Source organism: Globicephala melas, chromosome 16 (genome assembly GCF_963455315.2).
Source record: "Globicephala melas chromosome 16, mGloMel1.2, whole genome shotgun sequence".
NCBI lineage: Eukaryota > Metazoa > Chordata > Mammalia > Artiodactyla > Delphinidae > Globicephala > Globicephala melas.
In genome coordinates, this window is record NC_083329.1 from 4,248,428 (window position 1) to 4,535,827 (window position 287,400).

Genomic DNA, 287,400 nt, shown 5'->3' on the forward strand with positions numbered 1-287,400 from the left:
AAATTCATAGACGTACGCACTCAAAAAACCAATTTTATTGTATGCTAATTTGGAAAAAAAGTTTTTTTAATTGAAGCATAACAAGGATTTCTTTCTACAAAATGAATGATCGACTCAGCTGTTGAAACCGTCTCTAGCTCAACTGCCTCCTGGCTCAAGCCATTCTTCCTTTTCACTCCCAGTTTCCACGTCCTTGGATATTTATTAGAATTACAATATTACTTTGTTAGTCCCCATAACTACCCATGGCCAACACCATTACCATTTAATAGCCTAGGCAGAACAGTAATCTCACTTAATATCTTCTGTCAACATCTGCACACTGACCAGCCTTCTAAATTAACTTTTTTTTATAGTTTACCCAAATGAATATGTTTGCATTTACTTATCCCACTACAGACAGGCTATCAACTTGGGGCTGCTGAGGGTATAAATGGACCTCACACATCTGGCTGTTCAAATTCCCAACTTGCATTGTTCTGGATACTCGGTTTCAAAATCTAACATGTTATATAATTGAGGCCTTGCTGCATGTAGTGACTTTTAAGCCCAGACATAATTCTCAGAACTTTATAAAACACGTGTAATAAGTATCCTTTCTTATGAAACCATTACTATCAAATAGTATATTTTATTTTTTGCGGTACGCGGGCCTCTCACTGTTGTGGGCTCTCCCGTTGCGGAGCACAGGCTCCGGACGCACAGGCTCAGCGGCCATGGCTCACGGGCCCAGCCGCTCCGCGGCATGTGGGATCTTCCCAGACCGGGGCACGAACTCGTGTCCCCTGCATCGGCAGGCAGACTCTCAACCACTGCGCCACCAGGGAAGCCCTCAAATAGTATATTTTAAAGACCTTTCTTACATCCATAATTCAAAAAGTCAGTGGACTAACAGATCCTCGGATAATGATACTCAGAGTACCTGTTTATCCATACACTAGATACTAACTAGCTTTTAACAAAGAGCGAGAACCCTAGTAGGTGCCTGAAATGGAGTGACAGTTGTGAAACTCCTGCTAAAACTTCCATTAACAGCCACATCTTCTTTTATTCCTTCTTTAAAACTTCAGTACAGATGTAACCCAAGAGGCCGTTTTTTCTAATTTCACTGTCTGTTGGCAGCCTTCTCCATGAACACTCCGCACAAGTGTGCACTGTATATTCAAGGGCAATTAAGTTGCTAATAGTCAGCTATTTCCAAAGTCGCCTGCTGCAGACGATGATCTATTATAGAGCATCCGATGCCAGAAAGGTAACTGGAAAAAGAAAGCTATATTCTTCCTTAACTCTTGTTAATAAAAGATCCCAGCACACCTGAAATGAAAAGCCCAAGTTCTGTATCAAGGGCTTCATGTTGAACTTTACTGTACAGAAAGGCATTGCCATGTGAACTCGCTTATTTTGCACACGGGAAAAGAGGAGAGGCCAACGTTGTTTTTTTTTTTTTTTTTTTCCACTTAGTTGTACCAAATATTCTGCCTCTTGCCTTGCAAATTCCTTCTAAAACACTTAAGCAAGATAAGATGCTCTCCCTATCCCAGATAGAAATGTTTTAGCTCATTAAGCCCTTTCTTCAAGAATACTAATTTTGGGCTGGACTGGTGCTTTATTACAGATAAGAGAATAATTCAAAATTAAAAGACGTGAAATGGAGCTCTTCTAAGCAATCACTTAGACCATTTGAGGGAAAAAATAGTCTTATCAAACACAAATAATAGAATGGACACAAACATTTGCTCAAAGTTCTGATAGCCTGATTTTACCTCATTTCTGAACAGCGTTGAATATATAATGTAAATAGCTGTGCAGATTCCTAAAGCTGCCTGTTTTTCAGCAGATAAATTTTTCCTGAGTTTACAGTCTCTGTTCTGTGCTGAAAGCTGCCTGCCTGTTTGGCTCTCCTCCTGACTCTGGGGCTCCCCCTGCTGGCCCGCAAGTACATTGCCTGGCCATCTGACCTGAGACCCGGTGGTGAGTCCTGGGCAGGTAGGTCCCTGTGGGACTTAACTCAGATGCTTGAAGTCAATACTGTTCAAGTGGAACTTTCCATTCCTTTTGGTTTTGAAATCTGGTCCTTAAGATTAATCTGCTGTGAACATTTACCCTTAGAAGCTTATACGGCACTCCAATGAGGACAGCTAGATAGACCAACAGAAGCAGCACATGTCACCCATGGCTTGTGAGGATGTGAAAGGAGGCAACTTGCCTCCAGTGCCCCCTCTGCATCCCCACTGCCTCTCCCCAACAAGCTCCTTCCCTAAAGCCCCTGACATTGCATTCCATTTATACTGCAGGCACAACATAGATGAAAGGGGTCCACTTTCAGAGAGTCTGGCATTTTAAACCAGCAACTGAAATGTGGGACAAAAGCTTTTTTCCTACAAAGACATTTCTGGAAACTTCTCACTTATGGAGCAGCCCTGCCCCCGACCCTACCCCCAGAAGCTGAACTGCACTGACAGGAGGGAACCCTCTGTCTCCCCCAAGGCCAGCCCCGATTATGGGGCAGATCACAAGGGGGCAGCCCTTGGCCTGCAGCAGAAATGCAGGCTATGGAGCAGATTTCTTTTGTCCTCCAATATTATGCAAATAAGCAAATCAAATTAAGTACCTGAGTTTTTTTTTTTTAATTAAGGGTGTTGATTAGACACGGATCTGTTGTCGGCAGAAGAAGAAATTTTATTCCAAAACCCCAGATACCCCGGCTCTTCTGCAAGTCTTCAATCAGAGCAGATCTCCCAGAATTGCAGGGAGCTCATCTTTTGATTTTCAGGTGGGTGGGCTCCTGGGACAAGAGGGAGAACTGAGCCTGGGGATGGCAGAGGGAGAAAGAGAAGCAGCATAACTTATTTAAAAGTCAAACTCGGTTGCTCAGTTACTCTCAAATTTTAGTGTGTAGCCCGGAAACAAACAGCAAGCCATAGTCCCGATTTCTCCAGAAGACACTTGCTGAGTCTCTTGAGCCAGAACTTGAACTTGGAAGCCCCTATCACCCCAACTTAGAGCAGAGACCAGATTTCATAGGACTGAAGAATGCTATAGCTAGAGGGTCTTGGAGACCACTGTGTGTGGCCCCTTCATCAGGACCCCACAGGAAGGGGTTCATTCCTGCAGGAGAAGGCAGATAGAGGCAGCCTGCCCTCAAGGAGACTTGCAGAGATATCACTGTATTCCCCCATGAGGTAGCCAAGGTCATTCTTCTCAAAAACAAAAGCTGGCTTTCATCCTGCATGTGCCATGCGCCTCCCCTCATCATGGCGTTTGATTTTCACAAAACTCTATGAGGTGCACACGGTGCTCTTAAATTCACTCCCACTCTAGAGATGAAGAGACTGAGGTCTATGGGTAAGTATCTTGAACAGGATCAGGAAGTAAGAAGCTTGGATTCAAACCCAGTGCTAGAGCGTGGCCTGGCACACGTGCAGTATTTGTTGAGTGAGTGAGTGAATGAGTGCAACATGGGAAAGACTGAGGTTAAGAACACAGACTTTGAGATAACGATTAGGCAGTGAAAATTGGCAGTCCCAAGGTGTGACACCATAACCTAAGAGAAAGAGAATGAAAACCTGGGTTCTAGGCATGGGTTTTGTCACACCAGACACATGATCTTAGACAAGTCACTGTTGCCCAGTTCTCTTTTCTTGCAGTAATTGGAGCTGTGCTTTGGGCAATCTTAGCTGGAACCTGGCATCCTAGATTTTGGCCAAGCAGCCCCATGAATCTACTCTCAGATGGCCAGATGGAGCTAAGCAAATGGTACTAAAAATGGCATCTCCAGAAAGTACCAAATCAGAGCCAAGAAGACAATCCAGGGTCAAATCGTCGTTTGGAAGAAGGCTTGGCTTATCAGATGCAGAGCTCAGCTAAGCTCCCGACAAGCTCCAGAGTGGGTTCCTCATCTTGTCTTCAGCACCCCCGCCCACAGCAGTGGGATCTTGGATGTAAAAGTGTCATTCAGGAGGGACACCCACTGACACCATTTCATTCTTCACCTGGTTGAAAAATACAAATTCAGGCGGCTTCCCTGGTGGTGCGGTGGTTGGGAGCCCGCCTGTCAGTGCAGGGGACACGGGTTTGAGCCCTGGTCCGGGAAGATCCCACATGTCATGGAGCAACTAAGCCCATGCGCTGCAACTACTGAGCCTGCACTCTAGAGCCCGTGAGCCACAACTACTGAGCCGGCATGCCACACTACTGAAGCCCATGTGCCTAGAGCCCATGCTCCGCAACAAGAGAAGCCACCATGATGAGAAGCCCGCACACCGCAACGAAGAGTAGACCCTGCTCGTCACAACTAGAGAAAGCCCGCGCAGCTATGAAGACCCAATGCAGACAAAAATAGATAAATTAAAAAAAAAATACAAATTCAGGGACTTCCCTGGTGGTCCAGTGGTTAAGGCTCAGCACTCCAAATGCAGGGGTCCCTGGTCAGGGAACTAGATCCCGCATGCTGCAACTAAAGATCCCGCATGCCGCAAAGAAGATCCCGCACGCGGCAATGAAGATTCCCCCATGCCGTGACTAAGAGCTGGCGCGGCCAAATAAATAAATAAATAATTTTTTTAAAAAAAGAAAAATACAAATTCAAAATGTAAAGAAGTATTCATGGATAATACAAAAAGATGTTCACCCTAATAAATAACTAAAGATAAAATAATGAGATACCATTTTTAACCCCCAACCTGACAAAGATCAAAAAGACCAATAAAGCTCAAGTTGATTCGGGTGTAGGGCAAATGAGACGCTTTTATATTGCTGGTGGAAATACAAAATAGCACAGTCTCTTGAGATGGTAATTTGGCAACATAGGACAGAAGCCATTCCAATATCAACATCTTTGACCAAACAATTGAAAACACACAGTAAAGAAACAATGGAACCAGGATGTCCATTGCAGTATTGTTTATAATAGTAAAAGGTGGAAACAAACTCAACATTCAACAATACGAGTATAGATAAATTAATACAATAAAATATTATGTTATTCTTAAGGATGGAGATGTAGTTTAACTTATGTGCATGGAAAGACGTCCTGGATATTTATTACAGAAACAAAACACACCACCGAACAACGTGAATGGAGAGTTACTTAGACATCCGGTCTATAAATTATACCACAAACTGCTAATAGTAGTCCTCTCCAGGTGATATGATGATGGGTGACTTTCACTTCTTTACATTTTCAGACAGTTTCTGATAATTTTAATAGTCATGTATCATTTTCATAACCACCAAATAATCAAACCAGTGATGCTATTTTAAATTTTTTAAAAATAGAGTGAGCGTAGCTGCTCTGTGCCTAGAAAATGAATATGTACAGCTTCTAAATTACCAGAAGAATTCTTTTTTTTAAATTAACAAAAAAAAATTTTGATTGTTATGGCAAAAAACAAAAACAGGAAGAGAAAAAAATAAGACAAAATATATATTAAAATGAAACAACAAAGCACAATACAAAGAGACATAGGTGTAAACTATTCATAACTTGGAAATGTAAAATAAGACAATAGGAACAGCACATCTGATGCCCCCAACCGTGACCCTGGCCTTTCATATATTGGAGGATCTCATCAAGTGACCGGGTTAAGGCTATGTGTCCTGGTGCAGGAAAGACAGAGCAATGGATCACAGTACAGACACTAGAGACACAGATCCAGGAACTTATGGAAATTCAGAAAAGGGAAAGGAATAATTAATTTAGACCCTTAGCACCAAAATAAATTCCATAGGAGTCAAAGATTTAAATATAAAAAATAAACCCTTCAGTTATTAAAAGAAAACACGGATATTTATACAATCTTGGAGTGGAAAATGTCTTTTTAAATTATAATGCCAAAATATAAACCATTAAAAAAAGATGGACAGGGGCTTCCCTGGTGGCACAGTGGTTGAGAGTCCGCCTGCCGATGCAGGGGACGCGGGTTCGTGCCCCGGTCCAGGAAGATCCCACATGCCGCAGAGTGGCTGGGCCCGTGAGCCATGGCCGCTGAGCCTGCGTGTCCGGAGCCTGTGCTCTGCAATGGGAGAGGCCACAACAGTGAGAGGCCCGCGTACAGCAAAAAAAAAAAAAAAGATGGACACATTTTACCATAAAAAATTAAGAAATTAAAAAAATTTTGATATAAGAAAATACACTTTAAACAAAGATAAACAACAAAAATATAAAAATATATTATGATATATAAATATATTATGAGTATATAAAAATATATACTCATAATTTGCCTGACGGACAATGGTTTTATGCTGAAAATACGAAAAGCTCCTACAAATCAATAGGAATGGGTATGAGTAGAAAATTAACCAAATGGCCGATAAACATGAAAAGATAACGTTGAAGAAATGCAAATTTGAATGATGAGATGACATTTTTAGCCGCTCAGACTGGTAGCAGGAAACAGCCTAAAGTCTATTTGATAATCGTTTTCAGAAAAACACACCTGGACCCCAGATGCAGCTTTGCCTCTTGTTAGATGTGCTGCAAATTACAAAGAATCTTATTGTTTTCATTTAGGCCCGTAACTTAACTGCAGTAAGCAAACCTCAGTTTGCTCTATAAAATGGGGATCAGAGCAGAATTTTCACCAGGGCATCACGTGACAGTATTAGTTTCCTACTGCTGCTGTAACAAGGTACCACAAACTTAGTGGCTTACAGCAACACCGACTTGTTATCTTAAAGTTCTGGAGGTCCGAAGTCCCAGAGAGTCTCACTGGGTTCAAATCAAGGCGTCAGCAGGGTTGCGTTCCTTCCAGAGCCTCTAGGGGAGGATCTGTTTCCTTGTCTTTTCCAGCCTCCAGAGGGTCCTGCATTCCTCGACACTCCCTCCATCTTCAAAGCCAGCAGTGGAGCATCTTCCAATCTCTCTCCAACTCTGACTTTCTGCTTCCCTCTTCCACCTTTTAAGGGCCTTTGTGATTACACTGGGCTCAGGATAATTTTTCTGTCTCAGAATCATGAACATAAGCACATCTGCAAAGTCCCGTTTGTTATTTTTTTAAGATTTTTTTTTTGATGTGGACCATTTTTAAAGTCTTTATTGAATTTGTTACAATATTGCTTGTGATTCACGGTTTTTGGTATTTTGGCTGCGAGGTATGTGGGATCTTAGCTCCCCGACCAGGGATCGAACCCGCAGCCCCTGCACTGGCAGGTGAAGTCTTAACCACTGGACCGCCAGGGAAGTCCCTGCAAACTTTTATGATGAAAGGTAACATATTCACAGGTTTCGAGGGTTAGGATATGGACATTCTGGGAGAGCATTATTCTGCCACCCACAGGGAACCAAACAGTCAATGCATGAAAAGCATCAAACTCAGGGCTTGGAAAGGAACACTGAGCTCATTCAAAAGCTGTACTATTACGCGTTATTAATAATCAAAGAATGTGTGATACCTGGAACTGATAAGGATGGGGACAGAGCACCCTTACACCCAACTGGAGGAGGAGGATCAACTAGAGGATCAATTAATGTGGACGCAGCTCTGAGCAGGCTCTGAGTCCATGCACTGAGCCTACGGGAATTGCTGGACACATCAGCCCACCTTTACATATATGGCTATTCGTCGCAACCTTGTTTATAATAGCAAAAATTATGTATAAATACATCCCAGGATATCCATGTCCTGGAATACAGTACACCCATCTGAAATTATTATGATTTATTATTAGATGTCCAATTATTGACAGACATTGTTCACATATACTAATGAAAAGATAGGTTTCAGAAGAATAGCCATCTCCTTGGATTCTATTTGTATAAAACACATATATGTGTTACCATGTGCGTCTGTAGAAAAAGTGCAGAAGACTGCACACAGAGCATTACCAATGGGTGGTAGGATTCCCCATGGGTTTGACTGCGGTCTACCTCTGAGTGTTCTGAATGGTTTTGCGCAGTACGCAGGTATCCCCGGTTTGGCAGAAGATGGTTTTCCCTCCTTGGGCACCATCGGTAGTATCACAGAGGGAGACACGCCAGGGGTCTAAGAGCCCAGAGCCCAGAGCCCCACTGGTTTTGTGCTCCTTCAACTTTCCTGCAGCTCATTCTCTACAAACATAGAATATTTTCCCTCCCAACACTCATGGGCTTGTCATTGGGCAAAATGAGAGAATCAGAAGATAATATGAAAATTAAAAGATCAAGACACATCCCAGAGATTCTTCCTCTAGGAATCTGACCACAGTTGACCTCTGGCTTCATGAGAGTAGGGGTCTCAGTACCCCCTCACCTGGCACAGTGTCAAGCCAGGTGGGTGGTCAGACCCCCCGGCTTCTTTCCACCTACTCAGGGTCCTCCCACACTCACATGTACACCCCTGGCACCCTCCTGGGCTAGATCCCACTTCTTCTGCCAGCACTCAGTTTAAATGTTGCTTCTCTGATCCAACAGGCTAATCACAAGCTGTCACATGTCTGTCTGTTTTCAAGCCAGTGACCAGTGTAGGGGATGAGAGATTAATACCATGGAGGAAACTCTAAGAAATGGCGTAAAACAGAAGCATTTCCCCACTCAGTGGGCAAGGGAGCTGGGGTATCTATACACCTGCTCCTAAAGTCCTTGGGTGAGATCGAATGAGGTATCGATTCCTCAGCACTTCAGGTGTGCACACCTGCTGCAGCCCCCAGGGCTTCCCACAGGTGGGGGAGGAGGCATGGAGGGAAGAGCCAGCAGACAGACAGGCTGACACTGGTAGCTGGAAGGTGCAAGGGGTACAGGTGAGGCACTGCTACAATAACAGTGACACACTCATCATGACATGGGTATCTGTGCAGGTATTGCTAAATGTCAGTCGGCCTCCCTAGGCTGTAAACTCCAGGACAGAGGGGCTTTGCCTAACCTTCTTACAGCTGCATCTCCAAGGGCCTCACATTGTGTCTGATACACAAGGAGACATTCGACTCTTTTGTCAATGAATGAGTACGTAACGTAAATCACTGAATGAATGAGTATCCACATAAGCTCTTGTCTAAACAGTGCATCATACCAAGCAGACAGAATGCCGGAATTCACTACCACATATAAACTAGACAGCCAACAGGGACCCCCGTATAGCACAGGAAACTATACTCAATATCTTGTAATAATTATAATGGAAAAAATCTAAAGAAGAATATATGTATCTGTATATATATCTATAGATGTATCTGAATCACTTTGCTGTACACCTGAGACTAACACAACATTGTAAATCAACTATATTTCAATAAAAAAAATTTTTAGATGCCAGAATTCAAAAGAGACTTGAATTATTATTCAACTTAAATTATCACCTGGGACCCACCAAGACTTCTCAGTTCTTGCCTTCTCATTACTGCTGTGGTTTTGTTCAACTAACACAGAAAGTTCCATTTCTAGAGTTTAAAATACATGAAACTGATCAAGGAGGAGATGTGCCAATGAAGATTCTAAGATAGTCTCACACAGCCAGTGCTGGCAAACTACAGTCTGCAGGCCTGATCCGGGCCACGAGCTAAGGATAGATGTTACATTTTAAAATGATGGAAAAAGAAGAAGAAGAAGCTATTTCATCACACGTAAAAATTGTATGCAATTCAAACTTCAGTGCCTGTGAATGCAGTTTGACTGGAACACAGCCATGCGGTTTGTGTGTGAACTGTGTACGACTGCTTTGGAGCTATCTCAGCAGAGCTGAGCAGTTGGGACGGAAGTTATAGTCCTGGAAAAACTGAAACTATTTGCTCTCTGGACCTTTACAGAAGTTTTCCAGGCAGTCAGGGCACCCGATAGGACAGACGATGCACCTCTGAGGTTCCAGGGACACACCAGCTGGAGAAACACCCCCCTAATGTGAGCACAGGCGCCCACAGACCCTTCTTGGGCACAATCCAACCCACTCACCGACTAGCCCAGCCAAGACCTTCAGCAAGACCCCCACCAGATTCCAGCACGAGACCCCTCTCTCGTGAGGCCACAAGAGCATCAAAGCTGTACGGTCCTTCCCTCCGACTCCTCCCCGCATCATTGCTGAGTCTCTGAATACTTCTCTGACCAGGAAGACATACCTTGCTTTCTGACCAATGCAGTTCATCAAATTCTCTTTTAGTTTAGTGCATTTCCTCCTACCAAAAAACATAACGTAGAAATACCACCAAACAGGCAGGACTGCACACAGAGTTCTTATGAGATACATTTCCCATGAATATTGCTTAATCTAATAATTTTCCCTGTCTCAATACCATCAATTTCCCTCCTGATTAGTGCTACCCATCAGGAAGTATCTTCAGGTAATTAACATTTTTACATTTTTAATTATGAAATCTTTCCTGAGCTGGCGGGGTGTCAGAGATTAGACACGTCAGGCATCGGTAGTGCTGGGATCTGAGGGTTCCTTCAATCCTGGAAAACCAACATGGGCCTGAATTTGGGCCGCGGGCTGTGCCAAAACGTCCCTCTAAAACGGGACTGGACGTCAGCCCTGAAAGTGGAGAGAGCTCAGTAGAGGACCTAGTGCTTCGTGGCCAGCCTTGCTCTAAAACGTTCATGCAAAAGCAAACGTGGCCTCTGTCAGCGTGCACCGGCGTTGGGACTTTGAGGCGACTGAGCGAACCAGCGCCTTCCAGCTCCCCTCCAGCAGGGCCGGACATGGGCAGGCTCCCTTCTGGCTGCCTGGTCAAGGTTACCATCCAGACCCCGAATCTGCCGTTGAAGTCACACTTGAAATGTGTTCCTCCCTTAGTTCTGCTTTTTCTTCCCATCACAGCCCTCTTTGTTCTGCATTTTATTTAAAACTTCTATTTAATAATAACCCTTGCATGTTATCAAAAAGTTCTGGTTGGTCTCTAGTTCATATGCTTCTACAGAAGACGCGGGCACACATTGAAACGTCAAAGATGGCCAGGAAATTAGGAGCCCAGTGGAAAGAAAAGCAGGACGGCAGTCTGCACACACAGCCCTGTCTCCCGGACCCCCGTGTTTCCAGGACATCGCGCCTGGACTTCACTGTATCTCAGGCCACGTTGGCTTAGGCCAGTGTGGTTTTCTAAGCGATTTCCTCTACATCCATAGGCTGGACATGACCACTCTGCAGAGAAGGGAAGAGGGGGCTGCTCTGAGGCCACACAGGTTTGTCCAAGACCAGATCCTATGGAGGCAGGGCCAGGGTCACCCCCCACACACTGTTGCCTTCTCTCCCTCCCAAGAGACATACTCCATCCCCCCCACAGGAAGCCTTCAGTCTGCGTTTCCTCCGTCAGCCTTTTCTGCCACCAGACAAATTACTTTGTCCAAGACACATACATGCCTTCCAATTTTCTCCTCCTTTGCTTCCACTGTTCCGTTGATCCCTCCAGGAGCGGGGGAGATGTGCATTCTCTCTGCCCTCACTTTCCAGGGATGAGAAGACTGCTAAGGGCAGCCATAGGGACCAGTCCATAAAAATGCCTGTTTAAGGGCTTCCCTGGTGGCGCGGTGGTTGAGAGTCCGCCTGCCGATGCAGGGGACGCGGGTTCGTGCCCCGGTCTGGGAAGATCCCACATGCCGCGGAGCAGCTGGGCCCGTGAGCCATGGCCACTGAGCCTGCATGTCCGGAGCCTGTGCTCCGCGGTGGGAGGGGCCACAGCAGTGTGAGGCCCGCGTACTGCACAAAAAAAAAAAAAAAAAAAGGCCTGTGTAAGAGCAGTGGACGATGAAACGAGACGTACAGGCCTGTCAAAGGGAAAAAAGCTTTTTCTTAAGTTCTCTTGAAACGGGATGTTTCCCCCTAGTTTCGAAGATATTCAGATTGATCTGCTAGTGATATAAGCCTGTTATATAAAGCTAACGTGTAGGTAAGCTGACTTGATAATCTAAAGAGAAAAAAATTTAACTTGACTTTGTCCTGCCCTAAATAATCTCATCTGCTGAAGAGTGGAACTTGCCATCCCGGGCTTCATCCAGCTACCAGACAAGAATTCCGTTGTGTAGACACTTATTGAATCCACAGCACAGAGAGTTTCAGGATCTCCGTGAAATAAAAGCACAGCACTGGGTGTCCAATAGGTTCTACAGAAATACACTGACTGGATGAAAGTAATATAAGACGATCCATCATAAATACTTTATAAAAGTGTTCTCCTGGGACTTCCTTAGTGGCACAGTGGTTAAGAATCTGCCTGCCAATGCAGGGGACACAGCTTTGAGCCCTGGTCTGGGAAGATCCCACATGCCGCAGAGCAACTGAGCCCGTGAGCCACAACTACTGAGCCTGCGTGCCACAACTACTGAAGCCCGCGTGCCTAGAGCCCGTGCTCCGCAACGAGAAGCCACCACAGTGAGAAGCCCCACAATGATGAGTAGCCCCCGCTCACCTGAACTAGAGAAAGCCCGTGTGCAGCAACAAAGACCCAACGCAGCCAAAAATTAATTAATTAACTCATTTAAAAAAAAATGTTCTCCTAAGGTCCTCATTTTTATGTCAATGGTTGAGTTTCCTGGTTTGGGTATCAAGAAATACAACTGGTTCCCAAAATGTAGGACTCTCCAGAAACCGATTCACCAGTAAGAGCTGAATGTCTCTGGGAAGATAGTGGTTTTGACCCACAACTCCCCAGAGTTAGAATTACTGAGCCACATTTCAGGCAGTGACTTGGGGTTGCCTGGGACCGAGAAAGTGGGGAGATGCTGCTCGCAGAAGAAGGGGCAACGCGCCTTTCACGGTACGGCTTTTCAAGTAAGCAGCAAAGCTCCACACCCGGGAGAGCCACTGGTATTTTCATTCACAATTTTTCAAAAAGTCTGAAAATCACGTACAACTGATGAAAGTCATGTGACTACCTTCTTCCCAAAGTGTGCACCAATTTATCTTTGAGCCCCTCAGGTTGAAAGAGGGAAGAAAATAATCGTGCACTAAGTCGCTCTGAACATAGGCTGTGCCTTCAGTTTTAACTTGGACTAAACTGCTAGACAAATGGACGGACGTGTCACAGCCAAAGGACCAAACCCTGCAAATCGCAGTCCCTCTGTTTCATCCCCAGGGTCTAACCAGCTGGCCTCCTCACCTCTTCTCCTCACCAGGTCACCACCCTTTCTAAGGAGAAGCGGCGCTAGAAAATCACGGTACTTTCACAAAGATGCTGGAATCCCTAACGTGTGCAGGCAAATGACTTTGCCGGAACTAGCGGGCCTCGGCGGCGGCTCCTTCACGCAGTGCCCACCCTCGGGTTCAGGAAAAAAAAAACAGAAACAAGTCCGAACGCCATCAGCTTGATTCTGTCCCTGTCAACCTTTTCTACTCAAGGCCCAAATTTCAAGGAGAGAAAACTATATGCAGTTAAAGTAAACAAAGCTATTTGAACAATACCTGCCTTCCTAAGAAGTAACATTTAATCTGGTGTTTTAAAAGATGATACTTGCAAATGTGGCTAAGCCGTGGATTCAATTCTGTTCAACTACTGGTGTGAAATTTTAATCAAAAAACTAGAGAGCTCATTCAAAAAAGAAATTAGTGAAAAAACTTTGGTCGTCTCTCATCAGTGAAAACTGATTTAGTTATGCAAATTACTGCTATGAATATTAAACCACTGATGAAAGGTTTTTAATGAAGGGATCTTTTGTTTTGGAAATGCAAGGGTATATGCTTTAATTTCTTGCTAATTTACTGTTCTTTGATAATGTTCACATTTTCCCCAAAGTGGCTTTGCTGATGGGTTTAATACTGTGAATAGAACTACAGACCAACAATACTGGTTTTGACAAGGCTTCCCTTGTGTAACTATACATCGTGATTTGCGGCCCCTAATGCACAATTCTATTAGGGTGAATTTTGTCTACAGGGCTTTCCCTGAAATGAATTCTCATTTTAATGTTAGCCTCCTGCAGTTTTTAATTTTTAATCTGTAATATGAAATTGCAAATTTTACAAACATCATTTGAAAAAGCCACTAGGACAGAACCAAGTGCCAAAGTTTACATATTGCCTAATTAGACCGTTATGAGCGGCAGCTTATCAATGTCACGCCAAAGATCATGAAAAAATCCAATTACTAATTTGAAAAACACATATATTTATAGGTTCATTTTGTTTAATTTGCATCCAGTTAGCTCAATAATTGTTTTAAAATTGTATTAAGGCTAATAATTTTGGTTTAGCTGGTAACGTACCTGAACGGCAAAGGTGGTGCCCTGTTGCCCACCGTTGGTGGCAGTGGCTAGCGTGGCACAGCCCTGGGGGACGAGGAGGCCTCCCAGCTCGGAAAGCTGTGGTCCTCAGGTACTCAACAGAGAAATCTTTTCAGAATGGAAAGACTCGAAGCACCCTGCCAAGGTTCCAGAGAGTCCAGCCCCAGAATTCTCCAGATAATTAAGTGGAAAGGAGAGGAAGCAACAAAGGAGGGGCACTGGAGGGTCCTCCAGAGAAAGGTGGGCAGAAACCTCTAGTTCAGGGAGCTGGTCTGAGTCATTTGAGAAAACCAAGAGCAGCTTCTTCAGACTTCTTTATTAAGGAAAATGTCAACAGGCACAAAAGTAAATGCGGCAGTGATGTGAACCCCGGGTCCCACCATCCAGCTTTAATATTCAGCAGCTAATGGCCAGTCCTGTTGCCTGGGGGACCCCCACCTGCCCCCCCTCCTCCCCTTATTACTGGGGAGCAGATCCTGGACAGCCTGGCCATCCAACTGGAGATATTTGGGATCCATCTTGAAAGAGTCGGTCTTTATGTACCTATAACATTAACAAGAATTCCTTAATAGCATTACATAGCCAGAGTTCCACCTTCCGATTGTCCCGTAAATCTCCCGGATGACAACTTTTTTTTAGTTTGAGTCAAAATGCAAGTAAGTTTCACATGCTGTTAACTGGCCAGTGCATTTCTTAAGCCTCTTTTAATTTCTAAATTCTCTCCCCTCCCCTCCTCCTGTCTCCATCTTTATCTCTCATCAATTTCTTTATCTATTACAGAAGCCAGTGGCTTAACGCATAGCGTTCCCCGCAGTCTGTATTGGGCTGATTGCTTTCCTGTGGGTCCCCTGTACACAGTCCTCCATCCCCTGTATTTCTTGGGAGTTGGTAGTTGAATCTTAGCATCTATGGAGTTTGATTATTTTTGCATGACTACTGAATAGGTGAAGCATGTATTTCTCCCAAGAGTTACATAACAGTAGGACTTTTTTTGTCTGTTTCTTATTACCAAAGGAATATTCAACCTAAGCACTAAAAATAATTCAAAAGAAGAAAAAATGCAGTAGGATATGTCTTTCCAGATAGTTTGCTGTCTATATATGTTATATTTTTCTTGTATTGTTTTCCATAAAATGGGATCATCCTACACATTCTTGTTTTAGAAAGTGTGTTTTCTTCACTTAACAAAATACCATGTACTTGCTTGTCAAATCACTGAACTCTCCTTAAGCTGTTATGGGTGGTCTTTCTAATTCTTCATTTTATTAGATCAGTTTCTCAAAATAATCTGGAGTTTGGGGTAGAATTTCTGTGTCAGACTCAAAATGTTGTACACATTTTAAAGAAAAATCCCCTAATTTATTTATTCCACATGTCAGCTTTTAAAGTAATACACGTGATCATTCCTTTTGAGTGTGAATAATGTTATCTTACAAATGATAAGATTCGTGTTTTCCCCTCACAGAAAACCCAGATCCTGCCTTAACTGTTGGCAGCCAGAAGTTCCCTGAATGATGGAGCTGTGGCCCATGACCACGCCCCCCATATGGGATTCCCTACAGCCCAAGCTGCACAGGGAGACCCCCATTAGCTTTAATTCCTGCTTTTCCCTTGGACTTTCTTGCTCTACCTTCTCTCTCCCTGAGGCCGGCCCTCCGCATCCAGGCTCAGAGCCTGGGAATTTGTGGGTCCCAAAGAACAGTACAGGGGGGATTCCAGGCAGAGACCCAGAGGGAGCTTTGCTTTAAGGGAGGCAGAAAGTGAAACCATCATGGACTGTAAGGTCCACCTAAGTTGACTAATTTCATTCTCACAGCTTCCCTGAGAAGCAAGCTTTATTTACTCTTTCACAGGTGAGGAAAACGAGGTTCAGAGAGGTTCAGCAATTCACAAGAGGCCACACAGCTCACGGCAGAGCCAGAACTGCAACCTGGTCAGCCTCATTCCAAAGCCCATTCCTTTCCAATGAGCAGGTGTACATACCCACATCCCTTACATCATAGTCTAACCTATATAGGACAGACCAAGAATCACTGAGATATACTTTGAGATTTTTAATGAATTATGATTAAACACCTGTCAGCTCATTTAATCACCACAATTCTGTCATTATTCTAAGGGATTTTCTTTCTTTCTATCTTTCCTTCCTTCCTTCCTTCTTCCTTCCTTTCTTTCCTTCCTTCCTTCTCCCTCCCTCCCTCTCTCCCTCTCTCTCTCTCTCTTTCTTTCTTTCTTCCTTCCTTCCTTCCTTCCTCATCTCTACCTCTGGTAGGAGTGAGTGGCGGGGTGGGATGGGACGTCTCTGTCCTCCAGCAGGGGGGTGGGGCTGGGCGAGCCGGCCAGAGACAAGGGAGGAGCGGAAATTCCATCTCATCTCCTTCCTGTTTTTACACGTGTATCTTTCTTTCTTCCTCTGTTTCCTTTCTCCTCACGGTTTGCAAGGGAGCCCGCAAGCCAGCCCGGCGCAGGTGAGGGTGGCGGCCGAGCACCCTAAGAGACAAAACTGGGAAGATCGCTGGTAACCAGAGCTGGCTCAGCCCGAGATGCCGTGCCAAGAAGAGAGGCTTTATCTCCCGGTCACCGGGGCGCAGTGCGGCATTTAGACTTTCTGAGGAGGAAACTGACGGGCAAAAGTTGCGCTTTAAAAGGTTTAGCCTGGCAGCTCTGTTCATGCCTCATGCAATGGAAGAAAGACAAGGGGTTGGAAGGAGAGAAAACAGAGGGGTTGGAAGGAGGCCTGTGGCACCGTCCAGACCCGCAGCTGTGAGGGCGGGTGACAGCTGGCAGGGTGACAGCGGGATGAGAGGGAGAGATTGGAAATGCAGAGAGGCCCCTCCCAAGGGCCCCTCTGTGGGCCTGGAGAGACGGCACCCGGGTGAGTGCTGGCCCCTCAAATGAACACAGGGAGTCCGAGGAAGCAGCTGGCCTGAGGCTGAACTCGTGAGCCAGGTTGTGGACAGAAAGCCATAGGAGGCCAGTGAGTGCAGACCTGCCAAGGATCTTGGGAGCTACCTAGACCGGCGGTTTGTGCACGCGCTCCCAGGACCCCTGGGGGTCTCCACGGTGGAGCAGGGCTCCAGGGCTGGGGTCTGCTTCCTGTCCCCTCGCTCACCTCACCCCCCTCAAAACACACCCCTGCTTTGATTGGTTTGAATAAAGGGCTTTATAGATAAAGCAAAAACATTTTTAACCACATCAAGGTTTGAAGATGGGAAACAGGTCCAGAGAGAACAAAAACTGCCGTCCCCTCGAAGATAGCTGGTGTGGAAGAGTTCTAGAACACCCAGCAGGAGAGGCCAAGGTCGTCCAGAGATTCGGACACCCATGTCCTTGCTCATTTCTTTAACCATCATGGTTTGTGGACCTACCAGGCACCCATCTGTGCTCAGGGCTAACAGGAAAGCGGTACGCTGTGCAAACCCTGAAAGGGCAAATCATCAGTACAAAGCAAGGACTGCAGAAGGTAAGGAAGATCACGAAGGAGCAAAGAAACCTGTGAATTAGGAGTAGGTTCTGCAAGAGGATAAAGGAGAAAGCGCGGGGGTGGAATGGGGGAGTGAGAATGGTTTTAACTAACTTGTTCTAGCCTCATTTCCCTTTTCTATGTTTCTTCTGTTTTCTATTTTTCTATCTGTGAATTTGCAGGACCTGAAGGGGGAATAGTGTCCATAAGCCTGATGGCTCCAATCGAAGAAGCCCACTCAGTGGTCCTCCTACTTTACCTGAAGATGCAACAGTTGCACACACGGCAGGAGGGTGCTCACCCGGCAGGCCCACCCCAGTGGTCCCCACTGTAAGGTCAGCTGTGTTTCTCCTGGACCCAGGAGACAGAGACCTTCCTTCAGGGAGCCAGCAAGGGGTTCACACTGACTTACTGTTTGGCGTTGAAACTAATAACTTCTGTTTTTAATAATGACGTTTGCCGAGCTCTGAAAAACCCCAGCTGTGATTTAGCTGCTGTAAAAAGGCAGAAGGTAAAGAGCCCCCAAACTCTCAGTTGCCTGAGAGCAAATTATAAAATCACTGTCTTAGGACTTCCCTGGTGGTACAGTGGTTAAGAACCCACCTGCCAATGCAGGGGACACGGGTTCGGGCCCTGGTCCAGGAAGATCCCACATGCCGCGGAGCAACTAAGCCCGTGCGCCACAACTACTGAGCCTGTGCTCTAGAGCCTGCGAGCCACAACTACTGAGCCCACGTGCCACAACTACTGAAGCCCGAGCACCTAGAGCCCGTGCTCCGCAACAAAAAAGCCACCGCAATGAGAAGCCCGCGCATCGCAACAAGGAGTAGCCCCCGCTCGCCACAACTAGAGAAAGCCTGCGCACAGCTATGAAGACCCAACGCAGCCAACAATAAAATTAATTATTTTAATATTTCACTGTCTGTGTTTACAGAGGAGATGGCCTCGGTAGAAGTGGCCTAATGATGAAGAGATAACTGCTGAAGTCATTCAACCTCAGCTGCACCTCACCTGAGGTTTCCTGTGGCAAAACAAAGGGGTTTCTACTCTGGAAGGGGAGACACTGCTCCCTCCGTCACACAGCCCTCACCCAGACAGGCAACCATTCAGGTAACGGCCTTGTCCTTCATCATCTCCCGCTTTGGTATTAACACCCATCACCCACGCAATGAGGAGCAAGTCGGGGCCCATCACAGAGCGCGAGAAATGTAAACTTTTATGAACAAGGAGGAGGCCACACGGCTTCTGAAATGGAAGGTCATTTCCATAACAAATGATGATTCTGCCTGCCTCTGGCCCCCGGGGTGATCTGCAGGATGAACTTCTGACCTGTGAAATCCAGAGTCAGGCCAAAGTGGGGCCTTGAGTGGGCCAGAGTCTGGGACGGGGACAAGGAAGTGGGCCTGGCAGAAAGACAGCTGACAGCAGCACCCCAGGGCTATTTGCCTTCATCTGGTTTTGAAGAAAAGGGAAAGGCCATGATGGGATAGCAAGACAAGAGACGTGTGGGGAATAAAGGAAACGACACAAAGTCTGGCTCTGGAGGAAGTTCAAAGTCAAGCTTTTGCACATTTTAAGGCTCAAAACCAAAACCAAAATTCTAGGTGTTAAAATAAGATCCTTGGGCTTCCCTGGTGGCGCAGTGGTTGAGAGTCCGCCTGCCGATGCAGGGGACACGGGTTCGTGCCCCGATCCGGGAAGATCCCACATGCCGCGGAGCGGCTGGGCCGGTGAGCCACGGCCGCTGAGCCTGCGCGTCCGGAGCCTGTGCTCCGCAACGGGAGAGGCCACAGCAGTGAGAGGCCCGTGTACCGCAAAAAATAATAAAAAATAAAAAAAAATAAGATTCTTAAAAAAATTGATAAGTTGGACTTCATTAAAATTAAAAACTTCTGATCTGGAAAAGACACTGTCAAGGGAACCAGAAGACAAAACACAGACAGGGAGAAAATACTTGCAAAAACATATCTGATAAAGGACTGGTATCCAAGCATTAAAAAAACCTCTTAAATCTCAACAATAAGAAAATGAACAACTTTATTTAAAAATAGGCAAAAAACATGAACAGAAAGAAGATATTCAAATGGTAAAGAAGTATATGAAAAGATGTTCAACATCATATGTCACTTGGGAACTGCAAATTAAAACAGCAAGATGTGGGCTTCCCTGGTGGTGCAGTGGTTAAGAATCCACCTGCCAATGCAGGGGACACGGGTTCGAGCCCTGGTCCGGGTAGATCCCACATGCCAGGGAGCAACTAAGCCTGTGCACCACAACTACTGAGCCGGCACTCTAGAGCCCGTGAGCCACAACTACTGAGCACACGTGCCACAACTACTGAGGCCAGTCCACCTAGAGCCCGTGCTCCGCAACAAGAGAAGCCACCGCAATGAGAAGCCTGCGCACCGCAATGAAGAGTAGCCCCTGCTCGCAGCAACTAGAGAAAGCCCGCGCACAGCAACGAAGACCCAACGCAGCCAAAAAATAAATAAATAAAGTAAAAATCTTAAAAAAAAACAACGAGATGCCATATATACCTAATGGATGGCTAAAATCCCAAACACTGACAACTGCAAGTACTGACAAGAATATGAAACTACAGGAGCAAACTCTCATTCATTGCCGGTGGGAATGCAAAGCAGTTGAGCTACTTTTAGATGACAGTTTAGCAGCTTCTTAAAAACTAAACATACTCTTATCATCTGATCCAGCAACCACGCTCCTTGGTATTTCCTCAAATGAGTTGAAAACTTACATCCACACAAAAACCTGCACATGAAAGTTTATAGCAGCTGTGTTTATAATTGCCAGTACGTGGAAGCAATCAAGATGTCCTTCCATAGGTGAATGGATGAACAAACTGTGACATCCATGCAATGGAATATTGGTGACAAAAAGACACAAGCCGTCAAGCCATGAAAAGACATGGAGGAAACTTCAAATGCATGTTGCTAAGAGAAAAGAATCTGTATGAATCCAACTACATGACATTCTGGAAAAGGAAAAACTAGGAAGACAGTAAAAAGACAATGGTTTCCAGTGATTCAGGAGTTTGAGGGAAGGATGAATGGACGGAGCACGTGGGAATTTTAGGGCAGTGAAACTATCCTATATGGTACTGACGGCTACAGCTTTGTCAAAACACATAAAATGTACAACACGAAGAGTGAACCTTAAGGTAAACTATAAACTTCAGTTAATAATAATGTATCAAGATTCGCTATCAGTTGTATCAAAGGTATTGCATCAATGCAAGACATTAATAATAGGGTATACTGGGCTGGGGGAGGGGTGTTGAGGGGGAATATGGGAAACTATACTTTCCACTCAATTTTTTCTGTAGACCCCAAAATATTCATAAAATATAATCTATTAATTTTTTGGGGGGGGGGGGTACGCGGGCCTCTCACTGCTGTGGCCTCTCCCATTGCGGAGCACAGGCTCCGGACGCACAGGCTCAGTGGCCATGGCTCACGGGCCCAGCCGCTGCGCGGTATGTGGGATCTTCCCGTACCGGGGCACGAACCCGCGTCCCCTGCATCGGCAGGCGGACTCTCAACCACTGCGCCACCAGGGAAGCCCTATTAATATTTTAAAGAGGCTAGATGTGAGAACAAAATTGGAATTCCAAGTATGGAGATGTGAGCTTGAATTTTTTTTTCACTGTAAGCTTGTCATAATGGAAGGGGCAAGTGGTACTAAGGAAAGTCGAAATCCACCAGGAGGCACCGGTGTTAAACGTTCAGAGAGGTCTACAGGGACACAAAATTAGAAAAGTTTACTGGGTTTGTTAACAAGGAAGGAGAGCCATCTCTGAGAATGGGTTTCTGTTAGTGAAAGGCTGACATGGGGGCTGAAGGGTTAAAAAAGGAATGACTGGGCAGTGAGTGAAGTGTGTGCACAGACCTTCAAAAAGCTTTCCAACTAACTCAACACTATTGAGAGGACTAATGATAAATGAAGGGAGATTCCAAGATTCTGGACTGAAGACTGAAAACTGCTAAGATGTCAGTCCTCTCAAAATTACTATAAACTCAATATATGCAGAATAACCAAGACAGCCTTGAAGAAGAATAAACCTGGAGGACATACAGTACCAGAAATAAAGAGATCCAAAACAAAAACAAAACAAACAAATATATATATATATATATATTTAGGGCAAAGTGATGCAACAATGCAGAGGAGAAAGGACAGTGCTAGGTCAATTGGATGTCCATCGGGGGAAAATGGGAAAATATATTTATTTATATATATTATTTATATATATTACTTATATAATATATTTATATATAATACATATTATATTTTATAATATTTTTATATATATTATGTATATATATTATGTATGTACACACACATACTCCTATCTCAAACTATTCACAAAAACCAATGCTAGATGGATTGCAGACAAAGGTAAAATAAAACTTTTAGGGGAAAACTTAGGAGAACATTTTTGCGAACTTACAGGAGGCAAGGATTTCTTAAACAAGACCCCCAAAATACTACAAAGAAAAATCATTAAACAGGACTGTGTTACAATTAGAATTAAAATGAGAAACGCCATTAAGAGAATGAAAAGCCAACCCACAGAGTAGAAGATTACACCTGTGTATATACTTATATGTGTATACATGTATGTCTGCCTTTATCTGTATCACAAGTACTGACATTCTGAATATATTTTTAAACACAAATTCATCAGCAAAAGACAATCCAATGGAAAATTGGGCTAAACACCTGAACAGAGACTTCACAAAAGAGAACAGCCAAAGGCCTTCAAAAATATGACAGTGTGCTGAATGTCATCATTCCACAGGGAAATATGTTGAAAACACAGTGAGGGCATGGTGACACCCGTCAGAAGGGCTCAAATAGGGTGTGGGGTCATCCAGGTGCTGCTGGTGTCTGTGAAAACTGGACAAACGCTTTGGAAAATGTTGTGTCAGCCAGCGTCTGCTAAAGGAAGCATAGACTTTTATGCCTGCTAGGAATTGCCCTCTTAAATACATAGCCAACAGAAACAAGGACATGTGCCCCAAAATGTACGCACGAGAATGTTCGCAGCCTGCGACAAGCTCGCAGTAGCCACCATCAGAAATGACCCACTGTCATCAACAAGGGGATTAACAAAGACAATGTGATCTCATCACACAAAGGAACAGCACTCTGCAACGAGAATTAAAGATCTACAGCTGCAGATGGAGAGAGAGGGGGTTCATTTTATACGAAGGCAAAAGTTAAAAGATAAAAGCCTCTCACACAAGTGTGAAGAAAAGGAAAGACTGCAAGAACATTCTGGAAAAGCTGGAGGCAGGTGGACAGGTGGTAACTGACTGAGCAGGCCCTGAAAGTTGAACTTGGGCTGAGAAGGCCAAAAGCTACCCTGGTTTACCCAGAGAACCCAAGAGGTTGGGGCACTGGTGGCACAAGGGCCCCTGGGAGCAGAGGGAGGGGTTTCAAGGGTGGGAGTGGTACTGAACGTAGGTCACAAGGCAGCGAGAGTCCCCGTCCCACTCTGCTTACCAGGACACTGTACTTCCCCCTCCAGGGGAGGTCAGAGGTCCATAACAGAGGTCCCTGGGCCAGCGGTCACTGGACACAGGTGAGGACAGGAGTTCCTGTAGGAACAGAGGGGTTAAGTGCACACAGCCCACGGATGCTGAGATGCCAGCCTTTCTCCCACTGGGCAGCAAGGCTTGTCCCCTCCAGGCAGGGGACACAGGGAATATCCTCTGGGGGATCCGAATGTAACCGAAAGTGGCGTTCAGCTGCTCGCCACTCAAAAACCAATAAAGAGGCCAGGTTGGTGGAAAGGAAAGGTTGCTTTATTTTGGAGGCCAGCAACCATGGGGGAGGGCTGAGTCGACCCCACTGACAATCCGGGCAAGAGCTTTTGTAGCCTGAGGAAGGGGGCTCCATGCAGAAACAGCACAGGCAGCCCAGACAGTCATGTTGAAATTGGTCATCAGTTTCATCCTGATCAGCATCATCTTGATTGTTTTAAGTATCAATATAATTAATCTTCAGTTCCAGGGTCGGTTTGTTCCCATTTCCTTGAGGCCATTTCTCAGAACTGTGGCAGCTCATGTCGTGGCTACAGCCTGGTCATCATGTAGTTCACTTCTCCACCTGGTGGAGGCTTCAGTATCTATAAGACAGCTCCCAGGATGTGGCTCAGAATATGATCTACAGCCCTTGAGGAGGAAGTAAAGGTCCTGGACTTTGCTTAATGACTCAACTATTATTGTTCTGTCCTGTCTGACTGATTTTCCTTGCTTCTGCATTTTCTCACTTCTCTGATTAAACTTCTTCTTCGGCTAAAGTTTTTCCACAGACAAAAGGCAGGCGGAGGACATGGGGGGCAAGGACCACAGGGTCCTGCTCTGTTTCACGACCACCCGTGAGGAAAGACCTACAGACCTTGACATGGGGTGGGAGCTACAACCCACTGCCCAGCTCCCAGCCCACAGCCCCAGGAACTCAGAGATGCCATGGGCATTATGTCATGTGTGTATAAAGGTGAGCAGACAGGAACCAGTAGAGGAAAGCAGACCACCCAGTAAAGAATGACCAAAACAAATGCACAGAAAGAAGCCTGTTGAGGGAGACTGAGACTGTGTGTGAAGAAGGGAAAAGCTTTCCTTAATATGCCCGGAGAGAGGAGACCAGAGCTCACAACCGTATAACGTAGACAGAGATCATGAAAAGGAATGTTTGGAGAACAGAAGAGAGTTATTGGCAACTCAGAATATTATAAGATAGCTGGAAAAAAGTCAACGAAAAGATTGGGGCGCAAAATCAAAGAAATCTCACAGAGCAAAAAAAAATTGGTTAACAGGAGAGAAAGAAAAAGAAAATTAAAGAATCATCTCAGGAGGTCAAATATCCAAATAATGGGAGTTTCCAGACAGAAAGAACTGTGAAGGCTAAGGGGAAGAAATTAGCTAACAAATCATTCTAGAAAATGTCCCAGATCACAAAATTCTGGATGAAAGGGGCTTACGAGAAGCCCAATACAACTGATGAAGCTGGACCCGCAGGAACATACACTATGGTGAAAATTCAGAGCTCTGAGGACAAACAAAGGATCCTTCGAACTTCCAGAGAGGAAGCAGCAAAAGGAAAAAGAGGCCCGTCTAGGGATCCAGAACCTTAGCAACAAACCAGGCAACAAACCAGGAGCCAAAGACGGTGGACAGAAGCCACCAAAGTTCTCAAGGGAAATTATTTCCATATTTTTCAGACCCAGGTTTCCCATGAGCCTTTCTTAGGAGATGACTAGCAGGTGTGCTTGAGAGTTAGAAAGAGAAAAAAAGCGTTTCTGGAACACAGGTGTCAGGAGCAAACAGTGCAGACTGGATGGCCCAGGACAGGAGCTCTGGGAGAGGTTTTCCTCAAGAAGGAAACCTGAGAGTAGGGAAGGCACCCAGAGGTCTTGAGGGTTAACACAAATGACCTCGTGATGAATGCACCACACTGAGCGATTGGGAGAGAAAATGAAAGAAAACTGACTCCTGGAAAAACAACACAAAAAAAGGTGCAATAAACAGTGACCATAATTTACTACGTGGCTGAACTTCGAACAGCATTTATGTAGCTATGATGGCGGACACGGCTCTAATCAGGATTGCAGGGTAAGTATAGGAAGTGGACGGGTGGACATAAGGGTATGAGTGTGTAGGGTAGGCGTAGAGGTAGGGACAGCGGTGCATTCTCATCTTCACAGAGAAAAGACCATGCTTAAAACTGAGACGCCCGGGGGGAGTCGTGCCAGCACAGACTACATCGGTACGATGCAAAAGGGATGACCTCGGGGGGAGGTGTCACGGGAGGGAGGTGACATAGACAGGGGAGCTCTGAGCTGGGGATGTGTGCTTTTCAACAAACCTTGTAAAACTGTTTTGTTTTTTTAAATCGGGTGCGTGTACAACTTTGATTTCTTTTTTAAAAAATTAAATTGTTGTTTCATGAGCTGTGTAACCACTGCAACGTAGTATACTTATGATTATGACCCTCTACAAAAGAACCTTCCTCATGGAGTTTTTGTAAAGATAAAATGAGATGATCCCAGTGAAGACCTTAGCAGATGCCTGACACAGATTTTGCACTCAATAAATGCCAATCTTTTCTTTCTTTCTTTCTTTTTCCTTAACTTCCAGGAGGACAGGGTGCTAGCCAGGCCAGCTCCAGGGCTAGTCCAAGGACTGCTGGGGAAAGGGTGAAGGAGCCTCAGCACATGGAAAACACCCCCTGGCCCCCTTAAGCTGAGCCAAGGCCACCAATCATAGGTTCTCCAGTGTTTCAGCAACCAAAGACCCAGAGACTTCTCCCTATGCGGCCACAGCTATACGGGCAGTGAGTGCTAGCAGGAATACGAATTGCCTCCAAAGTAAAAGAATGAAAAGCTGGCGAGTGTGAGGTAGTTACTGGCTTTCCCTAATTAAAAAAAAAATGTGTAGATTAATTAAAACATACACAACATAATTAGCATCAAACAACACAAGTCTGTGAGCACAGTTTTCCGACAGTCATATCTGGACCGATCTACCGCCCATTTAGAAGGGAAACTGCAGTCAAGCCTTGCTGAATTCCAAGTCAACCTAGACAGTGTTGGACCACGGCAGATAACACATAGGAGCAATGCAGGTAAATCACTCCTAGAAAGCTAAAGGCGGCAGAGTGGTGAAGCTGTGCCTGTAGGGTCTCCCCACCGTAAACAGGAAGACATCATCGGGTCATGGTGATCCAAACTTCAGCTAGGAAACAAACTCCTCCAACAAACAATGGGTTACCCTGCTTTATGTAAATCAAATCATCTGGGTTTGTGAACCTTGTGGTATTTTATGAAATAAATGTATGTGATGGCTCCATAACCTCTGGAGCCAATGATATGTTCTTGCATCTATAAGATACACATGTTGCCCAAGTTATAAACAAGGTCATGAATAGGTATTGAGAAAATACCTGCAAACCAGGGTTAAAAAGCTATTAGGAAAATTTTCCATCAAGTTTCAAGTTTCATCAACTGAAGCGAATCTTCGGATTCCTTAGATGACTGCAATCATTATTTCACAAGTGGATCTCAGTCCCACGTGTGATTGCCAAGTGTCGAGTTAGTCACCACAGGCTCGTCCTTGCAACAAGGAGTCACAGACCCACAAGAAAGGCCTCTGCTCTCCTGTCGGTGGGCTCCTGGGGACCACAGACGTAGCCCCCCCCCCGATGAATCCCATGTCCCCTCCCCAAGCCGGTTCACAGTGTTTCCCAAAGTCATCTGACCATGGGACCCTTTTTCAAATGCAGTCTTTTGGGACTCTGTGCCACAGAACACACTTTGAGAAACAGCATCTGGATTCACTCATGCTGTAAACCTTGAGTGCATTAGACATTGCCAAAACCAAAATGAGCACGACACATTCCTGACCTCAAGAAAGTGAATTAATAAAATCAGGTGCCTCCCCATGAAAAGATTTCAACATTGCTAATTATTAGAGGAATGCAAATCAAAACTACAACAAGGTACCACCTCACACGGGTCAGAATGGCCATCCTTAAAAAGTCGACAAATAACAAATGCTGGAGAGGATGTAGAGAAAAGGGAACCCACCTACACTGTTGGTGGGAATGTAAATTGGTGCAGCCACTATGGAGAACAGTATGGAGGTTCCTCAGAAAACTAAAAATAGAACTACCATATGAGCCAGCAATCACTCCTGGGCATATGTCCAGACAATACTATAATTCAAAAAGATATATGCACCCCTACGTTCATAGCAGCACTATTCACAATAACCAAGACATGGAAACAACCTAAATGTCTATTGACAGATGAATGGATAAAGAAGATGTGATACACACACACACACACACACACACACACACACACACACACACAGGAATATTATTCAGCCATAAAAAAGAATGAAATAACGCCATCTGCAGCAACACGGATGCAACTACCGATTATCACACGAAGTGAAGTAAGTCAGAAAGAGAAACAGAATCACGAACATAGAGAACTGACTGGTGATTGCCAAGGATTGGGTGGGGATTGGGGGAGGGATGGAGTAGGAAGTTGGGATTAGCAGATGTAAGCTTTTATAGAGAGAATGGATAAACAGCAAGGTCCTACTGTATAGCACAGAGAACTATATTCAATATCTTATGATAAACCATAAAGGAAAAGAATATTTTTTAAAAAGAATGTATATATATATGTATAACTGAATCACTTTGCTGTAAGCAGAAATTAACACAACATTGTAAATCAACTATACTTCCGTTAAAAAATATTGACAAAAAACAAAAAAAGAAAACTGTTGCTATTAAGGTGACTGTTATTAAAAAGTAATGATAATAATCAGGTTCCTCCCAAAAGAAAACAATAAAGAAGAAAAAGAAATCAGGACTTACTGCGGGCCTAATATACACTAGGCCTGGGAGAGCGGGTGTGGGAGTCTGCTGGGGCTGCCATCGTGAAGTACCGCAGACTGCGCAAACAACAGAAATGGATTTTCTTACAGTTCTGGAGGCTGGAAGGCCAAGAGCAAGGTGTTGTCAGGGCCGGCTTCCTCTGAAGTCTCTCTCCTTGGCTGGTAGACAGCATCTTCTCCCTGTGTCCTCACTTGGTCCTCCCTCTGTGTGTGTCTGTGTCCTAATCTCCTCTTCCTATAAGGACACCAGTCATATTGGATTAGGACCCACCCTAGTAACCTCACTTTAACATAAATTATCTCTTTAAAGACCTTATCTTCAGATACAATCACATTCTGAGGTACTGGGAGTTAGAACTCCATCAACGTATGAATCTGGGGCGACACAATTCAGCCCATAACAGCCATTTCACTCATCTTATCTCATGTCATTCTCAAAATAACCCCCCGAAGTCAGTATTATTATTGCTCTCCTGTGAAAGTTGGCACCACAGTGATGAGGGGTGAGGAAAGATGGTAAACCCAGGTCCACATCTCTCCAAAGCAGCTGCTGCTCCTTGAAGATGCATTTTCCTGCCAAAAGAAGACTTAACGGGTATTATGCAGAATGTGAGAAAAAAACTGAATGTGTATCACTTTTGTAACATTTTAGATGTGAACCCGGTCATTATTTCTCATTGGAATAAATATTCAATTACAAGCAGACATTGCTAATGAAAAATAATATTTCCAAAATGTTAAGAATGAGGTGTTTTTGTTTTTTTTTTTTTTGCTGTATGCAGACCTCGCACCGCTGTGGCCTCTCCCGTTGCGGAGCACAGGCTCCGGACGCGCAGGCTCAGCGGCCACGGCCCACAGGCCCAGCTGCTCCGTGGCATGCGGGATCCTCCCGGACCGGGGCACGAACCTGCGTCCCCTGCATCGGCAGGCGGACTCCCAACCACTGCGCTAGCAGGAAGCCCAGTGAGGTTATTTTTAAAACAAGTACCAAGTGAGCTGTTCTGAGTTTCTAGGTGCCCACGTCCTGTCAGTGAAAGAGCAGGTTTCCCTGAGTCTGCTCGGAGGCGGGTGGACCCCAGGACAGAGAGCACAGCCCTGGTGCCGGGGGCTCTGCTTCTCCTTGGTCCTAATCTCACTCGCCGGCAGCATGGTTATCTCAGCACTTCCTTTGGGTCTTTCCACACCATTCACCACTTAGTCCACACTCTTTGAATAGGCCTTAGTGGAGTATCATCCTCACCACAAAAAACAGATGAGGCAGCAGCCACCTCCTTCACTTAGTAGTGCGTGAAGAGAGAGTCCTTTACACACAGAGAGGCTGCAGAGAGGGTGTCTGGAGCAGTGGAATCACACAAAGACTTGAGTGTCGCCTGCTCTGACACAGACCACTTGTGTGCCACAGACCAAGTCACTTCACCCTCTGAGCCTCAGGTCCCCATCTGTCAAATAGGGGTGGTTCTTTTCTTAAGTTCTTTTCCACTGTGGTTTATCACAGGATATTGAATATAGGCTGCTGTGCTCTACAGAAGGACCTTGTTGTTTATCCATTCTCTATACAACAGTTATCACTTGCTAATCCCACGCTCCGAATCCACCTCACCCCCGACAACCACAAGTCCGTTCTCTATGTCTGTGAGTCTATTTCTGTTTCGTAGATAAGTTCATTTGTGTCATTTTATATTCCACACATAAGCGATATCATATGGTATTTGTCTTTCTCTGCCTGACTTATTTCACTCAGTATGATAATCTCTGGGTCCATCCATGTTGCTGCAAATGGCATTATTTCATTCTTTTTTTCTGGCTGATTAATATTCCATTGTATACATGTACCACATCTTCTTTATCCCAAATGAGGACGATTCTTCTCCCACGAGATTGTCACGAAACCTAACGAGATAGCACAGGAAACGGGGGACTGTCCTGGTCAGCTCACAACAGATGGGAGACACTGCTATGACCTCCGACACGATCAGCATCAGTGTTTGTATTAAGTGACAATGCAAAATAGAGCTTCAGTCTGTGACAAGTGCCAAGAGGCACGTGTGGCCTCGGTGGGGTGGTGAGAGAAGAGTGAGGGCCGGTTCCCCACAGGGCGGGCTTGCTGTACACAACCGGGCCCCTCCATGGCAGCTGCAGAAGCCTTTGTAACCACGCAGGACCCTGTGAGGCCTTTCCAGAACAAACCCCCACTCCTGTCCTCCGCCTGCCTTTTTTGTAAAAAAACCTTTAGTTAAAGAATAAATGTAATCAGAGAAGTGAGAAAATGCAGAAAGAAAGGAAAACAGTCAAGCAAGAAAAAAATAATAGTACTTTAGCCATTAAACCAAGTCAAGGACCTGCAGTTCTTCCTCAAGGACTATAGATACGATTCTGAGCCATGTCCTTTGAGCTGTTTTGCAGATACTGAAGCCCCCTCCAGGCGGAAGAAGTTAACCGGATGCTGCCCACATGCACGCAGACCTCAGACTGGCTGGAACCAGAAGGTGGATAGTGGTGACTCTCAATGACCTCACCACCAGCCAATCAGAAGAATGTGCCCAAGCTGATCACGCCCTGCTCCTTGAACACTATAAGACTCCTCACTGCCCCTGCTCCAGCGTGGGACACACAGTCTTAAAGGCGTTAGCCCGCTGTGGCCCCCTTTGCCCGGCAAAGCAATAAAGCTACTTCCTTCTACTTCACCCAGAACTCTGTGTCTTGAAATTTAATCCGGCACTGGTGTACAGGGGCCAGATTTCAGCAACATCTTCACCTGCCAGGTTGTACGCTCAGCCCTAAGGCGGCCATGTGCCTATGGCACCTAAGTCCCAACCCACCGTTCCCATCCACGCAGGGACTCACAGCTCAGGCCCCCGAGGCTCCCCGCTGAGGTGAACCCCAGAGCCCTTCTCCACTGCTTTGTAATCAAGTAAAGCTGCTAACAGTGGAGATATCTTTTTAAAAAATGGCCAGGGATTCCTAGAGCCATAGGAAGAAACTACATAACCTAGGTGTTAAGTGTAAGGACGCCAGAGTCACACAAAGCCATAGGATTCATGTTCCACCTCAGAAACTTCCAAGCTGTGTGATCGTAGAAGCATTATCAACCTCTCTGTTTCCTCATTCAGAAAATGGGAACCAGGGCCAGATGAGAGAGGCACCTATGTGGCTGCAGGGGGCCGGGGGGGGGGCATTGAATTTAAGGAGGGGCTCTCAGGGTCATGCAAGTGGAGGGTCAGCCTCTGAGAGCAAGTGCTATAGGGAAGAACGACACTGACTCCATGTTGGATCTGTTCCTTTTACTTTAAACTTTTGTGCTCTGTTGCCTGTGCTTAGCCATGCTGGCTCTGCACCTTTTGTGCAGGAATGTTGTCTATAGCCTGAAATATACAGGATAATCTATTCTCAGGGCTCTGACCTTTAAGAGTCCATTCATACAGAGATAAAAAGTTGCAGAACAGAGGATAGCATTTGTCTTGTTGTAGGTTTACAGGAACATCATGACCTGACCTCCCTGAACAGCTGTAAGAACAAAGGATTCCGACACCAAGAAATCTGCAACAACCAACCACACCCCCTCCCTCCCTCACCTTGCCTTTAAAAGTGCTTTGCTGAAACCCTTCAAGGATCTTGGGGCTTTGGGGGCACGAGCCACCTGTGTCCTTGCATGGCCCTGCAATAAACCTTTCTCTGCTCCAAACCCCAATGTTTCCGTTTGTTTGGCCTCACTGGGCATCGGGCACAGGAACTTGCGTTGGGTAACACAAACCCTTCCTTAAATTTTGCACCCCAGGACCTCATACGGTCCTGCCGTTGGAGGGAAGAACCAGAGTATCTAGGGCAGAGGAGAAACCTGCAGTGCTTAGCAGAGCACCTGACATAGGGCGGACCCTCGATAAAAATTATAATCATGTTCACTAACTCAACAGTCCACGCAGTAAGCTCAGGAAGATAGATTCTAACCTCCCGCACACCTCTCTCACTTCAATCTCTCTCCAAAGTTTACCTGAAGAACATTCCCAACAGCACAGAAGTGGAACTTAACCAGAATGGGGTTCATTCCTATCCATACCCCAATGTGACATCTTTGGGGTGGTTACTGCTAAGTCTGACTACTGAGATCTTCCTCTAGATGGCGCACTATTCTAATCCTATAAATAATACTCAGGATCCGCTATAGCAAGTGTCACACCCATCACACCCTATCAGTAGGTCTCTCGGGTATTTTTCCCCTGCAAGCTGGGTGCCTATTGACAACATGGAATGTCATATTCATCCTTTTAACACACCGCCTGACATTCAGTGGACACAATAAATGCCTAAAACACATAATGGCTAATTGGGGCAATATGTCTAAAGTTTCCAAGTTAGTAAATTTATACAAAAAGGTTAAAGTTTTCAGACAGTAAGTTATTATTACAGCAGTAGTAAATGATTCAAAGAATTAGCTCCATGTTGCAATAATGATCCAAAGCCTTCATGAGACAGTTAAAGCCATTTCTCCCATCGTATTTTGGAACAGACTGGCACTTAACTTAATTCAGAGCTTTTCAGTTGATAAAGGTTTATATCCCCATCAGTCCTATTCCGGCAGCACTTAGTTTGGGTTTGTTTTGAGAAGGATCCGTGATTCCAGGAAACCGAGCAGACTGAACCCTCTGGGTCTCCGGGGCCCACCCTGCCGGGCGATACAGCGCAACCCACGCGTTGGCATAGGCTGCGGGGTCTACATCTCCCTGGGTCAGCACAACTCTGAGAAGTGCAATTACCTCAGCACAAACGCTGGACGGAAGCATGGAACTGTCTTCCCTCCAAAGTCTCGTAACAGCGGCCTTACCGGTGGTTAGCGCCAGTCACAGCGTCGCGGTTCTGCACCTGCGCTGACCTCGCCGCGCTCCCGCACCGGAGCCTGCGTTTCCACCGAAGGGCGCAGTGGGCCCGCTGCGTCGCCAGATGGCGCTGCGGCCCCAGCCTTCGCGCTCCGGGGGCCAAGTGGGCTCGGGCCGGCGGGTCCCCTCCGCTTCCGGGTGGGACAAACAGAAGCGCCTCGGAGCAGTGGCGCTCCGGTCACTCGGCTCCAGCAGATGGCGGAAGGCGACTGGGCCTGATGCGGGTGGACTGCTTTTTTTTTTTTTGCTTTCAAGAAAAGCCCAAAAGCTGGATTTTTGTTTGAAATGCTAGCAATTACTGTACTTTAAACATTTTAACAGAAACTTCTTTAAGGGATGGGCGCGGGGCGGGGCTACGCGGGAGGCCCGCTGGGGACGCAGCAGGACTGAGGCTGCGAGGCCCCAGGAGGCAAGTCCAGGGCCTGGCCTCACATACAGAGAGGCAGTAAGAGTAACGTAAGGAACCCCCTGTACCTATCACCCAGCTTCAACAATTGTTGTATGTGGGCATCTGGTGTCATCCATATACCCCCAGGACATTTCCACCTCCCACCTCCACTGATTTATTTTGAAGTAAATCCCAGATATCCTATTTCTTCCTCCATAAATAGGTAGTGTGTATCTCTAACAGTCAGGACTCTTCTAACATAACAATACCTTTGTCACAATAATAATACTATTATCACACCAAAAATATTTCCTTAATATCATCAAATACTCATTCAGTGCCCCAGTTTCTCCACTGCCTCATGGATGTGTCCTTAACAGTGGATTTTTCCAAATCAATTCCAAAAAGGCCCATGAGTTGCTTTCCTTTGATTTTAAAATGCTTTTTGAATTCCGGTAAAAATTTTCACATACCAAAAACCATACAGATCTCAAGTGTATAGTTCTCAGAGTTTGGTCAAATATAGATACTTGCGTGATCAACATATCAATCCAAATGTAAAAGCTTTCCATCACCCCTGAAAGTCCCCTCCTGCCCCCTTGCAATCCATCCTGCTACACGCAGCCCACCAGAAACCACTGACTGTACTTCTGTTATCATAGAGGAGTTTTGCTGTTCTAGAAAATCACATAAGTGGGCAGGCAGCATGTACCCATCTGTGTCTAACTTCTTTCACCCAACGTAATATGTTCTTCGAGGTTCAGTCACAATGTCCTATGCACCAAGACTTAATTCTTTTTATTCCTTTTCCATGTTTCACCGTGTAAATATAACACAGCTTATACTGTAACATAGCCTCTTAGGACATACCCTGTTGATGTATTTGGATTGTTCCCAGGTTTTGGATATAGCTGCTCACACAAGTCCTTTTGTGGCAATATGCTTTCATTTCTCCTTGGCAAATGCCTTGGAGTGGAATTGCTGGATCCTGGGAGAGATGTATATTTGACTTTATAAGTATCTGTCTGAGACTTTCCAACCTGGTCACACCACTTACATGCCCACAGCAATGTCTGAGAACCCCATGCGCTCGGCAGCCTCCCCTGCATTTGTTGTTTTCTGTCTTTTTAATTTTAACCCTTCTGGTGGGTGTGTAACGGTATCTCCGTGGAGTTTTAAATTGCACTTCCTGGTGTTTTGGGAATGAGTTCTAGTTCTCTAGGTTCCTACTTAGCTGAAAATGTCTTTATTTCACCCTTTTTTAAAACAGGGTATTTTCCTTGGATATAGAAATCTAGGTGGACAGATTTTTTTTTCCATTGACTGCCAGGCCTTGCAGAGTCTTGCCCTGGACTTGGGAAGTCCAGCCCCTGGCTGAGGACCCTCAGCCGAGGTGTTTGCGTGCCTGCCCTTCTGCACACAGTCCCTCCTCTTGCAGCATCACGCCTGCCAAACCCGTCTTTCTCAGCAGCCCATTCTCCAGTCTCTGCTCCCACGGCAAGGGGAGATGCCTCCTCTCCACTTGGTCTCACCTCCCTGCACCCGCACAGAAATTGGGGCCAGGAGGCACATGGCTCAAATTGCGTGGTTTCTTCTCTCAAGGATGCCAGCCTCAGCTGGCTGTGGCCCAGTTCCCACAGAGAGTGCCTTACCTATTTTGTTGCATTTTACGATTGTTTGAAGTGGGAGGGTGAGTCTAAAACCAGTTTACTCCATCATGGTTGAAGTCCAAGACCTTCTCATCTGTTCCTTTAAATAGGTTTTTTTACCCTCTTGTTGTTGTTGTTGTTTTGTTTTGTTTTTGCTGTTCCTTGCAGTATACTGAAGAAAGCAGTTCCTTGTCCTGCAGACTTGCCCACATCTGGATTCTACCTCTGCTTCTTACTTGCCCCTCTCCCTCGTGGTTCCCGGACACTGGTATTTCCATCTGGAGGCCAAATCCCATTCCAGCTGATTTCTTCGCAGACCACTCGGAGGTCCAGGTGTATACTGCTCTCTGCTTGCACTCAATGCTCAGTCTCTTTCTGTGATGTGAGTAGCCTTTGATGATCATTGCCTGGATTTATCTTTTCATGAAGGATTTGAGGAATGGTGACACTCTTTTACAATTTCCCTTCTCCTGTCACTTACTGAATGCATCTATAAAGAGAAACTCTCCCTAATCAGCTGCGTGGTTGCACTGAGGCACAGCTCCTGGAAGAAAGGCAGATGAAAGTTTGACCTTCTCCCTTGCTTTGCCAGAGTGGACTGGTTTCCTTATATCTTTTGAAGGTGTCCAGTGAGTTTCTTTTCTTTCTTTTTATTCTGAAGGAATCATTGTGAACTTGAGGAATTTAAATACATTTTGTGCATTTCAAGTCCCTGTAGTTATTCAATATTTTTTTAGCTAGTGATCAGAGTTTCCCCCTTTGGGACACGGGAGGCCTCTTCACAGCGGCTCCGGGGTCCTTTAGGCCTGACCCCAGTAGTCTCTGAGAGGTATCCTTGCTTTTTACTTGTTGATTTTATTTATTTATTTGGGGATGTGTTGGGTCTTCATTGCTGCGCACGGGCTTTCTCTAGTTGCAGCGAGCGGGGGCTGCCCTTTGCCCTGGTGCGCAGGCTTCTCACTGCGGTGGCTTCTCTTGTTGTGGAGCACGGGCTCTAGGCGCGCGGGCTTCAGTAGTTGTGGCTCGCGGGCTCTAGAGCGCAGGCTCAGTAGTTGTGGTGCACGGGCTTAGTTGCTGTGGGCACGTGGGATCTTCCCGGACCAGGGCTCGAACCCATGTCCCCTGCATTGGCGGGCGGATTGTTAACCACTGCGCCACCAGGGAAGCCCCATCTCCTTCCTTGCTTTTTAGTGTGACAAGTCATTCCAGGCTTATCCTGCTCAGTTCTTGCACCTGATACAGGATTTACCATTTCTATCGGGAAACTCGGTTTTCTTTTAGTAGGAAACAGTATTGAGAGACCACAATCTAGGAAGTAAGGACACTCATGACTATTGGGTAAGTTCTAGGTCCTTCTGGGAATATATCAGGAAATATGTCTTCTCTTTCACATTTTAAAAGAAATATACACCATGAATTCATACTGCCATTCCCAATTCAAAATCTACTTACTGTAACAAGGAATCCAGCTCTGCTTTTTGATATTTGGCTGCTGACAGCTTTGAAGCCTCATCCCTTGCCTCCCTCCCCTCCCCCGCCTCCCCGGCCTGACCCCACATCTAAGTGAGCTGATAAGAAGGGCCAGATGCTCCCTGCTTCTAACCAGCAAGCCCCCGCCACCAGCTTACCCTCACGCCGGCCCCGCCTCCTGACCACAGCAAAACCCCAGCCAGGTTCTTTTACTCACACTCTCAAGCCATTTCAGACCCGGTGAGAGGCCTGCCCTGCTCCCCCGGAGACCTCAGTTATCTGAGTCATGAGACTTTCATACCCTCTGGAGGACGGAGGCGGCACCATCAGGCCCTACACACAAATCAAACCTGAGGGGAGGGTCCCTTCTTTGCAGGGTATCCACAGAACACTTCACTGTTTGATTTCATATTTATAGCCTTTTTTCTTAGGCTGAAAAACTCTCTAGTGATACTCACGTAATTACCTATTTGCTTTCTCCCATTATAATAAGTTCAGAATAATGATATCAATATTACCACCAATGCAATTATTGAAAACTGCTTGATATTATTTTTCAGTTCATTTATATCCTTGGGGAATGGCTCTCAAGGGATGCACCATTCAATTATTGTGTTTTAAATGACTTCAAAGTATTGCTCTTTGTGCGGCTCTGTTGCTGCCTGAATGTTAGTTTCACTTTAATTTCTACTTTAGGGTTTTCTATATCTTTGATTCAATTGGTTTTATATTTATATAAATATTAATATGATTCAAGAGTCAAATCTATCAAAGAAGGGAAGTTCAGGGAAATCTAGCTTTTCTCCCTGTGCTCCCTCCTCCATTTTTACATTATATGTATTTCACATTATATGTATATTATGTATATCATAATATATATATTACATACATATATATACATATGTAAACTGTATGTATATTGTTTCATTTTAATAAGAGCAAATATGCATATATATTCATAAGCCCATTTTTTAGCTAAATGCAGCATATGCTATATGCAAGTTTTCCCACTTTATCTTTTGCACTTGATAATATTTGGAGGCAATTACTCCATAGCAGTTTACAGAAATATTAAAATCTTTTTGTTTGAATAGGCCATTTAAAGCTATTGAATCAATTGATGTATTTGATACCAATCTTGTTATATTTTCAAATATATGTTGATATAGCTATGTAGTCTTTCACTATGTTATCTGTATTCTCTGTCTCTCTTTTCTGTATGCTTAGATATCTCAGAGTATTTGTAGTTATGGTCTAATGGCTGCACTTACACTGACAGCTTTACATAATATCTTTGTCCCTTCTTTTTGAGCCCACTGGTGTCTTAATATGAGCCTTCTTGATAATTAACTAAAACCTTCTCTGACACAATATTTAATCTGAAGTAATATTCTTTTACTCCCAGTTCATACCTAGAAGGCAATCAGAGAGCTTATTTTCTTTTCCATATACCCTCACCTCTACCCCACCCCATTCGCTATTAGTTGTGTTACGTCTACATTGTCGGAGCTTATACCCTCTACAAAAGATATTCTTTTGCTTAAAACCATCACGTAGCCTTAGTTCTGGACTTACGTTTATATTTAATATTCAACACTGAAACTTACTAAAGGTATCTTCAGTTTGGGGTTATCTGAAGCTTGATCACCCCAAGTAAGGATGTTTAAGACAAGTTTTCTGTAGCCTCTATACTTGAAGGCCTCTTTGTAAACCTATATCTTCCTGTCATGCTTTCCTTGTCCTCTAGGGAAATTATTCTCCTCACTGTTCTCTCTTTTGTTATGATAAATGTCTAGGACATTCCATTGCAATTCATTTCTTTATTACTTAGGTGACAGGGTTTTCCTACAGTATTAATATAGGAGGTTAGGACTCATAACTTTTTAGCTTCAAATTTCTAGGGGTCCTTATTCTATTCTTAGCAATAAGTGTTCCAAGTTGGCCTGTACTTTCTTCAGGTTGCTTGATGCACTGGTTTGTATATGGTTCCTCTCTCACCTTTGTACCTAGGGTCCCTGTCTTCCTCAATTTGGAGTCTATCACCCAGCGGGAACCATTGAGTCTGGAAACTCGGTTGCTTGTCAGTGTACTGTATTTGTAAAGTAAATATTTCAGCCTTGCCAATCACGAACTCTTCAATACATTGCACAGCGAAACTTCCTTTATGAGTGGACATATGTAAAGGACACTTTTTTAAAACTGGCAAAAGAGAAAGAGAGTCGATCTCAAGGAAAATTACCTTTCCCTACCCAGAAATTTCCAATGTTTCAAAGGCAAAATTTTATTTAAGGCTGTAATGAGGGCTTTCCCAACGATAGATATACACCTAGAATTCTATAATCTTCTAATAACTACATATAAATAATCATTGATCATCTCTAAAGATTTTATTACAGTAAAAAAATAACACAATTACTATAGGATAGAAACTTGTCTGAACTAATTATTAGAGTATTGAAATTCTGTTCTCAAGCAACTCAAATATCTAAACCTAAACTCATACATCTTTCCTTTCATTTTGCAAGAACCACATACTGAAAAGTGGTTCCAGGAGTTTCAATAATGACACACCCCTCACCTCCAGGAAAGAGGGTCTGTGAGATTTTCTCCAGGGGCACCGTCTGGCCCTGGGAGTCCAAGAATTATGAAGACCACAGAATTGAAAGGTTCAAATTGTTAGTTACTCAAACCTTTGACAATGGAAGGAATAATCTTTTATAAGAGATTATCAATTACCTATCTAGTTCAACTACTCACATATCATACACCTAGAGGTCATAACCTTCTCCAATAAAATTGTTTCCTTCTATGTCAGCTCCCCTTTGAAGTAGTGATTTCACTCAGCATCTTTTGGGGATCTAGATATGCTGGCAGAGGCCTGCACTGTCATCTGCCTGTGGATATGCCAGTGCTCCAACTTGAAGTGAAGCCATTCCCGGACAGAGATCATGGAATCCAATGTCCTTTCAAGGAATCCAGGGATCAAGGACCCCACGTCCTTTCTAATCTTATTTTAGTTTTATTTTCCCATAGTGTAAAAGTGAGGAAATGAAACTAATCCCCCAGAAGGTTAATAGTATCCAGGCATCTACACTACCCAACCCACATCAGCTTTGTCACAGAGGATTAGGAGTTGGGAATTCTACACATTCACATTGTTTTTCTAGGTGCTTTCCCACATTGCTGTAGGCAATCTATCTCTGCGTTGTATCTCAGGAATAGAAAGGCTCCAACTTTTTGGTCTCAGGGTCCCTTTGCGCTCTTAAAAATCACTGAGGACCACTAAGAGTTTTTGTTTATGTAGGTTATTAACTGAATATTTTTTAAAATTTCATTTATCAATTAATTTTAAAGCAATGATGAACCCATTTCATGTTTCACATAGAAACATCTTTTAATGAAAAATACCTCTATTATCCAAAACAAATTAGTGAAAAGAGCAGCATTATTTTATATTTTATATAAAATATATATTTTACTAAACCAAGTATCACAGCAAATCTCTGTGATACCTGATTTAATAAAAGACAGCTGGATTCTCACATCTGCTCTGCACAGGGGAAATGCCACCCTCCACACACGAGAAATGAGTGAAAAGGGCAAGGACCGTCTGTTATTACAAAGGTGGTTTTGACCTCATGGATCTTCTGCAAGGATCAAAGAGACCCTCGGGTCCCCAGAACAGCAGCTCCCGATCAAGGAAACCCAAGCTCCAAAGGTGTGGAGTGAGCTGGAGGGCGGCGGACATCCCCAGTTCACTTCGTACCACGAGGGCCTGCAGAAGCTCTCCCCTCCCCCTGTCCCATCACTCACGTGGAGGAATCCTGTGGCTAATTATTTTACAATTCATCCATTTTGTAGTGCAGCAGGTTTATTAATTAAAGAATTTTTTCTAAGAGGAAACCATTGTAAACCTATATGTATGGCAATAGCAGAGATTAAATAAATTATGGTTTCTAAAGCCGAATACTTTGCCGTCATCAAAAAGAAAGGAGGAAGACGTACTCAATATTAATATACTCGGAGTTTGTGAAGCAGAGAATACAAAGTACAGAACAATGTGTATATTATGATAGTCTTCGTGCGTTTTTATAAGAGAATAATGCATGTGTAACTAGGAAAAGACACAAGAAACTGCTTACAACAACTGGTTATTTTTAGGGAGATACAGGAATTTTAAAAAATTGTAAACCTTCCAGCAATGAGTAACATATTATGTACCACTGTTAACTGTACAATTGTGTTTGGTCCTTAGAGAAAAGAAGGCAAGAAGGGTTTCGCGGCGGAGGGACCCTGTTGCATTTCATACCCGTAGGTGCCGCGTAAGGTGAGGACCCTCAGGTGGCCGTCTTCCGCGGATGCACCGGAGCCAGCCCGGCCGAGCCCGTCCGCCCCGCCCCTCCCCGCGGAGCCCGTCCCCGCTTGCTCCGCCCTCTTCTTTCCCATTGGTCTGCCTCCTCTCCCCTGCGCCCAATCGCAGCGCTTAGCGCCAAATTTGAATCGGTGTTATCGTTTGAATCTGGAGGGCGCGGCGGCGGCTTTCCGCGCCAGAGCCGCTAACGCCGGGCACCTCCGGGACGTCTCTGGGCAGGGTCAGCGGGCCACCGGCGAGGGCGAAGGCGGGAGGAGAGGGGACTGGGGCCACGGTGAAGGTGGGGGCGGGCCAGAGGACTGAGGCCCGGTCCCTGCAGCGGAGGTGGGCGCGTCGCCGGCCCCTCCCGGTGCGGACTCGGGTTGCTCGCCGACGAGCGGCGGAACCACTGGTGTCGCCCCGGGAGACTCGTCCTGGTGAGCAGCGGCCGGGGAGCTTCGGGGGCGGGGGCAGCCGAAGGGGCGGAGGCCGCGTGGACCACTCGGGGCTATGCGGACACCAGCGCCGGAGCGTGGCCTTGGCCTGGCTCGTCCTGGGCTCTGGCGTGGGGTCTCGGTGGGAACTCCCGGGAGCCAGGAGCCTGGCGGGCGGCGTCCTGGACGCAGGTCTCTGGAGGGCGCTGGGTGGTGGGGGCAGCCCCGGGCCTGGCTGGGGCTTCCACCGGGGTCAGGTAAGGCGTGGGTCGGGGCGGCAGGGGCAGCGGTGAATAGTACACGCGACCCCAGTTGGTCACTTACAAGTAACTTCTTACTCTTTGCTTTAGAATAACCCTCACCCCCTGTGTGCTTTATTTTTGTTATTTTGTCAGTGGCGTGTAGTCAAAGGATTGCTTGTAAGTCGGCTTCAGCAAACCTTTTGATGCCTGACCTTCCGGTACGGATTATAGTCAAAATTCCTGTCTAGAAAATGGGTTCTACAAGACGCCTTGTTACCATTAAAAGGAGCGGGGTCGACGGCCCCCACTTTCCACTGAGCCTTCATACCTGCTTGTTTGGAAGGTGAGCCCTGCCCACCCGCGGACAATTTAGACAATTTAGCTTAAAAAAAAAAACCCTCAATATTACTAACCAGAGATTAACAGACGAGATACACAGCTCCAGGAGTAGGCAGCCCTCGAGTGTGCTCAGGACTTCCGATGTATTGTCAATGCTACTGGTTGTTTATTATGAAATAGAATTCGAAGACAATGTGTACATAGTTGTGTTTTTTCAGTCAAAGAAAAATTTTTAAATTGATTTGATAAAAATATAACTGGAGAAAAATGTGAAGGATTCTCAAATCCTGCTTCACTTCAGACTGTCTCTAGAAAGCCATTGTGTTCATCTGAAATCTCTCCAAACTGGGCATTCCTTGGCTGCTGGGGGATATTATTGAACAAGTGAAGGAAGGAATCTGTGCATGGCTTGTCGGTCTTTTTGGAAAAATGGAAATGGGAAGGAAAGTCCTTCTGGTTGCATTTTGAGAACTTCTCTTTTGTTGCCTTGGTGTTGGTGGTGGCAGTAACTCTGGTCCCTATGTAACAGGCACCATTAATCACACCGCCTCTCCTTTTCTAACATGTGATGGATAAGTTACCCCCCCGTGGAACCCTGTGTGGTGGAACCCTGACCCCCTTCTGCCCCACACCCCATCCTCCCACCAGCCCCACTCCTGCTACGTTCCACCACACTTCAAGCTCTTTCTCCCCTTGGTGCTTTTAGCCAGTTCAAACTTTCACCTCTGGAATTTCTCTACCCTCCTACGTGACTGATTGCTTTACAGCTTTCAGAGACAGGGTCCATGTTACCTGAGAAGGAGCCTTTACTGAGCCCTGCTCTTGTCTTTCCTAACCCCACACATGGTGATGAGGCTGTGGCTTGCCTGTCTCACTACGAAGCTCCCCAAGGACAGGGACCGTCTAGTTAATAATTCTGTACTCGGTGTCTGGTGTGGGGCCTGGCATATGAGAGGTGATCACTATTCAGCACTCTGGCAGTTGTCCAGTCATCACATCAGCTGGGAAATTGAGTTTGGAATCAGTGTGCGGCAGTGGTTATCAACTGAGAGCCGTATTGCCCCCCAGGAGCTATTTGGCAAAGTCTGGAGACATTTTTTTCACGTCACAATGTGGGAGGCACACAGCACTGGCGTCAGGGAGCAGAGGTCAGGGTTGCTGCCAAACACCCTACAATGCACAGGACAGCTCCCGCTATTAGAGAACTAGCTGGCCCCAGACGTCAGCAGCACCAGGGTTAAGAACCATTGATCTATAGTGTCTCCTGATGGCTGTCTCCTGCCAAACAGATTCTCAGTTCTAATGAGATCGTCTTTTTCTATCTCTTGCTGGGATGTTCTGATACCTAAAAATCAAATTCTCTTCTTTGGCATAAAGTAGCTGTTCACTTTCCATAGCTTCCACTCTCTTCAAAAGGGAAAAACAAAAAACATTTTGGTACCAAATAGCAGTAATTCTGTTATCATATTGTAGTGATTAAGTGTATTTTTATGCGAGATTTTATAATCCAGAAACCCACTCGTAAGTGTTTGGTCATGGTACAGGTAGGAAGGGATATTCTTAGACTCCAGAGGTTCGTATTGAGTACAGAGAGGAGGCATACGGTCTGCTCAAACGTGTAAAACCACAGAATGGTAACAGGAACACCAGAGACCCAAAGAGCCTTGCTAAGGGCGTCTTTGATTAGTTTCTGTGTAGGTTTGGGAATTCTTCCTTCAGCTGCTTCCTGCTGATGTTAGTTTTCTGTAAAAAGACAGGTTGCATCTAGATAATTTGTAGTTGCTTGTAGATTAGTGTCTGTAATGATAGGAGGCTTGTGACTGTCAGTTAATAGTGTAGTTTATTTATTTATTTTTGGCTGCATTGGGTCTTCGTTGCTGCGCACGGGCTTCCTCTAGTTGCAGCGAGTGGGGGCTACTCTTTGTTGCGGTGCGCAGGCTTCTCATTGCGGTGGCTTCTCTTGTTGCGCAGCACGGGCTGTAGGCATGCAGGCTTCAGTAATTGTGGCTCGCGGGCTCTAGAGCGCAGGCTCAGTAGTTGTGGAGCGTGGCCTTAGTTGCTCCCTGGCATGTGGGATCTTCCCGGACCAGGGCTCAAACCCATGTCCCCTGCATTGGCAGGCGGATTCTTAACTACTGCACCACGAGGGAAGTCCCAATAATATAGTTTTAAAACAATAAAAAGCTCACAAGTTATGAGCATTTACTGTGTGCCAAGCAAATGACAGACATGAGTAACATTTAATTTTCTGAAGAACACCATGATATGTTTGCCAACGGAGTCCTCTTTTTATATGAAGAAACTGAGACACGGAGAGGTCCTAGCATGAAATAACAGCACTTTAGGTGTTGATTAAACCTTGAAACATACATAGCATTACCAATAAACATACATAAACCTTTTTTATAGGAAAAAAGAAAAAAGCACAGAGTACAAACCATAAGTATTCTCCAAACTGATGTAAAGTACTCCTTTAGTTGGATCTTATAAGCATAGATATTTTAGTGAAAGGCAATTCAATTTTGTATTCTAATATTTTCTATTATAATTATTTTTAAGTACTCTTAAGTTTTAATGATTTAAAATAGTTGCTTATACAATACTTATAAAAATTGGGGGCAAAATCATTTACATTGCCCAGTTTGTCTTTCCTTTATGTCATTACATTTTCAGATCAATGTCAGGGGCTTCCCAGGTGGTGCAGTGGTTGAGAGTCCGTCTGCCAATGCAGGGGACACAGATTCGTGCCCTGCTGCGGGAAGATCCCACATGCCATGGAGCGGCTGGGCCCGTGGGCCATGGCTGCTGAGCCTGCGCGTCCGGAGACTGTGCTCCGCAACGGGAGAGGCCACAACAGTGATAGGCCTGCGTACCGCAAAAAAAAACCCAAAAAAACATAGTGTCAGATGCTGTTTTATTTTGAATCACTGATGTAAGTTTTTTAAATTGCAGCAACCTAAAAAATCTTTATTCTTTTGAATTAAGGAGTATCGAGTGTGACATTCGTATTCAGCTTCCCGTAGTGTCCAAACAACACTGCAAAATTGAAATCAATGGACAGGAGGTGAGCGGGTTTTTGGAAGTCTGTTTTCTAAAACTTTTCACTTTTTATCCATTTATTAGTTTACATGTTTTCCTCTCTTTCCTACTTGTAGGCAATATTGTTTAATTTCAGTTCCACAAATCCAACGCAAGTAAATGGATCTACTTTTGATAAACCTGTACAGCTAAAACATGGAGACGTGATAACTGTTGTTGATCGGTCTTTCAGGTAGGTAAGAAATGGGCTAAAAAGAAATAGACCTTCTGATCCACCAAAATCTAGCCTCACAGCCCATCAGTGATCCTTCTGTAATGCGGATGAATGTCAACATGTTTGAGGTTGCCATTCCCAACACAGTCTTTATCTAAATCCATACGGATCTAGAAGGAATGGCAGGTGAGGTTTATTGTATGCTCCAGCTCAAAGATTAGAGAGCACGTAACTATGCCAAGGTGGCCAGGCCCCAAAGGAGGTTCATTTGGTTGTAAGTGTTGTGAAACTGCATTCATTTTATTTTTTTTATTTTAAAGTAAAATACCCTCATAGAGAAAGTTACAAAACGAGATGTATGGCCCAGCTTACCATGAAGTGAGCAGCCTTGTGATAATCGCCCGTCACGGACCGAACTGTGCTCTCCCTAAATTCCCAAGTTGAAGTCCTGACCCCCACCCCCAGCTCCCCGGAACGTGGCTGTCTTTGGAAATAGGACCTTGAAAGAGATGATTAAGTTAAAATGAGGCCATTAGGCTGGGTCCTAATTCAATCCGAGTGGTGTCCTTATAAGAAGAGGAGATTAGGACACAGAAGCCAGGGAAGGAGGTGTTCAGAGTGATGACTGTGCCAAGAGGCACCAGAGGGTGGCCAGAGCCCAGGAGAGAGGCCCCAGGGAAGCCAACCCTGCCGACACCTTGATCTTGGACTTCCAGCCTCTGGAACTGTGAGAAAATAAATTTCTCTTGTTTAAGCCACCCAGGGTGTGACATTTTGTTATAGAACTAATACATCACCCAAGTCATAAACAGAGCATTTCCGGAAGTTTCTTTCATGCATCTTCTAATTACTTCTTCCCCGCACCAAGTAAACCACTAATGTGGCTTTTCTGATAGCATGAAAGTCTTTAGAGTTCTACTACCTAAGCATGCATCTCTAACTGCTATGGTTTTGTCTGCCTTTGTTAAACTCCATAAAGTAGTAACTGAGTTCTGCTTTTACGGTTGTGGGATTCATAGCCTGGATTGGGATGGATGGATTCATCCCAGTTTGTTCCTCTCGCTGCTTAAGGATTTCACTGAAATAAGATCCACAGTTACATACGCAATTAATTCATTCTGGATGGACATTTGAGTAATTGCCAGTTTCTGAAATGAGTCAGAGCTTGCTTTTTATGATCAGATATGGTTACATTTTTACTAATCTGTCCTGGGTGTTTGGAAAAATGTGTGTTCCACAGCTGCTGCGTGGAGTGCTCTGTCTGCGTAGGTCCCTCAGATTCTAATTCCTGACTCTAGAATCCTAGTAAATTTTTCCCCTGATTCTTAGTTACCTGGACAGGTAAGCTGAAATCACGCATTGAAGTTTTTTTTTCTCTTTGTTTTTTACCTTTGTCAGTTTTTTGCGTCCGATATTTTGAGGCCATACTATGGGTTTAAATTAAGAGTCATCTCCTCTTGGTGTGGATGAAGCTGTATCATGTATCATTCTGAAATGTCCTGTACGTTTAGTAATGCTTTTTTTTTTTTTTTTTTTTTTTTGCTGTACGCGGGCCTCTCACTGTTGTGGCCTCTCCCGCTGTGGAGCACAGGCTCCGGACGCGCAGGCTCAGCGGCCCAGCCGCTCCGCGGCATGTGGGATCTTCCCGGACTGGGGCATGAACCCGTGTCCCCTGCATCGGCAGGCGGACTCTCAACCACGGCGCCACCAGGGAAGCCCTTAGTAATGCTTTTGATGAGAGATTTCATACTATAGTTGTTGTTGTTGTTTTTTTTTAATCACATTGCTTTCAACTTTCATAATCCTTAAGGTTTAGATGACCTTTTGGAACGAGCTGTTAGGTGCACTTTTGTCTATAACTGGTTGATCTTGAGGGATTGACCCTTTTATCATTAGAAAATGTGCAATGTCTCTGAATAATTTTTATCTTACAGTCTATTTTGTCTGGTATTGGTACAGCCTCTCCACCTCTCTTCTGGTTACTGTTTGCATGGTATATCTTTTCCCATCATTATCCTTTCATTCTATTTGTGTCTTTGACTCTAAATTGTGTCTCTCGTAGGCAGATGTAGTTGGATCGTTTTTGTCATCCATTCTGCCAATGGAACGCCATTACTGCTTTCATTTGTATTAAATAGATATTTTCTAATTTGAATATCCTGGTCGTTTCTTTTTCTGTGCTTTTTGTGAATTTGCCTTCATTTTTAAAGGTATTTTTTATTAGATAGAGAAATAAATATTATTTCTAGGCAGGAAATATTTGATGAGGAATGGAGAGCAGAAGTATGTCCCCCAAATGAGATGCTGCTCAAATTAAGATTAGTTGAGATGACAAAATACCTCCAACAAAGACTAGGACATGGGTCATAGGAAGAAGGGCTTGATTCAGAACTCTGGTACCATGAGAAACAGTTCCAGACGACTGGCTGCTTCAGAGCTTACGTAGATGGCATCTAAATTCGAATCAGGCTGTCTCACCGAGGTACCAGAGTTCAGTATGTGTTATAAAAGTTTCTGTGAATGGATACCTGAGGTCTGTTAGAACAACCATGTCTCTTGCTAAATATCTTTGTGTCTTCCTAAAATGTGCCTGTCTTTGTTCAGATACAGATGGAGTAAGTGGAAAGCTGAAAAGATCATAGTGATCTTAAAGTAGAGCTCTGTGGTTACCCTGTGGTGAATGACATCACAGAGTGATAAAGGTGTCAGATGCCAACCAGCTTCTTGGTTGACCTTCCAAGCCATCAGATGATTTCCACGAACAAAAGCTAGCAGACACCAGGTTTTGCTCTCTTGTGCAGTTGGTTCCAACACAGGAGGTGCTCAGGGAAGTTGTTGAATCTTACAGACTAGTCAGGGTTCAGAAATTTAATCTGGTCCCAACCTCTGACCGTGGTGTTCCAGAAGAAACCAATTTACCTAAGTTTTTAGCATAAAAACACTTTCCTGATTTCTTTCCATGAATACGGTAATGTCTTGAGTAAAACCTGATCTTTGTTCCTTGCTCCTTGGACATTAGTCAGATGTGGAAGTTTTATCATTGGTTACAAATCTTTAATCTGAATATATGCCTGTCATTCTGCGCACTTCAGGTATGAAAATGAAAGTCATCAGAATGGAAGCAAGTCACCTGAATTTCCAGGACAAAGATGGGAACAGGTGATGGGGGGATATTATGGAACTTTGGGCTCTGATTCTGTTGCATGATGATATGAAGTCATTTATATGCACTTTGACACTGATTTCTCACAAGGGAGAACGACTTACCAGTTATAGTAGGAAAATGTCGCTAAGGTAGTAAAACAAGGTGAACTTAGATATATCAAGATAACTTGAACTACCCTCCCTCTTTCATTCAAAATGAGAGCACCAGGTGTCACACTTTGGGCCCAAAGTCTCCTAAAGTAACTCGCAATATGATTTTGCAAACCTTTGGTTAGGGCAACCCTGACGCAGTGCTCCAGAACCACTCGGATTCCAGAACCACATGATCTGGAGGCTCATTTTTTGTCCCATTGTACTCATTGGTCTTTATTCATCCAGAATAATCACATCAGAGCTGTAGGTACCAATGATGCTTCCCAGTTTTGACAGACATGACCCGCGACACTGGAGGAGAGTTACTGCCCTGTGTCTATCCGTGGAGAAAACGTATTCCAAACGACCCACCTTATTAAAATGCAGTCTGGGCCCATCCTGGGAGATTTAGCAGGACTTAGAAGGTTCTGGGTTACTCCTGAGACTTCCTATCCTTCTTACTTTTTATGAAGCTACTCAAGCTATTCTCTTCTGACCAGGTTGGAATTCCCTGGCTTAAGAGTCTTAGCACAGATACTCCTGAAATCAGCAGTGGGCTCTGCATTTGAAGTTCCCTGCTCCTGCCATGTGCCCTTGCTTCCCCAGAGGACTAACTTTAATGTCAACCCTGCTCATCAGCTTTGGGGGAAAGCTAGCTTTTGAGGTATCCCACCCACCAACCAACGCCGCTTCTAACTCGTTAGTAGGTATAAGGAACCCAACCAAAAAGCTGGACTATGGGTTAGATAAGAGGTCCCAGTGGTCTATGACCTGTTCGTTATCTGGATTGTGATAAAGTAAGTATTGAAGTTGAACACTTAGAACATGTTATTTGACAGTGATTTTTATGGCTATTGGATATTATAGTACAAAAAATATGGGCTTGTATTTTGCACACAGTTTTAAATTTTAATTCATTTTTATTGTTCAGTCATATGATTCGTTTTGTCAACCTCAGATTGGAAGTTAGAAACCGAGCCCTCACATGGGAAGTTTGAGAAGCAGCGTATTCAATACCAAGATATCAGAAATTGATTAAAGAAAGAAGTTAAAGTATTTGCCTTTGGATATATTTTGTGATTTCTACCCCTAATAATTCAGAAGATATTATTTTTCCTCCTTTGAAACAATATTGGACTTTTATATCTTACATCTGTGTTATTCTGTAGTTGTTCCTTACCCTCTAAAAAGCTGCCTGGGAAGGAATGTGAAGGTGGCCCAGCAGGAGGGCTGCACCCCAGCCCCGTGCTCTGAGGGTACAGGGCCTCTGGGTGCATTGTTTTCGCTTTTGCCTTAACTTCTGGGCTTTCAGATAAACCCTTAGTACCTGCCAGCAATGAGCACACATGCTAAGTGGAGCCCCACTTCACCCACGGGCCCTTTAGCCAACTTCTGATAAAACAGTGTAAAGTCAATAATTCTGTGCCCTTGGTAGGTTCCCAGATACTGAGTGGATGATGTTTACTTTTAGCTTTGATTCTTCTTTCATAGAAGTTCAAGGAAGTTATAAAAAGTCACTGCCGTTCAATTTAAGCAATTTTAATCTTCAAGTTTGTTTCTTATTCTATTACTATATTTTCAAAAAATCAACTGAGAAATGCTTGTGTTATGAGTACCAGCCCAATGTCTTGGGCTCGTTTCTCAAAGTCGCTGAAGGTTCTCTAAGAACAGTTGGGTAGAGAAGGTCATCAAAGGAAGAACATTTTAGTAAATGTGACTGTCCGTATTTGAAAAGGCATCTAAATTGCTGTTCTTATCTGCCAATTCACAGGAGCCTTCGCGTCGGGTCTCAAGATCTAGCTTCCCTTCCAACCTTGGTTAGTAGATTTTTGGTTTTGTCTGGGATCCTGTAAGATCTGTTCTCTATGTAGCTTTGTGGCAAGGAAGGGACAGACATAGGCAGACACGTGAGTTAACTTTTCTCACAAGTGATGTATGGGCTCCATATGCTTGTTGGAGGGTCCATGTAGAGACGAACTGTCATGCTCAGTTGTTGCCCCTAATTCTGAGCAGATTGATAGCATTGGATGTCTCCTGTTGGTTATAGGAGGTATAAGAGGCTAAAGTGATTTATTTATTTTCATCATGGAACTAGTACCAGAACACCATTAGAATACATTTTGGACATTAAGAAATTTGTAGGCTAAGTGGAAAGCTAGGTTTTTAAGACAATTTGAAATAATTTTAAAATGTGAATATTGCCCATGTTAATCATTGAGAAACTCTCGAATTTCTGCTTCTTATTTCATAACTCATTGTCAAGATGGAAAAGTTCAAGATTCCAGTGCCCGTTCAAAATTCACGGAAGACGCTGCTTCCGGAAGGCCTGTGGTGCATGGGAAGAATGTCACAGGAGCTGGTATTGTCTCAGGTGGCTCAGAAAATCCTGTTGCTGGGAAGACACCTAACAGCGTTCATTCCTCAGAACGTTCTGGAGATAATGGCAGAAATGCAACAGCTCCCACTGCTGGGGATTCTCAAGAAGGTTCCAGTGTAACATTCGGGATCAGTAATGGAGAACTGAAGGCTTTTTCCTCTAGAAAGTGTCTTAAGGAGAGTGACCAAAATGAGTCTCCCTTTAGGAAGCTTTATGAGTCAATGAAGGTGGAGTTAGATGTGAAATCAGGAAAAGTCAATGTTCTTCAGAATCGCAGAAAATCAGGATCACAGAGTCATTGCACACCAGGAAACGAAAGCACTGGTGCTTTACAGAGCAAGACTCTGGTCTCACTTAAATCCAGACCCAAATCGGGCCAAAGCCCCCAAATTAAGGCAGACCCTGCTTCAGGAGAACAAGGAAGTAGCCAGACTGAGGGGAAGAGGAGTGATGAGCCATTTCAGACGCCCAAGGAGACCAGGAGTCCCAGCAGCGTCTGCACAGAGCTAGAGACGCTGCAAACCACGACCCCCGAACCATATTCACAACAAAGTCCCTCACGGAGTGGGCGGAGTGAAGACCTGAGTGTTGTCAATGGTGGTGCGTCCCTGAACCTAGATCAAAGTGAAGGCTCCAGGGCAGATATTAAAACGTTTCGTCCTCGGAAGTTCTTACCTAGTATTCAAACGCCCGTTAAAGTTGAGAGTTTTGGAAATACACCAGAAAAACTTTGCCCCGGAAAGAGGAAGAGGAATCCTACAAATGTTGACAATCTGACAACAGAAACAGAGATTCTGCATCAGACAATTTCAGCTCCATTGGTCCCTCAAGTTGAAAGGAAGATTCAAAGTGATTTTCTCAACAAGCCTGAGAAGCTGGGCATGGCAGCGGATCCGGTGAGCCCTGGGTTACCCGGTCTTAGCTCGGCTGATGGCAGCAGCTTCGGCGATTCCACGAGTAAGTTTATTTAACTGTAAATGTATTCCCCCCCCAGGTTTACTCCTACCTTATGTCTAGGTATGAATTAGTGGGACCTTCCTTCATTCACGAATGATGAGCTCTGTGAGTCACATAAAGGCCCATATTCATCATCTACTCATAGATTTGCATGAAGACCCAGATAACCAACCAACCAGAGCAGTGCTGGTTATTAGGGGAGAATTAGCGGGGGTCCAAGGAGATAAGCTGGTTCCAAAGCATATCTGATTCTTCTGTCTACCGCAGAACAAAGGAGAATAAGCATAAGCATAATTGCTTTTCACAGGAGTTTAATTCTGAACTATAAGCTCTTTTATCCTATGAGTTTGATCCTCTAGAATAAGTCAGTGGAAATCCCTTGGAACTCTTTTCATGTGGGGTGGCCCTTAAAACACACCTGCCCCATCCCCATGGGTCTACGTGCCAGGTGTTCTTTTACGTGCCTTTCAGACACTCATTTCCCATCTTCTCTTCTGGCAGCAGGAGGGCCCACGGGACAGGAGTTTTGTTATCTTCCTTTTGCAAACGGGGAAACCAGTAACCTAATGGCACCCCATGGGTGGCAGAGATGTGACCTGTGGAGCAGGCGTGGTAGCTCCAGGGCCTCCCACGCTCCTCGGGGGCCCCCAGGTGTTCCGATGCTGTGCCCTGTCAGCTCTGCTTCTGCAGGGAGCCCCCAGGGCAGGGGTGTGCGGCTCTGAAAGCAGACCCACGCACATCAGTCACAGAGTCCCCACAAGTCTTACAAACGGGGCGCCTCACTCAGGCAAGGGTTTATGTTGACAAGTGGTTCGCAAAGATGGATAGTGGGGCTTGGGACGCGTGAATTGCCCATCTGTCAATATCACCAGGAGAGGTTTCCAGCTCGAATTCTACTCGCTGGGTAGGTCTGAGACCCAAGTGTGAGTCTCTTGGAAAAGCTTTCTCAGGCCACTGCTGAAGCCTCATCCCCTTCATCCCCCTGCTCCGAAGTGGGAGCCACTGCTCCAGGCCACTCCCTTTATTAAGCTCTGTCCGCACAGGACTTGTCAATGTTTAAAGAAAGTCCTTGTCCTGTCAGGTTGGGACTTGGCATTTAGTGGTTTGTCCTGGATCTTTCCTGAGCTCTTGAAGCAGCATCACCTTCGTCAACATCACAAGAGAGTAAAGGTGTGTGAGGTGCCAGGTTTCAGTGAATTTACAGTAAGTTTGTCTTCAATGGTAGATGGAAACAAGTCATACCTATGGTACTGTTCTCCTTTGCCCTCTCCACGTCTGTACCCGTTCCTCTAGATAAGATGGATGGGGTGTCCCTGAAGAGGAGGCGGGTCTCCTTTGGTGGTCGCCTGAGACCTGAATTATTCGATGAAAACTTACCTCCCAACACACCTCTCAAAAGAGGAGAGACACCAAAGCAAAGAAGGTCTCTGGTCACCCACACGCCAACCGTCCTGAAGAAAATCATCAAGGTGAGTTTACCCACTGGTCCCCGCTTCGGGTCTGATGATAGCACACATCCTTGGTCCATATTCTTTCCAACCCCTCACACTAGTAGAATGACAATGAACACCTTTTTCTTTCTAATAACAAAGTAAAAATATAAAAGTCTCTGTGAGAGCTCATTCATGTGGGTGTTGGGAACTGAGCACCTGGGTTCCTAACCATGGCCCGAGGGTGACTGAGCACAGGTGGGTCCTCAGGACTTTCCTTCTCTGCAGAGGCCTCCTGCTGACCACACTTGCAGGGCCAGGTGGTCATGCTAGGGTTATAGTCAATACATTTGGAAAGAATCTGGAGGCATCACGACACAGAACCGTAAGGTTTTGGTGTTTTTCCCTTTTAGAATTACAAGGTGAAAAGAAAAATCTTGGATGGCAGCACACCCATGATTTTCATCATCAGCTCTTTACAATTTTTCATCACCTACCCTAGGCTGTGACCTTAGATCTCTAGAAAGGTGTTGGCCCACAGCTCGCCTTCATCAGAGGGCTTGGGAAGCCTTTAATTTCCTTTCACACTAACAAGCGTGTGAGGTATGTCTCCTTTCCTTCCCTTTTATATGGGCTCCCGGAAGTGAGTGGCTGTCTTTCCATGCAGATCAAAGGTGGTTAAATTCCCACGGACGGTGTTTCCTTGGACTTAGATAAGAGCCTCACTCATGAGGAAGTTCCTTTCATCTTTCCACCTGAAATACCCCAATTAAGATTTGTTTGGTGTTTTCTTCCCCCCGCCACTTTTTTTTTTTTTTTTTTTTTAAGTGAGAGACGTAGACTCCCATCTCTACCATATACTTGACAGACACTGGTTGAAACGTTTGGTGCTTCCAGATTTAAACAGTTTGGGATTGACACGTACACACGGCTATATTTAAAATAGATAACCAACAAGGACCTGCTGTATAGCACAGGGAACTCTGCTCAATATTCTGTAATAACCTAAATGGGAAAAGAATTTGAAAAAGAATAGATACATGTATATGTATAACTGAATCACTTTGCTGTATACCTGACACTAACACAACATCGTTAATCACCTATACTCCAATATAAAATAAATAGAAAGCCTGGTGGTGCTGAATTCTCTTAGCTTTTGCTTGTCTTTAAAGCTTTTGCTTTCTCTGTCGAATCCGGATGAGATCCTTGCCAAGTAGAGTGATCTTGGTTGTAGTTTCTTCCCTTTCATCACTTTAAGTATATCATGCCACTCCCTTCTGGCTTGCAGAGTTTCTGCTGAGAAATCAGCTGTTAACCTTATGGGAGTTCCCTTGTATGTTATTTGTCGTTTTTCCCTTGTTGCTTTCAGTAATTTTTCTTTGTCTTTAATTTTTGCCAGTTTGATTACTATGTGCCTCTGTGTGTTTCTCCTTGGGTTTATCCTGTATGGGACTCTGTGCTTCCTGGACTTGGGTGGCTATTTCCTTTCCATGTTAGGGAAGTTTTCGACTATAATTTCTTCAAATATTTTCTCTGTTCCTTTCTCTCTCTCTTCTCCTTCTGGGACCCCTATAGTGCGAATGTTGTTGGCATTTAATGCTGTCCCAGAGGTCTCTTAGGCTGTCTTCATTTGTTTTCATTCTTTTTTCTTTATTCTGTTCCGCGGCAGTGAATTACACCATTCTGTCTTCCAGGTCACTTATCTGTTCTTCTGCCTCAGTTATTCTGCTATTGATTCCTTCAAGTGTATTTTTCATTTCAGTTATTGTATTGTTCATCTCTGTTTGTTTGTTCTTTAATTCTTCTAGGTCTTTGTTAAATATTTCTTGCATCTTCTCAATCTTTGCCTCCATTCTTTTTCCCAGGTCCTGGATCATCTTCACTATCATTATTCTGAATTCCTTTTCTGGAACGTTGCCTATCTCCACTTCACTTAGTTGTTTTCCTGGGGTTTTTTCTTGTTCCTTCATCTGGTACGTAGCCCTCTGCCTTTTCATCTTGTCTGTCTTTCTGTGAATGTGGTTTTTGTTCCACAGGCTGCAGGATGGTAGTTCTTCTTGCTTCTGCTGTCTGCCTTCTGGTGGATGAGGCTATCTGAGAGGCTTGTGCAAGCTTCCTGATGGAAGGGACTGGTGGTGGGTAGATCTGACTGTTGCTCTGGTGGGCAGAGCTCAGTAAAACTTTAATCCGATTGTCTGCTGATGGGCAGGGCTGGGTTCCCTCCCTGCTGGTTGTTTGGCCTGAGGCGACCCAACACTGGAGCCTACCCAGGCTCTTTGGTGCGGCTAATAGGGGACTCTGGGGGGGCTCACGCCAAGGAGTACTTCGCAGAACTTCTGCTCCCAGTGTCCTTGTCCCTTGGTGAACCACAGCCACCCCCCCACCCCCCTCTGCAGGAGACCCTCCAACACCAGCAGGAAGGTCTGGTTCAGTCTCCTATGGGGTCACTGCTCCTTCGCCTGGGTCCCGATGCACACACTACTTTGTGTGTGCCCTCTAAGAGTGGAGTCTCTGTTTCCCCCAGTCCTGTCGAAGTCCTGCAATCAACTCCTGCTAGCCTTCAAAGTCTGATTCTCTGGGAATTCCTCCTCCCGTTGCTGGACCCTCAGGTTGGGAAGCCTGATGTGGGGCTCAGAACCTTCACTCCAGTGGGTGGACTTCTGTGGTATTAGTGTTGTCCAGTTTGTGAGTCACCCACCCAGCGGTTATGGGATTTGATTTTATTGGAATTGCGCCCCTCCTACCGTCTCACTGTGGCTTCTCCTTTGTCTTTGGATGTGGGGTGTCTTTTTGGGTGAGTTCCAGTGTCTTCCTGTCGATGATTGTTCAGCAGTTAGTTGTGATTCCAGTGCTCGCACAAGAGGGATTGAGCACACGTCCTACTCCGTCATCTTGAGCCTACAGAGAAGTTATATTTGTGGTGAGGTTTCTTACGCACATTTAAATCTTGTCAGGAGCAGCCTCAGCCGTCAGGGAAAGAAGATTCTTCAGAAGTCTGTCTGCAGGCGACTGCGCAGGATGCGTTTGTGAGGCCTCCAGCTCCTAACGCTGCTCCCGCTTCTCCAGACGCGCCCGGCCAATGCCATAGCTTACCCAAGGCGTCTTCCATCTCCAGCGACAGCAAATCTCCACATCAGACAGATATTCCCAAGAGAGGACGGAGAAAAAGTAGCAACCTGCCCTCCAAGAGAGCTTCCGTGGATCGAAGCCAGCAGGGCGTCTTACAGATGATTTATTCCAAGAGAAGGAGTGGCGCTTCTGAGGCCAATTTAGTTGGTTAGTGTTGTATCAGCAGATAGGTTTCAAGGTTGATTTTCTCGTTAGTGCCGGTTTTGAAAAGTCTCAACATCTTTTCCCTGTGACAGTGGCAAAATCGTGGGCAGACGTGGTAAAACTTGGTACCAAGCAGACCCAGACCAGAGCTGTTCAACGTGGACCTCCACGACCCCTGAGCAAGAGGCAAAGAAGAACCAATAATACCCCGAAGGTAGGTGTTCCAATGTGAATTGCTCTTTGATACATAATATGATTAAGGGATACATTAAGTGTGGATTGAGGCTTTGACGCTTTATTGACTTCCTGATTGTTTTCCAGAAGCTGACTGGCATCGTTCACAATCAATTTAGCACAGGCCACGCAAACTCTCCCTGTACCATAATAATAGGGAAAGCTCACATCGAGAAAGTGAACGGGCCAGCTCGGCCCTACAGGATGCTGAACAACTTCGTGGTCAACAAACCAATGGACTTTAGTGAAGATCTTTCAGGTAAAAGCATAGCCATGGCTCTTAGGAACCAGAACGCTTTCATCCTCCTGCGTGGGTCCACATGGGTTGGTGTCACGTTTGTTTATCTGCTGTGCGAGGGACAGGAGGATAAACAATCTAGTCAACTCGGAGGGTCATGATATTCAAGGAACAGGGTGCTGGACTGGAGAACAAGGCCGGGTCCCTGACGATTTGGAGTCACGTGGCCTGTAGGAAGCAGGTATGGCAGGAAATGCACATCTTTACCTGGGAGAGCAGCGCGGGTATACGACGTTGGCAGCGGCTTTATGGTGAAAAAGCAGCCTTGCTCTTACAATTGCCAGAGTCGGAGCAATTGGTTTGAGTGATGTTTTGTTTCAAGATTTCTTTTCCTTCCGTGTAGCTTAGCTGGTTCATGAAACAGAGGCTTCTCTGAGCCATTCATAGTTGAGCCAGTATTGCTATTTTCAGTAAAAGTGTGATGTGAGCTGCTGACACTTGTACTGGATTAGAACCACGGCAGGACCCTGGGTTTGGGATTTTCTGCTACGTCGTTTGACCAGTGGTTTCCATTCTGAGCACCTATGGAGGGAGGTGACACTTGAATCCATTAGGTGGAACCTAGTTTTTATTTCCTGGCGGATTTTAAGATGGGAGAATTGTTGTACCACTTATAAAACCTATGCAAGATACTCTCCAATTAGAATCACATTTGGATCAACATATTTATTAGCTTTTTAAAAGCAAACTATAAAAATGTAGAACAGTGATAGCCAGAGTTCTGATAGCATGCTCCATGGGTAAAAAACAATTTGAGCTTATACCGCCCAATACGCAGATATCTGTGTATGCTTGTAAATTACGCACACGTGTGAGTGTACTACTATATATGTTACGAAGCATTGAAGGCAAATTCTCAAAAATATTTATAAGATGAGTAGAAGTTTAAAGAGTACCTGGGATGGTAAATTTTTTCAGCCTTCCTTCAAAACATTTTTCTAGACACTCAACAAAGGCCACCCCTCGGTGTGAGTACTTTTATGACAAAACATTAATATGTGATGAAATATTAAATCTTGGATATTTTAAGTAAGGCCTGAACGGTGGCGGAGGAATGAGCTTTTTAAGTGAGCTGCCTGGCTTGGGTGCCTTCAGAACAGGCTTCCCAAACACAATTTGCAGACGGCTGCCAGACTGAGAGAGTCAGCTGCTGGTCTGTTTTGGTCCATTGATGTCAGAATGAGAAAAGTAAGGAGAACAGGAGGAGAATGAGAGTTTGAGAAACTTAAGTCTTCCCTTTAGCGAACTGGATGGGTTTGCTTGTTTGTTTTCTGAGATTATGTTGGTACTACCTTTTGGTGTTAAAATGAAAAGATGGTGATATTAGTACTTGACCATACTAAAAATGGGCAGTCTTATCTCACTTTTAACATTTGGACATTTTATTTGTACATAAACTCTTGTAGTGCATAACCTAGGACTTATCGAAGGAGCCTGAGGGCCCTGGATTTGGGGATGCATGGAGAGGGACCCTGGAGGGCAGCCTCTGTCCTCTGGCCAATGCTCACAGCTGGAGTTCACTCTAGAAGAGGGTGGACATCAACTTCCTTCATTACATTCTTTCCAAGAGGAAGGCCAGAGAAGAGGCCACATATGAGTCTAACTTGCCATTGCCCTCTTCAAAATATGGGTTCACAGCTGATGCATCAACCTCTCCTGTGAGACCCTGTCTCCTGGAAGTTCTAGGGAGTGATCTGTTGTTTGCCTTCCGACATCTCCTCTGTTGTACGTGAGGACAGGCATGCTGATTTGCAGGTATGAGCAGTCTGTTAACTGTTTTTCCACTATTTTCATGTAACAGGGCTGCCTGAGATGTTCAAGACTCCAGTGAAAGAGAAACCACAAAGGATGAGCCTGTGTCCCTCCACTTTTTCAAATTCAGAGGATTTGCTTGGAGAAGAGCTTCCAGTACCTCATTCAGGAGGAAAACCTCTGCTGTGTGCTTCAGAAAATTCTGGTGGGTTTCCTTTTTTTCCCCTGGCACTTTGATCTTTTCAGTGGAAACTGTAGATGGTCTTCTTTTTTCACAACAGCTACTGTATTATTTCACTACGACAGATATTCCTGATAAAGTACCATGTCCAGCTTCCCTGTCCCATTGTTCTTAGGGGAGGTTTCTATCAGCAGCTGAAGTAGAACTGGCTTTCAGAGACTTGCATGGAAAGGCACATGCCTGTTTACTAACCGTAAACTATGGGTGTACACGTGGCCTTCTTCATTTAGCATAAGTGAAGAGGCTGACAAGCAGGAAAGTGTAATGATCTCTCATCATACTTATATGTAAATTACTCAAATGTGAGAGTGCTGTCAATTACCAAAGAGAAAGGCAGCAGGTGTGCACCACACAGGTACTCCTGTTAATCTCTGGTTGGGCACCTGCCGCAGGGTGAGAGTGAGATGTGAGTCTGTTTCTCTCTCATTTACACTGGTCACCGAGTTTCTGTCATAGAGGGGACAGTGTGCTACACTCAAGATGCTTCCTGTTGCTAAAGAATTGATGTTTCCCGTGTAACATGGACCCTTAGCGCACTAAGTATAACCCATATTATTGCATTGGTGGTCCAGCAGATGAAACAGCCGTTTCTCACGTTTGATGGAAAAAATGTGTGTGTTCAGCTCACTGAGACCTGGCTGGCAGCCTAAGGAATGTTTTTCTTTTATCCGATCCCCATAGACCCTTACCACTGCCTATGCATGACCCCCCTCTGTGTCACCCAAAAACATTGTTCTTAATTGTGTGTGGTTCATGTCAGGCAGATTTATGGCCACGTAGGCAGCCTCGTATCCTGAGATGGATGGGAGGCTGGTTTATTGGCTCTTAAATACCTCGTGAGGCTAAAACACCACATTGGCGCACAGTGCACAGAATCTACTCATCATGCATGTTTTAATTTCTTATAGGACAGAATGTGTCCCCCGGGACTCAAGATGCACTGAAAGAGCTGTCTGATCAAAGTTCTGCAAGCCCTGCCTTAAGACGCCAGAGTATTAAAATTAAAATAGATGAAAGTATTACGAAAACTCCCAGGAACGTGTATAAAACAGCAGGTGCTGAGATGGAAACTCCAGTGTCTGAGGCAATGACACCAAAGACAACATCAAGTGCAAAGAAGTTGAGAAGGTCCATGGAGCTCAGAAGCTCACAGGCACCAGGTGTAGAGTGTAAAAACGAAGGCCCAAAACCTGACGCTCTTGAGAACGTCTTGGGAAGATGTCTGAGGAAAGCACCACAGCCAGAGCAGAAGCTGGAGGGAGACGCGAAGGAGAGCGAAGCGCGGACAGAGCACATGGGGTCAAAAGGGAATTCCAAACACACGGTAGCCGTGAGGGGACCAAGGAGAGCCTCAGAGCTGAGGTGTGAGGTAGCAGCAGACCTGACCGCCCTCGGGAGCTTGCAGGAGACACAGCCTGAGGAAGACCAGCTGGACATCCCAAGTCTCCTACAGACCCCAGCTCATGCCAAGGAAGCAGTGGATGCAGAGAACAGAGCCACAAAAATGCTCTGTAAATCTCCCAGATCAGGAACAGTCGGCACGCCCACCAGGACAAACACACAGCTCAAGACACCTGCCTGGAAAGCGGATGTAGAAGATGCCTCAGCCCTCGGAAAACTCACACAGACACCTGGGAAAACTATGCCCAGGCACAGAGAACCAGGTGATGATAAATGCATCAAATTGTTTCAGGAAACTCCAAAGCAGAAACCGGACCCTGCAGAAAATGTAGCTGGAAGTAAGAGGCGGCCAAGGACACCCAAGGGAAAGGCCCCACCCCTGGAAGACCTGGCTGGCTTCAAAGAGCTCTTCCAAACCCCAGATCATGCAAAGCAACCAATGACTGATGACACACCTACCACAATACCCTATAAATCTCCACCATCAGAAGCAGTCAACATGCCAACAAGTAGCAAGAGATGCCTCCAGACACTTTCCCAGGAAGTGGCTGTGCAGGAAGATGTCTCGGCTCTCAGGAAGCCCACACACTCACACAGAGAACCAGAGGGTGGTGACGGAGGCATTGTGGTGTCTCAGGAAGCTCCAGGAGAAAAACTCAACCCTGTAAAAGATGTAACTGGAAGCAAGAGGCAGCCAAGGACACCCAAGGAAAAGGCCTCACCCCTGGAAGACTTGGCTGGCTTCAAAGAGCTCTTCCAAACCCCACATCAAGCCAAGGAACCAGTGACTGAGGGCAGAACCCCCAAAATGCTCTGCCGATCTCCACCACCAGAACCAGTTGTCACATCAACCAGCATGACCAGACGTCTCAAGACACCTTCCCAGAAAGTGGCTGTGCAGGAAGACCTCTCAGCTCTCAGGAAGGCCACACACTCACACAGAGAACCAGAGGGTGATGACGGAGGCATTGCAGTGTCTCAGGAAGCTCCAGAAGAAAGGCTGGACCCTGCAGAAAATGTAATTGGAAGCAAGAGGCGGCTAAGGACACCCAAGGAAAAGGCCCCACCCCTGGAAGACCTGGCTGGCTTCAAAGAGCTCTTCCAAACCCCAGATCATGCCAAGGAACCAAGGGCTGTTGTCAAAACTCCCCAAACGCTCTGCATGTCCTCCCAACCACAGCTAATTGTCACACCTACCAATAGGAAGAGATGGCTCAAGACACCTCTGGGGAAAGCAGATGTAGAGACAGAGCTCTCAGCATGCAGAATGACACAGACACCAGGGGAAACTGGGCACTCAGAGGGAGAACCAGTAGATGATGATAAAAGCATCAAATTGTTTCAGGAAACTCCACATCAGAAACTGGACTCATCAGAAAATGTAAATGGAAGTAAGAGGCGGCCAAGGACACCCAAGGGAAAGGCCCCACCACTGGAAGACCTGGCTGGCCTCAAAGAGCTCTTCCAAACCCCAGATCATGCCAAGGAACCAACGACTGATGACACACCCACCAACATACCTCGTCAATCTCCACAACCAGAACCAGCCAACACACCAAGTAGAAAGGGACGTCTCAAGACACCTTCCCAGAAAGTGGATGTGCAGGAAGACGTCTCAGCTCTCAGGAAGCCTCAACAAACACCAGGGGAAACCACACACTCACACAGAGAACCAGAAGGTGCTGCCAGAGGCATTGCAGTGTCTCGGGAAGCTCCAGCAGAGAAACTGGACCCTGCAGAAAATGTAACTAGAAGCAAGAGGCGGCTGAGAACACCAAGGAAAACGGCCCCACCCCTGGAAGACCTGGCTGGCTTCAAAGAGCTCTTCCAAACCCCAGATCATGCAGAGGAACAAATGACTAATGAGAAAACCACCACAATACCCTATACATCTCCAGCAGTAGAACCAGTCACCAGGCGAACAGGTAGAAAGAGACGATTCAAGTCACCACCAGGGAAAGTGGATGCAGAAGAGCCCTCAGCGCCCAGGAAGCCCACACAGACACCAGGGGGAGCCAGGCATTCAGGCAGAGAACGAGCGGATGGTGATAAAAGCATCAAATTATCTAAGGAAACTCCAAAGCAGAAACTAGACTCAGCAGAAAATATAAACGGAAGCAAGAGGCCGCCAAGGACACCCAAGGAAAAGGTCCAATGTCTAGAAGACCTGGCTGGCTTCAAAGAGCTCTTCCAAACCCCAGATCATGCAGAGGAAAAAATGACTAATGAGAAAACCACCACAATACCCTATACATCCCCAGCAGTAGAACCGGTCACCAGGCGAACAGGTAGAAAGAGACGATTCAAGTCACCACCAGGGAAAGAGGATGCAGAAGAGCCCTCAGCGCCCAGGAAGCCCACACAGACACCAGGGGATACGCAGAGAGAGCCTGTATGTGATGAAAAAGACAGCAAAGTGATTAAGGAAACTTCAAGGCAGAGACTCAACCCTGCAGAAAATGTAATTGGCATCAAGCGTCGGCTAAGAACATTTAAGGAAAAGACCCAACCCGTGGAAGACTCGTGCAGTTTCAAAGAGCTCTTCCAAAAGCCAGGTCAGGCCAAAGAACCGGTGAGTGACGTTAAAATCACTGCAGTGCCCTGCCAATCTCCGCCAGCCGGACCAGTCACCAGGCCAGCAAGTAGGAGGAGACGGCTCAAGTCACCACTGGGAAAAGTAGCCCTAGAAGAGCTCTCAGTACTCAGAGAGCCCATCCCAACAGCAGGGGAAACCATGCACAGAGAACCAGAAGGTGATGAGAACAATACCAAAGAGTTTAAGGAAACTTCAAGGCAGAACCCGGACTCAGCAGGAAATGTAATTTGTGTCAAGAGTCGGCGAAGAACATTTAAGGAAAAATCCCAACCCCTGGAAGATCCGGCCAGTTTCCAAGAGCTCTTCCAAAAGCCAGATCAGGCCAGTGAACTGGGAAACGATGCTTCTGCAGTTAAGAGAGCCCCAAAGCAAACAGCGGACAGAAGAAGACCTGTAGAAATATCCCGAAGAGTCCTCAGGGCCCCTAAAGTAAGGTTCATGGGAGACCTTGTGGGCAGCAGAGACCCTGTACAATCACCAGGTGAGAGCTGCATCTCCCCGTCCCCCAAGAGCAAACTGGGAGAAGATGCAAGGGTTGTGGGCAGGAAGAGGCTATGCCCCACGATGGCTGCACAGGACCCTGAGGAAGAGAAGCCCCTCCAGAAGAAGCAGAGGACAGCCCCCAGGGAGAGACGGGAGCCCCCCAAACCCTCGGGAGTGAAGAAGAGAAGTCTGAGGATTTTGGCACAAAGGACTAAACCTGTGGGAAACCTGCCCAACAATGACATGAAAACTAAAGCTACGGATCCACAAGGAGAAGACACTCCAAATAAGGTAATGGGTGGTGTGATGTCATCATGTGATGTAATCGTACCATGTCATCTTGGGTGGATGCTCTCCATTCTGGTATAACGTTTGCTATAAATTGTACATAACGCAAATGTATGTGTGGGTACCCTTTCCCCACGGGGTCTGCATTCAGCACAGTGAGTAACTGCAGACCTTCGTAAAGCATCCTTTGGGGATTTCTAGAGAGAATAGGCTAATTTGGGAAAGTAACTGGTCAAAATTATTATTACACATTTTGCCAAGAACTTCTCGGGAAGTGACTGAGTTGTGTTCATCTTCAAAGGTGTGGAACTTTGTGCCGAGAAAAAGTGGGCAATTCAGCCCTGCCTTGTTTCAGACACCAAGACCTGGAGTGCTGGGTAGAAGTACTATCTGCATCAGTATTGAAACAATTAGAACAATTTACACGGGGCGTGTGTCTTGGGAAGACCTTAACTGTCAGGGTTGTCAGATAGAGAAGCTTGTAAATTCGATTCCAGAAATTGAGATTTTCCTGTCCTGCTCTATCAATGATTGTTAAAGGATTAGGAATTCATTTACTACCTGAATAATGGGGCATTCTCCTGGAATACCCTTTTAACGCTTGTTATAATCAGACTGACGTATATGACATTCAGACATTGTGATTGGAATTTATACTGAATTCCTTACTTATGGTTTATCAGTAGAAATGGTGATTCCTCCATTGGAACAAAGTGACAGTCACTCCCTTGACTCGATTAGATTACTGGCATCTTAGAAAATGAACCAATGGAAAATTTTCCAATTAATCCCCCTTTGAGTTCACTTTCGAATGATTTTCTCCATGTGGAGTTTTAAGATTTGTATTCCTCATTCTTGACGTTTTGGGGATGTCTTTTGAATTTTTTTAGGGAATGTCCCTGCGTACCAGGCGCCCCACTAAAACGAATATAGAGGAGCAAAGACCTGGGTCTCTTATATCAGCAGGAAAGATGAAAATAAAGAGAAGTGAAAAGAAGTCCATGGAGACCTCCCAAGAGATGAAGCTACAAAGTCCAGAAGATGCAGCCGAGAATCCTACCTCTGGGGGCAAAGTTCAAGACAGAAGGAGGCCCTTGAGATCTGGGAAGCAGAATCAGAAGGCTTTGCCTGACGCAACAGAGGAGACAGCAAGGCAGGAAAGGGTGGAAATCCCCGTGAAGAAGCAGGAAGAGAAAGAAGTAACGGAATATTCAGACTTCAAGGGTTTGAGATCCAGGAAGATTACTCTCCGCCCTCGAGGAAACACTTCGGAGAGTGGATCTGAGCAGAGAGTAACCCGGGGTGCCAGGAGATGTGCCAATAGCCTCCAAAAGGCAAGTGATTTCCTGTTTCTCTTTTTTTAAGTGCATAGAATGTTTCACTATGATTTTTGCCCCATGTTGCTAGAGCAGACACAACACATGATATGTAATAACACGCCACCAGCTCCCGGTTGGACTAATGTAAGAGGCATGAATCTAAGCCACAGTTTGTGTCTCTATATTCAGGTGTATCTGGCTTGGGAATTCCACTTTGAAAAGTAAATTCACATTATAAAGTCGTCATTCAGGAAAAGCAAGGGATGGGACTTCCCTGGCGGTCCAGGGGTTAAGACTCCGAGCTTCCACTGCAGGGGGCTCAGGTTCAGTCGCTGGTCAGGGAACTAAGATCCTGCTTGCCGTGGCCAAAAACTTTTTAAAAAAGGAAGGAAAAGGGATTTATCCAGTTAGTATTTTCTGACTGCTCGTTGCATACCCTGTATTAAGATTCCAGGCAGCTGTCTTCAGTCCCTGGTTAGAGATTGAATGAAACTTCCAGAGGGGTAGCGCCTGATTTCGAAGGCGTCCCTTTGGAAAGCTGGGATGAAGAGCAGGTGGAGGTGTGTTTAGGTGGGTAGCACTGTTCAGAGCTCCCACCCGGGAGGCAGTCTGGTGTCCTTTGTCCCGTCCCAAACGTGCTCTCCGCTGACACTCACGTAGCATTGAGGGGTGGTCCCCTTCAAACACCTCAGTTGTTTAGAAGACCCAAAAGATTTTGGTCTGAGAAGAAAACCAGGCCGAAACCTTTTGGGTCTTCTGGTTTTTAATTTGTTTCACATCTGGTCAAGTTGAGATTTTTAAGAACCTCATTTTTTATTTGTAATAAAAGTTTACAGCTTGATTTTTTTCAAAACAGTCAACCAACTGCAAGCACCTGTTAATAAAGGTCTTAAATAATTGTCTTTGTGTATAAAAGAAAAAAAATATTTCAGCCTGATTATACCTTTGAATTCACTTTTTCTGAATGGTACTTATGAAAATTAGTGAAAATGTATGTATTTGTGTGGAAATTTTCTTTCTCCTTTTATGATGTATGAACTTAAAAATAGCTTACAAACCTTTCTATCAAAGGACACAGTATTTAATTTAAAAAATTAAATAGTAAAAACAGTTTAAGGCAACTTTCACAGGCTCTATCTTAAAGTTTATTTCCAACCTCAAGATTAATTTTCTAGGACTAAAGGCCTGCATCACACCTAGAAAGGATCGGGGTTTTTGCACAGTCGGTTACAAAAATTGTTCTTTTAAATTACTTAAGAGTTATACTTTTGTTCCCAAACAGGAAAATGACAATGTGGGTGTCAAGAAAATAAGAACCAGAAGTCATCGCGACAGTGAAGATACATAGCCAAGAAGCTTAAAAGGGAAAAACATGTAATGAATTTAGTTTAGCGATAAGTTGTAGTACAATATTTGCCGTACATTTTATAGTGAATTCTGTAAATAATGCTATCTGGAAGGGAGGGCAGGTTTAAGGGAAGAAAGCTTGGAATTTTCTGACTCTGAATAGTTTATTCAAAACCTCCGTGTGGAGGTTATGAAGGAGACTGCTGGGTCTCCTAAACTGAAAAAAAAATAAAGCTTGGGTGGGTGGGGGGCAGGGGCGGGGGGGGGCGGTTTGCCAAGGTGTGGCCTTCAACTTGGCGAGATGAAGCCCTGGAGTTTGTGACTTCCACGGTCAGCCCCCATTGGCCGTGGGCTCAGGCACTTACCATGCTGTGTTGTAAATGTTTCCGTGTGTGTCTGTGTCCTTCATGTACATACCTCCTCCATCCAAATGTGAAAGGCGGGGCTTCTGTCCTGCACCCCCAACACCAGGCAGGCATTCTGGAAATATGAATGAGTGGATATAGGAAGAGAAAAATGAAAGTTACAAGGTGTACCTTTACACTGGGGAGACCTCGGGTCCAGGCACTAGGGCTGTGGGTCATCTGCACAGGACTGTCCTCTCCTTGGTGTCCTGACCACTTAAGGGAATAAGTGTGTGATGTGGAGGACAGTTTGCGATGCCATTTTCAGGGTAACGAGACTTTGAGGAATGACGGGTAGCTTGCCTTTTCCACGTTGAGCATCTTTGTCTAAACTAGGACTGCTTTCATCTGAGAAGTCATCGCCCCACTCAATCTTAGGGCCATCGGCCAGGGTGCCCCTCAATTCCAAACTGTAGCACCCCTCTGAGCTTTCATGTCATCTGCATATTCTGAGCTTTCTGCAAATCTGCTCTCACCTGTTTTCTCTGACCACACCTGTTGGCCTGTCTTAGTCCCCAGCAGGTCACCTTGGACGGAGCAACACAAACCCGAACGTTTCCCCCAAGAGAGTGGCCATCTGACAGCCACAGAGCATGAGGCTCTTCCCCCACCATTTCTGAGTCACTTAACATGGGAGCCCATGGCTCCTACATCTCGTTTCAAGCCTGGACTTCCGTCTGTCTTCAGTTTCAGAGCCTCCGTCACACTGCTGTTCCGCTTTGTCCTCCTGTCCCTTTGTGTTCCCTAAATCAGAAATGAGCACACCTTCCCTCCAGTCACCTGTCCTCCCCATTCACCTACCTTGCCAGGTGGAGGTAAGGATGGAAGATAAGAAAAGGTCGCTGTCCCCTAGAGTGTGAACTGTAACATTGGTGCCCGTCTGTCTACTCTTGTAACCCCCGTGTCTGGCATGGATCCAGGTCCACATAACAATAAATGTTTGCTGAACGAATGCATGAATCCAGGCGTGTCTGCTGAGTCAGTGGTATTTGCTTTTGCTATTTTGGCTGCTATAATACAGTTTTAGACAGTGTTGTCTGAAATCTTAAGGGAGGGTGAGTGACAGATGGAGGTAGGAGGGTTGAGGATGAAGCAGGGAGGGGACATTCAAAGAGCTGGGCCAGGAAGAGGGGTGGGATGCTGGTGAGCAGAAGGGAGAGTATTTTAGGAAACGCAACCCTCATTAGAAAAGGCACTCTATTTGAAGGTGTGAGTCACACATGTGTCATTTAGGTAGGCAAGATTCAAGAAATTGTAAAACAGGAATTTTCTACGATTAAGTTGTTCTGCCAACACTTCACATTAAGTAATAATTATGAACCTTACATATAGAAAAATTTCAATTAGCTGTATGCCTGGGGAATGGGATAAAAATTAATTAGAAAGCTCTTAGGGTTCAATTCTAACCAAAACTCTCACTGAAATATATCAGCATATTTTCTCGCCTTCGTAAGTACAGTATTTCAAGAGCATAAGTGGTTTTATTTTATAGGGCTGTAGGTGCTGGATTAGAAAAGGTCATTCAAACAAGTGTTTAAAAGAGCCCATGTCCACAGGACACAGCCTTTATTTCGCATCCTTGAGGGTGAAGGGTCAGAAATATTAACCACTAATATTTAGCCAGGCTAACTGTGTGTTTGAGAATGGGGTGCAAGAGATAAATACCTACTCGCTGTGTGGTTTGGTACCTTCTCTGAGCCTCAGATTCCAAGTGAGTAACATCCCTCTGGTGGAAAGTTCTCAGTAAACGGAAGCTATTCTTTTTTTTTTTTTTAACATCTTTATTGGAGTATAAATTGCTTTACAATGTTGTGTTAGTTTCTGCCGTATAACAAAAAATATGGAACGCTTCACGCATTTGCGTGTCATCCTTGCGCAGGGGCCGTGCTAACCTTCTCTGTATTGTTGCAGTTTTTGTATATGTGCTGCCGAAGCGAGCGCACTGGAAGCTGTTTTTACTTTTTCATCTCCAAGCTTTTCCGTGATACGGCTGCCACAATCTCTCCTTGACTTCTTTGCTCCAGTTCTGTACCAGCCAACTTTTGTCTTTCTTAGTTAAACCCCTCCACCCCCCCCACACACACATAGACCTGCACACATATACACATGCATATACATAAACATACATGGGTCCACACCCCTTCCTGCACACGTATACACATGCATACACATTCATGCGTTTATACGCACATACACATGCAGATGAACACACACACACACGCACACACACACGCACACTCACACACACACTCACACACACACTCACACTCACACGCACACGCCCTGCTCTCTTCTCTGCCTCGGACTTTCCCCACCTCCTGCTTCACAAGATGGTCCCCTTCAGCCCCGAGCTCAGCTCCAGTGAGACTCCCTCAGAGAAGCCTCGTTCAACGCCATCCCCATTTCCCAGGCTGGGTGAGTCCCCCGTTTTGTATCCTGGGGTCTTGGTGTGCATCCTCGTGGGACGTAGTGCAGTGAAAACTAGACGCCCCCCTCTAGGACAAAGCTTTGTCCATCCAGGAGGGCAGACCATGGATGGACAAGTCTCGATACCTTGGTGACCCTGTGCAGGAGGTGTCTGGGATGAAATGATCTTAAAGCCCATGGTATTTTTTTATTAAAGGGAGGGAAGGGAAAGAAAACCAAACCAAAGCCAGACAGTGAGTGGCAGACGGGTGGGTCGGCATGGGCCCTTTGGCCTGTGTGCATTTCCCCAGCTCTGACGTGGCCGGACAGTTGCTTCCCCTCCTGGCCAGCAGGCCCACTTTGGTCCTGCAGGAACGGCCCTTGTATTCGGGGAAGGGGACTCCCACAACCCTGGCTCTGTCCTATTCGTCTGGACAGAAGCGGGGAGTCCAAGGACAGGGATTTGGTCAGGGCCGCAGAGTCAGCAAACGAAGATGCATGTTGCCCTGAGGTTGGCCGTCCTAACGTGAGTAGATCCTGGGAGTGAACTTGCGGGCAAGTCAGGGGGTGGGAGCCCGTGGTGGGTCGGTTTGTTCCCAGGAAGAAGTCTGTCAGGGGCAGAGAAAGGCTTTTGGGTGTCCAGGTGTCAAGTTCATTACTATCTGGAGGGGCTGAGGCAGGAAGGACGGGCCATCCTGAGTCCTAAACACAGTCAAGATGGAGGAATTCAGGCCCCGGCAGATGGGCGCGCTGGGTGGAGGTGTCCGGGTTGTCGTGGAAAGTACATCGTAAATGTCAACTCCATAGTCACGTCCAGCTACTGAACTGAAAACGGCGTTAAGACACTGTGGCTGGGATCTGCCCATCTGCTGGGCTTTCTAGACGATTCCTCTAGAAGAGCTGGTGGGATCATCTTTCCAGATACAGATGCGATGCTCCAGCCACAGCCCGAGGGACCCTGATTCTGGTGCCGTGCAGACCCCCAGGCCTCGGGCCGTCTCCTGGACATGGCTGCAGTCTCCCCTCTCCTGCTATAGAGTGCCACGCTGACACATGGATGTCATCAACATTGCTCTTCACAGAGGAACAAAAAGTGCCCAGGACTTGTTCACATGAAGCCCCTCCTGGCGTCTACACGGTGATTCCACAGGCATGAATGTTTGGTTTGATGCGTTTATTGGGTGCCGCCATGCAAGGGCCACAGAGGGCCCTGCTGCCAGGCGGAATCACCCCCACACCCAGCAACCCTGTCGACAGGCTGGTAAGTCCCGAAGCTTCCTGGACAAGGGACGTTAGAAAGCCATCAAGGACAGTCTTTTATAAAGCATCGAAGGGAAATATTTATAACATGAATAACAAAGGGTTAGTCTCCACGTTTTACGTCCATCAGAGTATGGACGTAAGGAATGCTTGGCATTCCTCTATGCCAGGAATGCCAAGCAGCCTTTAGACAGGATGCGGAAGCTGTGTATGTGCTGACATGGCCCGACCCTAAGGCGGGACAAAGGGGCAATTTACACAACTGGCCGCAGGTAGTGCACTTCGTCGTTCTAAGGCACCAGGTTTTTACACATTAACCTCTCGACGTCAGGATGCATCTCAAAACTGACGGTGTCTTGCAAGAAATAATTGGCAGTGTTTGCTTTCTCAGCGAAGCAAAGTGGGTTTGGCAATTCTCTCATCCTGGACTTGATATACCGGGAGTCCGGCTCTGTTGTTTTTATAAACAAACAAGCAAGAGGCCGTGCGTTTATGTAACCGTACAGGTTTAAGTCTGTGGATAGCCGTCTGGAAGGATGTACCCCAAAGTTACCAATGCACTGAGGTGGAGAGGAGGAACCGAGTGAAAGGCCAGGTTCGTGCACACTCTTTCTGTTTGCTTTGAACTTGTACAACAAACGCATCTCCCTGTGTCGCCAGGGTGACACCGTCCTTTGAGACCAGGGGCTGGCACCGCTGGAGAAAACCTCCAACTTGGGCCGGGGGTAGTGGCGGGGCAAGGCTCCAGGGTCCCGTCCTTCGGGAGGGCGATTCGGGGAGGCCCTCGGGCATCACTGCAGAGTCGAGTCCCAGGGGGTGGGGGTTCTTTGTGCTGCCCCTCCCGCCCTGTTCCCTCACTCGCACGTGCTGGGGTCTCCTCCCCATTAGCTACCTGCGCCCACGGGCTTGATTCAGGCCTTCTTTCGGGGACATCCAACAACAGAAACCTTGGATGTAGGGGTCAGAGCGGGGGCAGGGTGTTGGTCTGCTAAGGCCGTCCTAACAAAGTGCCACAAACCAGGTGGTTCAAACAACCCAATCCTATTGTCTCCAGTCCTGCAGGCACGAAGGCCAAGTCAAGGTTGCTTCCTTCCGAGGCTGTGAAAGAGAAGCCACTCCCTGGTCCCCGGCAGCCTCCGGGCTTCCTAGTTTGCGGAAGCATCACTCCAACGCCTGCCTTCTTTTCACATGTTCTTCTCCCTGTGCGTGTGTCTCTGGGTCCAAGTTCCCCCTTCTCAAAAAAGCGCCCTCACACTGGAGTAGAATGGACCCACCCTAATGGCCCACCCGACTCCTAGGCCCTCATCCTAATTAATCACATCTGTAACAAATATAACAAGGCTTATAAAATTTATTAAATAAATACAACCAAGAATAAAAAGAAGATGTTTAGATTTCCACATTAGGCCCAGAATATCTAAAAGAGGAAGCTGGCGTGTGAGCTGGGGAAGGGCGGGGAAGCTGAAAAAGAGAGCTGGGATCACCAGAGACACAAGGTGTGTAAAGGGAGGCCTAACAGGTGTTTAGGTTTTAGGAGGAGAAGCGACATTAGAAGGGCTCTCTGACCCCATCTGGCTGTGGACTTTGAGCATGTGGTCACCTTCCTCGTAGATGCTGGGAAACCACTGCTCAGGGCTCGGAGCCCTGTTTGGACCGGAGGAGGGACGTGGGCCTCTGCAGGGCCGCTTGTGACTAGTGACCCACACACCCTCAGGACTTCTGAAGGCCGGCCCACTGGCCATCATGCCCACTCCTGCCCGGGGGACTGTTTCTCTACCATGTCTGAGCTAAATTTTACAAGTCCTAAAATTGTCTGCGTAAATCAATGCTTCCCTCCTAATGAATGTCTTGTCTAAAAGGATTTAAGGCAGAGGAACGAGATAAGGAGATTTCAGTGAAGAAAGAGACGCAGGCTGGAGTCAAAGTAAAGATTTATCCTCGCATCAGAATGTTTTGGATGTTGCAATTTGCATATACACAGAATTCAGCAGCATTCACTGGCATCATAATCAGTGCAAGATCAAGTGATAAATGGAATAAAAGAAAAAATGAAACCGGAATACATACATATATTATCAAGATTGCACATAAATTAACACAAACACAACAGAAGTATCAGTAATCACACATTTTAAAAAATAACATGGGCGTGACTCCAAATGCTAAAACAGAGGTGTCAGGCTCGTTTTAAAAAGTTTTAAAAAACACATAAAAATACCTTTTAAAACACTGGTATGCATTCTTCATTCATAGAGCACATGGAGAGAAACAGTAAAGTGAGTCACACAGTGACTGATAAAAGCAAGGAGATCAGAATGGTCGTCTTCTAATCGCTATTTGGCGTTTGAATGTAGCCGCATGCAACGGAGAAAACTGGCAAAGAAAAATGACTTTACCAGCCTGGCGCCGTTTTGTTATGTACAATGGACTTTCTCTCACCGAAGGGGAGGAAGAGTCAAACTATCCCAGCGAGACAGAGAGGACAGGAGTCCCGGAGCGCCCACCAAGGCTGTCTGAACCGGAACCGGGGCCGAGGCTAGGAGGCTGCAGCTACTGGGAGGCAAGAACTGCCCCAAAGGCGGAGGGGGTCCTGCAACCCAGGGACAGTGGCTTCCGCTCTGTTCTCAGAACCATGAGGGCGGAACCGCAGCAGACAAGGGGGATGCACAAGGGGGCAGAAGAACACACAAACGGGGCGCTTCCCCGAGAAGGTCTACCTTAATCTCAAGACAAGAGATGCCAGTAAGACCATTGAAGGGCCTGAAGGATTCTCACTAAAGGCTCCTAAATTTGGACCCCAATCCAGGCGTCTCGACCCCTATATGTCGCCTTCACCACAAACACCGGCTCTGTTTCTAGGCTTTGGTGCTCAGTTTTCTCTCCTCCCCTTTAGTCAAGAAGGGCTTCGGGCTTGGGACTTTAACAATGAAAACAAACAGGGCCACCAGGTGCATCTCGCAAAGCTCCCTCCATTTTCTCTTCGACCCAAATGCATAATCATTGTACCCAGAAGGGTGAGGGACGCATTCAGCTGTGTGTGGAGCTCAGGGCTGCAGGCTGGTGGCCATGGCAGCGTTCACAAAGTTGTGCTTTTGTCCGTCCAGCTGGGCACCTCATCTGACCCTTGGGTGGGGCTCGGAGGAGTGGCAGAAGCTTGATTACCGGCGGGCTTGTTATTAGGACGTAACTTACCCTGGGTTACCCTTGTGCAATCAGTTACCAGTGGAAATATCAAATAAAGGCCTTCACATTCACATCTCTTTTAAAAAGCAAAAAGTGTACCCAAAAATGCACATGTTAAATGTTTTCAGATGTCGTTTTTTTATATTGTGCTCATCGGCTAGGTACCTAACAGCCACAGACAGATCACTGCCATTAAATCAAACCTTTTTACATTCATCCCTTCTCTTTTTTTTTGCCCCATAAGCCAATCCTGTCTGGCAGTGAGATCATTATTATCCAGTGTCAGAGGTCTCACTAGTAACCATTCAAAAATAAATTAGCCTTTAGATTAAGGATTTCTCTTTTTCTTTTATTAAATATCGAGGAGTGGGACTTTAAAAAAAACTGTATAAATCTAGATTTTAAGATTTCTTTTCTTACAAACAGTCTTAGCATTTACAAGAGATTTTTAAATACCAAAATGCTTCTCAGAAAGTTTAAAGCATAATTGCTTGTGGCTGCCCAACTGTTTCTACCAGGCGGGAGCCCCTTGCTTCCATGCGTGTCAGATGCTCTATCTGACCTTTTGGAATGGAAGTGGTTTTTTGTCATGCCTTGAGGCACAGCTCACGACAAGCAGGGCAGAATGGCGGGGGCCGGGAGGCAGGGGGTAGTGAGAAGTGCAGTGGGTGTGATTCTCAGACAGACGGACAGCAAGCAGCGCCCAGCACCGTGGGACTGAAACTCTGATAACTGGTTTTGCCGGACCCAAGGCCCGTGCGAACTGGACCACTGGCCTTTACATCTTTCTCATCTGGCCAAGATGGCACGACACAGCCTTGAATAAATGCATTTTTAAGTATTACTATATAGTCACTGACTACTCCAGTGTGTTTTAGACTTGGACTCAGGTTGTAAAGTCTTCTTTGATCTTTAAAATGTAAAGATGAACCACGTGGGTTGAGACTGAGGACTACAGAATTCCCTATTTACACTGTATCTTCACAAACAGTTTGCTTTCACAAAACTGCCACTGGGGGGCTTCCCTGGTGGCGCAGTGGTTGAGAGTCCGCCTGCCGATGCAGGGGACACGCGTTCGTGCCTTGGTCCGGGAAGATCCCACATGACGCGGAGCGGCCGGAGCCTGTGCTCCGTGGCGGGAGGGGCCGCGGCAGTGAGAGGCCCGCGTACCGCAAAAAAAAACAAAAAAACAAAAAAATCCTGCCACTGCTCAGGGCTGTAAAATCAGTGTCAGGAAAATGTATTTTCCACCGATTTCTGAGTCCTCGACTGTTTTCTAAGGAAGTTGTGGTTAGTATCTTGCATAAATAAACACACTTGTCATATTAAGATTTTTAACATTTAGAGGTGCTGACTGTGTGAAATGAAATGATATGAATCTAATGAAAAATTAAAATATTTTTACTGATATTAGCAGAAATATATATTTTATGGAATATTATTTGACCTTAATACATTATTCCAGTTTTTAAAAGGGGTATTTAAGATTTAATAACTTTACAGCAGGTGGCCTTTAAGCATAACAAAATATATACAAAGAAATTAGGAGGATATTAATGTCAACTATGAAATAAATTAACATGATTTTTACAAAATATACTGACCATTAAATTAAAAAATATTTTAAGGCAGGAATTTTCATTTGAAATTAGCATAATCAGAAAATATATCAATAAAATCTTGTACCACTTTGTAGCAGAATTCATACTGTTCCTGAAAAAGAAAAACAAGAACACATTAAAATAATATGAAAAAAAATTTGCCTAATTTAATTAGGAGAAACTTTAAAGAGAAGACATAAAAAAGTCTGACCAGTTACTGAAATACTGTATATCCTACTGCGTATCAGCTTCTGTTATATAATTTAGTTTCTAGGCACATGAACATTTCCAAATAAAGCTGTTTTTCTACATAGAAAATGTCAATGTTCAGTTTCAACTTTAGCATAGTGTATTTTGGACAGTCTGAGTGAGAGATCTTTAGTTTTCATATTTAAACTTAAAAATAACCACTTTTGAACTGAAAAAAAATGAGCACACTTAACATCAAACTTCAGAGTGTAATGAAAATAATCTACAGAAGTTAAATAAGACAGAAATATAGATTATTTTTAAGCCTAAATTTACACTATAAAAGGGCATTGCTTTATATCAATTTTACTAGAATTTAAAAGAAAACTGTGTTGCATATGTATAAGGCTGTTAACTTACTGGAACACTTGGACATCATCTGACTCCAGACCCCCCAGTGGCTCTTTGAGGGGGTGAGACTAGAGCCAGATGGCGGGTTAACAGGGGACCAGAAAGCGGGTTGTGTGACACGTCCCCTAACGGGCACTCAAAAGAGGAAATGAAAGAGCTGGGGAAAATGGCCACCGCAGGGCTTTCTTAGTGAGCCTACCGTGTGCCTCGGAAAACCATGCGTGCACAACGGTAGGCAGGCAGGTTCAAGTAACAACAGCTACCCTAAAAGGGTCTGGTTCCTTGCAGACCCTGGTCATTTGCTGGCCCAGTGAACATGGGAGCTGGGGAAGCAGGGGGACCAAGGGCGTTCCTCATCCCCCTCCCTCTTCTTTCCCAACACCTTGGGTTCAGCCTCCTCTCTAAATTCCCATGGAACAAAAATCTACAGGCTTTTGGGTTGGAAGAGGCCAAACATTAGCCTGTCTGGCCGTTCTGGAGTCTCAGTCCAGCCATCATGGGAAGGAGCTGGGCTTTCCAGGGGAAGAAAAGATGAGGCAGAAAACTGCTGTCCTGAGGTTGCAGGGAGGTTGTCAGGAGAGCCAAGAATGGACGGTGGGGGTCCTCCCTTCCAGCTACTAAGATTCCCACCCGATCACCCAGCCCCCGGACGGGAAAGGGAAGGAAAATGCCTGAGTCAGGACCCAGTTAGCACAGAGAATGAGTGGGCCGGGCCGGGAGGGCAAGTGCTAAAAGAAGAAGCCTTGGGGAAAACGACGGGTTATAACAGCCTTTGAAACTGACCTTGCCGTTGCAGAACAATCACCAAATTTGGTGAAGAGGCATCGCTTCCGAAAACCAGCAAGTGTGTGTTTTCACCACGAAATGAAAGAGAACGTGAGAAGGAACTGTGCATCGCACGGACTCCTTAAGTAAGGCCCCTGGGCAGTGTCTGGAGGCTGAGTGAGATCCAGCCAAGGAACAGAGTCCACACGAACAGTGGAAGATCGATTACAAGAATCAGGACTGGAAACGTCAGTGCTATTTTTGAACGTGGTACATATTTAAGTGCACATTGGAATCTGGAGGAACAGTTCACTCTGACATAACGGTTGCTATCATCTGTGCCTCTGTCCAAGGGGTCTTACCATCTGAAGTCATGTGTGTGCCCCTCCTCACGTGTCCTGCCCGGGGGACAGACCCCAGCCAGACGCAAGGGAAGAAGGGGGTCTGTAGAGCTTTACTGTGAGCTGACTGGAACCTTTAGCTCTTTTTCTTGGAAACTTTACCTCCCTCCTTCCCCGTGGACTTGAACTCCTTCAATGAAGCTACATCAGATTCAACATGAGACCATTCTCGATCCCTCTGGAAACGGTTTCTTACCAGGGTTTGCACCATATGTGGCCTCTGAAGTCGTAAGCTCTTCACAGCTTGGAATACGTCTAAAAGTCCCTCAGCTTTGACCCGTTCCAGAATGTTGCTGAGTGCTATGAAAGTCCCTGTGCGCCCAGCTCCAGCACTGCAGAGAAAACGTGCTGGATGAGATACTCAGACGCACCCACGGGCACGAGAATCCCACAGCCTCTGCCAAGCCCTACACGTCAGTACTGGAATGACTGGAGCTTGGATTTTTAATGATCATTAGCTTTGGACTAAGAGTCAGCAAACATAAAATTCCTAAAACACTTGCCTAATTACAACATGAGTTGAATCAGGACCGGTTACAAGTTTTTAAGCTGGTGGAACCATTTCCCTTCTTCCTCGTGTAGACCAGACCTAATGGAGGCGGGCTTGGCTGGCCTCTTCCAGGGAGCCCTCTGGGGATGCACGGCTGCCCTCTGGGCCCTGGAATCCCACATGTGGGCTGACTCTACGGCTGCTCTCCCTGCGTCTGCCTTCCCACAGGTGGGATGACCTTGTGGGTCTCCTTCACCTTTGCATCCCTGGTGCCCAACACGTGTTAAGCTCAGTCTGGGTTTGCAGAGGGGGAACAAAAAGGAACTCAAAAGGACATCTACAAAGGCACCAGGGACTGGAAACCGAGGCGTGTGCTCTCCCTGCTGGCCAGGCCGGAAGTGCACCAGGCGGGTCCCAGACAAGGAAAGAGGCCCAAACCCTCCACGCTGGGTGTTATTAGCTACAAGGTGAAGTGGGTCGGTGCCAATGGCAGTCACAAAAATGTGGGAACCACACGTGCAGACAAAGGAACAGAAGTGCAGCCTTGGAGGCAAATCAGCAGCCCCGAGATCAAACTCCCCAAACGCGAGGAAGAGCTTTGCAGGGGTGGTCAAGGCCCCTGCCAGCAGGCGGGCCTGGCCCAGCAAAAAGGTGAGCTGGCAGGTGTCTAGGTTCAGCCGGTTCACCCTCTACCCTCGTGATGCCGTCGTTCAAAGTCTTTGCTGGGGGCGCCCAGCTGTGTCCAGGGGTCCCCCTAGTGTGTCCCTCTGCCCTTGGGCCTAACTCGGGAGCCGGGCTGAGACGGAGGGCGTGGAGCGGTGGGCCCTCCGTTATGGACCCCGGCCTGGACATCCGTGAGAAGCTCAGAAGAGCCTCCTGCTGTGCTGGGTGGGCACACCAGCCAGAGTCAGATGGCCTTTCAAAACGAAGACGACTCAAGTTCAGGGTTTGCCGGAGCGGTGCTTGGCAATTTTTTTTTTTTTTCGACAACTTAAAAAGCACAAAGAAGTGTGTGTTTGAGGCATTTCCTGACTCCTTCTGCCCAAATGCTTCTGCGTGTTATGGTAAGATGACACCTATGCATTTGCGTTATGTGACGTGCGTAAGGGAAGGGCAAGGATACCGTCCAGGCAAATGATGCTACTGGGAGCAGTGAACTGGGCGTGGGGTCTGTGTCCGCCCCACCCGCAGGGCTGCCCGGGCCCCCAGGGGCCGCTCACCTGCAGTGCACGGTGATGGGGTGATCGCCCGTCTGCTGCTGCTGCTTCTGCACGGCCGCAATGAGGTCGATCATGCCTTTGCCCTCGGCGGGGATCCCGATCTCCGGCCAGCCGTGGAAGTGGAACTGTCGCACGACCCGGGTCTGCTCCTCCTGGCGGGCCAGGGGCTGCCGGGCGGGAAGGGCGCCTCAGTGCTGCCCCACCGCAGGCTCCCCTGCCCTCCCGGGGACTCGGGCCACGGTGTCTGGCAGCCAGCAGAGTTCCCATGTGGCTGGCCTCCCTGTCAGGGTGTTTGTAGGCCGTGGCCACCCTAAAGCAGAAGGCCAGCAGTGCCTCCTTCTGGGTGGGGACAGGACACTCAGAGGATGTGCCCCTGAGTCCCCAGGGCCCCCCAGACCCCTCTACGGATCCTCGGCAGTTTTGCTGGAGCTAACAGGAATCATCCCTTTTTTTAAGAGGCCAGGACCCTACACGTCCCTTCAAGGCTGGAGACGAGGAGTTTCTGAGTCAAGCGGCCCTGGGTCGTTCTGCGACCCGCGTGGAGGAGAACAAGTCTTTGGGCAAAGCTGGGTTTCACTGTTCTGACCGCCTTGAGCTCAGAATCAAATCCCATAGGTGGGTCATCTTACCCACAGTTGACACACAGCGTCCCCATTCTTGCCAGGGAGCAGTGCCCAAGACCCGGTGGGGAGGGGGGATGGCAGAGAGCCCCAGAGACGCCTCTGTGGATTCATCCACTCATTCTTCCTGCTCTCGGCCACGGTCTTTGCTCCTGGGGAGCGGGTGGCGGTGGGATGCCTCTCAGAATTGGCCTCTTTGCGCCACCATCCCCGTGCTCCAGCAAGGAGGCAGGGGACCACGAGGTCAAATCTTATGGGAGATCGGCCACTTGATAACACAGCTTCATACTGTCCTCACTGGCCGTCGATACTAATCTAACTTGGGGCTCCGGAAAAGCCTGAAGGAGCAGGACACTCTGGCACAATGACAAGCAGACCCCGAGTGATGTCCACAAGAGATTAAAGGGCTTGGGCAACAATACCTGATTGAAAGTGACCAGGAAGTCTCGTATACTGATGGCTTCAGAAAGGGTATCGCTCTTTATTTCGATCGTTATTTCTCCATGAGTCACTGAGCCCTCTGTTGGCCAATACTGGCAGCATTTATCCTTGGGGGATAACATAAAAAGAATTTGCTGCTAGCAGTTTTGACGATCTGGTGCAGAATTGCTCTCAAAGCATTTAACGTATTTCGTCTGACCAAGAAAATAACATATGAACACGAATGTGAATGCTACCAGTGCCTGTTGACCGAGGGAACAGAGCAGAGTCCAGAAACAGACATGCGTGTATTCGCAACTTTGATACAGAACAGAAGTGACATGACACAGAGGAGAGACTAGTCAGTAAATGGAGCTGGGAAATCAGTTCTCCGTATGGGAAAAGGGAACTGGATCCCTGACTCACACCCTACCTGGGCTGATACGAATGCCCCAGCCCCTCCTGGAGTTGGGCAGCGTAGAACTTGCCCTACCATATATGGTAGCCTTGAACCTTGATAAAAACAAACCAAGACAGGGTCAGACTCAACGTCAAAAACAAAACTGTGAAAGCCTTAGAAGAAGAAAATACCTTTTCATTTTGGGGGACAGATTTAACAAACAAGAGCCCCAAAGAGCAAACCAACCATGATACAGCAGATTGCAACATCAGATTATAATCAAATTAACTCTGCATCACCCAAAAATATCAAGAGAATGAAAAGACAGACCATCAGCTGGGATGAGATATTTGCAATACGTAAAACCAACAAGGGATCAGTACCAAGAATACGTAAAGAAATCCTATAAATCAATAAGAAAAGGGCAAACCACCCACTAAAAAAATGAGTGAAAGGCATGAACAGGCACTTTGCACAAGACGAAACATGTCCTCTATAAATATGCATAGTGACCCCTGACCTCACAGGGATCAGAGAGGTGCAAACCAAGGACACGAAGAGATGACGTTTATACCTATTTAATTAACAAGAATGAGGACATCAGACAACCCTAGGGATGTCGATGAATGATATTCCCCACTGACCACTTTGGAAACCACAACCACTTTGGAAAGCCATTAGGAAATGTCTTGCAAATTCAAACTTTCACACACACTCTCCAGTGCAGCATTTTGTCTCTTTGGAACCTACTATTCCTTGTGCACCATGAGACACGTGCAAGAAAGTACCCGCAGCACTGTTTGTAAAACAACAGAATGGAGTCAACCCAAATGCCCATGACAGGAGAAGGGGCAAAGTCAATGGATGCAGGATGTACAGTTTGTGTTGTGGAGTATAAGGAAATAATGATGAATGAGCCATAGTTATAGGCAGCAACATAGGAGAATATCAAATGCATAATTCTGAGTGGAAAAACCAACTCAACTTTCTTTTTTTTTTTTGCGGTACGCAGGCCTCTCACCATTGTGGCCTCTCCCGTTGCGGAGCACAGGCTCCAGACGCGCAGGCTCAGCGGCCATGGCTCACGGGCCCAGCCGCTCCGTGGCATGTGGGATCTTCCCGGACCGGGGCACGAACCCGTGTCCCCTGCATAGGCAGGCAGACTCTCAACCACTGTGCCAACAGGGAAGCCCCCAAGTCAACTTTTGAATAAAGTTCAAAAGCAGACAAAACTAAACAGTTGTTTCTTTAGGAATACACACACGTGATATCAAAAGATTTTTTAAAAAAGCTAAGAACACATCTCCTAGGGTGGCTTTAATTGAAAAGATAATGATAAGTGTTGATGAGGATGGCGAGAAAATGGAACCCTTGTGCATTGTTGGTGGGAATGCAACACGGGGCAGCTGCTCGGAAAGCAGTCTGGCAGTTCCTCCAAATGTTAAGTGATATGAGTTTGCAATATAGTCATGATATGGCCCAGCAATTCTGCCCCTAGGTATCTACCTAAGAGAAATTAAAAGTTAACATTCATGTAAAAACCTGTCCATGAACGTTCAAAACATTATTCATAATAGCCCAAGTGAAAACAACGCAAATATCCATCAACTAATGAATGAATAAACAAAATGTGGTATATTTATACAATAAAAAGTAAAAAAAGAGCGGGGAACTGATTCACGGATGAACCCTGACGACATTTACGCTAAGTGGAAGAGCTCAATCACAGAAGACGTGTATGATTCCACTTATACGAAATGTCCAGAAGACGCAAATCCATGGAGTCAGAAAGTAGATTTGTCGCTGCAGGGACTACAGGGAGGAAGTGGGTAAGTGATTTTTTTGTGGGTATGGGGTTTCTTTTTGGGGTGATGAAAATGATCTGGAATTAGTGATGCTGCACAACTCTGAATATACTAGAAACCACTTTTCCTTTAGAAAGATGAATTGTATGGTATGTGAATTATATCCCAACCAAACTGGTTTTAAAAAGCAAAGAAATCAAAAAACACAAATTCAGGACAGTGGTTACCTCTTGGGAGAATCTGGAAAAATGTACATTATTGGCAAAAGTTTGGTTTTTCAGCTGGATGGTGGGTTTGTGACTGTTTATTACGTTATTAAATAAAAACAAGAAGGCCAGGGCTACCCTGGTGGCGCAGTGGTTGAGAGTCCGCCTGCCGATGCGGGGGACGTGGGTTCGTGCCCCGGTCCAGGAAGATCCCACATGCCGTGGAGCGGTTGGGCCCGTGAGCCATGGCCGCTGAGCCTGCGTGTTCGGAGCCTGTGCTCCGCAACGGGAGAGGCCGCAACAGTGAGAGGCCCGCATACCGAAAAAAAAACCAAAAAACAAAAAACACAAAACAAGAAGGCCATGCATGGATCTTTGGGAGAAAAGAAATGTTTAACTCATTCAGTTTTACCAGAACTATACTAATTAGGTACATATATCAATACCTATGTCTTTCTGTTCAAAAAAAAAGTGAATAAATGTCTTTTTCTTCAACAGGTTGTGACCAAATTTGTATTTGTGGCAAACACAAGATGGCAGAATTTCAAGCCAGGTTAAATAAAATGTAGGCTAAGAATAAAGCCAGTGGGTAGTTACGATTAACTTGTGGTGGGCGTGGTGATGAAAAAAAACCTTTTCCATTTCCAGCCTCTCCCCCTCCTCAGTGGTTGTGGCCTGGCCTCACAGACGACAGCGGGTGAGACATTCACAAGGGACAGGTAGTCACATCAGGTGGGCTGCACCTGGTGTGTGTTAACGGCCCCACAGGTGGGCTGGGCGGCGCCCTGACCTGCTCTCTCTCCTGGACCTCGGTCAGCATCACGATCGTATGGCACTCCCGCTCCCAGACCATCCTCCAGAAGTCCTCCACTGTGTGCGCCAGGGGCCCCTGGGTGGCGATGAAGTAGTCCTTCTGCCGGTAGCCCTTCAAATGGGAGCAGAGGTTAAAGTCCGACTTCCTTCCAACCCATTTCCACCGTGGGACATGTGAGTATAGGACAGCCCAGGGCCGGATGAGGGACAGTATTCTCCAGACTTCCAGGGCCTGAGCCAATCCAGCTGGCACACGCTCAGAAAACAGGTCGAGATGCCCAAGCTAGACAGCCCCCCTTCAGCCCCAGGTCACCTCTGAATGGGTATCATGAACCCCTTGCTTGGGCTGGCTTTGATTCTAACATGTCTGGATGTGTCACAGCTAAGTTAGCATCGCAGTGGGGCAGAGAGCCTGGGCATGGAGTTAGAGGAAGTGGGTTCAAGTCCCAGGTCCTCCCCTCGGGCCCAAGTGACCCCTGGCACAGCATTCTCATCTGCAAACAAAAACCCTTGCACGGACTTGGCTGCTGTGCTCTCTCCTGCCCATTCATCAGCTAACTCTGCTATGCACGAAGCAGCCTAAGACTGGGCCTGAACACAATCGTGCTGTCCACGCACAGCACATGCGAGAGAAAGCGCGTGCAAGCATGGATAGCAGGTGGTGTGCAACAGAGAGGGAAAAGGGAAGTCACTATGTATTAAAAGCAGAATGGAGGGCTTCCCTGGTAGCGCAGTGGTTAAGAATCTGCCTGCCAATGCAGGGGACACGGGTTCGAGCCCTGGGCCGGGAAGATCCCACATGCCGCGGAGCAACTAAGCCTGTGCGCCACAACTACCGAGCCTGCGCTCTAGAGCCCGCGAGCCACAAATACCAAGCCCGCGAGCCACAACTACTGAAGCCCATGCACCTAGAGCCCATGCTCCGCAACAAGAGAAGCCACTGCAATGAGAAGCCCGCGCACCGCAATGAAGAGTAGCCCCCACTCACCGCAACTAGAGAACGCCCGCGTGCAGCAATGAAGACCCAACACAGCCAAAAATAAATAAATAAATTTAAAAAAAAAAGCAGAATGGAAAAATAGCAAATTATTTAGCAGCACACCTACATCCTCTATTTCCAAAGTTCCTTATTCATTTTCTTTAAGCAAGTGTCTGCTAATGAAATGGTTTCGATTTCTGTGGGCGTGTCCATCCTTTCTGATTGTGAAAGCAAGTTGATCAAGAGTCTCTGTGATTACAGATGAAGAGAGCATGCGTCCTCTCCAGGCACACAAGCAGGGCCGGGCCGCTGCACTTACGTCTATAAAGGACGCGTTGATGTAATCCGTGTACTCCTGGCCCCTTTTCATGGAAAGGATGACGCGGTTGAAGTCATCTGCAAAGCAGTGTGTCCCCTGGGTCAGAACCAACCCCATCCTGCCTTGCAAACTTGAACATGCTGCTAGGAGCTTCCGAGACATAAAACTTATGGATAAAATCACTAAAAAAAAGTCAACTCAAAGGAAGGTTTACTTTCTAAAATAGGTTAATTCAAGTGGCCCAGGAAGCTGTGTTTTACCAGGGAAGTTCTAAAGTAATCCACTTATCGTTCTCATTTGTCATAATTGAGGTAATTCCTACCAAAACGTAAGCATTAAAGTAAATTTAAAGAGTAAAAGGAGTGTGGCCAGGCAGGCAGCCCGGGGTAGCCGGCCCGGGACATCACAGCCGCAAAGACCGGACTTTCTCAGCCCACACACTGCCTGCCTGGGCAGGTCCACGTGAGACCCGCTCCTGCCCGCGCTTGAGCCCGGGCGGGGAGGTGGAGGGGACGTCTGGATGAGGCGTCCTCTTCCCCTCAAGGTGGGTGCCCTCCCCTTCCCCCCAGGTTCCTCTGATGCTCCCGCAGGCCCCCAGACCCCGGGCAGCCCAGTGCCTGATGCCACCCTGCCCATGGTTCGCCCGTCCCCAGGCCCCTTCCTGGAAGGTCTCAGCTGAGTTTGGTCCTGCTACACATCCTGGGCCAGGACCCCTGCTCTGCGTACGGGGGGCTTCATGCCTCTGCCCAGGCTCGGGGTAGAACTGGATGACATGCAGAAGCAGGAGGCAGAGTCAGGCCAGAATCTCACCGCTTCCAGGAAGTCCTCCCCTCCTGCCTCCAAGTCCAGGTCACAAGCTGCTCGCCTGACACCCACAGGACTGTTTGGGTCACTCGTGCCTTCCCCACACTTGACAGAGCTCCCAGAGGGCATCCTGCCCTTGACCCCTGGTTTACAGGGGTGGGTGGGCAATGACTTCTTAGCAACTGAAGCCAGAGGGTACCAGCCCGATCACGCCTGCCTCAAGGGCTTCCCCTCCGCGGCCCGGGCTGCCTTACACGGGATGATCTGGATGACCCTGGCCTTCTTCATGTTGGCCGGCAGGTTGCCTGTCCTCATGTTCTCCTTCATGATCCGGACATTTGTCAGCTTCTGCGGCCAAGAGGACACAGCCGTGCAGTGAAAACCCGGACATTCCCGAGAGACCCCTCAGCCTTCTAACAGCTCTACCGTCAACGGCACCTGCTCAATGGAAACAGCTGTCTGCTTCTCCAGACACTTCCTGAGTCTTGGGAAATAAAAGTGTATGCACGACATGCCCACTGCACAGGTGGTTGCTAAGCTCTGAAAGTCCCCAGTACTCTTCCCTCGGAAGTCACGGGCAGGACGGCTCCCCTGCGTTTTCTGGGGTCAATCAGGGGGGGAAGCAACTGAAAGCAGCTTCGTGTAAGAGGTGGCCCTTAAGTCGGCACCTACCCGGAACTCCTCCTCCAGCCCGGCCTGGTCGAAGTGGGTGGTGGCACCGTGCAGCGTCTGCAGGTGCTTCTCCAGGGAGGACACGTCCAGCTCGGTGTCCCCGTAGAGGTAGTACTCCAGTAAGGCTTGGTAGATGAACGTGTACTGCATCTGCGGGGAGACGCAGGTGGGCTCCAAGGGGGCCCTTCTCTTCTCTTCGTGTAAAGGGAAGGGGGTTTGGGGGCAGAGTCAGATTAATGGCCATTTATAGCGAGCATCTATGGCCTTGGCAGCGTGAGAGCGGGCGTCACTGAGGACGTTCTCCCTGCCGGGCACCACTCTGCGCGCACCATCTTGGGGAGAGGGCACACATCCTGGGGCGTCTGGGTTTGCTGTGCGAAGCTCACACCAGGACGGGCAGCTGGGCCCGAGGAGGGTATTACTCACGTCCGTCTGAACCATCTGAGGCCGCTGATTGCGGATTCTGGACACGAAATCAAAGACGTCCACCTTCTGCTCGGCGTGTATCATGTCCATCATGGCATCGATCACTATGAAGGTGCCCGTCCGGCCCACGCCCGCGCTTGGGGAGAAAGAAAGACGCCAAGTCGTGAGTCACATTTCCCCGAAATGAACGACGGGGCCTCGGAACACGCCTGCAGTCTGGACCGGAGGACACCCCGCCCTCCACAGAGACTTCCACTTCATCCCTGAACGCAAACTTTCCTCGGTTAATAAGGAGCAAATCCACGCGAGGCCACCAGAGGGCACCACAGTCTTAGTGAAAAGACGTCAAATCTCTCCCTCTGCCTGGAAATTGTGTCCTAAGCCTCGGGTGAGTTGTACAGGTAATTTTTCCTCTATTACCAAATGTCATCTTCTCCTTCTCACTTGTGTAACTGGATTTTTAATTGTCATGCTTGATATGGTTTTTCCAGGCTCTTCATAAGAGTGGAGAACCCCAGGCCAGGTCTGCTGGCCCTGGAGCCAAGGTCATGCAAATGGGGGCTCTGTCTGGGATCCCAGCCCTCACCTCCGGGCTGGGGCCAGCTGGTCCTTAGGGGCTCCACGGAGAGGTCTCCCGCCTCAGGAAGCTGCCCGATTCCATTCCTGCGTTCGGGTTTCCTTCCCACCCAGCGCTGTCCCCGCAGCAGTCTCTGGACATCTTCCCCACCACCACCCCACCTGTCTCATCTAGACGCCCACCAGCCAGTGCAGGCCGTCCATATGTGTCTCCCCAACACCCAGGGCTCAGGGGGCACACAAACGGACTCAGCCAACATCCGCTGGATGAATAAACCCCAATGGCCCAGACTCATATGTGCGGCGTCGACCAGAACTGCACGTGGCGGCCCAGGCATCTGTCGGGTTAGTTGGCCGAACGGGGCTTTCCCCCTCTGGCCCCTGCAGCCCCAGTGACCTTTTAAACGAAAAGGCTCACAACTTAATGAATGAAGTCCCCCAGCCTGTTCCTCTTTTTGGGGGGAGGGTGGTACCGCTCTTTCCAGACCATTAGTCTCCAGAATGGTGCTAGGACAGACAGTGAAGCCCCTCGCCCTTGGAAGGACTCCTCGCTCATCACACCGAGGGGAGGGGAAGCGGGCGAGACAGGAGAGGCCCCTTCGGGAGCCTTGGTTCTTCACAAACACAAAGTAAGAGAAAATCATCAGGTGCAGGACCAGTTAAAGGCGCCCCACCCAACAGGTCAGCGGTAAGGACCAGGAAATAGAGGACTGGAGGCCCAGGTGCACGCGGGGCAGAGGGCAGGGGAGCACCTGGGAGCGGGGAAAGCGACGGTTCCAAGAGGAAAGGCCCCGGGCCCGGCGCTCTTTCCCTCCTGGGCCCTGGATGCTGGTGCAGAGCTCACAGCCCTAGCTAGAGACCCTCCCTGCTGTTTGTACAGGGACCGCAGGCAGGCAGTGGGTTCTTTTTAAGGGATTAAGGGGGAGACGTTGAGGGTGAGTGTGGGAGAGAGAAGGAAATCGAGAAACCTCCCACCCCCAGGCGATGCACATACTGGAGCCCCAGGAGACCCCGTGAGAAGATGAACATGGAGGAATGAGGAGGTCTGGTCCGCTCCCGCCGAGACCGGAGGCTGCCAGCCCACGGGAGCCTCTTCCCTGTTCTGGGGGGGCTCTGGCTGGCCTGAACTCCTGGTGGGAACTGCTGTCACCACGTGACGCCCTGCAGGCAGCACCCAGACCACCCAACTGCCTGCAGGGGAACTCAGCTCTGCAGGGAAGCAGACCCCGAGAGAACGGCTTCCCTTCCATGCACACAAAAACGCGGGGGCAGAGCAGAGCACAGAGCAGCAGGGAGGGCCAGGACCTGCACTGGCGGCACGGAAATAAAGCATTACCCCGAGAGACTACTTCTGTGTTCAATGGCAAAGGCTGAGATTCACAGCCACAGGGGAACCAAGGATGGAAACCAAGATGAAGGGCAAATGCACCTGCTGGGGGCACCTGTGGTGAGGGAGAGGGGAGCAGGGGAGGGTCGCATACTGAGTTTTCACACGCACGGTGGATCGAGAGGCATCAGAAGAGAACAGCACTGAACAGCTGCCCGCAGCCGCCCCTGATGCCACAGAGGCTGCTTCTTCATCCCCTGCCCTCCAGAGCACAGCCGGGGGCCTCCTGCAGCTGACGGGAACTGAGCACATAGCTCCCTGCCAGCCGCTGCTCCAGCGAAGGGCCCTTCAAACTCTCCACCCGATGACAAGCTGCCGGCGTCGACCCCACCGATTCGGCTACGCGGGCCCGCATCTCTGCGGGGTTTCTCAGAAATCCCCGTGCAGGAACCCAGGCCTGTGGCCCGGCTGTCCAGGCTTGAGGAGGAAGGGCCCTGCTCACTGGGTGTCACGCTGACTGGACACTGGTTTCCAGCTGTTAAAGACAGGGCCGTTCTGAGCATCACAACCCTGCCAGGGGCAAAAGGCACCTGAACCTAGTGACACAGGTGCTCCAAACCTGCCACACGGGTGTTCAGCAGAAATGGCATGCAGACCCTGGCTTCCAGGGTGTCTGAGAACAGGGGCTGCCGCCTCGAGGGGGCCAAGCGGGGCTCGACCATGTCCCACCCCCTCCAGTGCAGCTGCTGGGAGGAGCGTGCAGGGCCAGGTAACGGGACTCTTACAGGTGTCACCTCACCTGATGTGTAGTTGCTCAGCTCCCAGGTGCAGATCCAGGATTCCATCCCCGGCCAGGACGCCAGGCGCTCCCCCCCGCCCCAGTGACCCCCAAACCTCCCAGCCTAGGCAATGAGGGGCACAGCAGAAGCCCCTGGGCTGGGGCAGAGAAAAGATCTGGCCAGCACCTTCGGGTTCTGGCCGTGTATCCACCAAAGAATGAGAAGCATGGCTGGGGAACGTTCTCATCTTTGTGCCTTTGTCTTAAAAAACAACACATGCACACGCCAGCCGGCCCCCCAGAAGTCCAAGGCCTTCTCATGACCGTGATTTTCGTGTTCGAAGCCGAACTGCATTTAGTCATGAGCTACAGAGGGGGTGGATTTGAGCCCTGACACTATGGCTTGGGGAGCTCAGAGCAAATAAGAGCTCAGCGTGAGAACAACCAGCGGACGTCCCGGTATGCAGAGGGAGAGGGGAACACGCTCTGGGAGAAGCAATCACTTCATAACCTGCTCTTCCATCACCTTAGTTGCTGCGGCTGTAACCGCAGCCCCTCCGAGGCTGTCCTCCCCGTCACAGACGCGGAGACCTCTGCTGAGAGAGGTCAGGTGGACCCCCTATAGAAGCGCGGTTTCCAATTCTGTTCCTGGAGGTGACCTGAGGGTCCCCGGGGGGTGAATGGCAGAGTTCCACCCCCACCACCAACCTGGGCCTCTCGGCTCTGTGTGGTCCCAACATCAGGCTTTCTCCCCCGGTGGCACTGAGGAAAGGGCTCCGCCGCCCCGGATGGGGACTATCCCTCCAGCTCTTGCCCTGAGGGATTCTCTGAGCTGCACCCGGTATCTGGGAGGTGCCTTCACATCGCCTCTGCTGCCCCTCTGCCCACCCGGCTCTCCGTCCCCTGGTGATTTTCCCAGGAGGGCCTGAGTCCTCCCCGGAGGGCCCGCCCCGTGGCCCCGCCCCGCACGTACCTGCAGTGGACCACGACGGGCCCGGCGTGCGTGGGGTTGAGTGTCCTCACTTTCTTCAGGAACTTGAGCATCCCGATGGGGGTGAAGGGCACTCCGAAGTCGGGCCAGCTGGTGAAGTGCAGCTGGCAGACGAGCCGAGGGGCTTTGCAGCCATCGGGGAGCTGCTGCGGGGATGCACGGAGGTGTGAGCAGGTGGGCGGCCCCTGCGCCTCCCCAGCATCACGCTCTGAGAATGCTCGCTTGGGGTCCCCCTCTGCCATCCAGGCGTGGGCAGCCATGGGTACGGGTGCAGGGAGGGGCCCATCAGTGAAGGCTGGACGCCCCAGAGTGAGAGACCCTGATTCTTACTGCCGGCTCTGGACACAGCACCGTGGCAGCAGGGGCAGCAGAGCAGGACCCACGGTCACCTGTCCCAGGACCAGGCCAGGCCAGGCCCCAGACAGCCAGATACATCCCTACAGATGGCCCCAGGGCTCATGGACCCCGCTGGGAAGCAGGGTGGCTGCATCCCAGGGGGCTTAGCTTTTATGCCTGTGTAACTACCAACAGCAGAAGCTTTCACTCTCATAAGCATCTTAATTTTCGGGGAAAAGATGTGGTTGGTCTACCCTCGGGAGACCCCTCCACCCCACGCCTCAAAGCCTCTCTCAGATTTTATTACCCAGAACCCAGGTTTGGTTCTCTGCCCAAAGCCATAAGGTGTACTGGGAAGTTGTGTGTGTGTGTGTGTGTGTGTGTGTGTGTGTGTGTGTTTTGGGGAGGCAAGCAGGCCGGGGACAGTAAGAACGATGAAGCTCATCCTCTTTCCTTTTTTGCTGTGTTTTCTCAGAATCTCAGACTCTTATTTTGTAATCTGACTACACCCCTCACTCTACCTTCGATTCCTGATGACACGACCTTCTGTCTTTTCTGGGTTTTTTTAATCTCTTAAACCTCTACTTCATCTGCCTTGAATACAGGTATCTATTGAAGACTGCCTTAAATCCTTTCTGGGAAGGAAGGATTAGCAGGAAATCAGTGGGAAAACTAATGAGGTGTTTCAGATATAATTTTGAAACTGCTAAAAAAACCTCACCTCACCATTCCAGCGTGTGAAATGACACTGTGTCACTGAGTGGGGACCCCCATGGCCCCCCCCCACTGACTCGACTTCCTCCACCCAGAAAGGTCCCTCGGAGCCAGGAACATCCGGTAATGACTCAAGGCCCACGTGCACCTGTCTGCCATCTGCCCTGCAGACTCACCGCCTGGGCCCACTAACGACCGTCCCACATCCCCGCCCAGCGCTTCCTCCAGCCTCATCCTCCACTCGTGAGAGCCGCGGGCAAAGCGCTTCCTATTATAAACGTAGACGGGTATTTACTCCCTACCCTGCTTCTCCAGAAAAGTCCAGGATGTAACGTGCTTACGGACTGAATGCAGAACTTCCGGATGGTATAATCCACCAGGACCACGCAATCCTCCACACACACCCGGATGCTTCCGTAGGTCCAGCAGCCCTGGTCCGGCCAGTACTGATAGCACTTCTCCTGCGTGGAACAATTGAACAGAAACAATAGGTCTGTGGGGACTTTTGAGCACCTCGTCGCCCCCTCCTTGGCCATGGCCACAAGGCCTCACACACACCAGCTTCCCGTGAAACAGTCCTCAGCTGGGGAAGTGTGTTTCCATCTTATCAATGGGGAAACTGAGGCCACACAGCTGATGAATGGCAGGGCTGAGACCAGGATCGGACCATTTCCAGTTCATGTCTCATTCACTCATCCACTCGCTAACCCCACACGTCGACCGAACCGTCTGGCTGAGTTGCTCCCTGCAGAGCCGGGGACCAGAGCAGAAGTGGCCTCACCTGGGAGGGGCCGCCCTAAGCCCTGGAGGACCACGTGCTCCCCAAACACTACCTGTCGCACTCAGCGGGTCGTTTTTCCTGCCCAGCACTAAGGACGAACTAAATTTGCATCCCACCCATCCTCTGTGGGAGAGTCACGAGCCTGTGGTCAGCTGAACGTTCCTAATTTTTCTCCAGCCGGGAGGAGCCCGATGTGGGAATCTGCGGAGCAGGCGCGCGGTCACGGAGAGGTCCTTCCTTTGCCTTCCCTCCCCCCGAACTACCAAAGGGCCACAGGAGAGGGTGGGGATGGGGCCTCCGGCCCCTGATCCCAGGTTGTCCTCCTACAAGGAGGACCTGAAGGCATGAGGCCTGCCTAAGGGGGAGACACCGGCTCCACAGCCACGGGAGAGGCCCTGGGGTCAGCAAGACGTTTACCCTGGAAACTGCCCACAGGCCACAGCTGTCGAGTCACTAATAATCTTATAAAACAAGAGTCAGCTGGCATTCACCAGTGCCCAGAGCTTGTGTGATGACACCCACCAGACAACATCCCCTTCACGGCCCGGGCCCGGGTGACTTGGAAGGGACCCCGAGGAGAAACCAAGCCCTGAAGGTCCTGGTTCGGGACGGTCTTGGCCTCCTAGGGACCCTCCAGAGATTCTCACTTTGACAAACTCTCACTCGGGGATCTGAGGGCTGTTTCTCAGGCCCCCAGAGGGCTCAGTGTGTGCACTGTTTCCACGCCCTCGGCCTCCCGTCTACATGGCGGGTGCCGTCCCCTCCCTCCCATCAGATCATGAGATGCCAGAGCAGCTACATTTCGCAACGTCAAGTCAGGATGTTGAAGCCAGGGAGACCACAGCAGAAGTGTAAGCGATGAAGAAAAAGGGAACTCTATTGAGAAATGATTTCATCTGAAACGGTGAAAATCAAGACACAGAAGCAGGCCAGCTCTGAGTCACAGAGACAGAAAAATGCAGTAGGATCTTTCTGTAGAGAAAGATGGAGGGAAAATGTCAAGTAACGTAGCAACAGGATCACTGATGGGGGAGCTGGGGGCGTCTTCTGAGTCCCACCGCTTCTGCACTGGGCTCGTTGTGTCTCATGTTTATAAACGAGCCCCCAGAAGCCTGGTCCCAGGGGACAGCTGGTCCCAGGGGACACGGGGCTCCAGGTCAGCCTCCTCTTCTAGGGCCAGGTCCTGCCGCAGCTGCCCAGAGCGTGGGGACACCTCCCGTGCAGCCACCCTCCACCCCCACCCCCCCGGGGCCGTGCCCCTGCCCAGGAACCCCCTGCTTCCTCCCCTTTCCGGTGAGAGAGGAAGGCCAGGGCAGGATTCACACACAGAAGGCTGGCCCTCCCCAGCCCCGTCCCAGCTCCCTGGAAAACAAAAGAAAACCCCTCTCCTCTCCCCGACCTGAAAGTGTGTGTGGAGCCTCTTCCGGTGCTTTTTTTTTTCATCTTTATTGGAGTATAATTGCTTTACAGTGGTGTGTTAGTTTCTGCTTTATAACAAAGTAAATCAGTTATACATATACATGTGTTCCCATATCTCTTCCCTCTTACGTCTCCCCTCCCACCCTCCCTATCCCACCCCTCTAGGTGGTCACAAAGCACCGAGCTGATCTCCCTGTGCTATGCGGCTGCTTCCCACTAGCTATCTACCTTATGTTTGGTAGTGTATATATGTCCATGCCACTCTCTCACTTTGTCACAGCTTACCCTTCCCCCTCCCCATATCCCCAACTTCATTCTCTAGTAGGTCTGTGTCTTTATTCCTGTCTTACCCCTAGGTTCTTCATGACATTTTTTTCCTTAAATTCCATATATATGTGTTAGCATACGGTATTTTTCTTTCTCTTTCTGACTTACTTCACTCTGTATGACAGACTCTAGGTCTATCCACCTCATTACAAATAGCTCAATTTCGTTTCTTTTTATGGCTGAGTGATATTCCATTGTATGCACAACCTGCCAAGACTGAATCATGAAGAAATAGAAAATATGAACAGACCAATCACAAGCACTGAAATTGAAACTGATTAAAAATCTTCCAACAAACAAAAGCCCAGGACCAGATGGCTTCACAGGCGAATTCTATCAAACATTTAGAGAAGAGCTAACACCTATCCTTCTCAAACTCTTGCAAAATATAGCAGAGGGAGGAACACTCCCAAACTCAATCTATGAGGCCACCATCACCACGATACCAAAACCAGACAAGGATGTCACAAAGAAAGAAAACTACAGGCCAATATCACTGATGAACATAGATGCAAAAATCCAGTGCTTTTTTGGGCGGAACCAATTAGTGTTGGTGGCGGCCGCTAGGGCTGCCCCGCCTGCCACCTGGCCTCCCCACCCCTGCCCCAGCTGAGCTCCCCACGGCCTGTCACTTCCATCTCAACCGGCAGTCCCGCCCTCCAGCCCGGGCCCCAGCCAAGCTGCCTGGGCTTCGCTAGGGACAGGCCAGCCAGCCCCAGGCCAGTGCGTGATGATGGAGCGCAGGGCGCGGGGTCGGGGGAATCAGTGCCTCTGGGCCCGTGCCTGGCCGAGTGCCAGGACGCGCAGACCCTGGGAAGAGGCCAGCAGGACAGACGTCTCTCGCCAGGCTGGGTCTTCCTCTTGGCCTGCTCGCGCCCACCCTCGTGCTGGTCCTCACGCTGCAATCTGTGAGAACAGTCTCCCTGCCGCCAGCGTCCGTGCCTCCAGCTCCCAATTCTTTCCTTCTGGAGAGCGAGCGAGAGCTCACTTCCTAAAGCACAGGCCCCTGCTTACTGCTGAGAAACCCGCCGAGGGCCTCCACTGCCCACCTGTCTCAGCCCGATGTTCAAGCCCCAAGCCCCGGTTCCCTGGTGCATTTGTAGCCGCTCTGTCCCCCGTGTGGGCGTCCTGGTTCTGGGTCCAGCACATTGCTCCCGGCCGTGCGAACACACCTCCCCGCCCCAGTGCCTCTCTCCAGCTGCATCCGATGCAGTCCCTCCCCGCACCAGCCCAGTCTTTGAGACCCAGCGACACCATCACCCCCTAAATGAGCCCTCCTGCCCCGGTCCTAGCCCAGGACCCAAGGGGGGCCGCCCCTCCTCTCCTCCACACCTCCAGAGCCACAGTCATGCTGTGTTCCGTTTATCCTACAGGGGTCTGTTTCCCTTTGGCTAAAGAGTGAGTGACTCCCGGGCATGAGAATGCCCCGGCGTCTCTGCACCCTCAGCCTGGCCTTGCCTTCCCGGTGGCCCGTCCCTCCCGCTGTCCCCGTTACTCTCCTTTATATTTTCTGTCACCTCCTGACATAATCTACATTCACGTGCTCTCCGCTTGGCGCCAGCCCCCGTCAGTGGAATAGAAATTGCGTGAGGGGTCTGCCGGGCGGCTGACTACATGCACCCCACCTGGGGCAGCCCTGTCCAGGAGACAGAGGCCAACGCGTACCCGTCCCCGTAGGAAATGAACCAGCTTAACCTAGAGATTTCAAGTTCTTATAATGTACATGCATTACATAATTAGCATAATTAGAAACAGCTAATTAAACACACTGACACGACAAATCAATATTACTTCAATACACCTTGTTTTTTCAAATGCATTTCTCTGGTCTGAGTAATACACGGGAAATCATTTTTTTTATGGTCTGAGGCTCCACACATTATATGTCCAACATACTAAAGACCTCTATATTAAAATCCATCACTCCCACCGTGGAGTAGCCCACCAGGGATGACCCTCAGCTGAAAGAAGAAACTTCTGCATCGTTTTTACATCATAGTCTAAGACAGTGAGATCCTTGGAACACAGAGAATTTATTTCAAAATAAAAAGGCTGTGAGCCACTGGGTGTTCCTTCTCTTCTGCAGTGATAAGCAGCGGGGGGAGCGGGGAGAGAAAGGAAAAGGAAGTGGTAAGCATACCCCCAGCAAAGCAGCTGAGAAGGAAGTGCCCGTGACTCAGAGGCTGGACTTACCTCTTTCCTTTCTTTCAGGTTCGTCAACATGACGATGGTTGCAGACTTCTGCTCCCAGATCATCCTCCAGAAATCATTCACTGTCTCCTGTTTAGGGCCTGTGAGCAGACGATGGTCCCAAAGTCAGACCGAGAGGTCGCTGTGAGCCCCAGGCCTGTGGCCCTGGCCCTCAGGCCCCGGGAACAGCTCCCCCACCCGCCCCGAGGAAGGGGGTGATGGGCCTGCCGGTCTATCTAACACCCTACAGAGTCCCAGAACCGGAGTAGGTGGCAGCCTCTGCACTCTGTCCTACCACTCCCCCCCGATGTCCCGCTGGGGCTGGGAAATCCTCAGGAGCTAAGTAAGACCCAGGTGGGTGATGATCTTCCTGGGCCATAAAGGCTATTCAAATGGGAGCTGGGTTTCAAGCTGCCTGTCAAAGTGGTTTGTGGCCACTGGGGTGCTTGTCAAAGCCTCAGAATATGACCCTCCATCCAGAACTGCTGAAGCAGAGAGAGAGAGAGAGAGAGAGAGAGAGAGAGAGTGTGTGTGTGTGTGTGAGAGAGAGAGAGAGAGAGAGAGAGAGAGAGAGAGAGAGTGTGTGTGTGTGTGTGTGAGAGAGAGAGAGAGAGAGAGAGAGAGAGAGAGAGAGAGAGAGAGAGAGAGAGAGTGTGTGTGTGTGTGTGTGTGAGAGAGAGAGAGAGAGAGAGAGAGAGAGAGAGAGAGAGAGAGAGAGAGACTGCAGGCTGAATGACCCGCGCGCCATGTCTAACCCCCCTTCCTCTGAAAACATCTCATCTTCTGGCTGCCCTGACAGCCAGTAACGCTGTCCAGTGAGATGTGGGCTGAAGTCCCTGGGGAGGGGATCTGAACAAAAGACAAAGTGTCCCTGGAAGAAAGTCCTCTGCCCATTGCCCTCTTTCCTGCCTTATTAGGGACACAGTGCCTCGAGGTGCAGAAGGCCATGTTGTGACCCTGAGGATGACACCATGGAGGGCGGAGAGGTATAAAAGAGGCCCCTCTCCCCTGAGCTGCCGCCCCGGCCCTGCGCCGCTTCCCCGGACGTCTGCTTATAAGAACGAAAAAGACATTTCTATTGGTGTCAGCTGGTGTTTGTCAGGTTTTCTGACATTTAAAGCTGGGCCTATTCCTGAGGGACGGTGGGCGTATGTGTATCTCCCTATTTTTCAAGGAATGTGCATTTAAGATGTTGATCTACACTGAATTTGGGACCCACAGCTCTAAAGACCCTTGCTGAGGAGTCAGGACGTCCAGGAAACCTAGTTTTAGCTCCAATGACACCCAACCGCACCAGTACTGGCTCCTGGGGATGCAACCCCTGGGCAGATGGACGAGATGCTGGACTGAAAGTAATCCCCAAACCCGACAGCTTGGAAGCCACGTAGAGCTTCGCCAGCCGAGGGAGATTCAAGGTTTTCTAACGCAAGTATCGACACGCTGAAGTGGCAACCCAGACCACTGGGTGTCTGGGTTTAAATCATGCAGGTGTGGAAACAGATCGTGTGTCTTTCTGCACAGACACATCGTGTGGCTGCACATCTAACATGCCTGTTGTATGACAGACGCCCCCAAACGCTCCATGTCTGTCTGCACTGACCACAGACAGGGGGCATATGCTCTCAGAGGTTCCAACTCTTCTGCTCCTTTGAAACCCTGTTCCTAGGAGGAGTTTCATCACCTCACAGTATAATGCTTCTCAAACTCTACTGAGCAGAATGACCTGGGAACGCTGGCCAAAATGCAAATTCAGGGACAGCAGCACGTTGGGGGTGGGGCCTGAGCTGCTGCATTTCTGGCCAGCTCGCAGGGGATGGGACACTCCTGGCCAGTGAAGCAGACACAGGGAGTGGCAGTGCTGTGTGAGATTCATGACAGCTTTGAATTCTGTGCTTCGGGAAAGGCTAGACGGACTCTGATCAGCTATGTAAACGGAGCAGCAAACACACGTACAAAAAGCCGACATAAACCCTCAGGACGGTTGGTACCGGATAAAGAAGCAATCGCCTTCCACGCCATTTTACCAAAATCGTGTTCAGAAAGTAACTCAACAAAAAGCTTACCTTGAGCTGCTATGAATTTATTCTTCTCTTTATAACCCTAGAAAAATAAAATCAGATTTATAATTTTTCAAAATTATCGTCATGGAAGGATTTCGTTGTTGTTAGGAAAATAACACGTATCCATCGTGAAGAATTTGGAAAACACAGAAAAGTATGAAGAAAACTCACCAGGAATTCCAGAAATAACATGCTATTTTTGTATATCCCTCTCCAATATTTTTTCTGTGAATACCTTCCCAGACACACACACAAGCAGAAACACAGACACCCACGTATATATATATATATATTTAAATTGGTTAATATGTACACATTCTCTTATACTGAATTTTTATGATAATTAAAAATTTCTATTAAACGATCTTTTAAGGTTCAACTAAAATGGATTCTTAATAATCCATTGTGTATGCTTTTACCACAATTTATTTAACTGGTCCCTTCTGTTCTGTTTGGTCAGTGATATAAATAATGCTGTAATGGACATCCTCAGGGCTTATCTGCATCTTAAGAACAAATCCCTGACACAGGTGCTAATTCAAAAGGCCCAGCACTTTCATGCTCTGTGCTGTGACCAGTGTGGCCACTGCGCTCAGGAAAGTTGTGACAATTTACATCTGTGGCCCCAGAGAAGAAAGCGTCCAACGGTCATGATTCACACTCAACCCCCAATGGCCCAGGCATGAGTGTCATGCTGGGTGGGGGGCTGGGCGTACTTACATCTATGTATGAAGCATTGATGTAGTCTGAACATGGGGTTCCGTCCACCTGGCTTAAAATTACCCTGGAATGGTCATCTGCAAGAAAACCCAGCACAAAAACCATGACATTAGGACAAGGGAATCACATGCACAGTATTAAACACTACAAAGGACATAACCATGGTGATCACGGGACAGAAGGGACATTCTTCTTAGACATTCCCACAAGATCCTCAGTGCCCTGAGGTCGGGGAAGCACCTGTTGTACCTCAGCACTGAGGACAAGCCAGGCCCCAAACAGGAGCTCAATACAACCTGTGGGATGATGACAGGTAAGAATTTCAGGGTCCAGGAGTTGGTCTGCTGAACCATCACGTAGACACAGCAGAGCGTGCGGGACCCCTACAGTGTGATGGCAATATCCTCTGAACCCCAAAACAGGCCCCAGTACTGACCAGTGCGGGGACCCTCAGGACCACTTCCGGGGTCCAGTCTCCCAGGCTTTCCAGGAGGAGCACAACTCTGCCTCTGGACACACGGACACAAGGCTCTGGGGTTTGGGACTCCAGACCCCAGTCCTCATGTTCAGGTCTGCCCCAGAGCAGAAAGGTAAGCCACACTCACACGGACTGCCTGGGCAGGATGGGCCACTGCCTGGAGGATTCTGGCCTGTGGTACAAGCGGTTTTCCAGTGTGGGAGGGCCGACCAGGGAGGGCTGTGTGCTCTGTGTGTGTGTGTGTGTGTGTGTGTGTGTGTGTGTGGTGTACTTGTGGGGTATATAGTGGTGTGTCTTGTATACAGTGTGTGTAATGTGTGTTGTATTTATGTGAGTGTGGTGTATATGTGTGTTTGTGGTGTGTATGAGTATGCTTGTGGTATGTATTTGAGTGTACACACATGTGGAAGAGTTTTCAACCAGGGCCCTATGTGACCTACGTGGGTCCACGTCACTTCTGCCTTCATGGGCCCCTTTCTCCAAAAGAAAAAAATTACACATTTTACTTTACAACTGTATTAGTAGTTGGTATAAAGATGAGTGTGACGGGCTTCCCTGGTGGCACAGTGGTTAAGAATCCGCCTGCCAATGCAGGGGACACGGGTTCGAGCCCTGGTCCAGGAAGATCCCACGTGCCGTGGAGAAACTAAGCCTGTGCACCACAACTACTGAGCCTGCGCTCTAGAGCCCACGAGCCACAACTACTGAGCCTGCGTGCCACAACTACTGAAGCCCGCGCGCCTAGAGACCGTGCTCCACAACAAGAGAAGCCACCGCAATGAGAAGCCCGCACACCGCAACGAAGAATAGCCCCCGCTCGCCGCAACTAGAGAAAACCCGCGCGCAGCAACGAACACCCAACACAGCCAAAAATAAATAAATACATTTATTAAAAAAAAAAAAGATGAGTGTGAACCAGGCTGGATTACGTATATATTTTCTTCTGATTCACAAAGAAATTAGATGGTTTTATGGGTCCCTACAGGTGGTGTGGCCCCGGCCCTGGGTCCCCCCGCTGGTGTGTAAGTGGCTGGCCGCTCCCAGGAGTAGAAATATGAAGGATGCCCAGACTCGGCCCGGGGCCCAGGGATCAAGCTGCTTCCGCGTTTATTATGCTGCGCTGGGCACAGCGCACGGTGGGTACTTCGTACGTATTTACTGCATTAATTATTGAATAGTTCCACGTCCTGGCCCCTGCTTTGTCCCCTCCTAGTCACAGGCTGTACGTCTCCCATTTACATGGAAGGAAGCTGGGTTGGCTGCGAGCTGTCTGGACACGGTACCACTGCTGCTAGCGAGCACAGCCAGTGCAGCTCTCAGGGTCAGTCACGGCCCACACAGGGCTGTCAGGGTGCCCGACCTCAAACTCACGGCCCACAAAGGCTCGGCCATGAGACCCTTCTGCTCAGGGGCTGACAGCCCTGAGGCAGAAATAGCTCTAGCTGAACACGTATAAAGCTAGTTGAACATAATTTGGACCAATTTACCCTTTTGAGGACAGCTATAGAAAGCAGGGGGTAAAAAATAGCGTTCTGGTTAGATTTAGCATCTTGCAGTTCTAAGAGCTTCCTGTCTTTTTACTCTAAAAAGTCGCACTACTCTTTCAAAACACTATTTCCTAACATTACCAGGTGCTGGCGGTTTTTTTCCAGAACAGAGGATGCTCTCTTGCTACCGGCCGTGGAGCCCTTGGAACAGGCAGCCTCTCAGCACACCCGGCATCTTGACCTCTGTCCTCAGAGCTCCCTAGAGCCACATCCGGGACTGGGCTCCTGCCCCGGGGCACCTCATAAATCAGATACATTTACAGCCAATCTCTGCTCGGGGAAGAGGGGGAGGGGCAGGGAAGGTGTACCGGACTGAGGGCCTTGGGCCCCCGCGCCTCTCCCTGCCCGTTGACCCTGACCTCAACCTGAGTAAGAGAAGGGTCTCCCGGCCTTGGGGTTGGGGAAGCAGGCCTGGGAGCCCCCTGCACGATATCCCCGTGATCCAGCTGCCCAGGGCATCTCTGGCCAACCGCTCAGTTTAATCAGATACGCTTCTCCTACGTCTGGCTGATGCCAAACGCCAGATGCCACCCAGCTGACCATCTCCAGGGCCCACCCCGAGTATCTCCAGGCCACTGCTCCGTAAACGCATCCTCCCACCAACATGAAACACTCACATTCTGGCAGAGGTCCCGTGGGCCCCTGGGGATGGCCAGCACCCTCAATTACCTCTGACGTGGCACTCCTGGGCCAGGAGGGGCTGAGGCAGGACCCACATTTTCATACCTGCAGGAAAGGCCAACTCACTTTCACAGTACGAGCTGGAGGACACAGCTTAGAGACGCTGTGTCGGACCAGGTCCTGCTGGTCCCCGTTGGTGATCCTCTGGGGAGGCGCCCACTCCCCCAGCCATCACATCTGGGAGCAGTGGTGGGTGCAGGTAATTCCTACACCTGGCTGCTAATTCCGCCCGGTTGAGTTCCCACCAAAACTACTCTTAATCAGCAATGTAATCGTTAGCTTTAAAAGATACAGTGTTCAGTGAGTGATAAGGACAGGAACGCAGGTGAGGAATCTGGGAAAGGGCTTGGCGCTGAGTGGGTCCTCCACGTGTACGTTCTGCAGTCAACGCACCAAGTAATTAATTAAGCTAGTTAATTCAACTAATACGAGATGCTAACTTCCAAATATCCCGATCTTTATTCGACCAACAACATTCCAAAGATTCCCAACCTCCTGCCTGGTTTTCCTTTCCCTTGAGCTATTCAAGCCGAGAAACTTGCCTCCGATAAGCCTCACCCAATCTAACAGCAAGTCCTCTCAACGTGATCATTGCAGTGTGTGCAGAACCCGACCCTGGTCCAAGCCACCCTCTCAGCTCGGCTGTGTGACCACAGTGGCCTCCTGACCCGTCTCCCTGGTGCTCCCTTGGCTGCCTCTACAAATATGTGTGGGATGGCAGACTACTTAATTTCTCTGGTTTTAGCTGACCCAGGCTCATGGTGGGCTCTGCAGAAAACACCCACAAAAAACCAAAAAAACCCCAAACAAAACCACAAATAAATCCTATGCACGTAAGATGGGAAAGAATTGTTTCTATCAAGGGCCAATAATCCAGACACCACACAGACGACGCGGACCACAGCATCTCCTACCTACAGAGCCACTGGACTCAATTCTAACCCTAAAAATGCAACCAGGAGCCACCATGCCGAGGGCCAGCACAGACCAGCTGGCTCCACCCCACGGAAGCACCGCCTCAGAAGGGAGGTGTTCCCTGGGACGCCGGGAGGCCTTGGTTTGGGGTTCAAACGTGAACTCCCTGGAGTTTTTTGAGGCTGCCCTTCTGTTAGCCCGATGGCAAAGCCAACAGGAGGGTCCAGGATGGAGGAAGGACGTCACACACCTCCCGGGCCAGCTTCCACAAAGGCAGCTTGGAACTCTGGGGGTCTGTCTTGGCACCGAGGCCAAGGCGCAGCCCATCCAGCAACGCCCCTGGACAGATGTGTCTGCTCCCCGGCCCCCCACCCCCTGGAGGCCGCCCTCCCAAGCCCATGGCCACCTTTAGCTGTGGTAAAGATCCAGTTACTTCTAAGCCTTCCCACCAAGCTGACAATGTCAGACAGCTCTCCTATTCTGCCACTTCTGTCCTTGGTACAGAAGCCTTGTTGCTGGTGGCAGAAGCACTGCGTCCAAGACGGGAGATGCCCAGGGCCACCAGCTGCCCAAGACCCAGGCACAATTTGGGTCCATAGGAGGAGCCCTGCCAGCCGGTGCGGGGGGCACCCCTCTTGGGCAAATAGACCAGGCAGCGCAGGTCTCAACAGCGAGCACAGGCTTGGCAGCCAGACCCAGAGCAACACAGGCTACCCAAGTCCTGGGCGGGAGACAGACACCTAGACTCCCAGCTGCAAAGGCTGAGCCACTACACTGACCCAGGCCCTGACCTCCAAGCCCCCGCGCATCTGCTGTCAGGACCGGCAGGGTCACCAGTAGCTGCAAGGCAAGGCTGAGTTTAGTCAAAACGCCACCCATCGCGCAAAAAAAGTAAACGCTTACTGGGAAGGATGTTGGGGTATCTGTTCTTCTCTCTGTTTTCTTCCTTATTGGCCAGCTCAAAAGTTCCTGGTACGTGTCCGGACGGCAGCGACTAGAAGAAGCACAGGGTCAGCAATAAACGTGGGGAACCCAACACCGTGTTTACGTCACCTCCCGACTGAGCGCAGGAATCCGGAAATCTGGTCTCTGAGCACCTCCAGTGCTGGGCCCATCTCTCTGCTCCTGCCCGTGGAAGTTTCTGCCTCAGGCGCTGGGCCGGCACTGGGCAGAGATGTGATGGAGACACAGGCCCGCCTCTCCTTGGGCCCGCTGTCTAGTGGGGCCAGTGGAGGTGCAGATAACCTGATGACCCATAGCTGGACCCCGGAGTGCATTAAGGCAGGGGCTGGCCCGTGCACTGCCACCAAAGCCCCATGACTCACAGTCCTGGTCCAGAGCAGGCCCTGTACAAGTACGTAGGAACTGGCCACGGCAGAGCTCTGATCCGGGAGCAAGGACCCAGATGCTGGGCTGAAGGACGAGTAGAGTAATGGCGAAGGACCGTCCTCGAGCCCTCACCTGCTGAGGACTTGGTGTGCTCTGAGGACAGGCACAGCTGTGGGGCTCCTTGAAAATGCAGCTCTCAGGCCACCCCAGGCCCGCACAGCAGCTGCCCACTTCCCCAGGTGCACGCACCACCCTAACCCTCCCTTTGTCTTAGAGGAGGAAAATGAGTATAGGGGCTCAGCTAGGCCCCTAAAGCTGACGTGTGGCACAGCAGGTGTCAGCCCAGCGTCCTGACTTCTAGTTCTTGCCACGACTCAGAGGCCCTTGGCTCTTGTTAGCACCAACTGTCTTCCTGTTTGCTCGCTGCTGGGGGGGCTCCATGCTCAGGGGGGCTCCTCGAAGTGCACAGTGGGAGAGAGCCTTCTGAACCCCCAAATCACATCCTTCAACATTCAGCCTGACCGTCAGAGGAACCAGGGGTCACTGGTGTTAAAATCTATCGAGTGTTTACGACGTGCCAGGCACTGAGGGAGGAGCTGGGTCACCTGCCTTCACAACTTACCTATTATCAGGTGACACCAGGATCACTCCCGTTTTGCAGATGAGGAAAGAGAACCCCAGGGTGGCTGCAGAATTGTCCAGAGTCACGTGCCTGGCACGTAGCAGGCAGTGGGAGGGCACGTGCAGCTGGCACCTGGGCCACGAGAAGGGCACTCGCTTCCTTAAGTGTAGGGACAAGCGAGGGCTTCCCTGCGTCCGGCTGTAGGTGCCCAGGAGACTGAGGCATAGCCTGGGATTGAAGCCAAGGCCCTGAGTCGGGTGTGCAGCCCATGGGGGCCCAGAGCCCCCTTGTCCCGGGTCGGGGGTTTCTCCATCACAGACCCAGCCCCGGCCAGCCCATGGCCTCTTTCCCCACCACACCCAGTGGCCACAGGCAGAGGCTCTGCCAGGGCCAGTGTGGAGGTCTGCCCGGTGGGCACCTGGGCAAGGCTGGTGGGCAGTTCTCCTCCAGACCAGCACCTCCTCCGCCGGGAGCTCTTCATCGAGCTGTCTTAACACTGAGCTTCTTGACCAAACCTCAACATGAAATTTGTAGCAACATTCTAGAGCCTTCTCTTTTTCACCCCAAAGCTTTTCTGACCCCAGCACTGAAAACAAAAATGAGGCCTGAGACCATCGCGGGGATGCATGACGTTGTGCGTTTGTCAAAACCCACAGAACGTGCAGCGCTGGACCCCTAACCCGGACTTTAGTTTGTAACAACGAGTCAATGTTGGCTCATCAGTTGTGACAAGTGTAACACACTCAGACAAGATGTTAACCATTGGGGAAACTGTGCAGGGAAAGATGGGGCATATGGGAACTTGGTACTTCCTGCACAATTTTTCTGTAAACCGAAATCTGCTCTAAAAAATACTCTATTTAAATTAATAAGTTAACAGAACAAAACAAAATCAAGAAGCCTCCCTCTTCCTCTGAAAGTGAGGAAGGTGAAGGAGTGGCTGGAGGGGTCTGAGTGGTAAGGATGGACCTGCCACCCCCAGCCGTGTGGCCCCGGCAGCGACCGGAGAGCAGAACACGGAGATGGGGTGATGATCCTGACTCTGTGGGCGGCAGCACAGGAGTTCACAGTGGAGGCAAAGCACCCTGCTCCCCGAACTTCTACCCCATTTCCAAGCACACAGAATGACCACCCACACAGAGCAGGCCAGCACTTCCTCCTGCCGTCAGTCATGTCTGAGCTGCTCCAAAGGCACAGGGCTCATAAGAGAGCTCTGGGGCGGGCCGGGTGTGGCCTGCCATAGCTGGGTAACCCCTGCAGCGCCCCGAGTGAGCCGTGCAGCTAGCAGTTGGCTGATAACTACCTTGTGATCGATTGTCCGGTTACGTAAACTGGCTGAAGAGGGTTTGCTGGTTTGTTTGTTTGAGGTGACATTTTTAGGCACTGGGCTTAAAATAACCTGCTGGGACAAAGGCTCGTGGAAGAAGCTGTCTGGAGGGGGCCTTTTCCTCACCTGCAGGGACTTAACCGGGGGCCTGGAACAGACTCTGCTAGGTCAGCGTTCTACCATTGCGGGTGGAGACGGAAGACTGGACATTCACAGAAGTCGTCCTGAGAAGGACGGCAGCTCAGACTTCCCTCGTGCAGGAGCCGGGCTGAGCTGGGCACACACCTTACCTCTTTAACGTGTTAAGACACTCCCATGGGGGCTGGGAGGGCCTCATTTCATACACGAGGCCACTGAGGCAGAGGTTAAGGATGTCGCCCGAGCCCTCCAGGCTGGTAAGAAGCAAATCTGGGGCAGGCGCCCAGGCAGCCCGTCTCCAGCATCCATGCCTTGATCACCCCACTGAACGGATCCCAGTGCCAGGCCCCCATTTACTTCGTCAAGTTCACGGCAGCTTCCACTGGCCATACACACAAGTCCCAACTCATTCGGATCGACGACTTTGAGGTTCATCCGTCTCCCTGCACAGTTCCTGGGAGAGGAGCTCAGGACAGAGGGTGAGTAAAGAAGAGGACGGGCGTCGAGGGCCCAGCTCGAGCGTGTCCACCAGTGGAGGCAAGAGCGGGCTGGTCACGGCAGCTGTGATGCTCTCATTAGAGCCTGCCCTTCACTTGAGAGAGGAGCAAACTGGGGTCCAGAGGGGGACGTGCAGCTGCCCTGGGTCCCCTGGAGCCAGGACCAGGCTCCATGCTGCTGGACTCGACCCCTCGACCCTCTCTCCCGGCCCTTCCCTGAGTGGAGGCCGTGGGCAGGAGGGCAGCTGGGAAGGTTGCTCGGTGGCAGGGGTGGGGAGAGCAGAGCAAGGCACTTGCTTTGGTTGGTACCCCAAAACCCAGGAATCAAGAAAAATCCCATTCAAATGCAACATCTAAAAAAATCTAAACGCAAGGGCTTCCCTGGTGGCGCAGTGGTTGAGAGTCCGCCTGCCGATGCAGGGGACGCGGGTTCGTGCCCCGGTCCGGGAGGATCCCACATGCCGAGGAGCGGCTGGGCCTGTGAGCTGTGGCCACTGAGCCTGCGCGTCCGGAGCCTGTGCTCCGCAACGGGAGAGGCCACAGCAGTGAGAGGCCCGCGTACCGCAAAAAAAAAAATAATAAAAAAGAAATAAAAAATCTAAACGCAAAAAAAAAAAAAAAGCCATGATAACCAAAATATCAAACTTTTAAATACCGTCAGGATGAGCAACAGTGTGGTGATAAGCCATGTCGGAGCCTGGGGCAACAGGAAACACCAGAGTGACCCTGTCTTTATTTACAGTTGTGCTGTTTTGTTCATCATGGATTGCTTGCATTAATTTTGATGATTTTTAAAAGCTGCATGAAAACAGAATTTATCCAGATGGCAGAGTGTTTTGGTGCCCCCTTAAATTTTGCACCTGGGACAAGTGCCTCACCTGCCCGACCCTCTTCCCGGGCCCTCGCTTTGGAGATGGTGGTACAGCCAGCGAGTTCTGACTCAGCCCTCCCTCCGCAAGGGCAGTCACCAGCCTCCCCGTGGAGAAATACAAGTACAAGAGGAAACAGGACACGAATGGACGTGGGGGAAATGGTCCTGTAGCTGCCAACTTGGATAGTCATTTGGAAAATGGAGAATTAACTTCTCTTGTCAGGCTGAGAGACTGCAAAACAATACTGCTTGGAGCTGTCTTTCACTATGACCTAATAGCTCAGAAAAGGGGATACATTTGGAAACAATTAAAAGGAAGCGAGATAAAGGCAGGTGAGGCTTGTGTCAAAAAATAAACAAAAGCACGGGTCTAAATGCGCCATCACCCTGCCGCGCCCGCGTGGGTTTTGCTTCTGGATAAAAAGTCACTTGTCTGCAGCAGGAGTCATGCTGTCCTTAGATGTCACAATTGTACAACTCTTTGCTGTTTACCAAGTCAGAGCCTCATATTTGACCTGTGAGGTCATCAAGGCATCCTCCCACCCCTGCCCCTTCACAGATGACGGAAGCTGCGGCTTCCAGGAGAATAACTGATGGGCCGGGCGGGGCTGCGGTGCCACAGGCAGGGCCAGGACCAGGTGGCCCCCCTGCTGGAAACCCGTCCTCTTTCAAGCTCAACACCAGCGCACGGCTATATACGATATGAGGAAGATGCAGAAAAGAAAACTCAAAACACGATCAGAGATCAACACTGGACAGCCAAACCCGAGACCACACTTCCCAGTGCGTCTTGTCTGCCTGCCTGCGCGTCCAAGCATCTGTAACTATCTGTCTATCTATCTATCTATCTATCTATCTATCTATCTATCTATCTATCTATCTAGCAGATTCACAATTCATGGAACATTAAATTAAAAAATGAGCAACACAAGGGGAGGTGTCACTAATGCACATTTGCATTTTTGTTGATAGTAGGATCGGTTTGCTACCATCGGGCTGGACCAGTTCGTCAAGTTCATCTTAGCTGTTGCCATCATTAAGTTCACCCAGAACAGCGGTAGCAGGATGAACACACTGACTTGGGCAGGATCAAAGGGCTGTCCAGGCAGAGCTAGTGTCCCCTCAAGGCAGCCCCTTGACTGTTTAATTGATGTTGTGCAGGATGGTTTGGGGGCTCCTTTGCTCTCAGCGTGAAATTGTTACCCTGTGGTCCACTCAGGCCCTGGTCTTGCACGTTTTCGAGATAACGGTGTTTCCGTCACACTTGACTTTTGAACACGGCACCCAGGGTGTCTGAGCTGCAAGGAGGTTCTGAACCTCTTTCTCAACCATCTCATAAATGGGAATGAGGGTTAGCGGAGGGTCATCACGGCAGAAACCAGGTTTCCCTGGAGCCCCATTTTTGGGACAGTGTCTCGATGGACGCCAGCATTCTGAGCCTTTGGGCTAATTTATCCTGAAACACGACATCCCACGACCCAGCGCCCTTCCACGTGACAAGAAAGAGGGGCCCCGAACTCACATTGAACTCCTCCCGAAACCTCTTGCAGTCATCCGCCGAGCGGACCCGGATCTCCTCCTCCAGGTGCCCCACGGGGATGGGAAAGTACTTCTTGGGCCCCGAGGGGGACCTGCTGAGAAGCATCACCCTTTGCTGCTCTGTGGGATCGACAGAAATACGGGGCTTATTAAGCCATATTCCCAGGTGGGTGACATTAACCAGACAGACGGACAACATTCGTGGGGAAATGACACAGCTGGAGGGGGACGGTCGTCTCAGATCACGAGCAGCTGAAGCAAGGTCTGTCTCTTTTAACACACCCCGATCACTCACAGTGACAGACGGACGCCCCTCTGGCTGGCGTCCCCTGCTCTTACCAACCAGAGACGCCTCACCTTCCCAGCTCACTCGCCCACCAGCCACCTCTCCTTCCTCAAGGGATTCAGGTGGCTTCACACTCCAGCTCAACTGTCCAGGTTTGAAATGGAGCAGAATAACAATAGGTTTCTGGGCGCAAATTGGTAACAGGCTGGGAATCAGTTCCGGTATGAGTCTCCCGCAGCCTTGTCTTCTTTGTCACAACTAGTCCCGGTTATTCAAGTCCCATAAGCTCCAAGAGAAATAAGAGAAACCACTGCTGTTTTTTTCTCTTTTTTGGGGGGGGGGGAGGGGCTGGCGGCACTGAAAAGGAGAAGGGCCAGACTTCAAGGGTGTCCCCGGACAAGCTGCTTTCACAAATTCACAGTGAGACAGCAAGTGACACCCTGGCATGTGCTTCTCTTCCTAGGGAACTGAGCTGCTGTTCTCAACAAGGTCAACACTACTTTGCTGTCACTTGCAAAAGGGCCTGTCCCCACCTGCAGAGCTGTTCTGAAGGCCAGCCAAGAACTCCCTCCAGGGCTCATTCCTCCTGAGACAGTCACTCTAGGATGAGCAGGTGGCCTAACCAGCCCCAACTTCCTCCTCCCATCTGGGCTGTTGGGACGTGCAGGGCAGGGAGAAGGGGGCAGGAAGGTGGTGCCTGGAGGCCACGTGTCATCATGAAACCAGGGTCACGGGTCTCCCAGCACGACAGAACTGCCCTCCTGGGTCTGGGTGAGGTCCTTTGCTGCCGATACTCTTTGTCGTGTGCCGGGTCGGTTTCGTAATTCATCTGAAGTCTGACGGCACCTCTGCTCCCGCAAACCACGGGACAACCAGGCAGCAAGCTGACTGCGGAAGCCGTAGTCACTGGTGTGAACAATAGTTTTCAAAGCCTCTGCCTCACATACCTTTCCTGGACATCTCAACGTGTGGGAAGAAAACCAATGTGCCTTTGTAAGCAGAATTTACAAGTTAGTAGCTGAATTCGGAACCTCAAAGAAAGGCAGGAAATTCCCCCTGAGCTACTCTGCGCCTCCCTGCTAAGCACGTTGGTACATCAATTCCCTTCTTTTCGCTGATGGGAAAACTGCGGATGCCAGGGTGGCCCTTTCGAGAACTGTAAATTGTGAGCCCACCTGTCTCAGCTTAGGACGATCTAAGACTGACTGATAAATTTTATATGTTGAAATCCTGGAAAAACGACAGGATATGAACAGTGTCTCCCCCAAAGCCACAAACTGAAATGCCTCAAACGTCTGTTTCACACCGGACAGAAAATGACAGTAGTTTTGAAACGGGGAAACTCCGGTTATAAAGGACGGCATGATACCAGGTAAAGCCAGATGAAAGTCGCAAAGCCGGAGGAGTCCATCGTTTAAGTGTTAAGGTGTTAGAAAGGCACGGCACCCCCAGGCCCGGCCCAGCCCGGCCCCCTACCTTGCTCTTCTAGGATTCCATTAGGCATCTTCTTGTCGTTGGAGCTGACCACTGCCTTCCTCTGCTTCCTGAACCTTAGAGACACAGACGCGTGAGGTGTCAGCACAGGGAGCTTGCTGAGAGTCCAGAGCCCCGGGGATAGCCACCAGGTGAGCCCCAGGGATACCCACCAGGTGAGCCGAGAGAAGCTGTTCCTGCTGTTCATGGCTGAGCCCCTGCCCTGGCGCCTTGGCCCCGGCCCTGCCCTGGCCCCTTGGCCCCGCCCCTGCTCTGCCCTCTGCCACCCGGCCAGCCCCCGCCTGCTCATCTGCAGTGACAGCCTCTCGCATCATTTCCTCCCCAGCAGGTGTGGGTGAGCCAGCGCCCGGACACTCCTACCTGAAGAAGTAGGCTGCAAGGAACAGGAACAGCAGCAAGGGGAGCAGCAGCCAGGCCAGCAGGGGCTGGGGCGCGCCGGGGGCCGGAGGGCCGGGGGCCGGAGCGCCTGGGGGCAGAAGCAGGTCCCCGTCAGGACCCGAGGCACAAGGGGAAGCGGGCTCTGGGCAAGGAAAGGTTCCCAACACCAGACCTCGCAGTTTGCAAAGTGGCCCTCCCACCAGCCCCCCTTCCCTGATGCCAGACCCCACTTTAGAGGTCACCAATTCGTCCCCCCCATCCCAGCGGCCCAGGACACCAGAACCCTCCTTTACAGTTTACAAACTCCCTTCGTCAACAGTCCTTCTTCCTGGACACCAAAACCTCACTTCACAGTTTGCAAAGTAGTCACTCCCTCTCAACCCTTCTTCCCTGACACGAGAACCCCACTTTACAGTTTGCAAACTCCCTCCTTCATCTGCCCTTCTTCCCGGACCCCACTTTACAGTTTGCAACTCAGTCCACCATCCTGGTCCATTGGGTCCACAAAGGCCCCTCTACTTAGATGAGCAGCGTTGACACCAAGAAGAAGCTGAGCTGAGGATGTGATGACCTGACGTGTCCAAGGCCCCCTGCTGCTGGGTAGTGAAGGCCCAGACCCCCGTGTGACCTGTTTCCCCAGGTCCCAGGGCACCTGTCCCTCCCACTAACGGGAGGTGGAGGAGGGTGGGAGTGTAGATGCCCTGCTGCTCTGTCCCAGGACAGTGGCCCGTGGTCGCATGGTGACCCGGCCTCCCGGAGCCGTGAGCTGCCGACCTCACCCGCCCAGAGGAAAGTTGCTGACCAGGCACCACCCGTGCTCCCCTTTCATCTGTCTTTCCTGGACCAGAAGGTGCCACGTCCCTGGACCCAACGTGGCTGCCCAGGGCCTGGCCCGCAAGCCCGAACTCCAGGGGGCTCTGGTGGCCCGGCCGCCACCCTCAGAGCCCACCCCTCCCCCAGTGTTCTGACTCAGCTCCTGTCCCCTCAGACTGCCCTGCGGCGCCCTCCTCTCCAAAGCGTCCTCGCCCGCCAAGGAGCACCTCAAAGACCCCTCGTCCACGAAGCCCACGCAGCTCCCCTCCAGTGGATCCCAGAGGGGCTCTGTGTGCCTATAGCACACAGCCTATTCTCCAGGGGGAACAGGCCCGGGGGGCCCGCCTTCACCCCCGTTTCAGTGGAAGCCCCTAGAAGGCATGACTGGACCGTCATCGCTCTGACTCACAGAAGCACCAACAGGGCCCCGCAGCCCCCCATCTCGCACCCCTCCCCACGTATCCCAAAGGTGTAACGGGTATCTCACCCCTGGGCCGGGAGCTCTGCTGCCGGGGCCCTGCGCTGACGCCAGCACCCTGTGGGTGGTCAGTGCTATATTCCTAATAAACGAAGGACTCTTACAGACCTGAGTGACTGCTAGACGTGGAAGTATTAAAACCTGAGGACAGCGGTGAGGAGGTGACCTCAGCCACCGTAAACCTGGCCAACCTACGACACGCCCCCGCTCCAGGCTGCCCCATGCCTCTGCCACCCGAGCTAGTGATGTTCAGGGACCACCGCAGCTGTGCTGGGAGGCTGGGGATGCCAGGCTGAGATCTCTGCTCAGTCCCTCCCTGGGAGCCCCTCCGCTACAGAGGCTCCTCCCCGACCCTAGGAGCCGACCTACCTGCAGCTCCTTGGAGCGCCCCCGAACCCTGCCAGGGCCTTGGAGCAACTCAAGCCCAGACTGATGGGGGAGACGCCTGCTACCAACGGGCAGAGCTGGGCCCAGCCCCAGAGAGGCCACTCAGCTCCATCCCTGCCCATCCAGATGCAGCCGCAGAGCCTGGCAGGTGCCCTTCTGCTCTCCCGGGGCGTCCCTTCTGTCGAACTCCCCACTTCTGCATTTGCTCAGCTTAACCTTGGCAGTGACTGACGGGCCAGCTCGTAGGTCCGAGGGCTGGATGGGCCTAGCTGAGCGTGCAGGCCTGCCGGGAGCTTCAGGTGGGCACCGGGATCACAGACAGCCCACCCCTGGGGCCGTCAGGGGCTCCAGGGTCCAGCCTCCGCTTTCATGCTGCCCAGAGTCAAGGCTGCAGTTACAGACGTGGGCAATTCCACGGCACACCCTCAAGGACCAAGGCGGAATGACCCAAGGCCCCCAGAAAGGGGCCGTGTACCCGGACAGAAGCGATGGGCCACAGGGACAAATGGGTTCCCCTGCTCGGGGTCTCTGTCAGTTGTCAGCAGCCGCCTCTGTTATGGAAGATGGAGGTCAGGCGGGAACAGTCAAGGACCAGCAGGCCCCGTGAGGCTCCGGGAACTGGCGGGGTGTCCATGCCCTGTCCGCGGGGCTGGCCGCGTCTTAGCCCCAGCTCACGGGGGCCAAGGAGAGGTGCACGTGGCGTGCTCAGTTCTTCCAATTTACCGCAGGAAGAAATCTATATTTTTACGTAAAAGTTATCTGATTTTTAAATATTGGTAAGCAATTCAACCCAAATACAATTTTGAAAACGAATGTGGGTCAGAAAAACCCTCCGCAGGCTGGGCTGTGTTCCCGGGCACCAATGGGCTCCCGATGGGAAGTCAGGGTGATGACTAAGAGGAAATTCAAGTCTCTTTCTGTTTTCATTTCACGGTGATGTGACTCAGACTGGGTGGGGCTGAGGGTCACGGCTGGGGAGCAGAGCGGGGCTCTCCTGGAGGTAAGTACCCCGGTGGTCCACTCAGAGCAGCCTTCTCCCCAAATCTCCTCCAATTCTATGCAGCCAACGCTCCAGGTCAGGTGCGCATGGATGTTCGTGCAAATTTATGCCCATGCACGCCTGAGAAGTGTGCACACGTGTGTGTCGGCTTACATGGAATCTGGTCCTGGAATTTGAAAGTCAGGGGCTGCCGTGTGAGTCCTGACCTCAGTCATGCACCTGCACGCTTAAACTTGTGCGGCTCGCCCGCTGTGCTGGACGGCCCTGTGAGGTGAGGGTGGGCAGCAGGGGGTGGGGAGGCCCCTTGGTTCCCCCCTCAGCCCTAAAGAGTTCTGTGTAAGGCCTTGACAAAGGGACCCCCCCTTCTGGGGTCCCCTCTTGTAGGAAGGGGGGTACTGGATGATGTTCCTCCAATGCGGATCTGCCCTGCCTTGGGGGTCCCTGGGGGAGGGAAGAGTTGGGGCAGGGGTGGGAGAGAAGAGGAGGGAGGGGAAGAAGGTGGCAGAGCAGCTGTGTTCTGGTTGGGGGGTGGGCAAGGTCCCTGCAGGACCCGCTGTTTACCAGCAGAGGGCGCTTTAAAAGTCTGCTCCCACCCTGTACCTCCTGCGTTTTGCTGGGTTCTGGTCGATAGGAGCAACACGGGGATCCAGGCCTGCTGCAAAATGTTCAGACCAAACACAGAACAGTCACGGGCAAGGGCCATCCCTTCTTGTTCCCAGAGTTACACGCTGTTAAACCCATGCGGTGTATCTGCCCTGACATTTTCCCTACACGTTTACATTCATAAACCTACAGGTTCGCTGATAACTGGAGGCCTAACGACTCTCTCATCACATCTAAGACTCCACGGATCGTAAGATGTGCTATTACTTTATGAACCACTAAGAAAGGAAAAAAGATATTAAGGCACACTTCAGGATACAGTGATGTGAAATGTGGGGGAAAAAAAAACAGATGAAATACGGTATCTGGCAGCTCTGCGACTTGCCTTTCTTGGGTCGTCTGTCTTGGAGAGTTTCAGTGTCAGCACACAGGAGCCTCTTCATTTTGTTTAACTGCCCCTTGAATTTCCACTTTTTGGATAAACCAAGAGTGGGATGGACACTTAGGTTGTTTCCAACTTTCTGGCTATTACCTACAATTCTGCAGCTCATGTTGACATCTTTGTGTATCTCACAAGGGTTTCTGTAGGCGAGCTCCTGGAAGTATTCTGTCCACACACGTTAAACTGTAATCGAAACTGCCAACTGCCAATGTTTCCACCTTCTACGCTCACCTGGAGTGTACGATGGAACCTGTTTCTCCCAGATATTAGTAATTCTTTTAATTTCTGTCAATCTGATAAGTAAAATAATACCAGTTAAATTTGCATTTCCCTAATTTCTAGACGGTTAGGTGCCTTTTCATGATTCACAAACATACTTAATTAGATATTCATATTTTGCCTGGTCAAATTTTTTACCGTTTTTCTACTGTCTTTTTTTGTTTCTTGTTAATGTTTAGGAATCCTTCATATAATCTGGACAATACCATTTTGCTGTACAATTTATAGATATTTACCTTCAACTACTTGTGTAAAATAATGTCTCCTGATGATTATTTAATATTTTGTTCAGTGAGCAAATGAAATGATTCCCGGTTATTTTGGAACACACTGGCAAAGCGCTGTGATCATCCCAAACGATGCTTCATCCTTCTTTTGGGGAACAGATGAAGTTTCAAAGGGCACCTCACACGGTCGGTCAGGTGTCCTCCGGAATTCTAGGCCACAGGAGCCCATCTACTTACATAACAGGGGCCCTGAGCCAGATGGTTTCCCTCTTGGAAGTGACCAGAAGCCACTGCCATGCCTGCAGAGGCTGCAACAGGTGACTTTCACATTCGTTCTGGTGGGCACCGGGTCACACAGCCGTCCCGCTTCCTGTAAGGACACCTGACAGCCACAGCCGATTATCAGCCAGGCATTTTATTTTTAGGTGAACCCAGGAGTGGGGAGCCCGTCACCCTGACAGTGACCACAGCACCACCTGCAGGTGCCTTCACACAGCTGCAGCGTTTCTTCCCCACTTTTGGGCAAAGGATGCTCTCCGCCTGGTTGAATGTTTTGTTACATGTTCCTGCAGGTGTTGGGCACTGGGCCAGCCAGAGGCCAGCTCCCCTCCGCCCATCCCAGGGAAGCACCATCCTGAGCATCCCGGGCTGCAGTGCTCCACCAAGGACCCGGCACCCAGAGGGCCGGCTTGAGACGAGGCAGCGTGACGAGCACAGTTTCTATTCACTGGGGCTTCTGGTCTTTCTTTTCCGTGGTTTTGAATTTCTCTGGGGTTTCCATGTGAAGAGGGTGCCGCTCAGTGCAGAAGATGGCCAGGAGCCTAGAAGGGCTCTCCTGGCTGGGTGCTCAGGCCAGCAGGGAGCCTCACTTGTCCCTGCTCTTAGGGGCTTGAGTAGGATGTTTGTCCAGGGTTAGGAAATCATGCAAAGCCCTCGGGCTGGATGGGGATTGAACTCTTGACCCCAGGCTGAATAGTGTCAACTCTAATCACCTTGGCCAACTTTCTCCTGGAGGGAAGTTGATAATTTTTGTTCTCCCGAAGGTCTGTGATGAGCAAGTTGTGAGGCTTCATGTGTCAACTCGACTGGCCACAGAGCGCCCAGATATTGGGTCAACGTATCTGAATAAGCTGGGTGTTTCTACAGGGAGGCCATGTGGATGAGATCCGGCATCTGAGCTGGTATTCTGAGAAAAGCAGATTGCCCTCTGCACTGGGGGTTGGGCCACATCCAATCAGCTGAAGGTCCGAATAGAACAAAAAGCCGGAGCCTCCCACGAGTAAGAGGGAATTCTTCCTGCCTGACTGCCTTCCAACTGGGGCGTCGCTCCTTCTGTTTCTACGGCAGCCTGCCCGTCTTCAGGCGGAGACTGAAGACTGGCAGTTTCCACAGGAAGACTGGCACCCTGGCTCTGCAGTCATGTAAGCCAATCCCTCATAATAAATATACATATAATTATATATCTTATTGATTCTGTTTCTCTGAAGAACCCTGACCAATACACCAAGTGATCCCTATCAGAGAATTCCTTGAGTTTTATGTCTGGGAGTCTTGGGGGAAGGAGGGGATGGGGATGGAGCAGCAGGTGTGGGAACTGGCAACAGGCCTGGGTGCAGAGCGGAGGTCCAGTCCCTGCTGGTTACAGGCTCCTGCTGGCCCTGCCATGGGATGGAGCTGGCAGACACAGACAGGCCTACAAGTCTACCAGGGAGGCATGGCGGTGCCCAGGAAATCCATATCAACTCCTCGGGGACCTGGAACCCACCCAGCTGGGCCTCCCTCTGTATCAGGCACATGTCCAAGAAGAAGATACCAAAAGATACTGAACAGCCGACTCTCGGTTAAGAGTCTGGCCGGATGACCTATGACATAACTGTCCCGCTAAAAACGGCCAGTGTTGAGGAGTCCTCCACACCCCAGCACGGTTATCTCTCTTAATCCTCACAGCACTGCTAAGAAGTGGGTACTATTATCACCGCCATCTACAACTGGGGATACTGGGCACAGAGAGGGTCAGCGACTTACTCAAGGTCACTCAGCCACTAAGCTGCAGAGCTAGATGTGAACACAGGCGGGCGATTCAGGGGCATCTGCTCTTGCTTCTCTTCTCTCCCTCTCCTCTTCTTTTAACTTTGCATTTACATTGTTTTATGGAGGTAAAGTTTCCAAGCTCTAAAACACACCCATTTTAAGCATACGACTCAATGATTTTCAATGAATTCACAGAGCTGTGCCGCCATCCCCACAATCCATCACCTCCGCTTCTCCATCAACCCACTAAGACCCCTCCTGCCATGTGTGCTCACTCCCCGTCCTGCGCCCAGCCCCAGTGATCTGCCTGTCCCGGGCGCTTCACATACGTGGAAAATACAACACGTGCTCTTCCCTGTCTGGTCACCTCGCATGTTTCTGAGACCCACCCATATTGTCTCATGTATCAGGCATTCCTTTTCCTTTTCTCCTTTTTAACTTTCAAAGTATAAAAACAGTGAGAGACTAGAGTAACGAACCCCCACGTATCTGCCCCCTGACATTCTTGGATCAACTGTGTGCGTCTGTGGCCTGCCCCGCTATGCATTCTTTTCCAAGTCACTCCTAGATATCTTGTCGTTTCAGTTGTCAACATTCGAGTATGCGTCTCTAAAAGGTACGGACTCATGTTTTAAAATAAACCTAACTACTACACCAATATCTCGCCCCACAATATGAATTTCTTAATGAATGGCATCAACCGTCACGCCAGCGTTTAAGTATCCCCCACTGACTCATCCATGTTTGTTCAGGGCTGCTTTGAGTTGGGTTCAGCACAACGGGGGCCATCCTGCCCTCCATCCCACCAAGCTGACACGGGCTCTCAGCCCAGGGCAGGGGTGGGAGCTTATGTCCGCTGCCTCCCGAGTGCTCAGCTTTGCTCCAGTCAAATACGGAGCAACTGCTCTCCTAGCCAGTCTGCCCTACAGACGTGCAGGGTCAGAAGCACACTTCCCACGCACCTGCCCATCACCCCGCAAGGCCATGAGGAGGCGGGGCAGTGGGCAGTGCGGGCAGGAGGGCAGGGAGGAAGAGGCGGGGGGCCCTTACCTGCGGTCGTGGAGGTCCAGTTGCTCTGCGCGGTGGTGGTCTCGTTGCCCTTGAAGGCCTTGGCGAGGGGCAGGCTAACACCGGCCAGCAGGAGCGGACAGAAGGGCTCCATGGCAACCCTGCAAGAGGCAGAACGGGCTCAGAGGGCTCGCCCGCCACCCACCTGGGGATGGCCAGCCTCCACCGAGGCGGGAAACTCAGGGAAGACACAGAGGACTCGGGAAGAAAAACAGTGGGCCGGGGATCGGGGTGACAGTGGGGACCCTTTGGGAGCGTGGCTTTGTCAGTCTGCGGTGGGGGGAGGTCTTGTACTGGCACGATTTCTACCTGCACTTGGGAAGTAGCCCCACCTTAGAACAAGCCAGGTTAGTAGCGCCATAACCACCCGCAGGTTACAAAAGCTCCTGCTGTTTTTGTTTGTTTGTCTGTTTCGGGAGGGAGAGAAGAGGCCAAGGACGTGGAGGTGCCGGGGGAGAATAAACTCTTAAAACATCGCGAGGTCTGCGATTCCGAGAGGCAGCTTCACAGACCCTGCAAGAGGCCCGGTCACCTTGGCTTGAGGATTGCCGACGACAGTAACTTGCTGAACGTATAGGAACATTTCGCTGTGCCCGTGGTGACACGGTGGAGTATTTCCGTGTTGCATCACAGCAGCCCAGAGATGCATCAGCGCCCTCGGTTACGTGGCCTGTGGTCACAGGGCTGGGGGGCTGGAAGGGGGGTCCAGCCACCTGCACAGGGTCCCCCTTTGCTGTCCCTCGGCCACAATCACAACTACACCCCGGCCCTTATTCCGGGTGCCGGCCTTGAGTACCTCCTACCGGAGCTACAGGAAAAGGTCCCCGAAAAACTCCAGGCCCTGGCCGTCCACCTGTCCCACACTCCGGAGCCTGATTAACTGTCGTGAAGCTCAGCTCAGTCCCCTGCCTCGTGAGGTGTGAACAGCGACTTGGGGATGAAGAGCTGGCGTCACGTCACTGCTCCTCTGAGCCAAGCACTTTGCCGGCAGCTTTCCTGTATCACCCCGTGTAATCTTCACGACTCCGGGCTGATATCAGGCCTTGCATCTGGACTCTGCTCCGGTCTGAGCTCTCAGGGGAAGCAGAGGGAAGCCCCCTCCTGGAGGAGGGGTCACGGTCAGCTCATCTCTGACAGACCCACTTGGGCACCTCGGGGATGGGGGAAGGTATTTATTGGGTGGATGGGCAGACGTGCTGGGCAAACCCAGACTGCAACGCGGCTCGACAGAGAAAAAGGCTCTTTCGCCCAGGAGACCTGCAGGCGGTCACCTGGGACCTCCTACTCAGTGCTCCGTTTCGGCAAAGACACCATAAATCCTTGGGAATCATGATAGTGACCTCTTGGTGGTTCAGAAACCCCTCCCGAGGGCTCCCTGCAGCGGAAGGTGGGCAGTGGCACCTGCCGGGTGGGATCTGGTGCTGATGATGCAGGCGTGTCCTCCCTCCTGGGCGCCCTCCTCCGTTTCCATCCACGAGCCCTGTCCACAGTCAGCCTGGGCGCCCGGCCCTACAGATGGCACGTTCCTGCAAGAAGCCTCCCTCGGGAATACGAATGGACCAAAGCCAAGAAACACTTGTAATTAGAGAAGGCTCCGAATGAACGCAAAAAACCAATCATTTTCTAGCAATCACCACTATTAAAATGAAACCATTCTGAGCACAGTATGACAATTATCCCAGAACAACTACCACAGTCATGATCAACACTTTTAGTTCCTTCTTCTTTTTTGTTTCCAAGATATATTTTAGATTTACTAAGTGAGCCATACATGCAAAATAGCTCTCGCTCTGTGAGCACCTACTGTGCGCTACCCCCTTTCTATGGGTATCACCCTCACAGAAATCCCTCCAGGACGGAGCAACTGAGGCCCCACGGGGCAGCTGGTCCATATCCAGTCCAGAGGAAACTCAGGAGCCGCTATTCCAATCCTGGGCCGCTGGAGACGAAAGCCCTCAACCCCTGACAGGCACTCTGCATACACTGCCTTAAAAAGTTGTTATTGAGCACTCTTATGATACTCTTAATATATGGATAAAGAAGATGTAGTACATATATACAATGGAATACTACTCCTTTCTAGAACGAAATAATGCCATTTGCAGAAATATGGATGGATCTAGAGATTATCATATTAAGTGAAGTAAGTCAGACAGAGAAAGACAGATATCACATGATATCACGTATATGTGGAATCTAACAAAATGATACAAACGAACTTATTACAAAAGAGAAACAGACTCACAGACATAAAAAAACAAACTCGTGGTTACCAAAGGTGATAGTGGAGGTGGGGAGGGATAAATTAGGAATTTGGGATTAGCAGATACACACCACTATATGTAAAATAGATAAACAACAAGGACCTACTGTATAGCACAGGGAACGCTACCCAATATCTTGTAATATCCTATAATGGAAAAGGATCTGAAAAAAGTGTATGTAAAATATACAAATATAAAAATATACATAAAACTGAATCTCATATATATAAGAATACATATATAACTGAATCACTTTGCTGTACTTTGCTGTACACTTGAAACTAACACAATATTGTAAATTAACTATACTTCAATAAAAATGAGAAAAGGAAATGAGATCACTAAAAAAATATATTTGAGTAAATTGTAGTGTAATTGATTAGAAGGTATTAATTGGTTTAATACAACCCAGAGAGGCAGAATTCCTAGGTGGAACATTTTTCTCTTCCATGCATTAATTTAAAAACCCTCCTTTCCAAATGTTCAACAATCTAAAGGGAGGCCAGACAAGACCAGCTTATCAGGAATCAGACACCATGAGTTCTGCAAGGGCCTCCTGGAGCAGCAGGTGATTTGCCTGGTGTGACCAGCAGAGGGCACTAAATGTTGCAGAATTCAAACCCAGCCCACCACCTAGAGTCCCTTAATCATATCACTTAAGAGGCCAATGACAGCTTGCCAGTCCCTGGCCATTCACCCTCAAAGGGTTTGCACAAGCTACCTGATAAACACAGACACGAATCAGTACAAAAATAATGCTTGAAACAGTAATTAAATCTATACTGACTTTGAGTGATTCGTATTTAATCAGTGCTTGTGCGCTCACCAAACGTGAAGTACTGTGGGGCATAAAGTACATTGCTCTCCAAAACTGAGATTATCAAAACAGATGATTTCCAACAAAGCAGACTTTATTTTTACACCTTCAAAAGTCAGCCAGCTATACATTTGATTAAAATTGTCTTTTTCTAAACCCCATTTGATGCCTTTTCAATACTATTCTTTAGGAAATGGCTCTGGGGCAGGCAGCCCGCTTGGTCCTGGAGATGCAAAGATGAACACAGACCTGTCCCTGCCCTAAAGCAGCCCTCCTGAGCTGGAAGGACGAGTGGCAAACAGCTACCCCTAAGACACCCACTCTCACGCTCTGGAGACGTGGGGCCACAGCACCAAGGAAGGAAGATGGGGGCGGTGATTCACCTGGGAGGTCACCAGGGCTCCCCAGGGGTGGAGGGCTAAGCGGTCCCTCCAGGACACAGAGGGGACGGACAGGGGCTTGAGGGAGACGACAGCACCACCTACTGTCCAGACAGTGGACGGTTTATTCTGCTGGACTTCTGGTACGTGAAGGTAGCAGGGATGAGCGAGGCAGAAAGATGGGGCTGAGTTGAGAAGGCCCTTGAGTGCCATGGTAAAGCGTTTGGTTTGGTATTCAAGGCTCATTTTCCATCAACAACCTAGACTATCAGAGCCCCCTCACAGTACAGTGTTTAGGACTCAGTGCTTTCAATGTTGGGGCCCAGGTTCAGTCCGTGGTTGGGGAACTAAGATCCCACAAGCCTGGAGGTGCAGCCACAAATAAATAAATACAACCCCCCAAAACGAAAACAACCTCTGCCGAAAACCTACATTATTAGAACCACTGGGGGCATTAAACAAAGATGCCAATTCCTGGGCCTAATCCAGATTCCAGATGTTGGAAATCCAAATACATGGGCGGTGATGGGTTTTACACAGACCGAAGCTGAGAACCTTGGCTCTGAGCGATGAACCGCCATGGAAGTTTCGAGTGACTGGAAGCCATCAGGAGCCACTGTTAAGATGGGGAGGGAAGCGGGGGGTGATGTAGCCTTTGCTGCCTCAGGATGGTCCCGGAGCATGGGCTTCACCTGGGAGCTGGTTCGGAATGCAGGATCCAAGGTCCCACCCAGACCTCTCACCCTCTCGGAAGGTCCCTAGGTGGTTCCTATGTGCGTTACATTTGAGATGTGCTGGCCTAGGCAATAGATGGAGTAGGTCTGGACTAAAGCAGGACCATGGGAGTGGAAGGCAGGCAGCATGTGAGGGGGGTTTCAAGGGTGGAATCCACGTGGATGGTAATCAGCTAGACGTGGTGAAGAGCCGGGTGTCAGAGGCGCTGGGATTCCCATATTGGGAGGTGGATGGGAGGGGACATCATTCATCAGCTGAGACGGGGGAGTGGGGCCCCGCTTTGGGGGGCTCCTATGACGTGTGACAGGCTAGCTGAGCTTCCTCCCCCACCCTCACCGAAACCCCACGGGAAACGTCCTGCTGTCCTTGCAGCGGGACGACAAGTTGTATTTCAGGGGGCTGTGGGCCATTCTAGTGGAGACCACCAAGAGGAGGGGGGTCTGGGGATTGGCTGGGAGGGGTGGGCTTGAGTTCACTCCAAGGGTAAGTGGGAGGGAGACAGGTGAGGATTGAGGTGCTTGGCTCAGGGACGGGAAGGGGAACTGGGCAGGAGACCGGGCAGTGGCAGCTGGGGGACAGAAGCAGATGGAGGTGGAACCAGAGCAGGAGAGGGCTTCTCCCGCCCCCTGCCCACTCCCCCCAGCCCTGGCTCACAAGCTTCCCCTCACGCGCGACCCCATCTCTCCTTTCCCTTGACTTGTCCCTTCAGCTTCTGAGGTCCAGCAAGTCTGAGACCGACGCTTGCTCCCTGGGGTCCTACCACCCGGTGTGAGTTACAGTCATTTGGGTGTTGGGTGACCCAAGCAGACCGGGTACCGTCCCAGCCAGCCCAGACGATTGGGATCTTCAGCGCTTTGAGGGCTGGCGCCTTCCCTGAGCCGGTGTCTTTGAGGAGGGGCTGCCTGGCTGACCCCTCCTGCCCAGTGGGGCCTGGAAGTGCCCTTTCCAAGTAGCCCTGGGTGTCCTGGCAGACTGAACCAGACTGCCCCCTGCGTCCCCAAGAGGGTAGTGTTTTCCTTCTGCAGCTCCAGCCCCTCCCAGGTGGTTCTTCTGTTCTCGATTACATTGATAAAACACACGAGGCTCCTTCACAAAGGAGCAGATGAGGATTTGGGAGCCATCGTGCTGGAGATATAAAGCCATTGCACTTAGAGCCCTCAGAATGGGCGCCGTATACTTCCTCATCCAAATCAGGACCCTTCTGAGAGTGAAGGAGGGGCTAAAACAACTAAAGCTATATGCTTTCTAAAATAATTATTGAAGAGCATTTTGGTCTTATTAAAATGGGAAACTATTAAGGAGTTCTGTTCAAAAACTATTTTTTAAACTTAAGAAAAAATTCTAGACGACAAAATTAACATATCAATGCACATTACAGCAATATTTGGGGGGGAACAACCTTTTTATATTGTCTTTATGAAAATAAAATAAAAACATGAACAGAATATTTATTCTCAGTACATGTCCACCTGCTCCAATAAATTTCTTAGCCTTGTCTGTTCTTAGTATGTTTCACTTTTAATATATTCTTCAATATCCTTAATATTTACATTTCTTCATGAAATTGCCTGTAATTTTTTTCAAAATAGCATCTTGTGAGCTCTCATCACTGAATTTGTTTATCCCTTCCTTGCTTTTGTAGGAATTTTTATGTCTTCCTGTTCATAAACTATGTTTTTAATACTTGTAATTCTATAAAAGTCTCAAAGCTGCGAGTTTTTGCTTTTGTTTTGTTCTGTGGTTGTGTTTTTTGGTGTTCTGTTTGTTGATGGCTACTATTAAATATTTCCAACTAATTTATAACAGAATGAAGCCAACATTTAGGGCCTCATTTAGAGAAAAGTTCACCGTCTTTGGACTCTCAGATTGATTTACAAAGTAATTCTTTGACGGCCTAAACATTTCTGAAATATGACGCTGAACAGAGAAGGGAGAATGCATGCTATCAGCCGAAGTATTTTAGAAAATTCAACATCGGCTTCATTACCAAACATTTTTAGTTCAATTACTCTTGTAGTTATCGCCATTTATAAAGTCTGATGTCCTCAGCTTCCATTTTAACGGACAGAACATCCCGTTGGTTTGGACACAGTTATAAATTATTTGTATACCACAATCAATTCTGAGGGTGATACACTTACCACAAACATTTATATTATCCTACAAAACAAATAACTGTATCATAGATGTTGAATTCTTTCATCAAATTTGCAGTAACATCAGCAATCATGTCAGGTGCTTATCTTTGACGGAGCAAATTTTCAAGTTGTGGTTGGATTCCGTGAAATGGAAAAACCACTGAACTAAGATTGCAATTAACTGATTTTCTGTTTGAAAATCACTATTTGACAATGACTCTGATCTCAAACTGGCCTCGTTTGATGGTTTGTGAGGTTCATCTGCTACGGAAGCATTAACACCTATCACTTCACCTTCAGTAAGTGCACAATGACACTTGGAGCTGAGAACAGGCAAAATTAACGGAGAAGAGCCGTTTGATCTAAATGAAAAGTCATGCTTTGCGGGGCACTACGTCCTGCATCTTCTATCCGTCATCCTCAGGCACAGAGCTCCTAAAACAGCTGCTAAGTAGATGCGGATGCAGCAGTGCCTTGGGACTCAGGGAAAGGATAGTGATAAATGGTTCTCCACTGACCCTCCACTCAGCAGGGTAGATGACAGAGGAGAAGGTGGCCAACTCCAAGGGCCCCCCGCTGGGGTGAACCTCAGACCACGCTGCTTCCACCCACCTGGGATGAGACGTGGAGATGCCTACAGACAGGGATGGGTAGACTAAACCTCGGTGGCTAGGTTTACACACACGTCTGATTTCAAAGGCATGAGTTTACTGGCTCGTTGTGTGAACCCTGTAAACCTGCAACGATCTGTTGGGCTGATTATTTGTTCATTTGTTCTTTCCTCTTTCAGTGATATTTACCGAGTCGACTGTTTGCCAAAGTCTGCAGAGACAAGGGAAAAAATCGAGCACCGCCTTTTCCTCCCTCAGAGCTCATGTTTCAGCAGGAGACAGGAAATAACTAAATAATGACAGTGCAACTCTGACGTGCCAGGAGGGGGCCACACACTGTGAGGTGGCAGCACCTGGCGGGGACACCTACCCTGTGCAGGGAGGTCTGAAAAGCCGCCCGGGGAGAGGGGCGTCTTCTCAATGAGGAGTCAACCGGTCCACGGTGGGAAGTGGGAGGAGGAAGCAGGGGGGCCCCCCATGCAGAGAACGTGGTCCTTAGGAAGCCCCAGGACCTGCCCAGGATAAGGAAGCCCGAGGGTCTCTCCTGGCAACGCTGAGGAGGGTTACCTTAAAGACATCCAGGAAAAGCTTTCCAGCAGGACTGTAGTAAAGCTCACTCCACTGGGCAGAATGACTCCTGCCTCGGGGCTTCCTGAGGGCGGAGCTGCTCTCATGCCTGCGTCCATCTGGCACAGGGGAGATGCTCAGGGAACGTGGTGGAAGGAAATAAACCCCTTAGGCAAAGCAGAGCAGGTTCCTGTCCCTCTTCTACTGGGACTGAAGGCCCAACTGCGTTTAGTGTCTCTCTGTCTCTCTATCTCTGTTGCTCTCACCCTCTCTCTCTTTCTCTCCTCTCCTGCCCCCACCCGGATGAAGGTCTTTGCCAGGCCACGTCACCTCTCTGACCTTCCTTCCCAATTAGTAAAACAAGAGGATCCAATGAGATAATAACTGTGAGTGAATCTTGTTAACTCATCGGCCTGGGCTGGTTATTGGAACTACCGGGGCGCCACGCGTGCTGCAGGGAGACTTTAAACTCAGCAAAGTGACGGCTACTATTTCCCGAGAAGACCTCCGCCCCATCACTCCCCCTGGAAGCAGCCAGGGCAGTGGGCACAGCCTGGGGCGGGGAAAGCAGCTGCTATTTCCACGACAGAGCCCGCTGGCCCGGAGCCTGGATGCCCACTCACTCTGTGGTCCTCGTCAAGAACGTCTGTGGAGGTCGTGCTCTCCTGGGATGGTCTTTGTCGAGGGAGATAAGCTCCCTGTTGTCCCACAAAAGAACCATTTCTCTGCAAACAAGCTTCAGAAACAGCTTGGACAGATCCAGCTGTTGCCACACTGATGTCCAGGAACCACCCATGCACGTAGGTGGGGCAAGGCGCCGGCAGCCCCTGAGCCCAAGCGCGTGCGCCCAGCCCCGCCGTGCAGGGGCCTTAGCCAGCCCATAATCAGAGTCCCAAGTCGGCCCCAACCCGGACACATGGCTTCTCCCGCTTGTCCCCCTGGGCTTTAGTGACGGGTCTCTCAGCTGTGCTGGGAGCTGCGGGCCAGGAGCAGAAGCGGTGCGAGCCTCCTCCAGCTAGGCACAGCCCATGCCCCTTGTCACCTACCCAGGCGGGGCGGAGCCAGGGCCAAGGGCACTGTGTCCCGTGCTCCCCAATCTTTCCTGGGGAACGCCAGTCACAGTGACCTTCAGAGGCAGCTGGAGAAAGGAGAAGGTGGAAGAGCTCAGGGTGGGCGACTCTGCCTGCTCAGGCGGTGGGCTCAGGTCCCAGAGTGGCTGCGTGTGTCCTCCCGGGGCGAGGCCTCCAGGCTCCACAAAGACCCCCCCGCATACACAACCCCGGCCCGGAGGCAGGCAGAGCCGTGCAGATCCTTCATCTAACTGCAGACAGAAACGGTTCCTCACCTCCCCTGAGCACCGTGGCTTAGAACGTCTGCCACCCGCCCTCTCTGGAAGGTTCTGAGGATAATGGATGAGACAGGCTGGGGAAGCTCAGTGCTCTCTAGGAACCCAACCCATGCTCCTCTGGTCTCCAGAGCAGAGGCAAGCTGCCAGGCCCCTGGCCAAAGTCGGACAGAACCACCCGATGGCCTCCCTCTGCCTGCCCGGCTCTCCCTGCGGGAGGCTCAGGGTACACACGCCCTTTGCCCCCAGGCCTCTCGGCCTCTTCGCTCCTGCCGGAAGAAGTCAGGCCCCTCGGCAGCCTCCCGCGGCTGTCAACCCCTGTCATCTCAGCCGGCCAGGTCTGCCCGACTGGAGGGGGCATCTCTGGTGCAGGCGAGGGGCTCTCTCTGCAGCTGCTTATCCAGGCCCTCAGTGGAGGGCAAGCGGAAAGAGAAAGGCCAGCCATCGGCCCCTCTCAGGTGACCCCAAACTGCTTTACGTACCCTTCAACGCCACGTGTGCGCAAAGCCTGGCGGGTGGTATGCGCGGACGGAGAGTTTCACACGCTCCCAGGCCTGCAGTTACGCACACGCTGCCCGCACCCTTCCGGGCGAGGGAGCAAAGCGAAGGCCAGGAGGACGAGCCTTCTGCCTGCTGACGAATCCCGAGGGCAGAAAGGCAGCTTCAACCAGGAAGATCACACATGGTACCTCAATGATCCCAGAAAGCCAACAAGCACTGCTGTTCACCTACAGTCGGGGTTACCGCTCGACACCCGTGGGGTGCGGGTCGGTGAGAGATGAACCTGGGGCTCCGGGCATCCCTCCATCCCTCAGGCCCCTGAGAAAGGACTGTGCTTGGAAAACCACCGCCAGGAGCACAGACAGACAGCGGGTTTCCTCAACTGCTCGCCTGGGAAACAGACAGGACAGGGCAGCACCAGTTTTCTGAAATGACCCCTAATAAGACAAGTCAAGCCCTTTCTGCCTGCCGGGCACAGAGCTGAGCCCCTCCCAGCTTCCTGATAAACCCTTGAGAAAGCAGGGACCGATACGTGCCTTGGGGCCTTGATTACCTAGGTATCTGGTATCTGATCCCACCACGCCTGTCTTCTAGAAAATCAGGACAATATTACCCACGGGGCAAAATTATTACTTTTCTATGCATTGGGGAAGAATAAAAAGAAGAAGAAGGATGTATTTTCACGGTAAAGGAGAAACAAGCCCAGACCTTTCCCAAGCTTCGGGGGTGAATATACTTACACATGAGAGATTTCAATAACAACTGTAAGACCCCCTAAAGCAGGAAAATGTGCAGACTCAGCAAGTTCCCCTGTATCCACAGCCATCCCGCCTTTTCAGAGAAGGCTTTGCTTGTTAAAAAGGAAAAGATGCAAAAGGGTACTTTTCATCATAGCTGCTGAAGGTTGGAACTTAATTGCTTTTGGACAAAGGTAACTGCACAGGTCTAAATGTCAAACCCTTGAAACATCATTAAAAGGAGACTAGCAAGGAAGCCCATGTGTTAGAAGAGAAAAAGGGGGAAGACAGCCAGGGGGAAATGAAGGAGGCAAGCCTGGGCAGCTCGGCCAGGCAGGGCCTGCGTCGCCCGTCATGTCCCCCAGGGTCCCCTCGTCTGAACCTCCCCTGACAGCCGCCCAGAGAGGCGGGCGCCACCGCTGCCTCGGACAGACAAGGACAAGGGAGGTCAGAGGGTGAGTTGCTGGCCACCACCCAGGCTGTCAGGGCAGAGAGCACTGGGGGAATGAGGGTGCCCTGTCCGCAGCCTGAGGCACGTCCTGGGCTCAGCGAATCCCCGAGACAAGAGAACTAGAGAACTCAGCTCAAGGAGAGGCTGGGTCCTGAGTGAGAGGACGCAGCGTGGGGAGACGGGTGTGAGGAAAGCAGACGTCACGGCCACTGTTAGGTGATGTTACTTGGCCTCGGAATAATGGATACCACAGTCTTTTACCAAATTTGAGGCCACGAGTTCTCAATCCGTTAGGAAAAATGGCCCTTCCGCAGAGCTAACTAAATTCTCTCCCTTTTAATTGGGGAAAATATTGATACAATAAAATCAGCTGATGTAATAGCATCTGAAAATGTATCTTGCCGTTTGATGACAAAGTGATATGTTTAGGAGACAGAGTGCTGCCTGCTTTTAGGAGCAGAAGGGGCCTCTCTGCTCTCCTCTGCTCTCCACTATCGAAGGTTTGCGTCAAGCTCACCGAGGTCCACGGGCCTCACAAAGAAAAGTAGATCCTGAAAACTGCGAGCAATGAGCACGTCGACCTATCGTCCAAACTCTCTGCGTGGTTACTTTTCATCGCTATCCTCAGAGGAATGACTGGAGGGACTCTGAGAGCTCTCACCTCAGAGAGAAGACGGGCCGTGTGCTTAATTCAAGGACAAGTGAGTCCTCGAAATGGAGCCCGGATGGACGGGTGTGGGTCAGCCCTCAGACACGGCCCCATGGGCTCCGGGCTTGGGCCACGCGTGCTGTCTCTGAGGTTCTCCGGGGCTCTCTGCTGTCTGGCAGGAAGGTCTCTGAGCAGAGCCATCCTGGACCAGTGGGAGTGAGAAGTGAGGGCGGCTCGAGTCTGTGCAGCCTCCCACCTCCCAAGGCGTCGGCGGCCAGCCTGGAGGGCAGCTTACAGCGTCCCAACCAGGCCGGTTCTAACCACAAACGGCAGAGACATGAAGACACTTGGTGTGTGGGACACAGTGGGGCCAGAGCCGGAGAGGAAGTTGCCCTCCCCTGTGAACACCACGGGGACAGGCCCAGGGGACAGGCCCAGGCTGGCCATCCCAGCTCCCGGAGGCCCTCAGTCCCCACACCCGGCGCGGGACTCTGGCACTCGCCCGCTCCCACGGGGCGCACACGCTCGTGTACTGCACGGCATGTGGGGCTCGGCTTTCCCCCTGCAGGCCTCTTCCTCCCCACTTCTCTGCGCTCCCGAAGGGCAGTTTCCAAAGTGTAAAGATGCACTATGAGGCTGTGGGCAGCGTGGGCAGGTGAGAGGTTTGTCGCAGGTGCAGGGAGGTGGCGCTGGGGATGCTGAGTTGCAAAAGGAGTGTGCAGAGCTGCGGGCACCCTGCTGCGTGGGGTGTTCCCTGTCACTAAGGCTACAGCAAAGCAGTCTGGCGACCTTTCCACCCTTGGGAGTTTTGGGGGCTTTCCTTGCCGGGGCCCCTCGATTCCCACCCCTGTCTGTAAACACACACCCACCTGCAGCCCATTCATGCCCAACCCAGAGTTCACGATTTACCACCACTGGGGAAGCCCAGAGAACTCACGGCCACAGGGCAGGTGAGAGGCACCCCCCGCAGGCCGGCACACTGCAAACCCACACAAAGGGCACATGTTGCCGTGAGTGGGACACGCCACAGCAGAGGGCCAGCAGGCCGGCCGCAACGCAGCAACTTACTTTCACATATTGTATCTGCGAGGCCCTTTGGCTAAATGATGGGTCCGGTACGATGAGTAATTCAGGGCCGCTGGGACTGCTCGTCATGAGCGGGCAGTGACACAGCCACGCTGGGTGGCTTCCAGGTTTAAAAGCCCCGCACACGGGAGAGGACAGGGTCCTGATGTCTCGGTGGAGCTCGGTGTGTCTGGAAGACAGCAGCGCCCATGCAGGGAATGGGAAGGATCGGAAACGTGTGCCAGATAAAGCGCGAGCACCCCGATATCAGCGCGCCCCGAGTATTTCACGGGGATACTTATACTCATCCGCTGTTTACTGGGAACTCACATCTCGCTGGGCTTCCTTTGGCTGGTTTTAATTTGCTCTATCTGGTTCCCCTATCAGAGGGTGTCAGGGTCGTGGTCTGTAACTCGCTGGAAGGAGGGGCGTCTAGCCCAGAGAACAGAGAGGAGCTCTATGGAGAAAGTGACCTCGGGGAGGAGCTGGCTTGGAGGAGGGGCGGGACAGTGCCTTCAGGGTCAAGTCTGCAGCCCTGTGGGCCACCCGGCAGGTCACGTCCATCAGGCAGGTGTGACGCTCCGAGGGGGTTCTGGCTGGAGGTGGAGCTTGGGAGCTGCCAGCAGGCAGGTGACCTTGGCAATGGCTAAGGACCTGAGAAAAGCAAAAGTGAAAGAAGAAACGGGGCATGGGGTGAACACTGGGACCACTGACGCCTAGAGGCTCCCGGAGAAAAGAAAGTCAAACAGACTAGGAAGGAAGAGTCAGACAGATCTGGGAGAACCAGGGGACAGGCAAAGGAAGGGCTGATCGCTGCGAGGCGGTGGGAACCGGCAGGGCTGGCCCCTGGGCCCCAAGACCTGCCCGCCAGGGGGCGCAAGTCCTTCCTCCGTGGTAGCTGTGACCCTGCAGTGCAGGGCTGTTGACGTCCTTTCTCCTCCAGTGGTCATGGCAATGGAGATTTCCACGTGTCCAGTTTGGGAGTTAGTCTGCCGTGACGCTGACTTTCACTCTCCTTTAGAAAACTACAGCACAAGCTCAGATCATTCACCTGACGGGTCAGATTTTCCAGATTCTGGGTCTCACTGAAGTCCTGGCAATTCAGACCCTTCCAGACCTGGGGCCGGAAACTGCACTACACCAATGCTAGTGATGAACATGGTCACGAGTAAGTGGATCTCTGGCCAGTCCTTGGTCCTGAGCTCCCCTGGCCCAGCCCAGGCAGACGCAGACAAGGGCAGCCCCAGACCCTCAGCTGAGATTCCCTGGGAATGTGGGAGTTTTCCCAGCAGAACTGGGAGTTTTGCTACAAACATCACAGGCTTGGTTTGAGGACTGTCTAAAGTAAAAGTCTCAACACGAAATCCTTTCTGTTTAGTAAAGTCAGTAGAATTTAACATGGTGATTGGACTGGGATCTTTCACCACTCAACTTTTTCCTAAAAAGTAGGTAATTTGTCCTCCATGGCAGGGCAGAGGGTACATGACATTTACTTTAATCTCTCTCTTGTCCTCATCACGTTCCTCTCTTGTGTTCATGAGATTGGGGGCTCAAAGGAGACCAGGTGTGCAGGAGCTGCCTGTAAATGGGCACTGATTGCTCAGGTACATAGGGCAAGGCTGCGTGGACGGGCTCAGGTCTACAGGGAACGTGCAGGCACAGGGCGCACAGGACCCGGCTTCCACGCCCAAGTTGGCTCCTGTAAACTGAACTTTACATGATTCGAGAACAAGATTTGATTTGTTGGATGAACGGGTACATTCTGGAAGAAGAGGGTGTACAGTGTGGGGGAATACGAGCCCTGGAAGTTCAACCTCTGCCCAAATGTGACTGGTCTCTTGGAAACTTTCAGTTATTAGATTCAGGGGGAGAAAGCAGGTGGCTGTGGACGGATGTCTCAGTTTACTTGTCTGGAAAGTGGGGTAATAAACCTACTGTTATTCCATCCTCAGCTGGCCGTGTGCTGAGCTTACCTCCTTAGTGCGAGGCTTAGAACCTGGAGAAGGCATTTCCCTGAGCAAAGCAAGGGCCCGTCAAAGGAACAGACGGAGGATCCCAAGCAAAGTGTCTGCACTGGGAATTCCACCAAATCTACTACCGCTGATGCTGACACAGCAACAGAGAGCGGCAGCCACTCTTCAAGGAATTCAGGAAGTCCATTACGTCTAAGAGTAAACGGTCCTTTATAACTCATCTCTGCTTTATTTTATACGCACTCCTGAAGACCTGTGTGCACACGTGTGGACTATAGGCTGAAATGGATTTCATCAAAGAATTCTGAAAAATCACAAGGACGACATAAAGCCCCTGTGTATCTGAACCTCCCATGCACTGGTCCACACTGAATTCCCTGCCTGCCCAACTGAACAGGGCCTGATACTTGGGGCAGATCAGCACAGCGAGGGGCTGAGGACATGGCAGCACTCTTCCCTGGCCACTAGGAAGGACCCGTAAGAACACAGGCGTGTCTGTAAGTCTGTTAGGGGATAATTTCAATTTCCTACAGAAGTTGCAAGTTCCAATTATGCAACGTGCCCTCTATGAAGAAAAAGTGAAGAGCTGCTTCTGTAAGAATTAAGTTTTTCTCCATTACAATAGAGACAACAGACTGACAGGTGACTGAAGATCCAAGGAAGCTTCTCCAAAGCACATTTTCACCGACCCCAAAGCTGTACTTGAATGTGTTTAAACACCAACGAGCCCACCGACCAGTCACCTACCAGAGAACATGAAACTGACCATGTTTCCACAGTTGGAGCCAAATAAGACAGGAATGAAGTACAACTAGACTTTTATTGCAGAAGTTTTTTTTCCCTATTGAAAAGAAAACCATCCTTCTTATTATCAAAAAAGAACAAAGGAAGAAACCCCTGAAAACCTCTAAGTGTAACTCTCCATCCTGAGTGGCAGTTACGTAAAACCAGAGATGACAGACGAAGGTTCTGCTGCCTCACCTGAAATATTGTGAACAATGTCTCACAATCAATCGTTCGTGAGCTTCACGAATTACCAATAATTAATTTTTCCTACACTTGCAGTAGCTGATTGTCATTTCACAGAAGATATAACATCACTGAATCCTTTCTTCAATAAAAATTACGACCTCAGCAGTGACAAGACAGTTCTGTTGGGATAGTCTTTAGATCTTACCAAAACCAACCAAATTATTATTGCAGAATAACTGTTTATGAGCCAGAAAAAAATGTCCAGAAGACAGGAAGTTAACCTCTACAGATATAAGCAAATAACGATTAATAGACACCGAGGATCCTGCCCCAATGCCTTCTCAGCTCCTGTTACTATTTCAATCAGAGATTGCCATGGCCCTAGGGGAGGGTGCTATCAACTTATGTGTAGCAAATACGAATGGTGATCTTTACTCCCTGGGAAAGGTACTAGGATTCTTTTTTGTTCTCATCATATTGTACCTTAATACTCACAGCGATGTCCTGGTGCTACAGCCCAAAGCACTACAATCTCACTGAGGGTGACTCTTCAGCGATGGTGGTTTCTTTCCACCCGAGCCGTCATTTCGGGCCTGTCCACGCGGCTCTCCTGGGCGGACGCCACCCATGCCTTCGTCCACTTGGGCAGCGCACCGACCTCCAGGGCCCTGTCCCTGCCCCTGCCCCTGCCCTGGGAAGCTCTGCTCTCTCCACCCTAGCCCAGCGCCCTGGCGGTCTCTGCCGGTGCCTACAGCGGGTGGGGTTTGATCCATGTGGCTTCCTGTCCGCTCCCTCTTCTGAACTTGAACGTGATCTCCTGGGAGTCATGCCATCTTGGGGTCTTCCATTTCCTGAGGGCGGGGAGCGTGGCGGGGAGGTGCTACACAGGGGGAGGGCAGAGTTTGCAAAGCATCCAGTAACATTGTAGGGACGTTGCCAGAAGGAGGCCAAGGGAAGGCCTGGGCCTCTGCCAGGGGGACGGCTTGGGGTCGGGGAAGGACAGGCCCTCACCACTCTGAAGCTGCCGTGCCTCCTTTTCTGGACCCGAATTTCACTAACAGCCGGAAGAACACCCATCAGGGCCACGTGGATCCACCTGCCGATGCAGGAAGATTCTCAGAGGCACAGACACCATTTTCAAAGAGCCCGGGGAGCCCTGGCCTGCCCTGCTTTCTCACTCGGCCCTCATCTAGGGTCCTGCCTGACAAGAGCACCTGCAGGGAGTAGGTGTGCTGGGTGCCCCTGGGGAGCCCAGGTGCTGCTGAGGGAGGAGGGGCTTGTGCTTTAAGTGAGGCATGTGAAGAGTTCTCCGGGGCTTCAGAATATGGTCAGGACACCTCCGAGGGGATGATCAGGCAAGACCACTTCCTCTACCTTGTGACTTCCACTCAGCTTTCACCTGGGCTGTGTCAGTAAATCAATTTGTGACGTCCTTCAAACAGGGTCCGTAAATAACCCAACACTTCCATCCCTACCTCCAGGGACGGTAAGCCAACACCCTCCATCTAATTGCTTAGATATCCTTGCTGCAGCCTTGGGTTAATTGAACTCAGCAAATATGCCGATCGCCTGGGCACAGAGCTCGGCCAGTGATCAATAACTAAATGCACGTTCTACAATCGTTCCTGAAAACTGAGGTTGATTACACTGGAGATCAAAGCCCTTGGGAACAAGACGTAGACTCGACAGAAACGTCAAATAAAGATGGCGACTCTTCACCTAAAAGCAGCCTCAGGAGAAGCAAAAGGGGAAAGATCCAGTAAGAAACTTGGAACTCCAGCATCATTTTTTTCCTTCTTTGCTTCCCCGCAAGAGCATTTTTAAAGGTGTCTTTGGACCTTTCTCTTCCCCTCTGTAGTAGGCAACCTAGGTCCTGTAATGGGTGGTGGCCAGACTCCTGGGCAGAGTGCAAGGAAGCAGAAGAGATCGCTGTGTGACCCTGGGTCCCGGCAGGAGCGTTGGATGACAGACTCTCGGCTTTGGAGGGGGCTGCAGCTTGACTTTCTTCCGAGTGCTCTGCTTGGGCTAATTCTGGAAACAGCGTGCGTTCCGGAGCGCCCACTCCCTGGGGAAGGGTGGAGGTGGCCCCGAGAGAAGGGCTGCAGAAGCCGCCCTGAGGCTGCACGTGTCTGTGGAACAAGGTGCCAGCCGATCACTGCACTTTAGCTTCCATTAAATCCAGCCTCTGCCTCCATTCTGTGAGCAGCTCCCACACCCGCAGGGCTTTCACTCTGGCTACCGAGGCTCACAGGATGAGGACCCTGGCCCCGCCGAGGAGGCCACAGTCTCCTCCACGCCAGCACAGCACACGGAGGATGGACGCCACCTGCACCCGAGACGTTGGGTCTCAGCGCCTGGGTCCTCTACCCTCCTGCACACAAATGCCCTCTCCTTGGGTTGAGCAGGGCTGAGATACGGTTTAACCACGCCTCTCAACTCAAGTGGCTCCCAGTGAAGTCCATCCCTCCCGGTGGCCCCAGGCTGGACCAGGAGCCTCAGCGCTGTGAGCTTATCCAGGGCTGTGTTCTTGCTAGTTCGATCCACACGAAACCGGAGGGAAAGGCACCAGCTGGTCGGAGTCCCGGAGGACAGTGGAGGCAGGGCTTCCCAGGGGGCGGGCCAGCTGGCCAGGGGATCCACAGAAGCCACTGGCCATTTTGTCATTCCGAAGCCCCGTGTGTCGTTTTGTTACCTAATATAAACTGAGGCGAGGTCAGATCCAGCGTTATCTAGTCATCCAGGCTCTAAAACCCAAATACCGACCCACGGCCAGGCTAAGGCGGTTTCTCTTGTACACTGAACCGTCCTTAAGTAGGTTTCTGTTGCTGGCGACCAAACGGCAGAAATTCAGTGGAAGAAAACTGCTTATATCTGTGGTCCGATGATATTATATCTGGATCTGGGGTCAAGAGATCAATCAGCAAAATCAAGTAAAAACTGGCTTTGCATCAGTGCAAGACGTCACCCTTGAGTCAAGAGCAAAGTCGGGATTTTCTGAGGCACAACTGTGCACCTTGTCGCATCTAAAGCACATCACTGGGTTGCTTAAATTCTGACACCTCAGTAAGAAGGCCCACCGTCAATTACCAGCGATCAGTTTTCCTGGCTTTGGGCATAATTTCTCTGCCTTTCATTCCCACGGTAGCCCCTTGCAAAGCGCGCACACACACACACACACACACACACACACACACACGAAGCTTCCACCTCCCAGCAAAGCCTTTTGGGAGCCCAGGGAGAGAATCCTGATCTCCCTGGAGAGGCTCCTGGTGCTTCCTTGTAACAAGGGTCCCTGCACAGGGACCATCACTGAGTTTGGGCAAAGCCAGACTGTCCATCCTCACAGCTCATATGCAGAAGGGCAGGGGTCCTTGAAGGGCACAATGGGTGCTGTCACCCTGCACCTCCCACGGGACCCTGCCCTAGCAACCCTTCCCACCTCCTCTCCATTCACCAACTTGTCTTTGGTCTGAAACCCCGGTCCAAGGGGAGCCCTGGGGACAATCCCAGGGCACATGGTGGGTACTCATTTGTTGAGCAATGACTAGATGAGTGAATGAGCAGATGGGCCGGGCTTAAGCAGGGCACACTATCAAAGCGTCACAGAGCAGCAGACCCGTGCTCCAGGCTGATGCTCTGGCTATGCAGGCAAATCCTACAGAAGACCCTAGACGTGCAGCATCTAGAGGAGCAAGAACACCACAGAGCAGAGCCTGGCCTGAGGGCTCGCTCCCCAGCATTTGGGGCCTATTGAAGGCCCAGGACGAGCCTGGCAGGGACAGAGAGGTGGCAACACCGCGATTATGGCGCAGTCTTCTGGGCGGCTCGCCAGTCCCACCCTGTCCCACTAAACTTCTGGGAAAGGAAGAAATACATGCATCGCCAAGGCCGCACAAGTGTAGATTTTGGCTGCGTGAACAACACCTGTTTTGACTGGACCACGACACGGGAGGTCAAGAGGCAGGACGGCAGGGAGCTGGCGGAGGAAGGCACCGTGTCTGACTTGGAGCCAGAAGCCGCTGGGCAGCCTGATGGCTCTGTTTCCTGTTTGAAAGGCCCCTGAAGACGTGCGTGCGACCAGGAGATCAGGAAGCAGCATCGGGGAGCGAACGGAGCTTCCCATCCAGTCAAGGACTGTGATTCAGATTTCTGGACAGGACGCACGGATCTAAGAAGTCCCTCTCATGCTGCCCACTCCAAAGCTCCCATCGCCTCCAGAATCCACCTCCATCAGTCACTGGCTCTCTGAAAATGTCCGGAATGCACTCTCAGTCTGGGGCCGCGTGTGGCGGGCAGCAGCCGGTCTGGGGCGTGTCGCGGGGATGAGAAGCCCACTGAATTTGGGGCCAGATCTGTGTGCGGTCCCTGTGGGCCCCGCAGGGCAGGCAGGAAGGGGCCCCTCTGAAGCCGGCCTTCAAGGCTGCCAAGGTCACGATTTTCATCAAATGAAAATCCTGCCACATCCTTCTCTTCAGTAGCTTCCACTGCCCTCAGGGTTGAGGCCAGACGGCCGGGTGGGTTTGGGCGGTGGCCCCATCTCCCCTTCCAGCCCCCCCTCCCCTCCCCCCCGCACAGCAAACGTGCCAGCCTCCTTGCTCCCCGTAGATTACTGGCTTCTGCTGTTTAGATCCCCCTCTGCACTTGCTCTGCCAGCCAAACTCCTCTTGGCTCTCAGCTCTCTGACCCCAGCCAAGCTCTCCAGCAATCCGTGCCCCGGGAGACCCGGGCACCTGCTTCCAGGCCACCCGCTCCCCACTGTGCACCCTGAGCAACTGCCTTGTCCGTCTCCCCCGTGTCTGAGCCCCTCAGCTCCTTGGCTCTGCGGTCCCACAAGCACACGGCAGATGCTCCACGCGTGCGCCTGGACACGTCTGCCTCCTTTTCTCTTGGACGGGCACCCTCCTCGCCCACACTCCCTACACCCTTGCAGGGGAAAGGAGGAACAGGACGGACTCCACTAGATGCCGGGCTGACTGATCCAGGGCAAAGGTGGGCTTTACGCCCTCTGTCCCTATTCTCCCAAGACCCCAGCCGGCACAGGTCCCCCGACCAGGAAGACAGGAAGGCTGACAGGTCACTGTCACTTGCTCTGAACAAGGTGAACACGTTCCTCTAAACTGCATTTGAAGGAAAGTCGAAATCCTAGCAATAAATTCAGAATGGTGCCATTGCATGGGCTGGGCAGCAACTTGGCGAGGGGGACCCTCCTGCCCATCCCGTCCACCCCTATCACATCACACCACACCTGCTGGTGAGGGATGTGCTTCTCCACCTGGATGCTTCGAGGGGTAAAAATCCACTGAAGCACGGAAGTCACAAACCCAAGCCTGGTGACGCAGTGTGGTCCACGGACAGCCTAGGTTTGATGTGCGTTGGGTTTTGAAAGTTTTTCTTTTATTTTTAAAGATACAATTTTAAAGATATAATTCTATGCAGTCAAATGCAGACCTTTAGCCTATGGTTTGATGAGTTTTGACAAATGTATACCCCCATGCAGTCAACGTGAAGAGCACTGGCCACTTTTCCAGAAACTTCCTTCTTGTCCACTCTTCCCGCACCCCAAGAAGCACGCACTATTCCGGTTTCTATCTACAGAGACGGTTAGCTCTGCCTGTGCTTGAACCTCCTGTAAATGGAAACACAATACTCTTTTGTGTTCAGCTTCTTAAATTCAACAGGTTTCCAAGGCTCATCCCCGTGGCCACGGGCGTCAGAGGTCCACCCCTGTTCACTGCTGAAGAGTTTTCCACTGCACGCCTACCACGTGCTGCTAACCCATTCTCCTCTTGATACACACTTGGGCTGTTTTCCAGTTTTTTGCTATTATGAGCAAAGCTGTTATGAACTTGGGTGTAAGTCTTTTTTGTAGGCAAGTGTTTTTCATTCACTTGAAGTGAATGCCTATAAGTGGAATCGCTGGGTTCAAGGAGTAGGTGTATGCTGGTGACTTAAAAGGATTTAAATTAGTTTGAAATATTTAAAAAGGGGGAGAGTCTACATAAAGCCTGGAGATCTGGCTTCTCTTGGGAAGAGCAGGTCTGCCTGAATTCCTGCTAGGCTGCGTGAGCTGGCCCCTTACCAGCAGCCTGGATGGGCAGCGTGCCACACGGCTCCCACTCCACCTCCTTCATCACACAGCCTGTGACTGCCACTCCACCAGGGGACACCTGGGCCCGGTGTCCGGATTTAAAGTGCCTCTCCATCCCCAGCACTCTCGCTCAGAACGCCAACAGATGATTCTGAAATCGGGGTTGGGGGAGCCTGAATTTTCTCCTGACTCAAAGCAAGAAGTTGTAGTAATTCCAAGTGAAACACTTCCTTTTCAGACCACGACTATCCACAGCGGTGGGAGGATTTTAATTTGGTTCGATCTTCTTTAATATGCGGCAGATACACAGTTTTTAATCTTCTTTTATTAAAAGTAAATCCACCCTCCTCGTCCAGGTCTCTTGTGTAACTGCCTAATTAGGGCAGAAGCTTGGCCCAGCTCAACAGGGTGGGTCGCTGTCCCTTAAGAAGGAAAGACTTCAAAGAACTGCCGGCATCTCCTGAAAAATGATAATTGGGAAACAATGTGCATGAATTATTTATAACCGCACCTCCGGTTATTTGGAAGAAAATTTTGGCTGCAAATGGCAACTAAGAAAAGAGCTCGCCATATTTCGGAACTCAAAGAAGCTGCTTTGGAACCTCCCTGCACACCTCAACCACGGTGGATACACACACTATTCGTGTCTGGAGAGGAGGCAGGGGCCAGGGTCCCTTCTGAAGGCCTGGCCCACTTCACGCCTGAAGCAAGGTCGCTTGGGTCTCATCTAAGTAAGTCAACTGTTGCTTCATTTATTCATTCATTCAACTACTTACTGGCATCTACTGTACAACGGTGAACGAAATAAACAAGTCCTCCGTCACGGACCTTTCTTTAGTTATTTATCTTTTAATTTTTGTAAAATATTTATTTATTTTTGGCTGCGCTGGGTCTTTGCTGCTGTGCGCGTGGCTTTCTCTAGTTGCGGCGAGCAGGGGTCACTCTTCGCTGCAGTGTGCGGGCTTCTCATTGCGGTGGCTTCTCTTGTTGCAGAGCACGGGTTCTAGGCAGGTGGGCTTCAGTAGTTGTGGCACGCGGGCTCAGTAGTTGTGGCTCATGGGCTCTAGAGCGCAGGCTCAGTAGTTGTGGCACACAGGCTTAGTTGCTCCGCGGCATGTGGGACCTTCCCGGACCAGGGCTCGAACCCGTGTCCCCTGCATTGGCAGGCAGGTTCTTAACCACTGCGTCACCAGGGAAGCCCCAGGGACCGCTCTTTAAACACCTTCTCTTAATAATGTGGAACTGTTTGATTACAGGATTGTTTTTCTCAACAGGCTCTACCCCTGAATGTTGACTTCTATCAAGATATTTTCTACCACCAGCCCCCAGTGGCACTCAGGATTCAGACTCTCCCTCCATTTCTAAATCATCCCGACAGGTTTTCTAATAGACAGCCTACCTGCTATTTGTTTAGATCACACGGATTCAGATCCGTAGGACAATTCTTTGTTTCCCCTCCTTATAGTTTTGGGGGAGTCTATTCTCTCTGCCACCCTCCACTCAGCTAACTGATTAGTTTCCATCTGGTAAGGCTAAACACTTTAAGTAAAATAGTTCCAGGGTTACAGTTTTCGTTATCGATGCTCTGTCGATAAACTACCATCAACACCACATAATTATGGAAAATTGTAACAGCAGCACAGCGGTAAACCAAAAAAGGTACCCTTTGGGAATATTAATAAATTGATACTCTTTTCTTTAATAGAAAATTCATGCTTATTTCATAAAATGGTTTGCTCTCACTCTGGGAAACATGATGGCACTCATGAATTTTTAAAGAAATGCTGATTTGAGTACGACCAGGAGCCAGTCATAGGGATTTGTTTACGTGTTTATTCACTCAACAAATATTTACTGAGTGTCTTCTGGACACAGAGCATAGGAGGTGGCCTTGTTAATCAACAAGATTAGACAGAGATGTTGCCTTCGGGGGATTTCTACTCTGGCCGGGGGCCAGCCCTCTCCTGAAAAGAACTTCGGTGGGTCAGGGTGGGGCTGTTGGGAGAGACCACACCAGACCACTTGAAGGTCTACTCTGCTTTTGCCTTCGATATAGACGTCCTGGGTACGGTGGATGCCTCAGGGACCAATGCCCCATTCCTGACTTTGGGAAGTTCCTGTGGGCAGGAAACCACGCCTCTACCTTGCCGAGCGTAGTACGTGCATCATCACGACCCCTGAATTGAGCAGAAGTCCAGGCAGTCAGCGGTATGGCTGTCGGGAGAAGCTGATGGGTGGGCTCCTTCCTGAGTCTGGAGTCTCCCCCTGTTCCTACCTTGGTCAGGAGCTCCACCTGGGGTTTAGGCAAAGCAAGAGAAGAAGGTAGCAGCGGATACTTCAGCTGTTGGGTCCTGGGGATGCTGCGTCTGTCCTCAAGAGCAGAGGGCAAGGAGAAGTTGGGCGTATTGGCCAGGAAGCTGCTGGGCTTCTCAGTGACGAGGATGGCAACTCTCCTCGGGGCATTTCATTGTCCCAAAATTGCCTTTGTGACTCACTGGGAGGCTCCAGAAGGTGGCCAGTCTAGTGCAGAGCCCTGACACCTGTTTCCTCTACCTGTCACCCCGGGCCAAGTCTCTTGCCCCCCTCCTCTGTGGTCTGGGGGCACAGGGCCTGCCTGTTAAGACCCACAGGGGACGCAAGTGAACTCTCGGCCCACGTTCTGCTCTGAGCAGGTGGGAGGGAGCAGCTACAGACACAACCCCCGTGTTCAGGGTGCCGCCCCTGCGCCGGCACGTTCGAGGCACCCACAGCTGCGTGGTACCCTCCGGGGGTGCAAGGTGCCCCTAAGATGCTCACAGCCTAATGGGACAGACGGACACACAAAAATGAGCGTGGAGTTAGAAAGCGGAATATCCCAGAAGGGCAGGAGTGTCCAAGAAGGAGCTTTCAAGTGATTCAAGTGTTATAATTCTATAATTTGTTTTACTGGCTCAACTTGCACCCGAATTTGGAAGCATCAAGAATGCTGGCGGGGGCGGGAACCCTGCCTCCACGCATGCGCAGTCGCTGCAAACCCGGACGCGACGGCAGAGATGACCAGCAGGTGGCGCAGGCGGGGAGGCCAGGGAACAGCCCATCCGCACCTGTCCGGGGCTCCCAGACTCCAACCCAGAATGTTCCCACCTCCTATAAGGTCAGGCTCTCACCCACCCAGCATCCTTCCAGGGTCACTCCAGAAACGGGGTTTCTGGTACCTGCACAGCGCCGCACAGCAACCCCACAAGCGCCAGGACCATTATTTGTTCTCTAATAATCCTCTCCATGCATTACAGTGAAGGGATTAGTAACTAGCATTCTGAGGTGCCTCTGAATTCTCCTGAACGGTCATCCTCACACCTGTTTCCCAGCCTGGAATTCTATTTCATAATCTGTGGACACTCTACCTCTCCCTCAGTTAAGAGATTTAACACTTGAACAGACTTTCCTCGCCTGAAGTGAGAGAGACTATAAATCAGACAGCATGCCACGTGCAGGAAACTGGCTTTGTTCCCGCCGTAGCGATTCTTCCAAACACGTTAAAATTAATTCTACTGGAAACTATAACTCAAATTATGTACAAATAAAGTGGTGGCCGAGGGCAGAGGTAGCAGTTAATTAAGACGGAAGACTTCCAGGACATGCTGGCCTGGCCTATCACTTGCTTCCATGTAATGGATCAGTTATCAGTTATTTAATAAACTGACTGACGACAACTGCTTTGATATTTATGTTTTGGGGGAAAGCGATGGAGAGAGCAAAAGAGGCCGGGAGGGCAGGGAGGAAAGGAAAGGGGGCAAGTGAGGGGGAGGCCAGGAGCTGGACAGGGTGGGGCCTGCCTGTCCCTGGTGTGGTGACGGTACCTGTGCCCCAGGGAGCAGCTTCGTATTCCTCAGTCCAAGGAAAAATGTCAGTTCCCGAACCAAGCTGCGCTCTGCTCTCTCTTGCCGCCCGGGCTGGCCTCGGGAGCCCCCGGCCCTGCCACTTTGTCTGAGAGCCTGCCTGTCAATTGGGGTGTCATCTCCACGTGAGGCTCAGACGAGGCCGTGAGGGAACAACATGCGCAGACGTGCTCCAAACCCACCAGGTTTCCAGGATGGGATGTGGGTCTGGTTCACGACCAGCAGAGGGCCTGGCGCCCAGGGGCTGCCCAGGAGGATTTGCAGAGTGAATGGCCCTTGTTACTGTGAGCAGAGGCACCATACGCCCTGCTTGCCTTGGATGGTCTCAGTTATGCCCGTCACCGGCCTAATTTTCCATAGTGTCCTCTTTCCCTCTCAAAGCATCAGGGCTCCACAGATCCACTGTGTGTCCACCTGACTAGGAGAGACGGATGGAGGTGAGGTCACCAGGCTGGCATGAGACACGTCTTCGTATGAGACCTGACCCAACAGAAATGGCCTAAAATCCCCCTCAATCTAATTAATGGCATTTAAACAATTAGGGAATTCCAAGTTTTCAAATCCCCAATTATTTCATTCCTTTCAGCATCCTTTAAACCACAGCTGCCCTTCCGGCAGCATGGAAAGCACTGGAAAAAGCCTGGGCCACCAGTTCAGGGCAACCTGAGCTCTGGTTCTCTAGCTGTGTGGCCTTGGCCCAGCTCTTTCCCTCTCTGAGTGTGTAAAATGAGCAAAACAATGACCTCATGAGACTTGGGGGAGAGTCCATAAGATAAGAAGAGAGCCTTTCACACCCTTTCTGGAATGCGAATAAACACTTTAAAATATGTTCAGCTCAAAGGCAACCAAACAAGAAGCAACAGAATCCATTTTATTTCTCTTATTACAGACTGGTGTTCTGAGTCGGGGAAGGAAACCTAAGAGGGGCCTCAGTTTTCAGTCCCAGAGACATAAACCCCCAGAAGGGCCCGGCAGTTCCGGGACAGTGAGATGTCTGGGGTTCACCCACCCACCACAGCATCTACCAAGCATGGCTCTGCCCAGGCCCTCAAGGATGCCTGAGACCCGCCCGGACAGCACGCCTCTTGGACTCCACAAGCCTCCATGCACCGTCCCTGCTGTGCAGTGTTCCCACGGCAGGTGCTCATGGCACAGAGCCCGCTGTGCTGTCCCTTGGGTGGAGGCGAGGGCAGACTTCTTACCTGGGGGCAGCTGCCTGCTACCCCCAGTGCGAGCCCTGTGTGCGGCGGGGAGACACCAAGCTTTGAGTACCACCCCAAGTCAGCACCGGGAGTAGGAAGTTCAGCCACGTAGCACTTGGGTACCGAGACAGAACTTGTGCCCTTATTTCAGAGACAACCATTTCCAGAAGCACAGTGAGCCGTGCAGGTGAGGGTCAAGTAAGGATGCTGAGGCTGATCGTGATGGTGACATCACAGGGCACTTGCTCCGGCCCAAGACATGGGTCCACGCACTTTACACACAAACACACTTGACCCTCATGGCAGCTCTCTGAGACAGTATAGGCACTCATCATGCCTGTCTTATGGCAGAGGACTTTTGAGGGACCAGAGAGGTTAAGTAACCTGCCCAAGGCCACACAGCCATAAAATGGCAGAGCCTGAATTCAAGCCCAGGCAGTCTCAAACAACCAGACTTTAGAAAACCATGTCTCCAAGGTCAAAGTGAGCTCACCAGACCTGGGAAGTATTCTGAAACACTGTAATGTTTTATCAGGACAGGCACAGGGAGTGCAGGACTCCATCTAAACTAAAAAGCATTTCCTTTCAAGACAAATGGACACACATTCTGTAAATTCCAAAAATTCACTGAAAATATTTACTTTAACTCCGCACCCCCCCCCCAGAGGGGGTCATGGAACTGCATGAATTGTTTTGGCACTAACTGATGTTAGCATGTTGTGGGTTTGGGATTCCAAACAGGTCTACTCAGAAACTTCATTTTATCTATTATACCTGGGAAATGGCCCTGCATCATAAAATAAGTGCTTAATAAATATTTGTTCATTGAGGGAATGAAATGGCCAAAAAGTTTACCAAAAAAAAAAAAAAAGCCTGAGTTGAGCTTTATTTTCCCCAACTGCTATCTCTATAAACATCAGCTGCATCTCCTCAAATATTTATCAATATAGAATCGCAGAACTTTACGTCCTTTGAGAGAGATTCCTTGTTCTGTTACTCCAAAAAAGGAAGAAAAGAAACCTCAAAGGAAATGGATGTCCCAATCTGCTAGGAAGTCAGGTAACAGGAAAATAGGAAACAGGCCCTGAGAATTTGAGTTTATTCAAGTGTGTTTAGAAACGCTGAGGCCAAGCAGAGTCTGGCCGCTTTAAGCGACACTGGACCTGGCTGTGTCAGAGGGGAGTCTCTTGAGCAAAGAGCATCCTTTTATTTGAATGCCGATGATGAGAAGGAGGAGAATGCTTTAGGGCGGAGCCACCCAGAAGGCTTTTTTCTGGTGAAGGAGCCTTTCACAGGGCTTTGGCACAGTCATGGGGGCCCGGGGGTGCGGGCCTTTCAATTCCCCGAGGGAGGCTTCCTTCTTTATTTTAATCCACCCAAAGGCCTGCTGATCGCCTTCCTGCTGTATCCCAGGTCTGGCAAAGTCACCCAGATGGAAAGAAAGGACCAGGGTACTGATCAGGTGTCTTCCGACTCCATGCAGGAAAGTTTTCAATAAAGACGCAACTCTGTATCGACAGAGCATCAATACCGCTCCATTGCCGGTTTGCTTCTAGAAGCTGTGTAACGACGCAGCAAGCTTGAAAGACTACACTTCCCGACTTCTCTGTGGCTCAGATGGGAGGAAACAGGCTTAAAATTAAGCAGTGATTTTCAAGTCAAAGTTAGTTAAGTACCTAAGGGGCTCCTAGAAGTGTGTAAAATTCTTGTGCTCAGATTGACCTTTGCCTGTGAGAGTCTGCTTTCTCCTTGGTCTGTGAAATCATGCCCAGGGACCCCGAGGGTGCTGACCCTAACTGAGCTCCAGAGAGAAGGTCCAGGGACTCCCTTTGGTCTTAGGAAGCCCAATAGTATCGTTACCACTCCCAAGATCTGCAGCGGAAAAGGACAAGCAACAGATGCCACAGTGCGCTGAATTGTGCTCCCCCCAAATTCCTGTCCACCTGGAACCTCCGAATGTGACCTATTTGGAAACAGCGTCTTTGCAGATGTAATTCGTTAAGATGAGGTCATAATGGATTAGGGTGCGCCCTAAATCTAATGAGTGGTGTCCTTATTAGAAGAGGAGAGACACACACAGAGAAGGACGTGTGACACTGTGATTTATAACATGCAATATACATCTGATCTTCCTCCTGGTTCCTGGCACAGGGCTCCTAAAATGCTTTGAATGGCCTGGGTGATGGGAATGTCTTTTGCTCTAATGAGGCAACTCTGGGGGAGCTCCTGGATGGGGGCTGGTCACAAGAAACACCAAGTCATGATTAGAAGCTTGACGTTTTCAGCCCTGCCCACGCCCCTACCCCCCGCCCCATTCTCTTGAGAAGGGAGAGGAGCTAGAAACGGAGTTAATGATTGCTCGTGCCTGCTGAAGAGTCCATACAAATCACAATAGTACAGGGTTCGGAGAGCTTCCAGGTGGGTGAACACATCCATGTAGAGGGAGGGTGACGCACCCCAACTCCACGGGGACAGAGGCTCCTGCGCCCAGGAGCCTCCCAGACCTTGTCCTGTGTATCTCTTCATCTGGCTGTTCATCTGTATCCTTTATCGCATCCTTTAATAAACTGGGAGATGTGTTTCCTGAGTTCTGTGAGCTGCCCTAGCAAATTAACTGAACCCGAGGAAGGGATTGTGGGAACCTTCAGTTTAGAGCCGCTCGGTCAGAAGCACAGGTGCTGAAGGGGCAGCAATCTCGTGGGAGGGATCCCTTCATCTGTGGGATCTGATGCTATTTTCAGATGATGTTAGAATCCAGTTAAATTGTAGGATGCCCAGCTGGTGTCACGGAGAATTGCTTGGTGGGAGAAAACCTCCACATGTTTTGGGACCAGAAGTGTCAGTAGTGAAGCGTTCTGTGTAGACGTGAAGGAGACACATAGGAGGAAAGAAAGGCTGTTTTTTTCCCCTAAAACACCATGTGAAGACGGAAGCAGAGATTGAAGTGATGCAGCCACAAGTCAAAGCTCGCCAAGGATCACCAGGAACCATAAAAGCTGGAAGAGGCAAGCAAGGAACCTCCCCTGGAGCCTTCAAAGGAAACAGGGCCTTCCTGACACCTTGATTTCAGAGTTCCAGCCTCCAAATCTGTGGGAGAATCGTATCTATTGTTTAAGTGACTGAGTTTGTGTTCATTTCCTACAGCAACCGTAGGAAATGGATACAGACGCTGAGCTAAGAAAGTTGTGAAGAGATTTCTAAAATGCCTCTAGTTCCCTGTCTGCCCGTCTTCCCCCTTCACTGGCTGTGGGATCCTTCCAGATCCTTCCAGGTCCTTCCAGACCTCCTTCCTGCTCATCCCCTACATCCATCAGTCCCCAACCTTCCACATTCTTCTCACAGTCGACTTGCCCACTTTTCGCTTGCTCTGTCTCTTCACCCTGAAGGTCAAGACCTTCTTCACCACACCGGGCAGTCATCAGGATTAAGTGAGGAACCAGAAAGAGCGGGGCCAGGTACACCCCCCAGGACACCCCAGGGAGGCCGTGGTGGCAGCCAGGTGGCCCTCCCATGCCCGCTCAGCCTGGTACCTGCGGTCCACCCTGCACCCCATCCCCAGATGGGTGGTCCCACCCACCCCTCCTCTGTGCCCAGGGACCTTCAGGCAGTTCCCACGCATCTGTATCCTCTCATCACCATCACAAGCTTTGTCTCATCATTCACTCATTTTCCTAAAAAAACCAAATACATGTATTTAAAAGGAAACGCTTTGTTTTAAATTTTTAACATCTTTATTGGAGTATAATTGCTTTACAATGGTGTGTTAGTTTCTGCTGTATAACAAAGTGAATCAGCTACACACATACGTCGTATATCCCCGTATCTCCTCCCTCTTGAGCCTCCCTCCCACCCCTCTAGGTGGACACAAAGCACGGAGCTGATCTCCCTGTGCTATGCGGCTGCTTTAAAAGGAAACGCTTCGTCATTAGCGTAAATGGGAAAACCAGCATCGCTAGCCATATATAGTGATGATCTTGACAATCAGCTCAGTAGAGAAGGGGAAGCAATTCTTGCTAAACACTGGCCCCGTGGAAAGCTCTTGGGCCAAAGCCTGTTCTCTTTCTGCTAAAAGATGTGTGAAGGTGTTGAAGACACAGTAGCATCAAACTGAGCCTCTCCCCGCTTTGAGCACGAGAAAGACTGGAAGGGGATGAAGAAGGGAAGAATTTCTCCCTTCATGATTCAGAATTGTTCACTGCTATGTTCTGTTTCCACCTAAAACCATCTCAGGACTTTTGTGCATCAAAGGGTATTAGCAAGAAAATGAAAAGACACCTTCCAGAATGGGAAAAAGTATTTGCAAATTATGTTTCTGATAAGGATCTAGTATCCAGCATATATGAAGGGCCCTTACCACTCAAGGACAGAAAGACAAATAACCCAATTAAAAAACAAAGAACTTACATAGATATTTCTCCAAAGAAGATACACAAATGACCAACAAGCACATGAAAAGATGCTCGACATCACTAATCGTTAGGGAAACGTGAACAGAAACAAAACCACAATAACATACCACTCATGCCCACTAAGATGACTAAACTTTAAAAAAAAATAGAAAATAACAAGTGTTGGCGAGGATGGGGGGAGGAACGGGAATCTCATACTCCACTGGTGGGAACGCAAAACGGTGCGGCTGCTGTGGAAGACAGTCTGGGGGAATCCCTCCAACAATTCAACACAGAACTACTCTATCCCCAGTAATTCCACTCCTAGGTATATATCCAAAAAACTTAAAACAGGAGTATGATGACTTGTACACCACTATTCACAGCAACATGCTTCACAATAGTCAAAAGGCAAAAGACGACCCAAACGTCCATCAACTGATGAATGGACAAACTAAATGGAACTGCGGCATGTCCGTACGATGGGATATTAGGGCAGCCATGAAAAGGAAGGAAGCACTGACACCTGCTACCGCCTGGGTGACCCTCAAAAACATAATGGTAAGCGAAAGAGACCAGACAAAAAGCTCACATAATGTCTGATTTCATTTTTCTATGAAATACCAGAATACACCAACAATAGAGACAGAAAGCAGATTCGTGATCCCAAGGGACTTGGGCGAGGGGGAAATGGGGATCGTCCGCTTAAGGGGTACAGAGGGTTCCTTCTGGGGTGATGAAAACGTGTTGAACTAGGTAGGCACAATAGCGGCACAACACTGAATGTACTAAATGCCATTGATTTTTACTCTTTAAAATGGTTAGTTTTAGGTGATGTGAATTTTACCTCAATAAAGACAGAGCATCCCAGGACCACCCCATACTGTACTTTGGGATAAAAGCCACCCTCCCCAGCCCGGCATCCAAGATCGTCATGAATGACAACAGTCACAAAAGTGAGAGTCGGCGAGACACTGGTTGAGTGCTGCATACCCAGGGCTTTCCATTGTCCACTCATTTAATCTCCACGGCAACAATAAGAGATTGGGACCACTGTTGTCCCCACTTCACAGATGAGGAAACTGAGGCGCAGAAACACTGAGTAACTTGCCAGAGTCACACAGCTCAGTAGCTGACGCAGCTTCCTCTGGGGTGGGGCCGGAAGGGGTGTTGGAAATGGTGCTACAGGCGGAATATCCCAGTGGGCACGCACGGCTTCTATACAGGATTCCGATCTCCAAACTTCATCCCTTTCTGCATTAATCATTTCTCTTGATTAAATACTAGTCCTACATTCCGTGGGTCCCATTGTGCTAAATTACATGGTGAGCATGCATTGCAAATTACACTCATTATTAGAAGTCACACGGCAACATTTATACTAATTAAGTTGGGTCCCATTTCCTTTGCTCTAATTTTAAAACCCTGGCAGAACCCCAGCACCTTATGTCTGCGTGTGAACAGCCATAAACGGATGGAGTAGAAATGCACTTTTAACTTCCAGCTATTTAAGATTATTTTAGACTTAAAAACTGCCTCAGTATTATGCTGCTTTTAAAATCGACAGAGAAAATATTTTCTTTAACACATTAGAAAACATTTTTGAAAGTTTGTTTCCCCCGAGCGTGGTTGACTTTTTTTTTTTTTTTTTTTTTTTTGCGGTACGCGGGCCTCTCACTGCTGTGGCCTCTCCCATTGCGGAGCACAGGCTCCGGACGCGCAGGGTCAGCGGCCACGGCTCACGGGCCCAGCCGCTCCGCGGCATGTGGGATCTTCCCGGACCGGGGCACGAACCCGTGTCCCCTGCATCAGCAGGTGGACTCTCAAACACTGCGCCACCAGGGAAGCCCGTGGCTGACTTTTTAAATGTGTTTCCCAAAGAAATACAAATGACTGCTACCCAGTGCAATTAGGAGAATATGAAGGAAGAAATAATAATAACAGTGATGCTCTACAGAGGCTGTTCGGGGCCAGGCAGTTTGCTGAGCGCTTTACAGGAATCATCTCATCTCAGTCCCTCAGCCACTGAAGAGGAAGGTACCACCTTCCACAGCTCAAGTCACTCCCGAAGTCTCAAAGCAAGGAAGTGACAGGGCAGGATTTCAACCCAGCCTCTGATCCAAAGGCTCTTGCAACACTTTTCCATACTTCAAACTACGTAGCTACGCATGCCTGTTTGTAGGGAGGCAAAACACATCACACATAAGACGTATCACCCCCAAGTACTGCAGAACCAACTGAGGTTGCTTCGTTCACCAGCTCATGTTCGTTTATGTAGAAGCAACTGCGCGAACACCTGCTATGCGCCAGGCAGGATGCCAGGAGCAGGGACGACGACAGTGAGCAGAGAAGCAGCAGCCCTGCCTTCCTGGGTTCTGAGGTCTCCGCTTTCTCCGCTCTTCCGGCCAACGCGCCCACTGCTGCGTCTTCCCTCCTCGGACCCCCCCTTGCAATCGCTGGGGCACTGAAGCAGAGTGATCCCCACCCCTGCTTCCTCCTGAAGAGTACTCTCTCTCTGCCCTGGTACCTCTGGAGCCCTCCTGCACGGGGGGCCACCTTTACACAAACTTCCTGCAAACAGGAACCTTCATCACCTGTTCCCAGGACGGGCTCCCTCCCGCAGCTTCCCCGCAGCTCAGGTAAGCAAACAGAGGTGCGGTCCAACGCGGGGGGGACACTCACACTCTGTTACAGCTCAGCTTTCTGCTCAGCAGACACACGGCTCTGGATTAGGGAGGGGGCGAGGGCTGGAGTGTGCCTGCCCAGGGGTCACAGACTGTAACTGAAGTCCCGAGGCAGTGGCCAGCCCTCCGGACATCAGACAGGAGGGGCGCTCTTCCTGAAACATGAATGAGGGAGTTTATTTAGGGGGGCCAGGGGGAGGGGAAAGCAGGTGAGACCGTAAGCCCTTCAGCCCTTAGACCCCTTATTACAGAGGAACGTCAAGCTGCCGCGTGGCGGCCCTACTCAGCAGGGGCTGACTTTCACAGACTCCGTGTGTTCCTGGTTCTGAGAACTTTCCCATACGTTATCTCCCTCAGCGCCCCCGGGAGGTCCCCAGGGGCAGGAAACGGAAGGCGCAGTCCTTAGTCTGCCTGTGTTACGGAGCGGGGCCCTGAGCCCACCCAGGATCTGGGGGACAGAGTGGGAGCTACCCCAGGCCACCTCACAGCCCCCAAAGCCATACTGGGAGTAGGTGGATTTAAATCACATCAAAAGGCAGAAAAATCGTGCAAAATTCACCCTGTGCCTTATTGGGATAAGGTACCGTGGGAACAACAGCTCAGGTTCTCCTAACCATGAGCCTTTTTCCAGGACGCCAAAACCCACGCCACTCAGTGTGAAAGAACAGGACTTTATGACTGGATGCTCTTAGCTTCCAACTCCCAGAGAAGTGGTCCCTTGCTCTTTTCTGTGTGCTGCCCCATACACAGCGCACGCAAACACACACACACACACACACACACACACACACTTCTCTTTAGTGACGAACAGCCAGACGGCACCTAAGTTGGCTGGAAGGTAAGGGACGCACTTTCACCTAAGAGGCAAAGTGCTATGAAGTTTTTCATTCATGATGTTTCTGGGGGCCCACATGCACAGGGGTGCCCTTCTAACGGGGCTCCCGGGGAGAAGGCCGGCCCTGGCACGGCAGTTTCCAGCCACCGGGCACAGGCGCCGCCAGAGGCTTGGTCCCGAGTGAGCGAGCAGGTGCAGTCCTTATGGCAACACTGGGATGAACGGCCATCCCTCCAGGAGTGTACAGAGCCTGGAAGGGTTCCCTCTACTTTGCTGGGAAAGACTGACGTTCCAGGATAAACTGATTAAATGAACCACCTCGTAGGAAGCAACCTAATGTTTTTTTCTCAGCAGGAAGCCTGTTCTCACCATATGTATCCAAAGTAGTTCAAAGGCAGTTGTGTCTGAGTTACCCACAGAGCAGCATTAGCAACTGAAAGTAATCTGAGCATCTATCAAACATACAGTCACTGTGAGAACAGGTGCAATTACAAAATGATACAGCCTTAACTGTAGCAGTAGGAGAAAAAAGAGAGAAAGAAGGCAGGAAGAAAAAGAAAGAGAGAGACAGAGAAAAAGAAGGAAGGAAGGAAGGAAGGGGGGAAGGAAGGAAGGAGGGAAAGAAGGTGACAGAGAGAGAGAAAGAGAGAAAGAAAGAGAGAAAGAGAGAGAGAAAGAAAGAAAGAAAAAGAAAAAGAAAGAAAGAAAGAAAGAAAGAAATTGAAAGAAAGGAAGGAAGGAAGGGAGAGAGAGAGGAAAAGAAAGACGGAGGGAGGAAGGAAGGAAAGAAAGAAAACAGCGAGAAGAAAATCTCTTCCTCCCATTTTTTAATTGGTTAGTCAGCTTTCATGTCAAATATTTCCTAAAATGTCTTTATAATTTCCACGTTAGCTGAAAGATGCATGTCCAAAATCTTAAGCACGTTCTCTTTGCTTAAAGAACATTTAGATATTATATTTTAAGTGAAAGAGAATACTTATATGTTAAATAGCAATTTAACGCATAGGAAGACAGAAAATCTGCACCAATCGTTTGTAAAAACTGCTCACCCACCACCTGCACGGATGTTACATTTCACAAGCTGGTCGCATAAGCTCACACACAACCTTGACCAAGAATAGAAGCGCTGTGACATTCTTAAATTAACAGTGAGAGGCAACATTAGATATTACATTTTAAAAGCTGTTGGAAAATGCATTTTTCTCCCAACCAAAACCAGCGACATAAAGAACATTCCAGAAATCCCTTTTCCCGTCTGTGTTGTGCATCCCCAGATACTTACAGAGCATGGCTTTCTGAACAGCCCCTAGGTGATCAACTCATTCAAACCCATGTCCACAGCACTGGAGTCTCGCCGGTTGACAGTTTGAACATTTCCAAGCAGGCTACTGATGCAAAAGGCAATACGTAATTTACGCGGGGATTCCCTCTGTAATTCTCCTTCTGAGGCTAGTGGCTGCAGTACCCAGACTATGTCATCAGAAACCAGAGCCCAAAATCCAGCAGGGGAAAAAGTGTCAGGAGAGAGGGCTCATCTCTAGTTGAAATCAACACTTGCAAATAAATGTATAATTTGCAGTGGTGGAGTGCCCTTTTTTCCTTTTTTTTTTTTTTAAGTTTAAAATAAATCAGGAAGAAAGGTGGCAGAGAAGCAGTTTGGCTGCTGGAAGCAAGACAACCCAGCTGCTGGCTGCTGCAGTCGGCGGTCCCAGCTGGGTCATCAAAACCCTCCGGTGCACTGCGCTTGAAAAGGCAGAGGAAGGGAAAACACCCAGCGCCCAGGACAAGCGGGGTTCACAGCCCAGAGACAGCAAGCACAGACATGGCAAGATCACGAGTCCGGCATGCTTCAGATTCAGTTTCCAAATAAAAATTACCACTAATGTTATCCTTTCCCCCGAATTCTTTCAAGGCAAAACTAAATTGAAAGTGAAAAAAACGTGCAGGAAAACTCTTCCACACACGTATGATGCGAGCCTTTCCCCCAAATAGGCTTTAAAGGTAAAAATCTTTTATTCTAGAGTTTTCCACTTAGCTTAGAGAAAATTCTAAGAGAAAATTCTATTCCGGGCATGATGCTGCTTTGAAGAGAGAACTTCTTATAGCAGAAAGATCTCTGTTTTCTCTCTAGAGCACTTCCTAAAATAAAAAGGGAAACGGACTCCCAAGTGTTACTCTCAAGTCTGTTATCTGAAAAACCGAAGCTGCCGAGCTGCTTGTTCTCACCAAGTTCTCCTTCTCTTGCATTAAAGTGGAAGTTTTTGTTTTTTTTTTTTACGGAGCTTCTTTATCTCACATTCTGTGGGTCAAGCTGTATCCCTGGAAGTGTGGCCCCTTCATAAAGAAAGTGCCTTTCCCATGGACATGGTTATCAGTGCACGAGGCAAAAGGCTGTGCAGACAAGTCTGACCAGTTGCACATCTTCAGGAAGGAGCACCGACATAAACGCACCAAAGCGGCACCCAACGTCTCGAGGATGGTTTGCTACGTGTCACCTCTGCTGCTGTCGTTGTTGTCAATACTATCAATTCCTCCGACCAGCCCCAGGCACTTTCATTTCGTCCTGAGAATGTGATGTGAAGCACTGTTTACAAAGTGCTTCCTGTCTACCAAGGACTGTGCTAGGTAGTCATATTCTCTTTCACTGAATTCCCAATTATTTCTGCCTCCAATAAAGCAAAAAAATCCAGACCGAAGTGGAAAGCCTATAAAAGAAGCACAGGTCGACAACAGCCCTACAGACGTGTTCTGTGTGGCAGGGCCAGTGACCAGGCTTCCAGCAGCTACTGGAATAGCGGCGCGCACGGAATAGATCGCCACCCTGCCTTCCTGGGTGCCTGAGATGAGCACGTTAGTTGCCTGTAAATCCATTCATTTTCTGAAAACGCCACTTCTCGTTCATTTTCTGTTGATAAGTAATTTCTGAAACAATCATCAGAAACCATCTCTACGGCAGACAGCCAATGCTACTCGCCTGCAACAGGATTTGAGATCTCTTTTATTCCCGAAGGGGGCCATTATTTCCACCGGTTGCCATGGTGATGCTGCAGTATCGCTGCTGGGGTTCCACTGCTTCCCGATGCAGTCACGCCACACACTTAAATCAAACCATTTGTATCACCCTGCACGGGTTTTTTCGGAAAACGAACACCTGGCTGCGTAAAACTTAGTTAATTGAACTCATCTTCATCTCACGGTGGTGACGGATGCGGACGGCCGAAAGCGTCTGTGTGTGCCAGCACCCACGTGCGCAGCAAGATCTCAAACAACAAGAGGACACATCCAAAAATTTCTTATTTGTTTCCCTTCATTAACTTAAGGAGAGATTTCTTACTATTTCCAATGACTTGAGAAATGCTTTTCAAAAAGCAAAAGTAAGGAGTTTAGGATGAGCAGATCACACTACTGTATATAAAATAAACAATAAGGACCTACTGTATAACACAGGGAACTACGTTCAACATCTTGTAATAATCCATAATGGAAAAGAATCTGAAAAAGAATTATATATAAAAAACTTAATCACTTTGCTGTACACCTGAAACTAACACAACATTGTAAATCAACTTTACTTCAATAAAAATAAAAAATAAATTTTAAAAAATGGGAAAAAAAAAGATGCAAAGCAATTAGTTGCCTGAATCTACTTACACTGGTACTCAACAAATGTTTCTTGAATGCAAAAAAAAAAAAAAAGGCAAAAGTAATACGACTAGAAATGAGGAAGTGTACATTTTTATTGTTGGGAGTTTATGTTAACTGAACCTCTGCCGTATTCATTCTTAAACTCTCCTATCTTACTTTTACTTGTAACTAGTAGACACACAACTGCACACTAATACATGTCCATGTACTTATTTATTAATTCCTGAGGTCTCTAACCTGTGAAGCTTAAATAAATGAAACTACTGATTTGACTTTTCAGTCTTTAAGCCCTGATTTCCTGAGCATGAACCGTTCAAGTGCGGAACTCACTTTGAACTCAGAGATGCTGGTTCTCTGAGGCTCTAGCCCTGACTCCAGATTGTGGGAGGGGTGTCCACCGCGTGACAGCCCCAAAGCAGAGGAGGGAAATGGGAGATGGCCAGGAAAATGGCAGGTGGGAGCCTTCCTTTGGAGCACACGGACTTCACCACGTTTCCTTTTGAGCAAACACAAAATTTATCTGGACGCTCAGGGTGAGCAGCCGGCTGTCCTTACCTCCTACTGCAAATGGTCTTGAGAGCCAGCTTGCACTCCTGACACCACAGTGTTCATCGAAAGGGGAGAAATCAAATCACCGGGATTGGATTTCAGAGGTCACATTTTGGAAAAGGCAGGTAGGTCATTTACCAAAGCCAAACTTCAAGGAAAATGCCAAATCTAAGTTTGGCCCCAATTCATTAAGTTAACCTGAGTTGAACTCATGTTACCTGTGCACTCTGGTCTTTTTTCCTTCCGACACTCTATTTGTTTGGTGTTTGTTTTCTTTTGCCTTTTTCCATTTCTGTTTTTGCCATGACACTAAGATTGGCCAGGCTCAAAGCTGAGAAGCTTGTTGTTTTAGGGACAGAAAGAGAACTCTCTCCACGTAGGAAAGAATGCCGTGGGGGCCTAAGAAACTGAGGCTGCAGCGATGAATAGACACACTTCTCACAACTCCCACTTCATAAAGAAATGAGGGGGAGGAGGTGGGGGAGGGACGGCGTGGGAGTTTGGGATTAACAGATGCAAACTATTACATATGAAATGGATAGGGACTTCCCTGGAGGCGCAGTGGTTAAGAATCCTCCTGCCAATCCGAGAACATCCCACATGCCGCGGAGCAACTAAGACCGCGAGCCACAACTACTGAGCCTGCTCTCTAGAGCCCGTGCTCTGCAACAAGAGAAGCCACCGCAGTGAGAAGCCCGCACACTGCAGCAAACAGTAGCCCCTGCTTGCCGCAACTAGAGAAAGCCCGCGCGCAGCAACGAAGACTCAACACAGCCCAAAATAAATAAATAAATAAAATTAAATGGATAAACAGCAAGGTCCTACTGTATAGCACAGGGAACTATATTCAATATACTATGATGAACCATAATGGAAAAGAATATTTAAAAAGAATGGATATATATGTACACACTACCAAATGTAAAATAGCTAGCTAGTGGGAAGTAGCCGCATAGCACAGGGAGATCAGCTCAGTGCTTTGTGTCCACCTAGAGGGGTGGGATAGGGAGGGTGGGAGGGAGGGAGACGCAAGAGGGAGGAGATATGGGGATGTATGTATACGTATAGCTGATTCACTTTGTTATACAGCAGACACTAACACAACAGTGTAAAGCAATTATACTCCAATAAAGATGTTTAAAAAAAAAGAATGTATATATATGTATAACTAAATCACTTTGTACAGCAGAACTTAACACACTGTAAATCAACTAAACTTCAATAAAAAATTAATTTAAAAAATAGCAAAAAAACACCACCAGGGCAAGTCGAGAGAGGCTGTGGAAGAAAGGAACAAGCTTTATATTTTAAGACCCTTAGTGCTTTTTTTCTGCTTTGTGTGCCTTTTTCACTGTGCACTGGGAAAGAAAGAAAGAAAGGAAGGGAGGAAGGAAGGAAGGAAGGGAGAAAAGAAGAAAGGAGGGAGGGAGGGAGGATGGCTGTAACGTTCAGAGTGATTCCCAGCAGCCAGGGTGCCTCAGCCTGGGTGTGTGAGTACACAGCCTGAGTGTGTGTGGTCTGAGCCATCTCTGCACCTCTCTGACTCCTCCTTCAGGGGAAAGAAGGGTCTTCCTGAGCTCAGCTTGGACACGAAATGAGGCGGAGGGTGGCCGCTGAGAGGTGGGGGGTGTGCTGAATGGAGGGGGACCCACTGACTTGTAATAATCCATAATGGAAAAGAAACAAAACCTGGGGAAGCCTCCAGTGCTGATGTTCTGGAAAAAAAAAAAAATCCTTAAGCTGGAGTTTGTATGGTTAGAATCCTGAGCAATTTGAATAGACTTTATCTGAAGTTAGTATAATGCAGGAGAAATGGGGGAACCACTATCTCCCTCCACATGCCACCCCCTGGTATGCAGCATGCAGCCTGCCCCCATCCGCAATCTTCTCCTAGGGGTTTATTTTCTACAGTGGAAGCAATGTTTTTATCAGGGCAGGTTGAAGATATTCCCCTCTCTCTACTATCATATGCACGAGAGTCTTCAGCCCAATTAACTGCCTTTGGTGAAACAGAAGTTAAGTTACAATGTTGCGGAGCGACGGAAGCTTCCGACACTGCATCCTTCTTAGAGGAGCTTCTTAGAGGAGCTCTCCCCCTTCCACACAATTAGACATCATTCACTGCTCCGCATCCACACTGGGAATAACATGTGAGACTTTACATCATCTTGAGATGAAAAGTGAATGGTGCGCTTCCTGGCAACAAGATGTCCATGACATGAATTTTCCCAGAGAAACCTGGCACTCTAATACCCAAGGTTGGCAGCTAAGACAGAAGCAGGTGGAGGAGATTGCTTGCTGAACCCTCAGAGAAAGCTCCCTGTTTCATGCTAACACACATTTTAGAAATAGAGGTCAAAACCATTTCGTTCAAGGTGGTCTGGGATTTTTTTTTCCCCAGTGTGTAGCCTGAGTGTAAACACAGACAGAATGCCAAATGAGACAAGTTAAAAATGATTAGGCTCCTGACCTGACAATTTTCCTCTCATGCTCGGCAAATTCACCACAACTCCAAGCAGTGCTTGCTTCAGTCATCCTGTGATGTCATCCAGAAGCATTAATCAAATACTGCAGCATCATTGGAAAACAGGGGATTTCATAGGTGTTTATAACAATCTATTGCAATCTATCTATGCAATAGACAATCTATGCAATAACAATCTATCTATGAAACTACAGAAGCCTTGGGTACCGTCCGGTTCCAAACCCTGCCTCCAGGCTCTGGGCCATCAGCTGAGTACCAGTAGTTCTGTGGTGCTATTCCGGATCCACAGACCCTGAGAATTTAGGGGCCTCTGGGACCTAAGTCCTTCACATGGAGGCCCTACAAAGCACAGGACTCACTGGTTGTCAGGCAGCCCCTGGTGATTGAACTTGGCCTCCGGGCTGCGACACCCTGAACTTGGCCTCCGGGCTGCGACACCCACATTCTGGCAAGCCCCCGGGCTGCACCCTCTCCTCCTGGAGAGGGACCACCATGACCTAACCTCCTCTGCTTCAGAGGGAGAAAAATAGCTCCATCCAGTTCTGATGTATTTCAAGATTCAAGGGCTATGCCCACCAAGCAAAGCCGCCTACCGGCCTTGAAATCCCGTGCCTTGAAAAGGGCTATGTTTAAATCAGTCAACTGAAGATGCAGTCGGAGATGAGAGCCTGTTATCAATCATAGGTTTTACACACCAGGAAGAATCACTCTGCCCTCAGCATCGATCCCGTGGTACCACCTTCCATCAGAGCAGAGAACTCTCCGCAGCCTTTCCCAGGAGCCAGGATGACCCCAGTATTCAACCCCCAGCCACACAGATCCGAAGTCATCCTTCTCAGAGAGGAGAAGCCCAAGCATGGCTCCTGGCTTAAGGTGCTCTGAGTTCTGAGGATAAGGAGATTTTGAGAGGCACCAAGTCTACTCGTGAGATATACCAACCCACTTGGCTATAGGCAGTTCCCTTGTTTTTGTTTTCCTGGATTTTGCTCCATCCATTTCCCTGGAGAGATGGTGTGCTTTGCCTCTTACTCAACGTGTCTGAAGCTCAGGCAGCAAGGAGGAAGGCCCCTGCAGCCAGGAGCTTCCGGGATGTCACAGAGCCGAGTCCGAGGTCCAGGCTGCAGGGCTCATGAGGGCTGTGGGTCGTGGAGGGGATAGCGCTCTCACTCTCTAAAAATACAGCGATGTGGTGAGACTCGGCTTCTGAATGTAACTCCTTCTATGACAGTGGGCTGCAAAAGTGCTAAAAGCTTACCTGCCTGAAATTCAGGGGGTTCTGACCAACCCCCCTGAGGGATAACACAAAATACACTGGGTTTTTTTTGTTTTGTTTTTTTATTTTATTTTTTTTTACCTCTTTACTGGAGTATAATTGCTTTACAATGGTGTGTTAGTTTCTGCTTTGTAACAAAGTGAATCAGTTATACATACACATATGTTCCCATATCTCTTCCCTCTTGCGTCTCCCTCCCTCCCTCCCTCCCTCCCACCCTCCCTATCCCACCCCTCTAGGTGGTCACAAAGCACCGAGCTGATCTCCCTGTGCTATGCAGCTTCTTCCCACTAGCTATCTATTTTACGTTTGGTAGTGTATATATGTCCATGCCTCTCTCTCGCTTTGTCACAGCTTACCCTTCCCCCTCCCCATATCCTCGAGTCCATTCTCTAGTAGGTCTGTGTCCTTATTCCTGTCTTACCCTAGGTTCTTCATGACATTTTTTTTTCTTAAATTCCATATATCTGTGTTAGCATACGGTATTTGTTTTTCTCTTTCTGACTTTCTTCACTCTGTATGACAGACTCTAGGTCCATCCACCTCATTACAAATAACTCTGTTAATTCCGGATCCTATCCTACTCCACACCGCAGGGGCAGTTCAGGCTAGCATGACTTATTTTGCACATTCAGGTCTTTTTCACCTAATTTCCTTGTATTTTCTTCAGTTACCCATGTCACCTATTCCCCCAGGACTGGTGGGAGGGTAAGGCTGCGACCAGCAGCTTGGTGTAGGAAGGTGATAATTAGGGGTCCCGGGCAGTGAGAGCTCTCCGAATCCAGGTGCCTAGCCCCGCCCGCCTCTCCCCCTGTGTCCTGGGGCTGCTCTGAGAGCTGGGTCCCGCTGTCACTCCCCACCGCTCAGCCCTGTGCTGTGCGGGGCTTGAACCTCGGTCATTCTCCTTGGTGTATAAAACCTTTGGTGGGTGGCAGGTCCTCATGTTACACTACACCTTTAATTGATTGACCTAAAGCACATCCCTTTCAAGACAAGGAATTTCAAGGCGTGTAGGTGGCTTTGATTGGAAAGCATACCCCTTAGCTCTTAGGAATCTGCCTAAAATGAGTGCAGGGGTGGGTAAGAGAACTGCCATTAAAAACCCAAATGGAGGGCTTCCCTGGTGGTGCAGTGGTTGAGAGTCCACCTGCCGATGCAGGGGACACGGGTTCGTGCCCCGGTCCAGGAAGATCCCACACGCCGCGGAGCGGCTGTGCCCGTGAGCCACGGCCACTGGGCCTGCGCGTCCGGAGCCTGTGCTCCGCAACGGGAGAGGCCACAGCAGTGAGAGGCCCGCGTACTGCAAAAAAAAAAAAAAAAAAAAAAAAAACCCAAATGGAGTTGAAACATGTAGTTGTGGCCTGGTTTGGGGACCAGTGCACACCTGGAACACTGCTTTCCCCCGAGTTCAGGCAAAAAGTGGGCCAGAAGTACCAGCATGCCCATTTGACACCTGCCATGCAGGCACAAGAGAAAACAATACCAGCTCAGCCTCACCTGTGAAAGAAATCACTGAAGCCAGTCTGGTGTTAGACAGAAGAAATCCTGGGGGATTTACTGGAAATCTTGGGGGTGTTAATTGCCTTCATTTGTTTATTTATATCCCTCTTGCTCCAAAATGGAGCTAAAGCAGTGTCAGGAGTATTAAAGCATATTCATTCATTCACGTGCCAGCACCTGTGTGCAGGGACAGAGGGACACGATCCCTGTCCTCACAGGGCCTACGTTCTAGAAGGGGAGAGAGTGGGTGAATATGGCCGTTCCAAAGAGTAGTGAGCGTTTCCACAACAATATAAAGAAATCGAAACAGGGTGGCAGAAAGTCACCTGGGATTGGGGGTCAGATACGGAGGGCTGGCAGCGCTGGCGGTGGCGGGGGTGGGGGGGAGACCTTTCCAGAAACTAATGATGGAAGCAGGGAGAAGTAAAGATCTAGCTGGAAATAGATCATGTTCCCAGGGAGGGGGGGGCGGGTGAAATCCTTTATCGCAAAATGCCCCGGGGGAACATTCCAGTGCTCTGACCACCATTTCTCACACCAGAGCCTGCTTCAGGGTCTGAGACCAGAGACTCAGAAGGGGCTCACGGCCTGGGGCTTAATGCTGCAGACACTTTCTTGAACTTGGAAGAATTTTATCTCTGAATTTGTGTTTGGCAAGTGAAGTCTGACGGAACAATTCTGCATCCTGCCAGGGGCTTGGGGCCTCGACTCACACCTTCTGCCCCCTTCCCAGGACTGGTTCCTAAAGGTCCATTTTTGGCCCCTGATACGCAAACGCCACCTGCCAAGTTCCAGGGCAGGTGCCAGGCATCTCTGAGGGTATCTACTGCCTGAGAGAATCCCCATACCCCCAGGGAGCATGACATTAAGTGGAAGGTATAAAACACTCTGGCAGGTCCAGAGACCACGGAAGAAAGGAGAAAGCTTTTTTCCTGCTTTTTGAACAAGCAATCTGGCATCTTCTGTAGGTGGCCCTGGTCTTGCTAAGTGCCGCCCCAGGCGCTGCGGAGAAGGCAAAATGCTGTTTTCTTTCTGCTAATTGCCTCGCTCCCCACTCTCCCTCAGTCCATTCATTCATTTACTCATTCATCCACTGTATGCGGAGGTCTGCTAGGTGCCAGGCCACCCCTGGGGATTTGAATTAGGACATTTGCTGTCCTCCAGGAGCTGGCACGCCCCTACATGTCACAGGCAGCCATGAGGGCCAAATCCATTGTTCTCTGTCCCTCTGCAAGGATCCAATCAAGCATTAGTTTCACGTTAAGTGTCACACATTACATAAATCATGGGAAAAAGTAGAAAACAGAAGTTTTATATTTTTAAATATGCATTTTCTAAAGCTGAACAGGCAGTCCTATGCCATCAGACCATTCTCTGAATTTGACTTTTCATTCCTCAAGATTAGTATTTAATTCTCTCTTAACCATACCCTTGAAGGAAACCCTTTCCTGTGGATTTTTGGAGAGCACTGCCACGATTTCTCAGACACCACTGATATGGTTCTCTGACTTTCCCAGAATCTGGTGTAGAAATTTCAAGGAACCGTTTCCTCGATCATCTGTTCACCCTCAGTCAAGCCCACTGGGTTCTGTGATTAGGGTCAATTTCAACATTTTTTTCAGATTCGCCAGGGACACTGTGATATATACAACAGACACAGTTTTTTTAATAAGGAGTGTTACAGCCCAGCTGAAATAAAAGTTAAATTTTTTAATCTCTAAAATGAATTTCAGAAAGGGCTCACCATGGTCTGGTGAAAATGAAGACTCCCATTTGTACCATCATTACAAAGGCCCAGATACAGTTCTTGATTTTCTGACCAGGTCCTTGGGTTTCCCGCACAGTATTTGGATTTCCGACATGCTGTGTGGATTTCGGGCGCGGTACCTGGATGTCTGGTGTGGTAGCTGAAGGTCTGACAGTGGTGCACCTACACACGGATGGAGCCTTGGAGGTTCCTGCTCCAGGCCTGCAGTTTGGCTCTCAGCGAAGCTGGTTTTCCTGAGCTTTACCAGGCCCGGGAGCAGCCACCCTGATGAAGGGGTGTCTCTTTTGCAGGGAAACAGCTCGGGGAAGCCCTGAGCCTGAACCTAGGATGTTGGTTAAAGGCAGATCGTCCCTAAAGAAAAGCAACCCCCCAGCCATGGCCTCTTGCACTTTCCAGTGTCCTCACCCAGAACACAGATGACTTTTTGTGCTATTAATGTTGTACTAGAATTTTGCTATCTCCTGGGGTCCCATCTTGGATGGAAAGAATGCCGGAGCCTTCCAGAGGTGGGCGATTAAGGAGACAGTGCTCTTAGGAGGTGGGCGACTTGATTAAAGCCACCCAGCCAGTCGGGAGAGACGGCGAGCCTCTGACCCCTAGGCCGGCCCCTCCTCTGTTCCTTTTCTGGTCATGCTGTTTGGTTGGACTGACTCCACAGAGCTGCCCACCTGCCCTCCCGCCGCATCCTCATCTTCCTTTGTTATTCTTCTCTGATTTGTACCGTCTCCTGCTGCCTCCGGACCTTTCTGGTCCCTGCATTTGCCATTCTGGTGCTCACCCATCTTGTCAGGCAGCACTGTGGAGATCTGACGCTGGAAGCCCTGGGCGCAGGGCAGGCGCCTGGACTGCTTCTCTGGAGGATCCCTGGTCTGTGCTCGGGCCAGGAGGGAGTGCCTCATGGTAAAGACAGATGATCTTCACTCCTCATGCATCTCAAGGAGCAGGGCTGAGATGCCGCTGAGTGGAAACAGTCTGGCAAGGACTGAGCCTGAGACGGGAGCAGAACAGCTCTGCGGTCCAGAGCTACTGTCACTTAAGGTGATGGACACAGGGGGGTTACTAGAACCCAGCCAGGCAGACAGAGGCCACTCGGGGGGAAAAGCGTGGACCTGCATGGAAACTGATTCTGTTACTAGGCTTTCTGTTAGGGAATCCTACCTACCACGTGGCGTTCCAAGTGGAATGGATTTGTTGCAAAGTGAAAAAAAATGTTTAAAAAAATCACACAACTTACAAAAACATTTTTATAGAGAGAGATGTTTTTGGCTGTTTGATAAGACGCAGTCCCCTCTGGGGGAGAACATCCCAGTCACAGGGTGACACCATCACTGCCATTTTGTAAGAGCCCGGGGAAGCTAAGCGCCTTGTCTTAGTGATACTACTGTGTCCCTTAGTCTCAAACCCTCTGAGTGCCACATGGCTCAGATTCTATCAAAAATAATTTTTAAAAGGAAACATGACTTAATCCTCAGCTGCACAGGAGGAAAACATACAGCCATGGGTAGTGAATCACTCATGAAAAATTAAATAAATCCACCCACAGCGGGAAACAGCACAACAGAATGTCGGGTTGGCTTCACATTGGAAGGAAGCCAAAAATAGATCCTGGAAAGAGTGATGCCTCTGAACCTGATCACGCTCACGTTGTGTGCTTTCGGGATCTCCAACTTCATCTCAGCAACACACACTTTGCAGCTGGGATTGTTTTTGGAGGACTCTCACAAGAGGGGAGCAGAGTGGTACTGGGGTTTCCATGGTATCTGATGAGATTAAGCAACTCACCTTCCCCGTCCATCAGTTCTTCAGGTAAAATACACCATAGCAGGCTCCCAGAACCCTTTGCCAGCATGGATTGCAAAACAGTGGAGAAAGGACCTTTGTTTTGTTAACTAATGTATCTGCTTAAGTTTTAAAATCAAAACCCACGGATTCCCAGCTTTTACTTCCCGCATATATGTAAGCACCATCACAGAAAGAAGAAGATTGCTTTTCCAATATTGTTTTCCAGGAATAAAACCCTCTTTTACAGGTTCCTGCTTCTTTTGGAGGGCAGCAGGAGAGCAAATACAAATAAGAGAGAGAAGGGACGAGAAAGCACCCACACAGCGGCTTCCTTTTCAAAGCAAAGATCATAAAATCTCTACATCACAATGTACAAATTTCATCTCAGAAGGGAAAGCAATGAAGGTGACAGCCCCCAAACACGGAGGATACGCAGCAGTGGTTACTTGAGGGGCATTTCTGCTGTTAACTCAAAATCCAGAGAAGCATTGCCCTCGATCACAGAACTTTATGTCATAAAGGGACCTTTAAAAAGTCCTCACAGGGCTCTTTATGTTTTAAACAAAGAAGGTGTGACTCAGGGCATGAAGGGACACGTCCAAGTCATTCAGCTTTCTACAACTAAACTTGATTTCTGACCAATCCTTTTCTAGGCTACTGCGCAGAACACACAATCAGAACTGCTAAAGAAAGGACTCAAATATCCACCCCGCAGGCAATATTTCCTGATATCAGAACTATACGATCTCCTGCTGCATTTTTCAAGACCTGGTGGCACAGTCAGAAGCCTGCAGGAGACACCTGATAAACGCTGGGCGAGTGAATGGACAGACTCCTGGCCACGCCGAAAGGAAGCCTGGCAAGCGTGTGGGAAGAGATTAGAAAACTGGATTCGGTCAGCAGATAACACGAGGAAATAGTTTGGAACCCTGGCCAAGATCGACTTAGGCGATCATGAAAGTGTTCCCAAATATAATTATTTACCAGAAAACTGTTTGCAGAATCCACAGGATATGTTCTTAGTTAGTAATGAGCTCTGCTACTTTCATAACAGAAAAATCACATTTTCCGTAATGGAAAATGCGTTGTTGGGTGGTTTTTTGTTTTTTTTTTTTTGGCAGGTCTGCACCTTACCTTTGGAGGTGGTCATGAGACCTGACTGGTTTTGAGGTTTGAGAGGAACCTGGGCTCAGTGCAGGGAACACGGGGACCTGTGAGCCCCTTCCCACTGTACTCTCACCCCTCCATGCCTGCCCAAGTCTCTGTCGCCCCATCTTTATGGCGGAGGTGAGAACGCACACCTAGACTGCGCCCAGGTGTCAATGAGGCCCAAAGAGGACGATGAACGCACGTGAGTTACCAGCAATGCCATTTAGGTTTTCAGCATAAGGCATTTACGACGTTATCCGGCCAAACAGGAAATAGATCAAGTCCTGCTTTTGCAGATCATAATTTCCAGCAACGTGACGTTTTTAAAAAGAATTAACTTCTCAGCAGCAACACGGCAGCTTTAAACATATTTACATATAGGTAAGACCTGAACACAAAATCTGTACCATTTCTGAGAGCAGATCAGTCTTGGGAGAGTTGTCTGAAATCAGTTGAATACCGTCAACATATTTTTTAAAGGTTGCTAGAATTCCATCAGTCCCCATCATGAAATAACACGAATCCAAGTTCTGGTTTTAGATTATGTTCATTTCGATTCAAAAAAAGGAGAGAAGCTACTCAGAGAAACCATTATGTGACACATTTTTGTTCAGCAATTCCACAGGGACCTTTCCTTTCCCAACATTTTAAATAGTTTATAGCAAACTCTGCATCGCAATAAGCAGTCTTTAAAAAGTCACTCCCGATTGGCAATTTTGAAACAGAAAGCACCGAGTCTCCTGCTGGCTGAATGTCCCGATTCACAAAGGGACGTCCCCCGTGGATGGGACTGCAGCTGGGGGCGAGGTGCCATATCCAGTGGGGGCTGGTCTGTGACCCTTCCCTGTGGTAGCAGGACTCCTTCCTGACTCTGTGGCCCAATGGGTCTGAGAACGTTCTCTGTAAGTCACACACCCAACGGGTTTATAAACATCTTGTCTTCTTTCCCCAGTGTGAACGCTGCCTTTAGCCAGGCAGTCGGCACAGATCTGCAGCTGACGATGCCATCTGTCCCTACAACGTCAGCTACACAGACGGGACAACCTTGGCCCCAGACTCCTGGCCCCGCCCTCGTGAACCCAGACACCAGCTCCTGGAAAACCAGCTTGCTACCCGGCCACCTAGGTACCTCCCACTTTCTCAGTGAGTCACTTTTAACTGAAATGCCACTTCACAAATCTAGTTGCTAAGGAAAATTAAGAGGGCGGTTTTGATTATAAAAATAGAAAATGTCCAACTTAAAATGGGTGGGATTTTGATGTGTCATCCAGGCAACCCAGGGCCCCAACAATAGTTGGGGATTGTTTCCCTAAAAAGTGAGCCTTACTCGGTTTCCTAGCAGCCCCAAAGCAGACCGTTCCTCTGTACCATCCCCAGGCACCACCTGGCCGAGCCGCGGTGCACTGAACAGTTTCCTGAAGCATGAGTACCAGATTTCCTGCCCAGGGCTGCACAAAGTTAACCAAAGTGCGTGCCAATGTTGCATTTAACGGAGGCGTCCTGATAATATTCTTTAACCCAATTTTTAAATATCTTAGGAGTTACATTACATAAAAATAAACCATGACATAAATCCCAAGGGACAAGAAAGGCTCCCCTTTCAGTTTCCCTTTACCTCTTGTCCTACGGGGACGACGCTGGGGAACCATCCTGGCCTGCGAGAATCCATGTTTTCCTGTCAGCAGGAACAGGATTTCAAGAAGAACAATTCCAGCTCTGAACTGGGTCTGCTGGGAGCTCAGAGATGAGACACGCGTTTATACAGGAGAGCTATGTTCCTGTTTCCTCTAAATGGAAACTCTGACAGCTCAACATCCATGCCTTTGCTATATGACAAACAATTACTTACTGGACGCTTTTAGGAGGTACTTCTTGGAAGAATGTTGAAACTTTCCTGGGGGAAAATGGAAATGGAAATAAATGAGGGATTGAGCTGTTTGTCACCATCAGATCCAAAGGCATTCTTCCAACTGGCTGTCAGTTTCTACTCTCAGTTTGCGGGAGAATAACTGCTTTGTTGTTGGGAGAAACACATTTTGCTTGGATAGGAAACCCGCGCAGTCCACACATGCTAATAAAACCCCGAGAACGTGGCAAAGGAAGGAAACAGGGATTGAATCTCTTAGAAAGTTTTCAAATCTCCTGTGCTCTGCCCATCACGCTTCTCTGTTCTTCCTACAGATTCAGAAACGAGGACAGGACATAGAGCACCTGTTCTACCAACAGAAATGCAACCCCAGCTGAGACGGGCAGAGAGATGCTTGGGGTATTCACCCCACCCTGGGAGAACAAGGCCCCTGCAGTCGATTTAAAAACCTTCAGGTTCTTTATTTTTTGCCTCTCTACCATGGTGACTGTTCAGACCAACACCAAAGAAGAAAAATGACTTGGAAGAGGAAAATCACATGCGTTGAAACTGATAGAGTTGGAATCTTAGATCCTTACAGAGGACAAGGCTAGTGAATGAATATTCTAAGTTACTCTTAAAATTAAATTCACTGTTATTTAACATTAGCACTTCAATTTGGTTTTCTTTTACTCCTTGGGTATTTCCATGAACCAAAGTGAGATCGCCAAACTGCAGCGTCATTTAATTTCACTTACTGGTGGATACGCTTTGGTACAACAACGTAAGACCTCAACGAGCCTGGAGAAAATATTTAAACCTTAATTATGTGTCTTCCGTACAGTCTTAATTCTGAAATTCCACTGCATTTTTTGAACGCTATGCAACAGAGACCCACAGAGTTGCAGGCATTCCCCAGCTGAGGGAACTCTGGTCGTATCTGATGATCGATATGAACTATAGTATTACTTCCCAAATCTATTTTTAGATACTGAAAAAAAGAAGAAGAAAAATATGAGAATGGGTGGTTGTACTAAAAAGACTCCTCTTCCTCCAGTTTAAAACTGACTTTTTTTTTTTAAAGTCAAATATCAGGCTTCCCTGGTGGCGCAGTGGATAAGAATCTGCCTGCCAATGAAGGGGACACGGGTTCGAGCCCTGGTCCGGGAGGATCCCACATGCCGCGGAGCAACTAAGCCCGTGTGCCACAACTACTGAGCCTGCGTGCCACAACTACTGAAGCCCACGTGCCTAGAGCCTGTGCTCCACAACAAGAGAAGCCACCACAATGAGAAGCCCGCGCACTGCAACGAAGAGTAGCCCCCGCTCGCCACAACTAGAGAAAGCCCGCGTGCAGCAACGAAGACCCAATGCAGCCAAAAATAAATTAAAAAAAAAAAAGTCAAATATTAACACAGAGTGTCTTTTGTTAAATGGAAGATCAGGGATTATTTCTAGACAAGGAAATGCCTTTAAATATCCATTATAATACAGCGAATACATCACTACCCAATTAAATTCCTTCTTTAAACAGCAGAAACAATTTGCATCATTTTCTGATGACGTAGACAAGAACCATTTTACTAAACGCTTAGACTTTGGGTTATTTCACTTAAATGTCACAAGAATCCTAGGAAGAGCTGACACCTGAGACGCTGGCATGTTCACTCCTCTGGAGCCACTGCACCGAGTGTGGATGGTGGCCTGGGGTGGCCAAACCTCAGGGCATTTACTCTCTCCCCATCTGCCCAAGGTGACCTAGTTATTTACTTCTAACTGACTCAAAAGCAAGTTTCCAACCTCACCAATTAAAAATAAATTCCTTTCTATTGGCTGAAACCCTGACGCTCTGGAAGGATTCTGAGATGTTTGGCAGTGAACGTGCCATGGGCTAAAAGACCTTCAATTCCAAACACAGGCAGCGCCTAAGGTAGCCACAGTTGGGGAGTTCGTGCTTCCAACACACTTTCCTCACGTGGAAGAGAAAGACTCTGGAAATCAGAAACGCTCTTAGTCTAAGGACTCACAGCTCCCTAAGCACAACTTTACTTTCCTATTGCAAAGGAGGCAAAGGATGGGACCAGGTGGAAGAGACGCTGCCTGAAGCTGGTGGCTACTAAGCACCTGTGATAGAACCAGAGGTCAGAAGTCGCCTCCCGGACACAGGCTCAGCTGCCTTTGGACGGGGCATGCACTTCTGAACGTGGGGCTGGTTTGAGACACTGGAGGCTAGGGGCCCCTAGAAGCACAGGTCATGGGCTCACTCAGCTGAGAGTGGCCAGGAAATCCTAGAGCAGGTGGATGGCACCTGGGGGTGGAGGGGCCAGTGCTGAGTCGAGAGCTGAGGGAAGCAAAGGTCAGACACTTCTAACGCATCATAACCTGCGCGTTGTATTTTGGAAGGAGATGAGTCTGCGGGGCCTGCCCTCAAATGTTTAATTTCAGCGTGGTCAGGATCCACTGCTTTTGATGGCAGCAGGTTTAACATCCATCCCAACCCACACGAGCGAGCAAGACCTCTCACTTGGGCTTCTGAGGCAAAGGCATTGCTGACTTCCTCTAAGTAAGCCTCCATCCCAGTAATATTATTCCAGTAATGACCCTTCTCTTTGATCCCACCGTGACCATTTGCCCAAGCAAAGTGCGCCATTCGGAATCATCAACATCCGATAATTACAGGGTAAAGAACATGGACAACAAACTCAGTTGAGCAGGTAGGAAGTGGAAGTTTTCCTCTTCTCTGTCTTGATAAATCTTTGACTATATTTAGCATTTTTTGAGATAAGGAGAAACAGTCTGTACAACCAAAATGCCCTTGATCACACCAGGAATCACCATATATGCACTGATGCCCAAATGAAAGGCACACCCCCGAAAAGAGGGGCCAGCCGGGGCCAAAGAATCCACCCGTCAGCCTTCCACTCATTCTTAACAGAGTCAAGGTATTTCAAATAAGGTGCTTCATTTGAGAAATGCAACATCCCAGCGGCCCACATCCTGGTTCACTCACAAGAGGTGCGCGCCTACCAGGGCAGACCATGCGTTCCCTGCCCACAGGCTGCAGCCAGTTCAAAACCTCTTAGATGGTCTTCGCTCAGTTTCCTTAGGAAACTTGACAACATTAAGTTGATTAAGCGAACACAAAAAAGGCGATGGTGTTTCTTTAAGTACTAGGACCTGGAGGCCATGGAATATTGCCTCAAAAGGTAAAAAATTATGGAATGCCAACACTGTTGTTTTTTTTTTATTTTTTCCCACTAAAAGTGCAATCTGGAAAAACTCCTTTTCAGCAGTTTTCCCCACAGCAGATCAATTTAAGAAGCAATTACCATCAATGCAATTATGCGCCACTGTGCCGCCAACAGTCCCCGAATGTGTGCCGCCGCGATAAGGCGAGGCCCTTTCAAAAGTAAGGACAAGTCAGTGAGGGGCAGGCGTGTGGGAATTGTGTTCTCAACAATACATTTCAGGATTCTGAGCAGCTGAGCCAGATTCTGAACGCGAAAAAAAAAAAAAAAATGACGTAACCAAAAGTGTGATATGAGCCTGTTCAAGCCAGTGAAGGCATAAACTCAAATATAACGCGCTGACCATATGGCCTTCTTTCTCTAGAAGATAATACTTCTCAAACATTGAAAGCCCAAACATTTTTTTTTTCGCTAGTTAACTACACATCAGAGAAAATTTTTTAAAAGTTTTGTACTTACCAAGGGAAAACGAAGGCTATAGTCTGAAAAAGAAAGAAAAAAAGAGAGGGTCAGTTTTCTGGTTTAAAAAAAAATAATGCTCGTTCTAGCCACTGCTTTTGCTACAGCACTAGCTGAATGTGCCCATCTTTGCCTCAGGATTTGGGGTCTTCTTGAGGCCTTTTAATCTCTGTGATAATAACTTCTTTTTGCTGCCATCATCAGCTTTCAAAAGTGTCCTGCCCCGAATGCTCCTGTAGGCTCTGGTTGATGGCGGAGCCTGGCAGCTGCCCTGGATCTGAAGTGTTAGCCTCTGGCCCCTAAGGCGCTCCATCTGTTAGCGGCTCCTTCTGTGACCTACAATGTCCCCTCCCACCCCCAGCCATCCCTTCAGCCCAGCTCCCCACAGACAGCCTCTTAAAACCCACACAGGACACCCGCCTTCACCCCAGTTTTCCAGCTCAGTCAGTATCCAGCTTGCTCGTTCCCCATTCATTTAGCTTTCACGCTCTTCTGGCTTTCAACAGCTTTACTGAGATATAATTTACATCCCATAAAGTCCACCTGCTTAAAGTATACAATTCAATGGTATTTAGCACCGTCACAGAGTTTTGCCACCATTCTCACCATCTAATTGTAGCACATTTTCATCATCCCAAAGGAAACCCCCTGCCGTTTAGCTCATGACTCCCCCACACCACCCTCTCCCCACCCACTGGCCCCTGCAACCACTGATCTATTTTCCGACATGGATTTGCTGATTCTGGAAATTTCATATAAATGGGATTGTATAGTATGTGGCCTTTAGTGACTAGCTGCTTTCACTTAGTATGTTTTTGTTTGTTTGTTTGTTTGTTTTGCGGTACGCGGGCCTCTCACTGTTGTGGCCTCTCCCACTGCGGAGCACAGGCTCCGGACGCGCAGGCTCAGCGGCCATGGCTCACGGGCCCAGCCGCTCCGCGGCATGTGGGATCTTCCCGGACCGGGGCACGAACCCGCGTCCCCTGCATCGGCAGGCGGACTCCCAACCACTGCGCCACCAGGGAAGCCCAATGCTGAGTCATTTTAATGTAAAACAAAACCCAGCGATAGGCAGAAGCAGGGCTGCAGCCTTGAGTCAAACCCAACTAAAAACCACAAGGCAAAAAAACCAGTAAACGGGTGGTTAAATAAATGAGTAAAAGGACCGTGGACTAAATCCCAAACGAGCCCGATTAATAATTTTGAATTAAACTTTGAAGTGATTTTTAAAGCAAAGCAAAAATACATGAAACAGTGGGCTCTACAAACAGATCACAGATTATACTGGCTTGGGGCTCACACATGTTCACATGAAACCACAGCCATCAGCTTCTCTAAAGTGCAGAATTAGAGCAAAAATCAAGCAACCAGAATATCCTCTGAAGTCAGCCTTTATCACATGAACACTTCCCTTAGCCCACGGCCCTCCTGCAGATGGCTACCGTAATATTGAGCGAATAGCTAAACGGTGAAATAAGCACATTAAAAACGGGGGGTGGGGGAAGCTGGTTCCACGGACGGACCCACGTCCCTCTGGAGGCGGTTGTCTCTGAGGAGCTTGCACGGGGCAGTGCCACAGCTGGAAAGGCTCCTGGTCTTAACTAGAACAGCACCATCCTCTGAAAACGGAAACGAGAGGAAACTGATTCATTGGGCCAGTCGAGTGCGTCGGCGGCTCCTGTGGCATCTCACCCACAGCCCACAGCCAATCCTAGGAGGCAAGATGAGACCCATTTTAAGGATGAGAAGACTGAGGCTCGGTGAGCTCCTTGACCTGCGTCACACAGAACAAGGAAGCAGGGATGCTGAGACCAGCCTACAATGTGGTTTCCTCCGGTTTGCTTGTTTTTTCTTTTCTTGTCTCCACCGCCCCCCGCCCCCCCACCCGCAGCGAAGCTGTAATTCCTCCAGGGACCATCTTCCTTTTCTTTATATTCCTAGTGTGTGGGGCACTGCCTGCCAGGAGGAGGGCCCACAAAATGACCTTCTGTTCAGGGCGACATGCATACTGCAGAATTTTGAAAAGTCCCTTCTAACCCTAGAAGGAGCTCCACTGTGGTCTATGGGCCGGAAAGATCTAGAAAGGCCCAGGCTGGCCACATACTTCCTGTGGGGAGAAACAGCCCTATGGGAGCGGCTGGGTTCACAGAAGCCCTGGGCCTCCTGACCACGGAAGTGTGGAGGTCTGGCCCTGGGGCCTACAGGGGCAGCCGCTCTGCTTCCAGGGAGCAGAGGCAGGAGGATGCCCAGCTAGACCCTGGGAAAGAGGCCAAGCGAGGCCACGGAGCAGGGGAAATCCACCGTGGGGGCGGGGAGGGCAGGCGAGGTCATGGGGGCAGGCACTCCCGCAGGAAGTGGCTGCACTGCAGGGTTGGTCCTGATCGCTCACAAGATATGGAAAGACCCAGCAATGCTATTGTGCATCCAGACCTCAGCTAAGGCTAAGAGAGAACAAAACGGCACAATTTAGAATCAGTCCATCGGACCTGCTCTATTTAAGGAAACAATTAAAATTATTCCGACTTGTCAAGCTCTGAGATGGACAGAACTTGGTAATCTTTCCAAGCTCAGACAAAAGTAAGATGCCTTTTGTACACACCCTGGGCCTGAAGCATTGTAAACATTCGAGTGGGGGGACTGCATGCTGCCGAGGGTGTACCTACAGGCTTCTCTTTTAAATGGGCAGCAGCATTTTAAAAACTTGGGGATGCTCATCCGCATTTTACTTTTTTTTTAATATATAAATGTATTTATTTTGGGCTGCATTGGGTCTTCGTTGTTGCATGCGGGCTTTCTCTAGTTGTGGCGAGCAGATCGTTGTGGTGTGTGGGCTTCTCACTGCGGTGGTTTCTCTTGTTGCGGAGCACAGGCTCTAGGCGCACGGGCTTCAGTAGTTGCGGCTCGTGGGCTCAGTAGTTGTGGCACGCGGGCTTAGTTGCTCTGTGGCATGTGTGATCTTCCCAGACCAGGGCTTGAACCCGTGTCCCCTGAATTGGCAGGCGGATTCTTGACCTCTGCGCCACCAGGGAAGCCCCTGCATTTTACTTTTAAATGTTTATATATGTATTTCTACATGTACGGGGCACCTAAAATGTGAACTTTTAATGATGGGTTAAAATCTTAAAAAGCAAGGCCACACAAATAAAAATCTAACACACATAATTAGACACTATGGACCCTAGACTTGAAGTAATCTTCCTGGAATAATCAGACCCCAGAGTGAGGCTCCTCCATCGTGGTGGCACTCTCCTGGGCTCCCGTGTTCCCCAAGACCGGCTTCTCCTGACCCACTGGTCAGAGCCCTTGGAATAGCAGGAGTGTCATTCACTCTCAGTCATGGTGACACTCAAGCACAACAACTAGGACGATTGGGGGTCCAACGAGCAGGAAAATCACTACACATGGGAAAGCAACTGAAACCCCAACACATCCACCAAAGGCAGTGGAAATGGATGAAACCACTGCTGCTTCAGCATTGTGTCCAAGCAGGACCAAGTTCACCCTGCTTCCTGCTGCTGATTCAAAGGACAGGGAGAATGCAAAACACCTCTGAATCATCCCTTCAGGTCCTCACTGATCTCCTACTCTGCCAAGTCTCACAGTTTCCTTGTTTACCTTCCAGGCATCAGCAAAGCTGTTAATTTCTGTATTTTCTAACGCATGAAAGAAAGGCTGAAAGGAAACCTCTCTGAATGATGAGCAGTTTGGGAGAATCTTTTGCCCATCCTGGAAAAGGGGGAGGGTCCTTAAAACGCGGTTGCCAAGGCTGAAAAGAAGTCCATTTCCCTAGGCACCCGTTCTGTGAATCTATGACGAACGAGCTGGACTTCTAAATATTTGGCAACTTTTAAAAATTATTCATGGGCAGCTGCTCAGAAGATCCATGCGCGTCACTGCCTGCTTCTCAAGAGTGTTTTCTGAAGCACAATCCCCAGCCCCCAAAGTGCACATAAGGGCACCTCTCTACCCCACAGTTGGGGGTCCCCTCTTTGGACTAGGAAACTATGCAAATTAGCACGCCAAGGACTCCGTTTTTGCAAGTACAAACAACTGCTCGTTTCCCCTTTTCCATGTCTGTCTATGCCATGCTCACTGCCATGGAATTGAGGAACACAGGACGTGGATTCTCTGTGCTCGCTTCTGAAGCCCCAGAAGGGAGGGTGGTCTATCCTGGCTCCCGTCTCACGGGCCATCTGTGCAGGCTGCAGGTGTGGGTCAAGCACATGCCCCGCCCCCTGCCCGGTGCCAGGGCTCCCTGGGCTCGTCCTCCTGCCCCCAGCTTGGGCGTTATTAATTCACATGCCCACCTCTCTCATTCGGCACAAACGCTTCTTATATTGTGGCAGTTAGTCACTGTCACCTTTCAAAAAGTGTTTTCGCCATGAGTAGCTTCTTCGTGGGGGCTCCAGTGCTTGAGGGCAGGGATGGTGTGAACATCTCTGGAGAAAGTATCAACCCTGAGGACAGGTATCCTGCCAGGTGCTCACTTAGCCAGACGTCCTGCTAAGTGCTCACTGAATCCTCTCAATACTCTGATGAAGAGTCTGGTTTAGACCCACTTTGCAGATGGGAAGACTGAGGTCTAGAGGTAAAGTAACTTGCCTTAAGGATCCCTCTCCAGGGCCTGGGCACAGGCTTCCTTGCCTCCTGGAGTCCTTGGGAAACGGAACCAGCTGCACTAAGTACTAAAAAGGCACAAGGGCTTTTTGCCTGGGCTGTGGGGTTTTCTGGGCTGTGGGGTCTGTGCATGTCCCTAGGTGGGCCTATTGCTGTGAGGCCCACCCGGGGCTCTGAGCAGGGCCTGGTACCCACAGCACACTCAGCTCAGCCTCCGCTGGGGGAGGTTATCAGGACCAGAGGGCAAGAGGAAGGCAGGTCTATGAGATCCACAGCTCGCCCCTCTGGCCCCTCCCCTCCCCCCTCTAACTCTACACATAGCCAGGCTCAGTGACAGGTTTACTGTCCTCCTGTGTGCCCGTGTCCTCCTGTGTGCACATGTCCTCCTGTGTGCACGTGTCCACCTGTGTGCACATGTCCTCCTGTGTGCACGTGTCCACCTGTGTGCACGTGTCCACCTGTGTGCACGTGTCCTCCTGTGTGCACGTGTCCACCTGTGTGCACGTGTCCTCCTGTGTGCACGTGTCCACCTGTGTGCACGTGTCCACCTGTGTGCACGTGTCCTCCTGTGTGCACGTGTCCACCTGTGTGCACGTGTCCTCCTGTGTGCACGTGTCCACCTGTGTGCACGTGTCCTCCTGTGTGCACGTGTCCACCTGTGTGCACGTGTCCACCTGTGTGCACGTGTCCTCCTGTGTGCACGTGTCCACCTGTGTGCACGTGTCCTCCTGTGTGCACGTGTCCACCTGTGTGCACGTGTCCTCCTGTGTGCACGTGTCCACCTGTGTGCACGTGTCCACCTGTGTGCACGTGTCCACCTGCTACTTTAGTGATGCTCTTTCTCTCTCATTGTGCAGAGCTGGGCTCAGAGCCCTGCAGGAGATTCTGAGCATCGAGAAGCAGGTGAGGAGATTCAGAGGATGGGAAACAGGAGTCCTGAAATGCACCTGTTCCCACAGGTAAGGCACGTGCTCTCCCACCCTACCCAGCCCACCTCGAGGAACCCAAAAGGACTAAAGCGGGCTTAGTCCCACCAAGATGCAGCCCCTGGGCCCTTGACTCCCCCTGGATGGTCACTCCCGCCCACATGTAAAATCCAGTCCCAATACCAGGGGTCCAGCTTCCCCCTCTGCTTTGTTATCTTTGCCTTGGAAACTGCCCAGGGCCCTTAAGTCTCCTAATGTTGGGGTAGGGGTGCAGATTTCACACTTTCCCTCAAAAGCTTCCAAGAGGGGTGCAGCCACTATGGAGAACAGTATGGAGGTTCCTTAAAAAACTAAAAATAGAGCTATCATGTGATCCAGCAATCCCACTACTGGTCATATATCAGGAGAAAACTCTCATCTGAAAAGGTACATGCACCCCAATGTTCACAGCAGCACTATTTACAATAGCCAAGACATGGAAGCAACCTAAGTGTCCATCTACAGAGGAATGGATAAAGAAGATGTGGTACATATATACGATGGACTATTACTCAGCCATAAAAAAGAACCAAAAAATGCCATTTGCAGCAACATGGATGGACCTAGAGGTTATCATACTAAGTGAAGTAAGTCAGACAAAGATGAATATCATATGATATTGCTTATATGTGGAATCTAAAAAAATTGATACAAATGAACTTATTTACAAAACAGAAATAGAGTCACAGATGTAGAAAACAAACTTATGGTTACCAGCCGGGAAAATGGAGAGATAAATTGGGAGACTGGGATTGACATATACACACTACTAGATATAAAATAAATAACTAGTAAGGACCTACTATATAGCACAGGGAACTCTACTCAATACTCCGTAAAGACCTACATGGGAAAAGAATCTAAAAAAGAGTGGATGTATGTACATGTATAACTGAATCACTTTGCTCTACAGAAGAAACTAACACAACATTGTAAATCAACTAGACTCCAATTAAAAACGAAAACAAACTTCCAAGAGGGAGAAAAGTGGCTATTGTTGGAAACATACGAGCACTGGCAATCCTGCCTCATAAAGGATGGTTCTATCTCTTCTGCAGTAGTGGACAAACGGACATTTCTCATCGACAGAGGAAACCCAGGAGCCCTTCGGCTTGTCAGCAGATGACGTTTCTTCAATCCGGTCACCTCCTTGGAGGTCCGCCCCTTCCTTATGAGTCACGTGTGAGCCAGCTCCCCCTTCACCCCCGTTTTTAGTTACACGCATGTGACCAAGCCTGCTTCACTTTGCACACTCTTCTTATGAAGCAGGGTCCCACCTAAACCCTGGCCCCAGCCCTCTTGCTTCCTGGGTGCTGGCTCTTGTACCCCTATCCCATCCCACTGGACCGCAGTAAACTGAGTCACGCTCAGCCAGGTCCCAAGACAACGCTGGCACATTCTTTGCCCTGCGCCCGTGGACCTCAGGGTCCTGGTCTGTAGGATGGGCACCCAGGCTCCTCAGGTTGGGTCACAACTTTCTACTAAAAACATCAAATGTCAGCATCACTTTCCAGTTTACAGAGCAATAAGATCAGTAGATTAATTTGATCGCTTTACTTTTTCTCCACGAACAATCACTCATCTGCCAGTCAGTTCTACCCGGAATAAAAGGACTGAAATACAAATTAACCCTTAATGGCCCACCCCTCATTAGTTGAGTTGCTCCTGGGGTCCCCAGAAATTCTGGCTGGGCCACATGCAGGCCAGATATCCTCTGTGACCAGAGATGTCCCTCAGGCAGAAAGAGACACAAAGCAGCCCCCTTCCAACAGGACTGTCTGCAGGGGACTTCTGGGTGGCCTGGGGGCTCTGAGCACAGCTGTTTGCTCTACCCTCAGAGCTGCTCTAAATCAACAATGCAGATTTGGGGAAGAAAGGCGACTTTGGAAAGTCCAAGTACGAGAGCATTACCTTCAGCACATCACTCACAAAATACTCCCTGAATCCCTGTTATGGACCAAAGTTCTCCAAGTACGCACAGCGCTGTCCCACACACTGTAGAAAAACCCACAGACAGAATTTACAGCAGGTGTGGTTCTTCCTAAGGATCAAAGAGCAGAAGGAAAATGGGAGAGCTCATCCACCAGAGGCCAGGACACCTCACCCTAGTTTCCTAACACATTCAACTCACAGCCTTCCTTTTATGCCTGAAAATACTCAAGACTCTCTCCAAGCCCTTAGGATCAGCAGAGGATGGGGCCTGAGACGGAGAAGAGAACTGTAGCCATGGGCTACAACCTTTAAAAGGCTCTGAAAGGGGACTGAACGACAGGTGCTGGAACACTACAATCTCCTTGTTAAATGAGACTTTATCTTTCAAAACGCATACCACGACCCTCATACACCGCTGGTGGGATTGTAAAGTAATAGAGCCAGTTTGGAGAACAGTATGAGAAAGGTTAAGCGCAGAGTTACCACAGGATCCAGCCATTCCACTCCTACGCAGAAACCCAAGAGAATGGAAGACACACATCCACACACAAACTTTCATATTTATAACAGCCAAAAAGTGGAACCAACCCAAATGTCTATCAACAAATGAATAAATAAATAAAATACGGTTTATCCATAAAATGGACTATTGCTTGGTTAAGAAAAAGGAATGAACTTCTGATGCACTCTGTAACACGGCTGAACCTGGAAAACATTGTGCTAAGTAAAAGAAGCCAATCACGAAAGGCCAGATTCCATTTGTATGAAATGTTCAGAGAAGGCAAATGTACATTGTCAAAAACTAGAGTGGTGGTTGCCTAAGGCTGGGGGGAGGGGTGGAGGGAAGGGAGAGTGACTGATTAAGGATACAGGGTTTCTTCTGGGGGTGGTGCAAATGTTCTAAAATTGATTGTGGTAATGGATACACAACTTGAAAAACATACTAAAAAACATTACATTGCACACTTTTAAAAGGTGAATTGTGTGGTATGTGATGAGTATCTCAATCAAGCTGTTATTAAAAAACAAACCAAAAAATCCCCAAATTAACCATTAGTATAAAAATCAGAAACCACAGTCGGTTTCTCAGCCTGTTTTTAGTAGACTCACATGCTTAGAGATGTGATTTTATGATATATACACAGGGCCATGAGTTTTCCTAGTAACACTAGAGAGAAATATCCCACATGCTGAGAACAGTGCTGGCCCAAGACCAGCACAGACCTTGCATGAATTTCATGAGCTCCGAAGGAGTACCAAAACTCCTGTGATTCTAAACTTTCTGCTGCCCAAAAATGTCTGAGGACCGTTCTTACCTTCCAGGTGATTCTCTAAAATCGAGTGACCCTCCAGGTTGGCGCTAGGGGCCAGGCGTGTGTAACGTGGAACCAGTAGAGTATGAAGGGGTCCCAGTGACCACCCCTGAACACACCTCAATGTCTCCAACCGGGTGAGGCAGGGGAGAAGGTGGGCTAGACAGCCAGCTGAAGGTGGGAGTGAGACCTGACCAGAGAACAGCCTACTCCGCATGCCCTGTGCCTCCCTGCTCGCCTGTGCCAGAGCCTTGATCACACTTTACCTGACATCCTGCCCCTCTGCAGGATGGGGCTGCAGAGGGGCTTTCCTTGAGAGCAAGGCCTGTTTCACTCCTCCCACTGGGCTCAGACTGTGAAAGGTACTCAGGACGGGCTCGGCTGGTGACGGTCCTTACACTCTGCTGTGAACAGCAGCAAAAGCTGCAGAGGCCAAGGGCAAAGCCACGTTCCCAAAGGCAGTGCAAGGGATGGGCCACGGCATTAAGTAATTATTCAGGGGGATCATTATTCCCGTGGACCCAGAATGAAAGGAAACTTATAATGTGCTTAGTTTTAAAATACCAATTGTTGCTGTTAATTAAAATGCCAGTTACCAACAATCATATACAAATAGCAAAGGGACAAGTAAAACGTGCCACTTTGCTAGTATTAAGAGATGCAATATTATGATGACATAATGATAACTATTGTTACTGAATAAAGACAACAGCATTTCTGCTCATCAGATTGGCATCGATGAGAAAAGTCGAGTGTGTTGGTAGACAACCCCCTGGATTGCTCAACAGAGCCTGGAAGTTCCCGGGGAAGAGTCTCCGGATGTGGAAAGGCCACAAGTGAGCAGCACGTGGTACCCAGACACCCTCCAACTTGGGGGTCCCCTGCCTACTTCTAACGCCAAGCTCCCCCCTTTCAGCAGCCCCTCCGAAAGCCACAGCATGCTTCTCGCAAGACTGTGCAGGGCGGAACTTTCCAGAGGCTCCTCACCCACAGAAACTGTGTTTTACTGTCCTCCAGACACATCAAGGTCTTCCCCACATCATCACTTTCCTCATGCTGCTCCCTGACCCAGAAAGCTCCCCATCTCCCCCAAACCCCGCCCCCCTCTGCCCAGGTGCCGCTTAAGCCCCGCCCTCTTGTCCCAACCACCAGGCTACCCTGGTCTTATCCCTCCTGCTGCTCCAGGAGCACAAAGCTATTCTCTGCTGCACCCTCTGTGTCCTCTTTTTCCAGCCCCACCTTCATAACAACAGGATATAGAGGATGGTGGATCGAGATCAGGCCACCTTTGCCACCGTCTCAGCTGCCCTATGATGTGGGCAGGCACAATCCACATTTTGCAGATGACAAAAGCAAGGTGCGCTCACCCCCATATCCACGATCTGTGGCTAGTTTGCTGCCTTCTGAACAGAAATCCTATTATCTCTAACTCGAACGTCTTTATTATATACAAAGTTCTGTGCACTTAACCAGAAACTCAGAAAATACTAGCTGCAAGAATGAGTAAGTGCTTTAAATCAGACGTTACTGTTCATTGAGTGTCTACTGTTCACTGAGCGTCTACTTAGGTGCTAGTGTCATGCCAAGTGCTGAGAATTTAAGTGATTAAAAAAGTACGTGGACGGAAGCTCCGGGTCTTTACTCTAACGGAGTCCAATGACAGGCTTATCAACAAGTCACTGAAAGGCAGGGGTGAGTGTTCTGATCACGGTAGCCCAGGGGCTGTGAGAGATGGCAGCGGCAGCCCGTAACCCCTGTGGGCCGAGGTCAGGGCATCTTTCTCAAGAATAAGATCTCCAGGCAGATGACAAAAAGGCGAGGAAGCTGGGGAGCTCACGGAACATTCTAAAAATGGCAGATGATCTGAATCCTGGCTTTAACCTTGGAACAAGTCATTTAACCTTTTAGAGCCTCCGTTTCCTCCCCTGCAAGGTAAGGATAAGAATCCCTACTGTGCTGGGTGAACAGATGAGGTAAACCCACATACAGGATCCAGCACTGAACTCCGTAGATACCCGGCGAGTCACTAATACGGATCTGGAATGTGAGATGGGCAGGGCCCGGGAAGCCGCAAAGGCATTTGGATTGGGGTTGTAGCCATGAGGGGGCTGCAGAAGTCTGGCAGCCTGGACATCGCTTTCTGCTCTCTGCAAGGAAGGTCACTGTGCTGGCTGCGGAGAGGTCAAAGGCTGGGGTGAGCTGAGCCTCGCCAGTGGATCCCACGGGGAGGTGCCCCTGAGGGCACTGGCAGTAGGGATGGAGCCGGGGAAGGCGGCTATCCACAGATCAAGGGGGGAAGAGCCCACCAGCCTCGGGGAATGGATGTGAAGAGGAAAGAAAGGGAAGGAAGAAACCAAGGTAACCTTGGACCTGAGTTGGGCACCCAGGTAGAAGGTTTGCCATTCCTGGAGGTGGGGTCCTAGTCTCAGAGTCGCCAGGATGTAATGTGTACGGGAATCCCTCACAGACACCCAGAGCATGTCACTGAGAGACTAAGGACATATATAAGCATCATAAGAAAAGGAGAAAACCTTTTTGAAAATGGCGCAGTTCTTTTTCAGGAACATGGCCTCCAGAGCAGAGCAGTTTGTTAGTAATAACGAACTTGGAAATCAAGTCTTCCAAGAAAGACTTTGAAACCCAGCAAGCCAGACAGCTAAGAGATCTACTCATCAACAAGTTATTTTGCCCAGAACCCCTCAAACATTTTATGATTTTTTCCCCACCTTAACTGGCTGATCTGAACCATCTAAACTAGTTCATTCTTAAGAATCCGTGGAAAATGCTCAGAGAAGAGGCTGCTTTTAAAACAACGAGGGGAAAGAGAACATCTCGAGCATTAAATGTGTCGTCCTAAAGAGGAAAAACGAAACGTCGCCATTTGACAGAGAGCTCACGATGGAAGGGGAGCTTTCGGGGAACTCATACATCACTGAGCTATTAACAAAAATGTCTCCAGGCTTGATATATGCGTTGTTGCTGAGGACGGGCGCCCATTTTCCCCCTGCCCCGCCACAGGAAAAGTCCTGTGAACTTGTAAGGAATCCCTCCTCCACACTTAAGAAAACTGCAGTATTCATCTGAAAACAAAAACGGCATTATGACACAAATATGCCGCGCTCCATTCGGGAACAATAGACTGCAACACAAGTGTCGTGTTCCACTGGCATTCTCCTTCATCGACCTAGAAAGGTCAGCCCTCCTCTCCCACTGGCAGGCAGCGTACCCATCATTCTCAAAGAAAATGATTTTCTTCCTTTACCACTCAAGGAGTCATCTGAAAATGAAGGGATTTGAGCTGCTTCCACAAACAATCTGTACAGTCCCAGGCACTGGGGTAAACGTGGAGATGTCAGAGGCTGGAAGTGGAGCAGGGGCCCCAGGGTCCTCCCTGGCCTCACGTATGGCCGGTGGTCTGCCCTGTGACCCAAGTCTGAGGGAGGGAGGGAGAAGCAGCGCGTGTGCTCCCCAAGCCAGGCCCCAGCACTGCTGCCACGGAAGGCGGGTGACCTTCCTACCTAGGTGACCTTGGGCAGGTCCCACATCCTCTCTGTGCTTCAATGGCCTCTACACATGAGGTCACAGACGGCTTCAGGGGAAGATCCAAGCACGCAGCGCTGAGTGAACGAGCTTGTGAGCTGTGAAGGGGAGAGGGGAAGGTCCAGGTAACGGGCGGCTCAGGACAGAGAGGCCACTGCTGGCCCCCTGGGGGTGGCAGTGGGCTGGGGCCACGTGCACAGGGGTCAGAGGGGCACTGATGACCTGTCAGGCTCAAGGCTGGACACCCCCAGTACAGGGGCCTCTCTAATCCACACGACGACCTGGAAGCCAGTTGCACGTGGTCAGAAAGAGGTCAGGCCTGAAGCGATATCCCCTGGGCATCGCCCTTGGGCAATGATGCCCCCAACGTCTGGGAATCCTGATGCTTTGATGCCCGGGCCGGGAATCACTTCCTGGGAGACAAGCTGCATGCAAGGAGCAGTGCCCAGGGCCACGGCCGAGGAAGCAGTCGTGACCCAGCCGGCCAGGGGAAGGACGCTCCAGAGATGCCTCCCCAGCCACAGCGCCCTCGTTTCCTTAAACGACCACCGTTTATGGGATGTGTTGCAGCCAAGGACACCAAAGAACCACCTTCCCACCTAAACCCAAACTCAGATCAGTGACTCGTGAGCAAATTCAAAGAACGTTCAGCTCATTTGAAACAGAGCTGGGTCTCTGAAGAGGTAAGAGCTCTGGAAGTTGAATTTGGGAAAACGGCCCAGAGCTCAAGAGCAGGCCTGAACCTGGCAGGACCTAAGGGCACCGAACAGACCCTGCCTCGGCCCGCTGGCCACCCCAGCAGGTGTCCCCGACTGGCCCGAGCGAGCCGCCTGCCCCCCGGCCCGTATCTTTGTCCAGCGGAGAGCTGGGAGTCTCACTGCAGAGCAGCCAAGTTTCCAAAGAACCCGCTTCCACGTTAACTGACCCGGAAACCACGGGCTCTTGGGACCCCCTGCCGGAACCACCTCGTGAGGGAGAAGCACTGAGGGCAGGGCTGGATGGCGCCCACCTTACCCATTTGGTCATTCTACCTGAGAACTGAAATCACCGTGACCGTGAGGACAGCAAGGCCAGGCTGCCGTGCACGGGCTCGCGTACCCCGTGGCCGCGCTGCGTGTCAAGCCCCGGGCAGGCACCTCCTCCCCGAAGCCTCCCTCTCCTTAGAGCAAAGGGCCAAGGACGACCCTCCCCACGACCGAGGAGGAAACAGGAGCTCTGAGACATGGGTGACCTCCCTCAGTGAGGACAAACCTCACCCTCCACCCGAGCCTGTGAGTCTAACAGCCGTGTTCCCAACAGTTCCCTGACCCTTCGCCCGGGGCCAGAGCCCCTGTGCCCAGCGGGGCCCTTCTGTGCAGTGGACTCAGCGGGCCCTGAGCGTTTGGGTGACCCTCTGTGCAAATGTGCCGGCCTCAGTGACCGCCACGTCCAACCGTGTGTAACCCTCGCGATGAACGAAGTTCACACCGCAGGTCACGTTGGGGAGTTTGGGACTGACACGTACACACGGCTGTATTTAAAACAGATAACCCACAAGGACCTGCTGTACAGCACAGGGAACTCCGCTCAATATTCTGTTAATAACCTAAATGGGAAAAGAATTCAAAAAAGAATAGATACATGTATATGCATAACTGAATCACTTTGCTGTACACCTGAAACTAACACAACATTGTTAATCACCTATAATTCAATATAAAATAAAAATTTTAAAAATACACATAACACAAAATGTATCATTTCAATCACTTTCAAGCGCACAGTTCAGTAGCGTTTAGTATATTCACGTTGTGCAATATACAAGATGAGCTTTTTCATTTTGCAAAACAAACTCTGTACTCATTAAACGACAACAGCAAAAAGATCTTCCCTAACATTTCCGTTCCGTGTGACATACGGTCAGGCCCTCTGCGTGGGCCAAAGGACACAGCGGCCTTTGCTGCCGTGTGTTAGACAGGCAGCCCTCCGGTTCCGTCACAGATATGGGTCGGGATAATGACCCAGTTGACTTTGCTGTGTCAACTAATTTGAATGGCATAGAAGCCTTTCTGTCCAACCACTAGCCCCAGATAAATTTCACCTGGGGGGATGGGTTATTTTTTAAATGACTAATCGTTCATAATTAAAACAAAATGGTCTCTCTCCAATAAATGGTTCTTATGACTTGAGTAGGAATATTATCCACCTAAAATCTTCAACATGGGAGACATCAGGTTATCTCGTTCATGAACGCAGCTGTAATGAAAACTTTAGAGTCCATTAGTAAACTTAGACTGCTGTAGGATTAATGAAAGAATCGTCAAAATTTTCAAGCTCCAGAGTTTAGAATAATAATTGTATAAAGTATTTTTAGGAGGTTGTAGGATCGTTCCATCTGTGGCTATAACATGTCATCAGTTGATCAGCAGATATTTCTCGAATGCCTACCATGTTTGAAGCATCTGATGAGATGCTTTGGGCTACACAAAAAACTACAACAGATGAGTTGTCAACAGTGGTGAAGGAAGGGTCCCCCCCCCCACCACAACCCCCCGGGACAGGCAACAAGGGAGGAGAGATGGGCTGCCTCTAAGGACAGGAATCTGGACTCTGGTCCTGGGCGGGAGTAGGGCGCTCCAGGTCTGTAGCTCTGACTCCAGCTAATTCTGCAAATGCAGACCTTTCACCTGCAAAGCTGTGCTTACAGTGATAAGGCCCCTCACTGCCCTTCCCTGGCTTGCTCAGCTCCGAGGTCTAAGGCACTCTTGCTGTCACGTAGCAGCTCTGCTCTCGAAGGCCCTGGGAGGACAGGGTCCCCAAGAACCTCACTGTGCAGTGGCCCCTACCTTTCCAGCCCCCTCACCTCTGCCTCTCTTGGTCCAGAGTCTGCATGTGTGTGTGGTGGGCTCCCAGGCCACTGCAGGCCAGGGAAACACCTTGGTTACACACTATTCTATGTGCGTGTGTGTGTGTGTGTGTGTGTGTGTGTAAGTTCCTCTAGGAGAAAAACAAAGAACTGCAATGTTTTGGGCAAAGGAATCCAAATTCTTGAGCTGCCAGGCAGGGGAGGGAGACACCCACGCTTCCCTCTGCAAGGCTCCTTGCCCCCTGGACCCGGTGTCCGTGAGCCCGGGGAGCAGAGCCCACCACAGGCACCAGCACGTCCACAAATGCTGAGGACGGTGGCGGCCGCTCACTCCGGTCTCGACTAACTAGCTTACACTCGCTATGATTCTACAGACCCCTAGTGCGATTGGTTCCTGTACAGATGCCGACACCAAGAGACCACCGGGCGCGGTTACGGATGTCACCTCCTTCACCCACACGGTGACCCTGGAAGGCTCCAGAGCACTGGGTGAACCCAGGGTCCCCTCTAGTCCCTCCAGACTTTACGCTCTTTTGCTTTATGTTATTATCATAAGATTCCACGAAAAAGCGATGGTGAAAGAAATGGAGAAACAGAACTTACTTAATCCTATGCCAAGGTATTAGCTTTCCATACTTAATTTAGTACTATACCCTCAGTTCAGTATTTCTTAAATTAAGGGATTAATACATGCTGTGGAGATAGAACGGGGATTTCTCCATCTTCTGGAGAAAAAAAAATCATTGTTGCAAACACCATCAACTGAATGACTCTGGCTTTCAAAATAAAGCCGTCTTAGAAACTAGCACCAGGAAAGTGTTGATGCTTCCTGGAAAAGCGGGAACATTCTTTTAATCAGACTAGAACAATACGAACCATTGTGTTTCCGTTTTTGCCATGTCAGCCAGGAAGCTTAGGACCGAATTTAAGGTACAACTGCAATCACAACTTATCTCCAGGGAAAGGGAGCTGGCATCTGTGGAATGCCTACTTGTGCAGGGTGCTTCCACCAAATATTTTTAACTGAATTCTCGCGACCGCCTGGTTATTATTCCAGCTTCACAGGGTAGAAACGCAGAGTTAGAGACACAGACGCAGGAGCTCAAGGCGAAGGCAGCACGCAGACCCAAACCCGCCCGAATTACCACCATCCTGACACAGTGCAGCCTCCCTTCCCTAAGTTGCCCCAAACCCTTCTTGGGGGTAAAGAGCACAGATTACCAAGATGACACACTGGTAACGCCCGTGCCCAGGATGGAATCGATGGGCATTTCCTGCCCCGGGCTCTGACCCACAGCTCTCTGGTTGTCAGAGACAACCCCTGTGGGTGGCCAGGGTGGGCGAACATTTTGCTGGGTAGAGCCGGGGCTGGCCGGGGACCGTCTGTCGAGATGGCTGTGCCTTCACTGGACATCAGGTCTGTGGTAGCTGCCCTGTAAGATGACACCTGAAGGCCCCTCCCCTCCCTCCTCCACCCCCCAGGCGGCTGCCACTCTTCCTCGTGCCAACTTGCCTGCTGCAGCCCAGAGCGCAGGCAACTGCCACATCCCGAAACCTTCCCAGGCGCACAGTGCCCGAAGTGCTCTGCCGAATTCACAGTTACGCCGAATGCTAAACCATCGATTCACGTGGTGGCGACGCCTTCCTGAACACACACGGTCTGTGAGCTGGTCATCGGTGAGCACGGCCTTTGAGGACTGGCCGCTAAGACGACTCTGTGACCGACACAGGGACACACGTGTCCACAAGAGCCAACTGGGATGCCATCAAAGCCACGTCATGGGGACTCACTGAGAAACTGCATAGTGCCTTTTGCTCATCGTAGGTTTTCACAAAACATGAAAAAAAGGTGTTACATACTCTATGATTCTATTTACATAAAGTTCAAAAGCAAGTCAAACGAATGGAGGGCTTAGAAGTGGGGAGAGTGTTTGCCCCGGAAGGAGGAGAGGGAGTGGGGATAAAGCAGCAGGAGGCAACCCCATGTTGTCCCCCGGCCCTGCTGGTTACTCAGCGGCTCGCTCTGTAAGTAAACCCACATCGGGAGGGATGCTCCACGGTAGTAATTTGAGCTACTATTTTAGATCATTGCTGGTATTGCTTTTGACCCTGTATAAATAAGCAAACAAATTAACTAATGTGTCTTTAGATGAATGGATAAAGAACATGCGGCACGTATATACAATGGAATGTTACTCAGCCATAAAAAGCAACGAAATTGAGTTATTTGTAGTGAGGTGGATGGACCTAGAGTCTGTCCTACAGAGTGAAGTCAGAAAGAGAAAAACAAATACCGTATGCTAACACATATATATGGAATCTAAAAACAAAAAAATGGTTCTGATGAACCTAGGGGCAGGACAGGAATAAAGCCACTGACATAGAGAATGGACTTGAGGACACACGGAGGGGGAAGGGTAAGCTGGGACGAAGTGAGAGAGTGGCATGGACGTATCTACACTACCAAATGTAAAATAGATAACTAGTGGGAAGCAGCCGCATAGCACAGGGAGATCAGCTCCGTGCTTTGTGACCACCTAGAGGGGTGGGATAGGGAGGGTGGGAGGGGGACGCAAGAGCGAGGGGATATGGGGATATATGTATACATATAGCTGATTCACTTTGTTATACAGCAGAAACTAACACAACACTGTAAAGCAATTATCCTCCAATAAAGACGTTAAAAAAAAAAAAAAGCAATTTGCAAATATGGTCAACTAAGAAACATCCTCGCTTTACCTGCTCCTCGCCCAACAGGGTGACAGATGACCGTTAGCATCAGGAGACTTAAGGGGTTGAAGGGCACAGTGCCCCTGGCCTGGCTGTGCCCTTGGCGTGTTTGCTTGTTCGCCATCAGAAGCCTGATTTCTTATGAAACAAGCTTGTTTACCTTTAGGCACGAACTTTATTTGAAATGACTTTCTGACTTTTATTTGTTTTCAAAAGGACAGGAATCTTCAATCTGCATGTAAATCTTTTCATGATGTTGACCCTACGGATGACCCTGACCCTTCAGTGGTGGGAGGGAATTGCCTTTCAGGGGCTGATCAGGTGCTGTGGTCAAAGCACATGGATTCGGATCGGTCCTTCTGCCAGGGGAGAAAGGCTCCCCGTTCTGAGCTGTGGGGTTTCCATTTACAAAATGAGGGAAGTCCCCCTTTTCCCTGGGAAAGTCGGAAATGTGGTGACCGACTAGCCCAGCTTTGCCCCGGACCTTCTTGTTCTACACTGAAAATCCCACGGGCCGGTGAACCCCTCACTCCCTGGAAAACTGAGTGGCTGGCCACCTTGTAAAGAGGTGGGATGTGCCAGGTAACGTTCATAATGGAACTTCTACGATGTCTGGCTCAGGCCACAGGCTTAATAAATACTGACTTTTTATCAGAACCAGGACCACAAGCTTCTCCCAAAAGTTTCCCTCTGTGTGTATTTCGACTGCAATATCTGTTGACGTATTATACCTGAGACACCTCCCCTAGGCCTACCTTTCCTTCAGTTTCCTGACACACTTTAAAACATAAATGATGGGTAACCTTCGAGCAGTTCCCATCAGAACATGGACATCCAGCCAGAGACAGCGAACCCTGCCGACCCAAGATGCAGCGCCTGGACCGCTGAGTTCCACGCCTTGTGTTAAAATGAGGATGCAATGCCCGTCCACTTGTTCAGGTGTCTGGATGCGTAGTGAAGACCCGGCGCACCTGCTCATTGCCCTGTTCAGTGGGTGTGGGAGCTGGCACTGCACTCAGCCGGGGCCACCTGTGGACCAGCGACCGTGCGGAGGCATCCAGGGGCCGGGCGGTGCAGGCAAAGGGGCCAGTGAGGAGGACCTGAAGGAGGAGACAGGAGACCTCAGCGTCCAGGAGTGTGGTTCACAGCCAGTGAACAAGGTGAGAGACGGGCCCAACCCCAAGCTGGCTGTGCTCTAAAGGCTCCACAGTGGGTACCAGACAGAGACAAGGTTTCTGGGCTCAGACCCTCACTGTACCCAACGAGGGGGTCCCCCTGCTCAGCTCAAATTAAGCCAGGTTTCTCATCTAATGTCTGGCCACTAAAACACATTTATATTTATGTTTTCATATAAACTTTAAGAGGAATACAAAATGAAATTGGTTACGTACTTATGTTTTAATATAAACGGTGGAAGAAACACAAAGGGAAATCATGACTTCTTCCTAATTAAAGGAAATGTAAACATTTCTGGTTGGGATCTAGCTCTTACCTTCTACTGCAAATACCTGGGGAAGAATGAAAAGAACATGGTTTGTAACAGAAAAACTCCCCAACTCCCAGCGGAGTGGACGAACTCAATCCATGCTTTTTTCACATCTCCACGAGGATATAAATCAATTTAAGTACTTAAAATAGCCACAGAAAGGGTAAAAAAAAAAAGATCAACCTCTATTAGTTACCATGGGAATTACTCATTGAAGCACTTCTTTTGTCTTTTCAACATCCTTGCCATTCCTGTGACATTTAGAATGATAAAAGTAAGGGAGTCGGCATCTATTTCCTTCCATTTGGTGATTATAAAAATATCGTTATGGAAGTTCAAATTAAAGAAGCTTCTTCAGAAGTAAAACTCACTTATTGTTGTAGGGACGTGCTTATTAAGGAAATCCATCTTGGACCGAATGTCACATGTAGAGTGCAGGATCTTCACAGGTTTATGAGATTTGGGAAAAGAGACTTATTTAAAACCCAAATGCTTCCAGGACATTTCAGTGGGAGAAGACATGAAAGGCTGTGGCTGGCTGGACCCTGTCGCTCACCCACACCGCAGTTTCCTGCAATCCAGAGAACTCGCCAACCTCCCAGCAAGACGCCGACATCTACAAGACTGCTGCTAAGCCCGTGTTCTGAAAATTGGACATCTGACCGCAAGTGCTTATTGGAAATGAAACTCTTCGTGGCATTCATTGGTGCAGAGTGCTCTTTAGCTTTGCTTGTTAAATCATTACTTGCACAGAATTTGCATTCCCCAAAGCATTCAATAATATTCCCGAATGTTACCAACCTGTGTCTTTGCAGGAAGGATTGCCATGTAATGCAAGTACCCTTGCAATATGAAAAGGGTTGCTGTAGCCCTTAGGTTTATGAATAAAGAAGTAAATCTTTCCCTTAAAATTGAGAATTGTCTACTGTTAGCCACGGGAATGAGGCATTTCATTAATTCTTATAGATGGCTAGAAGTATCACCTATAAAAATAAATCCCTAAACGTTTAAATTTAATAAAGGAAAAGGATACCCTGCCCACCAGGAGGAGGTAATGGACTGCAATTACACTGGGTTCAACTTCAAATGCAATTAGCTTTGCAAGGAGTGGCCTCGACAGGAAAGAGGCTAGACAACACCGGGAGGAAGATTTTAAAACCTGGGGGCCAGCACTAACCCTGATTCTTGCTTTATGAAAATAAGCCTGAACCCCTGGACCAAAGGATGAGCAGTAAGAGAGGTGGAAGGTATGGGGCCTGCTTTCTCCTCCAGGAGGGAGAAACCATCTGTCCCTCTCAGCACAGAGGGCAAGGCAGCTGGGGCACAGGGGTTGGAGACCCTTGGCCGGAGCAGACTCTGCTTCTTCTCTCTCACAGAGGACCTGGTATCCAGGGCTTTCCCAGAAGGTGAGCATGTGCTGTGGCCTCAGACTGCTGGAGAACACCCCTGGCCCAGTGGCTTCTGCACACACACACACACACACACACGCACACATGCTGCCCCTCTAGGTGAGGCAGGGGTTGGGGGAGACCTCTCCAGGATTGGAAGTGCTCCCTCTGACCACTTTGGATTTGTCAACTCGATTTTGCCATACAAGTGATGCAAAGAAGACTCTTTCTCAGTTATCAAGCACAAAGTGCGCTCATTGATGAAACATTTTCTGAGTGCCTACTATGTGCTGGGCTCTGAAGATATCACGAGGGGCCAACTCAGAAGCCCCTCTGGCTCTCAGGCAGCTCACAGGGCGGCGGGGGGAGACACATGGGAATCACGTGTTTACATTAACAAACAGTTCTTTGAGAGGATGCAACCTGAGCCAGACGAGTAGTCAGGGAGGCCTTCCTGTAGGAAGCGACCTTGGCTGAGAGCTAAAGGAGGTGCGGGAGTTTATTAGATGCAGCCAGCGCATGGAGAAAGGGCCCACACCACAGGCCTCCGGCTGAGTCTGCTTGCCCCAGCCCCTCAGGGGCAGGTGAAGGACCCTCAGTATCCCGGTGTCTGGACTTTCACGTGCCTCGGTGGGGGCGGTGCCTAGCTGCCACCTCAGTGGCTGTCCCCCATGGACCCCCTTCCTCAGGCACATCCTTCCTCCAGCCTCAGCCAGGTTTCTCAGCCCAGGCCTCCCCAGCCAAGGTCTCTGTATGCACATTTCCACTTCCATATAGGAATCTGAAAATACCCTGACTTGGCAATACAGAGACCCCAGCCTAGCTCCTCTCCCAGGCCCTGGTTTCTGCGGAGGGTAAGATCCCTTCCTACCAACCTAGACATTACCTTAGCCTGGAGGTTCTCTGTTCTGGCAAGATGACATTTTGGACCAGATAACCCTTTGTCACAGGGTCTTTCCTGGGCATCATAGGATGTTTAGCAACATCCCTGCCTCCATCCACTAAACGCCAGTAACACCCTTCCCCCCACCTTTCCAGTCATGACAATCAAACATGTCTGCAGCAAATGCTCTGGGGTGGGGGCGAGAGAGAACCACGGCTGCACTCCTAACCCACACAGGGCATCCTCGGCTTCCTCCACCGCCCATGAGGCTGCTGAGGGCTACCTGTTCTCCACCGCCTCTGGTCGCAGTTCAGCTCTGGCTGCCTTTGCCTGGATTCAGTCAGAGGCATCACCATTTCCAATTCATCCTCCCAGCGCTCAGCACAAGCCTGGGAACGTAATCTGTGTGATGAACAGACTCCTGCAATAGTGTCCGAAATAGCCTCCAAGCCTCCTCTCCTCTTGGCCAGTTGCTATCTTTTAAGGTGCAGATCTGACCTTGCTATGACCTTGCTCTAAAACATTCTATGGCTCCCCACACGGATGTCTCAAATTACCAGGCTGGCAAACTTCTTTTCCAAACCACCTCTGCCTCATCCCCATGTTTATCCCGAACTGATCTTAAGCCAAATGAAGCACTGCTTTTTCACAAATACACCTTTTCTTTCTCCCAGTGGTAAATGCTTGAGATCCCAGAGAGCTCAGGAGGTGGCCTGGAACATACTGATGGAGGGGATGGATGGGAGAATGGGAGAGTGTCTGGGAACTCCCTAGGATAAAGCTTGGAGGTCCTTTTGAGGCCAGGAAGATAATCCTTAATCTGTGGGACTGACCCCAGTGAAGAAAGCTTCACCCATCCTAACCAGCCACGTTAAGGGAAGCACTTGCCGAGAACACTCTCTCTGCCTGGACCTATTAAGTGGTCCAGCTTAGGCTCTCACAGAGGCTTGGCCCCAGAGATCAGACTGTAGGAAAAAAATCAACCTTCTCGATAACGAGCATCATTAGTCTCTCAAGGACATTGATGTGAGCAGTCGGGGGGCTTCTCGGGACAGGGCTTTGTTCCTTCTTCCCTACAGAATGTGAGGAACCCTAACCCTGAGCGCACACCCCCCTGGGCGCTGGCGTGGGCAGGGATCCCAGAGACGGAGCCTCCCATGTCTGCCCCAGAGCACCCACTGCTACGCCTTGAACAGGGCATTTTTTCTACAAACATTGAAAGTTGTTTGACTGCAGCTGATTAAAAATGCACGGGTCTCATTCTGACAGTGAGCTGACAGTGCAGGGGACGTGGAAGTGCTGGTGAGAACTGGAGGGTTGCCTGCAGGCTCGGCCAGTCCCCAGCCCCGCAGACTGCGCATCAGGGCACAAGCCCTCCCCTCCAGATGACGGTGGCCTCTGTTCACGGGCACGGGTCTGTGCCTGGCAAAGTAGAGCAGCTGCAGGCAGAGGATGTAGCAGTGGACCTGGGCTCACTGTATGGGGAGCAGAGACGAGTCACCTGACCCTTTGGCCTGGGCTCCCTGATCGGCCTCTCTGCCGGCCTCCCTTTCTCTCTGAGAAGGACACACGACCAGGCACGGGGCCTGTGCTCCGCTGGTGTCAGCCTTTCTGCAGGTTTAGGGGCAGGAAGACTCTCCTGCTGGGGGCCAGAGCCACGTGCCCTGGTGGCCAGACTTCCCTTGACCCCTGGGCCCTGGCGAGGAGGACTGATTGGATGTTTACTATGTTTCCCTGTCATTACCTAAAACTTAAAGAAAAGAAAGATAATGAAGGTTTATTGTTCAATGAAATTAAAACCACCCAGTAATCCATGAAGGAAAGTGCGAGTCTCTCTCCCATCCACCAGAGCTAGCATCTCCTGGGTGGTCATTACATGCCAGGCATCGTCCAAGGTGTATTTCATGTCTTCTTTCATCTGTTCATTCATTCATTCATTCATTCACTCCACAAGCACCTGTCAAGTACCCGCACTCACGCCAGGCCCTGTCCCACCTGGGGACAGCATGTGCGCAAGAGGGTCCTGGCCCTGTGCAGCGCTGCCTGCAGTCTGGTGGCGTTGCGGGTGGAGGACAGGAATGAGAACATTAACACACAGACACACACGACTACCAAGTGCAGGAACGGACAGATGCCGGTGGAGAGGGTCACAGAGCTACAAAGGGCGGTCACCCGATGAAGGGGTGCTCGCCTTAGTCAAGATGCCTCTACCCCGTGCACCTGCCTCGTTCGTTCTCAGGTGCCAGGCCACCCCACAGCCTCCTGGGAGAGCCCCCCCCACCCCACAGCCTCCTGGGAGAGCCCTCCCCCCCGATCACTGTCGTGCTGCACTGTCCCCAGTCCTGGGCAGGAAGAGGGGCATCTTCCCGGAGGGAAATACCAAGGCTGCTGTTGGCCTGTACCAAGCTCCGCCCGCTTCCAAACACACCCTCGCCCCACCCAGTCCCAAAGAAAGGCCTCTAAGGAAGCATTTTCGATTCTCCACGCCGGGTGCCCCACAAACGGCTCCCCAACAAGCCAACACTGTCTCACTCCCCTCCCACCATCCCAGCTCCAAAGAGGGGAGGCTGTCACCGATAATGATATGAAATAATTAGACTGCAGCTGGGCTATTCTGCTGAATGTCTCATCGTTTTCATTTGTGGGAGCTGAAAAAAGCACTTGTATGCCCCGGAGAAGGCCACATGCATGCGGGACACGCTGGGGAGGAGGAAAGGCCCCTCTTAAACCCAAGGCTCTGCCTCGACCAGCCGAGTCGCTGGCATCATCTGAATGTGTGCTCACAGCCAAGAGGAGGGGCCAGTGGGAACCACCTGTTCCCGTAGAAGAAAAGGTCTCACATTTGGGGGCTAATGGAACTCATAAATTCCAGCAAGGTCTGGGTGACGGTAAATTCACACACTGATTGAGTTAGGGGTCCAGACATGACTTGGACCCATTCCAGGCTGCAGGGACACAAAGCTACAGTTGTGAAAAGATGTGTGTGTGTGTGTGCGTGTGTGTGTGTGTGCGCGCGTGCGCGTGCGTCTGCGTCCCTAGGAGCTCCGGGTCACAGGGGACCAGGTGAAGTCACAAATGAGACCCGACCCCAAGGAGACTGGAGCTGGATGCAGATGAACAAGAATGAACCCTGCGAGGCCTAAGTTATAGCAGGGAAATCGTCCAAGGCCCAAGGCCAGGAGAAGTGAATACAGGAGCTTTTGAATGTGCAGATAGAAAATCGGGGCTCTCAGCAAACAGGAGGCTCTCCCCTCTGTGCTTGCTCTCAACCTGTTCTCTCTCTGTGAAATCCAACTCATTGCCCGCATCCTACGCGCCTGCTCCTGTGCGCTGCAGGTGGGCACGGTCCGCTCTCCCATGCGCATCCCACCTTGCCCTCCAAAGGCCACTTCAGATGCCACCATCTGACCATCCAGCGCCAGGCACCCTGAGTCCACCAGGTACTACGCACACCAGCGAGCCTCGACCACACCGGGGGAGGGGGGTCTCCTTTCTGACCAGCTTCTGCCGTGCCTTCATTTCCCCTCATCTCTGATCACTTTCCACCTTCTATAGTAATAATCTTCACTCTGTCCTAGCTTCCCAAGCAACTCTATTCTCTGTGAGGACAGGAACTTTGCATCCCCTGCAACACCGAGGAGAATCTCAACACAGCTCCCCTCAATACAGCTTCCCTCACTTTAATAAGTACAAGAGTGGGCTTCCCTGGTGGCGCAGTGGTTGAGAGTCCCCCTGCCGATGCAGGGGACACGGGTTCGTGCCTCGGTCTGGGAAGATCCCACATTCCGCGGAGCGGCTGGGCCCGTGAGTCATGGCCACTGAGCCTGAGCGTCCGGAGCCGGTGCTCCGCAGCGGGAGAGGCCACAACAGTGAGAGGCCCGCGTACCGCAAAAAAAAAAAGGTAAGTACAAGAGCTACCACTGGCAGCCTGCCAAGCCTTGGGCTAGAAGCTCTGTAGCATTATTCCATCTATCCTCACAAGCGGCCTGCAGGGTTGGTATTATTACTTGCATTTTACAAGTGAGAGAAGGGAGGATTAAAGAGGTAAGGAGACTATCCTAGGTCTCCCTCCTGGCAAGTGTCTGAACCAGGGTCACTCCAAGTGGGTCTGACTCTAGCGATGTCCTAAACCCCTACGGAGAATGTGCTGAACTCCATTTGAACAGCGTGTGGTTTAAACACAAACATCTTCCTGGCAATGGACTTGCGCTTCTGTCTTGCCTGGCAATCACTTTGTTTGCAAACTCAGGAAGACTGCCTTTTATCAAGCTAATTTCAACGGTTATTACAAAATATAGACTAATTAAATCTAAATTATTGAAGATGTGCAGTTACACTTTAGAAACAAAAAAAGGTAAGGAATTCAAGAAAAAGCAGAGGAAGACCTAAGAAATGCATAGGCTGTCATCTTGACGCAGGGTTTGTTCCTATTAAACAGGTTCAGTAGGTGGCTGTTAAATGAATGAATGTGAAAATGAATGATGAACGAGTATGCATGAAGTGGGTGGACTTTTAGGATGAACATGCACTGTACTTCACTCCCCTCAAGCCCTGACCTGTAATTAACCTGGATTTCTCTAAAATAAAGAAATAGACCAGTTGAACAGGACTGTATCTATTAAAGGAATTGAAACAATAATTAATAACCTTCCAAAGCGGAAAGCAGCAGGCACAGATGGTCATTGGTATATTCTACCAAACATTTAAGAAATTGTACCAACTCTTTACAATGTCTTCCAGAAGACTGAAGCAGAGGAAATACTTCCTAACTCGTTCTATGAGGCCAGCATTACCCTAATACGAAAGTCAGACAAAGACTTTACAAGAAAACCACAGACCCATATCCCTTATGAACATAGATACAAAAATCCTCAATGACATATCAGCAAATAGAATCTAACACTGTATAAAAAGAATTATATACCATGACTAAGTAGGATTTATCCTAGGTATATAAGGCTAAGTATGTTCAACATTTGAAAATCAACGTATGTAATCCATCATATAAACAGGCTAAAGAGGAAACATCCCATGATCATATCAATGGAAAGAGAAAAACCATCTGACAAAACACAACACCCATAAATGATAAAAACTCTCAGCAAACTAACAGAGGGGAACTTCCTTAACTTGATAAAGAACATCTACTAAAAAAACTACAGCTATCAATACTTAATGGTGAGAAACTAGAAGCATTCCCACTGAGATCAGGAACAAGGCAAGGATGTCCCCTCTCATCACTCTTTTTCAACATCATAGTGGAAGTCCTAGCTAATGCAATAAGACAAGAAAAGGAAATAAAAGGTATACTGAAAGGGAATAAGAAGTAAAACTGTTTTTGTTCGCAGATAATAGTAATTACTTATGTAGAAAATCTGAAAGAATTGACAGCGGGGAAAAAAAAGAATTCCTGGAACTAATAAGCAATTGTAGCAAAGGTGCAATACACAAAGTTAATATAAAAAGAGTCACTGCTCTTCTATATACCAGCAATGAACAAATGAAATTTGAAATTACAAACACAATACCATTTAAACCAGCACCCCTCAAAATGAAATAGGTATAAATCAAACAAAATAAATTTCAAAATCTCTATGAGGACAACTACAAAACTATGATGAATGAACTCAAAGAAGAGCTAGATAAATAGATATTCCATGTTCATGTATAGGAAAACTCAATATTGTCAAGATGCTAGTTCCTCCCAACTTGATCTATTGATTCAATGCAGTTCCAATTGAAATACAAGCAAATTGTTTGTGGATATTGAAAAACTGATGCTACTTTTATAGAGAGAAGCAAAAGACTGACAAGAGCCAGCACACTACTAAAAGAGAAGAAAAGCTGGAAAACTGACATTACCTGGACTTCAAGATTTACTGTAAAACTACGGTAATCAAGACAATGTGGTATTGGCAGAAGAACAGACAAATGGATTAATGGAACATATCAGAGAGCCCACAAAGAGACCCACATCAATAGAGTCAACTGATTTTTGACAGAGGAACAAAGGCAATACAATAGAGCAAAGACAGTCTTTTCAACAAATGGTGCTTGAACAACTGGACATCCACAAGCAAAGAAATAAATGTAGGCACAGATCTTACACCCTTCACAAAAATTAACTCCAAATAGATCACAGTCTTAAATGTAAAACTGAAAACTATAAAACTCCTAGAAGATAACATAGGAGAAAATCTAGATGACCTTGGGTATGGTGATGACTTCTTAGATGCAACACTGGAGGCATGATCCATTAAAGAAGTAACTGATAATCTGGATTTCATTAAAATTAAAAATTTCTGGGCTTCCCTGGTGGCGCAGTGGTTGGGAGTCTGCCTGCTGATGCAGGGGGCACGGGTTCGTGCCCCGGTCGGGAGGATCCCGCGTGCCGCGGAGCGGCTGGGCCCGTGAGCCATGGCCGCTGGGCCTGCGCGTCTGGAGCCTGTGCTCCGCGGCGGGAGAGGCCACAGCGGTGAGAGGCCCACGTGCCGCAGAGAAAAAAAAAATAAATAAATAAAAATTTCTGCTTTGTGAAAGACAGTGTCAAGAGAATGAGAAGACAAGCCACACACTGGGGGAAACTATTTGCAAAAGGCATACCTAATAAAGGACTGTTATCAATAATATACAAAGAATTCTCAAAACTCAACAATAAGAAAATAAACAGCCTGATTAAAAATTGGGCAAAAGAGCCAAAAAGATACCTCAGGGAAGAAATATACAGATGACAAGCATATGAAAAAAACGTTCTACATACATGCCACCCTCCCCCACATCATTGCCCTGAGCTCCAGGAACACTGAACTTTGGTGATCCAGCGCCAACCATGTTTTCGCCATCCCGGTTACAGGGTAAGGCCGGTTTAGTTTGTATACAAAATTTTAAAAGTCAGGGACTTTTCCTGAGTGTATGTGGTCCAGTACAGATACGTGATAACCTGCACACCTTTGTCCTTGCCCACAGTTAGAGTCAGACAAGTGCTCACAGGTGCAGGCTTTGGGGAGAGGACAACACGTTGATGTATCTTGTTCTCCTCATTTATGAAGCGTCGGAGACACCCCACCCTGTCAGCCCCTAGAGGTCCAACGCACGCCTCTGAAGGGCAGCATTTTGGTCCATGATGCAGAAGTGGAAACAATCTTTTATCGACCTTTCCCTATTGATGGGCCTTTACATTTTTTCTTTAATTTTATTTTTGGCCACAGTAAACATCTTTGTGCATGTGCTCTTACTCACTGGCCCTGAAGTGAGGGCAGAGTCTGATTTTTCATCTCTTCCTCCTACGGCCTTGAGCAGGTTTGGCCACTTAGGAGGTGATCAGTCCCCATCACACAAGACAGGCACAGATGGCCATTCACCTGCCATGAATTTTGACACTTTTTTTCTTTGTGTTTAGGCCCTGTGGCAGAGTCTCCAATCAAATAAATAAATAATTTAATTTGATAACGAAATTAAATTGATACATACATTTATTTTTAATCACTTGAGGATTTCAATGCATTCTATGTATCTATCTTTTAACATAAATATGGAATCATTTAGAGGAGAACCATCATTTCATTCACACCACTACAATTTGTCCCAGGGACAATGTTCCCAACATACAGCACCAACTATGTTACCGCATCTTTGGGACAGGATATCGAGAAAATTGAAATTACTTTGAAGCAAGATAAGGGAAGTTCAAAAAATGTAAGTGTTATGGTGTGGGTTTTCTCAGAATGAGCTGAGCTTGTGCAATCTTTCCTCTTTTTAACTTTTTATACTGGAGTATAGTTGACTTACAATGTTGTGTTAGCTTTAGGTGTACAGCAAAGTGATTCAGTTATATATATACATATATAGATAGATAGATAGATAGATAGATAGATCCTTTTTCAGATTCTTTTCCCCCATAGCTTATTACACAGTACTGAGTAGAGTTCCCTATGCTATACAGTAGGTCCTTGTCGATTATCTATTTTATACATAGTAGTTTGTATCTTCTCATCCCAAACTCCTAATTTATCCCTCCCCCCACTCCTTTCCCCTTTGGTAACCCTAAATTTGTTTTCTGCCTCTGTGAGCCGTGTTTCTGTCCTGTAAATAAGTTCATTTGTATCTTGTTTTAGATTTCACATGTAAGTGGTATCGGATGGCACTCGTCCTTCTCTGTCTGACTAGTAAGTCAGTATCATTTAGCATGGTCATCTCTAGGTCCATCCATGTGGCTGCAGATGGCATTATTTCGTTCCCTTTTATGGCTGAGCAGCGTTGCATTGTGTATTTGTCCCACACCTTCTTTACCCACTCCTCTGTCGATGGGCACTTAGGTTGCTTCCGTGTCCTGGCTCATCTTTCTAACTGGACCTTGACAAGAGAAGCCCACCAGGCGCAGCTCAGCTACTTCGTTTGGAAGGTCAGCTGGGGACCCTGGAAGTCGTCTCTGAGTGTCTCAGAAGTGCTGAGGGAAGCAAACATATCTCTGGAATAACGATGAGAAACAAGGAGCTCCCTCTTTCTTCTGTCACAGCAATGAATCATCAGCGTAAGTCAGGCTGTTGGAGAAGCCCCACCTCCGACCCTAGAGGGAAGATGCCTTGCCTGGCCTGTCAGACCTCATGAGCCTCCCCACAGGATCTGACGTCCTTCTCCAGCCTGCTCCCTGCCCCATCCCAGCCACCCGGGGCCGCCCTCGCCTCCAGGAGAAGCCGCCGCAGAGCAGGCCTCTCTCAGAAGCCCGAGGAGACACCCCAGGTCAGCACATGGCCCCCAGCGGTGACCCACCGCACTCTCTTCTTCAACTCCAGCGTCGGGCCAGGGGAAAACGCAGGGGTCAGGACGGAAGATGGATGAACCAGACGATGCATTTCTGTGCAAGCATACGAGGAGGGGGTGATGAATCTTGGGCAGGAAGTGCCTCACCGACAGGAAAACAACATGGCCGCGGCCTCCACCCTCGGAGCTCTGAGGGAAAGCCTGGCTCAGCCCAAACATCTCACCCTCGATGGCCTCTGTGGCTGCCCTGGGCACGCAGGACCTACTTCCCTGAACAGCGAGTGTGTCGGAACAGCGAGTCTTTGGTTAACTGCTCAGCCCTGCTCTTGCGGAGGGAGACGGCACACGCTCTGTCCACAGTAGCTTCCCCCGCCTTCAGTGTTGGCGACACTTGTCGTGAGCGAGGGGCCTCCTCACGCAAGTGCCCAGAGCGGGGAAGCGAGGCGGGGGCCTCCGGGCGAGGACCCGAGAGTCTGGCTGGCACACGGCCCGGGCTTGAGGCACGCGGCCAGACAGGGCCACTTGGCTCTGGAGGCTTCTCCGTGTTGACCTACCAGCTCCTCAAGTGACCACACTCTGCCCCGAGGACGTGTCACAGGAGTGGCAGAGATCAGAGGGGAGGAAGGCTTTTAGAGGTGCTCTGATCGCAGCTCCACATTCACTAGGGAGCCCACCTGCAAACGCCCTGAGCTAGGCTCTGGGGATGCGGGGCCTGCCGTCAGGGTCCTGGAGAGGAGGTGGCCGCCAGCAGATCAAGGCCACCAAGTCCGCAGTGCTGTGACCGTCACCATAATCCCTCCTCTCCCCGAACCTGACCCTCCCCCTTTCCTGCTGCCCCCGTGGAAGGTGCTGCTGTCCCCCCAGCTGTCTAATCAACTGGGGGTCATCCTGGTGTCTCCCGCTCTTACCCCAAACATCTAAGGCACTGTTATCTGAGAATCATGCTTCCTGAAATTTGCGGAATTGGCCCATTTTCTCCATCCCGTTGTCACTGACCTAACTGCAGGGCACTGTTATCTCTCACTGCATCAACCTTCCAAGTGGTCTTTGCTTCCATCAGCCTCTTACCCACATGGCGCCAGCAGCACTCTTCACAGACACAGATCTCGGGCTTACACTCTGTAAATGGCTTTCAGACTATCCTCGAGCTCCTTATGAGGCCTTCAGGATCTGAGCTTTGCCTACTTTCCTAGCTTCATCAACCTACGCATCCAGCGGTAATTCACTCACCTACCTATCCATCTACCCATCCAGTCAACGTCTTACCTCCCAGGGCTGCTCCTCTGGCCCTGACCTCATGGTGACCATACTGTCATTATGACACAGCAGCTAAGGTTTTACTCTTAATCCTAAGTCCTGCTTCATCCCCCAGTGTGGTTCCTGAATCCGCCCCAGGCCCTCTGCCCACCTGGACCTCAGCCTTCCCTCAGGAGGGCCCTGGTCTGCTGCCGCCCTCCACCCCGTCCACTGGCTGATGTGTTTCCCTGATGGGAACACCTTCGCCTGCTCTCGAGTTCCACAGCGCTGAGCTGGCCAGCTTGCGGGGACAGCCCCAGTGCTTCCTATGAGACTCTGCAGCCCCGGTGCCCACGCGGACCCCTTCTCCTTCCGCAGTGTGTACAGCCAGAGCAGCCCTTCCCCTCCGTGTGCGCACGGCCCCCCAGCCCCACTGCCCGTGCCAGCAGGCAGGCCCAGCTCCAGCATGGTCAGTGCCAGTCCAGTCCGCCTGTCCGGCTGCTGAAGAGCAGAGGCCTCCCCAGCTCTCCTCTGGCAGATGTGAGGGCTGGGAACGCCCGGAATTAGGAGACATGGGAGGACAGACAAAACCCCTGTGGGAAGTGCTGGCCAACTTTAGAATAAAGTGGTACAAGTCTCTCCAACCCCATCTGCCTGAGAAAATGATAGCGGGTGCAGCTCTCCCGCCACCGCCACCGGGGAGGCCTCCAGAGCACTCCAGGCGGCGAGACTCCGGATGCCTGGGGCCTCAGTCGGGGGGTGGGCGCGGGGGTCCTCGCGTGCCTGCAGCCTGGCCCCGTGCGGGAGGGGCCTGCCCCATGCTTCCTCCGAACAGGGACCCTGAGATGGGCTGTCCCCAATCCCTGCCCTTCCTTCCATGTGGGAGAAGACAAAGCAGGGAACTTCAGGAATTGACAGAACCGCAACCAGAATCGGAGGGATCCCCAGGCCCTTGGGCCTAATGGGAGAGAGCGGCTAAGAAGGGACCAGCAAGGCGTTATTCCTCAATACAGATGTCCCAGAGGGGACGAGACCGGACAGGAGAAAGAATTGAAAGCATCTTGATATGGTCTCGATTTTTAGAGATGAACACATACCACTGCAGTATTCAGAAGAAATACATTTCTCAAAAGTTGATAGAGACATGACCGCATTTTGCTTGGAACGCACACACAGGGAAGGTTTCCTTAAAAGACCTCTTTCTAGTTTAAAGAACCTGATTGTTTTCGTTAGGACAGGATGTGGTGATACCCGGCAGAGTAACAAGAGAAGGATAAAACTGAGGAAAAAAAAAAAAATCATTGAGGTTTCTGTTAGACCGAAGAGGGATGAAGAAAAGCCCTCAAGAATCCCGGGCTGTGTGATAAAAACGACTTCCAAGTCTCAAAGGCGTCTTGGCCTTGTGATCACAGACGCCACCCTCAGGTTCCTGCGCTTGCAGGATTCTTTTCAAAATTGTGGTAACATATACTTAACATAAAATTTACCATTTTAACCCCTTTTGAGTGTACAGTTCAGTGGCATTAAGGCCGTTCACAGGGCAACCTTCACCACTAGCATCTCCAGAATTTTTCCCAAAGTGAAACTCCACATGCATTAAACAACGCCCATTCCCCTCCCCCAGCCCCTGGGAACCTCTATTCGACTTTCCATCTCTGTGAATCTATTCTAGGGACCTCACTTGAATGGCATCACACAGTATTTGTTCTCTGGCTTTATCTCACTGGGCCCTCAAGGTTCATCCCCGCTGTAGCTGGGTCAGAACTTCCTTCCTTTTCAAGGCTGAATAATACTCCACTGTGTGTATGGACTTTGTTTTGTTTATCTATTCATCCATCCATCGATGGACACTTTGCATGCACTGGCTTTCAGGTCTAAAGACAAAGGGTCAAACTGAATTCGATCAAGTTGACCTATCAAAGGCACGGGCTTGTTAGTTAAGTCAATTTTTAAAATCAAAGCGATCATATAATTTAAAGAAAAAATTTCATTTTATACAAGTTCACTTTAGACAGGCAGACACACAGCACCCAACCCCCAGACTTCCTCATTTCCCCAATTCCCTTCCATCCCTAGTGGTTTTTACAGCCTCTGAGCTGCTAGAGAGCAGACGGAGTGAGATTCCTTGGTTCCCTTTCCTTAAAGTGCCTTCCTGGAATGCAAGGCTCTCTGTTCATTTCCACTCATTCTCATTACTTCTGGCACGGTGACCCCCGGCATGGCAAGTGGGGCATCTACACACTCTTGATTTACTGCAGGAGAAGTGGCCTGCATTGGGGGATGCTGACCTACTTTCTCCCTGTGAGATATTATAAAAAGACACTCAGCTTTGCAGATAAGTGCCAACATTTTGCCCATTTCCTTTGCCTTTTTTCCCACTGGTGACACAGTGCACAGTCTCGCCGTGGCTCTGCACTTGGCCCGGGGGAGGACTGGGCTGCCTTACCACCTTACCTGTTCCCCGCTCTGCAAATCACCTGTCTATAGGTAAGGGTCCCCAGGCCTGTGTCCATGAACCAAAGGAGCCTGGATATAAAGACAGAGCCTTCAAGGATGCCCACGGGGACTTGGCTCGAGTGGTTTTAGCAAGACGGAGGAGGCGGAGTTAGATTGTGGAAAGGGCAGAGGAATGGATTTCCGGAGGTAAAGAAATGAACGAAGAATTCATCAGTTGGGGTGGAAAGCTGACTGCCCAGAGACCAAATGCAGGCAAGAAAGCCTGTTTAGCTCACCTGGTGTAAAAGAATATTTTATTCAGTTGTCCACATTTTTATTTTTTATTTTATTTTATTTATTTAAATTTATTTTATTTATTTATTTTTGGCTGCATTGGGGCTTCGTTGCTGCACACGGGCTTTCTCTAGTCGTGGTGAGTGGGGTCTACTCTTCGTTGCGGTGCGCGGGCTTCTCACTGCGGTGCCTTCTCTTGTTTTGGAGCACAGGCTCTAGGCACACGGGCTTCAGTAGTTGTGGCACGTGGGCTCAGTAGTTGTGGCTCTTGGGCTCTAGAGCGCAGGCTCAGTAGTTGTGGCGCACGGGCTTCAGTAGTTGTGGCACATGGGCTTCAGTAGCTGTGGCTCGAGGATTCTAGAGCGCAGGCTCAGTAGTTGTGGCTCACGGGCTCAGTTGCTCCGCGGCATGTGGGATCTTCCCTGACCAGGGCTCGAACGCATGTCCCCTGCGTTGGCAGGCGGATTCTTAACCACTGCGCCACCTCGGAAGCCCTGTCCACATTTTTAAATTGTAGCGTTTCGCACAAAAAAGATGTCCAGCATCTCTTGAAAACTCAGACATACCCACCCAGGCTGCACTGGGCTGAACCTGAGTGGGGCAGGTGCTGCTCCGCCCAGCCTGGCTCTGCCAGTCCCTGGACCACACCTGCCTGGCCTGTGCCCTGTGACCCTCCTGCAGCTATGGGGCCGGGCACACAACAGAATATCTGTGCTGTTTCCGCTGAATGGTGGCTGTCCAGGAATCCGGGGATGGAGAAGAAGGAGATTCCAGTTGGAAAGAAAGTTTAATCTGAAGTTCTTGACTTTAACATTTGGAGACATTCAGAATCAGTGCACCCTCCACAGCTTGGTGCAAGCCCAGCCTTTTCAGTGGTCCTGACCTTGACCTTGACCTGTCAGACACCGCAGGACCTCCTGTTTATACCAACTCTCCTGCTCTTTCCCATCTTGGCCAGCCTTGTTCCAGGAGCGCCTACGGACAGACGTCTGCCTTGGCCAGCTCAGTGCCTCCTTCCGGCCGATGTTCTGCTCTGCATGGGCTCGTGTGGGAAGCCCTTCATCTGTCCATTCCCAAGCCCACGCTGGGCCCCTTGTGAGTACCGAAGCGTGCCTGGGGACGGCGGGATGGGAGGTGTCCAAGGTCAGCAGGGGCCTGGTAGGGAACTTGTCCCTGGGACTAAGCAGATGGGATTCTTGCATGAAGATGACCAGGAGTCTCCAGGGTGTTTAATCAAGGAAGCACCAAGGTCAGGGCAGAGTTTTCAGAGAGATGTTCTGGGGATGGGTATACGGGGTAGACCAGAAGCCTGGGCGGGCTGCAGCGCCAGCCATCCCAGTGGCCCACCCCCAGCTGCCTCCTCGCTGGGGTCCATCTCTTCTCTCTGCCCTCCAGGTGCTGCACCCTCCCTGGCTGTGTGGAACACGTCTCCATGGCTGTTCTTCCCACTTCCTGTGTACCTGAACTGCCTTCCCACCTGGACTGGAATCCCAGTGAGGGCCGGGCCATGCTTTCCCTCCCCTCATATCCCCTACGTGGAGATACAGTGACCTGTGCTCAACTGAACCTTCAAAATCTGCGTTGCGATCACCAGTGATCACAAACAATTCTTCGCTTGGGCCTCTTCTTGTTTTTTTTTTTTCTGGAATAACTAGACCTAAAATGTAAGATTCCTTGTTTGGAAAATCACACACTGCAGTCATCTTCCAAAGATAAAGTTTAACGTGTCCTGGGTGTTTTTGCTACAGGAGGCTAGGATGTTTGAAAAATAAAGAAAGATGAAAGAATTTTTTAAAAAAGATCCCAAGAAGAATTCTATAATTGATGGAATGGGTCCCTTTTGTTCATAGGAGTGAAAAGTTCTAAAGTCATATTTTACTGAAAAAGCTATAATGTGAAGCACAAGCAAGTGATTTCAGTTGCCGAAATACCTGGAAAAGCATCTTACTGGAATGTTATTATGCTACTTAAAGATAATGAACGATGGGATTAGTTCATAGCCTTTGTTCAGAAAGGCAGGCACACAATTTTGTTCCAAGAGAGGGAAGCATCCCTCTGCGGTAGCAGGCTTTTTGCATGTCGGGTTCCTCGAGTTCTTCATGGAAGGTTAGATAACATGACATCCTAACTCATGTCAACATGGAGTGCCCTGGGATGTGCAGGTCCAGGCAGGGTCAGAGAGCACATATCTGGGGCTTGAGGATGGACATAATGCCTTGACAAAGGTGACTGGCTCTGTTTCTGTTTTTCCAATTCCAAATGCAGAAGCAATGATACTAATTTTTATCCATTTACATACTTCCCACCAGTAGCAAAAAAGAATATTAAGAGGTAATATCATGTGAAATGTATCATAAAGCTGTGGAAAAAAATTTAAAAGGTAATATCTATCCAGCAACCCCAGTTCTGGGTAAATATCCAAAAGGAGTGAAATCATTACCTCAAAGAAACATCTGCCCCTCCATGTTCACTGCAGCATTATGACAAGATACGGAAACAAACCAAGTGCCAGCTGATGGACAAACGGATAAAGAAAATGTGAGACACACACACGCAATAATATCATATACATACATATATATATATATATATATAGAGAGAGAGAGAGAGAGAGAGAGGGAGAGAGAGAGAGATGATGGAATACTACTCAGCCTTAAAAAAGACAGAAACCTTCCCGTCTGCAAAAACATGGGTGAAACTGGAGGGCAGTACGCTGAGTGAAATAAGTCAGACACAGAAAAACAAATACTGTATGATCTCACTTATATGTGGAATCTAAAACGTGTCAAATTCATAGAAGCAAAGAGTAGACTGGTGGTTGCCAGGGACTGTGGGTGGGGAAATGGGGAGACGTGGTTTCATAGAAACTTTCAGTTATAAGATAAGATCTAGGGATCTAATGCACAGCATGGTGACTATAGTTAATAACACTGTATCGTATACTTAAAATTTGCTAAGAGAGTAGATCTTAAGTGTTCTCACCACACAAAAGGTAATTACTGGAGTGAGCTGTATGTTAATTAGCTGGACGGTGGTAATCATTTCATAATGTATACACATCAAATCATGTTCTACACCTTAAACATATACAACAAAGAAGTAATATCAGTTCTAACAATGTTCTGGATTGAAGGAAGTATAAGATTACTTTAAAAATGTCCAGTTAACCAACAGTTAGTCATGACTGAGCTGTGCTCCATGATTAGAACTTAGAGGATTCCAGCTGAATGGCACACCCCCCCTAATTAAGGGGCTGCCATGCTGGCTTGTTCGCAACTATTATTTCATGGAGAGATTTTGTTTGTCAATTCCCTTCACAGTGAAGAAACTGAGTCCCAACACGAAAGCAATTTTGCACACAACAGTCACGGCGGGACTTGGCGAGTATAGCAGGGCTCCTGACTTTTAACCAGCTTTGCACCCTACTAGGCTGCTATTCGGAGACATAGGGGAATGAAAGCTTTTTTAAAAGAATATGAGATAGTATCATCTACTTGAATATTAGACATACATCTTTATTAATATCTATAAGTAAGAGCCATGGAGTTTACACACACACATGTATACACACAAACTTACAAGAAGCTTATTTTAAAAAGGCATACACCAAACTATTATATACAGAATGGATAAACAAGGACCTACTGTATAGCACAGGGAACTATATTCAATATCTTGTAATAAACCACAATGGAAAATAATATGAAAATATATATATATATGTATAACTGACTCACTTTGCTGTACACCAGAAACTAACACAACATTGTAAATCAACTATACTTCAATTTTTTAAAAAAAGGCATACTTATGGAATTCCCCCTTTTTTCCCAACTGAGATATTGATTCTACCTAGGTTAGAAATGACCCCGGGACCTCTGTTTCCTCATCAGCAAAAATGCCATCCCTGGTTGGGCAACTGCTAGAACCTCCTTTCAGCTCAGAAAGTTCAGGATTCTAATTACAAATTACACTCGTGGTTTAATTTGGGCAAGTGCAGAGTTGCCAATCACCCGATTTTCACCAATTCCTATATGAGTGAACTGTACAGGGTGCTAGAGAGGAATTTTAGCCAAATGATTCATGACAAAGTGCCTTTGATTTCTTCCTGAAGTGGGGAAAATGCAGATATTTTTTCAAAAGGCATTGTCATCTGAATAAATACAATGTAAATCGCATATTTAAAACCTGCATCCCATTAATAAAAATTTTGCAGCCAGATCACTGGAATCGGCACCTTTACTTTTGCATTGCGTTTGCCTGCCAAGCCTCTTCAGGAATAAAAATATCAGAGTTCTGTCTCCAGGAGAACAGAATACGGAAGGCGGAGGACGTAGATATGGGCTTACGAGTCTCAGCTCTCAACACCCCTGTTGCTTCCTACACAGGCCTCCTTCACTGTTTCAAGAATCATTATTCATGCCTTTTACAGGATGACAGCAACACTTGGTCATCTTTAAGCTGAACTGGAATTAGAAATTCTCAGCTAATTGCAACTAGATCAGCCAGGGAATGATTCTGCACAGTCAGCAATTTGAGTAAGCGGTTCGGGGGTTACGACACCCACCCGCCTGGGTGTCAGAATCAGTTGTCTCTTCAACAGGGCTAATGGTCCAGGCAAACTCAGACATGTGTATGTGTGTGTGCGTACATATATACACACTGGCCACTATTAATTAAATACCACAAATATTGAATAAACAGCTCAAATAATGTCGTTTCAAACTACATTTTTTAAAAAGATAAACCCCAAATCCGTACCCATTTATGAAACAGTCTTGACATGAACTTCACTATGGGATCATCTCTATCGTGCTGTGATTAGTGAGGTTTGTACAATTGATTTTAAGTATCACGGAGGATACAGTACTGTCACCATTTATAAGATGACATCAGACACTCCTGGGTTATCTTACAGAGAGTAATTTTCAAATTTAAGTAAGAAATAAGAGGTGGGTTGTGTTCAGTGAAACGTGAAGGGCTGGGCTGCAGTCTGGGGAGCCACAGAAAGAGCGTCCCTTCACACACACACACACACACACACACACACACACACACACACACACAATGCTCTGCCACAACAGGACAGGGTGCCCCAGGGGCCGCATACCTGAGGTTCAGACGCCTCTGCCACCTGCACATCAAGGACGAAGGTTACTGACTTAGTAAGAAATCATGTGGTTTCAAGGCTTAGTTTAATGACCGACACCAGGTGCTCCTTCCAGGAGCTTCTACCTTGGTGAGGCCCTTGCAGGAAGTCTCTGTGACCCTCTGGACCCTGTCTTGGGCACTGGAGGGAGACCACAGCTCCCGAAAGCCTCCAGCCTGAAGCTGCCAGGGAGCTAGACCCATCTCCAAGCCAGGGTGCCCTGCAAAACGGGTCAGAGAAGGTGCCCTTGGGCAGAGACGGGGTGGGTCCTGTGGGAGAAGGGGGATCCCCAGGGACAGAACTGGGAGCAAAGAACAGAGCGGCAGATTTTAGATACCAGCCTGGGGGGAAGGGCCTGTGTCATAAAGCTTTGTATGGGGCCAGGGGAATAGGAGGGGAGCCTCACCCCCCACAGCACCCAGAGGGCTGCTCCGGGGGAGGGCGGCACCGTCAGTCACGTGTCCCTACTGCCGGCCTCTTCATGGAAACTGGAGGAGAGAAGGGCAGATGAAGATGGGGACACCTGCTAATTAGAGGGTTTGCATGAGGTACATGGGGCCGGGGCGGGGCCGGGGAGGGCAGCGGGGGGAGGGGGGCAGGGCTGGCAGGAAATTCCCTCTCGGGAAGGATGCTCATCGCGGAACCCCAAATGCCAGCCCCACACTCAGCGCTGCCAGTGAAGGACAGAGCAGTCCCCTCCTCACAGGTCTAAAGAAGGAGGCCTCCAGTGGGTGCTGCCCTGGGCCACAGCCTCAGAGACACCTGGCTCCCTCCCGAGCCTGGGTCCCTAGAGGACAAGTGTCTCCTTTCCCATGAAAGCAAACATGGGACGGAGGTGTCTTGCTCATGCTGCATGGTGTCAGCTTCTGAGTTTCCTAAACCAAGGCTGAACTAGGGAGGTGAGGAAGGGCCAGCACGTTTCCTACAGATGTGCTTATCCCTGGGAAAAGATGCGGAATTCCGGGAAACTCAAACCATCCCCAGGCTAGCCATGGAGTAGATTAGGGTTCCCAGTTTGGAGAGATAGCCAAGCTCAGTTTGCAACAGTATCTTATTTCTTGAGGATGGATTTCAAAGACATGTCCCAAAAGGCAAGTGTGTGACTCTCTCTCCAAAGCAAATAAAATTCTAACACATTAAAGGACAGGAATATCCTCTTAACATAAGAGCTTCACACTTGGGCTCTCAACAGGGAAGCAATGACACGGAGACCAGGGAGCTGAGGACGGACCTGGTACCCTTCCCCTCAATGAACCCACTCTAGTGCTGAGAAAAAGGGAAGGCGAACCCCAGCGTTTTTGTTTTTGATTCCAAGATTATCCCCTGCAAAGAGCCTTCATTTGAGAAAGCCCACCTCCTCTATACTGGTTCCAGAATTTGTCAGAACAAGTGTGAGAAAGAAAGCTGAGTGACTTTCAATCACTTGCGTTCTCTCTCTCTTTGGTTGCTTAACGAGTAGGTGTCTAACTCTTCCTAATTCACAAATTCTTTTCTTTTTTTTTTTTTTTTTTTTGCGGTACGCGGGACTCTCACTGCTGTGGCCTCTCCCGTTGCAGAGCACAGGCTACGGAAGCACAGGCTCAGCGGCCAGGGCTCACGGGCCCAGCCGCTCCGCGCGGCATGTGGGATCTTCCCAGACCGGGGCACGAACCCATGTCCCCTGCATCGGCAGGCAGACTCTCCACCACTGCGCCACCAGGGAAGCCCCACAAATTATTTTCTTAGACGTCACTTCATTAAAGTCTAGTCAGGATTATTATTCCCAGATGGTTAACACTGAGGCCTGAGAACACAGAACTTGCCCCAAATAGCCCAGCCAGGAGGGGTGGGGGAAGAAAACAGAATCCAAATTCTCTGACTCCAGCCCCTGTCCTCCACCACATGGGGTAGACCTGTCTTTCCCAGGTGACAGAGGTTGTCCTGGGCAACCCCATGGAGGAAAACAATGTGTGTTTAGCATTACTTTCTCTGTTAAATGCCAGGGGACCTCAGATACATATTAGGATATTAGATGATGTTATAATTAAATAGCTTTGTAATATTAATTTGCGATTACACTTGAAAGGAAATTCCTAGGAAACCTAAAACACGCCACACACTTGAGCACATTTCCATCTATCCTACTTCAGAATTCTCCCAGAGTTTAATCTGGCCCATGATGTAAACAATCCCGCATTTTCATCCAGAATGTGTGGCATGTTGCTGTGTTTTCAGGAAATAGACAATTCATCTTAATTTATGTAAAGAGTATTCGTAAAGATACGATAATGGAATCTGCGAGGCGTAAACACCGAATGTGTAAATATCACAGAATTATCTCTGTACATATTGTCTCCAAAAGGGAACCGAATCCCTTTGCTGCACACGGTCCCTCAGGAGAACCTGACATTTGGTTATTTTGATGTTAATGTGCACGTGCAGGGGCTGGGAGGCAGAATTCTAAAAATATCCCCCAGATTCCAACCCGTCAAACACTAGTTTAGGTGCTGCTCGGAAGGGACTTGGCAGGGATGGACCTAGAGTCTGTCATACAGAGTGAAGTAAGTCAGAAAGAGAAAAACAAATACCGTATGCTGACACATATATATGGAATCTAAGGAAAAAAAAAAAAGGTCATGAAGAACCTAGGGTAAGACAGGAATAAAGACACAGACCTACTAGAGAATGGACTTGAGGATATGGGGAGGGGGAAGGGTGAGCTGTGACAAAGTGAGAGGGTGGCATGGACATATATACACTGCCAAACGTAAAATAGAGAGCTAGTGGGAAGCAGCCGCATAGCCCAGGGAGATCAGCTCAGTGCTTTGTGACCACCTAGAGGGGTGGGATAGGGAGGGTGGGAGGGAGGGAGACGCAGGAGGGAAGAGACATGGGAACATATGTATATGTATAACTGATTCACTTTGTTATAAAGCAGAAACTAACACACCATTGTAAAGAAACTATACTCCAATAAAGATGTTAAAAAAAAAAATATCCCCCAGATTCCAACCCGTCAAACACCAGTCTAGGTGCTGCTCGGAAGGGACTTGGCAAGGGGGTTACGGTTCCCAACAGCCGACTTTACAATAGGGAGCGCATCCGGGATTATCCGGGTGGGTCCAGTGCTGTCACGTGAGCCCTTAAAGGCAGGAAAGGAGCAGAGGGTGGGCACAGATGGTGGGAGCAGGGGAGGGACGCCCCAACCCTGCTGGCTCTGAAGATGGGGGAAGGGGGCCAGGAGCCAAGGAGCTTCTAGAACCTGAGGCCCACCCTCCACCTGCAGCCAGCATGGAAACGGGACCTCGTCTAAATGACCTTGGAAGAGGACGCATCCCAGAGTCTCCAGCAAGGAGCACAGCCCTGCCGACACACTGATCTCGTCCTGTGAGACTCCAAGCAGTGAACCAGCCAGAGAGAAGCTGCGCCCTGGGCTCCTGACCCATGGAAACTGTGGGATCAGAAGTGGGTATTGCTTTAAGCTGCTAAATTGGCAGGAACTTATCACATCGGCAACAGGAAACTGATGAGTGGGAGAGTGGCCGTGGGCACACACGTGTGCATATGAGCAAAAGCGCCTTTTCCCACCCTCCTTTCTCTAAGAGAAAAACTGAGAAGTGACACTAAAAACTACAGTGATGCGCCCATGTGAGAGTCACAAGACTTGACTCTTCCTTGTAACTGTCCTTGTCACTTTACCTGTGTGGCTCTTCATTTTCCCAGAGGGACTGTGCACAGCTGGAAGGTCAGAATGTATTTTTATGTCTCTGATTTCCCAAACGATAAGCACTTAACATATATATATTTGCATATGCTAAGTGAGCCAAATATAAAATGTAGGGCATCTATTCATTACTAAAACTCACTCTAAAGCAATAGCTAACACATGGCAGAGCTCTTCACCACGGCACGATTTTTTGCGTGTTGCCAAATTTTCAGCACACACAGTGCATTTACTTTTCTTTTCCAGTTTTTTTTTTCCTTCCAATGGGGAAGAAGAGAATCCTACGTAAGGCCTTTCAATGAATTAAAATATTATGGCACAAATTTCTGTACCTTGTATCTTCCTTATATTCCTTACTAGGAGAACCACAAAACGGATATATTGGTCATAAATAAGCATATGGTTCCTAAAAACGTTAGCCACTGAAAATGATATTGACCCACAGATTCAGATACGACTGAGTCAGTATTTAGCTGCTCACTTAAAGAGTCCACAGAGGCTTTAAAAAAATAGCTCCACTAGATAAAAAAACATTTTTGCTGGGAGATGAGTTCTGTTGTGATGAAAAAGACAGAGATCAAGGCAGAAAAATATGTCAGCGGAGATAATCACAGGCCGTGATGAAACACACACACTTGTGTCCTGCCTTAAGAAAGAGCTCTTAACTTAAAAGGTGGAATAGGACCATTCTCCTGGAATATGTTGGTTCCCATTTTTCCTGCAATTTAGGATTCCTTCCTTTTGGGTAAAGAATCAAGGACGGCTAAGGAATTTCATTAATAAAAACAGAAGAAATGCTTTACAGTTCACCAAAGAGGAGGGAGGCACAGGGGATCCCACCCACAGCTGAGAGCGGTTTTGTGAAATCCTGTTTAATGTACTCAGAACAGAAAGAAAGAATGATGGCATGGTGGTGTATTCTACTGTGGGCAAGCTGCTACCTTGGAAACGGTGTGGCAGTCAGTCTTTGAGCAAGGTAGCTCTACCACGATACAATGCAAAAATGTAAATAATAAAGATATTTTAAAGCTAGTGTGTCTCCCAAGGGTTCTTAATCTTTTTGCTGACATAGATCCCTTTGGCCATCTAGTGAAGCTTATTCTCAGAATCATGTGTTTAACTGCATAAAATGAAATATATAGGACTAACAACCCAGTATTTTTAATGGGCGAAATATTTGAACAGACACAACCAAAGAAGATGTACAGTTTGGCAAATAAGCACAGGAGAAGTTGCCCAAAGCCATTGGTCATTAGGGAAATGAAAATTAAACTGCAATGAGCTACTGCTACTCACCTATAAGAATGGCGAAATTAGAAAAGTAACCAACAGACAACAGTAAATGTTGGCAAGGATGCAGAGCAACTGGAATGCTCATCACTGCTGATGGAAAAGCAAATAGTACAACACTGCGGAAAATAGTTTGAAAGTTTCTTATAAAGTTAAACGTACATGTGATTCAGCAACCCCATCCTACTTACTTATCCAAGTGTCACGAAACTAGATTCACACAGAAACTTATACGCACATGTTATAGCCATTTTATTCATAGGTGTCCCCAACGGAAACAACCCCAATTCTCCCCATCTGGAGAATGGTTAACCACAAGTGAGTACTTCCATACATGGAATACTACTCAGCAATATTGATACACACCACAGCAAGAATGATTCTTAAACCCATATGCTAAGTGAAAGAAGCCAGACTCAAAAGGCTACATATTGTATGATTCTATTTATAGAACATTCTAGAAAAGGCAAACACTCTAGGAATGGAGAACAGATCAGTCGCTGCCAGGAGTTAGGGGTGGAGTTGGAGGGTCTGACTGTAAAGGAACAGCATAAGAGTAGTTTAGTTGGGGAGGCAAAGACTGTGTCTTGATTGTGCTGGTGGTCACGCATCTCTATGCCCTTGTCAAAACGCATGGAGCTGTACACCAAAAAAAGTGACTTTTAAATCCTGAAAAAAAATTTTTTAATTGTTCGTAAGTGAAGTAAGCCAGGCAGAGAAAGACAAATATCATATGATATCACTTATATGTGGAATCTAAAACAAAAGATACAAATGAACTTATATACAAAATAGAAAGAGACCCACAGACATAAATTTATGGTTACCAAACAGGAAAGGTGGGGCAAGGGATAAATTAGGAGTTTGAGATTAACATATATATCACAGTACTATATATAAAATAGATAACCAACAAGGACCTACTGTACAGCACAGGGAACTCTACTCAATATTGTGTAAACAACCTATAAGGGAAAAGAATCTGAAAAACAATAATTATACATGTATAACTGAATCACTTTGCTGTACACCTGAAACTAACACAACATTGTAAATCAACTAGACTTCAATAAAAAAATAAGTAAAAACTAACCATAAAGTAAAAATATATATATTGTTCCCACCATAAAAAAGTGTTTTAAGGGATGAGGAATATAGGATGACAAAGGAAGCCAGTTATATGAAAATAAAGTGTAAGTTTTTTCCCCATCTAAATTTCCAGACTCTCTGAATTCTATCCATAGACTCCCACGAAATCCCAGGTTAAGAATCCCCGAGTGCAGACCAACACGATCAGCGATGTTATGAGGAGAAGAGTCTCTGTGGCCAAAACAGTTTGGAAACGCTGGCGTCCTCACACCTTCTCAAGTGGCACCTGAGGCAGCTACAGCTCTCAGCGCACCTGACCACACATGGCACTTGGGGAGGGGATACATGTCCCAGAGAACCCTCTGGAAATACCATGTTAGATTAGCAGATTCTTGAGGGCGGTGCCCACAGTTTCCTGACCTTTGGGTCCCCAGCACCTGGCCCAGGTAGAGACTCAATAAACACCTGTATTTGTTAAAACAAATAAAATATCCATCTTTTTTTTTTTACTTCTAAAAAAAAAAAAAATCGGGGCTTCCCTGGTGGCGCAGTGGTTGAGAATCTGCCTGCCAATGCAGGGGACACGGGTTCGAGCCCTGGTCTGGGAAGATCCCACATGCCGCGGAGCAACTGGGCCGGTGAGTCACAACTACTGAGCCTGCGCGTCTGGAGCCTATGCTCCGCAACAAGAGAGGCCGCGACAGTGAGAGGCCCGTGCACCGCGATGAAGCGCGGCCCCCACTCGCGGCAACTAGAGAAAGCCCACGCACAGAAACGAAGACCCAACACAGCCAAAAATAAAAAATAAATAAAATAAATAAAAAATCAATTTCACCTATTTACCATACAACTCAAACTTCCAAGAAATTTACTTAAAATACTTTGTTGCTTTAATACTAAGGATTTATATAATAATTTTAACATGAATCGGGATTGATAACTTTATTATGTACACAGCACACATCGTGGAAGAAATTAACCTGAAAAATTACAGTTGACAGAATCTAATTACAGAAGCCATCATGAATGCAAAGCACCTCCTAATTTTATTTTACAATGCATATTAAACTCCTGCCCCCCAAATACAATGGCTTAATGTTGTAACCTGAAATGTATGCCAATCCAAGGTTTAATTTTGCTTTTAAGATTAAGTAGCACATGTGTAATTTAAAAGTCATTTGAAACAGCAAACAATGTCATTGGGCTTACAATTAATGCACTTTTGACAACTGCAAACAAATTGAATGTGTAAATCTATTCACAACAATCTCTGTATTTAACAGACATGTCACTTTGCATGACTATACAGTTAATTTTCATTCTCCAGTGTGAAAGCTGATTTATGGCGACCTTGACCTCCAACACTGCTCTCAGCATTTTGTTCAGCTATAAAAGTTGGGCTGGACAAAAAACACTATGAAACCAAACGCTATGATTTTCTTTTCTTTTCTTTTTTCAAATTTTTTTTGCCGCACCACACAGCATGTGGGATCTTAGCTCCCCGACCAGGGATCGAACCCGCGCCCTCTGCATTGGAAGCACGGAGTCTTAACCACTGGACTGCCGGGGAAGTTCCATTATTTTTTTTTCTGATGTGACATCGGTGAAGTCCTTATCCACCTAACACTGTGCTTTCCAAAATGTTATTTCAAAGACAGATAAACACATTTCCAGTATACACCTCCAAGTCTGTACTGAGGGTAGGATGTTTCCTATTCACTCAGCCTTGTAGGTGGATTCAGCATCAGACGAGCACGCTGTCTAACCCAGCACACCCAGAACACACCCAGAACAAATGATTCTAAGCGCACAGAGAAAAACCAGGAAAGACGTAAAAAGGGAATGGATTGGCACTGGAAAACTTCCAAAAGGAGGCCGGATAGAATCAATAGAAACGGATGGTAACACGTGCATTTAAAAACAGAGAATTGCTGTATCTGCACTAAGTTTTCTACTATTTCCTTCCCGCTCAGAAATTCCAAGCTCTAAGGAAACAAACAGGCTTGTCAATAACAAACACGATTTACTGAAAGGGGGAGCAGGCCAGGAAGCCAGCACACGATGACAACTGGATAAACAAAACAAGAGCAACTCAGAGGAACTGGATAAACAAAACAAGAGCAACTCAGAGAATCGTTTCTCTGTTAAATGAAAGGAATTTTAAAGTCTGTTCAGATATTGCATGAGAATGGTTGGAAAATGAGTGAAAAACAGCCAATATCCCAAATAAATCTTCTTTAACGTTTTGCTTTAACTATAAATCTGAAGGCTACCATTAATGCAATTACGAATCTTGAGAAAAAAGGTAATTCAGGGTTATCGTATCTAGGAAATCAATATTCCCTCTGATAGTTTGTGCAGAGTGCGTTAATTTTCCTGGCCAAAAACTGATGGTGCTTTTTGTATTTTATACTGAAATACAATATAAAATATGGAAAAATCCATTTAAATAATAATAGTAATATAATAATCATAATAAATAACACATTAAAATGCACCAGATAAATGGATATCACTATTCACTCTTAAAAGTAAAATTAAATCAGGAAAGTAATTCACTATGTCCCACCACGGAATCAGAATCACCTGTATTCTGATATAAAGGACCAAAATAACCCACTCACAAATGTTACTTATTGTATTTTCTTTAGCCACATATTTTATTCAAAGATGTGGCCATCTCAGAATCACGGTCTGGAATTGTAGAAAGAGGCTCAAAACAAGCTGCCTGGATTTCCAGGCCCATCGCCTCCAAGCTGTTCTGCTCCTTACAACCCAGCGTGCAGGTCTGGTGACAGGCCCTGCTTAGAAAGCGGACAGACCCAGGTTGGAAGCCCAGCTCTGCCACCTTCTAGGGAAATGGCCCTGAACAACTCATGTCACTTGTCCAAGCCTCAGTTTTGCTAACCATAAGATGGCCTGACATCTTACACATATTCAACTTAAGAAAATTCAGCCACACGAAGTGAATCCACTGTGTCCCCCGGTGCCTTCTCAGAGGGGGGCATCTTGTCACAATGAGTATGATTCCAGTAGCTAAAGGAATGTATCTTTTAATAACACGGCCTCTGAAAATAGGTCAGTACTTCCTTTAGTGTCAACCAATGACACCTACGGGTTCCAACGCTGGAGGCAAAGGTAGCTGAATTAGTCTTACTGACATAGTAACACACGTGCCGCCCTCCTGCAGGTGTGTGACCTGCCCTGGGGCGGAGGCCACTCCAGTAAACCCGCCTGTTCCTGTAACTCCGTGAGGAAAGAGACAAGAGCTATGCACACGCCTGACACGTGGAGGCCCCTGAATGGCAGCTGTTACTAGTCCCTCTGTCTCTCTCTGTCTCTGTCTCTCTGTGTCTCTCTCTGTCTCTGTCTCTCTGTGTCTCTCTCTCATCTCTGTCTCTCTGTCTCTGTCTCTCTAGCTCTCTGTCTCTTTCTGTCTCTGTCCCTCGGTCTCTGTCTCTGTCTCTCTCGTCTCCCTATTAGATCACAACAGCCGCTTCCCGACTGCTTCCCATTCCCCGTCTGCTGGTTCTCCCTGCCCCTGTACTCCCAGGACTACTCTGCACACACGGAACCTGTCACCAGTCCACAAGGAGCAGTGCCCATGTCTCTGTCTTGCTCCCCACGTCCCTGCCGTCCAGGCTCCTGCACTCAGTTAACCAGGAAACGTGAAAGCAGCTCTAGGAAATGGAACCAAATATTCCTGCTGGGATGTGAAAGCTTCCCACAGAAGGAAAAGAAACTAATATTAAAGGTGAATTTTCCAAATCTGACTTCCCAGACAGAACAACTATAAACGCTCGTTTCGTCACTCGTTCACGGCTAAACACGCTCACATTAAAACAGCCTCAGGGGTGAGAACAAAATAAAAACAAGCTCTTTAAAAATTTTAATAGCCTGTAGTTCCTTCCAGAAGACAATCAGTTACAGTAGAGGAGAAAATGAAAAAAACAAAAACCTCAGTTTTTTTTTTTCACACAGCACGAGACATTGCAAACAGTTATCTATAAAGCTGTAACGTTTCCTCACTACGAGCCCAGGAGGAAACCTAAAAGTTGGAAACTCTGCCTTGAGAAAACACAATAAAAAAAAAAAAGAAAACACAATATATAGAGTCTTGACCTTAAACAAAATTGTTAAGAAGTGATTATTTGTTCCCTAAAAGGATTAGCTGCTTTACAAAAGGATTATCTACAGACTTCTAGAAGGTATTAAGCTTAGCCAGTGCATATAAACCACGATTCAAATTAGCATAACTTTTCAGGAATACATTAATATGTAATACTGGGTTTACTTGGAGACAAAAATAGCCCTTGAGTTCGGTACAAACCAGGCAGCATGAATGCCTGTCTTTGGCGGCTGCCCTTAGCAGCCTCAGCTCTCGTCCTACTTCCTGGCATCCCTCTTACGTGCACTGTCAGTGGTTCAGAGCGCTCCACCCAGGGCAGGATCCTACCTGCGGTCCCACCTCCACTCACCGGCAGCCAAACTCCGGCAGGGAGGTGATGCAGCCTCCAACAATCGATCCTACCCAGGACTGACTCTTGCGGGCGAGTTGTGTATCCAGGGATGCTCTGCAGCTGCTGGTCGAGGCCACAGCTGCGAGGGCACAGTGGCAGCAACGTCCAGCAGACCCAGCAGCCACGGACCACAGGCCACATCCTCATCAAAACCTCCTGTGGCCTGGCCTGGACTGTGGCTCAGGCTGTGAGCCTCTGGGGTTCCTGCCCCTTTTCTGAAACCGGTTCTCCAGTCTTCCATTTGATTCTAAGGACTACTCAGTAACCTTCTGTCCAGTTGCTTTTCTCAATTCTGTGGTACACAGCTAAAAGCCGTAACTCATACACCCAGGACAATAAATGAAGGAAGGGTCCTCACCAGCACCTACCCTGTGGAAGGGCTGGTCATCCTTCCCTGCGTAAGCAGGGCTAACCTGAGTGACCAGCAGAATATTGCAGAAGAGACCTCGTGACTTCAGAGGCTAAGATGCTGCAACTTCTGCCTTGCTTTCTCTGGGACCACTCTCTCTGGGGGAAGCCAGCTGCCGGTCATAAGGATGCTCACGTTGTCCTACGGATATGTGTCCACGTGGGGAGCACTGAGGCCTCCTGCCCACAGGCGACATCAGCTTGGCAGCCATGGAATTGGATCAGCCAAGCCTCAGACGTACCGGCTTCAGAAGGTGAGCTGAGACCAAACTGCCGAAGGCCGCGTGTGCTTCGTCCGCAGGACCACCTCTTCGGTGCCTGGGAATGTGCATTTCAAATGCCTCTGCTTAAAATAGAAATGGTACCGATGGCTGAGGTTTTCTCACTTGGCTCATTCATTAAAGCAGCTACTTTCTAGCGAGCTCAGCTACAGTTGTACTCGATAACTTGTAGATTTAAAAATTATATATTATCAATAGTTTTTAGGAAAGATGAAAGCACTAAGATATGAGGGGTCCGTGCCAATGTTTCCATGTTCTGTAAACCAAATGGGACCCTACTGAACACTTCACCCACGTTGTGCTGGTTAATCTTGCAGTTTTTATTGCTTGGGTCATTAAATACCCCCCTGAACACAGGAAGGGACGCTGGGCAGAGAGGAACATACCGACCGTAGGCCAATGGTGAAATCCTGCTGACAAACATACATCTGTCCAATCACGCATCTCAAAAATATTCCCTCGTCCTTGCTGACGAAGAAGCAGGCCTGTGACCCTATAACTGCACCCCATTTCCAGCTCAAACTCCTTCTCGATAAAAACGCTTCAGAGTTAGTTCTCACGTGCTCCTCTGATTTGCTCAGTTTCTCAGAGACACGGTCCACCTCACACCGTGGTTAATTGTATTTTTTATGCATTTTGACACAGCATTTAAACCTCCACCCAAATACTCCTTGTACTCGTCATGGATGTTTTCTAGCTTAAGCCTCCTGCCGGGAAACCGTTCCCTGCCAGCCAGGCCAGACAGTGCAGCGATCGTACGGATTTCATCGGGATCCGCGCTGCTCTTTTGAGGGGCTGAGCTCCCACCTACCAGAAATCAGGCCGCGGGAGATGAGTGCAAGGGAGTGGGCACCCCACCTGAAGGTCAGCTCCAAGCCCGGGTTCATCCAGATCCCGCCAGAGGTAACAAGAAGTAACGTATGTGTGGTCCGGACATTGCATTAAAGAAAGACTGTGACTCCGATGCTAGGGTATCTTGATCGAATTTTTCCCAAAGTAGAAACTCTCCATGGAGCCCTTAAAACGAATCCAAAATGATTTTCGCATCAGGAGCAGCTGGGCAAAATCATTCTGTTATTCGGTTCTGCCAGGCTTGCAGCACTTAGCCCCAGGCATCTGTGGTTCCTCAGGCCTGAGTCAGGGTCTCTCCTGCAGCCCCTGGGGTGGCCCCTGTTCCCGGAAGCCTGTCCCCCTGGCCTCCTCATGTGATGAGGCCATCGGACCTTTTCATTTTTTGGAGACTGGGCAATAGGAGGGAAGAAACAATGGTCATTTCTTGAACTAGCTTTGCTATTGCTCGTTTCAAAAGAACGGCATGCCGGCCACTCTGAAGGTGAAGTGTCAGCTCTCGGGGCCACCGGTCTGGGCAGGCGTGCAGCGGGCGGGAGAGCTGCCAGAGGCACGAAGCCACTGCCGCTGACATGGCCACTGCCACCCGCGGGGCCGGTGTCTGGGGTCAGGGCCCTCACTCCACAGCACGAGTGGCCCCACCGTGAGAGGGTGAGCTCAGCGGGGTCTGGGGTTCTGGAAGAAGAAGCCCCAGGGGTGGAGCTGAGACTGGGGAAACACAAGAGAAAGAGTGGGGAAGCGGGGAGCAGAAGGGGAGCCTGGTGGGGGACAAGCCCGGCCACAGCCAATGGGTGGCCCCGCCGCCCACTTTGGCCTTAGAGTCCGACCTCCTTTGAATGTTAAGGTTAGAGAGTCACAGGAATCTGTATTCACTACAAGATAGATGGGCTCTTTAAAGAGAGGCTGGCAAAATTTCAGTCCTGGGCAGCAGCCACTCAGCCATCAACACCCACGTGGAAATGGGGCCCCTAACGAACACACACTGCTCCGGATCCACGGGGAAGGGAAGCGGCACAGTTCCTGGCACAGGAGAGCCTCTCAGTCCCACGTGGATGACACCAGGACCTCGGGGTGGCCCCCTCGCCACACACGGTCCCCAGAGCAAGGCTGAGCTGGGCACCACCAGCCTCTTAGGGGAATCCTGGGGGCAGACAGACAGACAGACATGGAAGCCCAGGCACCAGGTAGAGGATGCAGGGGCAGGACCCGTGGATTCTGTTCAGCACTGGAGCCCCAGCACAGAGTAGGTCTCCCGTTCATACGTGCTGAACGGATGACTGAATGGACATATGTACACGACTACAAGTCTCCTGGGGCTTCAGGGCCGCGGGTAGCAGCCTCCACCATCACCAGCATGCTGCTGGGAATCCCACCCTCCACCGTTTATTCCGTTCAGGCCTCGGCTTTCCCAAGCTGTCGTCTTATAAAAAGCAACGCTTGAAACTGGCCCCCACTGAGTCCCTAACACCTCGGTCATGGGTTAGTCTATCCAAGAGCTCTCATTTAGGACAGAAGCGGCCGGACTGAAAGGGGAGCAGAGCACGAACGAAGGGGATTCGCCGAGGATACAAGTCTCCCTCGGTGCAGGCACTCATGACGGGCCCCCTCCCGACGACGGTTGCATTTCAGTCCTGAGAGCCACGGGTACCAGGTACCATCTCAATCCTGCTGTTGGTCCTGAGAGGAATCGGTGCCTCTTCTCCACCTGCCCAGGCAGCCACGGGGCCGCCTATACCTCCGGGGCCACCCTCTGCCCTCTGTCACTGAGGAGAGTCCTGACCTCGTTCCTGGGCCCCTGCAGAAAGCCCCTGACGTCTTCCACCTGGCCACACATCGGGATTCCCTGGGGAGCTCTGTGAAAAATGCAGCTGCCGACCTCACGGCATGCAGGATGCTCTGGGCCCTCCCTGATGCACGGGCCACTGGAGGAGACCACTGAGAGCCCCCCGGGCCCCCAGCCCACCCCTCATCAGCCACCTCCCCTTCCTCAGAACCCCCCTTCACCTCCCCCAGCCCAAGACGGAGCCCAAGCCCCTCCTCTGATTCCAAGACCCTTCCCAGGAGGCCGAGGGGTCCTCACATCTGCTCCCTGAGTGGTCCAGCCTCTTCCCCTCCCCTGAAGGCCCCAGCCACCCCCACCCCAAGGTGATCTGGAGGGAGCTGCTCCACCGCCGACCCCTGGCAGGACACGGGGCCCAAGCCTGGACAGTCAGAATAGGGTTAGCCCTGGCCACGGTGCAAGCTTTTGGGATGGCAAGTGGCCGAGGCCTGGCTCATGAGAGCCAGGGAGACCCACCTGGGAGCCTACGGCTGCACCTGCTGGAAAGGCTCTCTCCTGGGGGGATGAGAGGCTGCTGGGGAAAGAGCCTGTCCAGGCGAAGGGGAAAGGACGGCGGACCCTGACGGCAACGCTGAGCCACTGGATCCCGCTCTTCCCGAACCTTCGGTTACGTAAGTCAAGGAGGCCTCTTGTGAACCCGAGTGGAATGAACCGTGTCTCCACGTCTGACACCCTCAGATCCCTGACAATACACAGCCCGCCTCTTCCAGTCTGCAGTGTGACATCACACCTTCCTCTGCACTGGGGCCCCAGGGAAGGCCAGGGGAGTCGTGGAGGAAGGGTCAGCCCACACCCAGGTACAGACTCTCCAGCAGACCCTCCCACAGACGGGTCTGGGAGGCTACAGCCACGTCAGTAATGGGAGCTGCTTCTTCCGTCCCGCCACCGGGACCCCCACCAACTAGCACCGGTGATCGGAGGGGAGTGTGGTGACCTCAGGGCAGCTGCACACCCACCAGCTCCCTGGGGATACATACCCTGGCTGGGGGTGGGGAACAGAGTGGACCCTCAACCAGACTCAGAGTGGAGGCAGCAAGGGGCTCCTCCCAGAAGGCAGGCCCCCCTCAGGCTCCAGGGGGGCCAAGGGACTCTCCTCATGGGCGCCTAACCGATGTCTCATTATCATTGGCAACAGGGGTCGAGCCCCAGGGTACCAGATACCAATCACTCCACACGTTTCAATGCATATAGTCACCATCAATCAAGCCCATTACATCCACACAGCCAAGCAATCCCCGCCCAACATCGCTCAGGCCATCGGCTCGGAAGTCACTCTGGGAAGCACGGCCGCGCTCCCTGCCTGCCGGGTCTGAAAATGGACACAGCACGTGGAGCCAGGCTGCTCCAACGGCTCCAAGCTGCCGGTCACTAGAGAAAGCATAATCTCTGTAAAGCACTTACAGATCACTGCTGTACTGACACAAAACAAGACAACAAGAAAATCATTGCAAAGTAAAAGGACGAGGATTGATGTCCTTGATTTCTGCCCGGCACTGCCTGCCCATTCAGGATGTGCATTTTACTATAAAAACCAATAAATCATTAGCTAAACAAAAGCATGCCACCTGCAAGAAACACACGTGACTGCCTTCTAAAATACCGCCTGGACGCAGCTGGCCGGGCCGAAACCACACCCAGAGGAACAGGCCGGCGAGAGTCAGGCCAAGCAGACACAGGATGGAGGCCCAGCAGTGAGGCCATAGCTCCTCACCTCCAGACTCTGCTAGAGGCTGGACCGTTCAACTCCTGTCAAAACAGACAGATAAGCTAGGCTTTCGTGTGGGGCCTCCACACGAGGGGCCCCCATTTCCCGAAGCCCCAAAACTGAACAGGGGGTCAGACACAGGAGGGAGGATAAAGGGGTCAGCCCACCAGGGTGGTGAGAACAGGAAAAGGATGCTCGGTTGGACTTGTTCTCAACTTGTCTGTTTTTCTTTTTGCAGACGTCACCCTGCTCTCATCAGTCTCTGGCCCACCATCTCCTTGAGTCCTAACACCATGCCTTCAATTAAGTTGCAGAGTTCTGATGGATAGATATTTGAAGTTGATGTTGAAATTGTGAAACAATCTGTGACCATTAAGACCATGTTGGGGCTTCCCTGGTGGCACAGTGCTTGAGAGTCTGCCTGCCAATGCAGGGGACGCGGCGGGTTTGAGCCCTGGTCTGGGAAGATCCCACATGCCGTGGGGCACCTGGGCCCGTGAGCCACAGCTACTGAGCCTGCGCGTCCGGAGTCCGTGCTCCGCAACGGGAGAGGCCACAACAGTGAGAGGTCCACGTACCGCAATGAAGAGTGGCCCCCGTTTGCCGCAACTAGAGAAAGCCCTTGCACAGAAATGAAGACCCAACACAGCCAAATTAATTAATTAAATTTAAAAAAAAAAAGACCATGTTGGAAGATTTGGGAATGCATGATGAGGGAGATGATGATCCAGTCCCCTTGCCAAATGTTAAGGCAGCAACATTAAAAAAGGTCATTCAGTGGTGCACCCCCCACAGGCATGGTCCTCCTCTCCTAAGGATGATGAGAACAAAGAAAAGCGAACAGATGACATCCCTGTTTGGGATCAAGAATTCCTGCAAGTTGACCAAGGAACACTTTTTGAGCTTATACTGGCAGCAAACTACTTAGACATCAAAGGTTTGCCTGATGTTACCTGCAAGACTGTTGCCAATATGATCAAGGGCGAAACTCCTGAGGAGATTCGAAAGACATTCAATATCAAAAATGATTTTACTGAAGAAGAGGAAGCCCAGGTACACAGAGAGAACCAGTGGTGTGAGGAGAAGTGAAATTTTGTGTCTGATGCTGTAACACTGTAAGGATTGTTCCAAACACTAGTTGCACTGCTTTGTTTATAATTGTTAATATTAGAAAAACGGTCCACAAATGCAGCAGCAAATCAGTTGTATTTTAGCAGAATCTCGTCCTCATTGCATGTGTAGTTTCAGTACAGATTCCAAACTTATGGCTCAGTTTCTTCTAATATGATCAAAAGTTATTTTTTCTTTGTTCTGAATAAAACTGAACTGTGGGTTCTCTATATAAAGTGGTATTTTGGGCTTTCCCTCTTTTTGTAAAGCATTTCTGCCTAGCTTATTGTCCAGTTAACTTCAGTTCAGTGACTTTTAAAAGTTGGCATTGTAAATAAAACAACTTGCAAAAAATTTTCTGAAATAGAATTAACAACATATTACCTTTATTCATGAGTTGGCAACTGGAAAAAAGCTACTTGAGGTAAATGTTATCAGAGTGGGGTTATCAGAATGTCTTCCAGCTTCCTGGAGTCCACTGGTATCGATTAGCCTGTATGTAGCAGGGCTCCCTTAATTAGATCTGAGGACGTGTTTTTGCATTTTTAATCCTCTCAGCTTTGAATATGTTGGCTAGAGGCTCAGTTACTACTCAGTTTGTGGTTTGAGAGGAAATAGAATTAGACAGTTTGCTGGCTTTTCAATTAAAAAAGACACTTGACCCACGTGGTGTGTCATCTTTTTATAAACAGTAATCCTATGTGGGGAAAACCATAAACACTACTTGTGTGTAAAAAATAATTTAACCTTTAATGTTAAAATGTGTGGCGTAACGCAGAAAGCATCAGTCACGAATGCAAGATACTTTCAATAAAAAGTAAGTAAGTTACATTAAAAAAAAAAAAAAAAAAAAGGATGCTCAGTCCTGGTCAGCACATGGTACCAGGAACAGGCACTGTGACCCCGGCAAGTCTCAGGCTGCTCACCTAGGGCAGGCATTGTCCTCAGACTCTAAACAGGGAGCTCACACAGTTCCCCAAACTTCTCAAAGAGAAAATGTCTAAAGCAAAAAGGTAGACTTGGCTTTGGTATTTATTCATTTATTTTCTTTTCCATTACAGTTTATCCCAGGAGATATATATATATATTTTTAAAGAAGATGTTGGGGGTAGGAGTTTATTAATTAATTAATTTATTTTTGCTGTGTTGGGTCTTCGTTTCTGTGCGAGGGCTTTCTCTAGTTGTGGCAAGCGGGGGCCACTCTTCATCGCGGTGTGCGGGCCTCTCACTATCGTGGCCTCTCTTGTTGCAGAGCACAGGCTCCAGATGCACAGGCTCAGTAGTTGTGGCGCACGGGCCCAGTTGCTCTGCAGCATGTGGGATCCTCCCAGACCAGGGCTCAAACCCGCGTCCCCCGCATCAGCAGGCAGACTCTCAACCACTGCGCCACCAGGGAAGCCGATATCCCAGGATATTGAATATGGTTCCCTGTGCTCTACAGTAGGACCTTGTTGTTTACCCATTCTATATATAATAGTTTGCGTCTGCTAATCCCAAACTCCCAATCCATCCCTCCCACACACACCCTCACCCTTGGCAACCACAGTCCGTTCTCTATGTCTGTGAGTCTGTTTCTGTTTCGTGGATAAGTTCATTTGTGTCATATTTTAGATGCCACACATAAGTGATATCAGATGATATTTGTCTTTCTCTTTCTGACTTACTTCGCTTAGTATGATAATCTCTAGGTCCATCCATGTAGCTGCAAATGACATTATTTCACAGAATTGGCTTTGGTTTTTGGTAAACTGAAGGACTTATACGGAAAACGTATTTCTAGTTACTTAAAAACAAATGAGGGGGCTTCCCTGGTGGCGCAGTGGTGGAGAGTCCGCCTGCCGATGCAGGGGACACGGGTTCGTGCCCCGGTCCGGGAATATCCCACATGCCGCGGAGCGGCTGGGCCCGTGAGCCATGGCCGCTGAGCCTGCGCGTCTGGAGCCTGTGCTCCGCAACGGGAGAGGCCACAACAGTGAGAGGCCCGCGTACCGCAAAAAAAAACAAATGAGGAAGGTTATTGAGAAAATAACTAGAAATGAGTAAAAGTGTTTTCTTTTTTATTTGATGAAAATCAGTGGGAAGGGTGCCTGTTTAGTGTGCAGTGAATTCAGTTTCCTGAGCACAAAACCGTGGTTGCATTGAGCCAGGTCGTATGTCCGTCCTGGGCACTGTTCTGCACACAAAGGTACCTGGACCTGGCTCCATTTGTAAAATGAAGGGAGAAAATGAATTTTTTTTTTTTTTGGCCGCATGGCATGCGGATTTTAGTTCCCCGACCAGGGATCGAACCCGCACCCCCTGCAGTGGAAGCACGGAGTCTTAACCGCTGGACCGCCAGGGAAGTCCTGAGAAAATGAATTTTTAATGCAATGCAATTGCAGGCCTCACCATCATTCCTGACCTCCATGACTTTGAAGGGTGTTTTACAGCCCAGGGAGCTCTCAGGAAAACTCCCCTTCCCCGGCATGGAAGACAGAACTTGAGTTTCCCAGTTGGGCCAGTTCGTGGAAATCTACAGGGAAGGTTCTCACTCCGGCTGGCTAAGAAATCGGCAAAGGCACTCAACCTCTGTCAGAAGCTCCTCCTCAGGGGCAGCCGGCCTTCTTCGCTCTTGTAAGTGTGCGTCTTTCCTCTCTTTCTGCCAGAGGGACAACTTCCAGGATGCTGACCAGCTGGGGCGGGCCAGCTGCATTAAGCATCCCTCACATTTGGTTTGCGTAAGTGACCATGATTCTCTGAGCCTCTCCCCCAGCTGCTGTGTTCCACTCCTTTAATAAACGTCACTGCTTCAAATCTGGCTTTTCTCCACTTAAAAAGGAAACTTAAAATGTGATGCAGCAAGCCAGACTGAGGTCTGCAAGGCAAGAGTCCTGGGTGCAGGGAGAGAGTGGGGGGACTCCCAGTCTATACCTGTCAGAGGCCAACGGTGGCCACGTGCAGGTTCATGAGCCCTTCCTACCACAATTCCTCTGAGTCGGCTTCTCTGATGACAACAGTCACCATTAAATGACCTATTTCATGTTATTTTATGAGGAATACTGTCCAATCCCCCAGGTACAATGTACACTGTAATCAAATTTCTCATAAAAAGAAAGATAAACAGTTAGCAGGGTGATGCACAAACACTGTCATCACCAGTTTCAAGATGAAAAACTGTCCTCAAGCCTCGTTGGGCCGACTCTCCGTAGTGGAATCACCTGCCTCTAGTCACCAAATGCCTTGGCTCCCGGCCAGAGGCACCTCCAACTCAGCCTACAATCTGGTTTTATCATCATCCCCTAATCTTGCATCTGGCCCAGGTGCAAAGCAGTCTTCCCAGCCAGAAACGTCAGGGCCTTGGTCAGGCAAGACTCGTGAAGCTATAAAAACAAACTGTAGACACATGCATCTTTCTGCAGGATGAGTCTAGAGTCTTCCTCAGAATCTCAAAGGAGGACATGAGCTTAAACAGGTTAAGAACTGCTGGGCCATCACACAGAACCCAGACTCTCAGAAGTGTCTGGAGAATCCCAAGCTTTTCCATCTGTCTTGTCCCAGTCTCATCATCCCTGGGCTTTAGCCGCACTCAGATACCCGCTGTTCCTCAGACAGGTTCACGCTACTTTTCACCGCTGGGCAAGCACACGGAGGCCCCTCTGTCTGGAATGTTCTAGCCCTGTTGGCTGCCAAGAAAACATCCTTGAAAACGAAGCCTGCTCTATTTGGTGAAGCCCTTCCAGGCCCCCGCTTCAAAAGCCTGTCTTGACAGCTCTGTTCCACCTCTGCATCCACCTTTACATTATATATGCCCTGGAAATGATGGATTTTGCCCGCCTATGGGTGTGGGGCACCCATAGGACAGGCACTGTGACTTTTCTGTAACACCAGTGTTAAGCCCAGTGCAAGTATATCGTAGATACTCAATAAATGCTTAAATCCCCATTTGTCCCTTCTATGCGACCTTACAGACGCTTTTAAATACTACCCACATTTGATGAAAACCAAGAAATATCCTTTGAAAGAATGTCACTGGCTGGCTAAGAATAGGCCTAGCTTGGCCCAATTCTGTGGAAAATTATTAAATTTCTGGCTCTTGCATTTTTATATTATGTTGGGCCAAAATCAGGACTTTGCTCAAAGGAATTTAAATGAGCAGACTGATACCATCTCCAATAGATGACTGAACTTTAGCTGATGTTCGCAACACTGGCGAAAAGTAATTTATTGAATTACCGATGCACTTAATGAGGTGCTGCCAGAAGCTCAGGGGGAGACAGTGCTGAGCCAACTGTATTTGAACCTGAAGGACGGGGTGACTGTTTCAAAGCATTTCGGTGTCCGGGACTTAAATGTTCGGCTGTTTATAAAACTAAGGCCACTTTCAGAGCCAGAAAAACCACCTACTGAAGAAAAGCGTTCATTACAAGCAATACCTTTACTAGTAACCAGGCAGGTTTTGAGCTGACTTGAAATAATGTGGTTGCAAAGGAGAGTTTCTTTTGATTAGCCAATGTCATAGTGCAACTAAGATGGGTTTATTTTTTGCATGTTTAAGAAGCTAAAGTATTTTAATCTCTTTGAAAGAGCATTTATGTGTTTTCTAGTCATTAAAGCAAGTGCCCTAAGGCAACATTTTGTGAGCCCAGACTGAGTCACTGTAAATCCCTGAATGTCACAAAAGGATACAAATATCCTGACTTTTTGTTACTGATTCCCTACCCCTGTTCCCCTGGAATTGTTGAGAGGGCTTCTGCTTCTGACATGCAGTGTGTTTGGAAGTGACAGGTCACCCCCTTGCTCTCTGAAATCGTCTCAGGCCATGCCTTGGTCCTTAACTCTTGCCTCCAGGTACTAGGATCCAGGGCTCCCATTCTGGAACGAAAAATCTGGAGGCCTCCTCAGAGGACAGTCATGAGAAGATAAAAAGCTTAGTATCTCGGGCTCCCCTGCTGGCACAGTGGTTGAGAGTCCGCCTGCCGATGCAGGGGACGCGGGATCGTGCCCCGGTCCGGGAGGATCCCACATGCCGCGGAGCGGCTGGGCCCGTGAGCCATGGCCGCTGAGCCTGCGCGTCCGGAGCCTGTGCTCTGCAACGACGGGAGAGGCCACAACAGCGAGAGGCCCGCGTCCCGCAAAAAAAAAAAAAAAAAAAAAAAAGCTTAATATCTTGATAGTCTCCCTGTTTTGTAACAAGTGGATTAGTATAAAATGGCTAAGGGCAGGCCAGCCCTGGGAAAAATTGCGACGTAAGAAAAACTGACCACTGGTGTCCTCAAAGCCCTCAAAGTCCCTCCTGAGCCATATTTCAAACGACCAGAGAAAAGCTTTATCCTGTGACAAGAATCCAGCCAGACTGGTGAGGGAGGGAGGGGAGGCCCCAGGGCTGTGACATCAAATCCTGTAAGTGGGTGTCCCCCTTTGAGGGCAGCCTTTTGAACAAGAGAGGAAGAAAGGGAGGCCGGAGCTCCCACGGTTTAATGGGGTACCTGCTGGGACAGGAGCTGCACTGGCTGGGCTCTGCCCCAGCGGGCTCCCACCCCCGGCACTCGCGCACATTGACAAAGGAGTCAAGTCCAAGTCTGCTGAACTCAGCCGAGCAGACCCACGGAAGCCCCGTCCCTGGGACACAGCCTGAAAACGCCAAGTCCTTTTGGGGTCAGAAACAAAATAACAAGGCTGAGTACGAAGGTCACTCAGAATAACACATGGTAACCAAGGAGCTAGGCGACAGGACATTCAAATATCTTAGCTGAGAAGAAAAATGGAAGTAATTTGCTCCCTAGTACAAAAATCCTTGACTAATGTTCAGCTGGAAACGACCAAATAGATTTAAGGACATTAATAACCAGAAACGCCTGTGTTTACAGAATGGAAATGGAGTGACTTGCTTTGAGGACAAAGCAAGTGTAGCTGAGCAGAAATCAGAGCTCAGATCGTCTCGAGCCTTTGATGCCAGTCCCATCGCCCCCGGACTCCTGGACATGATAGCAGTACCAGCGACCGTCTGGTAAGCAGGAGGCCGTGCTCTCTATACGTGACCTCAATCCATCCACATAACAACCCTGTTTGGGAAGTATCATTGTCCCCATCAGAAAGAGGAGGGATCACACTGGGAGATAGTAAGTCACTTGCCCACAGCCTCCGTGTCAAGAGCCCCAGCCTGACCCCATCCCTCTGCTCCAAAGCCTGTGCTCTGAGTCCTGGGCTGGGCACCTGCCAGTGAAAAGCAAAGCCCGGGGCTTAGATCCACTGCTGGTTCTCAGACAGAGTAAAATCACTGCTGGGGGAGCCCAGCATACAGCCTCCTCCACTGCCCGGGACAGCTCACGCTGGGGTCTGTCACTTCCTCCCCTCCCTCCACTGCTCCACTTTCCACTTCTCTTGGAAGCCTGGATGCCCTGTGAGCTCCAGGCACCTGGCGAGCAACCCAGCATCCCTGGAGAGGATGACGCAGCCAGTGCACCTGCCGGGGAGCATGGCTGAACGCTGAACACTCATTCCGGCGTGAGCCTTTCTGCCAGATCATATTTAGCGTTGCTGGAACCCAGGCTTGGGGTGCAGATAAGTTTTCCTATCAATTCTTCATTCCCCACCCAATAAACAGAACAGCAAAACACCTGCCCAAAACGCTTCGGGTTTTTAGCACGTAACCAAGGATCATTTTTTTCCTTCAAACTCTCCTCTGTCCCCTGCTGGAGTTTATATTTGTTTCAGGGAGAAAGAAAACGTTGTCACCGTTTTGGATCTCTCATCCAATATACTCTTGAAATATTTGAAACCTATTTAAAAACACACATTAAAAAATATATATTTACTTACTTCTTATTTCGCTGGGAATCAATATAAAAGGGTATGTTTGTTTTTCTGAAAGATATTGCTAATTTTTTTTATTTCATAAGCTTTGACAACTCCTTTGAAGTATCGGCACAGCTGAAAGAAAGATATCAGGCTCACATTTCTGGCTCCGGGCCGGGAGCCGTGTGAGTTCAAAGAGGCTGCGAACCACATCAAAACTCCCCAGGGAGAACACCTGGGGCGGCCCTTGATGGACAAGGTTTGAGGAACAGCAGCCAGACTGAGAGAAGCAAAGAAAGCCAGTCTGGTAATCCCCAGACTAGGGGTCTCCCAGCCTGAATCCGGCAGACGCTCCCCCAGCCCCACAACTGTACACCTGCGTATCTGTTGGAGGATTTAGTAAAACTCAAGGAAACCCGTTTTCCTCCGGTGCAGCTGAGCTAAAACTCCAGCCATCTAGAGAGTTATCCAGCACTCTGCTTTTGGAGAAAAACCCAAGTGGCACAACAGTGAGACGTTAACTCTCCAAAAAAAGCCTTTCGGTATGTCTGGGGTCAGCATGTAAAACTAACACCCTGCTGAACACACCCATGAGCCTAATCCTACTCTGGGTAGATCCGGTACCCAGCACAGAGAGGATGTGGCCCCTGCGATGAACCGGGAACGGGAGGCCGCCCAGCTGTGGATGCAGCCGGGCGTGCGGTCGGCGGCAGCACCGCCCGGACCAGCGTGGATTGGGTGAAATCGACCAGCACACTGGGGTTAGGAGGGGCTCAGAGATGGCCCGGTGCCACACGTCTCTCTTTGGAGGTAAGAAAAGTGAAGCTCTGAGCGTTTGGGGGGCAGTTTGTTTTCTAATCTAGAAGCCATTCTCTTGACCCTGGGGCCACGCTGGCTCTAGACACACCGCTTCTCGATGCCGGGTTTGGCTCACTTGCATCCGGCACACAGCCTGGTTTAATGCAGCCCGTGCACCCAGGCTAATGCACGTAAAACACTGCATCTCCGCCTACCAGATCATTCGCACATTGAAGAGTCAATGGCGTGTGTTGAAGAATGGATCTGTTCATGGAGCACAGATTAAAATACTTAATCACGCAAATTTTACATCATCTTTCAAATTATCATGCAAAAAAATATCGTTAACTGGCATGTCCCACCGTATTGATTTGATCTAGCGCTGTGGACGGCACACAAAAGGTGTCTATCTACTCATGTGGACTCTGAGTTTGTTCATGTATTCATTCAAACATCACTGTTTCTTACTGCATGCGATACACAGCCTCGGGTATTGGAGGGGACTAATAACCACAGTTTACGGAGTGCCAGCCATGTGCCTCGTTCTTTATATGCATCGACTGTCACTCTCACAACAGTCCTGTGAAGTAGAGATTATCACTCCCATTCTACAGGAGAGAACACTGAGGCATGAATCTTGAATAACTCAGCCAAGGTCATACCAGAACCAGGATTTGAATCCATACCTGAACCCAAAGTCCAGGCTCTCAGAGACATACCTTCCACCCTGAAAACACAAATGACCTGGTAGAGGAGATAAACAAGTCAACTGGAAATCAGAACAGATTCTCATAGCTGCTTCAGGACAGGCAACCTTCTACAGAACTAAAAGGAAGAGAGATATCTCTTATGGAGAGAGGTTAGGAAGGCTTTGTGGAGACAGGCATTTGTGGGCCTTGAGGTATGAGTAGGAGTCCCGAAGATGGAGATAAAGGGGAAGGAGATTCAGAGTAGGGGGCTGAGCAGGCTCCATCTCTGAGAATCTGGAAAGCATAGCGGTGCCTTCGGGGAGCACATAGCCATTGGTTCACTAGGAGATGGCACGCCAAGAGAAGTGCTGAAGGCGATCTTGGAACACACAGTTTCTTCCTAGTGATAATCAAATATTAAGAAGGCCAGTCTTTATCCTAATGGATATGTTTGTTCTTGTTTTGACAGCAGAACCTCTGTAAGTGTAACTCAAACATTATAAACGAAAAAGACGTGTCAAATAAAGGAACGGAGGACGGCGTCCATGGGGCTCCTGACTGATCTCCAGCCCGCCTCCTTGGGAGGTCATCTGAGGTCACTCTGGTCCAGGTCAGACAGTCATTTTAGCAAGTATGTCGGGCATCTCCAGAAACACTGTCAATGTGGTCCCTGGACAGACCTCTCTTATCTCTCCAGGATCCAGTTCAATCACATTAAAAAAAAAAAAAGAGTGGTTGCCTATCAACCACAACGGACATGCCCTAAAAAGACACAAACTCCCCACATCCGCAGATGCTCCCCTAAAACGTTTCAATCCGTCCAGTGATGGTTTTCAGAGCCTCCTGTCAGTTACCTGCCTGGCTGGGCATGGAGGACACAGTATGGTCCTCAGGGAAATGACAATCCAGCATGTTCTTCCACAGCAGGGTGGAGGCTGGTGTGATTAGACGGATAAAGAAAACATTAGGAAAGTGTTGGGCTGGGTCAGGGGAGTTCACAAGTTTGATTTGGGACATGTTGAGTTGGGGGCATTTGACATCCCAGAAGAAAGGTAGAGTGGGCACCTGAGCCTGGGAATTGCAGAGGACTGGTCTGGGCTAGGATGTGCCTCTGACCTGGAAGGAGGGAGTTTTGCTAAAAGGGGGATGGCTTGGACTGGGATGACGGCAGCAGAAGGAGAGACAAGTGGACCAACGGGGGCACAGTTCAAAGGAGACCCACCTTCACATTCCAGCTTCATTGCTAACCAACCATCAACTGCTGTCAACTCCTCACACATCCACCTTCAATACGCCCCCTCTGCGGACCCCGGATCCCCATCCTACGGCTGCTGCAGCCACTCTCAGGGGTTGATGATTTGCTCACACACACGTCCCTCGATGGGAAGGGGTAAAGCACGAGGACACAGAGCTCCGGGAGGCTTCTGCAGGCTTCCTTGGAGGCACTGTCCCTGGCCATCTCGGGGCCAGGTGTCCCTCCACAGAAGTGAGAAGTGGCCCCCGTGCAGGGATTGTGGACCTGACCACAATGCTTCACATTCCCTCTGTGCCTCCACAGGGGTCCCGGGAGGCAGCACAGTGACAGTAACATGAACTTCCTCAACCACTGCCCACAACTCACTTGGCTGGGGGCGCTAACTAGGTATGGCTTTAAATCTAAAACCATCTGGATTCATCTGGCCTTCTACAGGGACAAATCTAGCTCTTAAGTGTCATTGACACATGGAAAATCTGGGGATTTTGTGGGGAAGGGAGGGGCAGTTGCTGGTTCACAGGCATCACTAACACCAATGAACAAAGACCTCAGCCCCTGAGATCATGGTCAGAGGCAGTGTCACATTGGGGAAGGGCCTGTTTCATGTCACCACCTGGCCCTTTGCTCCCCGAAGGCTTAGAGCCTGTGCTCAGAAAGCCCAGATCTCAGTCCTATTCGCACACAGAGCTCTGCCCCATACCACGAAGGATGAGTGACCATGGCAGTCAGGAGGCAGCCTGGGCCACCGGCACCCACCCTTTCACACCCTCCTTTGGCTGCGAGCTCTGGTTCTGAAAAGGCACGGACCTCCCTTGACCCCCTCCCTGCCACAGTTTATACGGGCATGAGTCTATTTTGCAGAGGCAGGAATTCACTGACCTTTCCAGACACAAAGACCTCCAGGGACCCTGGGTCAAGAGGCACCAGGGGTCAGGAGCTGGCTGGACATGGGCCCAGAGACTTCTGAAACACGTGACCAGCCTTTGCCGGTTTTGATCCAGTTCTGCCACCTCTCACTCTAGAATACAAGCACACACAGAGCCGGATTCCGCTTTCCTTGAGTTTCCTGGGTTGAAACTCTGGTAGAGAGGTCCTCTTCCGCGACAGATCGATATCACAATTCTGCCAGTATAATTGTTTCACCTTTCTCGAAAGGTTTGCCATGCCAGGAAGGAATTTAGGTCAAGTCCAGCACAATCACTCAGGGCTTGGCTACGCCTCTCCATCCTAGGGGCTGTCCGGCCTTTCCCAGATGGTCCCGGGAAGCCCGCGGGCTTGGCGTTGCACTGCCCTCTGGCCCAGGAACTCTGACAGGTCACCCCGCTGACGCCGCGGGCCGGCCTGGGCCAGCGGGGCCTGCCCACTTCCCCCACACTCCCTGCCGCATCTCTGAGCCCCCAGCGGCATCCCACTCCGTTCCCTCCCTGGGAAGGCAAGGGGCGCCTGGACAGCAGCGCACGCCCCTCCGGAGTTGGTGCAACTCGGAGTCGCTTCCTCCAAAGGCGCCCGTCTCGTCTCGACCCCTGCGTGCGGCAGCCCCCAACACACCCGCTTGGCACCCCCCCTGTCGGTCTCCTCTGCTTTCACATGCGTCCTCACTGTCGCCGTCCCCCCAGCGCCGTCGCCACCCGCAGACACACACGCTCCTCTGGTCCGTTTACCCAGAGGGAACGCGAGAGCTGCCAACCTGGTCGCCAAGTTGGGCTGGGGGTCCGGGGCCCGAGGGCCGGGGTCGCGCGGTCCCTTGACGCTGGCACCGGACGCGCCGCGGGCCGGCAGGGACCGGGCTCGGGGACCCGGCACCCCGGCGCGGCCGCTCCCGCGGCGGCGGCAGAGGCGGCGTCCCCGGCCTGCTCCGGCCGCCCCGGGCGCGCGGCCCCCGGCCCGCACCCCACGCACGCTCACCTCGGGGGGGCCGGTCCGGTCGCGCCGATCCCGCCGCCGCGGCGGCTCCGCATCTCCCGGGCGCCCGCCCGCCGCCCTCCGGGGCGCCCCGCCGTCCCCGCCGGGCGCGCAGGAGGGTCGTGGGGACGCGCGGAGGCCGCGGGGTCCGGGCGCCACCGCCCGCCGCCGCACCCGCGCCGCCCGCTGCCGAGCAGGAAATTTGTCCGGCCGCTCCCGCTGCTCCTGCGCGCCGCTCGGCTCGGGCTTCGCGGCGGGGGCGGGGGCCCGGCGCCGCGAGGAGCGGGGGCGACGCCTGGTGTCCGGCGCGGGGAGCGCACCCGGCGCCCGCCCCACCTGAGGCCGCGGCTCCGCCCCGCAGGGATGGCCGGCGCCCGGCAGGGACTCGGCCATCCTGGACGTTATAGCCCAGGCTGGTGCCCCACGCGGAGACCCTGGCCGGGGCCCCAGTGCCCGGACCCAGGCATCATGTAGGGGGTCAGGGTGTGACAGCCACTTTTACGAGCGGGAAAGGCCCTACCCAGCCTTGGCCCTGGACACCAGGAAGTGGCGTGGCTGGGCGCCAGCTCTGGGCCATGCAATCGGTCCAGGAGAGCAGAGGGCAGGCACCCTGTACTGCCTCTGGTTCGGAGAAGTAGGGAGAGCCGGGAAATCTCCTGAGCTGGTATCTTCCTCTGTAAAGCGGGAATAAGGGTGGCCACTTGGTGGATGTTGAAAAGGGCTTCCTTGTCGTTAAGGCAATATCCAGCACACGCAGGAGGAACAGCGACTGCCAGAGGGGTCTGGACCGGCTCTTCTGGGGGACCGCTTTCCAGGTGACCTCTTGCAAGCTATTTAGGGAGGTTTCAGAGTAAAGGAGATTCCATGGGGAAGGGCAGAAAGGATACATGTTGTCTCATCTTGGTTCTGAGCCTTCCTGCTGTGCCCTCCACGTTGGTCCAAGGCCCCCGCCCTCATGAAGGATAGTGCATCCCTGTTGCAAGGACCTCACTCATTATGGCTTCTGAATGAAGGAGCCAATGGTGAGAAGGTGCTATTCAGGGTGTGTTGCCCCACCTTGTATCAGTAGCCAGCAGACCAGCTTCTGAGACACTTGGGACCTGTTCTGGACAGAGCTGTAGACCCCAAAGGCTGAGCAGGATGGCCACCTATTGGCTGAGATCATCCACAATGCAACTTCCTTTCCACAGGGTGTAAAGAGGGGTCAAAGAGTGGAGAACTTGAACTCAACTTTCTTGCCTTGCCCTGTCCATGCTGTCCCTGGGGGATCTTGTCCAGCGCCAGGACTTTAAAACACCATGTCTATGCAGGGAGCTTCAGAAAGCACAGCCCGTCTGGTGGTCTCCTCCAGGCTCTGGTCCTCCTGGCTGTCTACCATGGCAGACCCAACTCTTGCTCTGACTCTGTTTCTCGGCAGGCATCCTGTCTCCGCCTCCCCTCCCACCTCTAATCCATCCCTACGTCTACTTCCTGTCTAGCTCCAAAACGCCGCTTGAATGTGCCTCTCCTCCCCACTCCACTGCCTTCACTGATGACTGCAGTGGTCCGCCAACTTCTGACTCACTGTTGTTTAGGCAATCCATTCTAAGCACACCATCCAGGGGGACCCCTATGAATGGAACCCGGTCCTGCCAGTCCTCTGCTTAAAAGCCTTCGTTCCGAATAAAATCCAAACGCGTGGGAGGCTCTGCCTGACGTCTCAGCGGCTCCTGAGCCCCTCGCCCCGTTCCCTGGGCTCCAGCCCCCAGGTCCATCTCTCAGGGTCAGAGCCCAGCTCTTCCCCACCTGAGACTCCCCTCCTTGGTACCTGGCCTGCGCCTTCTTCCTGACTGCCTCTGGAAAATCACCCTGCACCCCTCCCCTCGGGTCCTCTCTCACAGGGTGAATTCACTTGTAGGGCGTCAGTCATGGCCCCCTCCTTCCCCCTCTCTCAGGGCTGTGAGCTCCAAGAGCGTCCACGCTGTGCCTCTCCCCATCACCTCTCCATCTCCAGCTCCTATTGCAGCAGGATAGCCAGGAGGTGCCCAATAAAAGCCTGTGGGCTGACAGAACAGAGGAGGGGCGCCAGCCCCAGCGCCAGGCAGCCTGGTCACCCTGGAGACCAGCAGGTGGGCGGCTTCCTCCTGAGCGCGCCCTGGGGGAACAGCCCAGGTCAGGTGGGGCTAGGTAGCCCAGTGACTCCACCCAGCTGTCAATGTCCCTGCCGTGGTGGCCTCCAGAGCCAGCCTTCTGTACAGGAGGCGATCACTTCAAACTCTGATGAGCACAGTTTTGCTTGTTAACCCTGCAGGGCTGCAGAGGCAGAGACTGTGATGCAAGAAGAGAGAAACAAGTTGCCTTTGTCAGACATCTGCTGTTGGAAAGTCAGCAGCTGGGGGAACATGATGAGGGGCAGATGGTGCCTCTCTCCGGGGGAGATCCTCTCTGCTGGACCCCAGCGATTCTTCCCGGAATTAAGCAATATCCCTCCACCTCTGAAGTCTAAAGACATTCATCATTGTCGTACAAGAGTGTGTCGTCAGAGACATCGATCCAGGGTTGTGTTGATTCCCATTCGGAAGCCCCTTGACCCTCCATATCCATCTTCCTTCCATCTCTCATGGGCTCAAGGCCCCTCCTGACATCAGAATCAATTCCCTTTTTCCCCTCCTAGGCTCTGAGGACCACCCCCAGCCTCTTGCCATCCTGAACACCTACGTACTCTCATCTTTCGTGACCCCAGGACATGGCCCTTCTTACCTCCACAGCTTCCTCTTTAGCCCCTGACGCACTTCCTGTTTAAACCACCATCGGTTTCACATACGCCGTCCTCCCACCTGTCTCTCACCTCCTCCCCTTCACCAAGCCATGCAGCTCCTTTCCTTTAAAACACAGCTGGAGGCAGTTTTCCTGTGTCTGGTAATGTTAACTGTAGTTATGTGTCTCATTTTCCATTTTACTGGAGGACTGGAGGACCCTACCCGGCCTTTGGATTTCTCTGCAGTAACCCAGATAATGCCCGTCATGCTTTAAGGGCTCAACAGATGCCAGTCAAAGTTAAAATGCTGAGGCCAGAAATGGTCTCTAGAAGAATAAGCAAAAAAGGCAAAATTGGTATGTAGACAGAAATCAGAGTTTGCTTTTAAACATTGTCCAGAAACATTAACATAAAATTGCTCAAATTTAGGAGATAAAATCAGAAGGTCTTGGTGACTGTTAGCTACAGAACAGGGCAAGGAAGGAAGACTGATTTTTTCCTTTAATTTTTATTTATTTATTTACTTATTTATTTACTTAATTTTGGCTGCATTGGGTCTTCGTTCCTGCGCGAGGGCTTTCTCTAGTTGCGGTAGGCAGGGGCTACTCTTCCTTGCGGTGCGTGGGCTTCTCATCGAGGTGGCTTCTCTTGTTGCGGAGCACAGGCTCTAGGCGCACGGGCTTCAGTAGTTGTGGCTCGCGGGCTCTAGAGCGCAGGCACCGTAGTTGTGGCACACGGGCTTAGTTGCTCCACGGCATGTGGGATCTTCCCGGACCAGGGATCGAAACTGTGTCCCCTGCATTGGCAGGCAGATTCTTATCCACTGCGCCCCCAGGGAAGCCCAGGAAGACTGATTTCAGGACCTATCCCCACGTAGAGAAAACTCAGGATGGTTGGCTATTCCAATCTCTAGAATGTGCCAGAATGAGTAACTCTAGTGGATCCAGAACTTTCCATTTTTACATTACCCATCTATCCTACTCCCTCCTCTTTTCCCAAGTTATGCCCAAGTATTAACATTTACTAACCAGTGAAATCATGAGGACAGACCCTTTGCTGGAATTTCCCTTTACCCTTTTCTTCTTGGATTACTTTTCATTGTTGAATAATATATCATGTATTACAGAGATCCTAAATGTACAATTTAATAAATAAAGACAAATGCATCTATCAAGATATTGAACACTTACATCACCCCAAAAAGTTCTCTCATGCCTCTTCCCAGAAAATCTCCCACTCCTGCCAAAGACAGCCCCTGCTTTGATGTCTATTACCATAGATAGTTTAACCTGATCTAGATCTTCATATAAATGGAATCGTACAGAATATACTTTTTTATTTCTAGTTTCTTTCACACAGCAAAACCTCTTTGAGTTTCATGCTTTATTACCTATATCAGTACTTTAGGTAATGTATCTTCTTTCTCTCTTTGCTGCAAAGATTTTCTCATTTGTTTTTTTAAAAATTTGATTAAAATATGTCTTAGTGCAGTTTTCTTTGTCTCTATCACACTTGGGATTAGTTGTACTTCTTGTTCATAAGGTATATAATATAGTTTATAATACCTAGTTTATAGTTTTCATCAAATTTGGGAATTTTTCAGCCATTATTTCTTCAAAAATGTTTTCTGCCTGCCCTCATTTCTGGGACTTCATTTATATGTACATGGTATAGCCTAATATTGTCCCATAAGTCACTGAAGCTCTTTAAACTTTTAAGCCATTTTTTTCCTCTGTATTTCAGTTTGCCTAGTTTTTATTGCTATATATTTAAGCTTGCTAATCTTTTCTTTTACAGAGCTTAATCTTCTCTTAAGTCCACCCAGTGAAATTTTCATTCAGATATTGTATTTTTAGGTCATAAAATTTTTATTTGGTTATTTTAAAACTAATTTTTATTTCTCTGCCAAGTTTCTTCATATGTTTGTTTATTGTATTCAGCTTTTCCATTAAATCCTTGAATATATTCATTATAGCACTTATAAGTTCTTGGCTAATTTTAACATCTATGTCATCTTTAAATGTGCATCTATTGAGTTTTTTGGTCCTGATTATTTTCCTGCTCCTTTACAGGTCTAATTTTTTTTTTTTAATCGTTTGCAGGATGCAACATTCTTGAGAGTTTAGATTGCTTGAGCTTTTGTTAGAATAAGTCTGTAGAAACCCTTTTAGGTGAGAGTAGCCCCAGTTTTATGACAGACTTCACTGAAGTCTCATCCTGATAATGTACAGGTTAGTATTCTATGGAAGACTTCAGGAACTCTTATGCAGACCTCTAGAACTTCTTTTCTGCAGATTTATTCTGCTTTGGCACCCTGTCTCACACATTCCAGCCTCCCCAGTAGCCACAAACTTTGATTTCTGTTCCTCTACTCAGACACAAAGCTGCTCTCTCTTTGGGCTTTACTTCTCTGTGCTGCAGTTTAGAAAACTTCCCAGTCAGAATGCTGGCGTTAATGTTGTAATCATTTCATATGTTTCCTTTCTTTCAAGGATCACAGACTTCCACTGATCAAAACAAAACAAAAACAAAAAAACTTTACCATGTGTGTTTTTCCAGTTTTATACGCTTTTATATGGCGGGAAGATAAGTTTGATATCCTTACTTTGTCATGGCTAACACAGGATTTCCTACGTTTATTTTAAATATTTATTGCATTGTTTTGTAATTATCTATATGGAGCCCTTCCCCCAAGGCTTGGTCTAAGTCATTTTTGCATCTTTAGCCCCTATCAAGCACCTTAAATGGTGCAGAGGGAATGATTTTTGAATGAATGAACTAATATATATGTGTATATATGTGTGTGTGTGTGTGTGTGTGTGAATTCAAGTTTTATGTTATGTGCTGTTTAGAATTGTAATAGTTTAGTAAAGTTATGTGGTTATGTTATTTAAATAGCAGTTAACTTTATACTTTAAAAAAATAGGGAACACATATACATGGCTCAAAATGAAAAAGGTTCAAAAAGTGAAATAATGAAGAACATGTCTCCTTGCTTCCTTGTTCCCCAGACAACCAGTTCGCCTTTTTTTGAGACAAAGTTAGTTACCAGTTTCTTGTCTAATCTTCCAGAGGAATATTAGGCATTTGCAAACATATGTATATATATGAATTTTCTGTTAACTAAATTGCAAGATATGGGTATTTTTCCATAGTAGTACTTATAGACCTACTTCATTCATTTTAGCCACTGGTTCATTTTAGCCATTTTAGCCACATTTTACTCAATATGTGGTTGCCCCAGAATGTATTTAACTCTGCTTCTGTTGTAGACCACATAGGTTATTCCCAGTCGTTTTCTAATACAAAAACAGCTGTGTGGAATATCCTTGTTATATGTCATACATATGTCGTTTCAAGTATATGAGTATATGTGTGAATATAGAATTCTTGGTCACTGGATCCAGGTTGTTTTTTTTAAAATAGATTAGCAATACGTGTGTGTGTGTGTGTGAGTGTGTGCGTGTGATTCTTTGGAAATAAGTTTTCACTATGTGAGTATGAGTACAGTTACCATTCTACCTGTAATGACAAATAGCATTAATTACTTCTCTTCTTATATGATTAAGAAAGTTTGATTCAATCCCTTAAGTAAACTGACTTATAGAAACTGGAGTAAATACCATTGGAAGGACAAATAATAAAACAATTCAGCACCTTCCATGATCTGCTTCAAGGGATGCATGGAATTCCCTCCTATTCCCCACTCAAAAAATCATAAATGTTTATGCTTTGGCAAAAGTATATTTTTTCCTCAACTTCTTTGAAAAACTTGAAGACCTTCAATGGATTTCTGGCAGAATGAAATGACAATTTCTTTATTTTTCACCACGAAATTAGTGTCTATAATCCACAGAACATTATTACTTGTGGAATGATTTAGTATCCACCTAGGTTTTGCCTTGTGTATACTTTTGATTTGCTTCAGGAATTGAGGAAAAATGTTGGTAATAGAATATAACACAGCACTGAGACACCAAGGAAAGTCTCTTGGTAAATAAGAGATAGACAGCTATTTCTTATCAGCTATTAAAGCAGGATAGAAATTTAGTTCTTAAATGTTTAATTTCCGGAAGTATTGCAATGTTAAGAAAGGCTTTTATGTATCAAAAGATGGCCTATTTGAAAGATAAATACCATATGATATCACTTACATATGGAACCTAAAATACCACACAATGAACTTATCTACAAAACAGAAACAGACTCATAAACATAGAGAACAGACTTGTGGTTGCCAATGGGGAGGGGTTGGGGGAAGGGTGGAGTGGGAGTTGGGAGTAGCAGATGTAAACTATTATATATAGGATGGATAAACAACAGGGTCCTACTGTATAGCACAGGGAACTATATTCAATATCCTGTAATAAACCATAATGGAAAAGAATATGAAAAAGAATATATATGTATATAACTGAGTCGCTTTGCTGTACAGTAGAAATTAACACAACATTGTAAATCAACTATACTTTTATAAAAAATAAAGAAATTAATAATGAAAAAAATTTTAATTGCCTCTTTAATGGAAAATTATGAGTATGTCTAGGCAGTTTCTCTATTAAAATGATCCCAAAGTATACACAGTCTACATACATTTTATAACAAAAGTGAAATGTACACGAATTAATTAAAAATAGTAAAATAAATCCTGTTACATTCTTTAGAGTTCTAGGCGCTGTAAGATGTATACTTGCGATTTAAAAAAAAATGTTAACCTTTAATAACCCACATGACAAACAAAAGAAGAAATCAGCAGCCTTAAATTGTAGAAATAAACAAGAAAGCTAACGGCTTGTCCCAGTGCTTTATCAGCTAGACTAGCACTTTCCAAAGCAAGAATCCTTTAGTAACGATATGTTGTGGAGGAAGATAGAGATGATTGTATATGGTAGACAGTACAAAACGGCCATTTTTAAACTTCAGATATGAGTTGCATATTTATTTTCATGTATTTATTTTCATATTGGTACATCATCTGAGCTTTTATGACAAGTAGGCTAATGGAGATAGTATCATAGCCAATTAATTTGTAAAAATATGAATATAGAAAAAATATTAAGGAATTAGAGGTGGGAATTCACATCTGTCAAAAATGGCACCAGTAGAGCTGGAATGATGGAATTGTGGGAAGTCTGGAGCCAGGGCCACTGCCCAGGCACTGACGTGACCTTCAACCCAGATTTTGGTCTTGTTCTCCAGTCTATGAAGTCTTTGTGTTCCGGACTGTGCTCTATTTGCAGCAGCCTCTATACCACAGGCTCTGACATCACTTTTCTTTTGTCTGCCACACCCAGCTCTGTCTATCTCAGCCCATACTTCATGCAAGCCCTGCCCCTGGGGGAGTCCCCGGACATCTTTCACTCTTAACAGAGTGGAAGACGGTCCCCAGTGTCAAGCCCTCTGAGATTCCCAAACCTAGTTGGAAAAGGTCCTTGACTTGAAGCAAGATCAGAGATTCTGCCTCCCCAAACTCAAATGAATCAAAACCAAGACCACCTCCCCCCAACTCTAAGAGGTATGTGTGTGACAGCTTTAGAGCTAATAAAATGTCAAGAGATTTCTGGGGTAGAGGCATGTAATTATTTTTTGCAATAACTTAAAGCTGAGAGGATAAAAGTTCTGGACAAGGATGAAAGTCCATGAACTCAGGAGCAGATCCAAAAGAAACATAACCAGGAGAGAGAACAAGACAGGTGGCCTTGTCTGAGGCCCTGTACCAGGTTATGCATGGGACTTCCCTTACCTGAAACGTATGTGAGCTTAAGTCAACTTGATTTAGGTATTTTGTCAAACCTCTGTACATTCTTTCCTCCTGGATGCATTCAGCAGAAAAAGTGAAAGAAAGTCATCCAGCCAAAAACTGAAGCTTGGTGAAGAAAAGACAAAGTGAGCCCAGAGAAGGTAAGAAGAATATCAGTGGAAATCACTCACAATGTATTAGAACAAAGCAATGGTTGGACAGAACTGCCCAGGTTAAGCATAAGCGAGGTAAAAAGAAATGCCAAGGGGACTATGTAAGCATACAGCCAAAGGAAAGAAAGACGGAGTAAACCCTCTGGGGTTGGGAAAACAAAATCCAATGAACAGTTTCCTCTGCATGTATTATGCTATGTAAAGACTTATAATAAGAAGAATTTATTAAAATAAGAAATGAATAATGAGATGATAAAACAATAGAAACAAACTGAAACTCCAAACCACACAATTTCAGGTTAAATACATAAGCTAGAAAAAGACTAGCTATTCCCACAGAGGAGAGTGATGGTGAGTGCAGAGGAAGAAGGTGAAGAGACCAAAGCAATTAGAGAGAGATGGTGGATGTGCAGGTCAAAGATAACCCAACCCAAGAATGACTGATGTGCCTCAAGGTAAGATTTCAGCAAATGGGGCTCACAATTCAGAAATATGATACAGAAAAAATGTATCTGCCATGAACTGAGGGAACAGATTGAAAAAATAACTTAAGAATGAGAAAAAAGATGATACAGAACAATCTATACAACATGTATTCAGGTCAAGCTACTGCATTTCATGAATAAAGGCTTTTATCACTATGCTATCAGAATAAGAAAGTCACAGTCAGAGAGAAGAAATAAAGCTGACTTCAGACTCCTCCACAGCAACATTCAATGTCAAAAGACAACAGAGTAATATGCACAAAATTTTGAGGGGAAGAAAATGTAGCAGCCATGCTGTCGTTCAAGAATAAAACGACTTCTGACCCTGATGGAGGAACAGGGACCGGATTGGCCGTCCAGTAATAAAACAGAAAATTATATATATTAAAAAAAAAAGGGTTTCTAGACACTGGACATTAGGCAGAATAGGGCTTTAATTCCTGAAAGAAAAGAAAAAAATGAGGTTTTACTGACCACTGCACCAGGGAGTTTTCAAGGAGGAATTCACAGGCAATGGTGCAAGAGAAGAAACCAGGAAGAGCCAGTAATCATCTGGAGTTGAAGAGAAAGAGATCAGAGTTTGGGGAAGCAAAAGTGGCTAAAATGGGTGGTGTAGAGTCCTGGAGAGAGATGGCTGCCCGGGCAAGCTCTAGAGATCTGCAGGGAGATCCCTCAAATCTTTGGTTGCGTGCTGGTCCATAAGGGTTAGAGGAAGCCATCTGAGGTCACAGGAAAAGAGCCACTGGAAAGCAGTGTGAGAAACAGTTCCTGGAGTTGACACAGAGCTGGGAAGAAAGACTTTGCAATAGAGAATCCAGAAAGAGACCCACACAATGTGGCCATCTGATTTTCAACAAAGATGCCAGATGCCAAGACAATCTATCAGGGAAAGGGTAATCTTTTCAAGAAATCAAGCTGAAACAATTGCATCCCCACATGTATAAGAATGAATCTCAGCCATTACTTCATACTCTATTAAGAAAAAAACCTCAAAATAAGCAAATAACCATAAATGTGGGAATTTAAATGATAAAACTTCTAGAAGAGCGCATAGGAGAAAAATACCTTTGCAATCTTGGGTTAGGCAAAGATTTCTTAAATATGACATTTAAAGCACAATCCACAAAATGAAAACAATTGGTACTTAGACTTCCCCCAAATTAGAAAATTTTTCTCTTCAAAAGATACTACAAAGAATATGAAAAGATAAGCCAGAGACTGGGAGAAAATAGTCGCAAAACATATATCTAGTAAAGGACTTACACACAGAATGTACCATATGAAAAACTCTTAAAACTAAAATGTCCACGACAAGGATGTGTATAAATAAATTCTGATTACTTCATACAATGGTGAACCTGATGTATTGGCAGGAAAGGGAGTCCTATGACAAACTGTTGAGAGTTTTAACAAGATTATGAAATAGAACATGGAGTAGAACTTGATTTTAATATAAACGTGTATGGGCATAAGGATATGGGTATAAAAGTTATTGCCCAAGTATGAACACAATTTTTTCTTTTAGGATGAATTTTTAAATTATATTTGCTTTCTTCCTTTTTTTGTGAGTTCCATTTGATATTTTTTCTAACGAGCATATATAATGCTTGTATCATGATATAAAATTATTTTCAGACTGGAAGAAGGACTAGAAGGACAGAACTACGGAAATTCTGTCCTATCCCTAAAAATGTAGTTAAAATGAATAGACTTAAGTAGAAAAAAACTAGTTTTCCCCATAATATACAACGTTGTGAAGATAAAGATGCACATTCACTGTGTTAAGGGTGTGTGGTTAACTTGGTACAACTTTTTCTGACGAGCAACTTAGCAATGCATAACAACAGCTTCAGAAAACGTTTACATGCTCTGACTCCCATCGAGAAATCTAAGCAAGGAATTATTCAGAGATACGGATGCAGGTTTATCTAGAAGGATGTTCATGCTTGTTCTTTTTCAATTATAATTTAAAGTCTGGAGCATCATAAATGCCCACCATAGTGGAGTATTTGTACGTATATCCCCGACATATACATATACATGTATATACATGTACATATATCCACTCATTCAACAAAAATTTGCTGAGTGTCTGCTGTGCCAGGCTCTTTGGCAGACCCTGGGTCTAGTGGTGCCCCAAACAAACATGTCCACCTCCTGGTCCATAGTCTAGTTATTCTAGTGGGAAAGACAGACATTATCAACTCATTCCACTAATAAGTTAGGTGCTATCCAAGAAAAGTACAGGATGAAAATGTGCATATACAATATTACTTTATAGCCAGGTAAAGAATATAATAAAAAGAAGTGTACATAATGTGCTGTGAACATCTATTTATTATCTCGAGAAATGATCTTCTTGCCAAACGGGGGACTCTCTCTGAGGGCCAGAAATGATCATTTACAAACTATTCGCCACTCAACAGGGAGAATGGAGTCACAAAGGCTTAAAGCAGAAATGTTCAGAACCACTTCCATCCGAGAACTAAAGAGAAAGAGAGATGAAACCTCTCAAGTTATAATTTAAATAATGTGCAGGTGTGATCCAATTTGAAAGAGGAAATTTGAAAGGAGCACTTCTTTATCAAGGTCTAAAAATAAGGTGTCAACTTTTCTCTTTCCACTCTCCAGTATCTCTAGCAAGAGCTTCATCTCCTTAGGGTTTCCTTTTGGAACACTTGTTAAGGTCAAGTCATTAACCTTGGCAGGTGGGACTCTATGTTGTCGGCTGCTAGAATCAGCAACATTTGGGGGGTACGGATCCTCTGCTCCCTCATTATTTAGGAATTCTAGTTCTCTCCTGACGTGATAGGCTGAACTTTCTTCCAAGGCACTTGAAAAAGAGTTATAAATTAATTGTGTGATTGAGGAAGTCTTGGAAAGACCATGCCTACCCCCTTGTTCCTGCTGGTTGGCTGTAACCATAGCAACCTCTTACTCCAGACCAAAGTTCAGCTACTGTAAATCTTTATGACCGTGTTCATAGTCCAATGTTCGTTAGTATGACCCTTCCTCATGGAGAGAGAGGTTTTATATTTTACAAGCAAGTGTTAGACTCCATTTCTAAATACTGGACTCCAAATGAGAAGGTCCAGAAATATTATAAAAAGATCTTTGTTTTTTTACCCTAGGATCCTCATTTTCCTGAGACGATGCCTACGGCAACGAAAAGATTGACGTTCTTAACCAGCTTTGTCACAAGCTTGGGGGCTTTAATCGTAATTTGTTCTATTCTCACAACTCAAGAATGGATCCGCAGTACGGTTGTCATTAGTGAGACTTCTTCGAATGGTAGCGTGATTATCACCTACGGACTCTTTCGTGGGAAGAGTATTCAAGAATTGAATCATGGACTTGCAGAATCAGACAAAAATTTTGAAGGTAAATCAACACTCATTTGAATGGATACAGTGAGATTGAATTAACTGGGGAAGATTCATACCCTCCTGTGTTTCGGCCCAATAGCCCTTCAAAAATAATTTCCTTGTGAACTTAGCTGGGCTGTAGATATGAAAGCATAGTTTTAATTTTGAAAATTCACGGAATCATTATTTCAGCTTCCTCGGTTCTGGTTGTGTCTATTAGCAAAACAGTCTAAATCATTCTAGGAGAGGCTATGCTTAAACAGTACTACAGAGTGTATTGATAGGGAAATAGTTAAGTAAAAATATGGAGCACCAATGTGGTGCTCTACAGACAGTAGCGACAGCATTTTTAACCGTATTGACTGTGGATTTTTAGTTGGAGCAAGAACCTCTGTCCAGAACTTAATTACTGGCATCTATGCAAGGAAAAAATAAAGTGGAAGATATGGACAATTTCTTAGCCTTATATCTCAAGTTCATTTCTTTCACTGATTTGAATTTGCAGTCTTACCTCCAAAATATCTCATTGCTGTTGGAATTGATATTAAATTTCCATTAAGTCTATTAATCGAATATTTTACAGGAATTCCTAAATTTTTTTTCTGATTTCATACACACTAATGTCCTAGTCTCAATGGGAGGAAAACAAAAATTCCTTGAGAACGATAAGTTGAATTTAGCTATTTGTTTGGCATTTGAAGTTTGAATATATACCGTTATGTTTTCTAAATTTAAAACCAAATTTGTAACTTGTTTACCACCTTAAATGGACTTTTTTCGAAGGGTGTTGCGTGCAGTTCACTACACAGGGTTTATCAGGTATTATGCAGTCATTACCTCTTTCCTTATAAACATACATCATTTTCTGCCTTATACAAATGTAATGTTTAGCCCTCATTCCGTGCATAATGGTGGGACATTAGCTTTTGACATTAGCTCCAAGTTCTAGCTCTAATTTGTGACTTTATTAATGAAATGATTTCCTTAAATCCAGAGCAACATACTTATATTTCCAAATTACAAATTTGCCTTTTAGACTTTAGCAAAAGCAACGTCTCGCCCAGTATTTTAGCAGCGTTACACATCTCCTCCGGTACCAGCCTCAGGTCCTCAGGAAAATGAGGAATATTTTCTTTGCGGCGACTAGAAAAGAAGACTTTCAAAGGTTCACTACCATTTTCAGTTCTGTGAATAGCATTGGCGAAACCAAAACTTGTTCAACTTCCTGAATTTCCAGACACTTGTAAAATTTTTAAAATACGAGAAAACAGCCTGTGAATTTTTTGATTTTCATACAGTGTCTGTTTGGAACCAGTTGGCTCCAATTTGAGATAACTGGCTTCAATGAGATCCCTGACTCCCTACATCCAGAGCAGCACCGAGGAGGCCCGGGTGGGTCAGCGCCTGGTTCTAGAACCCCATGGGAGTGACGTGGGCACAGTGGCTTTGGGAGGGCAGGGACAGCTGTGGTCAAGGATAGCTCTGAAGGTGGCAGGCAGTCCCGTGGGCCCACAGAGGAGGTGGAATATTTGCATTTGCTTTGCCTGGCTCTCTATTTTTACTCTTTTCTCTCCTTTTCTTTTTTATTTTTCCTACTTTTCCTCTTTTCCCCAGAGAACCACATTCCAACTTCAAGTCACTGCCTCCAGTCACCCCAGGGGCTGTAGAAAATAAACGACCTCCCAGGCACTGAGATGCTGCACAATTGCCGGGCGTTCAAATCTGCTAGGGACACCTCAGAGCCCAGGGGGTCTTCAGTGTTGATGGTTTTAGCAGTCATTGAACTGGGAACACTTGCAAACAGTCCTCTCGGAGAGGGAAAAGTCACATAACCCAAATGTAGACGGTGGTTCAGCTGGTGCAGGTGTGCGGACATGGTCCCCCGGGAGCAGATCTGCAAACACGCAGTGAGACAGGTTCTTTAGGACCACACGGGCTTATTTCCAATCAGAAACCAACCGTTGGCAGTACAATAAAATCATCGTATAAATGCCACTTTCCTGCCCTGCTGTGGTGGATTGCCTTTTCCTATGAGAAGTTAACCATGTCAGTTTCTTAGCTAGGATGAGTTCACACTGAAATCTCCAAAGAGTAATGAATATTGCAAAGCTCTGCTATATTTCTACATAGGATTTATCACATGGTGCCGATTTGGGGCTGCAGATTTTGAAATGAAGTGATGATGGCTGAGTTCAACTTGCCAAAATAATTCAGCCTACAATACGCCAATTGGTGAGGAAAAGAATCAGTCCAACCTGGGGAGGAAGCTCTCCGGGGTGTAGCTAGATTGTTCGGGCAGCTCAGGCTCACCAGAAGCTCTACTAGCCTCATCCAGAGGCATCCCAGCTGGTCCAACACCCAGATGAAAAGTGCCAGGTGTCCACCCGTGAGCACGTTGCCTTGCTACTCCAAAGATTCCGGATATTTAGTTTTGCTTCAGAAAAACCTTCCTGAGCAACTACTATGTGAGTGAGGGGCTTGGATCCCAAGCGGAACTGCACAGAGCTGGGTTGCTCACCACCTAGTCTTTCTAGAGAAAGGCCCGGACCCCATCAGTTAAATCCATCAGCCCGCACTACCTGTAGGACAAAGGTGTGTGCAGGTCCTTATGAGAACAAGGGGCAGTTTCACCCCAAATGTGCCTCCCCCTGCCCACCAGTCTCTTTTCACTACCTACCCCTTTTGTTCCGGGGGAACTCAAAGTTGTACTATTGGCTCAAGCTAAAAATAATGAGGAAAGTGAGTCTGCTGCAAAAACCAATGAACTGCAAGATTGACTGAACTGAAGAAATGAGGTTTCTATCTCCAGAATTTACAAAAAGCCCCTTCTTACTTCTCCTATCTGTCCACCCCACCCCATACACATCCCACACTTTCCCTCGGGGTGGGAGCGACATATCATTTACCCCCAGAGACATGACCACACTGGGCGGTGTAGCAGAAAAGGGCAGAAAAAGCTTTCCCCCATCCTTCTCTCTGAGACACCCCTCGTCAATTTCCTAGAGGCTGAAGCCATCAGCTGGGACGTCCTGGGAGAGCTCCTAGGCCACACTCTGGGATCCATGGAGTTAATGAGCCCTTCCAGGGATACACTGTGGTCCAGGGACTGAGAAGCTCCACTGGGTCAGGCCCCCTGGTGACCAGGTGCTTGAGGAGGGGGTGGAGACCATTCCTCCGCACAAGAAAGCCACCAGCTCTCCCTCAATTTCCGAGGACTTCCTGAAAACCAGAGCTAGAAGGGCCAGATGGCCAGTGGGGCTTGAGTATAAATGTCCAGGCACAGGAAGCCCGGATGTCCGGATGACCCCCATTTGTGCGCTGCCCACCACCCAGTCCATTTCGGCCTCCCAGCTGCGGGAGCCGTGGCCTCCTTCCCCGGGGGCTGCCAGAATCCGAGTGATTAGTTTCAATTGTGGGGTGGCTTTCTCGATTCCGTCGCTTGACCCCTCAAAGGAAGGAAGAAGAACAGAATGTATTTGCTAATTTTGTAGGCAGAGAGCAGCTGTCAGATGCGGTGGAGTTTGATTGTGATTTCATTCTTGCCAACTTTCACTGAATTCCCAGCTTTCATTGTCTGAGTTCTGAGCCAGGAAGGGGAGGGGAGATACAGCTGTCATACCTGTGTGGCAGGGAATTCAGAAGGCTGAACTAGAATTTGGAAATATGGCTGTTAAAATTAAGATAAATTGTCACATGAATTCATAGAAAAGTGTGAGTCAGTAGGCTCCAAATGGACTCCCTTTTGAGAACTGATGTCTAATAGATGTTACCAACAGTCAGAAAGAAAGCCAAGGGCTGCCCTGGTGGCGCAGTGGTTGAGAGTCCGCCTGCCGATGCAGGGGACACGGGTTCATGCCCTGGTCCGGGAGGATCCCACATGCCGTGGAGTGGCTGGGCCCGTGAGCCATGGCCGCTGAGCCTGCGTGTCCGGAGCCTGTGCTCTGCAACGGGAGAGGCCACAACAGTGAGAGGCCCGCGTACTGAAAAAAAAAGAAAGCCAAACCTGACTGTCACTTTCTAATTTACTATGAAAAGATGGAATGTTCACCATTTGCAAATGAACATCCATTTACAGCTTTTAATAAGAAAATTTCCCCAGGGAAACTTGGTGCTTTGGACACAGGACATTTTTCCCAGGCTGAAATTTTTATTTTCTAGTTAAGTATCCAAATTTTGTCTTATTGGCTAAGGACAGAGGACATTTAGTCCCCGGCAAACTTCTGATTCAATGCTGGAGTTCCCTCCTTCATGCTCAGGCAGAGGCTGTGGGATTGTGGAAAAAAGGGGAGTGGTTCTTGCCAGCGGTGACTAAGTTTGAAACATCTGCAGTATTTGACCCTGCACCTCTGAACAGGTGTGTCCTGCTTCTTGTTTTTCCTATTCTGGTGTCATCTTCCACGAGCTGCAAAATAGACATCACAGCCATGCCAAGCCCTCACCACTGCATCTCCGGGGTGCGCCAGGCAAAGGAGCTAGAGCCTCGGGCTTGAGGGCAGGGCCTTCGGAGCTGTCCCAGCCCAGATGGCTTCCCGGAGGGCAGGGGGCCCATCGGGCCCCACCCATCCCCATGCAGGCAACAGGGGGTAGCAGAGAGGACAGCATTCTCAGTTTAACCAATGCCTTTCAGAGTTCTTACCTGGAGTGCATAGCAAAGGGGACTGCGCTGAGAACTTAGCCCTTCCCATGGGTTAATAACAGAAACAGTGACGAGGGCTGGGCACTGCTAGGCATGAGCAGACTGGACGTGTGTGCACTGAACTTTGCACCCAGTCCCATCTCACTGAGTGGTGAACTCATGGCCTCCGTGTTGCTGAACTGGTTTTTCCCTCTTCTATCCTCTCTGGTCTCCCGTGGGGTTTGAAGGGCTGTAGCTGTGCTCACGGGAGACCATACCCACATTTCTTTTCTCCCGCCCCTTGTCTTTCCTGACTCCTTTCTTGTCCGCTGGCCACACCCTCCTGCCTGCCTCTATCCCTGCTCTGTGTGGAGACACTTCCAGCCCTGGGCTTGGCCACGTGACTTGGCCATCAGGATGAATTCTCTCACACACGAGGGTCTTTACAGCCAGATTCCCAGCGTCCAGATGTCTGAAGGCAGATTTGCTGGCCAAAGCTCTCTCATGCCCACCCTCTGTCCGATGACAGGAAATTTACCTCCCTCGCAAAGTACCGCTGATGTAAAAAGAAAAACATCTGAACTAATAACATGTGGGTATTCAGAGGTGGAGAGAGGATGGACCCCGCACAAGTATTGTCACGTCTTATCGGGAGAGTTGAGCCCGTCTGGCCAGCACGGGTAGGGAGGTAAAGTCAGACTAAACGTGTGTGCAGAGTCGGGGCCAGGCTGGCGGGGGCTTTGGAATCCCGTCTTACGAAGAACACATTGGGGTTTATATCCCTTTTCAAATACTGGGAAAGGCTCCAGGCAGGAGAGGAGGGAGTGGATTCTGCGTCGCTCCAAAAGGAGCGTTAGGATCCAGGGTAAATGTTGTAGAGACGCAGAATGAAAAACCTTTAAATGACTAAGGAGACGCAGTGATGGAAAAGGCTACCTTGCAAAGAGAGGGCTCCTTGCTGCCAGGACACGTTTCAGGAGGAGGCTCCAGGTCTCCCCTGGCTCCCAGGGCCCCGTTCCTGAAAATGTGCCACATCCAGAGCGGAGCAAGAAGGCTTCCGTGGCCGTCCTGGTTTCCGTTCCTTAAAGCTGCTCCGGCGTGAAGATGTGAGAGGCTCCTGCCCTCTTCCAGGGGACCTGAAAATCAGGAATGGAAAGAAGGAAGCTTTTCCTTTTCCCTTCCCACCCCCATCGTGGTTCTAACACCTTGTAATTCCCAATGATGGTGTTAGTACATTACTAAAGACTCTGAAATCTTTCTCCCAATTTACTTTTTCCCTTCTGTCGCTGCCGTGACTTTCACAGAACCTCTCGGTAAACACTCTATTGAATGTGGTGGCAAATCTCCTAAGGGCCTGAGACACACTGGCTGTCCTTGGAGATGTTTACAAATGCATGGCTGGGTTTCCAGGTAAGTGTGGGGAGAGCGTGTCTCAGGTGTCTGCTCATTTTGTAAACAAAGGAGGGAGCGGAGGAAACAGATGCCTGGGGAGGCTGGCGGGTGGTGGTTAGAAAGGGGAGAATGGCAAAAGCAGGAACTGGTGGCAAACGGCCCAGGGCACCTGCGTTTCATTTTACGCAAGTGCATATCCACGTCTGGAGCTCCCCTGCGCTTAAGAAATATGCAAATTTTATGAAAAGGCTGACAGTTTCTAACCCCAGTGCCTAAGAGGGTAGAATGGGGAAGGAGGCAGCATGGGGTGTGTGAGGGTGGACCTGCCCTTGGTCCAGAGCTGGTCTTTGCATTCGGTGCCGCGTACTTACCAAACATTGCTTTAGTTTTAGGAACATTGAGCAGTTCTTCCCCAAAGACTCTGCACTTGGTGGTCATCCTGTTCCTGGTCCTTAGTTTGCTCACTTCGCTGTTGAGCTCTGTGTTCACCTTCTACAACAGCTTCAGCAACCCCTATCAGACGTTCTTGGGACCGATGGGGGTGTACACCTGGAACGGACTCAGCGGTGAGTATCGTTGAGAGGACGTGCTCTCTGCCTCTGTCCCCCTGCTTCCCTCTCACACTCGTGGACACACACGGTCACGGTCGAGCCATGGGCGTTAAGAGGGCCCCCTGTGTGCTGAGTTGCGTGCTGGGGGCTGAGGTTTATTTTTGTAAACTTACAGCATTTATTCAGTCTCTTTGGAAATAAAATTCTGTTTTAGGTGCCCAGGTAAGAGACCAGAGTGAGGTGAGGAAGGCATGTTAGGTGTTAAAATACATGCCATACCGAGGCTTTGCTTTGGAGTATCTGGTGTAAGGAGTTGAACAAAAAAAACACATGCATCCACAAAACATTCACTGGGCTCCTGTGGCGTGCTTGACTCCACATTAGGCTCCACGTGATGTGTGGAAGTCAACACGTGAACACACATGCACACACATGCACGTGTGTTATTTAGTCTCCTTCTTGCCCTCGTAGAACAGCAGTCAACTTGACAAAATCTAAACCTGATCGTGGCACAGAGAGCCACCAAGAATGTCATTTTGGAGAATCTGGGGCCAATGCCCTTCTTGTGGGCAACCTGTGAGTCCCGGATGTTGCTGGGCGGTGTTGCTAGGTTGTGTTACTTGTTTGCTGGGAAAGGTATTGGGGTGAGGGATGGGAAGTGGAGCTCAGCTTGAGTCACAGTGTTTTGGACTTTCTCTGGGTCTCATGGACTCTGTGGCCACTGTGTCTGCCCAGGGAGGTGGTCACATGGGAGCCTCGTTGCCCCTGCCGGGCAGCCGGGTTTCTCCTGGTCTTTCCCTCCCTCCACGAGAACCTGATCTCGAGATCGAATCAGAAGCAGCCCATCCTACTAACTGGACGGGTCTGGAGGTGCTTGCGTGTAAGCCACAGGTGGTGCATTTTTTAAAAAATAGGTTACTTTATTTATTTATTTATTTTTATAAATTTTTTTTTTCATTTTATTTTTGGCTGCGTTGGGTCTTCGCTGCTGCGCACGGGCTAATTGCAGTGAGCTGTGGCTACTCTTTGTCGCGGTGCGCGGGCTTCTCATTGCGGTGACTTCTCTCGTTGCAGAGCATGGGCTCCAGGCGCATGGGCTTCAGTAGTTATGGCTCGTGGGCTCAGTAGTTGTGGCTCACGGGCTCTAGAGCATAGGCTCAGTAGTTGTGGAATATGGGCTTAGTTGCTCTGCGGCATGTGGGATCTTCCTGGACCAGGGCTCGAACCCGTGTCCCCTGCAGTGGTGGATTCTTAACCACTGCGCCACCAAGGAAGCCCGGTGGTATATTTTTAACACAGACCAGGAACGTTCAGGGACAAAGAAAGGTGCCCTGGATATTAGGCTGTAAGGAAGCCTCAGAGGAGGCGCTCTGGGCAGCAGCTTTCCCCTGTCCTCCTGCTGAGAGGCCATCCTCACACTGGCCGCTGCAGGTGGCTGGAGGGGCCCCTGTGCTGGGGCTCCCAGCGGTGCTGTGCTGAGAACGAACACCCGGCTCTTGGGGGAGGGAAGCCCTGACTGCAGCCCTGGCTGGTGCGAGTGTGTAAACACTTCCACTGCGGCCTTTTTCAAGCTAATGGTTGAGGAGATGTGTGAGCCAGTCCCAGCCCAGCAGGGATACAAGGGAGAGCCACGCAACTCACTGCTCAAGCAAGCGCAGCTCATAACTATCGTGCACCGCAAGGGTGGAAACTTGGGCTGCCCTGGGCAAGCCTGCACCGCAGCCACGTCGCACGCTCCCCCCTCAGCTCTGAGCGTTTGGTGTCAGGCTGGTGTAGCCACATCCACACGTGACCAGCCCTTTCCTTTCTTCCTGTGATTTTATTTCCCGGTGGTAAAAACAAACAAATGCCCCAATGTAAAGGGCATCTGCTGTGGGCCAGGCACGACAGTCCCTCGGAATGAGTATTCCTGCTTCCTGGCTCACAGTGGAGCTGAGGGAATTGGCTCTAAACTCAGATCCTCATCCGGATGCCAGGGTTCCTTGCCCCAAGCTGTTTCTGGGAGGCTCGTTCACCTCCGTCAACCAACGCAAAGGAAAGACTCATTGGCACTCTTTGCCAGGGTAAAACATAGACGATTTTAATTCTTGCTCATCTGATCAAGAAGCTTCAGGTACAGCTGGATCCAGGGTCTCAGCCAGCACCGTCAGAACTCTGCTCTCCTCCAGTGTCCCCTCTATCATTAAGCAGCTGGGCTGGTCCTCTTAAAGGCAAGTGGGCTGCCAGCCCTTCTTGGCCCATCACCGATGCAGCAACCCCAGGAGGAAAGACGACTTTTCCCCCCAAGTCTGACTCTCACTGGAATTGCCCTTCTCCATTTTTGGAGCAAAGCTCCATGGCCGGCAGGGTGGAATTCACTGACTGAGCCCCTTGGCAGAGAACTGGCCACCTGGGAGCTGGGGAGGATGGATCTGAGAGGAACGTCGGGCTCTCGGACCAGACGGGAAGGTCCGATGTGGGCCCAGTGGGACAAAGCCGGCCCCCATTCCTCTGTCTGCACCTGCAGGGCTCGGAGCACATCCCTTCATGTTGGCAGGAGGGAGCCCCAGGCTTTCAGCCTCTTTCTCCATGGCTGAGTCTAAGCTGGCTTTGCACAGGGCACGTTTGTGGAGGAAAACATGGAAAATGGGGCCTGCAGCCCCCCTCACCGCCATCCCCACCTGCTTCTAACAACAAAGAATTGTTTGCCAGGCAGCAAACTCTGGCCACGTTCCCTCCCAGGCTTGGGGCAAGTTCTGACACACAGAGGGGCTGTGAGCTGGGCAGAAACACACTCGGAGACTTTGCCTTTGCCTCTCTGTTCAGCCTTTGGCTTTGCCTCTGAAGGCCCTCACAGCCTCCGGCTTCGATAGGGCAGACTTGGGCCCCGAGTTTGGTCGGAGAACTTAGTGAAAACTCAGCTCATGGGAGGCTCAGCCTTCAGGGGGTTTTGGCCACAGAGATGCCATCACTGTGTCCTTGACTTGGATCACCGTGGGGAGAGGGCAGGGGTCAGGCTGCCCTCAGGGGTCCTGGAGGCAGAGGGAAGGGCCACACACCCCTCTCCAGGCTGGGCTTGGACACCCTCTCCTTGGCTGCAGGGAAGAAGAGGGAGTGGTTTGCTAGTTGGTTGCTGAAGGATCGGGAGGGGGTTCTCCTTTTTTGAAAAATTTATTTATTTATTTTTGGCTGCGTTGGTCTTTGTTGCTGCGCGCAGGCTTTCTCTAGTTGCGGCGAGCGGGGGCTACTCTTCGTTGAGGTACACAGGCTTCTCTTGTTGCAGAGCACGGGCTCTAGGCGCACGGGCTTCAGTAGTTGTGGCGCACGGGCTTCAGTAGTTGTGGCATGTGGGCTCTAGGAGCACAGGCTTCAGTAGTTGTGGCTCACGGGCTCTAGAGCGCAGGCTCAGTAGTTGTGGCGCACGGGCTTAGTTGCTCCACAGCATGTGGGATCTTCCCAGACCAGGGCTCGAACCGTGTCCCCTGCATTGGCAGGTGGATTCTTAACCACTGTGCCACCAGGGAAGCCCTGGGATTCTGCTTTGAGGAGAAAAATACCAGCATCACCTTCCGGGCCACTGTGCCCTCTGACCCCAGCCTGGCATGGCGCAACCCTGACCCCAGGGGATAGAACTGTAGTCTGAGAGATGATGGAGCCGGAGAGAATCTTGCAGACGGTGTGTCCCAACACATTTGAACCTCAGTCGAGGAACCGAGAGCAGAGAGTAACCCAGCAGGTCACACGGCCCAGTGGGGACAGGCTGGGGTGGGAAGCCAGCGTCCCGAGCCTTCAGGGCCTCCTCCTTCTACCAGGGGCTCCCTCCAGGTCCAATAGCTCTTCTGTCCCAGAGGCCGGACGACAGGCTGTGAGAGGCGTGCCCTTTCTCAGGGGGCTCAGGTCAGCATCCGTGTCCATGGCGGCCCCTCCCAATTCAAATCTAAGCATCTACTTCAGGAAAAAGCATTTAACCCATTTCCATCCTACCCCTTTATGACTAAGCTTTCATTAGAAACTTCCCAAGAGCACGATGAAGGATAATTAAGGGGTGTGAGACGCATAGCGCAGAGAGGAGGGGGTTTGTATGTACTCACTCCTTTTATTATTAAGAAATAAAACCATTAGGTTGAGGATGAAAGACCGTCATCACGGAGAGTGAGAAGTCCTCACGCAGAAGCCCTCTCATTAGGGCCTCTGGAGGGCCGTTCCCTGGGTGTGGGTTACGATCAGGACAAGTTTGATGCCAAAATGTCCTTCTAGTTCTGGGTAAATGTCAGCAGATGACGAGTCACGCAGACTGTGTCCCAAAGGACCTCCGTCCTGGGGATTCCCGGACCCGGCATGCTCAGGCCCCGCCCCGCTGGACGGTTCGCCGGCAGCATCACGCGTCTGGAATGTCTGCGTCCTGACCTTCCTTCTCCCGCCTTTTTAAACAGCTTAACTGAGATATGACTCACATACCATACAGTTCACGCGTTTAACCTGTGCCATTCAGTGGTTTTAGTATATTCACAGACCTGTGCGACCATCACCACAGTTGATTTTAGAATATTTTCATGGTCTCAAAAGGAAACTCCTCCCCCCAGGCCATCCCCAGTCCTAAGCAGCCATGAATCTACTTTGTGTCTCTAGCTCGCCCACTTTGGAGAATGAGGGATGAGGTTCAGAGAAGCTAAACTCATCTCCCAGCGCCAGTAGCTGGAGCCCTTGAACCCTGCTCTCTCTGACTCCAGAACTATGTTCCTTAACTAGGCCAAAGGAGCTTTCCAAAGTCAAAATGGTGGAATGTGCTCTAGTGAAGGACATTGTGAAGAATAAAAAAGGGAAGCTAAAAATTTTAAATGCTCTTTTTATATATATATATATGAATTCATTTAATTCTTACAACAACCCTTCCAGGTAGGTATTATTATTACTTTCTTAAACACCTTTATTGGGGTATAATTGCTTTACAATCGTGTGTTAGTTTCTGCTTTATAACAAAGTGAATCAGTTATACATACACATATGTTCCCATATCTCTTCCCTCTTGCGTTTCCCTCCCACCCTCCCTATCCCACCCCTCTAGGTGGTCACAAACCACCGAGCTGATCTCCCTGTGCTATGCGGCTGCTTCCCACTAGCTATCTATTTTACGTTTGGTAGTGTCATGGACATATACACACTACTAAAATGCTCTTCTAAAATGAATTTAGTAAAGAGATGCTTCCTGGTTAAATGCTGTGCTCTATTGTGTGTAGAATGAAATCCCAGCTCCGGAGCCGGCATTCAGAGCTCTCCAAGTGGGCTCATCCTCTGTATCCTGTGCTCAGGACCCTCAGAACCCCTCCCCATCAGATGAGCTTGTGCCTCACAGACCCGGGTGCTCTGAGTTCATCAACCACCACAAGTCTCTGTTTGGGCCGCCTTTTCTATTTGTCCTTCCTCAGCCTTCCCATCCCGCTGGTCTCTCTAGATAGTTTCCCCGTTGACCTCCGTGTCCAAGCATTTATTCATCCCTCATTCAGTACACCTGCTAGGTTCATTGCGCAGGGAAGTGGGCAGAGCAGCTCCTTCTGAAAGGGCTTGAGCTGAATGTTTGTCCCTGTCCACAACTGCCCTGCACCGTCTTTAGCATTTGGAGCCTAGAAGCTAGCTCGCGCCTTTCATTTCTTTTACATTCCCCCTAATGCTTAAAAGAGAGTAAGTCCCAGTGTAGATATTCAGTGAATACCCATAGAGTACGTGTGATAAAGGAAAACAGTGACATTAAAAAATGTATCACCATGTTATCTATGAAACTATTTCTTCCTTTCAGCATCCTTCATATTCATAAGCATGGTGCTCTTTGTGGGGAACACACAATCCAATCATCTCTCAGAGGAGCTGGCCCAGAGGCTCTACCCACTTTATCCAGCAGTCACTCACCAAGGAACCTCCCACAGTTACGGATACTCATTCTGGCTCACCCTGCTCGTCATTCTTCTAAACGTAGTCACCGCGGTCATCATCGCCTTCTTCCAGAAGGCCAGAAAGCAGTGGAAGCAGGAGCAGAAAAAGCCCATGGAATATGCCCCAAGGGATGGAATTTTATTCTGAATTCTGTACCCGCATTTGGTGGTTAGGTCTACTCTGTTGTACGCCAGCTCCCCGAGCAGTAACTGGCTGGCTTGCCTGGGTGATCGGCAGGTAAAGTGCAGGCCTGTTTGACTGTCATTCTGTGACAGCTTTTGTATCTCATGACACTATGTTCTTCATAACTGATGTACCCTTGAAAAAGGATTCTTCCCATGAGGGTGGGGAAGATGAAGAAGAAAGCTCTCCAGTCCTTGTAGTGTTCAAAGCAGTAGAATGATTGTGAGTCTATGGACCCTTCTGACCTGGTCTCAATCTCTTAGGTAATAAAGGTTTGGGTTATGCACCTTCCCTTTGAGTTGCTCGAAGCACTTTGGTACCTATGATCTCATTCACCTCAGGAGAGACCATGCATTTTTATTCCACTCTGTGAATGAAGACTTCCAGGCACAGAGAGATTCAGAACTTCTTTTTCCTAGACCAGGTGTTGGAAGCAAAAGGAGAGACCTAGGGGTGTATGACCTGGTCCTCTGGACCCTCAACTGCCCATATAACTTAAAGCCAATGGTGAGTAGAAATGCTGATATTCATTTTTGAGTTTCCAAGATGGGTTTTATTTTATTTTATTTATTTATATTTATTTATATATTTTTTTGCGGTATGCGGGCCTCTCACTGTTGTGGTCTCTCCCGTTGAGGAGCACAGGCTCCGGATGCGCAGGCTCAGCGGCCATGGCTCACGGGCCCAGCCGCTCCGCGGCATGTGGGATCTTCCCAGACCGGGGCATGAACCCGCGTCCCCTGCATCGGCAGGCGGACTCTCAACCACTGCGCCACCAGGGAAGCCCCAAGATGGGTTTTTTGTAGGGAAAAGATTAGGAAGGAAGAATATCAAGGAAAGATTAAAATTATAGCCCTACAGCCTCATTCTAAGAAGGTTAAATATATTTTTGCTTTAAAAAGATTGTGGTGAATTCAGTCAAAAGAGAAATGTCATACTGTGGTAAGTTCTAAAAACTCCATCAACCAACTCTCTGCTTAGTTGCTGCAGTGTCCCCGACACAGGTGTAGGTGGTCAGGTGGGAGTGTATCACCCATCAGCAGACTCCTGCCCAGCCAGAGGCTAAGAAATGGGTTTCAGCTCTATGGCTTGCAGGCATACCCTGATGGTTAGGTGCACAGCACAGGCGATGGGTTGCGCACAGCAGGGCAGGTGCACAGCACAGGTGATGGGTTGCCTTCTAAGAACAGGTGGGTGGAACGAGTTCATGGCCTCATGAGAGGACAGTGGGTGACCTGGAATATTTGAAAAGACACCAGATGGATTCGACCTACTTCGCCAGTAGGATATTCTCCCGGAAAATCACTTTGAGAATCTTTGGGGCTTGACAGAGCACTGACCGAATTCTGAAATAATCACCTTTCACGTCTCGATGGAACCAGAGCCAAAAGAAGCAGAATTCTCTTAGTGTAATTTACAAAGCAGCAGCTCTTTGGACAGGAGGATACATCCTTTATGAAACTAGCAGAGATTAACCAGCTTCTTACCCATTACTTTTTAACAATCTGTCTTAGAAATAACATTTTTCATTCAAGAAACATGCACTGAATACCTGTGATGTGATTAATGCCTTGCTAAGCCAAGTACCTGCCCCCACAGAGATCAGACAGACATTCAAAAAGTAGTCACTAATTCCGTGTGAAATCCATTCTTAGTCACAAAACTGTGTTCATTCTTTGAAAGGTCAGTTCTCCATAACCTCCCTCCGCCAAATCCTACTAAAGTCAAAATTACTCTAATAAATCAACTTAGTGTGAAACTGAACATATTAAAAATATGATTACCCACAGCGAAACTGTTCTAAATTCTTTGAAGCTAAAAACATTAATGTTCTTTGGAAGTTTGAATTTTATATCAGATTTTGATAATAGGGTTGAGTAACAAAGAGGAAACCGATGAGGGTAACACATTTGCCCTCACATCCCGGATCAGTACAAAAGATTCTGTAGCTGGGGAAGACTGTGTTTACTCATCCCAGCATTGGAGCAGAGCTTGCCTTCTTTAGAGGACAAACTATCTTAATCCTTATATCATAAATGGTCTTTGAGGAACCATTTAAGACACGGGAAAATCACGTAAGTGGAACTACAGTTCACAGTCCGGGAGATGAAGAGCTTTGCTCTCTTACTACGTCTGAAGGTAGAAAGTAAAGAAGCTGCCTGTGTGTTCAGTGGAAATCTTCTTAAGGAAGGACAGGGCTTGCTGACTATTCATAACCACAGGCAATGTGGCACGACCCAACTCTGGCCTCCTGCCCTGGCCCCCCGAGATGGGCCTTTTAGCGAATGTCCGTGGGGCAGGGAGGGGGACTGACTTTTTTTCAGGGAAAGAAGTACCGTTGAATAGTAATTTGCTGTTCTAAAACTACTAATAAATGTGCATTCTCTTACTTTTCCTGTAACGGAACCACCTGAGGGGTCCAAACTGGTCCATGAAATATGAATGTTTCAAGGGTCGTGATGTGACCCCTAATCGGTCCACGTGGTCCTGTTATGATGAGCTAGTTTACCATATAAAATATCGTGCTCTTCAGTTTTATAAGAACATAGAGTCTGTGATCATAATTGTAGGGAAAGTCGTACTTTACACTAATGTCAAAGTGATGGGGCTCCTCTGGTGGGCTGATGCTTGCAGAGCACGGTGGCAGACAGGGGCCTCAGCCTCCAGTTAAGCTTCGCCTTCATCATTACAATTTGATTTGATCATCTCACCAACGCCTGTGGACCAGGCAGAGCAGGGGCAGTTGTCTCCTTGGATATACCACTTCTCTGGGTCTAATGAGCTATCCGGCAGCCAGCCCCACGTGGCCGTACAGCATTGGTGCCTGTGGCACGTAGCCATACAGGTAGACGGATCAGCAGCCTCCCGCCTTCTGATTGGCCTCTTGGAAGCCCTAGGGGCCTGCAGTTCTGCAAAGCATAGGCAGGTGTCAAGTAAAGTTCCAGAACAGGTTCTCCCTCTGCCGGCCCATCGCCCACCCAGAGTGCATCCTTCTTTTTCACTGAAACCAGCCACGGAGTGCAGACTTGAAGCCAGGTTCTTAGTTGTCTAATCTGATGTCTTTCTAGAGCCTGGACCAGGACGCAGAGCAGGCGTGTGTGGGACCGGATGTCTAGGAGTCGGGAGGCTTTCTGATTCTGAAACTCCAGCTTGGAGAGAAGCCAGGCTCCTTGGTCCCTGAGCCCCACGGGGGTCTCCTGACCCTGGGACCCAGATGCCCCCCGAGGGCCTTGCATACATAGGTTCCCCCCGCCAGGGGCGCGGAGAGCTGATGCCTCTGTAGCAGCTGGGGCTGCAGTCTGCTCTCGGGGCCTCACTGCCTGTCCTCACCCCCAAACACCCCCCGACCCAGGACACAGGACCCAGTTGGGGGCTCCATTTGTACACTGCTCTGACATCTCATAGGAGCCGCAAGAAACCAGCAGTTCCCCCCTTCTCTGAGCTTTTCTCATGATGAAAAAATAAGTAATAAATAATAGAAATGACAACCAGTGTGGGATTGAGCAGGGAACGTCTGCAGTCAGGCTGCCTGGGGTGGAGAAGTTAATCTCAGCAAAAGCCTCATTCTAATCATCTGTGAAATGGGATCGCAGTACCAGGCTTCGCTCTCAGCAATGTGAGAACGAACTGTGGTCAGGGATGTAAAGAACTCGGGACCTTGATAACTGATGGCCATGCCTCTCCTCACAGAACTGGGAGCCCGCAGAGCGTGGTGGTGGCAACTGTAAAAGCTAGAGGATGTTGCCCCTTTAGCTACCGCATTAATAATTCTTTTGTTCTGTAAATGAGCGACAAACAACTTCAACCCGGGGAGGCTAAGAACCTTGCCCAAGTGTCCACAACTGGCAAGTAGCAAAGCAGCACGAAAAACAGGTCTCGGGGCCCCTGTTCTTTTTTACTAACGTTTGATTCGGTTGCATAAACATTTGTCTGCATCCGGCTGAGGGTGGACCGAGGGGACAGAGGAGAAGGTCCCTGCCTGTGAGCTCTGCCCGAGAGGAGGCATGGCTTCGCGGTATTGCCCGCGGGGCTAAGCCGCACATTTCACGGCATTTGTGTGTCTCCGTGGATCTGGATCTGGTTCATTCAGAACACAAAGGAGCAGCTTGCTCAGGCAAAAGCGCCCAATTTGTTTCAAATAAATCCTCAGCTGGGCTGGAGAGGGCAGGGTCCCCTGACGTGACTCTCCCCCGCACACTCAGATGAGGCAACGCCCCGTGACCTGAGGACTTTGTGCTTCTTAAAATAGAAGGCGAGGCCCAGGTTACTCGTCGTGATCTGGGTCCCTGGATTACTAAAGCCGAGCCCAAGGAGGAACTGAGACCTGGGGAGTCTGTGGAATATTAAATGCCCTGAGGGCGACTGCACGAAGGTCAGCCCAGGCTGTTCTCCCTGCCCTTCCTGCTCTGTGATCTCACGCTGCCCGCAGATTCTGAAAATTCTTAGAGCATCACTTAGAATTCCAGACAACGTCCTAGTTACAAAAAAAGACAAGTGAATCTGTCTTTGTGACAGGCTTCAGACCATGAAGATTTCATTTTCAAAATGTTTAAATATTTAGTTAAAAAACAAAACTTTAGCTAGAAATACGTTGTATTTTATGACTATTCCTTTTAAATGAACTACTTAAAAATGAACACCCCTCCTACCTCTGTCCCCCACTGCTCGCCAAGAGGCGTAGACTTAATAATTTTTAACCTTGACCCTTTGTAGAATTCTCTGCCCCTCTGGCTGTCCTGGAGCAGGACACACCCACAAAACGGTCCCTTCCGGAAGCAGGGGTTTCTGCTTTTCTAATTCAGTGCACAGATGGTGGGTCTTCCAGAAAAGAGTGTGGTCACAGCAAACGTCACCGTCTCTCAACGTGTGCTTCCCCTAAATGCTCTACAGGCGAGAATCCATTGAATCCTCCTGGCAAAAAAGCAGGTGCTGGTTTAGAACGAGCTCATTTCCCAGATGAGGACTGAGGCTTACGCTGGTTAAAGGGTGCGTCCACAATCCCACAGCAAGGGAGGCACTGAGCAGAGATTCCAGCGCAGACTGTCTGCCATGTCTTGGGTGAGGCACGTGCCCTGGGGGCCGATAATCTTACGGTGGCCCCTCGTGTCTGCACCAAAGCGTTGTAAAATGCCCCACGTGCACATCCACGCCCTAGACCTTGGCCTCCGTCAGGTGTCCTCCTGGTAAGTTTGCTGGATTAACTAAGTTTGCTGGATTTCTGAAGTGCGGAATCATTCTCCTTTGGCTTAAAAGTTTAACTACTTTCAGCAGACACTGCACACTGAGTGTTATCTTTATGTACTCGAGGCAGACTGACCTCTCCTTGATAGCTCCATCACTGTGCTGGGTAGAGGTTCAGTATTCTGTTGAAGGCAGGTGAGGCCGTGCCGAAAGCACATGCTTGTGTGCTGAGACTTAGGTTTTAGTGAATACGCAGTGAACAAATATTTATTGAGCACTAAGTCCATTGAAGATGGGTGGCCGAAGGTGGGAACCCAGCTGGACAGACAGACCTTGAGTCCACCCTGACGAGGCTTTCCAGCAGAACCTCTTTGGGAACATCTTGAAGGTGAACCTAGGCTAATTGGGAAGGTTCCCCGAGAAAGACGTGGCCTTTGCTCCACCCCGAATTCTGTGACCTTAGAGAGGATCTAATCCAGCCCTCGGGTTACACGGAAAGCAAGGGAAGCTCAGATCTAGCAAGTCGAGGGTTTCTAGTCTCTGCTTCCTCATTTGAAAAAAAGAAACAAAAGGGTAGAGGAAGATTTAGGATCCTTTAAGTTCTTGTTTTTTTCTTCTTAATTTCATTCAGTTTATTGTTTAAAGAAACATTTACATAAACACAAAATGTGAACAGGTCAAGGTTCCAAGTATGCAGGACATGCCCTGGGTCCACAGGCTGGCACGTGCTCGCCTCCGTCGCTTAGAGGACACCACGGAGCAACTTGTCCCTCTCGAAAGACTCAGCGCAGGCTCGGGAGATGCGGAGATTGAAGAGGCCTTTCACAGGGCACACATCTGAGCTGTGAGCACAAGGGCAGGGCAAAGCACAGGGCTGTCCCTGCCTGGGACCCAAGCTGTGAAGAGAGGAAATCTACTGGAAACTTCATGGGAGACTTCGTATCTTGTTCACTATCCGCTGAAGGTGAGAAAAGACAGCCATGATTTTTAAGGGAGCACCGCAGCCAGGGTGATGGTGGAGGGAAGGGAGTCAACGGGGAGAGCCTGTGGGCCCCAGATGAGAGCAAGAGAATTTACCAAGGCTCCCGTGGTTCATCCGAGGGACATGCAGACCAGACACCATTGGCCAACAGCCTCCTTTTCTAACCACTGGGACACCCGCTCTGAGGAACCGTCTTGCTCCCTTGCCTGAGACTTTCTGTTGGGAGCAGAGTTGCCACACTTCAGAGTGTTCACGATGAGCCCAATTTCACCCACACAGTGATGTTTTGATGCTTTTCAACCAAAGCAAGCAAAGAGCCAGCGCTCAGGGGGCAGGTAGAATCATTAGCTCTCAGAGAAACACAAATCAAACCACAATGAGATACCGCTTTGCATCCACTAGCCTGGCTGGAATCAGAGGCAGAGAACAGTAAGCATGGTTGAGGGTGTGAACTCAGAACCGTGTGTACAGCTGGTGGGGATGTGCAGTGGTGTAGCCACTTTGGAAAACAGTCTGGGAGTTGCTGAAACAGGTAAAGAGAGTTACATACGACCCAGCAATTCCAGTACTAGCTATACACCCAAGGGAATTAGAAGCACATTTCCACATAAAATTTGTACATGAATGTTCATGGCAGCATCATTCATAATAGCCAAAAAGTGGAAACCATCCAAATGCCCATCCACTGATGAATAGATAAACAAAATGTGGTGTAACTACGCAGTGGACTATTAGTCAGCCATAGAGAGAGGAGTGAAGTACTGAATATGCTACAACATGGATGGGTCTTGAAAACACAATGCTCAGTGAAGAATCCAGACAAAAACGTCCACATGTTGCAGAATTCCATTCATATGTGACGTCCAGAATAGAGAGATCAGGAAAAACAGAAGGTAGCTCAGTGTGCTTAGAGCTGGGAGGGGGGCAGGGGGGTCAAGGAAAGACTGATCAAGGGTTCAGGGTTTCGTTTTGAGACGGTGAAAATGTTCTAAAATCGTGGTGATCATTTCACCTATCTGTGAATATACTAAAAACCATTGAATTGTACATTTTCAATGGGTGAGTTGTATGGTGTGTGAATTATAGCTCCATAAAGCTATTTAAAAAGTCTGTTACGTTCTCTTGTAATAGTTTTACATGAAATAAACAAAAAATTGCTGAGACCGTGGAAGCCTCATTTCTACCCCATCCCCGGTTCTGTCCCCCTTCCTCCCTCACCAAGGTAGCCACAATCACAGATTATGTCCTTCTGTCCATGGTTTAGGTCACTTTTCCATAGCCTCTAAGCATCTTTTATTGTCACCACCACAAGAGCTCTGGGAGACTGAACCATTACTAACCCCATTTGACAGATGAGCAAACTGAGGTCCAAAAGGTCAAAATTGAGCTGCCCAAGGTCAAAAGTCCTAGCTGACTCCCACTGGATGCTATTGTCCCACCCTTGTGTTAGCAACCTGCTTTTTCATTCCCTGCTTTTCCAACCACCTTCTTTGGTAAAACCTCACAAATGATCCCATTAATCTGTTTCCATGAAGAGAACGTTATGAATAACATTATCAGTGAATATGCTACACGCAGAAATCTCAAAACATCTCTGGTATTTTCCAGGAAACATTTTTACAGTTCTAAGGTGATTTTATAAATCCTTCTATAAAAGGTGAAAATTGCTATTCTGAACAGCTCGAGCAGACGATCTAGGTTTCTTAAGTAGAACTCAACTAATTCTCACCCGCCGGACCTGCAAATGTCACAAATCTTCCAAGAAGCCTTGAACATTTTATGGCTTTTGTCAGCAAAGGAGGAGAAACAGAGAGAGGAGCTGAGAGCCTTTGCGTTTCACACACTTCATCATGGAGAAGATGGACGCGCTGTGAGCCATGAAATACCTGCCGGAAAAGGATGAATAAAACCGGCAAAGTCTCCTAGAAGCCCGACACGGGCAGCCCCCGGCCACTCCCACCCCAGCACCCCTCTGTGGCTCACCCTGAGAAACCAGCCACTGCACCTCGGACGAGCCGCCCCGCCCACTGGCTTTTGTGGGGCCCCCCGGATCTGCGAGGCATCGCGGGCAGACACGGAGATGGATAAGACGTGGCCCTTGCCTTCAGCGCAGCGTTACCTATTAACTGATGCTGACTTGCTTCTTATTAAAAGTTGGCCCATAATAGTGAGAAAGAGCGGCTTTTTAAGGGACCCTTTCTATCCAGTAATCGGCTGGTGCATCTCAGGCCACGGTGTTTGCGGGTGAGCCGGAGTCCACGGAACCCCAGCTCCCCTCGGGCAATCCAGGCGAGAGCCCCACGGTTATGGGCTGAGTTGTCCCCCAGAAAGAGATGTTGGAAGTCCTCATCCCGGTGCCTGCGCATGTGACCTTATTCGGAAATAGGATTCTTGCAGATGTAATTAGCTAAGATGGGGTCACACTGGGTTAGGGTGGGCCCTTAATCCAATATGGTAGCCTTACAAGAAAAGGGAAATTTGGACAGAGACGCAGACACAGAGGAGAAGGCCAGACGAAGACAGACACAGGGACAAGACAGCCATGTGGAAACGAGGCAGAGATTGAAGTGATGCAGACACAGCCATGGAACGCCTGGGGCCACCAGGAGCTGGAAGAGGAAGGAAGGATCCCCGCCCCCCCAGGTCTCAGAGGGAACCTGACCCTTCCATCATCTTGATTTTGGAGTCATGCCCTCCAGGACCAGGAGACGATAAGAGTCTGCTGCTCGGAGCCCGCCAGCGCGTGGCACTTCGCTGTGGCAGCCCGAGCAAACCAGTACACTCACTCTCTGAAATCCCAGCTCCGCTCCCCTGGGACCCTGTCCCTTCCCTTGGTTGAGCATGGGGTCCTGGACTTGGGTCTTTCCCACTCTCTGCTGTTCTAGTTGTTGACCCCGCTCCTGAGCCCTGGACCTTCTGCCTGTCCTTGATGATGCATGGTCCTAGCCTGGCTTCATCCACCAGGACCCCTCACATGCTGGTGGGTTTCAGGACCACAGACCTCTCTGAGAAGCTCTGTCAATGACAGGACACAGAGATGAATCCCCTCAGCTTCCTGACTAATCACAGGGTCTCAATCCAGGGTCCAGACAAGTACCCCCAGGGCTGCAGACTCTGGTCTACTCTTTCCAGGAACCCAAGAGGAGCTTCATGGAAGATGCCCTTCCCCCGTCTCCGAGGAGCCCCTGGAAACCTCTGCCGGTGCCAGCCCCTACAGGACCATCTCCGTGCTTCCAGGTCTCCGGCAGCCTTCTCTTTCTAAGAATCTGGGTCCAGAGTTTGTCCGGGTCCCTGAGACCAGGAGGGTGAGAGGAACCAGGAAGCTGGGAACTCCCGGCCTCCTAGCCCCTCTGGGAGGTGTGGTTCCTGCCCGTGATGGGCGCCCACCTGGCAGGAGGCCTCCCACTCCGGACCTGGGTCCTCGGTTGCCCAGTGGTGCATAGGCGGCATGTGTGGAGAGCTCCAGCAGGGCTGAGGGTCCCCGTGAGCAGGGCCAGGATCCGTGTGATGCCCCGTGGCCACTCCAGAGGGGATGCCCCTCGTCAGTGGAGCCGCAGCCAGTGACGGCAAGGACAGCCACAGCTACAGCACTTCGGCCGGTACACGGGGTCCTGGGTCCCAAGGTGCCTCCCGAGCCCCTACGTGACAGTCCCCAGACCTCAAGAGCCCCTCCTGCCCTCCGGCCGGCTTGGCTGACCCTGGACTACCGCTGCCGCTGGCGCTGCAAAGGAGCCAGAGCCCAGAGCCCATTTCAGCCTCGGGTCTGCAGGCTCTTTGTTCCCTGCCCACCAGGAGGCTGGAAGAGAGACCGAGGGCTTAGCAACTTTTATAGACGTTCAACAATAAGAGTGAATTTATGCCTGTTGAATCTAATAATACATTTTACAGGTCTTTTTATCTTATTTTCTAGGTTTCATGTTTATTGAATTTTATAGAAGTATCAGTCCAAGACGAACTGAGAAAAAGAAATAAACCTGTCCTTAACCATGGAGAGTTTGGGATGCACTGGTCTGTATCCTGGCCCAGAAGCGAGCAGATCCCAGGGGGCTGGGGACCCTGGTGGTCTTCTTGGCAGTCGGGGCAGCTACTCCCAACAGGTTCCACTCTGTGGTCAAGATGCTGAGTGCCTGCCGCTGGACCCATCCTGGGGGCAGGCAGCAGAGAGCAGGTGCCCTGGGGAGACACAGAGGCGAATCAGAAAGCCCCAGAGCTGCCCCATGGGGCTGCTCTGGGAGCTGGGGTGGCCTACTGTCTCCCTGTGGGGCATTTCTGAGACGATGGCTGTCCCCTGGGGAGGCTGGGAGGGTGGCAGTGGGCAGGCATGGGGTCGGGGGTCACCAAAGGCTGAGTGAGTGAGTGAATGAATGAATAAAGGAGTGTTGGCGTGGGATGGAGGGAGACAGGAGGGACCGGAGGTGTCAGAGCTGAATGGGGCTCGCTGCACCCTCCCATCCCCATCCCCCCCTGCCCCCCACGCACAGCTCAGGGACAGCGTGGAGGGAGACTCGGTGGGGGGGTGCGGCGGGGAGGCTCAGGGAACTTGGCTTTGCTCCCACGGGGTCAGGATCTCACTTCCGGGCCTTGGCCACTCTCTGCCTCCTCCCCCCGCCCCTCCCAGGGACCCTCCAGACGAGTTTCCTCGTCTGTAAGCTGCAGCTCTAGGCCAGGGGTCAGCAAACGACTTCCCTTTCGTGGGCCAAGTCCAGCCAGGCCCCTGCTTTTGCGGACACAGTTTTAAGGAAGCACAGCCGTGCACGGGTAGTTAGGTACCGCCCGCAGCTGCTGTGAGGCCCCCGCAGGGTGAGGGGTTGAGGACAGCCTATTGCCCTCAAAGTCCTTAACTATTTCGCGTCACGCCCCTGCTCGGCCTTTCTCAGTGGGAGCAACACTGCCCCCTAGCGGGAGATTTGGAAACTGTTTCTGGTGAGTCACTGAAACACTCTCATATAACTTACTTTCAGTTCTTGCAGCTCCGCTTTCTATTAGAGTCAAGCCATTATGTTTATCTTTTTGAAAGGTGCAGCATAAGCAGGTGATAGTCTCTGTGGATTCACTGTGGAGGCATTAGAGACAGCGGGACGACGACAACCTTACAGCCCCCGGGCGGCCCAGGACCCCGCCTCAGCATCCCACGGCCCTTTCAAGGCGGCACCACTAGAGGGCAGTATAAGCCCGCGAGTGCGTGGGCCGCCGGCGCCACTGAAGAGCAAGTGCCCGGGACTGGCAGGGGGTCCTAAGCTCTCAGCAGGAGTCGAGGAATCAGCGAGGCCTGGCTCCGAACCGGGGAAGGGACCATTCTGGTACGTGAGCCATGGGGGAGCAGAAGCCCACCTGCCTTTACTTGGATGTCCCCCCACCCCCGCCCCAGTGATTTTGGAAATGCCTTGTCCTCCAAGATGCTCCTTCAAAGAGGGCTCTGCTTAGTGCTCCCCTGCAGAGTCACATTTACACTCTAAAGTTTCCAGAGGTCAGAGGTCAGACAGTGAAGGAATCCCCTTCAGCTAAACTGACACCCTCTCCAATTTATTTGACATTAGGGCCTTTTGTGTGAGTGTGAGTGTGTGTGTGTGTGTGTGTGTGTGTGTGTGTGTGTGTGTGTGTGTGTAACACCCACACCATGAAGCGGACCTTGGTGGATGCTGACTGACCCTTTTTGGGAATGCTTGGCTTTTGGTTTTGTTTTGTCTTTAAAACTGGATTCTTGTTCATTTTCTAGCTGGCTTTGCCAGTAACCCAGGGCTGGTTTCTCTGAGGGGGTGAGGGAGCTGCTCTGTGCTGGCAGGCCGGGTCCCATCCCCACAGGCCTGGAGGGAGCAGATCCTGTGTTTCTGGGGGAAGGAGTGCTTACCAAGAGGGAGAGCGGGGCTCACGGATTCTAAGTGCTCTCGGACCACATCTGCCATAACTGTGGGTCAGTTCACTTCTGATTTCTGTGTCTCCCCTTAGGCCCCCTCTTGTCTGGGAAAACGACAGGTGGCTGACAAAAGCAGCGGGTAGCTAACAAGAGAAAGTTATGTAAGAAATGTGGAACGACCCCAAACCTCTAACATGGTCGCCCTGCCCTTCCACTCAGCGATGATGAGTCTGTGCATCTCCTCCTTGGACCACGGCTCCCGGGGTGGACAATGGGAGAGCCAGGAGTGGTGTGGTCCTCCTCTCCGTCTCCTCTGGCCTGAGAACACAGGCCGGTGCCATGGGACGTGGTCGCTGGGTGATGTAGCCGGGAGGAAGTGCAGATCCCTGCATCCTGAGACTGATGGGGCTCACGTTGGCAACAGCCACTGAGCAGTTAGACTAACGTCACTCCTCTACGATGCGAAAGGTCAACTGCTGCAGCAGAAGCCTGGAGATGAGTCTCCATCATCATTAATGGGTGTCACTGTGCAGTTGATTTTTGCTGAAATCCTTTTAAAATCCCATGCCTGTTACATCCTTGTAGATTCCAAGTGTTGGAAAGCCCCCTCCTTCCCTCCTCCCCTTAACCTCACCCACTACCCACGACAATCTAATTCTTAATTCTTCCACAATATGTTCAAGACCTTGAGAATATGCCACCTCCTCCAAGAAGCCCTCTGGGGCCGCCTTTGCTGTGCACCCTCAGCATTATATTTGCATCTCTCGGGTGCCCACTGTGATGGGCTGGGAATCCTTCTTGCACAGAGTAAGCTGATTGGATTATACATGAATCAATGAAATAATTTGCTTCCCCTGAAACTATGTCAGCTCTGAACAGGGACATATTCCTCATATCTGCTCAAAAGCAGCTGGGATATTGGTCACTAACAAGAGAGTGTCGTTTAGAGCCAGTGAGAACGAGTGGGTCTAAACAGCACTCACTCAACACTTTTTATTTTTAAAAATGCATCAGGTCTTCGTTGTGGCTCGCAGGATCTTTCATTGTGGCGCGAGGGCTCCAGAGCACGTGGGCTCAGTAGCTGCCGCACACGAGGGATCAGTTGCCCCGTGGCATGTGGGATCTTAGTTCCCCGACCAGGGATCGAACCCACGTCCCCTGCATTAGAAGGCGGATTCTTAACCACTGGACCACCAGGGAAGCCCCGAACGGGCGGCTCTGAAGCCCTATCAGGAATTGGCAGTGACGCACTGGGCTCTCCTTTCTGGGTTCTATCTCCTTCCCACTGGGCCAGCCCTCCCCTTGGGGGTCCCTCTCCCTGTGGGCTGGCGGCTCCCACTGCAGCCAGAGGGCAGCCCCCCTTGGCTCTCCTCCCTGCACTCAGGCCACTCTGCCCTCTGCACGTGGTGTGTTCTGCCCTTTCCCGTTTGGGGATCCGCCTTCTCCCTGCGGAAAAGAGGCGAGAACGAGGGGTGAGGGGTCCTGCCTCCCTCTGTGGCCCATCGTGCTCCCTGCATGTTCTCAACATCCCCACCGAAGCGGAGCCTTATCACCTCTCGTGTCTCTGGGAAAACTCCCAACTCGAAGTGGAAATTACCAAAGGCTCTTTGGAAGTTCAGAGAAGTCTTCGCGCCCCAGAAGACCCCCGTCTTGCTGACCTGCCTCCTCTTTCCAAGACCCCTACGTCTCGGGCTTCCCTGGTGGCGCAGTGGTTGAGAGTCCGCCTGCCGATGCAGGGGACGCGGGTTCGTGCCCCGGTCCGGGAAGATCCCACATGCCGCGGAGCGGCTGGGCCCGTGAGCCATGGCCGCTCAGCCTGCGCGTCCGGAGGCTGTGCTCCCCAACGGGAGAGGCCACAACAGTGAGAGGCCCGCATACCGCAAAAAAAAAAAAAAAAAAAAAACAACAAAACACCTACGTCTCCCCATCTACTCTCCTGCCATCACCTTTGCGCATCCTCCAGGCTGCATCTGCAAGGCAGGCATCTCGGAGGTGTGTCATACCCGCCCCTCTCCCACCCACCCCTCCTGGGGGGCCCTGGCAGCAGTCCTGCCTTTGCCCTGCCTGCACGCTGCCCTGCTCCTGCCCACGGCCCCAGGCCCCCTCGTCACCCCACGCAGGGCCATCCCCAGCCCCACCTCACAGGACCTCAACCCCTGCTTCCTCCCGGCCATCTGGGCTCTACTGCCCTTGGGTCCCCAGCGTTGCCTCCCAGCCAGGGCGGCCCTCCAGCCCTGTGTGCCTATTCCTCTAACCCCCTGAACTCCACTTCAGCCCACGGTGTGCTCCTGGGGCTGGGGGGCGCTCTGGAGGCTGCGTCCGATCTGACCTTGTCTTTCAAGTGGACCGGTGGGGCCTGCCCACCACCCTGCCCCCCAGAGCTTTGGCAGTCACCCCCTGCCGACCAGCCCAGCCGAGGTGCATCCCTGGCCCGGCCAAGTCCCATGGTGCCTTGCAGACAGAAGGTGACAGGGCCCAGCCCCAGAGCAGTGGTCGAGGGTTTATAGACCACACTCAGAATTAACTTTGAAGCCGCGTGCTCTGAGCACTTGGTGTCATGTGCACACTCAGTTTTGAGTGTTCATTTCGTCCACCTCAGGTAGTGACATTTATAAAAACTCCTTTCTTCTCTGCCTGTGGGATGGCGACCACAGCTGGACCTTGACCATCTGCCCTCCCGTGAAGGGCAGCTGCTGCCAGCAGAGCCCCGGGAGTCCAGGGGGGCAGCGGCCAGACCATGACCTGTGCCCTGTGGCCCGTGGCTGTCTCCCTGCCTCCCTGCAGGGCTCACTTCTTTCTTTTCTTTTCTCTTCTTTTTTTGCGGTGTGCAGGCCTCTCACTGTTGTGGCCTCTCCCGTCACGGAGCATAGGCTCCAGACGCGCAGGCTCAGCGGCCATGGCTCACGGGCCCAGCCGCTCCGTGGCATGTGGGATCCTCCCGGACCGGGGCACGAACCCATGTCCCCTGCATCGGCAGGCATACTCTCAACCACTGCGCCACCAGGGAAGCCCAGGGCTCACTTCTTTCTAACAGAGGCTCCCGCGGCCCAGGGCGCTGCTTGGAGAAACCAGCTCTCTGGCAGGGGGAACTGAGATGTAAAAGTTAATTGTTTTATTGGGCTTTAAAGAACAGAAGAAGAACAGCCCCCACAGCAAGTGCTTAGAAGTTGTTTTCTAATTTATTTTTATAACGAGTTTTCACTTGGTATTGATGTCAAGGGCTCTGGAGGGACCTGTGCCCTGGCCCCTCTTGCGGGCTGATGCAGTGGAAGGCAACGTGTCTTCTGGTTTATAATTAATTCCTTTCTTTTAAGGAAAGCAATCATGAAGCTGGGGATTTTCCCTGAGTGAAATACTCTCAAAGGCATTGCCGGTCTTTCTGGAACAGAGCAGAGCAGCTCCTGGGGGGTGAGTGGGAGCGTTGGGTGAGCAGTGGGTCTTTCTAATCCTTCCTTGAGTGAAAACTTGTTTGCATTGTGAGCAAGAGACTTCCTTCCCAGACCCGGGGTGGGGCGGTCACACCCGCTCCCTCCTGCCCTTTCCCCCTTTGATGGGATTACAGCTGCTTGGGGAGATTCATTTCACCTAATAGGTTCTGACTGATGGCCTTTGGCGGGGTTGAAACATCCCCTGGCCTGAGGGAAAAACTCGCATTTCTTCTTCTTGAAAAATTATTTCTCACAGACTCCATTTAAATTCTTTCTCAATAGAACTTTCCCATGAATTTATAGCTCTTGAAGATTAGCATTCTCTCAAACAGAACCCTAGGAAGGAAGGTAGATTCTTCTTTTTTTTTTTTTTTTTTTTGGTGTCTTTCCTTTTAGGTGTTAAATGTCCATGTATGATATATTTGGGTGAACACAGGTGGCTTAATTCTATAAACAAGGGCCCCAGAGGAGTCGGTATTGCTGTAACGTAGAGAACCTTACCGTGACTTAGGCCATGGAACGGCAGTGACTGTCTGTGTTTTCGTGGGATTCAGAGGACATGTATGCATCGCATCCTCCTGCTGTGGACACCAGAGGCTGCTGAGCAGGTCCTGGGAGGGACGTGAGGACAGACGGACCCTGCAGGGGCTGCGGCCGGCTCTTCCGTGTGCTGGTCACTCTTCCACGGGTCTGTCCTTCTCACCCCCCAGGCCTCTGAGCAGGTACTGCCTCCCCGCCCCCTCTCTGCCCGTTCCCCGCTGCATCCCATCCCCAGCACTTTATCTTCCGGTTTGTCTGATTCTCTGTCTCCACATTCCCGCTCTAAAACCTGTGCCCGAAATGGCCCCTGGACCACAGTCATGCCCACAAGGGCTGCTGTCGAGTGAACAGAGGATGGAGAAGAACTAGGGTCTGGTTCAGGCCGCACCGCATTCGCTGTTTAGCACTTGGGCAAGCTCTTTGGAGCCCCCAAGCATCAGTGCTCCCATCTGTGCTCTGCAGCTGGTGGGGATGGGTGGGTAACACCCATATATAACACACACATATACACATATGTGCTATACCAGGGTCACAGCTAACCTCTTAAATGCCTGATTTGTTGAAGATGTTTAATTTAAAACACAGTTATCCTGTGGGCTGCAGTGCTATTAGCCCTGGTGATTTTTTTTTCTGAGACCTGGTGATGGACTCCTTTACCCCAAATCTAAGAGACAGCAGATTTGCTGTGTGTGAACCCCAACAGAGACGAACATAGTCTTGGGTAGAATGTGTCTGCTACCCTTTAGGGAACAAAAGACAAAAATGCAGCATTTTCAGGGAGTGGGGTGGGATGGGATGGAGGAGCATATCAGAGAAGGCTTCCTGGAAGAGGTGATGTGAAAGCCAGTAGCGACTAGTCAGTCAGTTAGGGAAGAAGCAGGTAGAAGAAGCGGCAGGTACGAAGCCCCTGAGGTGAGGGACTGTGCTGGGTTCTGGGGGCTCCACGTAGGGGAGAGTGGCTGGAAATCAGCCTGGAGGAAGAGAACAGTGAGAAGGCAGAGGTGGAGGCTGGATTCCTCTGTGACCTGCCCTGAATGCATGAGATCCTGTGGGGTCTCAGCTGGGAGGGGTGACTGTGAGTGTGGTTTATTTAGATGGGCCATCTGGGTCTCTGTGCAGAGGCTCTGGCCACTGTTCAGTGATGACCAGGGCAGGGGGAGGAGACAGCGGGAGGGAGCCATGGGGCTGGGAGAGCAGGTGAGGGTCTGAGCCACGGCGGGATGTGGGGCTGCAAGGAAGACCATGATTTAGCCAATATAAGAAGATGGGACTGATGGGCTCTGGGGGTGGGCTGGAAGGGAGTGGGGCACAGGGAAGCCCTTGTGGCTTCTGGGGAAGGCGGAGGGTGGCTGAAGGAGAAGCAGGTCTGGGATGGTGGGGTCGAGTTCACTGTGGGACATGCCGAGTTCAGGTGCATTTGGGACATGGGCTACCCAGGAGGAAGCTGGTCATGCCACCGGGATGCCCGAGAATGGTCTAGTTGAAGCTCCTGGAGTCCTCAGTCTGGGGACGGGTGGTGGAGGAAGACACGGGAAGACATCCCTTGGCCAGGATGTCCAGAGCCGGAGAAGAAGCCGGGCTGAGAGCTGAGCCCACGATCGTGAGGCCCCCTCCCCTAAAACACATCCTCTCCCCCAAGGGCCCCAGGAAGCAGTGCCCCCGCCAGACACTGCAGCCCTGAGCCGGGCGGCGAGGGCAAGGCCCCCCGCGGCCCCCAAGGACCCTCGCAGTGCTGGGAGCCAGTGGGCTGTCCTGGAAAGACAGACCTGAAGATCCCCAGATCAGTTTCAGTGAGTGGCAGCCGCGATAGAGATCTCTCCCTGCTTACCTGTAAACAGGAAGCCGCTAATCTCTTCCTCTGCTGCCCCCTCATTGAAGCAGGAGATGACAGGGATGAAAGGCCCCCAGAGAGCTGAGAAGCCTGGGGCTTTGTCCCTTCCTGAGGGAGACTTGGGTGCCTGGAACCGACTCCCCCGACAGGGACTCACTTCCCCTGTCAGTCCAGGCAGCCCCAGCCCAGGTTTAGAGCCCCTGTGAATGGACTAAACAAGCACACGGCCCGTTGAACAATGAAGACAACGTTGAGTCCCCAGACTCTGTGCAGGAGAAAGAGCCGCTGTTCGGCCAACTGGTGAACTTGGAGATGCTACCGCCGGGGGCATGGGGTGAAGGGGAAGCTGGTCGCCCCGGAAGTTGACAAAATGCCTTGCAGGGTGTCCTCGGGGATGGGGGTCACTCCTTCTGCCCTCGCAGGGTCTACAGGCTCTGGGCGGTCTCCCCAGGTTGACCACTCACCTCCACCACGTGGTATCGCCCTGGGACCCCCGTTCCTCTCTTTCGTCTTCAGGGACGAGAAAGCACCTTATGCAGAACTGGCAGGAGGGTCTCTGCTGGGCTTCTGCATTTTCTCATTTCTCTGATTACATTTATTCTTTGGCTAAAGTTTTTCTACAGATGAGAGGCAGGTGGATGACATGGAGGGGGTCTGTCCTGGGAAGGCCCCAGAGGGTCCCGCTCAGTTCCAGGTGGACCCTCTCTCTTCTTCTTGTGTTGTCTGGTCTGGACAGAGGCTGTGACGTCCTTCAGAGGGAAGGTTCACATCCATCGCTCATTGCACAAATCTTTCCTTCACCCATTGGTTTACTCACCCTCTGTTGGGTGCTCTCTCCTGGCTACACGGTTCTAGGAAGGACACAAAGACCGAAGACAGCACTCTGTCCCAGGGCCCTGTTGGCATCTCACAAGTCTCCTTAAACATCCACACACTCACCTGCTTTCCAGGTTTACAGAGGAAACAGCTGTGGGATAAACCCTTCCTGGAAAAGCATTCTAAAGGGTCAAAGCTTTCAAAATTAGACACCCAAACACACACTCACATGCATGCACACATACAGGCATGCTGTCTCTCTCTCTCTCTCTCTCTCACACACACACACACACACACTTTGTTTTGCAAGTCACTTCAGTGTCTCCTAGAAAAGCTTAATCATAAAGGCTGCACCTATTTCCAAATATCACATTAATTTTAATCTTGGGCTCCTGGTCTATGTTTTCTCCTTCTTCCAAAGCACATGTTCATAAAGCAGAAAGAGAAAACTTCTGTTGCAGGCAGAGAACGATCACTCAACATCTAAGTCTTAGTAGACCAGGATTAAAGCAAGTGAACACCTGAAATCAAGTTCCCGCTGCCAGGTGTGTCACCCTGGACTAGGGCCTGTCCCTGCGGACACCACTGCGTGTGTACGAGGTCCTCAAGAGGTCCCGTGGTCACCATCCTCCTGCTTCCAAAGCTGGCTTCCCCAGATCAGGTTACCCAGCAGCAAGTGACTTGCCTGCAGAACAATGACACCCAGTGACAACCAAGCGCGGAGAAGGAGGCCACGCTGGGAAGTCCAGGCCTGTGACTGGGCTTTGAGTCTGGCCTTGGGTCTGCTGCCTGTTAGCCCTGGAACCTTGAGCAGGTTGATTCTATGGCTTCCGCCTGTTTCTCCACAGATACAAAGTGTCAGTTCCCTGCGGTTAAGAGAAAAATGGCTCCCGATGCAGAGCTTGGGGACAGCGCCAACGTCTTTATTGACCTGCGCTTTTGGGTTCACCTGGCTGCCTGGTGAAGGCCACATGAAGGTCCCTTAAATCACCCTGACGGGGACCAGCCAAACCCGCTCCGCCCATCTTCCTTCATCTTTCACAAACGCAGGAGGAAGGCTCAGCTAGTGGGGCCACCAGCTTACCCTGCCCTCGTATAAGAGATTTTAGAAGCCCCCAAAACAAACAGAATGAAACTTCTGATGGTGATTCCTCACGGGATTTCTCAGCTTGCTGAGAAGAAACGCCTTTATCTAAAAGTTGGGATTGTTGACGGAGTGAGATGAAAACTCTCCCTCTTGCCCCAATAAGTCCTTGCTGCTTCTTGTTTTAATCTTTAGGAAATGAATGGCCATTCCTATTACAAATTGAGAGGCTAGAGAAATTTAAAAATGTTTTCATTTATATTTAAGAATATCATAGCTTAGGGCTTCCCTGGTGGCGCAGTGGTTGAGAGTCCGCCTGCCAATGCAGGGGACACGGGTTCGTGCCCTGGTCTGGGAAGATCCCACATGCCGCGGAGTGGCTGGGCCCGTGAGCCATGGCCACTGAGCCTGCGCGTCCGGAGCCTGTTGCTCCGCAGTGGGAGAGGCCGTGGCAGTGAGAGGCCCGCGTACCACCAAAAAAAAAAAGAATATCATAGCTTATATATCCTAGGAGGCAGTTATAGGAAGCACACAGTGCAAATTGCATGCTCTCCAAAGTACAAATCTTGCTGAAACATTGTGATTAATAAAAAACTACTTAGTAAAGCACAATGACCCCCTTCTTTTTAAGAACAAGGTAGGGTTTTCAGCGTTATGAAATTAATACAAATACCTGGGAGCTAAGGACCTGTGGGATAAGTGATGCTTTGAAACTGAAGCAGAAGCCAGCATCCTCCCACAGAGGAAGGCAACCTGGGAGCAGGCACTGGGAGTGGTCCAGAGGGAGCCACAGGAGGTGATCCTCTCCTGCAGATGCTGTGTAACTGGGCTGACTTTTTTTTTCCTATTGAATGTCAACTTGTGGCAAACCAGTGGCTTCCTTGTGTCCTCTATTTTCCTAAATTGAGACCTAGGCGGCTCCCTTCCACGGAGCCGCACCTCTGGGGACTGGAGTTTTCCCTTTGAGTTGAAGCTGTTCGTCCTCCCTCTGGATCCCAACCATCCCACTTGCCCCAGTCTTATGGCTACTTCACCTCTTGCCGTCACAAAACGTACGAGAAGCGTTTCCTCAGGTGCCCGCTTCGAGCGCCTGTTCCCCAAGAAAAGTATCTAGTGAAGGAGCAAGTTTCTTCCCTTAAAATACTACTTCAGTCAGGTGTCCAGGGACCTCTCTGTTGTATAATTTTAATAGGACAAATTCATCAGGACTTCTTGACTGCTATTTTGAGAAATTGAAAAGCTTGTTAGCACAAAAATAAAAGAAAGAAAGAAAGAAAGAAAAGAAAAATGAGACTGTTTGGAGTCCCCTTTTTCTGCGGTACTCGGGTCTCTCACTGCTGTGGCCTCTCCCGTTGCGGAGCACAGGCTCCAGACGCGCAGGCTCAGTGGCCATGGCTCACGGGCCCAGCCGCTCTGCGGCATGTGGAATCTTCCCAGACCGGGACACGAACCCGTGTCCCCTGAATCGGCAAGTGGACTCTCAACCACTGCGCCACCAGGGAAGCCCTGGAGTCTCCTTTTTGTTATATCCCTTTAAGCAGAAATCCAGTTGTAACCAGCATGAGTCAGTTCAAGTGTGCTCTGTCCTGTAATTCACACCACCAGCCTGCAGAAATGAAGAAGAATTTCTCCTTTAAACTTTTCCAAATTAAATGATGGGTTTTTATGATTTTAAAGTATGACTGTCACTGCGGTGAGAAAATTGTACACTCCCTTCATCTTGCTTTTCTTCAGGCTTTCAGACAAAAACGAGGGAGCAAAGTCCCCAAACCAGGAAGGTGGAATGTTTTCCTTTGCCCAAAAATTGCTTGGAGTCCTTCCTTTGTACTAAAGGCGAGGTGAGCGCAGCGAGAATCCCCATGACAGTGGAGTGTAATTGCAGTGAAACATTAGCCTAAATTAGTGAAAAGACAAATGTTGCCATCTGTCAAATGACATTTCAATTGTCTTTACATTTTCATCCGTCTTTTAAAGTTTGGGTGTTTCAACCCGAAGAAAAGATTTTGAATGCCAAACAGAAAATGGGCTCCGCATTCGTATTTCCATTCTGCACATGAGGGTGAAAGGAATTACATCCTCACACGAATGCCTCCGGAGCATTTTTCTAACTTCCTTAATTACGGGCAGTTTTTAAGGGCTTTAAATGTGCCTCTGCTATTGCTCTCGGCATTGCCAAAGGGTCTGGACTTATGGTTTCCACTGGGAGAAAAACAATGAGCTGTGCATCTTGACCTGTGTGTGTGTGTGCGCGTGCGTGTGCGTGTGCGTGTGTGTGTGTCTGTGTCCCTACAGAATCTTCACTTACAAAGTGGTTGAGAAAGGGCTAGCTTCATCAAAAGCAGACATCTTTCAGCGGATGTCTACATAAACTGATGCTAATAGCAGATGTTTGGTTTGTAGAGACTTGGCATGGTCTTTCCAGGGAAGACGCTTGGAAACCCCAAAGTCTTTTTTAGCAAAAGTTTATATGGAGCTTCATAATTTTAGAGCAGGGATTCTCAACCCCAGCACGACTGACGTTTTGGGCCTGATGATTCTCTGTCCGGGGACTGTCCGGTGCATTCTAGAATATTTAGCCGCATCCCTGACCGCTACTCAGTGCCAGTAGCTCTACGTCCTTATCCTAAAAGCTGTGACAACCAAGGACATGAATACACATGGCTGCATGTCCCTGGAGGCGAGACCACCAGAGTGAGGTCCACTGGCGTAGAGACCTCTGTGTGTGTGTGTATGTGTGTGTGTGTATGTGTGTGTGTGTGTGTGTGTGTTACTGGTGATGGGAAGTTAAACCACCCCACGTATCCCAGACAGCCGTCCATGGGGCTGACTCCAAGCCATCTGACACGTCTCAAGGGACGATGGTGTCTTTTGTCCTGTTTACCTTAGGGGCAGGTGGCCGGCTGGCGTCTTTAGGAAAATTAATCAAATGCCTCTTGGAGAAGCTGCCCTGACTTCGCCTTCGGGGCTCTGCCTTTTGCTCCCACTCATCACCCCCTCCTCCACCCCACCTG

At 49.0% G+C, this 287,400-nt stretch overlaps 4 protein-coding genes, 1 non-coding gene and 1 pseudogene across 14 annotated transcripts; 4 read left to right on the top strand and 2 right to left on the bottom strand.

Annotated features, from left to right (window-relative positions):
- The first annotated feature begins 41,144 nt into the window (after positions 1-41,144).
- On the top strand, positions 41,145-60,296 carry LOC115839840 (proliferation marker protein Ki-67). The gene is made up of 13 exons (XM_070043940.1): positions 41,145-41,184; positions 41,577-41,766; positions 44,748-44,826; positions 44,918-45,033; positions 48,108-48,174; positions 50,084-50,129; positions 52,940-53,115; positions 56,034-56,355; positions 56,445-56,566; positions 56,674-56,845; positions 58,686-58,841; positions 59,786-59,932; positions 60,283-60,296. The coding sequence occupies exons 2-13, from the start codon at positions 41,675-41,677 to the stop codon at positions 60,294-60,296; spliced, it is 1,509 nt and encodes a 502-aa protein (XP_069900041.1). The 5' UTR covers positions 41,145-41,184; positions 41,577-41,674.
- Positions 60,297-62,496: 2,200 nt separating this feature from the next.
- Positions 62,497-66,312, top strand: LOC138842378 (proliferation marker protein Ki-67-like). Its single transcript, XM_070043941.1, has 3 exons — positions 62,497-63,648; positions 64,536-64,979; positions 66,247-66,312. The coding sequence occupies exons 1-3, from the start codon at positions 62,497-62,499 to the stop codon at positions 66,310-66,312; spliced, it is 1,662 nt and encodes a 553-aa protein (XP_069900042.1).
- A 2,237-nt stretch (positions 66,313-68,549) lies between these two features.
- On the bottom strand, positions 68,550-68,656 carry LOC115839887 (U6 spliceosomal RNA). The gene has a single exon (XR_004034230.1). It is a non-coding gene; the product is annotated as a U6 spliceosomal RNA (small nuclear RNA).
- A 3,644-nt stretch (positions 68,657-72,300) lies between these two features.
- PTPRE (protein tyrosine phosphatase receptor type E) lies at positions 72,301-239,616 on the bottom strand. Of its 10 annotated transcripts, XM_070043833.1 has the most exons (21): positions 239,529-239,616; positions 171,739-171,761; positions 117,737-117,855; positions 110,409-110,514; positions 110,031-110,104; positions 108,252-108,388; positions 102,849-102,939; positions 98,325-98,401; positions 97,608-97,644; positions 95,548-95,645; positions 91,169-91,288; positions 89,760-89,923; positions 86,106-86,241; positions 85,680-85,829; positions 85,262-85,355; positions 84,204-84,280; positions 82,883-83,017; positions 79,684-79,809; positions 78,642-78,808; positions 77,128-77,263; positions 72,301-75,277 (listed from the first exon to the last, which is right to left on the bottom strand). In XM_070043833.1, the coding sequence occupies exons 3-21, from the start codon at positions 117,846-117,848 to the stop codon at positions 75,203-75,205; spliced, it is 2,112 nt and encodes a 703-aa protein (XP_069899934.1). In that variant the 5' UTR covers positions 117,849-117,855; positions 171,739-171,761; positions 239,529-239,616; the 3' UTR covers positions 72,301-75,202. The 10 variants fall into 10 exon arrangements, with proteins under 10 accessions (XP_069899934.1, XP_030687948.1, XP_069899936.1 ...); XM_030832088.3 differs by lacking the exons at positions 171,739-171,761; positions 239,529-239,616 and adding an exon at positions 153,317-154,814 and having other exon boundaries at positions 89,760-89,920; XM_070043832.1 differs by lacking the exon at positions 72,301-75,277 and having other exon boundaries at positions 75,299-77,263; positions 89,760-89,920.
- Positions 227,291-228,259, top strand: LOC115839843 (S-phase kinase-associated protein 1-like; annotated as a pseudogene).
- Positions 239,617-251,812: 12,196 nt separating the features above from the next.
- On the top strand, positions 251,813-264,637 carry CLRN3 (clarin 3). The gene is made up of 3 exons (XM_030831946.2): positions 251,813-252,041; positions 258,419-258,598; positions 264,357-264,637. The coding sequence occupies exons 1-3, from the start codon at positions 251,813-251,815 to the stop codon at positions 264,635-264,637; spliced, it is 690 nt and encodes a 229-aa protein (XP_030687806.1).
- The last annotated feature ends 22,763 nt before the right edge of the window (positions 264,638-287,400 follow it).

Bases quoted from the DNA above. Each gene is read 5' to 3' on its own strand.
- LOC138842378 (XM_070043941.1), top strand. From the start codon at position 62,497: ATGACTAATGAGAAAACCACCACAATACCCTATACATCCCCAGCAGTA. The intron at 63,649-64,535 runs GTAATGGGTGGT...GAATTTTTTTAG, and splicing joins GAGAAGACACTCCAAATAAG to GGAATGTCCCTGCGTACCAG. The intron at 64,980-66,246 runs GCAAGTGATTTC...GTTCCCAAACAG, and splicing joins GTGCCAATAGCCTCCAAAAG to GAAAATGACAATGTGGGTGT.
- PTPRE (XM_060286026.2), bottom strand. From the start codon at position 117,848: ATGGAGCCCTTCTGTCCGCTCCTGCTGGCCGGTGTTAGCCTGCCCCTC. The intron at 110,515-117,736 runs GTAAGGGCCCCC...TTCTGCCCCCAG, and splicing joins CTGGACCTCCACGACCGCAG to GCGCTCCGGCCCCCGGCCCT. The intron at 102,940-108,251 runs GTGAGTTCGGGG...TGCTTCTTCTAG, and splicing joins GGTTTCGGGAGGAGTTCAAT to TCGCTGCCGTCCGGACACGT.
- LOC115839840 (XM_070043940.1), top strand. From the start codon at position 41,675: ATGGGTTCTACAAGACGCCTTGTTACCATTAAAAGGAGCGGGGTCGAC. The intron at 56,356-56,444 runs GTTAGTGTTGTA...TCCCTGTGACAG, and splicing joins TTCTGAGGCCAATTTAGTTG to TGGCAAAATCGTGGGCAGAC. The intron at 56,846-58,685 runs GTAAAAGCATAG...TTCATGTAACAG, and splicing joins CTTTAGTGAAGATCTTTCAG to GGCTGCCTGAGATGTTCAAG.
- CLRN3 (XM_030831946.2), top strand. From the start codon at position 251,813: ATGCCTACGGCAACGAAAAGATTGACGTTCTTAACCAGCTTTGTCACA. The intron at 252,042-258,418 runs GTAAATCAACAC...ACATTGCTTTAG, and splicing joins ATCAGACAAAAATTTTGAAG to TTTTAGGAACATTGAGCAGT. The intron at 258,599-264,356 runs GTGAGTATCGTT...TCTTCCTTTCAG, and splicing joins CACCTGGAACGGACTCAGCG to CATCCTTCATATTCATAAGC.